Below are 288,358 nucleotides of genomic sequence, written 5' to 3'. Positions count from 1 at the left end.
ATCCTCTCCTTAATACAGTGCAGTCGCCCTGTCCCATGTGCAGAAAAACACCCCCAAAGCATGATGCTACCACCCCCATGCTTCACAGTAGGGATGGTGTTCTTGGGATGGTACTCATCATTCTTCTTCCTCCAAACACGTTTAGTGGAATTATGACCAAAAAGTTCTATTTTGGTCTCATCTGACCACATGACTTTCTCCCATGACTCCTCTGGATCATCCAAATGGTCATTGGCAAACTTAAGATGGGCCTTGACATGTGCCGGTTTAAGCAGGGGAACCTTCCGTGCCATGCATGATTTCAAACCATGACGTCTTAGTGTATTACCAACAGTAACCTTGGAAACGGTGGTCCCAGCTCTTTTCAGGTCATTGACCAGCTCCTCCCGTGTAGTTCTGGGCTGATTTCTCACCTTTCTTAGGATCATTGAGACCCCACGAGGTGAGATCTTGCATGGAGCCCCAGTCCGAGGGAGATTGACAGTCATGTTTAGCTTTTTCCATTTTCTAATGATTGCTCCAACAGTGGACCTTTTTTCACCAAGCTGCTTGGCAATTTCCCCGTAGCCCTTTCCAGCCTTGTGGAGGTGTACAATTTTGTCTCTAGTGTCTTTGGACAGCTCTTTGGTCTTGGCCATGTTAGTAGTTGGATTCTTACTGATTGTATGGGGTGGACAGGTGTCTTTATGCAGCTAACGACCTCAAACAGGTGCATCTAATTTAGGATAATAAATGGAGTGGAGGTGGACATTTTAAAGGCAGACTAACAGGTCTTTGAGGGTCAGAATTCTAGCTGATAGACAGGTGTTCAAATACTTATTTGCAGCTGTATCATACAAATAAATAGTTAAAAAACCATATATTGTGATTTCGGTTTTTTTTTTTTTTGATTATGTCTCTCACAGTGGACATGCACCTACGATGACAATTTCAGACCCCTCCATGATTTCCAAGTGGGAGAACTTGCAAAATAGCAGGGTGTTCAAATACTTATTTTCCTCACTGTATATATATATATGGTGGTATATATCGGCTACAGTGAAGTTAGGATTAGGGTTAGATAAACACAGAGCGACTGAAAGCTCCTATTGGTGAGTACCGGTACTACAGGAATGCTGGTATCGTCGTTAAAGCCACGGTGCGTTAAAGCCAAGATGCGTTAAAGCTGCGGTGCGTTAAAGCCGCGGTGCGTTAAAGCTGAGGTGCGTTAAAGCTGAGGTGCGTTAAAGCTGAGGTGTCTTAAAGCCGCGGTGCGTTAAAGCCGAGGTGCGTTAAAGCTGAGGTGTCTTAAAGCCGCGGTGCGTTAAAGCTGAGGTGCGTTAAAGCTGAGGTGTCTTAAAGCCGCGGTGCGTTAAAGCCGAGGTGCGTTAAAGCTGAGGTGTCTTAAAGCCGCGGTGCGTTAAAGCCGTGGTGCGTTAAAGCCGCGGTGTCTTAAAGCTGAGGTGCGTTAAAGCCGCGGTGTGTTAAAGCTGAGGTGTCTTAAAGCTGAGGTGCGTTAAAGCTGAGGTGCGTTAAAGCCGCGGTGCGTTAAAGCCGCGGTGCGTTAAAGCTGAGGTGTCTTAAAGCCGTGGTGCGTTAAAGCCGCGGTGCGTTAAAGCCGCGGTGTGTTAAAGCTGAGGTGCGTGAAAGCCGCGGTGCGTTAAAGCTGAGGTGCGTTAAAGCCGTGGTGCGTTAAAGCTGAGGCGTGTTAAAGCTGAGGTGCGTTAAAGCTGAGGCGTGTTAAAGCTGAGGTGCGTTAAAGCCGCGGTGCGTTAAAGCCGCGGTGTGTTGCCGCGGTGTGTTAAAGCTGAGGTGCGTTAAAGCTGAGGTGCGTTAAAGCCGCGGTGCGTTAAAGCCGCGGTGCGTTAAAGCCGCGGTGTGTTAAAGCTGAGGTGCGTTAAAGCTGAGGTGCGTTAAAGCCGCGGTGCGTTAAAGCCGCGGTGTGTTAAAGCCGCGGTGCGTTAAAGCTGAGGTGCGTTAAAGCTGAGGTGTCTTAAAGCCGCGGTGCGTTAAAGCCGCGGTGCGTTAAAGCTGAGGTGCGTTAAAGCTGAGGTGCGTTAAAGCCGCGGTGCGTTAAAGCCGCGGTGTGTTAAAGCCGAGGTGCGTTAAAGCTGAGGTGCGTTAAAGCCGCGGTGCGTTAAAGCCGCGGTGTGTTAAAGCTGAGGTGCGTTAAAGCCGCGGTGCGTTAAAGCTGAGGTGCGTTAAAGCTGAGGTGTGTTAAAGCCGCGGTGCGTTAAAGCTGAGGTGCGTTAAAGCCGCGTTGCGTTAAAGCCGTGGTGCGTTAAAGCCTCGGTTCGTTAAAGCCGTGGTGCGTTAAAGCTGAGGTGCGTTAAAGCTGAGGTGCGTTAAAGCCGCGGTGCGTTAAAGCCGCGGTGCGTTAAAGCCGCGGTGCGTTAAAGCTGCGGTGTGTTAAAGCTGCGGCGCGTTAAAGCTGCGGCGCGTTAAAGCTGAGGTGCGTTAAAGCCGCGGTGCGTTAAAGCCGCGGTGTGTTAAAGCCGCGGTCCGTTAAAGCTGCGGCGCGTTAAAGCTGAGGTGTGTTAAAGCTGAGGTGCGTTAAAGCTGCGGCGCGTTAAAGCTGCGGCGCGTTAAAGCTGAGGTGCGTTAAAGCCGCGGTGCGTTAAAGCCGCGGTGTGTTAAAGCCGCGGTCCGTTAAAGCTGCGGCGCGTTAAAGCTGAGGTGTGTTAAAGCTGAGGTGTGTTAAAGCTGCGGCGCGTTAAAGCTGCGGCGCGTTAAAGCTGAGGTGCGTTAAAGCCGCGGTGCGTTAAAGCCGCGGTCCGTTAAAGCTGCGGCGCGTTAAAGCTGAGGTGTGTTAAAGCTGAGGTGCGTTAAAGCTGAGGTGCGTTAAAGCCGCGGTGCGTTAAAGCTGAGGTGCGTTAAAGCCGCGGTGCGTTAAAGCTGAGGTGCGTTAAAGCCGCGGTGCGTTAAAGCTGAGGTGTGTTAAAGCTGAGGTGTGAACGATGAGAGACGCACCGGAGATCTTGTCCCGCACGATCTTGCAGGACTCGATGTCGCCGATGCTGCCGAACAGACTCTTCAGCTCGTCTGGCGACATGTTCTGCGGCAGGTAGTTCACGATCAGGTTGGTCTTGCTGTCGTCTACGGGCGACGTGCAGATCGACTCGGTGTCTTAAAGCTGAGGTGCGTTAAAGCCGCGGTGTGTTAAAGCTGAGGTGCATTAAAGCCGCGGTGCGTTAAAGCTGAGGTGCGTTAAAGCCGCGGTGCGTTAAAGCTGAGGTGCATTAAAGCCGCGGTGCGTTAAAGCTGAGGTGCGTTAAAGCCGCGGTGTGTTAAAGCTGCGGCGCGTTAAAGCTGCGGCGCGTTAAAGCTGAGGTGCGTTAAAGCCGCGGTGTGTTAAAGCCGCGGTCCGTTAAAGCTGCGGCGCGTTAAAGCTGAGGTGTGTTAAAGCTGAGGTGCGTTAAAGCTGAGGTGCGTTAAAGCCGCGGTGCGTTAAAGCTGAGGTGCGTTAAAGCCGCGGTGCGTTAAAGCTGAGGTGCGTTAAAGCCGCGGTGCGTTAAAGCTGAGGTGTGTTAAAGCTGAGGTGTGAACGATGAGAGACGCACCGGAGATCTTGTCCCGCACGATCTTGCAGGACTCGATGTCGCCGATGCTGCCGAACAGACTCTTCAGCTCGTCCGGCGACATGTTCTGCGGCAGGTAGTTCACGATCAGGTTGGTCTTGCTGTCGTCTACGGGCGACGTGCAGATCGACTCGGTGTCTTAAAGCTGAGGTGCGTTAAAGCCGCGGTGTGTTAAAGCTGAGGTGCGTTAAAGCCGTGGTGCGTTAAAGCTGAGGCGTGTTAAAGCTGAGGTGCGTTAAAGCCGCGGCGCGTTAAAGCTGAGGTGCGTTAAAGCAGCGGCGCGTTAAAGCTGAGGTGCGTTAAAGCCGCGGTGCGTTAAAGCTGAGGTGCGTTAAAGCCGCGGTGCGTTAAAGCCGAGGCGCGTTAAAGCTGAGGTGCGTTAAAGCCGTGGTGCGTTAAAGCTGAGGCGTGTTAAAGCTGAGGTGCGTTAAAGCCGTGGTGCGTTAAAGCTGAGGCGTGTTAAAGCTGAGGTGCGTTAAAGCTGCGGCGCGTTAAAGCTGAGGTGCGTTAAAGCCGCGGTGCGTTAAAGCTGAGGTGCGTTAAAGCCGCGGTGCGTTAAAGCTGAGGTGTGTTAAAGCTGAGGTGTGAACGATGAGAGACGCACCGGAGATCTTGTCCCGCACGATCTTGCAGGACTCGATGTCGCCGATGCTGCCGAACAGACTCTTCAGCTCGTCCGGCGACATGTTCTGCGGCAGGTAGTTCACGATCAGGTTGGTCTTGCTGTCGTCTACGGGCGACGTGCAGATCGACTCGTCACACACCTGCGTGTCCATGGCAACGGTCACCTGTGGCCAAAACAGGAAGTGACATCAGATTAACCCTTCAAACATGACCTCGTCACACGCCACATTTGAAGATCGGAGAAACAAGATTAGAGAACTCAATCAGAGATGATCTTCAGCAAAAAACAAGTTGTGAAATGCGAAACTATTCATTTTAAAACGACCAACAGGAGAGTGTGTGAGGAGGGTTATGTCACGGCTAGGGCTGGGACAACGCGTCAACGTCATCGCAAAAAATACGTAGACGCAAAGTATGCGCGTCGATTCGTCAGACCCAAAACAAAGTCCGCCGGAGAGTAGTAGCAACACGAGGGGCTCCTCAGACTTTCAGAAGTGCAAGGCGGCACGCACTCGTTCCTCTAAAGTATGGAAATTCTTTCATTTAAAAGGAAACAATTCCGTGATATCATACGTCGTCTTTGCAAAATGGAGATGGCCTTCCATTCTAGCACCACGGCAATGCACCAGCACTGAAGAGGCGCCACCCGGGAGCAGTACGTTTTTTTTCAACTCCCCACTTTGCACTCGATGTTGGAGTAACGTTAGGCTATAATACGTTGTTGAGGTATAAAAATAAATAAAACACGCGTGCAAATTAATTAATGTAATGAGGGACATTAATCGGAAGAGAGAGAGGCGCGGGCGCGATCGAAAAGTCGCAAAGTTAAATTATATTTGTGTGTGTGTGTGTGTGGGGCGCGATCGAACAGTGGAAACATAAAAACATACTCCGTCATTTTGTTTATATAGGACATCATTCAAACTGCAGTGTTTAAGTTACTGTTAATTCAAATTAATTCATGCCATGACTGCGCAAGTGACGTTCATGTTACACACATAGGATTTGATTAGCCTACTTGTTGATATTTAATCAATGGGCATAGCCTGTAGGCTGAGGTGGATACATAGAAAAATCGTATATTGTTCTTTGTTGTTGGTTTATTATTATAATATTTATTTTAATGTGTGTGTGTGTGTGTGTGTGTGTGTGTGTGTGTGTGTGTGTGTGTGTGTACTTTGTTTTCAGGGATAAGAAGAATAGTGTGGAAAATTACTTTCGCAAGAAAAATACAACCCCCTGCACCCCCCAGGAGGCTGCCATACTTACTGAGAGCGTCTTATCAATGATTGTTAAAGACATACCAAGAGCAATAAACATATTGCAATGTTAAGGAATTCATGTTTTTTTCATTCAGATATGTAAATCAACATGTATAAATTGCTATTAGTCAATTAATGGGGAGATAATCGATAATCGAATCGAAATCGAATCGGACTGAAAAAATGAATCGGTAGATTAATCGATGCATCGGAAAAATAATCGCTAGATTAATCGTTTAAAAAAATAATCGTTTATCCCAGCCCTAGTCACGGCACTTTATCTCAGTACCTTCGCTTCGCACTGTAAAACATGATTTCTTAAGCCGTCGATTTGCCAGAAAACACTAACCGTAAAAGATCAAAGATGAGATTTTAAGAAACATTCAAATGAAGATCACGACGATTAATCAGAAAGAGCATTATTTATACCCAGCTAAAGATAATTGTTTAATCAAGCACAATAACATAAATATGAATGTAAAACACACAAACTAGCCTAAATGCCACAAAACTCCAATTAAGATTTCAGCTATTAGCTTTTAATTGAAATATGTTTTTAGTTTCATTAAACGGCTCTATGAAGCACCAGCTGATCCACAACACTAACACCACACAGATATAACACATGCTGCTGTATACTCAGTGTGTTGTGACCGTAGAAGTGCTAACTGCTACTGCTAACTCCCATAGACAACGACTGTTGAGAACACTGTGTGCGCCGACCCAGCCGAGCGCACTCGATCACGCTGAGTGAATGATTCAATGACTCACTCATAAAGACTGGATGAATCAGAGTTTTTGAATGAATCATATTTCAACAGTCTCTTGTCTCCACCTACTGGTGTAACGATGTAATGATACAATCTTTATTTGAAGCATCAAGTTTCTTTCAAAAGGTGATTTGGGGTTTTTGATCGTTACTGTAGACATCAGTGTTTATATGTGAACTATACACTTTTATCCAGTACTTCTGCTATAATATGAATGACTGTAAGACAGAAATATTGATACTGTGAGTTTATCCTCCTGAGACCCTGCGTCCTCATATGAGGACATTACATTTTTGCCTCTTGACACAATGATAGTCAAATTTGTAAATCTTAGACCTGTTGGCCACATTTAGGGACACTGCCCACTAGGGCTGCACGATTAATCGTATTTTAATCGCGATAACAATATCTGTCTGAGGAGGTTGTAGTTGGTTAAATGAAGTCTGATGCTGATGGTTTGAAATTAACATCGCTGTCAAATCACTGGCCAATTTGGCATGTTATTATGTTTACTGACTTTGCAGGGGAAATTCGTGTAAACCAAATCTGCGCAGATTTTGTGCAAAACCGTTAACTGTCTCTTCTCTTTCTCTGTAGTTTCTCAAATGAGAATAATCGTGATTAATTATCGCGATTATAATTTTGAGCAAAATAATCGTGATTATCATTTTAACCATTATCGTGCAGCCCTACTGCCCACACCATCGTGTGGTGATATCACACATTACACCACTGTCAGTGAGAAGAAAATGGCTGGAATATCAGCACTTCTGCACCAGTTCCCGAAAGAAAAATGACCCAGGTAAAAAATCTATTCATATTATATGAATGAAACAAATGTATTTATGTACAATACTGTCTCTATCATCATATGGGGATTAAAATTTGACATATTTTAGTAATAGTAGCACTCTAGGACATCAGTAAATGTGAAGCACTCGTTTGAGGACATTGGGACTATATAACGTTATTTATTCTACCATGTGGTTAGCTAAACTTGGGAATATTTAGATGGATCGCAACAGCATTGAAAAAACAACAACATTTGTCTGTGTGTGTGTGTGTGAGCATGCATTATTGAGTTAACATGGAAAAACTAGTTTGCTTTAGTGCAGAAAACTGGTAAAAATCAAGAAGTTTAAAATGAAAGTGAGCCAATAAGTGGTCTTCTACTGCTCTCTGCTGGCCATTACCATAACTATTATAACACGATCAGATTTTGTCAGTTTATCACTTCATTTGTACTGACACTTCACATAATTGCTAGTACTATGGCAAATCATAGACCCACTGTCCTCACATGAGGACATCATTTTCTGCAAAAACTACTTCCTGTACAAAAACAAATTTTAGTTATTATACTTATTAGGTCCTACTTATCCCAAATATTAAGAACAATTATAAAATGCACACCAGGCAAACTCTCGGGTCTAGTACAGCGGCCTATCTGGATCAGAACACAGATCTGGACGTGCGCTGTGATCGTGAGCGATTAGCAGCCGATAGCGATCGCCACACTCTGTTTAATAGTAGAGATGCAGCAATATGAAAACTTTGCCTGATACGATAATTCTTTATATTCTAAAAGCCGATAACCTTAAATCCAAATTTTTATATAGTTTTTGAGAGCTTGATTACAAAAACAAAAGTCTCATTAAAAGCCACACACGATAATGATGTTCTCATGATAATTCTATGTAGCCGATATGACAGACTTGCACTTGTTATCTACTAACACTATAGATATACAACACTATCTACACATGTTGCACTTTACTGCATTTTCTTTTAAATGATTTCAATCATATTTCAATCAATTCATAACCATCATGATGAACAGAGCACATCTGAAGCGTCTCAGCTGAAGGAAATACATTATTTATCAGCTTTAATATATCGGACTAATTCTCACCTCAGACCGATAACGATAACATTAAAAATGAACATATATCGACGGTGTCGAATGTGACAATGTGCGACTTATGTTCAAAGTGAAATTATACTGAAGTTGTTACATTTGTACAAAATACCTCCTGATATTGATAGATCACACTTACGAGTTCTTATCTTGACCACAGAAAAAAAAAAAAAAAAAATGATGATATCTATATATCAACATGACCTCTTAATTAAGTTTTTCTGAATAATGGCACTTTCGCCCCTGCTCTCCTCCTACTCAGTTTGTGTGTGTGCGCGTACATGCATGCACACACACACACACACCTAAAAAGACCATTAATATTCACGCAAAACAACGGACTCAAACCTCTTAACTTTGAAACGCCTTTTTCTGAAACTTCAAAATAGTATGACGTGATGTTCCTTCGTTTGATGAAGACACGTGACGGAGTTTGACACGCATTTATGTTTAGAACCACTGATTCACAACGAAAGACTCATAAATGATTCGAAGCTTCATGAATCAGTGTTTGGAAAGCTTCACGAACTCCAGCATCGGCGGGGTTAAAAACACAGCTAAAGACGCCCATGACAGGCTAACGACTGTTAAGAGTTCACCACCAGAACTACAGACAAATACACCAGAGAAAAACATCGGGTAAACAGAGATACACAAGTTAACTCGGCTAAATAAGTCAGACAGATACACACACGGTTACACAGGTAAGGTAACCTCAGGTAACTCAGGTGTGTAAACAAACAGGTAAACGGGGAACTGAACTCGTGCTTTCTTCAGAATCAACACGCGCAGTCACTGTAGAAATACAGTGTATGTAACGTTACATTATAAAACTAACGAGTGAAACATTAAACACTGCCAGTTCTCACAAACAAATCTGATTAAACAGCTTTTTCATTTAGCGAGGAAACACTTAAATCCATCATATCAAAAAGAACCGCCCAATGTAAAAATAGATTAAATAAATCGCTTTATTACCTGATGTGGGCTTATATCACCGGTGTGCACTGATCAGCGCGCGCGCACGGTAAGGTGGGCGATGGCGGGAAACTGCGGCTCTAAGAAGACTGGGATGTGAACGAGCCAATCATGGAGTCTCGTTACGATTCCCTTACACACTATTGGACGATGTGACGCGCGAGGGCGGAACCTGCGTGAACCAGCAGGTGCGGCGGATCAGGTGTGATGAGGACTGGATTCAGGGTCATTTTTTTTTTTTAACACACCTTTATTAAACAATCTAAATCAGGCGTTACAAATTCATATTAACAATACATACAAAACAATTTAAACACATACATAACATACATATATGCCCAACCAAATATAAAATAAAATAAAAAGATTTTCGTAAACACACTAAATAAATATAACATAAATGGATTCAGGGTCATTTACTAAAAAGGAAAAGTTTTTTTTTCTTTGCGTTTTTCGCTTAGGCCTTCACATATCCGCGGAAACGAAGCGCGGTATTTTTCTGCCGGGCCAGTAGGTGGCGATGGCGATGCCACTGTAAAGAAACACTGGTACGCGACTATAGACTTTAAACATTTTTTTCAAAACATTAGCCGTTTCTCAATATGCGTACTTGTCTGTACTTGTGTTCTTGTGGACTTGTGAAACGTCATCAGTCGCTGCCCAAGTACTGTTCCAATTCAAAGTTCACATCTAGTCAAGTCCAGTTCAAATCCCCGGATGTGTTCTTGATCCGCCCCTTTTACCGAGGATGCATCAAGAGGTGACTTGTGCGGACTTGAGACAGGCAGGTATCCCAGAATGCATCTCACGAGAAACCCCGCGTAATTCAAAAATACTGCTGTAATTGTGTCACGAAATGTAGTTTTAAGAGTATTTCAGGCGAGAATGTAGTTGTTTAAAGCTCAAATCTTTGGTTTATTTATAAAGATAGCTCCTATTTAAAAATTTGATCTGACGTTTTCGGAGCTGTGAGAACCAGGCAATCGGACGCTCGCCGCTCATGTACCCCGCCGAGAACAGCCTTTCCTCGGCTAGTGTTGCTGACGTTTGCTGGCTGCTGGCTCGGATGTCTCTAGTCTAGTGGTTCAACATGAGATATAAATCGTCTTGTGTATATCTAACGGGCAATTTATTTATTTATTTTATTTGTCTCATTAATCTATAATTTGTTCCCTGGCAAAACGTTAAGCTGAGGGCAAAGTGAAGTTTCATAGCTTTATTTAGTCTATTTAACTTTAACGTTGTAGCCTAGAGAGCTGACTTATGTTTGACTGAATCGTTTGCTTTATTATTGTATAGCTTCTTATACCTTTTAGGCTACTTATACTTTTATAATGGCTATTATTGATCATTAAAACTGACATTTAACAAAAAAGGTTATGTCATTTTATTTTATATATTTAAAACATAAAACATTTTATTATACATGTTGCACATTCTCTTCACTGTATGTACATATATAATAAAATAAAATTACACAACCCTGTCTCTTTTTGCTAAATGTTAGTTTCAATGATCAATATTATGTTTTTTATTTATCATATTTTTAAAATGAAAACAAAAAGAGTCAGGGTTGTGTTTTATATTTCGTGTTGTTATAAATATATGCAGTGAAGATAATCAATTGCGTTGCCTGAACCACATTTGTGTGGCCATTATGTTTAAGATTTTTTTAAATGAAAATGAAAAGAGGCAGAGTGATGGTTTATAACATATTTTGTTTTATTTGTAGCCTAGATATACATAAAGAGATAACCGGAGTAGCCAGAGCGAGCTGAGTGACGCGATCAAGTACGCCGCTGTTCCATTTCAGAATTACCGGACTTGTGTCCTTCCGTCCTCGGGAGTTCGTTCTCCTGAGTCGAACTTGTCAAGTCCGAACTACCAAGGACTCAAGTCCGAACTTTGCGTACTTGGTATTGAGAAACGGCTAATGTAAATATATGAAAGGACTCACATATAGAAACAGATTTAATTGCTTTCTTATTATTTGAATGAGAAATAGTCCTCATATATATTTGAATTTCTTTTTCAAGAACCAAAAACTAAGGTCGGGTTTTACTGTACTTACATTATGTAAACGAAGTTTAGCAAAAATTTAAATTAAATTCATACTAGAGTATTCTTTCCTTTTTTCTTTTTCTTTTTTTCTTTTTCTTTTTCTTCTTTTCTTTTCTTTTCTTTTTTTTTTTTTTTTTTTGAGGGTATATTAGTAAAACCAAATATAAAACCAAAAGCAATGTATTGCAAAATGAACAGTTCAAATCAATACCCTTTTTAAATTCAACAAGAAAATTATCTTTGCAAGACTTTGAAGGTTATTTCTTTAACTTTATTTACCAATAAATATGTGTCTGGTAAAGTCAGATGTTTCTGCAACTGCGGGCACTTTTAAGTCCCAGTAGTGAAATTTTAGATTTATGTTAAAATTTGTCATTTGATGCTTTATAAATATAAATGTAGTGTCAATAAACACCTTGACATGAAACATAATGATTAAATAATATGATTTAATGTAAAATTAAGAAGCATTTATAGGTCCAAACACCATTTTTGCTCATGTCCCACATTCGTGGTTTCAATGTTGAGATACTTAAAATTAGCTCATTCTTTTACAATACTACATTATTTCAAATGAATTCGTTTTATATACAAATGACTTTACACCATCTTAAAGTTATTTTTTTGTTTACTGATTATTTATATGATTTTTTTCATCTAAATAAACCTGTCCCACACTTTTGAGTCCTTACCGCAACACTGAAAAAGACTCTTAATATGACAAATATAATAATTATTTGTTCAAAGCCAAACAAATCTAGTTTCTATGGAAACAGAAATGATCATGTGAGCACGTGACTGACAGACTGGTCCACCTCCATTAGGTCACTCACAAGATCCAGAAAAAATAAGATAAAGATCATATTTTCTTCTTAAGTATTTATTGTGCGTCCTTACCATTCAGCTTAGTAATTGTGTATTTTGAATTACATAAAAATATAAATATATATATTACTGTTGAATACATATATATTTGTTGCTAAAAGTCAAAACTGATGTATCAGACCTTGCTAGTTGCCAGTTATCTGCAAAATTAGCAAAAATGTCATTTCCGCAGCACGTCTTTACCGCAGCATCTTTAGGTGTAGCGGTAAAGACTTTGTGTTGCGGTAGAGACACATTCAAGGTTTATACTGTATATTACATTGATCAGCCACAACATTTAAACCACTGATAGGTGTGGTGAATATAATTCATTATAACAGTACAGTGGCACCTGTCAAGAGGATATATTAGGCAGCAACTGAACAGTCAGTTCTTGAGTTGGAAGCAGAGAAAAGAGTACCGTATAGTCAGGTGCGACTTATATATCAAAATTAATTCAGACTGAGATGAAAACATTACCGTCTACAGCCACGAGAGGGCGCTCTATGGCGGAGTTGTTCAGAAGCGACACCAAGGATGAAGAAAATTCAATGGATTCAGTGATGTGGAATGAGATCACGGGTGCTTGGTGAACTTGTTTACTGGTAACTTGCTTGTTGGACTCCCTGGCTTATGTTAATTTAGCCTATTCAGCCTCCCAGGTATATGTTCTTTATGCTATTGTGTAGCTGAATAACTGTTAGTGTGTTGTGTTAACACACCGGACACCTACTCAGCCTGTTGTTCTGTGTGCTACTGTGTAGTTGAATAACTTGCCTTTCCAGATTAAATGTCTGTTCTTGGTCTTGGATTTTGTGAAATAAATTTCTAAATAAATGCGACTTATAGTCCAGTGCGACTTATATATGTTTTTTTCCTCTTCATGACGCATTTTTTGACTGATGCGACTTATACTCCGGAGCGACTTATAGTCCGGAAAATAGTCCGGCAAGACAACTGCATCAGAGCATCTCCAAAACAGCAGGTCTTGTGTGGTGTTTATGGTAGTGTAGTGGTTCGTACCTACCAAAAGAGGTGCAAGGAAGGACAGCTGGTGAACAGGGTCATGGACGCCCCAGACTCACACATGCACATGAGGAGCAAAGGCTCGCCTGCCTGGTCCGATCACACAAAACAGCTGTAGCTCAAAACATGGCTGAAAAACCGAATGCTGGCCATGATAGAAAGGTGTCAGAACACACAGTGCATAGCAGTTTGCTGGTTTGCAGCAGACCGGACAAAGAGCCTATGATGACCCCTGTCCACCACCGAAAGAGCCTATGATGACCCCTGTCCACCACCGAAAGTGCCAATGATGACCCCCTGTCCACCACCGAAAGTGCCTATGATGACCCCTGTCCACCACCGAAAGAGCCTATGATGACCCCCTGTCCACCACCGAAAGAGCCTATGATGACCCCTGTCCACCACCGAAAGAGCCTATGATGACCCCCTGTCCACCACCGAAAGTGCCTATCATGACCCCTGTCCACCACCGAAAGAGCCTATGATGACCCCTGTCCACCACCGAAAGTGCCTATGATGACCCCTGTCCACCACCGAAAGAGCCTATGATGACCCCTGTCCACCACCGAAAGTGCCAATGATGACCCCCTGTCCACCACCGAAAGTGCCTATGATGACCCCTGTCCACCACCGAAAGTGCCAATGATGACCCCCTGTCCACCACCGAAAGTGCCTATGATGACCCCTGTCCACCACCGAAAGTGCCTATGATGACCCCTGTCCACCACCGAAAGAGCCTATGATGACCCCTGTCCACCACCGAAAGAGCCTATGATGACCCCCTGTCCACCACCGAAAGTGCCTATCATGACCCCTGTCCACCACCGAAAGAGCCTATGATGACCCCCTGTCCACCACCGAAAGAGCCTATGATGACCCCTGTCCACCACCGAAAGAGCCTATGATGACCCCCTGTCCACCACCGAAAGAGCCTATGATGACCCCTGTCCACCACCGAAAGAGCCTATGATGACCCCTGTCCACCACCGAAAGTGCCTATGATGACCCCTGTCCACCACCGAAAGAGCCTATGATGACCCCTGTCCACCACCGAAAGTGCCAATGATGACCCCCTGTCCACCACCGAAAGTGCCTATGATGACCCCTGTCCACCACCGAAAGTGCCTATGATGACCCCTGTCCACCACCGAAAGAGCCTATGATGACCCCTGTCCACCACCGAAAGTGCCTATGATGACCCCTGTCCACCACCGAAAGTGCCAATGATGACCCCCTGTCCACCACCGAAAGTGCCTATGATGACCCCCTGTCCACCACCGAAAGTGCCTATGATGACCCCTGTCCACCACCGAAAGAGCCTATGATGACCCCTGTCCACCACCGAAAGAGCCTATGATGACCCCTGTCCACCACCGAAAGTGCCAATGATGACCCCCTGTCCACCACCGAAAGTGCCAATGATGACCCCCTGTCCACCACCGAAAGTGCCTATGATGACCCCTGTCCACCACCGAAAGAGCCTATGATGACCCCCTGTCCACCACCGAAAGAGCCTATGATGACCCCCTGTCCACCACCGAAAGAGCCTATGATGACCCCCTGTCCGCCACCGAATGACAAAGAGTTCTAGGCGTTGCCTTGGCTTCAAAATTCCTCATATCTCAGTCCGATTGAGCATCTATGGGATGTGCTTGATGAACAAATCTGATCCATGGAGGCACCACCTCACAGCCTGATCCCACAGGACACATTCAGAGGTCTTGTGGAGTCCTTGCCTTGACATATCAGAGCCGTTCTGGCAGCATGAGGGGGAACTACATGATATTAGGAAGGTGGTTTTAATGCTGTGGCTGATCAGTGTATATTGCAAATATTAAATCTATTGTAAACTAAATATAAACATGTCATTTTTGCAACCCTTGATGATACCAGATTAACCTACAATAAGATAACAGAAGAGGGGTAATGAGAAAGACCCAAACAGATATGAAGAGTTATGGAAAAACAGTGGAGGATAAACAAAAGAAACCAGAGGACAAAACAACATACTGAAGGCCTCAAATTAAGTTTGTTGTTATAGAAATTCATACATGTATTAGTATTTGAAACAAGAAAATCATTTTGTCTCAGTCTTTTCTGCAATACCTCTACTATCTTTGACCAAATACCTTCTGTTTTTATCTGTAACTGTTCTTCTCTACAGTAGCTATTGTTAAGGTTACATTATTAACATGTGCCATTAACATTGTGTCCTTACCGATACAAACTGTCATTACCGCAGCAATGATTTATTTTAATTATTAATCAGATTTTTGTTTGCAAAAATTATTTTAACACTTCAGTAGAGATGATTTACACATTAAAATTATTATATTTGTCATAAAAAGCAAAATGTTTTATTTCTGGTGTGAATGAAAGCAATTGATATCTAAGGTTAACATCAACATTTTCCACAGCATAAAGAAAATCATAAAAACCCCTAATTTTAAATTACTTTTTAACATTAGTTTTTACAAAAATGAAAAAATCTTGAAAGTAACTATGTAAATGTATACATTTCTTATAGAAATTAAAAAAGAAAAGTGTTTAAATTTAACGTTATTGTAATGTTGCGGTAAGGGCATTTTGTAAAAAGAAGAGATGAAAACCATAAAAAATAAACATGTTCCAGATTGAAATTCATAGGGTTTTATTTTTTTTAAAGGCACACTGTGTAGAAATTGTGTTTTTGTCAAACAGCAACCCCTAGAGTCGCTGTGGAATACTTGCACTGTCGTAAATACCCCTCCACCCCCCCACCTCCCACCCTGTACACCGGTACCTGCGTCGGGCATGGAACAGGCACAGATAGACTCCGAAGACATGATTATTGCAATTTATCATAATAGTTTGCAAATTGTGCTCGTTTACACTATTTACAACCTCTACGTTAGGCTTATTTATGTCCTGATAATTATGTGAGATATTGAAAACTGTTCTCATGATAATCGCAAGAATCAACATCAACAGCGTCGTCTGATATCCCTCAGGACTACGTGATAAATACACCTCACAACACCTGAGTTCAGCTGGCAAACTAGTTCGTGAGGCAAGCTAGGCAATAAAACATAACGCAAAAAACACGTAAGAGAAACGAGTGTTTGTTAGCAAGTCTGTTAACAGCTCTGATAATCGAAAGCTAACTAGACATATGTGGAAATTATTGGACTGGTCTAATTATCAGCAATGGATGAATGAACAGCATGTAAAAAAATGACATACTACAAGCAAGCGCAACAACATACAACATATAATGCAAACAAGTTCACAAATAAGAGATTTATTTACTGGCCACTTCATGCGTTTTCTCAGATCGGATAGCTATCAGATTTATCAAAACGATTCCATTTACACCTGGTCACATAAATGTGTTTTTGCGAAACGGATTTAAATCCGATCTTCAATTCTCGCGCTATATGCAGATTTAATTGAGTGCACGTCACCGAAAGCAACAGATTTGAGCTGCATTTTATTGATCATCAGCTAAAATTTCAAAATCAAAGACCGCAATAAGAGAGAGCAGTAACAGACCTGGTAAGATCATTTCGTTTCTTTACTTTTAATGATGATGATTGTGTGATAAGCGTCTGCGACTTACTTTCACTTTGATTTGCGATAGTTTGCACGTTGTCTTGATGAATCGATGCTCATCTGCGGTAATGCGTGTTCCAGTAGCGTCATCATATCTGGCTATAACATATAGCCTATAACACGCTCTCACACGTTTTTTTATTTATTTATTTTTAAACATTTTTGGGAGGAGTACAATTTATGTGGTTTCAACAACCAGATGCATTTACACTTGTCCAGTTTCGTCTGGAATGCAGCGGCACAGACCTCCTCCTGAAGTGGTTTGAGCGATCGGATTCAAATCCGTCTTGAATGCGTTTCGGAGGGCATTTACACCTGGGGCCTCATTTATAACCGTTGCATACGCACAAAACAGGCCCTGAAAGAGGCGTACGCCACTTCCGACGCATAAGTTGTGATTTATAAAAACAAACTTGACGGGAAAATTTGCGCACCTGCACGCAAACTCTGACCATGCGTACGAACGTTTTGGAGATGGAGCAGTTTGGCGACACCGATGGTGAGCTGGAGTTAAATGTCTTTTTGTTCACTTTTAGACAGAAAATCTAAAGAAATACAAGATAATACAAACATAATTTCACTCACCAAGCCTGTCACTTGAAGCAATTATCCATCCATTCTTAAATGTCCGCGCCAGCGAGCGCGTTGGGCCGTTTAGTGAAACTGACGCAAATAACAGTTTAAATAAATAAAATAATGATTTAAACTATGTTTTACTTCTGATATAAACATTTAGATTAAATATGCCATTCAAATTAATGGAGAACACTTAAACATGAAATCATTACTGAGAAGTTACAACATTTTTTATATTCAAATTCAATCAATATAAATATTTGTTGTGGATGCGATGTTTTTGAACACTTTTCCTGTAGCGTGCTTTGTTTTAATGTTTTAACCACAGAGATAATTGCTTATCATGATAATACAAGATTGTCTGAGAAAATAGTTTCGTGCAAATAATGCCCAAGGTCTATCTGTTTCCATTAAAAATATAAATCAATTAAAAATACTATTCGGCCAGTGGAAAAGATGAAATGTATTTTACACTATTTGATTTATGTATTCAAAAACAAGACAAGGATAGGCAAGTACATGATTTTTATTAATGTAATGTGTCTTGTACCGTTAAACGTTATCACGTGGATGAATAATCATATGCAAATGATATGCAGATGAGGATATGCATAGTAAAACTAGGCGTTGTAAGCTCCATATATGGTTATTTCAGGGTGGAGATGCATGTGCGCACAATCTTCCGCTGACTGGGATTTATAAAGTGAATTCTGCGCAGGTTCTGGCGTACGGACGGTTTAGTCTGAATATTTTTTTTGCGTACGTCATTTTTGGCTTTCAGGCGCACGTACACTTTTAGTAAGGTTCCTACGCACAGTTTTATAAATGAGACCCCTGGTCTTTTCACGATCGGATAGCTATCCGATCTGAGAAAACGCATGAAGTGGCCAGGTGTAAACAGCCCCCATGACAAAAACATACGCACGAAAGCGGAAGACAAACGCTGGTTGGCCTCTCACGTCCAGATTTGAGGAAGTGGTGGGGGAAGTGACGTATGCCGTAAAGCAGTCGAATTTTGTAGTTCTTTTTGTGCTCGGGTTACTACCCGAACCCCGAAGTTACGTAGTGCCAGTAAAAGCAATACAGACCCCGTCAGGCTATGGCAGACGTGTCATTCAACCTATTGTAAGTCGATGTGCCATCACAAGGGTCTTGGAAATATATTATGAAGGTTGAAAAGCTACATAGTGTTCCTTTAAATTTGCGATAGTCAAAAGTGCCCGTAGTTGCAGAAACACCCAATAACGTATAAACAACACAGTTTGTGCCAGTCTAACCCTAACTCTCCTGAGATCTTCACCTGAGCATCGACGATCCTTCGCTGCCTTTGATATCCCACAATCCTGTGCGCTCCGGTGAGTTAAAAATAAAGATGGCGTCTGAATTTTGAGGTTGGTGGTCAGTTTGTGTGTAAAGTGTACATTTTGACCAACTTTCCTAATTTTTTATGGCATTTCTAGCGAGAAGTTAGTATTGTAGTAATTAAATATTCAGTTGGTTGTCCCCAAAGCTCTCTCTGTTGTTATCGATCAGTAAACCGTTACTGTGCCTCAGAAGTCTGAATCAGTTTCGTCGTGAATCTCCTTCATGCGAGTCAGTAAAGTCACTGTGAGGTTTTCGATGCAGCCGATGAAGAACCAACATTCATTATGTAAATGTAAGAACTACTAGTTTTTTTCTTTCCTTTTTATTGCATAACAGAACAATAACAACATACAGAAGATCACAATGTATTCAGCTATTATCTATTACATTCATAATAGCATCAAAGGAGACAGAATTAAACAATAAAAAACAAAAAAATATAGTGTATAGTGACAGTATAGTATAGTGTATAGTGACAGTATAGTATAGTGTATAGTGACAGTGTAGTATAGTGTATAGTGGCAGTATAGTATAGTGTATAGGGGCAGTATAGTATAGTGTATAGTATAGTATAGTGTATAGTGGCAGTATAGTATAGTGTATAGTGACAGTATAGTATAGTGTATAGTGACAGTATAGTATAGTGTATAGTGGCAGTATAGTATAGTGTATAGTGGCAGTATAGTATAGTGTATAGTGGCAGTATAGTATAGTGTATAGTGACAGTATAGTATAGTGTATAGTGATAGTATAGTATAGTATAGTGACAGTATAATATAGTGTATAGTGACAGTATAGTATAGTGTATAGTGGCAGTATAGTATAGTGTATAGTGACAGTATAATATAGTGACAGTATTGTATAGTATAGTGACAGTATAGTATAGTGTATAGTGGCAGTATTGTATAGTATAGTGACAGTATAGTATAGTGTATAGTGGCAGTATAGTATAGTGCAGTGGTCACCAACCTTTTCAAGCCTAAGATCACATCCAAAGTCCAAATGTAAACCAAGATCTACTACTTGCAAAAAATTATGAAAAAACAAGGCCACAATGTAGTTCTACTTTGACATTCTTTGTTGCCTGTTAGTCACTAGCAAAATATTTATTTAACTATACAAATAGTATATAACTATACAAACTGTCAACTATAATTCAACATTTTCAACAGTAATATAACATTAAGTATTTCCACAGGCTTATTACTCATATATAAACACAATAATCAGTCAATTACAGGCGTAAGCCAATAATGTATTGTTTCACTTTCCCTTTTAAAATATATTTCAAACACTTCAAAATGGAAATACTCAGGTTAGTGCAACTAGCATACAAAATATTATGACAACAGTCATCCTTCAATTCTTCAAAAATATTTTCACACAAATTACAGACCTACATTCATTACCTCAATAATCAATCAATTACAGGCCTAAAACAATCATGTACAGCACTGATTCTCTTTCCCTTTTTCAACAACATAAAACACATACACTTTTAACAATATAGCCAACAGATTTCAAACTAGCAATACTCCCTCGCTCAGAGGGCTCAGATGAGATTCTCTCCCCACACATATACAATGTGATGGCACACTATCAGCGCCGGCAAAAATGACGTCATTGTAACAGCGCGCGCGCCTCCGCATCCGAAGATGCACGACTTTGAACCGAATCTGCCCGAGCAGACGGATATTAGTACATCTCATCACACCGGCACCCAGTTTGCGCGTCTAAATCAGTTGTATGGTCTGGTTGTCAGTCTAAAACAGTTGCGTCAAGTATAAATGCCTCGTCTGTTTGGGGAGGTGTGCGCGCAGTCAGCGGAGGCTCGCGCTGCGGTGCCAGGCGAAAGTATAAACAAGGCTTAAGTCAGCGGTTGTTTTACAGACATTATATGTAAACTATAGGCTATTTGATTGGACAGATATACCCCTCTCCCTCCCCTAGACACCATTTACTACACAATAGGCTCGCACATGGTGCATTTTAAATTAATAAATAATAATGAATAAAAATATTGTTTGTTTTTTTTCTCTGATTTTGAAAACTCTTCGCGATCGACTTAAAATGCTTCCAAGATCGACTTGTCGACCGCGATCGACGGGTTGGTGACTCCTGGTATAGTGTATAGTGACAGTATAGTATAGTGTATAGTGATAGTATAGTATAGTATAGTGACAGTATAATATAGTGTATAGTGACAGTATAGTATAGTGTATAGTGACAGTATAGTATAGTGTATAGTGACAGTATAGTATAGTGTATAGTGATAGTATAGTATAGTATAGTGACAGTATAATATAGTGTATAGTGACAGTATAGTATAGTGTATAGTGGCAGTATAGTATAGTGTATAGTGACAGTATAGTATAGTGTATAGTGATAGTATAGTATAGTATAGTGACAGTATAATATAGTGTATAGTGACAGTATAGTATAGTGTATAGTGACAGTATAGTATAGTGTATAGTGACAGTATAATATAGTGTATAGTGACAGTATTGTATAGTATAGTGACAGTATAGTATAGTGTATAGTGGCAGTATTGTATAGTATAGTGACAGTATAGTATAGTGTATAGTGACAGTATTGTATAGTATAGTGACAGTATAGTATAGTGTATAGTGGCAGTATAGTATAGTGTATAGTGACAGTATAGTATAGTGTATAGCAGTGGTTCTCAAACTTTTTTGGTCGCGCCCCCCTTTAAACCTTTAAAAAAATCTGGGCCCCCCCTCCCAAAAAAATTAAATAATATACATATATATATATATATATATATATACATATATATACATATATATATATATATATATATATATATATATATATATATATATATATATATATATATATATATATATATATATATATGTAATGATGTCGCAGACGCTGAGGGATCCATTTGCAGCTCTTTATTAGAGTGGTCAACAGGCAGGGTAAATCAACAGCAAACAGATCAACGGAGAGAACACAGAGCAGAATGAGGTCACAGGCAGAAGTCAGGGCAGGCAGCAAAAGGCAAAGTCCAATAAGCAATCCGGGTCAAGGCAGGCAGAGAACGATCAGAGGTCGGGGTACACAGTCCTAGGTCAATAATCAGATCAGCAAACACAGAGATAAACGCTTGGAATTGAAAGCCGGGGCAATGCAATACTTCGCAGAGAAGTGGAGTGTGGAAGTGGCTTTTATGTGTGTGTGAATGAGGTGCAGGTGTGTGTGTAATCAGTCCCAGGTAAGAGGTATGATGGGATATTGAGTTCATGAAGGTGTTTAATATTCCGGAGACAGATCCCTCCGGTGGTGGAGAGGAAGCGGTACAGGAGCCTGCTCCGTTACAATATATACAGTGAGGAAAATAAGTATTTGAACACCCTGCTATTTTGCAAGTTCTTCCACTTAGAAATCATGGAGGGGTCTGAAATTGTCATCGTAGGTGCATGTCCACTGTGAGAGACATAATCTAAAAAAAAAATCCAGAAATCACAATGTATGATTTTTTTAACTATTTATTTGTATGATACAGCTGCAAATAAGTATTTGAACACCTGAGAAAATCAATGTTAATATTTGGTACAGTAGCCTTTGTTTGCAATTACAGAGGTCAAACGTTTCCTGTAGTTTTTCACCAGGTTTGCACACACTGCAGGAGGGATTTTGGCCCACTCCTCCACACAGATCTTCTCTAGATCAGTCAGGTTTCTGGGCTGTCGCTGAGAAACACGGAGTTTGAGCTCCCTCCAAAGATTCTCTATTGGGTTTAGGTCTGGAGACTGGCTAGGCCACGCCAGAACCTTGATATGCTTCTTACAGAGCCACTCCTTGGTTATCCTGGCTGTGTGCTTCGGGTCATTGTCATGTTGGAAGACCCAGCCTCGACCCATCTTCAATGCTCTAACTGAGGGAAGGAGGTTGTTCCCCAAAATCTCGCAATACATGGCCCCGGTCATCCTCTCCTTAATACAGTGCAGTCGCCCTGTCCCATGTGCAGAAAAACACCCACAAAGCATGATGCTACCACCCCCATGCTTCACAGTAGGGATGGTGTTCTTGGGATGGTACTCATCATTCTTCTTCCTCCAAACACGTTTAGTGGAATTATGACCAAAAAGTTCTATTTTGGTCTCATCTGACCACATGACTTTCTCCCATGACTCCTCTGGATCATCCAAATGGTCATTGGCAAACTTAAGACGGGCCTTGACATGTGCTGGTTTAAGCAGGGGAACCTTCCGTGCCATGCATGATTTCAAACCATGACGTCTTAGTGTATTACCAACAGTAACCTTGGAAACGGTGGTCCCAGCTCTTTTCAGGTCATTGACCAGCTCCTCCCGTGTAGTTCTGGGCTGATTTCTCACCTTTCTTAGGATCATTGAGACCCCACGAGGTGAGATCTTGCATGGAGCCCCAGTCCGAGGGAGATTGACAGTCATGTTTAGCTTCTTCCATTTTCTAATGATTGCTCCAACAGTGGACCTTTTTTCACCAAGCTGCTTGGCAATTTCCCCGTAGCCCTTTCCAGCCTTGTGGAGGTGTACAATTTTGTCTCTAGTGTCTTTGGACAGCTCTTTGGTCTTGGCCATGTTAGTAGTTGGATTCTTACTGATTGTATGGGGTGGACAGGTGTCTTTATGCAGCTAACGACCTCAAACAGGTGCATCTAATTTAGGATAATAAATGGAGTGGAGGTGGACATTTTAAAGGCAGACTAACAGGTCTTTGAGGGTCAGAATTCTAGCTGATAGACAGGTGTTCAAATACTTATTTGCAGCTGTATCATACAAATAAATAGTTAAAAAAATCATACATTGTGATTTCTGGATTTTTTTTTTAGATTATGTCTCTCACAGTGGACATGCACCTACGATGACAATTTCAGACCCCTCCATGATTTCTAAGTGGGAGAACTTGCAAAATAGCAGGGTGTTCAAATACTTATTTTCCTCACTGTATATATATATATATATAAGCGGAACGTTTTTTTACAATGAAATATGTGCAATGATAAACTTACAAGTGATTTAGGAAATTATTGAAGGCCTGCTTTCTGTATTTCTCCTTGAAAAATAAAAAATAAAAAATTACAAAATAAAATAAAAACGTGCAATGAAAAACAGGAATAGTTTTAATTTGTCATGTCATTGAATCAACAGTAAGAGAGAATAATAAACCAGAACTTTAACTTTTAATTTATAATTAAAAGTTAATGTATAGCAGCTTTGGAGAGTGCCTCACGAGCTCAGCTTCTGGTTGGTCTTCTCACCAGAGCGCGCACAGCAGCGGAGTGCCACGTTCACAATAGCAGCTCGTTATTCGGTCCGCTGAAGAGGTTTTTTTCTTTGGCGAGCAACTTCTAGGTTGGGCTTGTTCCAACGGTCTGAAGAAGAACCATTCAGTGTAATTGCCGTTCGTTGCCGATTTATAAAAGAAGAGCGCTATCACTACCGCTTTCACGCACTTGAACGCCGTAGTAACGTAACGGCTGTATTTTTTTTATTTATTTTTTGCAGATCTCCCGCGCCCCCCCTGCAGTAACCTTGCGCCCCCCCTGGGGGGCGCGCCCCACACTTTGAGAACCACTGGTGTATAGTGGCAGTATAGTATAGTGTATAGTGGCAGTATAGTATAGTGTATAGTGACAGTATAGTATAGTGTATAGTGTCAGTATAGTATAGTGTATAGTGTCAGTATAGTATAGTGTATAGTGTCAGTATAGTATAGTGTATAGTGTCAGTATAGTGTATAGTGGCAGTATAGTGTATAGTGGCAGTATAGTATAGTGTATAGTGACAGTATAGTATAGTGTATAGTGACAGTATAGTATAGTGTATAGTGACAGTATAGTGTCCCCATCATTAGGACCCACACAGACCCCAGGGTGAACAGCGCCCCCTGCTGGCCTCACTAACACCTCTTCCAGCAGCAACCTGGTGTTCCCAGGAGTCTCCCGTCCAGACTCAGCCCTGCTCAGCTTCAGTGGGAGACCGGTCTTGGGCTACAGGGTGAGATGGCTGCTGGCAAATATATGGTCTCAATACAATACTGCCAAACTTTGAAAGCTCATTAATAGTCAATTCTTGATTCCTGCTTCCAGTTAGTGTATCAACCCAACAGCGAGACAATATAGCCTTTTCAAGAATTCAGCACATCAGTCTGTTTAATGACACAGATAAAACTGTAGGGTTAACAAATCACACATTTAGATAAAATGTACATTTCATGGATCATAAAGTTTACGCAAGAAACAGTAACGGGAGTCCTGTACATTTAGGCTCTACAAGAACAATAAATGACAGGAATATGGGACTATGTTCATGTGTGTTTTATTGCAGGACTTTCTTCCTCCGTTTGCTTTAGATCGTGCCTTTGCTTTTCATTATTATCTATAATTTAGTCAATTTAAACTGTCTTTTTTTGCTTTATATCTGTGGACCATCAAGCTTATATTGACCTACTTGTATGTGATATAACATGTTAGTCTGTTTACTGCACCTTTTTGACACAATAAAGGTCATAGAAAAATAAATGTAATTTTTGTTTTTAATAAACTAGTAAGAAATCTGACTGGCTGGTAATATTTATAGAGCCAGTTCTGAAAAGTGCATCTAGTTCAACATTAAGCTTCAGTAATTGGGTAATTTGCATTATTAAGACAAAATAAAAAATGAATAGTTGGATCCTTAAAACCTCGTGTCACTGATGTCGTCAAAATCTCAGTCCAACCGAACAAAGCTGGAAACACTAATACTGTTGGTTTATGAATAAAATAATTCTATCATTGTTTAATCAGTTTCAATAGCAAAATTATATCAATTTAAGCACATCAATGTCTAAAGTTTGTTGTTTTAGGTCGAGAAGTTTCTCAGTTTTGGTTCAGATTTAAAGAGAGATGGAGTTTGTTTGGTTTTACATGTGAATCACAAAATATCCTCACTAATATAGTGAAACATGAGGAAAATTATGAGTCATATATTTTCTGTTGTTCTTGTGAAAAGAAATGGGGCTCTCATGACACAAAGTAAGATATATAGGTCAGAAACTAGTATTTATAGTATGACTAAAACACCAACGTCTGTGCAAATATATCAAGCATATACTGTAAATATGACTATTTTATAAATGAGTTAGAATGAGTAACATGTGCTTTATTATTTACATTCTATAATTTAGCAGATTATTGTATCCAAAGAGACTTATGAAGGAAATACAAAGCAAATACAAAATGCTAGAAATACATAGTTTCAAACATTGTCCAGAAAAGTACAAGCTGGAACAAGGAGAGAAATAAGAAATAGGGAGGAAATAAGTAGTTTTTAAGACACTTGCTTTAAATAAACTCATTCAGAGCTTTAACACAATCATCATTCACAAGCCGAAGACTGAGAAACAAATGACGATTTACATTTTTTTTTTTTCACGTGATATGATGTACAATCCGCTTATGAAAACAAGTTAAAACATTAATACTGTGTGATCAGACGTATATATGTATATGATGATGATGATGATTATAAGGCCAGAGATGAGAGTCACAGACAGACTCTGGATGATGTTCTTGTGCTTCAAGCGGCCCAAAACACCATCTGTGTCAAAGCCTCCCCTCGACCCTCACTGATGCTGATCTCATTAAAGTCTCTTTCAGACTGTTTGCTGAACACACAGAGGACGCCTTCACACTTTTACACTCTTTTACAGTAAAACTTTCCATTACATTTACTCGCGGCTTTTCCCCGTGGCTGATGCTCGCCTTGGATTTGATCTGATGGAGGCAAAAGAAACATTTCCTCTTCGCGTATTTTAGTCTCTAATGAAAGCCCAGAACCTCTGCTTGCTGTTCACGTTGTTTTGACTGCGACAAACTATTTAATCGCTCCAGTTTTGGCCCAAATGTAAGAGAAGAAAACACAAGAGTCAGCGGCTCGTGGACGCGCACAGACAGCGAGCGCGCGGGTTGAGTCTACGAGGTTCTCATGTGTTGTTTAAAGGCGCCGCGCCGCTCGTGCGCTGGTCATTCACTGCTGGAAGCAGACCGTGTTTGAAAGCTGCAGATTATCCGATCGGAGAGAGAGAGATTATGGCAGAAACCGCCCCCGCCCCGGCCGCTGCCGCCCCGGCCAAAGCGCCCAAGAAGAAGTCCGCTGCGAAAGCCAAGAAAGCAGGTCCCGGCGTCGGCGAGCTGATCGTCAAAGCGGTGTCCGCGTCCAAGGAGAGGAGCGGCGTGTCTCTCGCCGCGCTGAAGAAGGCGCTCGCTGCCAGCGGCTACGACGTGGAGAAGAACAACTCCCGCGTCAAGATCGCCATCAAGAGCCTGGTGACTAAAGGGACTCTGGTGCAGGTCAAGGGAACCGGCGCCTCGGGCTCCTTCAAGCTCAACAAGCAGCAAGCCGAGAGCAAGAAGAAGCCCGCGGCCAAGAAACCCGCGGCTCCTAAAGCGAAGAAGCCCGCGGCCAAGAAACCCGCCGCCGCCAAGAAGCCCAAGAGCGCCGCAGCAAAGAAGCCCGCAGCCGCGAAGAAATCACCCAAGAAGGCCAAGAAACCCGCCGCCAAGGCCGCTAAGAAGGCGACGAAGAGCCCCAAGAAGGCGAAGAAGCCCGCGGCCGCGAAGAAAGCAGCCAAGAGCCCGAAGAAGGCCAAGGCGGCGAAACCGAAGGCGGCAAAGCCTCAAGCCGCCAAGCCTAAAAGAGGAGCTCCCAAGAAGAGATAAACACCTCCTGTGCTTCATTACATCAAAGGCTCTTTTAAGAGCCACCCACTGACTCTGAGAAAAGAGCAAAACTCATGTATTTTAATCATTTGTTTATTTTGAAAGCAAATAAGCCCATATGTGACTTTAAACTACTGGGATTCATGCAATCTGAACCATGTAAAACACAAAGATAAGTCACCTAGTATTAGAAAACTCTTAAACCATTTTTATACATATAAAAAAAGGCCAAAAATCTAATGAGGGTTCAGACTGATCACAGTTAAAATAAGATGTATAACAGCACAAAATATAAATATATGCACACACACACACACACACACACACACACACAGGCATAACACTATACTGGAGAATTGTGACAATAGAAACAATAAGCAGTGGTAAAACTCCAGTATTACACAGGAACACAATACTGTAGTATCAGGTCAATCTGCACAGAATATACAGTGTGGTGACGAGGGTGAAGCACTTTTATAATATCCATTTTTGTACCTATTTGAATATTCTACCATACATATTTCAATGTTTCATCTATTTTGTCAAAAACTTACGTATAATATTCCCGCCAGAAAGGGAGGTGGGGCTTTGGAGGGAAGTTCAGTGATTGGTTGAAATGCTATCAGACTCTAAGCCAATGGGCGACTGGCGCTCTCGTATAAAGACAGGGTGTGGAGCCGCTGCTCTTCATTCAGTTCTTCCACTGTGGAGATTGTAGAAGCTGATTGTTAAAATGAGCGGTAGAGGCAAAACCGGCGGCAAAGCTCGAGCGAAGGCCAAGACTCGCTCGTCCAGGGCAGGGCTGCAGTTCCCCGTCGGCCGTGTCCACAGGCTCCTCCGCAAAGGCAACTACGCCGAGCGCGTCGGCGCCGGAGCTCCTGTGTATCTGGCGGCTGTGCTCGAGTATCTGACCGCGGAGATCCTGGAGTTGGCTGGAAACGCCGCTCGGGACAACAAGAAGACCCGCATCATCCCCCGGCACCTGCAGCTGGCGGTGCGCAATGACGAGGAGCTGAACAAGCTTCTGGGCGGAGTGACTATCGCTCAGGGCGGCGTGTTGCCCAACATCCAGGCCGTGCTGCTGCCCAAGAAGACCGAGAAGCCCGCCAAGGCCAAATAAGCGCTGCGGTCTCGCGGACCCCAAAGGCTCTTTTAAGAGCCACTCACTCTATCTGACAGAGGGCGCTTTTCTTTGTTAATAACATAAACATTCTATCAGAAACATACATTTCCACTTATAAAAAATCTTAGGGAAAAATATATTTTTCTTAAATCTGAACGTTGAGTCATATGGAGGACATGTTCTCAGCATGTTTTTATGATTGAATAAAATACATTTTTATATGCATTTCACTCCTAAAATGTCAGGCCCTGTCACAGACAAATTTGTATATGTTAGAATGTTTTCTTAATGAATTTCTTAGATACAAATAGCATTTTCTTATTGATCACATGTCCCTGATTTTATCTAACATGGTTTTATAATTCATTTAAGAAATATAAGTAACTTTTCGGTCAACTGTAGTACACAAAATCACAGAATACCCGCCAGGCACTCATATAGTTGTAAAATAACTATCTCTACATAGGAGATTTTTACAAAAACATAGTAGTGGATATATACCCCCACCTTCATCTACACAGTTAAAGAGATTAATTCTTCAACATTTCCCCAAATAGTACACTTTTATGTCATAATTTCCTGTGACAGGACTGACTTATGGAATTTGATGATGCAGAAAAAGTTATGTTTTGTGTTCTTTATTTAAGTTTTGATTGGCATTTCTTTTTTAAATTATTATTATAATTTTAATGTTAATGTAATATTAGACTATGGTAAAATTCAGCCAAGGACATACATAATATTGCCAAAAGTATTGGGACAGCCCTCCAAATAACTGAATTCAGGTGTTCCAATCACTTCCACGGCCACAGGTGTATAAAAACCAAGCACCTGGGCCTTCACTTTACTATTGCATGTGTTAAATACATAATATATGCAATAAATGTAATAAAAAAGAACGATAACATTAATTTGTAATGCCGTGTCACACAGGAATGTGACAGGGCCTGATGGTCGGCCATTTTAAACTGCCATTACTCAGCCTGCTAGCATGCTAGCAGAAAAACTGTTAACATGCAAGCAAGGAATTTCAGTCACCTTTTTAGACATGTTTTGAATTTAAAACATTTTCATTATTTTCTGGAATGTTTCAACGTGACAGGGCCTGACCCTTTAGCTCGTCTTCCTAAAGAAACCCATACAAAAACAAGCTTAAAATCATACAATTCAATGACAGAATTCAGCCTTGATCAATGTCAGCTTCACCTGGGTCAATGATGTCACTTCCTCTGAGTGATTTCACACATTTTATGTAGAGTTTTATGTAAACGTGACAGGACTGACCAAAACATGGGGACAGTTGTAAAATAGAATTTATTTGTAGAATTTACATATAATTTCATGCTTTTGATCAGTTGATGTGAATGATAACAGTTTAAACTTGTTATTGATGGAGTTTTTTCTTCTAAATAACAGTTTTTAGCATAAGAAAACTATGAAAGCTGTAGCTCCAATTTGGCTGAGGACAAGGACAGGATTTGAAATTTTCAAAAGTGTTTTTAATAAAGAAAAAAATATCTGAGAACCTCATGAATGACATATTCCTTTACAGAACAACTCACAGAAATCAACTATGAGCCAGTTTTAGAAATTTTTGGATGAAATACTTTTTTATTCACTGTAACAATTCAAGGACAGATAATATACGTTTCTGGTAGAATGTCCCATACATTTAAAGTATGTTGTAACATTATACCACCAAGGATAAATTAAAACGTTTGACATTTTCTCACAGAAAAAAAATAATTTTCTTTACAATTCTTTAACCAGACAGTTGAACTAACACACTTAACCAGTTTTTTTATGTATTCTATATTTAATAAAAAGTAACATTTCATATCCAGCTCTCAGGCAAAATTGTACCATAGAGGAACACAATTATTACCAAACCATCATATCAAGTTATCATCTCCATCTCCATCTTCATCTTCATCCTCATCTCCATCTTCATCCTCATCTCCATCTTCATCCTCATCTCCATCTTCTCTCTCCATGCAGGATTCACTGTCACTATATAGTCCTCTTCCTCATATGTGCAGTTAGTATGTGAATTACTATTCTTATAAGTGCATTACAAAATAATTCAAAAATGCAGATATATTTAGATAATGTTAACCCTATCAAAAACTAGATAGATAGATAGATAGATAGATAGATAGATTTATACTTTATTTATCCCGAGGGAAATTCAAGTATCCAGTAGCATACGAAAACATGCATAAATTAAACATACATTAAACCTATTAAAATAAAATAAAAATAAAATTAACTTAACTTATAACACAATAGCCACAATAAACAGTGCAAAACAGTAAACAGTGCAAATTGAGGTAAAGAGTGCAGAGGGAGGTAGAGATGATCCAGTCGTCTGTTGTCCTCCTGCCGTGACTGGAGCTGTTGTGTCTGATGGCCAGCGGGACGGAAGAGTTTTTAAATCTGTTGGTGGAGCTGAACACACTCCTCTAACAGAAACTGATCAATGTTACTGAGGGTCTTTTGTCATTTAATATCTGCTCAATCTGTGAATAATTTAATATCACTGAACAATCCTGTATTTTACATATCCTGTGTGTGTGTGTGTGTGTGTGTGTTAATATCTGGCTGCAGAGCTTTACTGACTGTAATGTGATTTTGTTCTGATCCGAGATCTCCACAACCACTGAGAATTAAGGCGAGTATTTCAGAACAAATAAATAACGCAATGTGAGAATAAAGCCTATGGATGTCTTTGTTACACTGAATGATGAGTAAAATAGTCCACGACTGAACAAAGCGTCTTGAGCGGGAAACCCTCCGCTTGCTTGAAAAGAGGAAACGCGCAGTCATTGGCTAGCAGTCATAAGCGCGTCACACACTAGCCAATCACAAGCCTCTGCATCATCGCGACACTGTGAGCGCGTGACGGTCCAATGCTATAAAAGCAGGAGGCGTGTAGCAGAAATCATTTATTCCAGCACAAGCAGGACCGAGAGAGTAGAAACTGCAGCGATGGCAAGAACCAAGCAGACCGCTCGTAAATCCACCGGTGGCAAAGCCCCGAGGAAGCAGCTCGCGACTAAAGCAGCGCGGAAGAGCGCGCCCGCCACCGGCGGCGTCAAGAAGCCCCATCGGTACCGGCCCGGGACCGTGGCTCTGCGGGAGATCCGCCGCTATCAGAAGTCCACCGAGCTGCTGATCCGCAAACTGCCTTTCCAGCGGCTGGTGAGAGAAATCGCCCAGGACTTCAAGACGGACCTGCGCTTCCAGAGCTCCGCTGTCATGGCCCTGCAGGAGGCCAGCGAGGCTTATCTGGTGGGTCTGTTCGAGGACACCAACCTGTGCGCTATCCACGCCAAGAGAGTCACCATCATGCCCAAGGACATCCAGCTGGCGCGCCGCATCCGCGGAGAGCGCGCTTAAACCCGCCGCTGCTGTGCACGCGCGTCACATCCCAACGGCTCTTTTAAGAGCCACATCACTTACTATAAACGAGTCAATTTCTATTTTAACGATGAATTTAAAGCAGTAGGTTTTTATGTAGTGTGGGATCTGGATTAAATAAGTGTGGGCAATTACGAGAGGAAAAATAGGCAAATGCGATAAACGTTTATTTCCAGGCAACAGTTTATACTAAAACACACAATCGGCCATTTGTTTCATCTGATCAAAGTTTATGGCATTTGCATCAGACATCCAGTGATTAACACAACTAAATGTTTCCAAGGCACATATTTTCATTAAGCAGAAAGAAGTTGACCGTTATAACGCGTTCTCGGTTTCTTTTCATCATGTAAGCGCATATTATCACATCAGTAAAACCAATATATGCATGAACATGTGAAAGTGAATATATACTGGACAAGGATTTCAGATATTGCCATCTTTGTGGGGACGTTTTGTCTCTATAATGTAGGATTTACCAAGCACTGTTAATTATCAACCAGTACTACTGGAAATCATATCTGATTTTTTTAATATATTTAATATATAACAAGGGAAAGACTCCTGATCGGGGTGGCGGTTAAATGTTTCGCGCTCTATATTTGGGGGAGGGGTGCGCGCATGTGACGTGACGCTGGTTTCTGTCAGGTCCTGTAAGCAAGTATAAAAAGCCTCCCTTCAACAGCCATTCTTCATTATCACTTGGTCAGCTCAACGATCTTGCGAAACATCATGTCTGGAAGAGGCAAAGGCGGGAAAGGGCTCGGAAAAGGAGGCGCGAAGCGTCACCGTAAAGTTCTGCGCGATAACATCCAGGGAATCACCAAACCCGCTATTCGGCGTCTGGCGCGCCGCGGCGGCGTCAAGCGCATCTCCGGGCTGATCTACGAGGAGACCCGCGGTGTGTTGAAGGTGTTCCTGGAGAATGTTATCCGCGATGCCGTCACCTACACCGAGCACGCCAAGAGGAAGACCGTCACCGCCATGGATGTTGTTTACGCGCTGAAGCGACAGGGACGCACCTTGTACGGCTTCGGGGGATAAACGCCTGAAACACGAGAAACCGACGAACCCAACGGCTCTTTTCAGAGCCACACACTCCCGCACTTAAAGAGCCCATGATTTAACAATATCAATCATGAAGTGAAAAGATCTAAAAGATCTCTGAATCAGCCTGACAGTGTTAAAAGGGTTGCTTTCTGCAACAAACATTTACAGAGTTTATAAACTATTTTAAGTTGTAGAGTGAGTTATTTTAAATTTGTTGCACTTTACAATAAGGTCTCATTTGTTAACCCGTTAATGCATTTATTAACCTAAATGAGCAATATTTTTTGCAGCATTTATTAACCTTTGTTAATGTTAGTTAATAGAAGTGTTCATATTTATGTTAGTGAATTAATGTTAACAGATGCAACTTTGGATCTTAAACGTGTGTTAGTAAATATTGAGATTAACATGAACTAAGATTAAGTATAGAATTGTTATTCAGACACCAATCAGACACAGATATTATTAATTATATTTAATGAATTATCCAGCAAACTCACTCTCCCAACAAAGGTCTATGAAATTTCCCCAAAACTAACATCCCAGACGAAGCTAACACACTAACCCTGTTACAGGACACATTAAGACTTTTTACGGCCCAAAAGGAATTTGCAGAGTTGTGACTCTCATTTTCTTGATGAGAAGGAGAAATAAACCCTTTTAATCCTATATATTCTATAACCACTTGAGAAATGTATAAACATGTATCTAATTTTCCCATCTCATGATTTTCCTTTTATGTGGTTTAGCCTATGTATTCATTCTCTCTTTTAAACTCTTTTGGATTAATGTTTCAGACTTGCATACTATCATATTGATTATTATCATCCTTACTATCATAAAATCATATTGTGGCGAGCAGGATGAGGCCGAGAGCCGCGAGAGAACGGCGTGTTTACTGATGAGTGACTCCTGCAGAACTTTGTGAGGCATTAGTGTATTGACGGTGTGTATTTGCTGCCTTTTACCGCTAAGAGGCGCTACAATCACAGACTTATAAAAGTGTCTGTTTATTCCCCCTATTGCGTGACGCGGCTCGTTGAGAACTGGTAGAAGATTAATTCAAGTGAAACGTAGTTAATCCCTGTACTGAAATTACAGTACACATTTAGAACTGAAACAAATGTAGGTTTCTATTATTGAATCAAATTTAAAGGGTAAATAAACCCTAAAACAACTTTTTTTTTTAGTTAATGATCTGTAAGACTGGGGCTTTATTAGTGCTGTTCATTGATTCGAGTAACTTTTTTGACATTTGGGTATAAAGTGTTTTAATTCTACAATATGGTGTAAAAACGTCTGAGTGCTGCCCTCTTCAGGTTGAACGGTGGCTACTGCAGTTGAATTTTCCTATTGGATGTTTGTGGTACTGCTGGTACGAGCTCAGGGGGTAATGTTTCATAAAACACTGAAGCTTCCCCAGCGCCGCCATTGATTAGCCGACCCCCACCTGCTGTTAGCCATCCATTGACTCCCATTCATTTTGGCGTCACTTTGACAGCGAATAACTTTACATCTGAGGCGTTTAAAGACTCCATTTGTCCATTATTTATTTCTAAAGAAACACGACAATGTATAAAAGGCTCCATTACCTTGTATCTTACGTGATGGCCCCGTAGAAGCAGTTTTTGTAAAAATAACGATTGCGTCATAACCACGCGACTCTCTGTCGCACAGTAGAGAGATTACCGTATGGACAGGAGGAGAAGCTCGCGGGCAATCGGGGGGATGTGGAGGCAAAATGACAAAGTAATTAATCAGAATACTTAGCAGAAGTTGCTCCTGCTCCAGCTCATGGACAGCTCCTACTCACACTCTCCGTCTCTGCGAGATTCAGAAGGGAATGATTCAGATTTCTCTCGGCACAGCTACTAGAAGACAGACGGGTTGCTCACGCCACATCTACGTCATCAAGCTCAGTGTGAGTCTGCGCAGTCGCTCAGCCATCAGGAAGAAGAGCTACTAATTGACTTCACTTTTCTCTGTTGAATCCAATGGGGTCGCTGTGTCCATTTCTTTTACTGTCTATGTACGAGCTACCATGCATAGTATTGCATCAGTTAGGATAGCTTCAAGTTAGCGTAGATTTATCTGTATTTAGTACAGTGTGTAGTGTGTTGTGTTGCTGGTTGACTGCATAGCTTTCCAGCAGACTTGGAAATTAGGCGCCAGTGGTTGCATGCACTTGGCCTGGAAGACCGTGAGTTCCCGCCTAGAGCTGGAGTGTGCAACCTGCATTTTACGCGGGATTGCTTCTCCAACGCAGTAGAGGTGGACATGGGCTTCTCCACACAGCTCGCGCTGAACAAGCGACGCAGTGGCAAACGCTGCTCCTCCTGCATGGACTCCACCACCGCAGCGGCGTCTTGATGTGAGTGATCATATATATTTTTATCACAATTTATGGTTAGGCTAAAGTTAATCCTCTGGGGTCGACAAACACACCGGCGCATTTTGCTGGATTTTTTCACATAGCGGCAAAATCTGAATATGCCTACAGAGAGTGTGCGCTATTGACATCAACTCGATAAAACTCATCAGATGCATGTACTTTACGTCGTCTTGCGTCACTCCGGTCACTCTCCATTTTAGAGTCCGACAGCAGGTCTCAGGTCAACAAATTTTAATTGTTTATTAATAAACTAGTGTTTTCTAAATCAGTGTAGGCTGCAAACATATACATCTCCGCTGTAAAGCAGATGCGCCTTTCATACGGACAGGATTACAGAATCAGATGGTACCGTACGTATTTGCTTTCGATCGGATTTTTTTCGTTGGTGGACATTTTTTAGAAGTTTTATATATCGATAGCTATATTTCTCATGTCTGTGAGGCTTGTTTATACACTGTTTATCAGTTCATTTTTGAGACGCGCTCCAATTCACGGAGATCATGAAAGCGCGTCCTGTTCGTTTTCTTTTCTATTACGAAAGCGCAACGTTTTCTTGTTATTGAGAGTTTACACAAATAAAGGTAGTCGAACAAGTTTTCTGTATGACCAGAAATGATGGAGTATTTTAAGTTGTTTCCACTGTTGATAGGAGAATGCGAGTGATGGCGCCGGCGCCTCCATGTCATGCAGTGCGCGCCCCACACTCCGCACAAACACTCGGATATGCGCTTAATAATAGCGAACATTTATAGGTTAACGTTAGAGCGAGCGGCCATGCCAGACGGATAATCCTCTTCATGTTTAACAAATCAAAGTCTGTTGCATTTCCTTGCGCCAGTTTAGCAGCGGCTGAAACACTTAGCCTATACAGATACACGCCCAACACTGGTGTTTTTCTTTAAATAAATTCGTTTAGGCTTTAAATATTGTTTGTGGGCTAATTAATGCCACAATAATGTGTTTATTTTATTGGCTACTTATATTTTTCATTTTTGTTTTGCATTGAATACCATTTAAAGGATTTGATGTGCACCGCAATGCCATCCTCCCATAGAAAGCCACGCTAAGAGTTTTCTTTATAATAAAGGTGTAGCGAAGGGCTACCTGAAGCTGTTAGGGCTAGTTTTGATCGCAGTGAACCAGGTGTGTCGGTCAGAACAACACAGAGTGAAGAATCAATTTGAACTGTTTATTATCAGGTATCAAGATATCAACATCAGAGGGAGGAGTCAGCCTTTACATGAACATTAACATGGTGTAGATGTTTGAGTTGGACTGTGGAGGGCTTCCTTTGCGGCCTCCAGAGGGAATGGATCTCCTTAGCTTTGTTTGACCCTGAAGACGATAGCCGATAAACATGCAAGGATTGATGGATCAATGCGAGAGCAGATTTAGTGGAGACCTGATGTACAGTCAGTCAGTCCTGCCTTAACTGATGTGGGTTTGGCTCAGGCTGAATGCATATCAGCTGCCGTAGACTTGGTTGGCATGACTGTAGTTGAGGATGTATGTTTGTGTGTATACGTGGTTTCTCTGCAACACACAAAGAGCAGTAGGCCTACTCAAATAACAGCAACATTACAAATGATCATCATTCACATACTGACTATAGGCTGCTCCCCTCATACAATGACAATGATGCATAAACTCTTGATATAACATTTACTTTCATTATTTATCTACATTATCTACTATAACATTATAAACATAACTCTGAACTTTAAAGATTGACGAATAAATTAGAATAGCTGGTACAGATTAATTAGCATCGCCATGTAACGTTATACAGACGATAACTAGGGATGGCTGACGCGAAACTGACGTTCCGAAGCTTTGCGAGATCCCGAAGCGCAGATGTTTCGAAACACTGATCCGAAGCGTGATTCAAAACACCCATGTCACGTGACTACGGCTAAATGAAGAGTGTTTCACAAGTGTTTCGACGGGTGGCATGGTCCGCCGAATCAGCGTTTGATTGACAGGGTCGGGAACAGACCACACAATCGCACATCTGTATAAAAGTGAAGTCAACGCATCTTGACCTCGTGGGTTTTTGAGAGAGGAGTTTGATTTTGAGATAGCGGATTTTTGGTGATATAGTGACATTTATAGTGCGATTTGTTTAGTTATATTTAGGCTTACATTTAAATTTAGGCTACACATTGACTGATAGGCTAGAGATATAGTGACACATTAACAGATGCAAAGATAGAAATATATATAGACAGATAGATTAATACAGTAGATAGATACATAGATAGATTAAGAGATAGATAGATAAAAATGGAGGCTCCACAGAAGAGATGCCATACATCTGTGGTGTGGGAGCATTTCCATTTGGAAACCCCAGATGAAGTGAGATGTATGTATTGTGATCGGCAGCTAGCCTACTGCAACAATACCTCATCCATGATGTGCCATTTGAGGAGCACTCACCCTGCCATTAGGGTGCAGAGGATGGTAGCGTTCCCCCTGTACTGGGCCTGCTACTGACACTGCTGGGCCATTATTTGTATGTCCTTGCTAAAAAATATCTTTGCATGCCAGCAACAAGTGTCCCTTGTGAGAGAATTTTTTCAAAGGCTGGAGAAATTATCTGTAAAAAAAGAAGTAGGCTAAGTCCTTCCATAGCAGAGAAATTAATATTTTTCAATAAAAATCTATAAAAAAGTGATACATTGTGGCTTGATTTATTTTATTAATATTCATTTTTCATGACCAAAATAACATTATGCACAGTGAGGAGCCTACAGGTTACAAGCTTCACATATTAGAAAAATACAATAATAAAAAAACAACACATTTTTAATGGCTCGTTGTCAAGGTTGTTTCAGATCAACACCTGAAAGTGACCACTAGGTGTCACCGTTGAGACGGGTGTCGGATTGTTTCGAAGCCTCGACACAATATGGCACATTTGCTTCAACTGTTTCATTGTTTCACGAAGCCTCGATCTGCCCACCACTACCGATAACTGCGTCATTACTGATAATGAGCATCAATCAGCGAACATTAAAGTACTCACTCTTTATAGGACGCACACAAACACAAGATACATCCAATCGGAGGGTACATCCACACTTATTTTTGTCAAATAAAGGAGGAGACAACACATCACACTGTTTTTACTAGCGTTCATGCTTACGGTTGCCAGATTTCAATAATTTAAACCCCAGTCAGAACTTTTCTGTTAAAAGAGCACGTTTTCTACCCGGTCTTTTCAATAGTATCGGGGCAACCATCCGCGAGCACGCGCTTTTACACTGCTGAAGAAGCGCGGATGATCTGAAAACACAGACAAGTAAGCTGTGCATAAAGCCAATGATAGGCCTACCTTTGTTGACACTGACATGCTGTGAACATTCATTATAGCCTAAATGAAAACACAAAAGGGTATATATGAAGAGCATTTATTTAAAGGCTTATTTGCATATTTTCTGTTCATTTAACATTGGTTGTCTTTACATTTACATTTTATTTTCATTCCACACATTATTTTCATTTCATATTGCTTTTCTTTTACAGTTTTTCTTTTCATTTCACATAACTTTTCTTTACTCTTTTAGTGAATTATTGTACAAATTTGTTGCAGACTTTGCATTCACGGTATTTACATGAGGGTTTTGTTTTTTTGGCAGGAGTGCCTTCAGTGTCTGTCGTAGTGTCCATCATCCGTCTCTGTTTTTTCCCCCGCATTGTCACTCATCATCTGACCTCACACACTAACCTCGCGACAACTGCCACCTACAGTACCTGCAGTAGGAGGATCTGCTCAAACATGTTTATCATGAGCACTTCCCAAAACAGATCAAATAAGTTTGTTTTTGAAATGTTGCGATATTGTTTCATTTAAGTTAATAATTATTCTATAAATGTTATTTAGTTTAACAGCAGCACGAAATACCCACTGTGGTTCGAGATTTATTTGAGTAAATAAAAATAACTGCCCTCTGCTTAATTCACTAATCACAGCCTGGTTTTGGATTTATGGGGAGTTTCAGCAATGAAACTGGTGACCCATCTTTGTCTCTAGGATACGTACCGAAAACCTTTAAGCTGGCTATGATTAAACCGCTTGTTAAAAAAACGCAACTTGATCGTACAGAATTAGTCAATTACAGGCCGATCTCGAATCTACCTTTTCTGTCAAAGATACTAGAAAAAGCAGTATCTTCACAACTGTGTTCCTTTATTGAAAGAAATGATATCTGGAGGATTTCCAGTCCGGTTTTAGACTGTACCATATTACTGAGACTGCTCTCATTAGAGTCACAAATGATTTGCTCTTATCATCCGATCGTGGTTGTATCTCTCTATTAGTGTTACTCGATCTTAGTGCTGCATTTGACACCATTGACCACAACGTTCTTTTAAATAGACTCGAACATTATGTTGGCATTAGTGGAATTGCACTAGCATGGTTTAAATCATACTTATCTGACCGTTATCAGTTTGTAGCAGTAAATTAAGAGATGTCTCATCGATCACAAGTTCAGTATGGCGTACCACAAGGCTCAGTACTAGGACCGCTGTTGTTCACTCTGTACATGCTACCCTCACACACACACACACACACACACACACACACACACACACTCCAGATCTGATGAAGGACCTGCGCCTGGACGCGATGACAGTGCAGTGCTGAGGTGTCACTAGTCTCTCCCCTGTGAAGCCCTCCTTCCCTCCCTTTACCTCTCTACAGATAAAGCGCTGTCGGGATAATTCTGGTTCACGTTGCTACGCGGAAGCGATAAATAAATTATGTATAATTTGTACCTTGGAACCTATTTCAAGGTTTGCGTTCTCAAGCCACAGGCACTGTTGTTGTGCGGATGAGCGGCTGGAGTGTGTTAAAGGGATAGTTCACTTTGAAATTAAATTTTGGTATGTTTTAGCTTACCTCAAGGGCATCCAAGATGTAGGTGTCTTTGTTTCCGCAGTAGTTTCAATTTTGATATTTTTAGGTCAAACCGTTCTTGTCTGTCAGTCATATAATGCAGGTCTATGGTCACCACCTCAAAGAGCAAGCACAGAGAAGTCCAAATTAAACAATTCCCCATCGTAAATACACATTGATGGCCTAAGACACGAAACGAGCGGCTTGTGTGAGAAAACGAACAGTATTTATATAGTTTTTACCTCTTGTACACAACCACTCTTGAACAGAGATCACGTCCGGCGCTTTCCGGCGCTTGCGCAGACTAAGCCAGAACGCACGCACACGTCACACACCAGGATGCGCGCGCGCCCTCAGATCACTTGGACGTGGTTGTGTACAAGAGGTAAAAACGATATAAATACTGTTCGTTTTCTCACACAAGCCGCTCGTTTCGTGTCTTAGGCCATCAATGTGTACTTACGATGGGGAATTGTTTGATTTGGACTTCTCTGTGCATGCTCTTTGAGATAGTGACCATAGACCTGCATTATATGACTGACAGACAAGAACGGTTTGACCTAAAAATATCAAAATTGAAACTACTGCGGAAACAAAGACACCTACATCTTGGATGCCCTTGAGGTAAGCTAAAACATATCAAAATTTAATTTCAAAGTGAACTATCCCTTTAAGGGTTTTCTGTGAGAGCGGTGTGTGTTAGCGGTCGCTAAGTTAATAACTAATGATCGTTGCGACGGAAGTGAATCAATCAAAACTAACTTTATCTGGACAATAACTTTATTCTAGATCTGCTGTAAAGCCTAAACAATCTCTGTTACTGTAATCTCCTATTATCACTGTAAAGCTGCTGTGAAACAATTCATATTGTTAAAAGCACTGTATAAATGAAGGAGACTCGACTAGACTATAATTAGGCCTAATATTATATTTACACTATTCAAATGTCCAACCATGACAACCAAAGGCAAACACAGAAAACAATGGAACACAGACTGAAGTTCCAAGAAACTGAAACTGAACGTGTGTGTATCTGAGAGTTTGAGGTTTTAACTTCTAATAATCAGGTGTGGTTATAACTTTCGTTTTACAGGAAAAAAACAACAACAACAACTGGTTATTAACAGATATTAATAATCTTTGAGTGCAAATACTTAAAAAATGCATAAATATAAACATAGACTAATACAGATCATCAACCTGCTTTTTTTGAGTTTTATTTAATGTTTAATTTCAATCTGCTCCTACATGCCTGTAAAACATGCCATAGATTGTTGAACTGAAAACAAATAGAAATATGAATCTGCAGAAAAGCATCTATAAATATCTATTAACTCCTTTACTGAGGACTCTGATGTCTGAATTATAATCCAATCATCAGAACTGCTTTAGATGAGCAGAATATTGTACATTAATCTCTCACAGGTGTTTTTGTGTCATAACTTTCATTTTCAGAGAAATTAAATTACTTTAATGAATATTGTTTCAGGGAAAAACCTTCCCTTTTCCCAGTAAATACATTTCTATGCTTTTCATTTAAATAAACCCTTCCTGAAGAGAGTAAAAACATGCGGGTCATTCCTTCAGTCCGGTGAATTTTATACAATACTGCACAATTTACATAAAATGTTAATTAACTTTCATGCACATCGTTTTCCATGTATAGACCCCGTTAACAAACAAACAAACAAACAACAAATAAAAAAATAACAATTAATACCATAAGAATAACAATAAAAAAAAGACCTTTTCAAATTCCTTTTCCTCAATCATGTTTTCTTCACTTTGAAATAAAGGTTACATAGTATATTATGGAGTTATTCTTGTGCCAATAATAATGAATGTAGCTTTTCAAGAAACTAATGAAAATATAAATTGAAACTAAATAAAATATCTTTGAAACTGAAAAAGAATAAATCGCAGGCAAATTTTTTGACTTCGTTTTTAATACACTGCATGTTTTGCTAACTATTTCTCATATTTCAATCACTGATCTGAACTTACAAATGCGCTTCCAGAGTTTTCATTTACGCTTCTGAAGTTTTCATTTACTTTTGAGATTTTGTTCGCTGTTCTGACACATTTCTCTTGTGGGGGCGGGGCTAGTAGCAGTGTGTTCTCATTGGCTACTGAGTTTTTGATTGACAGCTTCTTCACCTGGAAGTGAAGATGTCAGTGGTGTGTTTATGTGTCGATGTAAGCGTCTGTAATCGCAGGTTTCCAGTTCTTTTTAGTGATATTAAGTTATGTTTTTTATTTTTTATTTGATCTTTATTTACTTGCTGCTACTAGTCGACAGAAGCTTTTAGGAGCACAAGACATCTATTCAGTCTATTCAGGTGTAATTGTAGGCCTACATTAAAGTACTGTATATAATACTTAAAATATTGTAGTGTCCAATGTTTTCTGAGAATATTTGTTTATTCCTGATGATTCTTTTGCATGTTAGGCTCTGATTAGGTTCAGCTGTTACAATTTAAAGAGAATACTAGCAAACGTGTGTGATATATTCAGCCGTCAAGAAAGTCAAACTTCAACCAAGTAATCAAGGTTGGCACCATGGCCATCACACTACTCACTGTTAGCATGATATACATTTACACCATCAAAATTAATGATCACTTAAATAAGAGGAATTTAAACAATATGAAAATTACAGTCGTGGCCTGCTGTCAGATACAGACCTCAAAGGGCATTGCATTACATGAATGCTCTTGTTGCCATTTTTTTTTAAATTGATAATTGTATTTAGTTATTTCATTTAATTAACACTATCTTCTAACATTTAAAATTGTACAAATATTTTAACAATCATCAACCGTTTAAATTGTGAATTATACAACCAGTTAAATGAATGTAATTGAAAATATGAATTCAAATAAATGTACATTCTTTATTGTCACTAAAGCATATACACAAGTATCAGAGTGAAGGTCTCGGATGCAATTATGTTGTGACAGGAAAGACCAGAATCCACAAAACATTAACTGCATAATATACATGTGATGCACAGTATTCTCATGATATACATTACTATACAAAATGCACAATTACAAATACAGAATACATTTTAAAAATTCATATACATTTTAAATGTTGCAATGATTCTTTGAGCAGTTCCTGTTGCAGTACAATAGCAAAGCAGTGACTGGACACAAGCAGTGCAAGGATAGTCCACCCAAACATGAGCATTCTCTCATCATTTACTCTCCTTCATGCCATCCCAGATGTATATGACTTTCTTCTTGACATAAACATAGACAAAGATTTTTAAGGAAATAATCCATCTCTGTGAGTCCATAATACAAGTGGATTGTAACCCATGTACGTAAGACAGTTGGTCGGAAGTGATTTTTAATAGTTAAAACAGTTTACATTATTAGTATTTTTCTTATCTAGCCTATTGTTTGACTTCAGAAGGCATTGATCATCCACTGAGGTCGCATGGATTACCGTCACGCTCACTGTGTGTGGTTTAAAGCGTCTTTAGGACTCGCAGAGATGGATTACTTTCCTTACAATCTTAATTCGTGTTTATCTGTAGAAAGAAAGTAAAATGCATCTGGGACAGCATGAGGGTGAGCAAAATAAGAGAGAATTGTATTTTTGGGTGAACTATCCCCTCAACATTCATATGCTGTTGGTATGCTAATCCAAGATCAGCATAGATTATTAAGAATAAAGTGCAGCCTCTTGCGTGAACTGTGTTTGTTTTAATCTAGAGGAAACTAAAATATTTGCTAGTTTATATTAAAATAAATCAGGTGTCTGAAGATCAAGATCCCAGTCATTCAAAGGTGATGTGTCTGAACAGAGTAAGATTATTGTCTGACAGGGACAGTGGATCTCTGGTACTATCACTCCATCCTCTGTGTCAGCATCAGAATTTAGTTTATGGAAAAGTTGCTCCACTCCCTGGAAAATGAGAGAGGAAATGTATCATAATCTAACAATACAAACTGCTTTGAACTCCCACATACAGTAACAAGTTGCAGACTTAAAATATTTATTCCAAACAAATTATATAAATGTTTTAAAGGACAAGTTCGGTATTTTACACTTAAAGCCCTGTTTACAGATCGTTTCTGATGAAATAGAACGGTTAAGATTAAAATTTGGACAGATGCTGCTGTCCCGAGAATTTTAGGTTTATTTCGCTTTCCCCCCCACCTACAGAATGGCTGCATAGGTGCACTCGAACATATCCTTCCTAAAACGCATTAAACTTTCGTTTACAAAGAGATGAAACTCACCGAGTGGTCAAGGGTGTTCACTGATATGCTCACACAAAAATCGCTGCAAAAGATGCTTTCCATTCGTTGTAAAACTGTGGATCTATTTTTCCAAACGTCTCACACCCGTAGATTCTTCCGTTGAGAGCTTGAATAATAAACATTCCAGCCCAGTTGGTGGCGATAATGCACCTTTGCCAATTGCAAGCAAACCACTGGCATTTCATTGAATACACAGAAGAAGCAGAAGAAGAAGCGGCGGAGTAATACCGTACCTCACACAGCTCATTCAATACAAGTCAATGGTGTTGGACAAAAACTACGATAAAACCTGTTGGAAAGCATCTTTTGCAGCGATTTTTGTGTGAGCATATCAGTGAACACCCCTGACCACTCGGTGAGTTTCAGGTCTTTGTAAACGAAAATTTAAAGCGTTTTATGAAGGATTGTTTCAGTGCCCATAGGCTGCCATTGTGGAGGTGGGGGGGAAAGCGAAATAAACCTAAAATTCTCGGGACAGCAGCATCTGTCCAAATTTTAATCTTAACCGTTCTATTTCATCAGAAACAATCTGTAAACAGGGCTTTAAGTGTAAAATACCGAACTTGTCCTTTAAGGGATTTTACAGTACTAAATATTTACCTCGGAGTCATGCAGCATTTATCATCTGTAATGCTGTTGTGTAACCAGTAGATGGCTGTATTGCCCTATATATAAACATATATCCATGGCTGTGTATTCCCTAGTTGCTGGATGTTTTCAGTCATAATTACTTGCATGTATTAAGTTTTTAATTTGGACATATATTTATTATTAAAAACTATTAAAGATTCAACATTTTTCTCAGAAATGTTCATTTGAAGTGCACTTTTTTCATTATTATTAGTCAAATAAGGACACAGAAAAAGCATTTTGTTACTCATACTAGCTACATATAATAGCTTTATCAGTCATATTCATCACACAAAAGTAATCAGAATAAATATTGCAACCAGGGCGATACTTCAAAATAATTGAGTGTTTACATATTACGAACAGAGACGTGGTCTGTGGTCAAGTCGTGTCTCTCCTCTTTCACATACTCTGCATCACAAATTAATCAGCAATTGAGAAATTCAGGTTTAAATCGCTTTATTGGCATGGTAAAAAAAGGCTTTACATTGCCAAAGATGAATCAGGCAGTGATTGACAGCGCTCTGGCCCTATGGCAGCGGTCATTGACTGATACAGTACAGTACTCTAGCCCAATGTTGTTTGGGGTGGCTGGGGGGAAATATGATCTAATCAAAGACTGTAACCGAATGTAGATTGTAGCCTAATGATTGGACTAACAGTTAAATCAAGACAACACAGCTGTATAATGTTATGGGCTCTCACTGAGCTCTAAAATGCCTCTCCACCTGAAAAAAGCCAGTACTGTATTATAAATAGTATTAGTATAGTATTAATAAAAAAAAAAAAAACAGACTTACCAGGAGTAGGCTAACGTTATCCAGTATCCTGATAGCGACGATGACTAATGATAATGATATCATTCGTCTGTACTATTCCTTCTATAAGAAATCATCTCAACAATATAGTGTAGCAGCAAATAAATACAGATATAAACTTAATATCACTCAAATTAAATAGAAAGCTGCGATTACAGACGCTCACATCCACACATAAACACACCACTGATGTCTTCACTTCCAGGTGAAGAAGCTGTCAATCAAAAACTCAGTAGCCAATGAGAACACACTATCACTAGCCCCGCCCCTACGAGAGAAATGTGTCAGAACGGCGAACGAAAACTCAGGCAGCGTAAACGAAAACTTCAGAAGCGTAAGCGAAAACTCTGGAAGCGCATTTGTAAGTTCAGATCAGCGATTGAAATATGAGAAATGGTTAGCAAAACATGCAGTGTATTAAAAACGAAGTCAAAAAAATTGCCTGCGATTTATTCTTTTTCAGTTTCAGAGATATTTTATTCAGTTTCAATTTATATTTTCATTAGTTTCTTGAAAAGCTACGTTCATTATTATTGGCACAAGAATAACTCCATAGTATATAAGCTATACATTATACAACTTACTGTATATATTGCTAAATCTAATCAGCAGTTTTTAGTAGCAGTATTTACTTACTTGACATGTATCATACATGCATCATAATACAACAATATTAAAGTCAGTGTTATATGCTATACAAATCAAACATAAACATAACTTTTTCTTTGTTAGAGAGTCATTTATTTCTCAGAATATAAAACCCTTCAGGTGTAACAGGTTTATGACACAAAAGGGGTGTGATATTTCACTGTATAAAAGCTTGTGTTTCCTCGTCTCTGTCTAACACTGAAGAACAGCGCTGCAGATCGGTGAGACAATACACACATTTCACAGACATTTATTATTTAACTGTAGCAAATACACTGTTTTTCACGGACTGTGATGATGCGTTTCCACGATTATTAACATTGCAAATCTAAAAAAGGCTTTTTTTTAAAAATATATATTTGAATTTAAAAAATGAAAATAGCCTACATTTATAACACTGTACTTTGTTTTATAACCTTGGCATTACGAGAGGAGAGACTTTCTCTTTTCTCACCAACACTGAAAAAAAAAATGAAAAAAAAACAAACAAAAAACAATACCGTAAAACTTCAAATAATAGCCCGGTCTTTTATTTTCCCAAATCGCCGAACTGCACCGGCTTGTATTTGAGACAGGCGTCTATATGAGACAGGCCTTTAATTTAGTGTTGAGACTTCACCCTGTGCTGCAATATACATTTAGTTTTACATTCATTTACAGAAATCAGCTGCTTGAATGAAAACTGCTGATGTTATCGGATTTTCAGTTGATATTCTCAATTCATTCAGTTAAAGGTACAATATGTAAAAAAAATTTTGCTTTAAAAATAGCAAAAATCACTATATCTATGTTATATATTTTTTTTAGTTGTGTACTTACATTATCCCGACTGTTTCCAACAACTTTCAAACCAGGAGAAATTTGTAATTTAATTCGAAGACACGTCCCGTTTCTTTATTTCCGTTTTGTCGCCGTCAATGCCGTCATATCCGCGTTGTCCCTGGTTTCCGCTCGTGCTGCCATAGCAACCAGAGCTATGAACCAGAGCCCTCTGATAGTAACCAAGGCGACAGACGTGGCAAATGTGTAGTTCGCAATGTCTATTTGCACGCTGTTGTTGTTTCGTTCAAACATTATGGACCATGGCAAGCAGACTTTGGATAAAAAAGGAGAACTAAAACGAGAGTCAATATCAGCGCGGTGTTTTCGAGATGCCGAGAGCTCCCATGGACAGTATATAAACGAGAGCTCCACGTCCGAGACTTCGACCGCTCCTACATGTACTTTATTAAACAGGTGAGCACATTTACATAAAACTAATCAATGTTATATAGTTCAACAATGATAAAATGTCAGAATATGATCTGTATGTTATTCTAATGTTGATCTAGCTTACTGCTAGTCTCATACAGACAGACTGACACATACATTTCAACACATTCAGATGCAGTTTAGTGTGATAGTGTAATGCTAGACCAAGTGAAACAGCGCTGCGTTACCTCACAAGTTTAATTTGTCTAATAAACTGACCTGTGTGTAGTAATTCTGCGTGTAGTTCGGTAATGTTAGAATGAAATGTCCAAATTCCTTTTATATCCGCGGGACTCGCGTCGCGTGTGGAGCTGATAGCTGTCTCTTAGCAATCCCGAACTGCTTCATATCACAGTCATGATAAAAACATTGATGTATTCACTCATCCATAAACATTATTAGATCGGTCGGCTTGACATTGACGACAAGATCCATAATTCTTAGCAAATGTTGCGTCATCAAACTACGCCTTTGTTATTGTAAGAGGTTAGCGACCCCTAGCGGCGAAAAAATTACATATTGTACGTTTAACGGACGCTCTGAGGTAAAGTGAATTCAGACTGCAGACTAAGCAACGATTGTATTTAATTGTACAGTATAATCATAACATAGTACAGACATGATCTTAATTCCATAATGTCCTTAAACATAACAATATTGCTGGCCATAAACTGACAAAATGCACGTCCAGTGTGCGATACCTCAGGTTGTCATAGACGCGACGCGGGGCTAACTCTCTCTGCCTGCCTTGCTTGCGCTAACAGCTCCGTCCAGATGCGCAGGGCTCTCTTGCGTGTGCAATCTGCTCCATAGACCTTGCTTAAACAGACGATCTGACGGGTTTTAGAAGATTAAATACAACCCGAAACTAAAAAACAGACCGGGCCTCTATTTGAGACCGGCCTTTATTTATCCAAACCTGTAGCCACACCAGGCGTGTAAAAGAGACAGGCGTCTATTTGGGACTCGGCAATTATTTGAAGTTTACTTTGTAATGCTCCGTGTGACATTGAACTCAAACAATATAGCACTGAATTAATGCTGTTAAAGTTTATGGCTTACTTAGAAACATTTCAGTAAACAACAGTAGATTTTGTGTTACACTTTGTAAGACAGCATATATACACAATATAGATAATAATGAAGTACCAACCGATGACAGAGACTTCAATATTTGGTGCAAAATAACGGTAATAATCAGTGTATTTTTTTGAGAATGGGTCATTTTGAATCCAGAAGGCAGTCTCGAGAGGCTGGGAGAGTGAGTGGAAGCTTCTGTTCAAATGATTCTTGTCCTGCAGACCATAGAAAAAGGGTTATCAAATACATTTCGGGTCTCCAGGTTTATGGGGGTCCTATCCACCGCGGCCCGAGCAGGATCTGGTAATGAGACAGGGTTAGGGTTAACCTCCAACAGGGAAACCGGGTTTTACAGCCGGTATTTCATAGTTCCAAAGAAGAATATGGGGTTGCATCCCATTTTGGATCTTCGAGTGCTAAACGAGTCAGTTATGCAACTAAAGTTCAAAATGTTAACACAGAAAAATCGTGCCACAGATCAGATCCGAGGACTGGATTGTCACGATAGATCAAGGGTGCATACTTCCATATATCCATCCTTCCATGTCACAGGAAGTTCCTGAGGTTTGCTTTCGGGGTGAAGCTTACCAATATCGAGTTCTTCCATTCGGCCTAGCATTATCACCCCGCACTTTCACCAAATGCATAGATTCAGCTCTGGCCTCTCTGCGCCTGCAGGGTATTCGCATCATGAACTACATCGACAACTGATTGATTCTAGCTCAGTCGCATCAGTTGGCGGTTCGGCATCGAGATGTCGTTCTCGCCCACATGAAAGAGTTGGGGTTATGGCTAAATGCCAAAAAGAGTGTGCTTTCTCCACTTCAGACGACCACTTTTCTAGGCGTGGTTTGGGACTCAATGTCAATGCAGGCACGCCTGTCACCGGCATGTATAGAGTCCATCCTTTCGGCTGTGAAAAGTATAAAGCTAGGCCAGTCACTCACTGTCAAACAGTTCCAGAGACTGTTGGGTCTGATGGCAGCAGCTTCCAACGTGATACCTTTTGGACTGCTGTACATGAGACCCCTGCAGTGGTGGCTCTGGACCAGAGGGTTTTCCCCGAGGGGCAACCCCTTTCGCATGATCAGGGTTACGCGGCGATGCTTACGTGCCCTGGTTATGTGGAAGAAACCTTGGTTCCTGTCCCAGGGCCACATGTTAGGAGTTTCTTGTCGCAAGTTGCTAATGACGGATGCCGCCCTCACGGGCTGGGGAGTGATCCTGGAAGGACGCTCAACTCAAGGTCTGTGGAGGGACCACCATCTCTCATGGCACATCAACCATCTGTATTTCATGCTTTCAAGATTTTCCGCAGAGACCTCAGGGGCCATCACAAGCTTGTCCACACAATACATTGGTGGTCGCCTAAATAAATCACCAGGGGGGTTTGCGTTTGCGTCTGCTATGCAAACTGGCGCGCCAAATCCTCCTGTGGTCACAATATAGGAGCAGAGGTCCTGTCGAAACAGGGGCTGAGGCCCGGGGAGTGGAGGAGAGCAGATATGGAGGGTGTTCGGCCAAGCACAAGTGGATCTGTTTGCATCTCGAGAGACGTCTCACTGTCCACTTTGGTTCTCTCTCACGCATCCAGCTCCTCTGGGACTGAATGCTATGGTACAGACGTGGCCGAGGTGATGTTTGTATGCTTTTCCCCCAATCGCTCTGCTCCCGGGAGTTCTGGAGAGAGTTTGCAGGGACCAGGTCCGCCTACTTCTATCAGCCTCGCGGTGGCCGGGCCGAGTATGGTTCCCCGATATAGGGTTTGATTGTTCACCCTCGACACGAACTGTGGAACCTGTGGGCTTGGCCTCTGAGGGGACCCAGCTCATAGAAACGGGTCTCTCAACTGAGGTTGTGAAGACACTCCAGAGCTCCCTCCACGAGGAAACTTTATGCCCTGAAGTGGAGTTTTCACTTCATGGTGTAGTGACCGTCAGTTGGACCCAGTTAACTGCCCAGTTCTTGCAGGAGCGGTTCACTGCAGCTCTATCCCCGTCCACTTAAAATATCTATGTGTCGGCCAGAGGTGCTTACCACATTCCTTTGGGTGGAATGTCTTTGGGAAAGGACCCGTTGGTATCTCGTTTCCCCCGTGGCACTCTGAGGCTGAGGCCTGCAACTCGTACCAGGGTGCCGACATGGGATCTGGCCATTGTCCTTCAAGGCCTTTCCCTGGCTCCCTTCGAGCCAATAGAGGAGGTTCCAGACAAGTTTCTGACCTTAAAAGCTTAGTTTGTCCTCGCTATCACTTCTCTCAAAAGAATAGGAGATTTTGCAAGAATTGTTGGTTTCACCCTCATGTTTGGAATTTGCACCTGGTATGGTCAAAGCATTTCTTCACCCTAGACCAGGCTATGTTCCTAAGGTCCGCACTAATGTGAGCAGTTGTCCGAACAGTTGTTCATGTGTTTCGGGCCCCCTAATAAAGGGTCCCCTCCATCTAAGCCAGCGTTTCTCAAAGTGTGGAATCGGGAGGAAATTTTGTTATTTTTGTGCCCATCTCTATTAATTCCTTTATTTATTGACCATACACCCAAAACAAAACAACAACATATTTAAATGTAAGGCTTACTTAACCTTTTCATACATGTAATTCTGTCTGACCTGCTAGCGTGAGTTTTTCAGGGCGACCGCTACTTAGATCGTATCACTTTATGGTTTCCATGGTGACGCGTCATTGCTTGTCACGTGACACCGCAGCTACAATAGCGCTGAATGACTGATGATCTGCTTTTTTGATCTCTCACCATTGGACTAGTTGACACAAGTGAAAAGGAGTAAGAGGATGCTTAGGTAGCTAGCTTGAAGCCAATCTAGTCACTCAGGTGTTAAGGTCTTAATTTTTCTTCCAATCAGGTATTGTATGTGTGTGTATGTAGGGGTGTGTGTGTGTGTGTGTGTGTGTGTTTCTACAAGGAACAGAAATACAACGTTTTAGTTAAACAATAAACATTGAATTCACAGGAAATTAAGTAATTTAAACAATACATGAGGCCATCTACTCATACTATAATCTCAAATACACATCTAAATAACTAAAGAACATGCCTAAGCAGGAAATACAGCAAAACTTACATGGTCAATTACGCACACGCAGGAAAAAATTGAGTTAATTTAAAGTAAGATATATATGAATGAAGCTACAAATAATAACATGTGCTAAAAAACAAACACTAGCTTTTCTTGTTAGGTGTGGGATCGTGGTTATGTGGTTTTTGTTTAATGTCTGTGCCATGGATGTTTCTTTTGTTCTCACTCGGCACATCTTCCACTAATCTTTTATCATTGTTCTTTTGTGTTTATTTAGCCATTGCTCAGAACTAAACTTATCCCGTTCTTCTTGATTCCCATCTCGGCACTGGATTAAGGACACACAGGAACTTATCAACAATTTTGAGACACAATTTTGAGACAACTGTGAAAATAAAACAGGATTGATGATGTACCAATTACCTTCAAGCAATCCCGGCGAAACAGTTCAAATTACAACTGAACTTAGAGATTCACTATCATGCCTCGACATTGTATGGTCCAATATGTTTGAGACTGAAGAGATAAACCCAGACAGAGCCAGACAGCAAGAGCTTGACTTTCTCCAAGGAGCCCCGCCAACCTGGCTGAATTTTTACACATCGGCAAACTTACCATTGGTCGAGAGGGACGGCTTTAATGATTTAATACAGTTAATCGAGAGGAAAAAAGAAAAAAACTGTCTTATTACTGATGTTTCTTTACGACACCAGCCTGGCAGTGGAGGATCAACCCTCGGCATGCAGGTGCTTTGGCACTTCCGGAGAGATCTCAGATGTGCCAGAGCCATCGATTCTGACTTCGACACCGAAGAGCTGTCGAAACAAGTGCTGGACCTTTTTCTGCTGTCTAATGAAGAACGAGACCAGAAAACTGTGCTGCTGCTACTAGACACCAAGGGAAAGCTGGACAATGATCTGCCTATCAAGAATGAGCTCTGGAAAAACCTGATTAAAGAAATCCATAATAGGGGCATCAACACTCAAACTCCAGTTGTGATAATTTTGGACTGGAGCACTAAAGACTTCAGTCTAAACGACACACTGATTCATGGTTCCAAACCCTCTGAAGAGAAAATCAAACAACTGACGGAAAAACTTCTGCAACAGATCCGACTACAGAGGAAAAGCCAGTGGAAAGTCACAACCATAAATCTGTTGTACGATGAAGACAGCAGCGGATCAGCACTAGCCGGGGAGATACTGCAGGACTTGAGGGAAGAGTTCACATGTGAAACCTGGACAGACCCGTTCAGAACAAAGATTTCAGAAAATAAGGATGAGTTTACAAGAGAGATTGAAAATATGGCAAGTGAACTGCTCGGAAAATATGAAACACATAAAAAACCTGTGCTTCTCCTGTTGGATCACAAAGATGACAAGCCACTCCGTCACTTATTAAAGAATCTGCAGTCAAAGCTTCAGCATGATCAGACCGACGGTCCTGCATTGATCATCATTAATGCTGTCAGGAAGAGTGTTGTTCGAGAGAAAAGCCACGTGAAGCTGAAACTGGAGCTCTTACCAGAGGAGGAGGAGAGGTTTGCCAAGAAAAGCCTGGAGATTGAAAAAAAACACAAGAAAATGTCAAACACGTTTCATGCCTTTAACATAATGCAGGGAGGTTTCCAGAAAGAGGAAGCAGAGAAATTGATCACAGGAGAAATGGCCAATCTCATTGAAAATGACCAAACGTCCAGCAGCACTAAACTTCTCAGTTTTATGGCTTTGATAAATTCATATGTCCCGGGTTCACACTTGTCGAAGCCTTTGTGCAAGAAATTCATTGAGCAAAGTGAATGGCCCACTAATGAGGGAAATCCTTCGGTGGAAGAGATAATGAAGCCTTTCATGGATCTCATAGTAATTTTCTCTGACGGAAAGGAAAAAGCAAACTGCATACGTCTGAAACATCCGATGATTGCTGATGCATGTCTGAAAAGGTTCAAAGAGAACAATCTGAAAAGATCTGACATCACTCTTGACTTCTTGAACAAGATGGTAAAAGGAAATGATAGGGATTATGAGCAAATCTGCAAGAGATTGTTATTCATAAGACCTGAGGGTCTGGTAGAAAAGGAGATGTTTTCCAGACTGATTCTTGACATCATGAGGGAAGGTGCTACTAACAAATGCATTGAATTGTTGGAGAGGGCTTCAAATTTGTTCCCCACAAACCCTTTTTATCCTCAAGCACTTGCACGTTTGTATTACATCAAGGTTGATAAGAAAAGCAAATATGGTGAGGCAGAAAAATGGGCAAAAGAGGCAATTAAAAGAGACCCCAAAAAATCTCATATTAGGGACACACTGGGGCAAGTTCACAAAAACAACCTGTCAAGGATCTGGATTGTGAAGGAATGGACAAAAGTAAAAAAAACATGTACAGACATAAACATGCGTTTGGACATTGCACAGTCGGCCATTAAAGCATTTGAAGATGAAGAGAAAGCAGCTGAAGACGAGTTAGATGACGACACCACATTCAATAACAGGGGCCAGTTTGGTTTTCTACAGGTTTGCAAGGAGATTTATGATTTAATCAGTCCAAGAAATCGTCTTGAACAAACATACCATGATTTCATCAATGGCCTCAGAGGTAAAGTTGAGTCGAAGTGTGATTTCTTCGAAAGGTACCTGACATTCTCAAGCCCAAGCAACAAAACAGAGGAACCAGAATACTTCCGTAGAGATGTTGAGGATTGCTACAAGCTATACTTTACACAGGGACCGCAGACTGAAGAAGAGACCCTGAATGAGAAAAAACAGAAGACTTTTGCAGGAATGCTTCATTTCCTAAAGTCTGATATCAATGTGCTTAAACAGAATTTGAGTGCGATTGAAAAACCCCAAGCTGAAGATGAAACCCAAACCATCCTCTACATTCTTGCCAACATCATCTTGAGTCAGGCTGGTGAACCGGCGGTAAAAGCAGAAGAGCTTCAGGACATGTTACAGAAACTGTGGTCGACTAAAGCTGAAGGCAGAAGCCCAGAGTTTTACCTCTTGATCATTTTGCTCTTTTGGCCTGAAGAAGCAAAGCCAAACCCTCCAAACCTTGGAGACTGTGTGCAATATATGAGTCAGTCTTACGAGAGGACGTACCAGAAACATCTTCGCGGACGCTTCCTGGTTCCTCTGTTCTTCTACGGGAAAGGAGAAGGCTTGCAGAGACTCGTTCATGCCTTAAAACCACATCAGAACGGGTCACAGAGACTGGTTCACTCAAAACTACACCAAACGGATCTGGAGCTCCTCACTGAAGGATATGAAAGTGTAGAAGTTGAATGTCTTCAGCAAATCGATGGGATAGTCAAGAATCATCGAGTGTTTGCTGTTAGAAATGGGCAACAGATTGAAGTCAACGCCTACAAACAGGCCAACGTTTGCAAACAAGGACACGTGTCTTTCTACCTCGGCTTCACAATCGGAGGACCTGTCGCCTACAACATCACATATCAGAACTGTAAGTATATGCTTTATATTCCAGACTCATAAACAGAGGTGTAAAGTCCAGGGGTCAGAAAGTAAAAGTCCTGCCATACGTTAGTTCCACCAGAGCCCGTCTACGGAGAGCCTGGCCACTACCTATTAAGTCCTATTGTACCGAATTTTGGTTGTAGTTCCACCAGAGTTCCACTGGGGGCGATCGCCCATGAGTGCAGAATGAATGGGAGTCTATGGCGCTAGACGGCTAAATTCGTCTCTTTCACCCGATTGCCGTTGAGAAATCTCAGATTTGATTGTAGGTTTTGGAAGTTCAACATGGGTTATAGGTCGAAAGTTGAATGAACGAGTACTTATGTCCTTTCGATTTCTTACAGGTTGAGTTGTTGTTGCCCATAACACGCTAGCATTCTGCTAATGAACGCTGATTGGTCAGTGAAGGACTGATTACGACCAGAGATACCGCTTGATGGCATCGTGGCATCCGAAGCTCTTCTAGCATGTGTATTTCCCTGTGTCAGCTGTGTTGTGTGTTTGCCTGTGTCAGCTGTGTTGTGTGTTTACCTGTGTCAGCTGTGTTGTGTGTTTGCCTGTGTCAGCTGTGTTGTGTGTTTACCTGTGTCAGCTGTGTTGTGTGTTTGCCTGTGTCAGCTGTGTTGTGTGTTTGCCTGTGCCAGCTGTGTTGTGTGTTTACCTGTGTCAGCTGTGTTGTGTGTTTACCTGTGTCAGCTGTGTTGTGTGTTTGCCTGTGTCAGCTGTGTTGTGTGTTTACCTGTGTCAGCTGTGTTGTGTGTTTGCCTGTGTCAGCTGTGTTGTGTGTTTGCCTGTGTCAGCTGTGTTGTGTGTTTACCTGTGTCAGCTGTGTTGTGTGTTTGCCTGTGTCAGCTGTGTTGTGTGTTTACCTGTGTCAGCTGTGTTGTGTGTTTGCCTGTGTCAGCTGTGTTGTTGATGCCTCGAGAGAAAAGAAAGTGCAGAGCACGAAAGCACCAAAGTGACTGAAGGATTGCCGTAAAGCAGTATCTCTGGTCGTACGATGTGTGTGACGTCATTGACATTTTAAAAGACTTTTTAAAGCAAATAAGTGACTCTAAAAAATCTAACACCCAGCAATGTGTAATTTCTTTGCATCTCCTTTCGAATACAACATTCAAATTACTAGACAAAAAATTATATCCTGAGAAAAGTGGATTTTGAGGGGTATAGCGCCATAGACCTCCATTCATTCTGCACTCGTCCTGTGAGCGCCCTCATGTGGAGCCAGAGTGGAACTGCACTCGTCCTGTGAGCGCCCTCATGTGGAGCCAGAGTGGAACTGCACTCGTCCTGTGAGCGCCCTCATGTGGAGCCAGAGTGGAACTGCACTCGTCCTGTGAGCGCCCTCATGTGGAGCCAGAGTGGAACTGCACTCGTCCTGTGAGCGCCCTCATGTGGAGCCAGAGTGGAACTGCAGCCAGTGCAGAAGCCGGAAGTTTACTGAGAGTGGAAGTTCTCCCCTTATTAGACATTCTCTGATTCCACCCATGAACTCATCCAGCTGATTTCACTCATTAGTTCTCTCACCTGGCTGAAAAACTGAGCAAATTAGCAAATCAGGTGATTCGAACAACATACTGAGGAGGACTTTTACTTTCTGAGGCTACGTTTACACGTGGATGGCTATTTTCATAAATGGACATTTCACCCCTCTTCGTTTTCAAAAAAACCTGTGTATATGCTGTCAAGAGCATGCCAAACCTGTAGGTGGCAGTGTAACGAGAAGCTCAGGCCCACGTTAGCCAATCAGAATCCCGAAAATAGTCACATTCTATGACGTCGCTGCCTAAAACTCAGTTTTTCTCAGTTTACATGCAAACGAAGTTTTCCAAAATCTCCACTCTGGCCGGAGTTTTTAGAAAGAATCGTTTTCAGAGGCGAATTCTCTGTTTGCGTGTAAACGAAGGGCACAAACGAAGGGAAATGTGTCCGTTTTTCAAAATAGCCATGTACGTGTAAACGGGGCCTGAACCTGGACTTTACACCTCTGCTCATAATTCACATATTTGGCAAGCATTTGTCAGAAGTGAAGTTTAGTTGTGTTCAAAATGTAGATACAGTCAAACCAAAAATTATTCAGACACCAGATATAATTTGTTATATTCTTTTCCACTAGTGTGATCAGGACACTATAGTTAATTTATGTAAGTGAGGAGAGCAGAATAAAGTAACCATGACATATTATACACAAATATTCTTCATTCAGTGACTACCAGTAAAGTTTATACAAATTTGGGAGCAAAAATGATTCGGACACTTTGACATGATCATGTTTTGCTGAAGTGTGTTTTCTTTAATTGCTAATGCTCTTTTTACACACAGACTGAACAAAATGAAGCATTGCTTGGTGATTGGTTGAGCTAAACTGGTATTATCTAATTGTGTAGTTAAATTTAACAGCTGACAGATATTCAACATAATTCATGTGTGAGACAGTCTAACAGAAGGACGGACAAAACCAGTCAAATATCAGCAGAGTTCATAACTCTGAGTTCTTGTCTTTTTATTATATGAATAGATTTATTATATAAACATTTTATTGTCTGAATACATTTTGGTTTGACTGTATGTAATGTATCAGTTGTATTTTTCTTTCAGTGAAAGATTTTATTCTGTTTCTCTGCAGAGTTCATGGATGATCGAATGCTCTAAATGATGTTCTTCACTGACCCTGGAAATGCTCAACAGTGCCAGTAGACGATTAGATAATTAGATAATTCTGGTGGTGGGTCTGTAAATTACAATTATTCATGACATTTACATTTGACATGCATTTATTATCTGTTGTGTATCATTTATTCCGAATTACTTCACAATATCTCTTGCTTTATCTGAACACCAGGACAACAAGTTTCCGCTCTATCACAATTCCCATCAGTGAATTGAGTTGATCTCTTTAATGTTAATGTCATCCAGCTGGATGATCAGACTCTCTTGCTTTCCCTTCATGAACTTCAGTTCCCAACACCCATCCCTACACACTCATTATTGGTTGATGTCTTCCACCTGTGTGTTATTGTCTCGTTTAATCGGCCGTTTAAGCTCTGTGTTTCCACTCACACCGTGCAAAGTCTTGAATGTTCTTACTCTGAATTTCTGAGCGTTTAACTGGGTCTTGTTTTTTTGATTCTCTGCCCGTATTCTGTGTTTTCTGTCCTGTTGTTTATTTGAGTTGTTTGCCTGTATTTGAGCCTTTGCTCGTTATATGGATTACCATTATGATTGACCCAATAAAGCTGCATGTGAATCTTCAACCCAAGTGTGGAATCAGTTTGTTACAGTTACAATACAGAATATTTCACAGATGGTGATCAAATTTATCAGTACAATATTCTATGAGCAATGACTGTAATGCCAGTGACAAATAATATATTGTTTAATAAACGTACATGCTAAATAATATATTAGTATGTGTTATGCCAGCTGTTAATCTGAACTAAGACAGAAAATATTAAACTGGATCCAGGGCCAACAGTTCATTTATGATTTAATTATGATGAAACTAGTTTGAACTTCATTTGTGTAGTCGACTTAAAAATGTGTGTTCATACAACAAATGAAGTTCCTCAAACTCAGTGCAGTTTGTTGTTCGAATATACACACACACACATATATATATAGCTTGCACACCTCAGGTTTAGACTAAAAAAAATAAAAATAAAAATAAATTATATATATATTGTTTTATGGTGCTTAATTTAACCCCTTGTTTGGGTCTTAAATATAGACACCTTCTACCTTATTTTGTTTATTCTCAGATTAGGTAAAGTCAGTCGAATTCGTTCTAAACAATAAGTATATAAATTTCCATACTTACAATTCAGTCGAAAGACTGCTCCGTGGTTTAGTTCAGCTCAATATTTTGTAAAACAGAGACTTAAGGCAAGCGAGATTCTTAATTTCAATTATATGTATTTTTTATTAAATACAGGTTAACTAGTTTACATAAACGGTACTAATATATAAAATAAAAATAAAAGTAAATCAAAAACAAATAATTTACAAGCTTTCATCTTCATGAGGCGCAATGGCAAGGCATCTAACACCGGAGACGTCCTGGTGAATCAGCGTCTGACTGGACATGTCATTCCAGCTCTTTTAAAGTCCATCAACTTTTGGACATCTTCAGAAATCTCCTCCTGGAAACTCCCTAAAACTTGTTCATTGGTCATCCTCTCCTGGAAACCCCCGAGGACTTGGTTATAAAGCCTTTGTCTCTCCATCCTCCTTCTGGACCTTTTCTTCATCGCTGTATCTTCTGTGTCTCGTCCGCAACACATAGACGGTAAGTTTGCATTTTTCTTCTTTCTTTGGTAAAGCTCTTTCTAATACATTTTCAATTCCTCTCTACTTTGCCATATCAAATCAAATCAAATCAAGTATATTTGTATAGCGCTTTTCACAATACAGATTGTATCAAAGCAGCTTCACAGTATTAAAATAAAATAATACAACAAAGTTTGTTTCTAGTGGAATTTATTGATTGATAGAATAAAATTAAATATCCCCAAAATATCCCCAACTGAGCAAGCCAAAGGCAACAGTGGCAAGGAACCGAAAAAACTCCATCAAGCGGCCTAATGGTGTCCTAAAACTCCATCAGGTGACCTAATGGAGAAAAAAAAAACCTTGGGAGAACCCAGGCTCAGTCGGGGGCCAGTTCTCCTCTGGCATTTATGAACTAGAGGCCGGATTGTAGTTTGAAACTGTGAGATTAACAATATTATATGAATGCCTGGCTGAAAAGATGCGTCTTTAATCTAGTTTTAAACTGGGAGAGTGAGTCCGAGCAACGAACAGTATCAGGAAGACTATTCCAGAGTTTTGGAGCCAAATGTGAAAATGCTCTCCCTCCTTTGGTGGATCTGGATATCCTAGGTATGACCAAAAGCCTTGAATTTATTGATCTTAAAGAGCGCGATGGATTATAGGGTGATAGAAGATCCGTTAAATAGACTGGAGCTAAGCCGTTTAGGGCTTTATAAGTCAGTAGCAATACCTTGTAATTAATACGGAACTTTATAGGTAACCAATGTAGTGATGATAAAATCGGTGTTATATGATCATATTTTCTTGATCTAGTAAGAACTCTAGCGGCTGCATTTTGGACTAACTGTAGCTTGTTTATTGAGGATGCAGGACAACCGGCTAATAAAGCATTACAGTAATCTAGTCTCGAGGTCATGAATGCATGAACTAACTTTTCTGCATCAGAAACTGATAGCATATTACGTAGCTTAGCAATGTTTCTAAGGTGGAAAAAGGCTGTTTTTGTAACATACGAAATTTGATTTTCAAAAGACAGGTTACAATCGAGTATAACACCCAGGTCTTTTACTGTAGAGGATAAAGTAACAGGACATCCTACGATGTCAAAGTTGTATTGTGAGAGGTTCTGTGGGCGGTTTTTTGAACCGATAAGTATTACCTCTGTCTTGTCTGGATTTAATAATAGAAAATTACGCGTCATCCAATCTTTTATATCTTTAACACACTCTGTCAATTTGGATAATTTAGCGTTTTCATCCGGCCGTGATGAAATATATATTTGAGTGTCATCAGCATAACAATGGAAACTAATTCCATGTTTCCTTATAATATTTCCAAGTGGCAGCATATATATTGAGAATAATAGAGGGCCCAACACAGATCCCTGCGGCACTCCATAGTTTACTGGAATTATGATCGATTTTTCTCCATTTAAATAGACAAAATGGTAGCGGTCAGATAAGTATGATCTAAACCAGCTTAATGCTTGTCCTTGAACACCAGTATAATTTTGTAGTCGATCTAAGAGTATTGTATGATCTATAGTATCGAACGCAGCACTTAGATCAAGTAAAACTAGTATTGAGAAACAGCCTTGGTCAGAAGCTAAAAGTAAATCATTTGTGATTTTAACGAGCGCAGTTTCAGTGCTATGATGCGGTCTGAATCCAGACTGAAACTTTTCATAGATATCATTTTCTTGCAAGAAAGAGCCCAGTTGAGCGGACACAACTTTTTCTAGTATTTTAGACATAAAAGGTAGATTTGAAATGGGTCTATAATTTGCTAGATTATGCGGGTCTAATTGTGGTTTCTTAATGAGAGGTTTTATCACTGCCAGTTTAAATGTTCTTGGAACATGACCTAAAGATAAAGACGAGTTAATAATATTGAGGAGAGGCTCTTCTACTACAGGTAACACTTCTTTCAGTAGTTTAGTTGGTATAGGATCTAATAAACATGTTGTTGTTTTAGATGAAGTGATAAGTTTATTTAACTCTTTTTGTTCTATAGTTGTAAAGCACTGTAATTGTTCTTGCGGGGGGAAAATTGAGGCTGAATTATAAGGGGCGATTGAGGATTGAACGTTTACAATTGTGGTTCTGATGTTTTCTATTTTCTCAGTGAAGAAGTTCATGAAATCATTACTACTAAACTGTAACGGGATATTTTGTTCGGGTGACGTCTGTTTATTTGTTAGTCTAGCCACGGTGTTAAATAAAAACCTAGGATTGTTTTGGTTGTTTTCTATTAGTTTGCGGAGATGCTCAGCCCTGGCCGCTTTTAGGGCCTTTTTATAACGTGACATACTGTCTTTCCACGCGATTCTAAAGACCTCTAAATTAGTTTGTTTCCATTTACGCTCTAAATTACGGGTTTCTCTCTTTAGAACATGCGTAGTATTATTGTACCATGGTGCTTTAATTTTCTCTGTGACCTTTTTTAATCTAACGGGTGCAACAACATCCAATGTTCTAGAGAGAATGGTGCTCATAGTGCTAGTTAGTTCTTCTAGTTCATCTGTTTGTTTGGGTTCAGGCAGCAGCTGAGACAGATCAGACAAGCAACTCGAGAAATTATCTATGGTGGATGGAAGGATTGTTCTGCCTGGTCGAAAACGCGGCGCCGCATGACATATTACAGCAGTACGTAATATGCAAGTTACCAAGTAATGGTCAGTGACATCATCACTTTGTGGAATGATATCTATATCGGTTGGATCGGTTCCATATGATATAATTAAATCGAGTGTGTGATTAAGACGATGAGTTGGTCCGGTGACGTTTTGTTTGACCCCAAAGGAATTTAATAAATCTATAAACGCAGCCCCTAACGCATCATTTGGATTATCTACGTGTATGTTAAAATCTCCAACAATTAATGCTTTATCTACATTGACCAATAGATCTGAGAGAAAATCTGCAAACTCTTTTAGGAAATCAGCGTAAGGCCCAGGCGGTCTATATACGGTAGCCAAGGCTAGAGATAATATGGATTTTTTTCTAACATCTAAGAGCGTAACATTTAGTACAAGTATTTCAAACGAAATAAACTTATAACCCGTTTTCTGAGTAACATTGAGAATATCTCTATAGACCGCTGCAACACCGCCGCCACGACCAATCAGACGGGGTTCGTGCTTATAGGAGTATCCTGATGGAGTAGACTCATTTAGACCGAAATAATCATTAGGTTTAAGCCAAGTTTCAGTAAGGCAAAGGACATCGAAGCTATTATCCGTGACTATTTCATTTACAATAACTGCCTTAGGTGTGAGTGATCTAATGTTTAGAAGACCTAGCTTTAGAAATTGTTTTTGTTTACTAATAGCAACATTTTCTGGTTTAATAACAATTAGATTTTTTCCAGATCCTGCAGTAGATTTATTATTTGATCTCACTAAACGAGGAATAGACACAGTTTCTATGCAATGTTCTACACTATTTATATCAGTTAATTTGGTGCAGCAGAGACTATGATTTGAACTTTTGGTTACTAGTCAAAAGGTATTTAACATTTTGGAGATGTTATCTGACAGAAGATCCGATCCGAATCTGCTTGGGTGTAAGCCATCAGCACGGTAAAGCCTAGGACGCTCCCAAAACAGATTCCAATTATTTACAAAGAGCAGTTTCTGCTCATTGCACCATGACATTAACCATTCATTTAGCGCGAATAATCTACTAAACTTTTCATGACCTAGTCGGTACGTGGGAAGCGGTCCTGACACAATGATCGTTATATCAGGCGATGTGCTGCGTACCGTATCGATCAGATTCTTGAAGTCTTTCTTCAGAACCTCTGTCTGTCGCAGCCTGATGTCGGCCCCTCCCGCGTGCAGGACCACAGTTCCGACGCGCTCGTTCAGAATCTCGGGAACGTGAGCAGCGATTTCAGAAACACGAGCACCAGGAAAGCAGTGACTATGCACCTTACTTTTATTTAACGTAGCTTGTACGTGTCGAACGATGGAATCACCGATGATCACAGCATCGCGTTCTGTTTTGCGGAGAGGGGAGAAGCGGTTTTGTGTGGATATCTCGAAAACCGGGAGGGTCGGAGAGAGTTTTCTTGGTCTAGACCTGACTCGCGTCTTCCGCTGCGGAAATATCCAGGCTTCGTGGTGGCATGTTGGAGCCGGCGTAAACGAGACCATGGCTGATCGCGGCCTCGACGCTCGTGACCGATGCTGAGTAACGCACGGAGTAGACGAGGTCGGAGTCAGCGGGTTAGTAACGTTGATCACTGATTTGTGTGCATCGGCGCGTGATGTTTCAAGAGCTAACCGCCGGTCTATCAGCTCGGCTTTTCTCACTAAAAGGTCGTGGATCTGTTTCTCAACAGCTTCCAGCTCAGACTGCAACGCGTGAAGCTCAAATGTGTCCTCACCTGCACCAAAAGGTAGACTACTTACATCTGATATATTCGCCATTTTAACAGATGGACAGTAAGTTAAGTTAGCAACGACGCTACCAGTGATGCTATCAATATTAATACTAATTTATGACTGAAGTCTTGGATATAATCCGTCTTTTTAGTGGTACAGGTGTAGAGTAGACGCACGATAGGCGAAAAAAATGTTTGTTTGTAAGTGAGTGTGGAGAAGACGCATTCAGCCGTGATCCACAGGAGTAACCTATAAGAGTATCCGATGTTGGATCACTAATAGGCTTGAGACGCGTCTGCTCAACAGTCCGCGTTGTAACTATGAGGTGAGGAAAAATAGAAAATGTTCGTTGTAAGTGAGTTTAAAGAGAAATCAAGAATTATAAATCAATCGATGGAGCTCCAAAGACAACAACGCGTTCAGACGCGACGCATGCGCATTCGAAACAGGAAGTCGAAGGTGACAGAAACTTAAACATATGCTTAATAAATGCTTAATAAATGCTTACAACATTCAGTGTGGTCTGTTTTTCTTTATGAAATCATCTTCTCAATAAATGACTTTACATCACCAATTGCAGTGTCTCTTTTTTATAAACCATTTTCTCAATAAATGACTTTACAAACAACAGTTGTGGTGTCTTTTATATTAACCAATAAAACAATTTATCAAAACATGTCTCAGAGTCTTTTATATAAACCAATAAAACAAATTATAAAAACATGTCTCAGTGTTTCTATAAACCAGATTCAAGAGTTTCTTATAAAAACTCTTTATAGTGCTTTTCTTCATAATAAGGTTTCTTATAAAAACCTTTTACATTGTTTCCATATAATAAGGTTTCTTATAAAAACCTTATACCGTGTTTTCATATAAGGTTTCTTATAAAAACCTTATAAAGTGTTTTTTCTTAATAATAAGGTTTCTTATAAAAACCTTATAAAGTGTTTTTCTTATACAACACTTCTCTTACACAAAGTTACAATTACACTTAATACCCTATTAGAAGCCTATATATTATGAGGCATTACTCATAACAGAATAAATTGCATATTTCACACAACAATATATAAGGGTAATTCTGACAAAATTGAATAAAATGTTTAAATATTCTCTACAATTTATCACACTATAGTGCTTTAATGTTTAACCAGTAAATCACACTTGTGGTTCCGGGTCAAAAATGACCAGCTTACATAAAATTGCTTGTAATCTCTTGATATGCTATATTATTATCAAATATTTGTGAACTTGTTTTCTTTCAATTAGCACAGATATTGTGTTTCTTTTGAATCTGAATGATCGGCCTGTTTTTCACAGAGATTTACTGCTTCCAACATTAACACTTGGTAATCTTTATTCCACTGCGATTAACAAACACAACCAGAGGGAAGTGCAGTTTAAAAGCCTCATAACAGCTGATCTATAACCCATAGTTGTAATATTAGTGTCCTTCAGTCATCATCAGGTCAGTGGTCTGCACTAATATACAGGGCTAGAAATGAACACCCGCCAAATGCGGAAGAGAATCACCTGTGGCGGGAAACGCTGTCAGATCACGAGCCAATTTGGCGTGTTGCTTATATTTACTCACTTTGCTGGACAAGTTTAAGACAAATCTGCCCAGATTTAGCGCAAATACTCGTGAGTCATCATGATATATTAAATACAGTGTATTGCAGAATCTGCTCATATCTGGCTTACTTGAACACACACATCACTACAGCAAATTACGGCACGCTTGTTCACTTGCACTCAAGCAATAGCAGAGATTAAAAGCATTTGGTGATCAGTCCACCTAAAACACATTTTTGGTGTAAAGGATAATGATGAAAGAGGAATGGATGAGATGCTGGATGACAGAATTCTGTTTGAATAAGAAATGAATGTATGAATGTATCCAGTTTTTAAAATATATACATATAGTTTATCTGGCATAGTTAATCTGGTGTAAATGTTTTTAAGTTAGTAAATCATCCAACACTAAAAAACTAATTCCATAACGAAATATTTACCAATATCTTTTACAAATATAACACAATAACGAATTTACATTTATTTGACATCATTCAGTTATCTATCTAACCAACCAATAATTAAATCTAAAGCCTTCTTAAACTACAGTCATTATTGCAAAATAATTAACAGACCACTAGTTTGAGACATTTATCACACTAGAAACATAAAATGGTTTAAAAAAATACATCAATTACTACAAGTGAACTGGTCAACACTTAACATTTTAAACTCAGAAAATAAGATTTCCAATAGATTCTATAGCCATCATAAGCTCTTTTCTAGAGTAAAGTGTGTGGCTCTTAAAAGAGCCTTTGTGTGCTCGCCTCCTCGACTCTACTTGGAGCTGGTGTACTTGGTGACGGCCTTGGTGCCCTCAGACACGGCGTGTTTGGCCAGCTCTCCGGGCAGCAGCAGACGCACGGCGGTCTGGATCTCTCTCGACGTGATGGTGGAGCGCTTGTTGTAGTGAGCGAGACGAGACGCCTCACCAGCGATGCGCTCGAAGATGTCGTTGACGAAAGAATTCATGATGCCCATCGCCTTGGAGGAGATGCCGGTGTCAGGGTGAACCTGCTTCAGCACTTTGTAGACGTAGATGGCGTAGCTCTCCTTCCTGGACTTTCTGCGCTTCTTTCCTCCCTTCCCGGCGGTCTTAGTGACGGCCTTCTTGGAGCCCTTCTTAGGCGCGGACTTGGCTGGTTCAGGCATGATGAGGAATGATCTCAGAGCTGACGAGTCAGTGTGACCTCAGGAGCGACTCTGAGGCTTTTATCCGCTGCACTATGCTAATTTACAAGGAGACGCGGAGTCCTTCTGATAGCCTGTTTTCATTGGCCAAACCCGTAAACTCGTGTTTCACTGGACAACACAAAGCATCACGAGCGGATCGAGAGCCAATCACAGGCGGTTAAATGATAACCCCGCCTACCGTCCCATGTTTGAACCAGAGCCGTTAATTACAATGTTTTTCGGCTCTTTTTATTTATTGATTTTAGTAATATTTTGATAAAATAAGTGGTTCTAGACACATATTGTGCACCATCGTTTAATTGAAACGCCAAATAATCACATTTGAAGGAGTTTTGGAGAAAAGTGACTAATAACAGCCATACTCGCTTCAAAAACAGCTTTTCCTCAGAACATTCTTTGATTCATGAAACAGTGTAAACTACAGGAGTAGAAAATAAAAGCGTATTTTGGTAAAAAAAAAATAAAAAAATATACAACTTAATTTGGTACCATTTCCTTATCTGTTGTTCGGTAGAGAAAATTAATATGCGAATAGTATCAATATACATTACTGCTTAACTTTATATAATAACTCATTAACAGTAAATTCTTGACACAGAATACAGCCTTTAATAAATTACTTCCCGTTTGACTGCTAAATCATGGGCTCTTTAAGTGCGGGAGTGTGTGGCTCTGAAAAGAGCCGTTGGGTTCGTCGGTTTCTCGTGTTTCAGGCGTTTATCCCCCAAAGCCGTACAAGGTGCGTCCCTGTCGCTTCAGCGCGTAAACAACATCCATGGCGGTGACGGTCTTCCTCTTGGCGTGCTCGGTGTAGGTGACGGCATCGCGGATCACGTTCTCCAGGAACACCTTCAACACACCGCGGGTCTCCTCGTAGATCAGCCCGGAGATGCGCTTGACGCCACCGCGGCGCGCCAGACGCCGAATAGCGGGTTTGGTGATTCCCTGGATATTATCGCGCAGAACTTTACGGTGACGCTTCGCGCCTCCTTTTCCGAGCCCTTTCCCGCCTTTGCCTCTTCCAGACATGATGTTTCACAATATTCTTAAACTGATCAAGTGATAACGAGAAACGGATGACAAGTGTTGAAGAAGGGAGACCGTTTATACTTGCTTACAGGACCTGACAGAAACCAGCGACGCGTCACATGGCGCACCCCTCCCCCAAAATATAGAGCGCGAAACATTTAACCGCCACCCCGATCAGGAGTCTTTCCCTTGTTTTATATTAAATATTTATACATTTTCAGATAATATGATTTACAGTAGTACTGTGATAATTAACAGTGCTGTTCTACAAGTTTAGCAAAGTAGACAAAGGGGGCACAAGACATCAAATTACATCTGTGATATTTTTTTATTTATGCCTCTGTGTGTGTGTGTGTGTGTGTGTGTGTGTGTGTGTGTGTGTGTGTGTGTGTGTGTGTCTTGGTAAACCCTTCATTATAGAGACAAAATGTCCCCACAACGATGGCAATATCTGAAATCCTTGTCCAGTTAATATTCACTTTGCTATATTCACTATGCATATGGGTGATTCTCCAACTAGGAGCACTTTTGGCACTGTGAGCTTATGGAAAATTCACTCTCTTAAAACACACTTAAAACAATCTTCCTAGCTTCATTAATTTGTCAAAGTGCTCTCACACAAAGTCTAACCGTATCAAACTTCTACCTGCTAAATTGTAGCATTCTTCACACGAAAAATTATATTAAAAATTCACAGACAACATATGTTCACATTCATGGCAAAATTCAAACGGGACCAGAAAATAATTATTTTCTCACATTCACTTGCATTGACGATTTTTCAACCTAGAGGTCCAGTGGGGTTAGCGGAAGGGGCGGGACTTACCAGCCCTATAGCGAGGCGGTTGTTATAGCGAATAACATTCGCTATAACTATTCGCTATAACAACCACCTCGCTATACATTATCCCGCTTATTACATGGCTACCTACAAAATAAATAAATAATTTGACACAAATTTTTGATTTAAAAAGGAGTTTATTGATTTAAAAACGATTGTATTGCTTCCGCTAAAGAAAATAGTCCGTTCCGCGTCCATAGCAACGCTCTGTTTTTCATAGCAACGCTCTGTTTTTCATGGCAACGGTGTGTTATACTTCGCAGCGGCTGATATCAAGAAATAACAGACCGCATTCTACATTGGAATTCAGCCAAACCATGTAATAAATAAGATTATGTATCAGTCAACAACATCAGTGGCTACCTAATCATGAAACAAAATAAATCTTAATACTTCATGAACTTAATGCATTTTTATTTAAAGTTGCTAAATGCCACGAGTTGGGATTTTTGCCTACAGCATTTCATTTTTGCTCAGGTCTATGTTTATTATAAGTCACTCACACATATATTGTAAGTAATGAACTATTAATACTTGATTTAAAATACATTTAGATCCACATGTCATTGGTTATTCTTTCTTTTTTTTCTTAAAAACTGTGTAGTGGTAAGTGGTGGAAATGACGGTTTATGGTGGAAAAATTGTTTGTTTATTTTTACATAAATTGCCAGGAAAAAAAATATTTTCAACCATGTATTTTATTATTTAACATATATGAGTTGAACAGTATACCTAATAGTTTAAAAAATAATAATGATTACAAATGATTTGCAAATTATATGAACCTGCTCAAAACATTCATATAAATATAGATAAATAAAAATAAATATAGAGTGTACTGGAATGGTGATATATAAAGTTCTCAGTCCAAAAGCACAAATATGTCATGAGAACATGCCAATAGCGCACAAAAACGGCATATATCATGTCCAAAGCTACGCCTGTACTTCTCAGAGGTGGAAATTATATTTTAGCAGTTTCTCTGCAATATTAGCACACCCTCATGTCTGGCATAGCTACTTTTGGACTTTACCGTAATAAACATACATTATTTTCATATTTGTTGTACATAATTAAACCTAACTATAGCCAAGGTGGAAATGACACTGAATAAAAATACTCTGTATAAAAGCTTGAGTTACCTTGATTTATTTTCTAGTGCTGAAGAGCACATGTTCCTGAAGTTTCATCTTCAACTAATACGTCCTTTTCACTATTATTTTCATGATTACCAAGTAAAAAAAAAAAATTTAAGGTGGAGGAAATGGCGGAAAACCTGGGGACAGACTTATTTTATTCCAAAAATAATTTAGAATTGTGATATACATATGGAATTTCGATGGTATGATATTATTTTATTTGTCCTTAAGACAAACATGTTAATAGAATCCTTTAATATACTTTTTTAACATTCAAAGAGGGACAGTCTGGGTTGGACACCAGCATTAAACTGTAAAATCTGCTAATAAACAGCCATGCAATTTATTTATTTTTTAAAGAAAATGGGCAAGATTTGGTGGTTACTGGGATGTTGGAGCATGAACTTCATAATGACAATTTATTTGTGCATTTGTTTGTTGTTTATTTACAAAAAAAGGCCAAGGACACAAAAGTGTCTGTAGTTGAAGAATCACCCATAGGCCTATCTTGGTTTTGCTGATGTGATAATATGCGCTTACATGATGAAAAGAAACCGAAAACGCTTTATATCCGTCAACTTCTTTCTGCTTAATGAAAATATGTGCCTTGGAAACATGTAGTTGTGTTAATCACTGGATGTCTGATCCAAATGCCATAAACTCTGATCAGAAGAAACAGAAATGGCCCATAGTATGTTTTAGGAAACAGTAATACAGCGATAGTCTGGAAATAGATTTATCGCATTTGCCTATTCCCCCCTCTCATAATTACCCATTTATCTTTTATTTAATATAGACTCCACACTACATAAACTACTGCTTTAAAATCATCGTTAAAATAGAAATTGACTCGTTTATAGTCAGTGATGTGGCTCTTAAAAGAGCCGTTGGGGAGTGACGCGCGTGCACAGCGGCGGCGGGTTTAAGCGCGCTCTCCGCGGATGCGGCGCGCCAGCTGGATGTCCTTGGGCATGATGGTGACTCTCTTGGCGTGGATGGCGCACAGGTTGGTGTCCTCGAACAGACCCACCAGATAAGCCTCGCTGGCCTCCTGCAGGGCCATGACAGCGGAGCTCTGGAAGCGCAGGTCCGTCTTGAAGTCCTGGGCGATTTCTCTCACCAGCCGCTGGAAAGGCAGTTTGCGGATCAGCAGCTCGGTGGACTTCTGATAGCGGCGGATCTCCCGCAGAGCCACGGTCCCGGGCCGGTACCGATGGGGCTTCTTGACGCCGCCGGTGGCGGGCGCGCTCTTCCGCGCTGCTTTAGTCGCGAGCTGCTTCCTCGGGGCTTTGCCACCGGTGGATTTACGAGCGGTCTGCTTGGTTCTTGCCATCGCTGCAGTTTCTACTCTCTCGGTCCTGCTTGCGCTGGAATAAATGCTTTCTGTTACACGCCTCCTGCTTTTATAGCATTGGACCGTCACGCGCTCACAGTGTCGCGATGATGCAGAGGCTTGTGATTGGCTAGTGTGTGACGCGCTTATGACTGCTAGCCAATGACTGCGCGTTTCCTCTTTTCAAGCAAGCGGAGGGTTTCCCGCTCAAGACGCTTTGTTCAGTCGTGGACTATTTTACTCATCATTCAGTGTAACAAAGACATCCAATATTAGTGTAGAGGGGAAAAAAGAACACACACACAAAAACACACACACAAACACACTGCACACACACACACACACACACACACACACACACACACTGCACAGGTCAAATAGACCTATATTCAGTCTGTCCAATGGTTGATACAACACAGTATCCCACTGGTCACAATTGTGACCGATCATAAAACACACTTTTTCACACACTTTTCCATGAACATTTCTAAAAATGATGATTGATTGTTTCAAAGGGATACTAATGACACATGATTTGGATATTTTTGTGTCTGGGAAAAATTTGGGATTAAATGGGTTAAAGGGCAAAAGACCCTCAGTAACTTTGATCAGTTTCTGTTACACTGGAAATCTTATGAAGCGATGTATAGTTCATGATATTGGATAATCAATTAACCCGGCCTCCAGGCAACATAGTCTATTTTAGTTTATTTTTATTAAAATGAGACATTTATTGACCAAACCTTTCTCAGGGGAGAAATACTAATCAATGAAAGTGCATAAAGTGGTCACATGACCCACAGGGGTCCATTCTGTGTCTAGTTTCAGCACATGAGCACAGGTCACATGCCTCCATATTCTCCCATTGAAAAAATAGCATTTTTTTACTCATTTGCATCCAGTTAATTACCCACATAAAATATGAGTCACCTTCACTGGTAAGTAAAGAAGTATTTTAAAGAACTTTATATATCATCAAATGTTTTAGAGGACAGAACAGAAAACTGTGTTGCCTCAAGGCCATACCAGACATACTGTTGGATACAAATATTATATTTGTAAGGAAAAGGGTTAACATTATCTAAATATATTTGCATTTTTGCATGATTTTGTAATGCACTTAGAATAGTAATTCACATACTAAATCTGCACATATTATGATCTGCACATTTTCTGTAGCACCTAAAAAGATATAAAACAACTGCAGTCGATGTGATGAGGAAGAGGAGGATATAGTGACAGTGAATCCCGCAGGATGAAGATGGAGATGATGGAGATAACTTGATATGATGGTTTGGTAATAATTGTGTTCCTCTATGGTACAATTTTGCCTGAGAGCAACAGCTGGATATGAAATGTTACTTTTTTAGGCTTAGCTCCAGTCTATTTAACGGATCTTCTATCACCCTATAATCCATCGCGCTCTTTAAGATCAATAAATTCGAGGCTTTTGGTCATACCTAGGATATCCAGATCAACCAAAGGAGGGAGAGCATTTTCACATTTAGCTCCAAAACTCTGGAATAGTCTTCCTGATACTGTTCGTAGCTCATACTCGCTCTCCCAGTTTAAAACTAGATTAAAGACGCATCTCTTCAGCCAAGCATTCATATAATACTTTTAATCTTACAGTTAATTCCGACCTCTAGTTCATAAACGCCAGAGGAGAACTGGCCCCGACTGAGCCTGGGTTCTCCCAAGTTTTTTTTTTCTCCATTAGGTCACCTGATGGAGTTTTCCGGTTCCTTGCCACTGTTGCCTTTGGCTTGCTCAGTTGGGGATATTTGGGGATATTTAATTTAATTAATCAATCAACAATACTATTGATCAGCATTACCAAACGTGGACGTTTCCACTAGAAACAAACATTGATGTATTATTTTAACTTATTACTGTGAAGCTGCTTTGATACAATCTGTATTGTGAAAAGCGCTATATAAATAAACTTGACTTTATTAAATATTGAATACATTACAAGCTTATTAAATGTGTCAGTTTAAGTGTCTGGTTAAAAAAAAATTAAGGATATAGTTAAATATTTATTTTGTATAGGTTTAATCTCAACCTATTGAGGTTATAATGTTTATAGTTGTCTACAAATACAGGGATTAAAGTGAAAAAAATTCTTCTGACTGAATTTTTTTTTTAGGCCAAGTCATATTCCTTGAACTTTTTAAATAGTCGAGACCAATAGTGTTTTAAGGGGAGACGTTTTAAACCGCTTTAACATTGCCAGTAGGCGTAATTTAAAAGCTATTTTAATTTATGAAAACCAGGCAGGGAGCATGTGTACCGTAGAGCACGAATGGCAGCATTGTGATTTTTTTAGTCCACGAACTAAAAGGCTTGCCATTCTCCCCCCATTTCGCTAAGCCTTCCCCTTTACTTAAACTTTCGTTAAGTAAAGGGGAAAAGTACTTGTGTGTGTTAACAAATTTTGTGTAAACATGTGTTATAATTTGCCTATATATAATATATAATAAAAAAAAAATAAAAAAATAAAAATAATAGGCAAATTATAACACATGTACACATTTTTTTAACACACACAAGTACTTTTCCATAAATTAGTACTTTTCCAAACATAAATTGTAAGAATATGACTAATAGTAAAGACTAGTACTAATAAATAAACATTAGGCCTATGCTAAAGCTATTAAATAGCAGTCCCAAACTAGTTTTTGTTAATACAATGTTGGTATGAGCCACTACAGTTATTTAAAAATATAAAAAATAACACAAAGAAAAATAGTGGCATTTTGGGGTTAATATGGAAACGTACTCGGTTACTAACGTAACCTCGGTTCTCTCTAGAAGAGGGAACGAGTACTGCGTTGAAAACGCTAGGGGAAAAACTCTTTTTCACGAAATACTGAAGCAAAAAATTATAATTTTTTTAATTTTTGAAATAATGTAAAGTGCGTTGCAGCAGCACACAGCCATGGGCGAGACGGCTCGCTCGCTCATTGGCTGCTCTGCGGCAACTGCATAAGCCTATCGAGCGAGGCCTGTGGTGACGTCAGGCCAATGAGGGCGCTTCGCGCCCTCCTCGCCACTTCCCGCCGAAACGGGCGTGGCTTAGCCCTATAAAGGAAGCTCGAAAAGGCTGATTCACTGATTTTATTCATCGCCGAAGCGAACCAGAGTGAACCGTACGCACGGCCAGAAAACGCAGTACTCGTTCCCTCTTCTAGAGAGAACCGAGGTTACGTTAGTAACCGAGTACGTTCTCTTACGAGAGGTCTCTCGTACTGCGTTGAAAACGCTAGGGGAACCAGTGCAAAACGCCGTGCGTACTGTGATTAATCACCCATAAACCTGGATACCCAGGATTTATCAAGCATAAATCACTAGAGGGACTCACAGAGAGTCCTGGAACAGGAAGGGAACCCTTCTGCCCCTATATGGTGACGTCCACTGACGCAATAACATGACATCACATAGACAAGGCGGGGAGCCTGAACTAATGTGGGAATTTGTGGGTCTTACGCAATACTGCCCATATGATAGCCGGCAGCGCACTGCGCTCGCGACCTCAGAGTCCTAATCAGACCACTGATTCGGTTATACCGACAATAGCTTAGCCTGTAGAGCGGGAACCTCTAGGTTATAAAACCTAATAAATGTAGACGGCGAGGCCCAGCCTGCCGCCATACATATGTCCTGTAAGGAAATCCCACTAGACCAAGCCCACGATGAGGCAACGCCTCTCGTGGAATGCGCTCTGACACCCAACGGGCACTGAAGACCCTTGGCAGTGTAAGCTAGCGCTATAGCATCGACTATCCATCTGGATAGGCTTTGTTTCGAAACAGCCATTCCCTTGGAACGTCCACTGAACGAGACAAATAGCTGCTCAGTCTGTCTAAAGACAGAAGACCGAGACACATAAGCTCTCAGGGTCCTTACAGGGCAGAGAAAACTTGAGTCCCCTTCCTCGCCTGACACCGGCAGGGCAGACAGGGAGATAACCTGAGCCCGAAACGGTGTGTTGAGGGATTTTGGCACATAACCATGCCTAGGTTTGAGTATGACTCTTGAGTCACCTGGCCCAAACTCTAAGCACGCTGCGCTCACCGAGAGCACGTGCAGGTCACCTACGCGCTTCACTGAAGCGAGAGCCAACAAAAACACTGTTTTGAATGACAGATGTTTGAGGCTAACCGTTTGGATGGGCTCGAAAGGGGGACCTTTCACGGCCTCCAAAACTGTAGAGAGGTCCCACATAGGGACTGAAGGAGGTCTGGGAGGATTCAGCCTCCTAGCTCCCCTGAGGAAGCGGATGACTAGAACGTTCCTTCCTAATGACTGACCGAGCGTTGTTTCAGAGAACGCTGCGATAGCCGCCACATAGACTTTGAGCGTGGAAGGGGCTCTGCCCTTATCCAACAGCTCCTGTAGGAAGGAGAGAACCTCCGTCACCTCACAATCGAGGGGTGAATGACCCCGAGCCGTGCACCAGCTGGAGAATACTGACCACTTTGAGGCGTAAAGCCGTCTAGTTGACGGTGCTCTAGCCTGAGTGATAGTGTTTAGCACCCCCACTGAGAGATCAGCGGGTACCCGTTGAGCGCCCACACATGGAGGGACCACAATTCCGGGTGAGGATGCCAAATCGAACCCCTGGCCTGCGAGAGGCAGTGTCTGCTAGCTGCATCAGAACTGGGAACCACGACTGGTTCATCCAGAGCGGCGCTACGAGCAGCACTGAGCATTTTGTTTCCCTGATCCGTTCTAACACCTGAGGCAGGAGGGAGACGGGGGGAAAAGCGTAGAGCGGACAGCGCGGCCACGTTCGGGACAGTGCGCTCTCGCTCTTGGAAAAGAACGCGGGGCAGTGAGCGTTTTCGCGGGACGCGAACAGGTCCACCTCCGCTCTGCCGAATCTCTCCCTCAACAGCTGGACTGTTTGCGGGTGTAGAGACCATTCGCTCGTAGGAACGTTGTTCCTGGACAGTCTGTCTGGACCCAGATTCTGGATCCCTGGCACATGCACTGCTCTCAGCGAGCGCAAGTTGCGCTGAGCCCATATCAGGAGGCGTTCCGCCAGCCTGTACAGGTTTAGGGATGTGAGACCGCCCTGGCGATTTATATAGGACACCACAGACATGTTGTCCGAACGGACTAAGACGTGTTGGTCCTTGATTTGGGGACGAAAACGCGTCAGCGCGTTGTCCACTGCCAACATTTCCAGGCAGTTGATATGTTGGAGCTTTTCGCGTTCTGACCACAGGCCGAAGAACGCTCTGCCCTCGAGCAGCGCTCCCCATCCCGATGTGGAGGCGTCTGTCGACACAACTATCACTCTCGAGGAAGTCCCCAGGCTTACACCTAATTGGTACCAGTCGTTCATCATCCAAGGTTTTAGAGCTTCCACACAGCTCTGATTGACCCTGAGACGCAGCCAACCGGATGCCCACGCTCTGCGCGGTACTCGCGCTTTCAACCAGAACTGCAGAGGGCGCATGCGGAGCAAGCCCAGCTGGAGAACTGATGATGCTGAGGCCATAAGACCTAGCATCCTCTGAAATTTCCTGAGCGTGCCGGTCGCGCCACAGCGGAAAAGTTTCGCCGCGCGCTGAATGTCTAGCACGCGCTGTGGTGACAGCCGCGCTATCATAGACTGTGAGTCCAGAACTGTGCCCAGAAACGAAATCGTTTGACTGGGGTTCAGCGAACTCTTCGTCCAATTGACTCTGAGACCAAGATTCTCGAGGTGATCGAGTAAAATGGCCCTGTGCTCCACGAGCTCTGATCGCGATTGAGCTAGAATCAGCTAGTCGTCCAAATAGTTCAGCACTCGCATGCCTCTGAGTCTGAGAGATGCGAGCGCTGCGTCCATGCACCTCGTAAATGTACGAGGTGCCAGGGATAAGCCGAACGGCAGGTCTGTATACTGGTATGTCTGGCCCTCGAAGGCGAATCTCAAGTATCGCCTGTGACGTGACGCTATCTGTATTTGAAAATACGCGTCCTTCAGATCTATCGACATGAACCAGACTCCTCTGCGAATATGCGCGAGGATTTTTCTGGTCGTGAGCATTTCGAAACTGCGTTTCACTAATGCTTTGTTCAGCTGTCTTAGATCCAGTATGGGTCTAAAAACCCCAGTCTTTCTTGGGAACCAGAAAGTATCTGCTGTACAGCCCCCCTTCGCTTTGAGCTTGAGATACAGGCTCTATAGCCCCTTTGCTCATCAGTTTTGATATTTCGACACAAAGTAGATGTGCTACTTCTGAATTCACCGTAGTTTCGACGCGCGCTGTGAAGCGGCGAGGACGTTGACAAAACTGTAGCGAGTAGCCTCTCTTTATAATGCCTAGCACCCACTCCGACACCCCTGGAAGCGCTGCCCATGCATCTGCGTGGTTGGCTAAGGGTTGGATGCGAAGCGCGCTCTGGTCGCTGGGCGACAGGAGCGCTTCGGTGTGCTGTAACATAGGCGTTACGCCTGTGACATTCGAGGCGGGGAGCGCGCTGATCACAGCGGGCAGAGCGCTCGCCCTCGACCCTACTACGGTGCCTAACCGAGTGAGGGAGGGCTGAGCGAGTCCCGTAGGACTCATGGTGTCTGTGAGTAAATGTGGGCGCAGGGGAGCGGGCACATTACTGCTTTGGACGCGCTGTCTGCCTGAGCAGAGCGAGCGCGCGCAGGTTTCGTTTACAGAAACCGTGTGGCATGTATAACATAGTGTTTGTGGGCACTGGGTAGTGGGCACGTTTACTATGTTGGGTGCGCGATCGTGTGAAGGGCTGTGCTTGAGCGTAGGGATGGGCACTAGACAGTGGGCATCTGCTCTACACTTGAAGCATGCGAAGCGCGCTCTGCTCGTATGGCGGCAAAGGCGCTCTGGTGCGCTGTAATATAGGCGTTATGCCTGTGACATTTAAGGGGAAAGCTCGCTGAGTATTATCCACACTAGCGTTTGTTTGCAGGCATGCGGGTAGCACAACATGCAATACTGACATTTTCAGACGCCTGAAAATGCCAGAATGTGAGAAGAGTGGATATCGCCCGGTTTCAACGGGGCTAAAAACACTCCATTCTCCTTTGCCAGTGACGCACGGGAACCGTAGAAACGGTGTTCGGTTGCAGGCAAGCGGGTACTACGCGCCTGCTGGCTGCAAAATGCACCCCTGCAGTCGCCCTCAGGGGACTGACAAAGCGAAGCATTGGCGGCATAAATATATGCGGCTAGACCGGGAATCGAACCCCGGTCTCCCGTGTGAAAAACCTATAATCCCACCACTGAGCCACAGGGGGATATAGGCTTGTATTCTTCTGCGTTGCTGGCAAACGTGCGTGTTTACAACAGACTCGCTTGCTGCAAATGATATTTCCAGTCACCGAACAGGGAACTGAGAAATGGCCAGCACGGCCAACGGCGGGACTAAGAACACTCTTTTCTCCTTTCGCCGGTGAATGACGCGCGCAGAGGCAGGGTAGTTTTTCTTGTAACGTAAAGAAAAACTAACCCCGACCGTCCGCTTCCAGGAGGAGCAGCCTCGGAGAAAGATGCCAGGTGAGTCCTCAGAGTCACCATAGGCAATTGGCTCGGAGTGAGGGCGGTCGCCGTCAGCGAGCGCGAGATCCTCTAGGATAGGGGGGCGTCTTGAAAAAGACGCCCGGCTCTTTTAGTGTAAAACACAGTATATAGAGAAAGGATATAGGCGCCGGATAGCGCAGCAGGTACGGCGGTGAAGGCGGCGTTGGCCAGCAGCTTCTGGAGTGGCTCGTCCCGCTGAGGTGCTTCTCAGACGACGCGTTGCTTCTCTCGTGATCCAACGATGCGTGAGCTTCGCTGAAGAGATGAAAAATCAGTGAATCAGCCTTTTCGAGCTTCCTTTATAGGGCTAAGCCACGCCCGTTTCGGCGGGAAGTGGCGAGGAGGGCGAAGCGCCCTCATTGGCCTGACGTCACCGCAGGCCTCGCTCGATAGGCTTATGCAGTTGCCGCAGAGCAGCCAATGAGCGAGCGAGCCGTCTCGCCCATGGCTGTGTGCTGCTGCAACGCGCTTTACATTATTTCAAAAATTAAAGGATAATTTTTTGCTTCAGTATTTCGTGAAAAAGAGTTTTTCCCCTAGCGTTTTCAACGCAGTACGAGAGACCTCTCGTAAGAGAACGACAGTTACCATGGTGAATACACAATAATAACACTGTTAATGAAACATGGAAACTGCTCCTGGTGAATAGAATGAAAATCATACCTGCATTACTTTTATTTCGTGTAATTTACAACGTAACGGCGTTGCATGCTCGTAGTTTCTTTTGCACTTGATCAGTGTGCGCTACGAATAACTTTACAGGATAACTGCTGACAGGACAAGAAAGTCCTTTTTTCTGAGGTGAAAGACTTTATTTCAGCGTACACTTATGTCACTGCCTGGTAGTTCCTATTGTGCTGGGTTTTCTGAAGTAGTCATGATTCGCCTCTCATAACATAACATGCTCTAAACACGCACGCAGAGTGGAATAGGAGGAGCGGGGGCGCGGGGAGCAAGGATCACAGCGCAAATTTGAACTATATATCGATATATGCGATATGGTCTAATTCCATATCGCATTTCAAAAATATATCGATATATTTTTTATATCGATATATCGCCCAGCCCTACCTGCATTATAAGTGTGTCCATGGTAACTGAAATATAGTTCTCTACCTCAGCGCTCAATTGTAGCCTGACATGCACTTTCCGTGAGCGTAATTGAAAACTCGGAGTGGACCATAAGCGAAGTGATTACAGAGTGCTTAGAGTGGAGAGAGGAACGTGCTTTTGCTCCACTCCAGGCTTTGATCACATCCCCCTCCGCAGGGTGAATAAGCATCTTTCCTTAATTTAAGACCTATTCAAACTAAAATTAAGACATTTATTACACTATTTGAGAAATGAAAGCCTATTTACAGCCTTAAAATTATGAAAAGTGAATTTAAGACATTAAGGACAGACTGGAACCATATTGACGGAAATCTGTCATAGACTTGCTGCAATTAACGGAAATCCGCCGTAGCGACGGAGAACTTTAATCCCTGCAAATATAATCGCCCTCTGTCAGATTGAGTGAGTGGCTCTTAAAAGAGCCTTTGGGGTCCGCGAGACCGCAGCGCTTATTTGGCCTTGGCGGGCTTCTCGGTCTTCTTGGGCAGCAGCACGGCCTGGATGTTGGGCAACACGCCGCCCTGAGCGATGGTCACTCCGCCCAGAAGCTTGTTCAGCTCCTCGTCATTGCGCACCGCCAGCTGCAGGTGCCGGGGGATGATGCGGGTCTTCTTGTTGTCCCGAGCGGCGTTTCCAGCCAACTCCAGGATCTCCGCGGTCAGATACTCGAGCACAGCCGCCAGATACACAGGAGCTCCGGCGCCGACGCGCTCGGCGTAGTTGCCTTTGCGGAGGAGCCTGTGGACACGGCCGACAGGGAACTGCAGCCCTGCCCTGGACGAGCGAGTCTTGGCCTTCGCTCGAGCTTTGCCGCCGGTTTTGCCTCTGCCGCTCATTTTAACAATCAGCTTCTACAATCTCCACAGTGGAAGAACTGAATGAAGAGCAGCGGCTCCACACCCTGTCTTTATACGAGAGCGCCAGTCGCCCATTGGCTTAGAGTCTGATAGCATTTCAACCAATCACTGAACTTCCCTACAAAGCCCCACCCCCCTTTCTGGCGGGAATATTTATGCGTAAGTTTGACAAAATAGATGAAATCATTGAAATATGGTAGAATATTCAAATAGGTACAAAAATGGATATTATAAAAGTGCTTCACCCTCGTCACCACACTGTATATTCTGTGCAGATTGACCTGATACTGTACAGTATTGTGTTCCTGTGTAATACTGGAGTTTTACCACTGCTTATTGTTTCTGGGTCATTCTAAGGAAATGTCAGTTTTTCTGTCCCTAGCCTTTACAGAAATATTACACTTAAAAAAAAACACTTTAGGGTTGCAATTTCTTTACATTTTAAAATAAAACAATATGTTATTTGAACAATTACACCTTCTTGAGCCATCAATATGGCAATATTTGATTTTTATTAATTGTATAGAATTCCAAGCACCACAGAAGTGCTCGTCCCCACAGTCATGTACAGAGGGAAAATCCTTTATTTTGAGGTCAATAACAGGTTTTTACACTATTTAAAATACAATAATGTATACATAACTATCAAACAAAACAAAATGCTGAATAAATATTATAAAATTTATAATGAAAGTAGTGGTCCCCTGGAGTTGTGTCACTGGTGTTACCGTTAAACAAAAATCTCTTATTTTGAAATAAAAATCACACTGATGACATCACTCGACTTCCTTCTTCCAATTCCTGAATATCTATGAAGAAAAGCCCATGGTAGATCCACTGTCTCTTTTCAGTTAGCAGAAATCTTCTCATTTATCTCATGATTTCATATGAAGCTTTTAGTTGAACTCACTGGTATGACCTACTTTATTGTTAGGTAATTGTAAAAAAATGAGAATACAAATGGATTAAACTACTTAATTTAGTTAGTATACCATGATTGACAACATGTGGTTTGTTACCTTGCAGCAGCCATTTTGTAAAATTAAATTTTCATGAAAATTGTCACCAGTGACTCCCATTTATAGATAAACTTTATTCAAATCTATTCATTTAGATTATATGCCAAATGTAACAATTTAGTCTCATCTACTTAATTATGGTTGAAGAATAATGATCTTTGGTCTTATGTGTGTCATTGGTGATTCATTGTGTTACTGTCTTTTTTTTCTCACATTAAATACAATGCCACATGTGACATGATAATAATTTTACATCCATTTAATTCTGCTACACTCAAAAGTTCAGATTTAAAGGATTGCATCATTACTTGATTTTAACTGGTTTTCAAATATTTTCATGGTAGAGCAGATGAACTAACCTCATTCAAGCACACTTTTAACAAACCCGATTAAAATAAATAAAACATAATCTCCTTATTTGTTGCACTTTTATTATTTTTTGGTAACTCTGACTACATGTGCTGAAAAAAAATATAAATAATATTTCATAAAAACATTTAATATTGCCAAAGAAGTAAGGTAACACCAGTGACAAAAAAAAAGAAGGTACATGTGGTCTTTAAATAAATGCACAAAAAATATACAAAAATCATTAAGCTGTCATTTATGCCTATTCATAAAGTCAAATGGTAATCTAATAATGTGGTGTAAGTTTAAATGTTAGAAAAAGAAATCAATTTTAAGACATCTTGCCATACCAAAAGTGGACATTTCTGTAGAATGACCCAACTATTGTCACAATTCTCCAGTGTTATATTATGCCAGTGTGTGTATATATTTATATTTTGTGCTGTTATACATCTTATTTTAACTGTGATCAGTCTGAACCCTCATTAGCTTTTTGGCCTTTTTATGATTTGTATAAAAATGGTTTGAGTTTTCTAATACTAGGTGACTTATCTTTGTGTTTTACATGGTTCAGATTGCATGAATCCCAGTAGTTTAAAGTCACATATGGGCTTATTTGCTTTCAAAATGAACAAATGATTAAAATACACGAGTTTTGCTGTTTTCTCAGAGTCAGTGGGTGGCTCTTAAAAGAGCCTTTGATGTAATGAAGCACAGGAGGTGTTTATCTCTTCTTGGGAGCTCCTCTTTTAGGCTTGGCGGCTTGAGGCTTTGCCGCCTTCGGTTTCGCCGCCTTGGCCTTCTTCGGGCTCTTGGCTGCTTTCTTCGCGGCCGCGGGCTTCTTCGCCTTCTTGGGGCTCTTCGTCGCCTTCTTAGCGGCCTTGGCGGCGGGTTTCTTGGCCTTCTTGGGTGATTTCTTCGCGGCTGCGGGCTTCTTTGCTGCGGCGCTCTTGGGCTTCTTGGCGGCGGCGGGTTTCTTGGCCGCGGGCTTCTTCGCTTTAGGAGCCGCGGGTTTCTTGGCCGCGGGCTTCTTCTTGCTCTCGGCTTGCTGCTTGTTGAGCTTGAAGGAGCCCGAGGCGCCGGTTCCCTTGACCTGCACCAGAGTCCCTTTAGTCACCAGGCTCTTGATGGCGATCTTGACGCGGGAGTTGTTCTTCTCCACGTCGTAGCCGCTGGCAGCGAGCGCCTTCTTCAGCGCGGCGAGAGACACGCCGCTCCTCTCCTTGGACGCGGACACCGCTTTGACGATCAGCTCGCCGACGCCGGGACCTGCTTTCTTGGCTTTCGCAGCGGACTTCTTCTTGGGCGCTTTGGCCGGGGCGGCAGCGGCCGGGGCGGGGGCGGTTTCTGCCATAATCTCTCTCTCTCCGATCGGATAATCTGCAGCTTTCAAACACGGTCTGCTTTCAGCAGTGAATGACCAGCGCACGAGCGGCGCGGCGCCTTTAAACAACACATGAGAACCTCGTAGACTCAACCCGCGCGCTCGCTGTCTGTGCGCGTCCACGAGCCGCTGACTCTTGTGTTTTCTTCTCTTACATTTGGGCCAAAACTGGAGCGATTAAATAGTTTGTCGCAGTCAAAACAACGTGAACAGCAAGCAGAGGTTCTGGGCTTTCATTAGAGACTAAAATACGCGAAGAGGAAATGTTTCTTTTGCCTCCATCAGATCAAATCCAAGGCGAGCATCAGCCACGGGGAAAAGCCGCGAGTAAATGTAATGGAAAGTTTTACTGTAAAAGAGTGTAAAAGTGTGAAGGCGTCCTCTGTGTGTTCAGCAAACAGTCTGAAAGAGACTTTAATGAGATCAGCATCAGTGAGGGTCGAGGGGAGGCTTTGACACAGATGGTGTTTTGGGCCGCTTGAAGCACAATAACATCATCCAGAGTCTGTCTGTGACTCTCATCTCTGGCCTTATAATCATCATCATCATCATCATCGTCATATACATATATACGTCTGATCACACAGTATTAATGTTTTAACTTGTTTTCATAAGCGGATTGTACATCATATGACGTAAAAAAAAAAAAAAAGTAAATCGTCAACCGTTGAAACTCTGTATTGCATTTCTCATGTCATTGCCTCCTCAAGATTATTTCCTACATAAGTCTCTTTGGATAAAATCATCTGATAAAGGAATGAATGTAAATAATAAAGCATAGGTCACTCATTGTAATATTTTGATTTAACCACTATTAAAATGTAATTCATAAAACAGTGATAATATTTGCTGTATGATATATTTGGGGTTTTGGTCATATTTAGGCCATAGTTTTCTGACCCAGGAATATATTTTTCTTACTCTTGTTCTTGTGGAAAGAAACACTCTCATGACACACAGTAATTATATTAACCATAATTTTCCTCATGTTTCACTATATTAGTGAGGATATTTTGTGATTCACATGTAAAACCAAACAAACTCCATCTCTCTTTAACTCTGAACCAAAACTGAGAAACTTCTCAACCTAAAACAACAAACTTTAGACATTGATGCGCTTAAATTGATATAATTTTGCTATTGAAACTGATTAAACAATGATAGAGTTATTTTATTCATAAACCAACAGTATTAGTGTTTCCAGCTTTGTTCGGTTGGACTGAGATTTTGACGACATCAGTGACACAAGGTTTTAATAATGCAAATTACCCAATTACTGAAGCTTAATGTTGAACTAGATGCACTTTTCAGAACTGGCTCTATAAATATTACCAGCCAGTCAGATTTCTTACTAGTTTATTAAAAACAAAAAATGTTCTATGACCTTTATAGTGTGTCAAAAATGTCCAGTCAATATAAGCTTGCTGGTCCACAGATATAAAGCAGAAAGACCGTTTAAAATGACTAAATTATAGATAATAATGAAAAGCAAAGGCACAATCTAAAGCAAACAGAGGAAGAAAGTCCTGCAATAAAACACACATGAACACAGTCCCATATTCCTGCCATTTATTGTTCTTGTAGAGCCTAAATGTACAGGACTCCTGTTAATGTTTCTTGCGTAAACTTTATGATGCATGAAATGTATATTTTATCTAAATTTGTGACTTGGCGACCCTACAGTTACACAGATGGATGTGTTTAATGCTTGGAAAGGCTGGAAAACAACATCGTCTTAGGAAGATATTTTGATAAAGAACGAAAGCAGTGTTTTAACTTTTCAATAATTGATCTCAAAATTCTCTTTTTCGCTAGTCTCTTAAAAAATTGTATGTAAAAATATTATTATTACATGTGCTGAGGTATAGGCCGTTTATTTTTGACACATAAGATAAAAATGAATTCCACTGAAATATTTGAATTTGACCTGGAAATGTGAAGTCTACAAACTGGTGTAAGTCATGTTTGTCTACACTGAGCAGTTTAGAGCTGATAGTGTGACATCTTTATAAACAATCAAGCAGTTTCTGTGTATATCACTTTATGTGAGTGAACTGAACATCCATGCAGATTAAATATAGTATATACGCTTCGTTGAAGATTTAGGTTCATTTGTTATGCTGAAATATGGAGAATTATGAATCTGTAGTTTTGGAGAATTTATGGCAATTTGTTGTAGTGTCAAACATAATCATTAAGATGCTTCACTACCACTGAAACTAAATGTGGGAGAATTTAGCCCCAATATATCTTTCAAATGCATTTAGAGCCAAACTGCTAGAGTTTACTGATAATACTTATCGACACTATTAAAACAGACCATCAAGACAAAAAAAAAAAATTATATATATATATATATATATAGGTTAGTCTTGCCAGCATTATAAGCCCTTTTCTAGGATAAAGTGAGTGGCTCTTAAAAGAGCCTTTGTGTGCTCGCCTCCTCGGCTCTACTTGGAGCTGGTGTACTTGGTGACGGCCTTGGTGCCCTCAGACACGGCGTGTTTGGCCAGCTCTCCGGGCAGCAGCAGACGCACGGCGGTCTGGATCTCTCTCGACGTGATGGTGGAGCGCTTGTTGTAGTGAGCGAGACGAGACGCCTCACCGGCGATGCGCTCGAAGATGTCGTTGACGAAAGAGTTCATGATGCCCATCGCCTTGGAGGAGATGCCGGTGTCAGGGTGAACCTGCTTCAGCACTTTGTAGACGTAGATGGCGTAGCTCTCCTTCCTGGACTTTCTGCGCTTCTTTCCTCCCTTCCCGGCGGTCTTAGTGACGGCCTTCTTGGAGCCCTTCTTAGGCGCGGACTTGGCTGGTTCAGGCATGATGAGGAATGATCTCAGAGCTGACGAGTCAGTGTGAACTCAGGAGCGACTCTGAGGCTTTTATACGCTGCACTATGCTAATTTACAAGGAGACGCGGAGTCCTTCTGATTGCCTGTTTTCATTGGCCAAACCCGTAAACTCGTGTTTCACTGGACAACACAAAGCATCACGAGCGGATCGAGAGCCAATCATAGGCGGTTAAATGATAACCCCGCCCACCGTCCCATGTTTGAACGACACAGTTTCCTTTGTTTCATTTCCCGCTCTTTTTATTAATAGTAGTTTGAGAAAATTAGCTTTTCTAGACAAATATTGTGCACCATCGTGTGATTAAAACATCTTATAAACACGTTTAGGGAGCTTGGAGGAAAGAGACCAATAACAGTCTTTTTTTTTTCTTTCATTTTCTGAAATCCTAATTTTCTTTTTTTCTTTTTGTAAACCACTTTTTAGCATCAGTAAATAGATACAGATTGTGTAATACAAACATAATATTTTAGGTATCATCTGTTGGGTAAAGAGAATGAAAAACTGCTTAAAGTCTAATACATTACTGTGAAACTTTATGATCTCATTAATAAAGTTGATTCTTCATCCAGAAAACAAAGGACCTTTTCATGCATGAATTATGATAACCTCAGTCAGGATTTTTTCCTAACATGCATAACATAATCAGATTACTTTTTGATGTAAGGAGTAAAGTAATGCATTACAAGTGACGTACATTACTTGTGATTACTTGTAATGTACATTATGCATTTAATCGCATTGCTTTTTTGATGTTAAAGGGCTCCTATTATGCCTCTTTTCATAAGATGTAAAATAAGTCTCTGATGTCCACAGAGTGTGTATGTGAAGTTTTAGCATAAAATACACACATTTATGTTCAAACACCATGTAAAAGTGAATTTTGCAAAATAGGTGCCCTTTAATGCAAATTATATTCTAATAACATAAATACATTTACAGTCAGAAAAGTATTTAAATAATACAGTCACAGTAATAGTACGACCTGTAGCTGAAATATAGCTATTGATCCACGATGTCCAATTTAGTGCACAGATGATTAATCAAAATTTCCTCCCAATAACTGTGAAATGACTCATTAGATATTGCTTGATGGTACAACAATTATTATTATTATTATTTTATTTTTTTGATGAACAGTCTGAAAGAGACTTTAATGAGATCAGCATCAGTGAGGGTCGAGGGGAGGCTTTGACACAGATGGTGTTTTGGGCCGCTTGAAGCACAAGAACATCATCCAGAGTCTGTCTGTGACTCTCATCTCTGGCCTTATAATCATCATCATCATCATCATCATACACATATATACGTCGGATCACACAGTATTAATGTTTTAACTTGTAAAAAATGCATTTAATCGCTCATATTACAACATCAAAAACATGTTCATTGTAATAAAGGATTCGCCATTCATCTCATACCGTATGGAGCATGTGAATGGAAATGATGGACATTATTGTGTTAGATGTTGTTGCTTATCAAAATGAGTTGCTTATCTTTTAAAGCAAGAGACAGCACGGGTCATAATTTCATTTTAACCACTACAAATGCTAATTCACAACATAGTCCTGTATTTACAATAGTCCATTATGTGAGAGATATATATTTAGACAGATTGTTTTTCTCTTTTAAATGATGCTGTGAACTGAAAGATGAAGATAATGGAGTTTACAGGTACAATCTGAATGGAAATTGTGGCCCGACTAGATTTGGTCCGGTTTGTTCCAGTTTCAGCCAGATCACTCGATCTTCCATCAGATGTGCTCAGACTATAACAGAAACATTCAATTATGTTGAAACAATTCTAATGTTTTGTTTTGCTGGGTCTGTTGTGCGTAAGAACTTCTTCTGCCGAAACCTGAAAACATCAGGGCCAAAATATGAACATTATTCTAGATCAGTGCTTCTTTATCCTGAACTCTTGATTATTGCTGATGTAATTTGAAGAGCTTATTAAATTGTTGTTTTACCACTTCAGTTCAACAATGTTTTACACATATTGACTATCAGAGTCAAAAACCACAACGTTAAATGAATAGTTAGGAATCCATTTTCTCTTATCATCTGTTTTGTACACATTTGATATTTGGTTTAATGGCGGTTGGACTCTGGACTGGAATGTGAAGCATTAATGGGAAGGAAAAAAACCTAACTAGTTCACTTTGTTACGACCCTGCGCTTTCTTTCCTCGCCTGCTGGTGGTGTTATGATTCAGGAGAGTGTGGGAGATTGCACACACCTGACACCGGTTCACTACTTGATTGTGGAGAGGATAAAACCTTGGCCTCCACCACTTTACTTCACTTCGTCCAGGGGATTGACACCCTCTGGAGAAGTCACTTTTTGGCGTACCTTTATTTATTCACAACCCATACCAACCTTTTCTCTTCCCCATTTGGATTATGATTTTTCCCCTTTGATTTTGAACCCTAGACTTTGTTATATTAATTTAACTGTATTTTGAAGCCAAATAAAAACTTGCAAGTCATTCAGTGTACTTGTTTCCTTTATGTTGCGGTCGAAACGAGCTGGCCGTAACAACTTTAAAATGAAAACTAGCCCCTGATTTACTCTCCCTCTTCCATAGGTGTAAATGACATTCTTCTTTCTGACGAAAACATTCAGTGTCACATTAATAAACACCCTGACGCTTCAGAGCTTGATAATGGCAGTGAATTGCAACCATCAGTTTGAAGCTCAAGAAAGTGCATCCATGAATGAACTCCACAGGCTCCGGGGGTTAATAAAGGCCTTCTGAAGCAAAACGATGAGTTTGTTCAAGAAAAATATTCATATTTAACACGTTACTAAGTAAAATTCTAGCTTAACGACCATACGCAGTCTACTTGCGCCGACGTCAGAAATAGCGTAGTGCGTAAATATTAGCAGTGCGTCGCATAAGTTAAGTGTTACTTTAGACCCAAGTGGAATCTGTGTGTTTGTTTGGCCAGAAGCTAGTTATATTACTTTTGGCCAGAAGCACTGTTTTTAATATAAATATTTTTCTTACACAATGTTAAGCATATTTGATAGTATAAGTGGCAAAGCCATGTTAAATAGTCTACGCAGTGACGTCATTAAAACGTGCGTGCACTGTGTATGTTATGAGCATGTGCAAAAATAAAATCTGTGGTCGTGAGTTCCCAGACCAAAGAGACGATGGTGGTCTATCTGATTTTTCTCCCGTGAATAAGTTAATCATTTTGGTGACTGTGACACGCGAAAGACTGCTGCAGAAATGTCTAACGCTACACACAAACTCATGGCTTTGCTTCAGAAGGCCTTTTATTAACCCTGTGGAGTTCGTTTATCATGGATAGATGCACTTTTATGATGGATAGATGCACTTTTATGATGGACAGATGCACTTTTATGAAGGATAGATGCACTTTTATGATGGATAGATGCACTTTTATGATGGACAGATGCGCTTTTATGATGGACAGATGCACTTTTATGATGGACAGATGCACTTTTATGATGGACAGATGCACTTTTATGATGGATAGATGCACTTTTATGATGGACAGATGCACGTTTATCAGCTTTAAACTGATGGTTGCAAATCACTGCCATTATAAAGCTAGGAAGAGCCAGGATATTTACTAAAATAACTCATAACATTTTAAAGTGAACTACTCCTTTAATCGATTTAATAGAGTGAAGATGATTAAACCTATATCTTTCATTTTCTTGATCAGCTCCTCTCTTTCCTTGCAACTATATGCTCAATAGTCTCTAGCAGATTTGTAAGTATCTCAGATATTACATCTTGTATTGATGTTGACTTCATAAAGTATTTAAAGCTCAGGGTTCTCAAGTCTCACGCATTGGCCGTGACACACGCAATTCAACCAGTTCACACGCCACACGTGTTTCTCACGCTGAAAAGGCAATGCCAACCAAGTTGTCCTGCAAGCTTTATATATAACGTTATATACGAGGCGCGGGCACACAGAGTGACGTTTCCTGCCGCCAGCATATCTCGGCCAGATTGCGTTCGTTACTAGGCAACATAGATGCGCAAACACACGGAAGTTGACGGAACATTCTCGGCCACCGTACGTTCGTTACTAGGTAACCAACAACATCGCGCGAACACACGTCGTGATGGAGAAGGAGAAGGTAAGTTGGAAGAAAGCTCGTCTAACATTTTTAGGCTAGAACATTTATATAGCCCATCGTATATATTATTATTGATGCAGTCAAAAACTCTACAACTACTTTGCAACCACTTGAACCAGGCCAGAAGCTTTGGCTCAGTTTGTATTTCTTCATTTTATTTTAAATTATATATTATACTGTATAGTCTTTCTAGTTACATTAAGGCTACATGTATTAAAGCAGAGTGCTCTGGGTAATATTTTATATCCTGTCAAAACATACATTAAGTTAATCATTGCCATTGCATTTGTATTTTTAAAAGATGTCCCCCTACCCCTGTTATCAAGGCATCAAAATGTGCAACAAACACTTACAACCAAGGGCGTAAAACTTGGTTAGTTAAACTTGTGGCATATTTATTAATTTATTTATTTATTGAATAATTTGACCCCCGTAACCCCCGTGCAAATTACACGCATGCTTACAACACAACACAAAACACATTTCATAAGCTGGAGTGTGTACTCTTGTGTACACACACACACACACCCTAATACTCTAATATGTCATTTGTTCACAATGTCCCACCACACAATAAATCATTATACCATTTCGACTAGACACATTCAAAATGCAAAAAAGATTTGTTTTTCCAAACTGTTTGGAGCAATTTGTTATATTTGTGTAATTTTTGTATATTTGCAATTTTGAAATATAACATTAAAGAGTATATTTGATGTGATGTTGAATTGCTCTGTCATTTATCAGATTTACCAATTGTTATAATTTCAATTTGTGCTGGTTAATTATGAACAATGGGTAAAATGGGGGGGGGGGGGCGGGGCTCCATTACGGCTCCTCCCCTAACCGCATGTGATCTCACTCCAAACTTTTGATAAAACTTGAGAACCCTGAAGCTGACAGAGAGTCTGAGCAAATGTTATTGGCTTAACTTCCTGCACTCATTGAATAGCTAATAAAATCTCCATTCGCTAATAAAAACTGATCCTCTTCTGAATGCTGACTCTCTCTCTCTGAATATATGAAGCCGAATGATGATTCTCTGATGCATCTGTGGATATATGAAGCATTGAGGAGTTTATCTACACACTGTTGAACAACAACCTCCTTAGGTGCAGATTTAACATTCTTAACTTGTAGATAAAAATAGACTTGAGGTGTGGGAAGCAACCAATATAAATAGTCTTACAATAGAGGGACTAACTGGAATTTCTGTAATATCCAGATTCATAACATCTCTAGTTGCTGTCCTACCAAAAATGTGTGACATTATCATTCACAAACCAGCACTCGTTTAGTATTTCTTCTTCTTCTGTTGATGTTTTGGCGGAAACCAGCTTATGGTGCATATTCCCAATATTCCTACTGGGATGGAGTGTGAGGTGATGATATCATGGGAAAATAATAATAATAATAATACAAAAAGCAAAATCGACCCATATTCTATTATATAACTTTGTTATTTTCAGGAAACTTATTCGAGCTTTATAACCTTTATAAGAAGTGTTTAGTACATTCTGTAATGTCAGAGAATTAATGGCAGCAGATTTTAATTCCTCTTTCTCCTCTTTCTCTTCATATGCCCTACAGTTATTCAGCACGTGCTTTACACTGGAAGTCCACAATGATTACACTGACCGGATTCATGTTTTCATCATCTGGAGTGATTTATTAAGAGTAGAGGTTTCAATTCTCAATCGAGATATAACCATTTCCATTATCATAATCAGTTCTTACATGGCCAAATTGTTTATGTATATTATACAATTGTTGTCCTTTGTTTCCTTTATCCCATCTCTCTGACAGCTACTTTAACTTAACCTTTAATTTCTGATTTACTCAAAGGTAAGTGTGTGTCTATATGTGTGTGCTGAAGTAAATTCTGGCACACATACAAATTTGACTCCAATTCTCATTTGGCAGATTCTATACAAACTTTGTAGGACTTAATAAAACTTGCCTAGATTCAGATTTTCCATTCAATATAATTGTAAGTGCAAGTTGTATATAAGTAGTGTTTGATTTCTTCCACCCACTGTAAGGCTCTCTGAATAGCAGCCGTCTCAGTTGCATATACTGATATATCAGTTATTTTTGCAGATTCATATTTAAAGTGAGGAATATACATTGCAGCGTCTGTCTCTTTTGGAACATATTTCTGGTTTTGATTTATTGGCTTAAGCATTTGCAAATAAACTGTTGGCATTGAGAAGAGCCACTGTGGGCTAATATTGATATTACTGATGCCTATCTGTTGAGCCTGCTGTCCAGCCAAAGCTATTCAGATATGTCTGCTCATATTCCCAGCAGTTTTCCAATATGTGTTTGACTAGGTGAATTGTAAAAAGACATTTAATACCAGTCAGTGCTTTTAGTATTAAACTGCATGGTTTTAACCGTCACAAAAACTTGCGCATAAATATTCCCGCCAGAAAGGGGGGGTGGGGCTTTGGAGGGAAGTTCAGTGATTGGTTGAAATGCTATCAGACTCTAAGCCAATGGGCGACTGGCGCTCTCGTATAAAGACAGGGTGTGGAGCCGCTGCTCTTCATTCAGTTCTTTTCCATTGTGGAGATTGTAGAAACTGACTGTTGAAATGAGCGGCAGAGGCAAAACCGGCGGCAAAGCTCGAGCGAAGGCCAAGACTCGCTCGTCCAGGGCAGGGCTGCAGTTCCCCGTCGGCCGTGTCCACAGGCTCCTCCGCAAAGGCAACTACGCCGAGCGCGTCGGCGCCGGAGCTCCTGTGTATCTGGCGGCTGTGCTCGAGTATCTGACCGCGGAGATCCTGGAGTTGGCTGGAAACGCCGCTCGGGACAACAAGAAGACCCGCATCATCCCCCGGCACCTGCAGCTGGCGGTGCGCAATGACGAGGAGCTGAACAAGCTTCTGGGCGGAGTGACCATCGCTCAGGGCGGCGTGTTGCCCAACATCCAGGCCGTGCTGCTGCCCAAGAAGACCGAGAAGCCCGCCAAGGCCAAATAAGCGCTGCGGTCTCGCGGACCCCAAAGGCTCTTTTAAGAGCCACTCACTCTATCTGACAGAGGGCGCTTTTCTTTGTAAACGATTATAAATACTGCAATCTCAATAGGTTGAGGATAAGAATTTAAGAGTTGCAAATTTAGTCGCAAAACTAGATATCCAATCAACCCAATTGCTGTGCAAAATATCAATGACAAATTATTTGTGGTGTTTTTTTCTGATCACTATAACATCAATACATTAAAAGTATGTTGTAACATTATACCACCAAGGATAAATTAAAACGTTTGACATTTTATATATATATATATATATATATATATATATATATATATATATATATATATAATTTTTTTTATATTTTTTTTAACAATTCTTTAACCAGACAGTTGAACTAACACACTTAACCAGTTTTTTATATTACATATTTAATGAAAAGTAACATTTCATATCCAGCTGTTGCTCTCAGGCAAAATTGTACCATAGAGGAACACAATTATTACCAAACCATCATATCAAGTTATCATCTTCATCTCCATCATCTTCATCCTCATCTCCATCTTCACTCTCTCCCTGCAGGATTCACTGTCACTATATCCTCCTCATCCTCATATGTGCAGATTTAGTATGTGAATTACTATTCTTATAAGTGCATTACAAAATAATTCAAAAATGCAAATATATTTAGATAATGTTAACCCTTTTCCTTACAAATATAATATTTGTATCCAACAGTATGTCTGGTATGGCCTTGAGGCAACACAGTTTTCTGTTCTGTCCTCTAAAACATTTGATGATATATAAAGTTCTTTAAAATACTTCTTTACTTACCAGTGAAGGTGACTCATATTTTATGTGGGTAATTAACTGGACACAAATGAGTAAAAAATGCTAATTTTTCAATGGGAGAATATGGAGGCATGTGACCTGTGCTCATGTGCTGAAACTAGACACAGAATGGACCCCTGTGGGTCATGTGACCACTTTATGCACTTTCATTGATTAATATTTCTCCCCTGAGAAAGGTTTGGTCAATAAATGAGTGTCTCATTTTAATAAAAATAAACTAAAATAGACTATGTTGCCTGGAGGCCGGGTTAATTGATTATCCAATATCATAAACTATACATCGCTTCAGAAGATTTCCAGTGTAACAGAAACTGATCAAAGTTACTGAGGGTCTTTTGTCCTTTAATATCTGCTCTTACTGAACGATCCTGTGTTTTACATTATCTGTGTGTGTGTGTGTTAATATCTGGCTGCAGAGTTTTTATACCGACTGTAATGTGATTTTGTTTTGATCCGAGATCTCCACAACCACTGAGAATTAAGGCGAGTATTTCAGAACAAATAAATAACGCAATGTGAGAATAAAGCCTATGGATGTCTTTGTTACACTGAATGATGAGTAAAATAGTCCACGACTGAACAAAGCGTCTTGAGCGGGAAACCCTCCGCTTACTTGAAAAGAGGAAACGCGCAGTCATTGGCTAGCAGTCATAAGCGCGTCACACACTAGCCAATCACAAGCCTCTACATCATCGCGACACTGTGAGCGCGTGACGGTCCAATGCTATAAAAGCAGGAGGCGTGTAACAGAAATCATTTATTCCAACGCAAGCAGGACCGAGAGAGTAGAAACTACAGCGATGGCAAGAACCAAGCAGACCGCTCGTAAATCCACCGGTGGCAAAGCCCCGAGGAAGCAGCTCGCGACTAAAGCAGCGCGGAAGAGCGCGCCCGCCACCGGCGGCGTCAAGAAGCCCCATCGGTACCGGCCCGGGACCGTGGCTCTGCGGGAGATCCGCCGCTATCAGAAGTCCACCGAGCTGCTGATCCGCAAACTGCCTTTCCAGCGGCTGGTGAGAGAAATCGCCCAGGACTTCAAGACGGACCTGCGCTTCCAGAGCTCCGCTGTCATGGCCCTGCAGGAGGCCAGCGAGGCTTATCTGGTGGGTCTGTTCGAGGACACCAACCTGTGCGCCATCCACGCCAAGAGAGTCACCATCATGCCCAAGGACATCCAGCTGGCGCGCCGCATCCGCGGAGAGCGCGCTTAAACCCGCCGCCGCTGCTGTGCACGCGCGTCACATCCCAACGGCTCTTTTAAGAGCCACATCACTGACTATAAACGAGACAATTTCTATTTTAACGCTGATTTTAAAGCAGTAGATTTTTATGTAATGTGGGATCTGGATTAAATAAAATAAGTGTGGGCAATTACGAGGGGAAAATAAGCAAATGTTGATTTCCAGACAACGGCTTATCCTAAAACATACAATTGGCCATTTCTGTTTCATCTGATTAAAGTTTATGGCATTTGCATCAGACATCCAGTGATTAACACCACTAAATGTTTCCAAGGCACATATTTTCATTAAGCAGAAAGAAGTTGCCGGTTATAAAGCCTTTTCTTTTCATCATGTAAGCGCATATTATCACATCAGCAAAACCAATATATGCATGAACATGTGAAAGTGAATATTATCTGGACAAGGTTTTTAGATATTGCCATCTTTGTGGGGACATAATGTCTCTATAATGTTGGATTTACCAGGACGGACACACACACACACACACACACACACACACACACACACACACAAAGAGGCATAAATAGAAAATTTTCACAGATGCCACTATTCGCAATTTTACTATAAACAATATTGTAATTTGATGTCTTGTGTCCCCCTTTGTTTAATTAGCTAAACTTGTAGAACAGCACTGTTAATTATCAACCAGTACTACTGTAAATCATATTATCTGAATTTTTTAATATATATATTTAATAAATATTTAATATATAACAAGGGAAAGACTCCTGATCGGGATGGCGGTTTAATGTTTCGAGCTCTATAGTTTGGGGGAGGGGGGCGCGCATGTGACGCGTCGCTGGTTTCTGTCAGGTCCTGTAAGCAAGTATAAAAAGCCTCCCTTTAACATTTATTCTTCATTATCACTTGGTCAGCTCAACGATATTGTGTAATATCATGTCTGGAAGAGGCAAAGGCGGGAAAGGGCTCGGAAAAGGAGGCGCGAAGCGTCACCGTAAAGTTCTGCGCGATAACATTCAGGGAATCACCAAACCCGCTATTCGGCGTCTGGCGCGCCGCGGCGGCGTCAAGCGCATCTCCGGGCTGATCTACGAGGAGACTCGCGGAGTGTTGAAGGTGTTCCTGGAGAACGTGATCCGCGATGCCGTCACCTACACCGAGCACGCCAAGAGGAAGACCGTCACCGCCATGGATGTTGTTTACGCGCTGAAGCGACAGGGACGCACCTTGTACGGCTTCGGGGGATAAACGCCTGAAACACGAGAAACCGACGAACCCAACGGCTCTTTTAAGAGCCACACACTCCCGCACTTAAAGAGCCCATGATTTAACAATGTCAACTTTAAGAAATGTATTATTAGCTTTTGTATTGAGTATTGACTAAGTTTTTTGTCTAAAGTTTGGCAATGTATTATATTGAGACTATTAACATATAGTGAGACCTTAAATATAATGTGAATATCACTTTTATCCATTTGCAAATGCAAAGATGTATTTTACAAAATAAACAAAGACAATTAGGTCAGAAATGGTACCAAATTAAGTTATGTAATTTTATTTTTTCTCACCAAAATAGGCTTTTATTTCCTACTTCTGTAGTTTAAACAGCTTTATGGTTTCATGAATCAATGAAGTTCTGAGGAAAAGCTGTTTTTAAAGGGAGTATGGCTGTTATTAGACTCTTTTCTCCAAAACTCCTTCAAATGTGATTATTTGGGGTTTTAATTAAACGATAGTGCACAATATGTGTCTAGAACCACTTATTTTATCAAAATATTACTAAAATCAATCAATAAATAAAGAGCGGGAAATGAAACAGGCAACTGTGTCGTTCAAACCAGAGCCGTTGAAAAACATTGTAATTAACGGCTCTGGTTCAAACATGGGACGGTAGGCGGGGTTATCATTTAACCGCCTGTGATTGGCCCTCGATCCGCTCGTGATGCTTTGTGTTGTCCAATGAAACACGAGTTAATGGGTTTGGCCAATGAAAACAGGCTATCAGAAGGACCCCGCGTCTCCTTGTAAATTAGCATAGTGCAGCGGATAAAAGCCTCAGAGTCGCTCCTGAGTTCACACTGACTCGTCAGCTCTGAGATCATTCCTCATCATGCCTGAACCAGCCAAGTCCGCGCCTAAGAAGGGCTCCAAGAAGGCCGTCACTAAGACCGCCGGGAAGGGCGGAAAGAAGCGCAGAAAGTCCAGGAAGGAGAGCTACGCCATCTACGTCTACAAAGTGCTGAAGCAGGTTCACCCTGACACCGGCATCTCCTCCAAGGCGATGGGCATCATGAACTCTTTCGTCAACGACATCTTCGAGCGCATCGCCGGTGAGGCGTCTCGTCTCGCTCACTACAACAAGCGCTCCACCATCACGTCGAGAGAGATCCAGACCGCCGTGCGTCTGCTACTGCCCGGAGAGCTGGCCAAACACGCCGTGTCTGAGGGCACCAAGGCCGTCACCAAGTACACCAGCTCCAAGTAGAGCCGAGGAGGCGAGCACACAAAGGCTCTTTTAAGAGCCACACACTTTATCCTAGTAAAGAGCTTATGATGGTTATAGAATCTATTGGAAGTTTTATTTTCTGAGCTTAAAACGTTAAAAGTGTTGAACACTTCACTTATAGTAATTTATGTATTTTTTCAAAACCATTTTATATTTCTAGTGTGATAAATGTCTCAACCGAAACTAGTGACCTGTTAATTATTTTGCAATGACAACGGTGTAGTTTAAGAAGGCTTTTAGATTTAATTATTGGTTGGTTAGATAGATAACTGAATGACGTCAAATAAATGTAAATTCATTACCATGTTATATTTGTAAAAGATCTTGGTAAATATCTTGTTATGGAATTAGATTTTTAGTGTTGGATGATTTACTAACTTAAAAACACTTAAACCAGATTAACTATGCCAGATAAACTATATGTATATATTGTAAAAACTGGATACATTCATACATTCATTTCTTATTCAAACAGAATCCTGTCATCCAGCATCTCATCCATTCCTCTTTCATCATTATCCTTTACACCAAAAATGTGTTTTAGGTGGACTGATCACCAAATGCTTTTAATCTCTGCTATTGCTTGAGTGCAAGTGAACAAGCGTGCCATAATTTGCTGTAGTGATGTGTGTGTTCAAGTAAGCCAGATATGAGCAGATTCTGCAATACACTGTATTTAATATATCATGATGACTCACGAGTATTTGCGCTAAATCTGGGCAGATTTGTCTTAAACTTGTCCAGCAAAGTGAGTAAATATAAGCAACACGCCAAATTGGCTCGTGATCTGACAGCGTTTCCCGCCACAGGTGATTCTCTTCCGCATTTGGCGGGTGTTCATTTCTAGCCCTGTATATTAGTGCAGACCACTGACCTGATGATGACTGAAGGACACTAATATTACAACTATGGGTTATAGATCAGCTGTTATGAGGCTTTTAAACTGCACTTCCCTCTGGTTGTGTTTGTTAATCGCAGTGGAATAAAGATTACCAAGTGTTAATGTTGGAAGCAGTAAATCTCTGTGAAAAACAGGCCGATCATTCAGATTCAAAAGAAACATAATATCTGTGCTAATTGAAAGAAAACAAGTTGACAAATATTTGATAATAATATAGTATATCAAGAGATTTACAAGCAATTTTATGTAAGCTGGTCATTTTTGACCCGGAACCACAAGTGTGATTTACTGGTTAAACATTAAAGCACTATAGTGTGATAAATTGTAGAGAATATTTAAACATTTTATTCAATTTTGTCAGAATTACCCTTAAATAATGTTTTTTTTTTTTTTTTTTTTTTCAGTCTAAACCTGAGGTGTGCAAGCTATATATATATATCCAAACAACAAACTGCACTGAGTTTGAGGAACTTCATTTGTTGTATGAACACACATTTTTAAGTTGACTACACAAATGAAGTTCAAACTAGTTTCATCATAATTAAATCATAAATGAACTGTTGGCCCTGGATCCAGTTTAATATTTTCTGTCTTAGTTCAGATTAACAGCTGGCATAACACATACTAATATATTATTTAGCATGTACGTTTATTAAACAATATATTATTTGTCACTGGCATTACAGTCATTGCTCATAGAATATTGTACTGATAAATTTGATCACCATCTGTGAAATATTCTGTATTGTAACTGTAACAAACTGATTCCACACTTGGGTTGAAGATTCACATGCAGCTTTATTGGGTCAATCATAATGGTAATCCATATAACGAGCAAAGGCTCAAATACAGGCAAACAACTCAAATAAACAACAGGACAGAAAACACAGAATACGGGCAGAGAATCAAAAAAACAAGACCCAGTTAAACGCTCAGAAATTCAGAGTAAGAACATTCAAGACTTTGCACGGTGTGAGTGGAAACACAGAGCTTAAACGGCCGATTAAACGAGACAATAACACACAGGTGGAAGACATCAACCAATAATGAGTGTGTAGGGATGGGTGTTGGGAACTGAAGTTCATGAAGGGAAAGCAAGAGAGTCTGATCATCCAGCTGGATGACATTGACATTAAAGAGATCAACTCAATTCACTGATGGGAATTGTGATAGAGCGGAAACTTGTTGTCCTGGGGCCTCATTTATAACCGTTGCGTACGCACAAAACAGGCCCTGAAAGAGGCGTACGCCACTTCCGACGCATAAGTTGTGATTTATAAAAACTTATACTACAGGGCCGTTGAATGCTTGAATCTGATTGGTTGACAAACGTTCTAAGGTGTGCATTATTTTCAGGGAAACGCACGGCTAAAGTAGTTCCAGGCAGGTCTTGAGCGCATTACAGTTCCATATCACTTCGCGTAGTTAACTGTAATAACGGAAAATAGGATACAATTCATAACAAGAAAAAAACATTTAGCCCCATGCGCTTGATCTCCAATTTTCAATGTCTAGCTTCACAATCAATGGAAACATGCAATTTAATTTTAATAGATAAAGTATATAGTCCTATATAATCAATAGAAAATTAAACTGAATAGGCCTATAGGCTAAATAAATGGATAGTCCTGCAGCACGGATTTTTATTGCAGATAATTTAACAAATAAATAATTATTGATAGGCCTACTTGTTAAAAGGGCTTTGTGTTTCATTTATTTGGCTAGTCTACTGTCATCTGTCAATAATATAAACAAAATGAACGAATTAATTAAAACGAATTGAATTAATAAATAAATAATAATAATGACGCACATGCTTTTCTGTCTCATTATTGCATCATCTCTCTCTAATAACTGCATTAATAACTGAATTAAGCCGGGGACACACTTAAGGCCGGTTATGAATGTAATTTGATAGGCTACTTATGACTGATCATGTCCAAACGCGTGTTCAGCGCGTTCAGTCTGTGTTCAGAGTCGGTGTTTAAAATCTGCTGCAGTCGATGAAAACAGTCAGAGAATGTGTCAGCTAGTCGTGTGTCCCCAGCATTAGTCTGCTATCAGTGGCTCAAACCTCCGTTACTAACTCTAAAATGACGTTTTGGAATTAGCAACGGAGGCTTAGATGCGTAAGAAATTAGTCCTACATACAAGAGCGTTTTAATGACAAAAACTTTACAAACGTCTTGAAATACATAATCTGAAAAATGTTTCGAGGTGTGGTAACTGTAGTATAAGCGGAATAATTGACTTCAGGCCGTTGAATTATTAGAAAAATAATGCACACCCGAGGTATAACGGCCACTCCGCTTCGCGTCGTGACCGCATTACCACCTCGGGTGTGCATTATTTTTCTAATAATTCAACGGCCTGTCGTCAATTATTCCTTACAAACTTGACGGGAAAATTTGCGCACCTGCACGCAAACTCTGACCCATGCGTACGAACGTTTTGGAGACGGAGCAGTTTGGCGACACCGATGGGGAGCTGGAGATTAGTGTCTTTTTGGTCACTTTTAGACAGTAAATCTAAAGAAAATTAAACATCCACAGAAAGATAATACAAATATAATTTCTCTCACCAAGCCTGTCACTTGAAGCAAATATCCATCCCTTCTTAAATGTCCGCGCCAGCGAGCGCGCTGGGCCGTTTAGTGAAACTGACGCAGTTTAAATAAATAAAATAATGATTTAAACTATGTTTTACTTCTGGTATAAACATTTAGATTAAATATGCCATTCAAATTATGGAGTTAAACACGTAAACATGAAATCATACTGAGAAGTTACAACATTTTTTGATAACACTTTAGAATACTGTTCCTTCATTAATGAATAACTACACATGAACAAATGAGTAATGCACTATTAACATTGTAGTTGCTAATATTAACTAACAAGAAACTCTGATTAACGAATTATTAAGTCATAGCGTTCAGTCGAATGTGGTAGTTCACTATTAGCTAATCAGTAACTACTATTTTTCATACCTCACTGAAGACTATAAGAACTACTATATACAGGTTCATAATTAATATTAATAATGCATAATATATAATAAGGTAATGGTAACTCATTAGTAATTAATCAAGTGTTACTACATCCTTCTAAAGGAACTACTAATAATTTGGATCAGTATCTAAAGTGAAGATCATGGGAACACACTAGTAATGACTAAAGTGTCACCAAATCCATTGGAAGGAATTACTATTCAAAAGCTTACAAAAATCTCAAAAGCTTACAATGACTTCAGTCAATATTAGGTAGTTATCATGTTTTTCACTTTAGATACTGATCCAAATAATTAGTAGTTCCTTTTGAATGATGTAGTAATACTTGAGTCATTACTAGTGGGTTACCATTACCTTTTATTATAAATGATGCATTATTCATGTTAATTATGAACCTGTAGATAGTTCTCTGGGAGGTATGAAAAAAATAGTAGTTATAGTAGTCTATCTGTTTCCATTAAAAATAGAAATCAATTAAAAATACAATTCGGCCAGTGGAAAAGATTGAGAAAAACTTTCTCTGAAATGTATTTTACACTATTTGATTCATGTATTCTAAAACAAGACAAGGATAGGCAAGTACATGATTTTTATTAATGTAATGTGTCTTGTACCGTTAAACGTTATCACGTGGATGAATAATCATATGCAAATGATATGCAGATGAGGATATGCATAGTAAAACTAGGCGAAAAACGAGGATTAAAATCTCTTGATTAAATATTGAGTAATGTAGCTCTTAAAGTTTGCAAAATGAATAACAATTGAGAAAAAACAATACTGTGCTCTCGAAAGAAAAACGTGGTGCAGGCACGAAAAATACGTCCCATTGAAATACATTAGATTGAAAGTCGTGCTGACTGACACGAAAAAATGGGGAAAATCGTGTCCACGAGCACGAATCAATAGATTAAATTTCGTTACTATGTCACGAACTGCCGTGAGACTGGGTTGGTAGGCTACTCAACATTAATCTATTTATTCGTGTCCAAGGGCACGAATTTCCTTCTTTTTTCGTGTCACTCAGCACGACTTTCAATCTAATGTATTTCAATGGGGCGTATTTTCCGTGCCTGCACCACGTCTTTCGTTGCAACATGGTCTCAGGGTCATTCTAAGGAAATGTCCATTTTTCTGTCCCTAGCCTTTACAGAAATATTACACTTAAAAAACACTTTAGGGTTACAATTTCTTTACATTTTAAAATAAAACAATATGTTATTTTAACAATTACACCCTCTTGAGCCATCAATATGGCAATATTTGATTTTTATTAATTGTATAGAATTCCAAGCACCACAGAAGTGCTCGTCCCCACAGTCATGTACAGAGGGAAAATGCTTTATTTTGAGGTCAATAACAGATTTTTACACCATTTAAAATACAATAATGTATACATAACTATCAAATATATTATGTAAATGATATATATAAAAAAATGCAGAATAAATATTATAAAATTTATAATGAAAGTAGTGGTCCCCTGGAGTTGTGTCACTGGTGTTACCGTTAAACAAAAATCTCTTATTTTGAAATAAAAATCACACTGATGACATCACTCGACTTCCTTCTTCCAGTTCCTGAATATCTATGAAGAAAAGCCCATGGTAGATCCACTGTCTCTTTTCAGTTAGCAGAAATCTTCTCATTTATCTCATGATTTCATATGAAGCTTTTAGTTGAACTCACTGGTATGACCTACTTTACTGTTAGGTAATTGTAAAAAAACTAGAATACAAATGGATTAAACTACTTAATTTAGTTAGTATACCATGATTGACAACATGCGGTTTGTTACCTTGCAGCAGCCATTTTGTAAAATTAATTTTTCATGAAAATTGTCACTGATGTTACTGTCACTGGTGTCACCTTTCTTATGGGTAACACCAGTAACACCAGTGACTTCCATTTATAGATAAACTTTATTGTGTCACTGGTGTTACTGTCTTTTTTTCTGTCACATTAAATGCAATGTCACATGTGACATAGTAATAATGTTACATCCATTTTATTCTGCTACACTCAAAAGTTAAGATTTAAAGGATTGCATCATTACTTGGTTTTAACTGGTTTTCAAATATTTTCATTGTTATAGCAAATAGATGGTAGCGCAGATGAACTAACCTCATTCAAGCACACTTTTAACAAACCTGATTAAAATAAATAAAACATAATCTCCTTATTTGTTGCGTTATTATTATTTTTCGCTAACTCTGTCTACATGTGCTGAAAAAAAATTGAAATAATATTTCATAAAAACCTTTAATATTGCCAAAGAAGTAAGGTAACACCAGTGACAAAAAAATGGTACATGCGGTCTTTAAATAAATGTACAAAAAATATAAAAAAATCATTATGCTGTAATTTATGCGTATTCATAAAGTCAAAGGGTAGTCTAATAATGTGGTGTAAGTTTAAATGTTAGAAAAAGAAATCAATTTTAAGACATCTTGCCATACCAAAAGTGGACGTTTCTGTAGAATGACCCCTCACCCCTATTCGTCACATGCCGTTTGGTCATTTCCCCCTCACGTCCAAAGCCGACGTTGAGGGTACCCCCTATTCGTCACTTGACAACGGAGAGGGTCGTCCGATAGATTTGAGTGCGAATCCCTCATCTTGGAATTTTGAACTTTGATTATTTTCCTAACCCTAACTCTTTTTCCTCTCTTTTTATATAATTTTGGGCTACATTAAAATTACATAATTACAAGACGGTAGCCTATATTTTCTAACGTTATACTGCACATAACGCTGCCTTTAAATCTGGGATGGCGAACCCCTACACATGTTACGCGCCATTAAAAAAAATGTTATGCGACTTTTAACAGTAGCAAATAGGAACAACGTGAATCTGTATTTATTTATCCTAAGCATTTACAAGAAAATGGGAATCACTCACTATTTGGGTACACTTTTTAAATCTTATATCAACATAACACTACATAATTAACATTTTCTGTTGTTCTCCCTGCAGATCCTGTCAAACATATCACCTGTCGAACCTATCCGAACCTGATTTTCAAAACCCAAAGGCACTTTTAAGAGCCAACCTCTATCTCTTCATTATTTTCTATCTTACATCCTCTCTGTTACATCCTCTCTTTCATCCTCAATCTTTATCTATCTCACCTTATCTATTGCTCTTTCTTTCCTCCCTGTCTGTCTTTGTCTACTTGTCTGTCTTACCCATCGTTGTCAGTCTGTCTGTCTGTATCTGACTGTCTGTCTGTATCTGACTGTCAGTCTGTCTGTCTGTATCTGACTGTCTGTCTGTATCTGACTGTCTGTCTGTCTGTATTTCTGTCTGTCTGTATCTGACTGTCTGTCTGTATCTGACTGTCTGTCTGTCTGTCTGTATTTCTGTCTGTCTGTATCTGACTGTCTGTCTGTATCTGACTGTCTGTCTGTATCTGACTGTCTGTCTGTATTTCTGTCTGTCTGTATCTGACTGTGTCTGTCTGTCTGTCTGACTGTCTGTATCTGACTGTCTGTCTGTATCTGACTGTGTCTGTCTGTCTGTCTGTCTGACTGTCTGTATCTGACTGTCTGTCTGTATCTGACTGTGTCTGTCTGTATCTGACTGTCTGTCTGTATCTGACTGTCTGTATCTGACTGTCTGTCTGTATCTGACTGTGTCTGTCTGTCTGTCTGACTGTCTGTATCTGACTGTCTGTCTGTATCTGACTGTGTCTGTCTGTATCTGACTGTCTGTCTGTATCTGACTGTCTGTATCTGACTGTGTCTGTCTGTCTGTCTGACTGTCTGTATCTGACTGTCTGTCTGTATCTGACTGTCTGTGTCTGTCTGTATCTGACTGTCTGTATCTGACTGTCTGTATCTGACTGTCTGTCTGTATCTGACTGTGTCTGTCTGTCTGTATCTGACTGTGTCTGTCTGTATCTGACTGTGTCTGTCTGTCTGTCTGTCTGTATCTGACTGTCTGTCTGTATCTGACTGTCTGTCTGTATCTGTCTGTCTGTATCTGACTGTGTCTGTCTGTCTGTCTGACTGTCTGTATCTGACTGTCTGTATCTGACTGTCTGTATCTGACTGTCTGTCTGTATCTGACTGTCTGTATCTGACTGTCTGTATCTGACTGTCTGTCTGTATCTGACTGTGTCTGTCTGTATCTGACTGTCTGTCTGTATCTGACTGTGTCTGTCTGTCTGTATCTGACTGTGTCTGTCTGTATCTGACTGTGTCTGTCTGTCTGTCTGTCTGTATCTGACTGTCTGTCTGTATCTGACTGTGTCTGTCTGTATCTGACTGTCTGTCTGTATCTGACTGTGTCTGTCTGTCTGTATCTGACTGTCTGTCTGTATCTGACTGTCTGTATCTGACTGTCTGTATCTGACTGTCTGTCTGTATCTGACTGTGTCTGTCTGTATCTGACTGTCTGTCTGTATCTGACTGTGTCTGTCTGTCTGTCTGTATCTGACTGTGTCTGTCTGTCTGTATCTGACTGTATCTGACTGTCTGTCTGTATCTGACTGTGTCTGTCTGTATCTGACTGTCTGTCTGTATCTGACTGTGTCTGTCTGTCTGTATCTGACTGTCTGTCTGTATCTGACTGTCTGTATCTGACTGTCTGTCTGTATCTGACTGTGTCTGTCTGTATCTGACTGTGTCTGTCTGTCTGTCTGTATCTGACTGTGTCTGACTGTCTGTATCTGACTGTCTGTCTGTATCTGACTGTGTCTGTCTGACTGTCTGTATCTGACTGTGTCTGTCTGTCTGTCTGTATCTGACTGTGTCTGTCTGTCTGTCTGTCTGTATCTGACTGTGTCTGTCTGACTGTCTGTATCTGACTGTGTCTGTCTGTCTGTCTGTATCTGACTGTGTCTGTCTGTCTGTCTGTCTGTATCTGACTGTGTCTGTCTGTCTGTCTGTATCTGACTGTGTCTGTCTGTCTGTCTGTATCTGACTGTGTCTGTCTGTCTGTCTGTATCTGACTGTGTCTGTCTGTCTGTCTGACTGTCTGTATCTGACTGTCTGTCTGTATCTGACTGTCTGTGTCTGTCTGTATCTGACTGTCTGTATCTGACTGTCTGTATCTGACTGTCTGTCTGTATCTGACTGTCTGTATCTGACTGTCTGTATCTGACTGTCTGTCTGTATCTGACTGTGTCTGTCTGTCTGTATCTGACTGTGTCTGTCTGTATCTGACTGTGTCTGTCTGTCTGTCTGACTGTCTGTATCTGACTGTCTGTCTGTATCTGACTGTCTGTCTGTATCTGACTGTCTGTCTGTATCTGACTGTGTCTGTCTGTCTGTCTGACTGTCTGTATCTGACTGTCTGTCTGTATCTGACTGTCTGTATCTGACTGTCTGTATCTGACTGTCTGTCTGTATCTGACTGTCTGTATCTGACTGTGTCTGTCTGTCTGTATCTGACTGTGTCTGTCTGTATCTGACTGTGTCTGTCTGTCTGTCTGACTGTCTGTATCTGACTGTCTGTCTGTATCTGACTGTGTCTGTCTGTATCTGACTGTCTGTCTGTATCTGACTGTGTCTGTCTGTCTGTATCTGACTGTCTGTCTGTATCTGACTGTCTGTATCTGACTGTCTGTCTGTATCTGACTGTGTCTGTCTGTATCTGACTGTCTGTCTGTATCTGACTGTGTCTGTCTGTCTGTCTGTATCTGACTGTGTCTGTCTGTCTGTATCTGACTGTATCTGACTGTCTGTCTGTATCTGACTGTGTCTGTCTGTATCTGACTGTCTGTCTGTATCTGACTGTGTCTGTCTGTCTGTATCTGACTGTCTGTATCTGACTGTCTGTCTGTATCTGACTGTGTCTGTCTGTATCTGACTGTGTCTGTCTGTCTGTCTGTATCTGACTGTGTCTGACTGTCTGTATCTGACTGTCTGTCTGTATCTGACTGTGTCTGTCTGACTGTCTGTATCTGACTGTGTCTGTCTGTCTGTCTGTATCTGACTGTGTCTGTCTGTCTGTCTGTATCTGACTGTGTCTGTCTGACTGTCTGTATCTGACTGTGTCTGTCTGTCTGTCTGTATCTGACTGTGTCTGTCTGTCTGTCTGTATCTGACTGTGTCTGTCTGTCTATCTATCTGTATCTGACTGTGTCTGTCTGTCTGTCTGTATCTGACTGTGTCTGTCTGACTGTCTGTATCTGACTGTGTCTGTCTGACTGTCTGTATCTGACTGTGTCTGTCTGTCTGTCTGTATCTGACTGCATTGCAATGGCCACCAAGCATAAACTTGATTCACAGGATCCCCACTACCAAGAGGGGAGACGCATGGCTCTGGAGCTGAAACATGAACACATTCTAGCTGAAGCCAAGGTTAGAGTTTTTGTACACCTCAATCATTTTATAACAACAAACATAACAAATTAAAGTAAAACGTGATGAGGAATATGTAAGAATGATGAGTGCAGAAGATTTAATACAGGTATATTGCATGATGCACCCTGCCATGCTCTGTGACATGTGTTAATAAGGGAATATAATAATAATAATAATAATAATAATAATAATAATAATAGTATATGCAGTTCCATCCCTCTGAGTTACAGAGACTTGGAGAATCTATTCCAAGGCTCATTTAAGCTGTTCAACACCTTACTAACACACTATGTTATGTTTTCCTTTCACAAGTTACCTGCCTTTTGGTTACCGTACTTTTATCAACATCAGTCTTACAAGAAATATTCACTCCAATACACAGAGAGCAGCTGATGAGAGGAAACGTGTACGAGACCCTCCACACACCTCTAAAAGGGACTCTGTAGGACGTGGTAAGCCGAGGGGGAGGCGAGGAGGGCGACGCCATGCCTCCGCTACAGGTTATATCTGAATTATTTGACATTTGTAGGAGGAATTTACAATGATAATGTTGGACCAACTCAAATTAGAACACTGTAATTGTTTATTGAGAGTTTAAAATATTCAAATATCTAAAAAGACATTAAAAAGTAGATAAACCTTTCAGTGACACTATTGTAGAAGACACTACCATGTACTTAACAAAAAAATGTCTGATTTCATAAATTGTTTAGTATATAGTTTGAAAAGAAGAACAAGAATAGAGTGTGATAGCCTAACTTGTTCTTATTCTTCTATGTGCTGTTTTACAGTCACATACCCCACGGTTGAGTGCTCCCTGTCATCCAGTGTGGAGGTTCCACTTACTGCAACCTCAACAAAACTAAATCCTCAAGAGGAATTTGGTAATTCACAGTGATGAATTTATGCTTGTACAGTATAAAAAAAGTGTTCATTCTAATACTGATCAGTTGACTTTTAATTGTACCTTATCTAAATTATCCCTTATCCCTTTATTTTTGGATTTTCTTTACAGAAAAAAATATGGAGAGGCTCTCTGATATTTTGGCGTCATGTCCTTCTGCTGCTCAGCCTCAGAGTAGCTCTGCATCATCATGGTCTTTTCGGCAGCAGAAAGCCTCTGAGCGCTGGAAAGAAGCAAGACCATACCACCTAAAATGCCTTATTTCAATAGAGGCTGTTGGTCATCCCCTGTGTTGCCTTTGCAACGAGCCTGCTGTTATTAGGTTGGTTTTCATTAATACCAAACTTCAATTACCCAGGGTGGGTTTGCTGAGTGCCCTGCTTTATAGGCTAAGATACATGTCTTTTGGGATGGGAGAAGACTTAGATACCCAGATGAAAAACACATTAATGAGAAAAGTACATCTAGGACCTTCTTGCTGTGAGGTGACAGTGCTAAACACTGAGGCACTATGCAATCCTATACAATAAAATCGAACCTAGTAAAAGTGAAATAGCTTAAATAGAGTGTACAGTACTTTATATGAGTTATTCACCTGAAATAATGTATTATATTATAATATTGTTTTATTTTCTCCTTAGGTGCAGGGAGTGTCTTCCTGAGGAGTGGTTCTGTGGGGACTGTGATGTATTGCATCACAAAAAAACATCCACTCCACAACAGGGAATGCGTGATTCGTGGGTTTTTTGAAGCCATTCCTCCGACCACATGCATCATTAAAGGGGAGGATGGATATTGCACCCATGAGCAAGGTACGTTCTCACGAAAGCTTTAATTTTGCTGTTCAATGTGTGTCTGCAGACAGTTACAGATAATCTAAATTATTGGTTTTCCTTCTTTTTTCCAGCTTGCATTTTGCCAACTGTGAAGGTGCCAGACTGCTCCTGTGGAGGCACAAACTTCACTGTGTTACCAGGCAAACCAGTGATTTTAATTACCATCAATGGTAAAAAAAAAAAAAAAAAAAATATATATATATATATAGTAGATTTGATGTTTTTCACACTAGTGTGCTGTGGCATTGTGCTTACAATTGCAGAAGTGACAGAACATATGGAATAGCACATGGTAATGTTATTAACTGAAACAAAGACAGATGTTTTTTTTTTGTCCTCCGCAAAGAAAAAAATTATTAGCATCTTTCCAGCATGATGTCCAATCAACACAGCAGTGTGGAATTTAGTGAATTTGAAAATATAAATGTGGGATTATAGGAACTTGTGCAATGTCTCTCAACCATTCACAATGTGCATAATGAACTAAGTGTTGTAAAATGAAGTATGTGGTAAATGTGTATTATATTTTTAATTATTTTTTTTGTTCCAAGGGCGTTTTGACTTGCATCAGCCACTGTGTGAATGTCAAACATGCCAGCAGCAGTGGACCCCTGACTTTAAAGACCTCCTAAGAAGTGGATATTGGCCAGCCTCCATCACCAATTCCACACTTTATACACTGGACCTCTTGAGCTCCTTTCAGGAACTCAAGATCATCTCTCCGGGATTCTCCAGACAAGCCTTCGCAAAGCTGCTGGAACATCGCACTAAGTGTGGAGGAAGAGTAAGTGTAAATGTTATTACCATTTTATAAAAAAAAATTCCATAAGCAGACAATATCAAAATACTATTTCATTCTATATATTTTCCAGTCTGGACCTATCAACGGCGATGCACTGCAGCGCAGCTTCTTAGAGCTTTCGTATGCATCATTTGAGGAAGACCAGCTCTGCTGTAGTGCTCCTTTCACCTGCCCAGCCTGCACACCAGAAATGTTGGCTGTTTCAGCAGATGGAAACAGAAAGCTATATCGCTTTCGCCGAAACGGAAGGTGATCTTTCTTTCAGTCTTTTTATTGATTTATTTTCTTACTTCATATATTTCATGAATGGATTTTCTATTTTTCTTTCTTCCTCAGCTCTGATGATCCTGGCTTTTTTGAGGGGCTCTTTGTGGCTGAAGACAGCGCGGTGTCTAGATTTGTCGACACCATACAGAAAGCAGTGAAAAATGCAAGTTGACAAAATAGTTGTTACAATAATAAACGTGACCCCCACTTCAATTACTCCTGCCTACCAATTACAAAATCAAATTGAGAGAATAAATGCCATATATTGAATGACGCCATTGCTTTTATTTGATTTGTCGTGTTTGTTTTGTGTGTCATAGACACAGGGAAGAGGCACATGTGGGGACTCCCAGTGGACAGCAGCGAGGGAAACTTCAAGGAGGGCTTCAAAATTGGATGAAGAGGGGATGGAGGTTGCTGTGTGTCGCCATGGGTTCCTTTTGAAAGCCCTTAATATGTACAGGGGGGAGATATTTGCCTACCCTCTGTACCTTCAAAGGGAGCTCATGCCAGCCAAGGCACAATTCTTCGCAATGGACGTGGCATGCAAATACTGGCCATACCTGGAGAAAGTAGCTAGTGTCCTTCCTGCTCTTCAGGAGCTGACCACTATGAAACCCTTTCTCAGTGTAATGCATGCTCGAGCCCATGCTACTAAGTGTGAGGTGTGTATAATATTTTGGCATCATATGTACATTTGTAATATTTACAAGCACATTAATAATATGAAATATAAGTTAAGCTACACTATATTATCTTGTCCTTTTGCATAACCATTTCTTGCATGGAATGTAATGCCCTTTGATGCAAATTGTGGTTTGTGATATTGGGCTATATAAATAAAATTAAATTGAATTTCTTCCACCCTTTACTAACAGATTAACTGGAGTGGCAGGAACCAGGAAGGAGCAGGGACAACCGCTGGTGAGGAGGTGGAGCAAGTGAACAGCTACCTCTCACGTTGTGCCCTGACGACCAAATATATGTCCAAAGCAGGTGATCGGAGTTTGCAATATTCGTGTATACATTTTTTTAGATTGATCATCATAACCTCATTATTTGCTTTCAACAGCACGGGTGGACATGCTTACTTTGCATGCAATGGGGTGGAACGAGAAATAAAATCTCTCTTTACATCAGGCACTTTCCACAAGATATGTGAAGGTAAGTCTCCTATTAATTGTTTTGTGTGTCCTATTGTTGTGTTTACTTGGCCTGTTGTTAATCATACAAAGTTTTAATCCTTATTATTGTATAACTGTTCATCAGACTTGTCAGAGACTCAAGGATGAGACTGCAAGGCTAGCTGACCTAAAAACAGAGCTAGATTGCACAGATGAAGTGGTGTCACAGTGGCTATCTGATGTAAAAGAATGGGCAGCTGGTGGTAAGCATGACCAGATAAAAGAAACAACAAACATCCCTTTCTACAATCTAAATTTTATGTTTGATATTAAAGAGCAGCAAAAAATAGTAGGCGGATCTTCATCTAATGTGATGCCACATTTATGTCAGGTTTATTAGTATATTCCAGTTCCCTGCAGGAAGTGCACATACAAAGTTTAAATAAGTTGGATTAAAATGTTTTACATGAAATTCAAGCAGAGAAACGGTTCTGTGTTGTTTTAACAGTGAATTTGCTTTCACTATATCTTCTACAGAGACACCTGATACATCTCGTGCCAGTCAAGGCACCACACACAGAGGACTTCAGCAATCAATTGAGGGGCTTTACCTTAGTGTGAGGCACCGGAAGCGAACCCTCTACCGTCAGAATGGTATAACTATATAATATAATAGGTTGATAAATTCAGGCTATGTATGCATCCTATTCCACCAACATGGAATTAGCAAATAATGTAGTAGCACAGTTCAGCTCAATCATTGAATTCTGTTCTTTAAATGACCAGTCTGTAGGATTTAGTGGTATCTATCAGTGAGGTTTGACGATTGCAACCAGCTTACCTCACCTCTATCTTTCCAAGCTACGGTAGCCGACGAGAAAATGTGAGAGGTACTATCCAGTGGTCTCAAACCGGTTCCACGGAGGGCCTAGTGTATGCAGGTTTTCTCTTTTACCTTGAACCAAACTGATTGAGTAGGTCACTAATTGGTTAAGATCTCCCCTCACCTGGTAGTCTAGGTCTTAATTGGGCACTAATTGAAGGGAAAGACCAAAAACCTGCATACACTAGGCCCTCCGTGGAACCGGTTTGAGAACTCTGATCTAAACCCAGTGTTTGTTTGTCCGTTGTGGGCTACTGTAGGAACATGGAGGTGCAACATAGCGGCCTCCGTGGAAGGGGAACGTATTTAAAACTGCCCATTCTTAATTAATTAATGCACAATTATTATTTTCAGGCAATCATGAAAAGTGTGTGTGTGTGTTAGTTAGATTCCCCCCAAAATGTTACACACTGGACAATTTGTTTCCCATGTCAGTCTACATTATAATTTTCACATACTTCAGTAACTGCAGCTTTGCTTTTCAATTTTTTGGTGCTATAATTTTTTTCTTGTTGAAGAGTTCTGTCAAAAACCTCTGCCTCTGTACTTCATGTCTTTCTAGACAGCAGCAAGTTTCGCCATCGCCTTCGAAGGAAGCTGGCAGAAGACAAAAAACTCCTTCTTCAGGAGATACAGAAATACAATGATCTTGTACTAGAATCGGCAACAACCATTGACGTAGCTGTGGTGGAGCATTCCCTAACTGGAGAGAGCACTGTGTCTCAAATATGGCCGTGGGAGGTTCATGGCAGTGGTATGTCTGTTTTTAGATGCTTCACAGGAATTTATTTACAGTTCTGCTTTATAGAGCATACTGAACTAAGGCATGCATGTTACATATTGAGTGTTGTAATATTAATTTAGTTTAATGGTGTATTTTCAGTTTTCTTATGTATCAATTTGATTAAAAAAAGTCAATGTTTGTAGTGATTATGCAAGATTGTCTCATGTGTACATATAACTGTTATTGATTCTTAGCAAACATTTCAATCAAGAAACGAGTGCACGACCAAGTGATGTTAACAAGGCGACTGCATGAGGAAACAAGCGTTTTGGTGTTGGAGATGGCACAACACTGCACGTGGTTGCAGAGCCTGGCAATGGTTCTCAAGAACAAGTTGGCTGAGGAGGGTAAGTCTAATTAAAACCCTGTCCATCTAATGTGTTTAAAAAAAACATACAAAAAAACACATCAGTCACAGAACTTGGATGGAGTAGAACGGTTATGGCTCTCTTTGCCGTGGTCCTTTGGGATATACATAAAATGGGGATTAAAGTTGTTACTGTAGCTATGGTAACAAGTCAGTAAGGCTATAAAGATTCACATTTGCTTGAAAGATGTGCAGATTTGTTGTACTATGTCTGTTACTGGAAAGCGGAAATGAACAAAAGAATTTGAACATTGGAATTTGTGTCCTGGTGTGTTACATGGGGTTAGCATAACATCAAGATTAATCTTATTATTATCTCCTCCAGTCAACATAGAAAACCTTGCTGGTCAGCAAGTAACAAAATATGTTACTTCAGCACAACTGTAGTGAAGAAGAAAACTGTTAACTTAAAACAGCTATCAGACATATATATGCTGCTTTGGGCCTCCCTACATAAAAGTCACCTCAGTGAGCCATGTTGCCTTAAGTTGTTTTATACAGAAGCTTGCCTGGTCCCATGTCAGCGATACACATAAAAATGCCAATCATCCTGCTATGTAGATATGAATTGGTGATATCTTTTTACTCCATTTAAAGGCAGGGTAGGTAGGACTATAAAAAAAAAAAAAGATCCAAATTTGTTAAAACTTTCTATATATATCAATACATAATTAAAATGTAAGTACTCTGAAAAAAAGAGTATAAAAAGCAAGTGACTCTAGACCGTTTAATCTGTATTAAACACAGCTCATTATTTCGATTCGGGACGAATCAAAGGATTGGCTTAGGCGACTGTCACTCTCTCTCGCAACCATGGCAACAACCCTTTTGCCACGGGATCTGCCCACTTGCGCGCGGATGCGCGCACGTTTGATTTGAGGAATTCGAGAGGCACTGAACCTAGGAATAGCAAAACAATGGCAGAGAAAGAGCAATCAAAATTCACATTACCGGCATGCAGTTAGTGAAGGCAAACAAGGCAAAAAAAAAAGAAGACAGTACAAGAAAAGGTAATGAACAAAAATTATTTCTTTGTTTGGATAAACAAAGAAATAAAACGCGTGTCAATATCGGCGTAGCTTTCCAGCGACCACCCCGTCCTCAGCCTCTACTTCCTCGGACCCTAGTTGCACGCCACGGCCTCTTGCACGACCTCCTCTGCTTCGCCCTAAAATTATTTTTATTTTACAAAAGGACATTTTACAAACCTACATTTTGCGCATGTGCTCCTGCATGCACTTTTCCAGTCACAACACAGCAATCAAAGGAGGACGCGCTGAAAACTGTAATGCTGTTCTCTTCCTTCGAATGTTTGAGTTGCAGAGGAATTTGTGACTGTTTCAGCTGTTCAACCACATCAAAGTTTCGTAATTAGTAAGTCCGTGCTTTTTCTCTTTTTGTTCTTATGTGCTGAAGGGCTGCTGTGCCTTGGTGAAACGGTGTTTGTACGTGAAGAGCTCTTTTCCAAAACGCCATAAACCTAAAAAGCTGCCTCAAAGAACCAGCAAAAGTAATGATTATGAATGTGTAAAATATTGCAATAAGACATTTTAATTGTTTATTAATTTCTGTGTCGGCTGCAAAGATGAAGTTGACGATATTTGACTCGCGATCTTCGCAGTAGGCTAGTGAACGCATGCACCGGAGAAATGCACATTTAGGCTACATAGTTTTATTTTGTTTTGGATGGTTTTGTTTAGAACCAGATTTCTGTAAATATATTCCACATTTTTTAGGCCTGTGAGGCGAGGCTCACGATGATATAATCTCCAGTTCAAGCACCTTATGTTGTGATTGATAGCCTATATTTACTTTATGTATTTAATGCAGGAATGAAAATATTAATGAATTAATGAAAAAAAAATATATTAAAATTAAGATACAATTAATACAAAACGAAATTCGTTTTAAAGAAAGGCTTTGTGCTTTCTGTTTTGAGGTCTCTGTTAAAGTTTGAAAGTCTCAGTGCAGCTTTCAGAGCGCTCGCGTCCATAATGGAGAACTGTCAAGTAATATTGTTTTTTCCTCATAAATGCAAACACGAAAAATAAAAGACAAAAACTTTTTTAAAAAGACAAACCATAAATTTAGAAAAAAAAAAAAAAAAGATGGATTTATAGCGTTTTGGGGGAAAAATGAATGGATTTATACCGTTTTGAAAATGTTAATTTTTTTTTACTTTGAATTGATCATCAACAATATTGTTGTTTGATTTAATAATCACTGTTGCAAGAAGTGCCTAGTTAAGTTTTTTTTTTTTTTTTTTTTTTTTGTAAGTGGAAAAAGTAGGGGGTGCCACAGATTCTGTTTAGTTAGCTCCTTTATTGTTTTTTCTATAGCCTAGAATAATATAGGTCAAATGCAGCAAGTCAAAAGACCAACTGGACCTTCTTTGCCAGTTTGCTCACATTTCTTTGAAGGATGGCAAAAATATCCCCTGAATATCTATATCTAGATATTGGAAAAAAATATCGAGATATTCATTTTTGTCAATATCTCCCACCCCTACATGCAGAACACCATATATGTTATGAATCTTACACGAAATTCATCTTCATCACAATATAACTGATGGTAATGTAAAAAAGTGTATCAATGCAACCTGTTTTTAGCTTATATAACTAGCTCGTTAGCGAATCAAAAAATATATATTTTAAATTTACCAATATCAATATGCTAGCTTGATAGTGAGTACTAAAATACATCTTATTTGTTTATATTCATAAGCAATTAGCGTTAGATTTTTTTATTACATGTGATTCTGACATGATGTCACTACATGCACTGTGCTCCTTCCTCTCTGCTTGTCTCAGGTAAATAATGCGTCTTCAGCTCAGCGGTTGGAGTCGCGCGTTCATGTGTTTTGGGGGCGTGGCTTTGGAAGGAGCCCAGAAGGGAGGGGGTGGGAGTGAATGGAAATAATGAACTGTCTTTAAAACAGTCCTGAGAGGTCTACAGACACTCGATTTTTATACTTTCTTTTTCAGAGTACTTACATTTTAATTATGTATTGATATGTACATAAATTTTAAACAAATTTGAAAAAGAAGTTTTTTAGACCATTCCTACCTACCCTGCCTTTAAGTTATTTGGCCCAAACATAAATGATCACATTCATCTAATCTTTCCTAATGATCCGCTAGCTGGCCGCCCCATAAGCATGCAGTCAAAAAAAACGCGTCTCTGTAGGCAGCCTAGGCTCTGAGATCTGCACACAAAAACAGTTGCGCTCACCACCACTCAAAACCAAAACAAATAGTGTTCCAACCAATCACGGCGGGTGTTGTGAGGTTTTGCGCTCGTGCACGGCTGCCTATGACGGCTGCACGCGAAACTCACAACACCCACCCCTGTCGGTGATTGGTTGGAACACTATTTGTTTTCGCCTCGCAGGGTGTGAGCTGCAGAGTAATCAGCTGATCCTCATTGCCACTGGAATCCTGGGTCCATCCTGTGCAAGTTAAACAAGTGTTGTGTTTTGCTTATTTAAAACGTACTCGGTTACCTAATGTAACCTCGGTTCTCTCTAGAAGAGGGAACAAGTATTGCGTAAGTAGCTTACGCTTCGGGAAAGTTCTCTTTCTTCGAGATCTGAAGCCAAAAAATTATCCTTAATTTTGCATTTATTGTCAACGCAGTGCAGCGGCAGGCAGACCAAAGCAAGCTGTATAAGCGTGCTCATTGGCTGCCAGGCGGCAACTGCTTAAGCCTACCAGTGAGCCCGGCGTGACGTCACACCCAATGAGGGCGCTTCGTGCCCTCCACACCCTTCTAACCGTCAAGAAGGGTGTGGCCAGTGTGTATATATTGAGGGCTCACAGGCTGAACTCTGGTTTTCATAGTCTGAAGCGCAAAAGCTCGTGGCGCGTCACGGCAGGTTACGCAATACTCGTTCCCTCTTCTAGAGAGAACCGAGGTTACATTAGGTAACCGAGTACGTTCTCTTACGAGAGGTTCTCTCGTATTGCGTAAGTAGCTTACGCTTCGGGAACCCATTGTCAACGCCGTGCGCGCCGAGCATCCAACACATGAATCCCAGGGAGACCGGGGAAAAACATAACGTTGAAACAGGTGGCCGGTCGGGCCCACACCTGTACTAAGCACTTCACTTCACATAAATGATAGAGCGGCATAGCCGGTCTGTATACATCAGTGGAAATGGTGTGGCCGGCAGCGCGGGCCCACACAGTGCATAAACACGTATAGGGAAAGGGAATAGAGCAGAAACACTGGTCTATTTGTGGAAAAGAATCCTTCCCCTGGTGCCAACCAGAAAATTAACCAGTATGTGGACGTAGTCTGCACATAAGCGACTGGGCAGAGCATACATGCCACTTATACTGATAACAGTTTAGCCTGCAGGGCGGGAACTTCCAGGTTATAAAACCTCACGAATGTAGATGGGGAGGCCCAGCCCGCCGCCATACAAATATCGTGAATAGAAATTCCGCTGGACCAGGCCCACGAAGAGGCCATGCCTCTAGTGGAGTGGGCTCTGACACCCAAAGGACACTGCAGGTGTTTGGAGGCGTAAGCTGCTGCAATCGCGTCCACTATCCACCTGGGCAGGCTCTGTTTCGAGGCGGCGAGACCCTTGGTGCGTCCGCCAAAAGAAACAAAGAGCTGCTCGGACCGCCTGAAAGCGGCGGAACACGTGATGTAAACTCTCAGCGCCCTTACAGGGCATAGGAGGTTATCACTGTCCCCGTTATCGGATATTGGCAGAGCCGAGAGGGAGATGATTTGTGCCCTAAAGGGGGTACCAATCGCTTTGGGGATGTAACCGTGTCTCGGTCTGAGAATGACTTTAGAGTCATTCGGTCCGAACTCAAGACATGCAGGGCTAATAGATAGCGCGTGCAGATACCCCACGCGTTTTACTGAAGACAGAGCTATCAGAAAAACGGTTTTGAGCGAAAGGTACTTAGGATCCACAGATTCAAGTGGTTCAAAAGGAAAAGCCTTCAGGGCCTCCAGGACCAAGGACAGATCCCAAATAGGAACCGAGGGGGGCCGCGGGGGATTCATCCGCCTGGCTCCTCTGAGGAAATGGATAATAAGCTCATTCCTTCCGATTGCCCAGCTGCGCGTCGTCTCAGCGAACGCTGCAATAGCCGCCACATACACTTTGAGCGTGGAAGGGGACCTGCCCTTTTCCAACAGCTCCTGTAGGAAGGAGAGCACTTGCGGAACCCCACATGTGCGTGGATCAAAGCTCTTAGTAGCACACCATTTAGAGAACACAGACGACTTAGACGCATAGAGCCGTCTCGTGGAGGGAGCTCTAGACTGCGTGATCGTGTTCACGACCCCTTCTGGCAGGTCAACGGGTATCCGTTGATTACCCATGCATGCAGAGACCATCGCTTCGGATGGGGATGCCAGATTGACCCACCGGCTTGAGAGAGATCCTTTCTCACCGGGATCGGCCATGGGGGTGAGTGCGACAGCCTCACCAGCTCTGGGTACCAAATCTGGTTCTCCCAGCGCGGGGCTATAAGGAGCACTGGGTGCTGTGTTACCCTGATCCTTGTTAAAACCTGTGGTAACAGGGAGATCGGGGGAAAAGCGTACAGCGGGAGGCTGGGCCAGGTCTGGGACAGCACGTCCTCGCTTTTCGAGAAAAATTTCGGGCAATGAGCGTTGTCTCTCGACCTCCGCTCTGCCGAATAGGCGCCAGAGAAACTGGACTGTCTGGGGTTGCAGGGACCATTCTCCCGGGGGAATGATGTCTCTGGACAGTCTGTCTGGACCGACATTCAGGTGGCCCGGCACGTGCGCGGCTCTCAGCGAGCGCAACGAGCGGTGAGCCCACACGAGAAGGCGTTCTGTCAGCTTGCACAGGTTCCTGGATCTGACACCGCCCTGTCGGATCACATAGGATACCACAGACATGTTGTCCGAGCGGACTAGCACATGGTGATCCTGTATGAATGGGAGGAAGCGCTTGAGCGCATTCTCGACCGCTATCATCTCCAAACAGTTTATGTGGAGGCATTTCTCCTGGTCTGACCACAGGCCAAAGACCGGTTTGCCCTCGAAAGAGCGCCCCAACCTGAGGTGGAAGCGTCCGTCGAGATAACTTTGCGGTGTGAGATGGCTCCCATTGTCACTCCCCGCTGGTACCAGTCGGCCGCTAACCAGGGCTTCAGTGCTGAAAACGCAGCTCTGAGTCACTCTGGTTCGAATGCCGCCGGAAGCCCAGGCTCTGTGAGGCACTCGGGCATTCAGCCAGCGTTGTAGCGGGCGCATACGTAACAGACCCAGCTGAAGCACTGCTGCAGCTGAAACCATACAACCCAGCATCCTCTGAAATGTCTTGAGAGGTGCGGTGCTGCCCGGCTGGAAGGACGCGGCCAGGTGTCGAATGCAGCGCGCGCGCTGTGTCGACAGGCGGGCCGTCATTGCCACAGTGTCCAGATCCAAACCCAGAAAAGAGGTTGATTGACTGGGCACTAATGAGCTCTTGGTCCAGTTGACCGTGAGCCCCAGGCTGTCCAGGTGGCTTAGAAGCACTGTTCTGTGGGCGATGAGTTCGGCCTCTGACTGTGCTAGAATTAGCCAATCATCCAAGTAGTTCAGAATTCGCATTCCCCGACCCCTCAGGGGAGCGAGAGCCGTGTCCATGCACTTCGTAAATGTACGGGGTGCCAACGACAGGCCGAAAGGCAGGACGGTGTACTGATATACCTGACCGTCGAAGGCGAATCTCAAGAATGGCCTGTGACGGGGTATTATCTGGATCTGAAAGTACACGTCTTTTAGATCGAGAGATATAAACCAGTCCCTCGGGCGAATCTGCGCGAGAATTTGCCCGGTTGTGAGCATTTTGAACGGTCTTCTCATAAGAGCCTTGTTCAAACATCTTAGATCCAAAATTGGTCTGAGAGCTCCGTCCTTCTTGGGAACGAGGAAATAACGGCTGTAAAAGCCCGACTCGCTCATAGAAGGGGAAACCGGTTCTATAGCCCCTTTGCACAGAAGTGTAGCTATTTCTGCTCGAAGTAGATGTGCTACTTCCCCATTCACTCTCGTCTCGGTACGCGCCTGAAAGCGCAGGGGGCGGCGAGCGAACTGCAGAGTATAGCCCTTTTTTACTGTGCTTAGCACCCATTCTGATGCGCCTGGAATAGCTTCCCACGCTTTTGAGTGTGAAGCCAGGGGCAGAATGGCCTCCGGGCTCTGATCGCCGCGCGTCGCGGGCTCGAGAGCTCGAAACGGAGGGGTGGGCGCAGCGCGCGTGCTCTTGGTGCTTAGATACGGCGGATCGCACGCAGCGATAGCTGGCCGTTTTACACATGGTGTCCCGGCGGCTTGGACGGGGAACATATAGTGTGAGGCGCGACGCGCGAGGGCGGCGTCGGGGCGAAATGTTCGTTAGTATGTGTGAGCGCTCGAAGGCGGGCACAGGACTTACATTTAAAACATGACCGGTCGTGAGAGGCCGTGTGACAGAGCGGGCAGTGAGTAGGTGTGGGCACGGTGAGGTGGACACGTGACCTACTTTTAACACTCGAGCGGCTTCTGCCTGCTTTGTGAGAATGGACTCTGTGAGAAACACGGGATTTATAGTGCTTGTGTGCAGGGGTGAACACGGAAACGTGGGCACATTCACTGCATTTGAAACACATACGGCGTGAGCCGTGCAACCAGACATTATGCTCATTTGAGATTTCTCTGGGTCGCCGTGAGAACGGTGGTTGCGCGCAGGCGAGCGGGTAGATATACCGGCTCGATGACTGCAAAGTAAACATCTGCAGTAGCCATGGCAACGGGGACTAACAGAGCGTGAAGCTTTGACAGTGGTCCAGCCGCAGCGGGACTTAACCGTCTTTTCTTCCCTCGTGTTTAGACGCTCATAAATACTCGAGCACCATGAGTAGGAGTGGTACGAGAGGCGGGTTCATTTTCTGTATGTAAGAAAAACTGGCCGCGAGCTCGGAGAAGCGAACAGCATAAATTTTTACCTGCCGCGAGAGCCGGGATCGAACTCGGGTCTCCCGCGCGAAAGCCTATGATTCTGCCACTGAACCACAGGGGAGAATACATTACCTTTCAGTTAGTCCTCTCATGTTCGTTTGCAGGCGTGCGTGTATAAAAACAGGCTCGTTTACTGCAATAGTAATATTTCCAGCCGCCTGAACTTAAGAGGGGACTGAGAAATGTGTGAGAATTGGCGGTTTGTCCGGCCACAGCGGGACTAAAACACTCTCTCTCCTCTTTTCGCCGGTGAGTGAGGTGCGCGCGCTGAACGTTGCTCGTGACCGTCCGCTCTGTTATCCCTTGTGAACGGCGCAATCTGCGCGGCCCAACAAGGGGGAGAGCGGGTTTGCTTTCTGTATGTAAGAAAAGCTGGCCGCGAGCTCGGAGAAGCGAACAGCATAAATTATTAACTGCCGCGAGAGCCGGGATCGAACACGGGTCTCTGGCCGCGAAAGCCTAAGATTCCGCCACTGAGCCACAGGGGAGAATACGTGCGTGTATTTATAACAGGCTCGTACACTGCGATATGAACAATTCCAGTCGCCTGAACTTAAGAGGGGACTGAGAAATGGAGGTAGGTCCGGCCACAGCGGGACGAAAACACTCTGTTCTCCTTTTCGCCGGTGAGTGACGCGCGAGGACGGAGTAGCTTTCTTGTAACGTAAAGAGAGCTCCAAGACCGTCCGCTTCTGCCATCCCTTGTGAGCGGCGCAGTAGCGCGGCTCGAACAGAGGGAGAGTGTCTATCTCATTCGCCTCATCCCCTGACGCGGCGGCGGCGCGGGCGAGAGCCGGCGGTTGAGCGGCCGGGAGGGGGGGCGGAGAGGGCGAGAGAGAAGCTCGAGGGAGAGGTTCCGGCGAGCTCCTCAGTCACAACAGTCTCCGGTGGTCTCTGCGAGCGGCGCTTCTTCTTGCGCGGCCCGGCAGGGACAGGCGGAGCGACAGCTTGGTCGAAAACTTCAAGTCGAGCCCGCAGGTTCGACATTGAAACTTCCTCGCACTCGGGGCAGCCGCCCGTAGAGAGTGCGGTGGCGGCGTGCTCGCGGCCCAGGCAGAGAGCGCAGAAGAGGTGGCGGTCTCCGTTGCTGAGCGGGGCGCGGCACGAGCCGCAGGAAAAACGAGGCATTTTGACAAAAACGCCTCGTGCTCTTTTAGAACAGTGAGAGAGAGTGTGTGTCGCAGGGCGAACACACACAGCAGTAATAAAAGGATATGTCGCCGGATAGCGTAGCAGGCACGGATGGCTGAAGGCGGCGAAGGTGGCCGGCTTCCTCAGGCGCTGTCCTAAGCTTGCTGGTCGCTGGTTTCGACGGCGGCGGCTTCTCAAGATCCAGCGATGCGAAGAGCTTCGCTGAAGACAAGAAAATCAGAGTTCAGCCTGTGAGCCCTCCTTATTTACACACTGGCCACACCCTTCTTGACGGTTAGAAGGGTGTGGAGGGCGCGAAGCGCCCTCATTGGGTGTGACGTCACGCCGGGCTCACTGGTAGGCTTAAGCAGTTGCCGCCTGGCAGCCAATGAGCACGCTTATACAGCTTGCTTTGGTCTGCCTGCCGCTGCACTGCGTTGACAATAAATGCAAAATTAAGGATAATTTTTTGGCTTCAGATCTCGAAGAAAGAGAACTTTCCCGAAGCGTAAGCTACTTACGCAATACGAGAGAACCTCTCGTAAGAGAACATAGAGGTTAACCATAAGCTTGATCTGTACCTGTTTTAACTGTTAGGTAAATGTGTTTGAATAATATATACCAAATTTTCCCCAACCAGATTTGAAGGCACTTTTGATTGCAAGAGAACTATTGAGAGTCTACTGGATGTATTACGGTAGATATCTGTAATATATTTGATTGATTTTCTATGACGATAACCAATACAATATATCTTTAAGTCAGGAAAATAAAACCCAGAGTGCTCATAATATCTATTGAAAAAATGACAAGTATAATGTTTGTTTACAGACTGGGTCAAACTATTCAGTTAAGACTAGACTACGTGCGCTAAAAAACTTTGGGCTTTATGCCTCAAAGTTAGTAGCAGTGTAAGTTTGTGGTGTATCCACAGCAAAAATTTGATGGTTTTCTTTTTCTCTGTGTTATTTCCTTTAATGATCTACATCAGTGGTTCCCAACCCTGTCCTGAAGGACCCCCAACACTGCACGTTTTCTTTGTCTCCCTCATCAAACACACCTGATTCAACTCATCAGCTCATTATCACATGGGTTAATGAGCTGATGAGTTGAATCAGGTGTGTTTGAAGAGGGAGACAAAGAAAATGTGCAGTGTTGGGGGTCCTTCAGGACAGGGTTGGGAACCACTGATCTACATTTTAGCACTGTCCTCGATATTGTTTCAATGAGTATATATAGATTCATTATCATTTGATTCATTGACCCAGTGACCAAAACGGGTCTTTGCAAATGTAATGTGTTCAATTAGTATGTCACTACAAAAAATGCTGTGGTCAGTGTGCCTAAACATTAAAAATATGGTTGTATGTGGGCTGAAAGCAGAAATGAAATATGGCTCCTACAAAAACATACCAAACATAATTCTAAAGTTGACAGTATATGCTTGAATGCACTTAACTCTGGGTGCCAAATCCCATTGTAGACCAGTGTGCTGCATGCTATTAATACAAACAGGGCTCAATACACTTAGAATCTACATGTCTGAGTATCTGCAGTTGCAAGAAACTACTGTTTTGAAAGTTTACTTCAATTCCCATAATCATTTGCCAGGTGTGAATTTTTATGTTTTTCTACCCATTTGCGTCTACATTAAACGTGTTGGTAGAGACGTCACATAGAGTAGCCTATGATCATACAAGCATTCAGCAGCAGAAAAAAAGAATGATTGAATTTAAGTTTTAGGGGTGAGTCATCCCTTTAAGATTTAAACATTAATAAAATATTTTGAGTACTCAACACAAGTTGTGAACTGTGACTTTAAGACAGTGCATGCATCTCACCTTCACAGAGGTATTCATAAAATGAACCTATCTTCTGTAGGTAGTCCTGGGCAAAGGTGGAGAGTGTGCAGCGAGGCGTTAATATTTCGCACTTAATTTCTTTTTTTTTGTTCTCCTTTCCTAGTAGCAGAACTGGTTTGTAGCCAATGGCATGGAGTTTCTCAAGCTGCAATGACAAAATTGTGTGTTTGCTGTTTTAAGTAATAGAAAAACAACATAAAAAATAACTAAGAATATTAATTTAAATATATATAACATTATTAATGACAGCATCCAGGTTACTGCCATTCAGCCTTTTTAACCTAATGGTGAGTTTAGCTTTATGTGCAAACAGGAAAGGCTCATACAATAGAAGCAAAAAACAACTATATATAGAAAAACAGTAAAAAGATGAATCTGACACCATGAGGGAACCCTTCATATAACTTTATATAAATATTTATTTTTGTAACATTAGTAGTTCGGGTTTTGCACCTACATTGATAAGATTATGTAACCATTGTGCAACTGGACAATGACAATCTAAAGATTAATTATAAATAAAGGCAGAACCTTAGTGATTATGTGACCAAATGGGTGAATGCTGCACATATTTACAGTTGACGCATTCACATTTTAAAGTGCTTTGAGTAGTACAGTATGAATGCAGTTCATGTGTTATTTCTCATCCACTCAATAAGAAAGTTTGATTATTAAATTGCACCTGTAATTCTGTCATAATGCATGACTGTATATGTTATGAACTCAAGAATTCCTGAGTTTCAATTGTATTTGCTGTGTGTTCAAATTTTGCTCTGGTAGATCATTTAGGTATGTGATGTATTACGGTGAAGATGTGATAACTTTATGGTTGTATTACCACCACTAAAATAAAAACTACAAATCACAATTACGTGTGCCTTCAAAGTTGATAGTTAAATTATACTTTTAAATTGATTCTGATGACACAGGGAGGACAAAGTATCATGGGAAAAAAAATATTCAAATTTATCTATATTGGCAAAAAATAATGCCTTTCTGACCTTGCGCTGGCATGCTCAATAACAAATGGTACCACTGAATGTACTTCTTAGATGATCTGGGCAGTTTACTGTCATGTATGAAATTGTACGTACCATGATATTGGCTTCATCCTTGATGGATGCAGTGTTGTGGTTTTTCTTACGACCAACCACCCATTCCTCTCGCTTCTCATCAAACCTCTGAAGCTTCTTCTTGAGGCGCTGCTTCAGAGGCTGCTCCTTTTTACAATGTGAGCAGATCTTTTGAGCACAAAATATTATCCCCTGACAAAAGGGGCAGATCTTTTTTGTAGACCCCCCTGGCATTATAACAAACAGTCAGATACAGACAGACAGTCAGATACAGACAGACAGTCAGATACAGACAGACAGAAATACAGACAGACTGACAACGATGGGTAAGACAGACAAGTAGACAAAGACAGACAGGGAGGAAAGAAAGAGCAATAGATAAAGTGAGATAGATAAAGATTGAGGATGAAAGAGAGGATGTAACAGAGAGGATGTAAGATAGAAAATAATGAAGAGATAGAGGTTGGCTCTTAAAAGTGCCTTTGGGTTTTGAAAATCAGGTTCGGATAGGTTCGACAGGTGATATGTTTGACAGGATCTGCAGGGAGAACAACAGAAAATGTTAATTATGTAGTGTTATGTTGATATAAGATTTAAAAAGTGTACCCAAATAGTGAGTGATTCCCATTTTCTTGTAAATGCTTAGGATAAATAAATACAGATTCACGTTGTTCCTATTTCCTGTGCTACTGTTAAAAGTCGCGTAACATTTTTTTTAATGGCGCGTAACATGTGTAGGGGTTCGCCATCCCAGATTTAAAGGCAGCGTTATGTGCAGTATAACGTTAGACCAAGTGATAATATTGTTATTACTAACACATTACAGTGACGTTGTGTGTGAACCACGATGATCGAGAGAAAATCACATCATCTAAATGTCCCCAATTACTATTCCCCCAAAAAATTCTCAATAAGCAGTTACACGTCCAAAATAAAATTATGAGTTTTTCCACATAAAAAAACACATGTTGTGAGATATATATCACAACATGTGTTTTTTTATGTGGAAATACTCATAATTTTATTTTGTATATATACATCTAGAACCTATATCTAGGCTTAGAACATGTTTTTTTTTTTTATAAACTCGTAATTTTATTCATTTTGGACGTGTAAATAATGCTTATGAATTCATCTTGCTTATTAGACTGTTGTAAGCGACTTACCGTGGTGGAATCGCGCTGGGCAATGGTTTCTCCGATGGTCGCACACAGTGACGTGTTGCACAAAATTGCGCCAAAATATCAATCATAATTAAAAAGTACAGTCTTAATATTTTATATCCGTGCTCAAACCTTTAAAGGGGTCAGCATAAATGTCCAAGTGAAGGAAAAACGAGTATGTAGCCATTACATTTAAACACATATCACTTCCCAGAATGCATCCATCTCTTTGCCAAAGGATATGTCCATATAAAGTAATATAAACATTTCTGCAGTAGGCTATATAATTAATTTATTACAACTTCATAATCAGTATTGAGATGAAAGTTCTATAAAAGTAGGCTATTCTTTTTTTCTTTCTTTTTTTGGCGCAGAAAAAAAGAAAAGAAAAGTAGGCTCACTATAAGCCATTGCAAATTGAAATACCATCGACAATTATAAACGACCCTCTCCGTTGTCAAGTGACGAATAGGGGGTACCCTCAACGTCGGCTTTGGACGTGAGGGGGAAATGACCAAACGGCATGTGACGAATAGGGGTGAGGGGTCATTCTACAGAAACGTCCACTTTTGGTATGGCAAGATGTCTTAAAATTGATTTCTTTTTCTAACATTTAAACTTACACCACATTATTAGACTACCCTTTGACTTTATGAATACGCATAAATTACAGCATAATGATTTTTTTATATTTTTTGTACATTTATTTAAAGACCGCATGTACCATTTTTTTGTCACTGGTGTTACCTTACTTCTTTGGCAATATTAAAGGTTTTTATGAAATATTATTTCAATTTTTTTTCAGCACATGTAGACAGAGTTAGCGAAAAATAATAATAACGCAACAAATAAGGAGATTATGTTTTATTTATTTTAATCAGGTTTGTTAAAAGTGTGCTTGAATGAGGTTAGTTCATCTGCGCTACCATCTATTTGCTATAACAATGAAAATATTTGAAAACCAGTTAAAATCAAGTTAAAACCAAGTAATGATGCAATCCTTTAAATCTTAACTTTTGAGTGTAGCAGAATAAAATGGATGTAACATTATTACTATGTCACATGTGACATTGCATTTAATGTGACAGAAAAAAAGACAGTAACACCAGTGACACAATAAAGTTTATCTATAAATGGAAGTCACTGGTGTTACTGGTGTTACCCATAAGAAAGGTGACACCAGTGACAGTAACATCAGTGACAATTTTCATGAAAATTTAATTTTACAAAATGGCTGCTGCAAGGTAACAAACCGCATGTTGTCAATCATGGTATACTAACTAAATTAAGTAGTTTAATCCATTTGTATTCTAGTTTTTTTACAATTACCTAACAGTAAAGTAGGTCATACCAGTGAGTTCAACTAAAAGCTTCATATGAAATCACGAGATAAATGAGAAGATTTCTGCTAACTGAAAAGAGACAGTGGATCTACCATGGGCTTTTCTTCATAGATATTCAGGAACTGGAAGAAGGAAGTCGAGTGATGTCATCAGTGTGATTTTTATTTCAAAATAAGAGATTTTTGTTTAACGGTAACACCAGTGACACAACTCCAGGGGACCACTACTTTCATTATAAATTTTATAATATTTATTCTGCATTTTTTTATATATATCATTTACATAATATATTTGATAGTTATGTATACATTATTGTATTTTAAATAGTGTAAAAACCTGTTATTGACCTCAAAATAAAGCATTTTCCCTCTGTACATGACTGTGGGGACGAGCACTTCTGTGGTGCTTGGAATTCTATATAATTAATAAAAATCAAATATTGCCATATTGATGGCTCAAGAAGGTGTAATTGTTAAAATAACATATTGTTTTATTTTAAAATGTAAAGAAATTGTAACCCTAAAGTGTTTTTTAAGTGTAATATTTCTGTAAAGGCTAGGGACAGAAAAATGGACATTTCCTTAGAATGACCCTGAGACCATGTTGCAACGAAAGACGTGGTGCAGGCACGGAAAATACGCCCCATTGAAATACATTAGATTGAAAGTCGTGCTGAGTGACACGAAAAAATGGGGAAAATCGTGCCCTTGGACACGAATCAATAGATTAAATTTCGTTACTATGTCACGAACTGCCGTGAGACTGGGTTGCAACCTCTCAGATAACTGTCATATGGAGGAACTAGCCTACCTGCAAGTGCATAAATAACTTTACTTAATTTATACTTGTATGCTTTATGGCTGCAATATAAGCTGCAGGGATCCACATCTACAGAAAGGCCTACAGAAGAGTCTGCACAGACAGAGGAGACACAGGCCTACAGGTGGCCAGTGTATAGACAAATTTTCCTTTTTATTTGTTGCATGAGGCATGTGTCTAATATCTCTTGTTGCAGGCACTTGACCACTGGCTTTTCTTTACAAAGGACAATTGAAATAAAACTCAAGGAACTAAGCATATTTGTCTTTTATTAAACATTTAATGAAAACTGTTTTTTTTTTTGGCAATGTTGTGTAATATGGCACATGCAACAATGCCACAGGCCCTGTCAGGTGTGCAACCCTCAGACTTCTCAGACACTGAAATCTTCCCTTTAGCCAAAGTTCATTTCATTGTGTGCCCTTGTCCTGGCTAGAGCTGCACTGTAACTGGTTTGGGTCAGGGAATGGGGTCATAAAACACCTGTCTGCAGGAACATGTCATAATCACCTATGAAAACATGCAGTTCTGTTAGGATCAGCATAAGTGTATGTAATACAGTGAGCTTGATATTTAATTGTGGAACTTTTCTTACCACTTTCAAATAATGTGCATAAATGTGAATCTCTGAACATTCTTAAGTCATGCACAGATCCTGGCCATTTTGCTTTCACATTTGTGATATGGAAGATTTTAGTCAACTGCCTTTTTTTTTATTGATATAATATTATTAATCTGGAATATTAAGAATCCCAATAGTAACTGGGCTGCACATTTACCTTGTGAACCCCCTTTCTGTTCACATAATCCCCTTAATTGAGGCCTTGATGGCAGTCTATGGTCTAGCCTATAGTCTATGGTACCAATCACGGTAGTGAAGCCTGAGTGACATATACTGTAATCGGCATGGTCATGATTGCATGATCTTCATAAAAAATTATGATAGCCTAAAAAATAAATTAAAAAAACTTGAAAAAACTGCTTTACAACATTGGGTCTTAAGTGGCTTGGAAATGCCACAAAAAACCTAAAACTGTTTTTTAAATCTAAAAGCGCCAGGTAAACTCCGACACGACAGACAGCACTTTCCATCAGGTTCTCCGCATCTACAATAGTGTAAAGGAAAGAGCCACTCGCAAATAATCTTAGGGCAATGCAAACAGTTTGTGCTGCAGTTAAACCCCGACTCCGACAAGTCGAAAATAAATGTGCGTTTCCAACAATTTAATAATGTAAACGACAATCTCACGAGTCACAAGAAAAAATATAGCCTACATCTCAGAAAGTGCACTATCGCGCTGCGCTGGACTTCCCGTATCAGCTCCGCTTATGAAGCCGGGATCTAATCCTGTTGAAATATGAAATAAGCTGCTCCCGAGCAGGTTTAAGCTTGCGCACCTGTTGCTATGACAGCAAGTCCAGGATGAGCTTCGAAGAACCAAACAATCCAAGATCATGCCAAATCGTCAACAATCAAATCCAGCTAACTGAGTTAGCGACGTACGAAGAACGGCCCCTGGACAGAAAACACAGAATACGGGCAGAGAATAAAAAAAAACAAGACCCAGGAAAACGCTCAGAAAATTCAAAGTAATAACATTCAAGACTTTGCAAGGTGTGAGTGGAAACACAGAGCTTAAATGGCCGATTAAACGAGACAATAACACACAGGTGGAAGAGATCAACCATTAATGAGTCTATAGGGATGGGTGTTGGGAACTGAAGTTCATGAAGGGAAAGCAAGCGAGTCTGATCATCCAGCTGGATGACATTAACATTAAACGAGATAAACATTAGTACTTTCCTTAACCTTTAAAACAAAGTGTTTAAAGACTCTTAGATCATATAATTGATAAGTTGAGGCTATTTCAGCAATCAAAGCCCAAACCCAGGATAAGATTATGAGGCGACGCAGGTAAACTGAAGAAAGGGGCGTAGGGGAAAATCTTCCACAGTCTTTGTTATCCAGAGATGCGGATACGAGAAGAACCGGACGGGTTACAGACTATAAGATGTGGAAACGTGGTCTGAGTTTTCAAACCAGCGTTTGAGTCCAGCTAAACATGAAGATCAACTGGGGAGATATGATTATGAACACTACAGATCTAATCACCATGATACCGGATACGTGCTGTAATGTTTACTGCAGCCGCATTCAGGGACAGCAAGATATAATGTTATATTACTTTTATTGGAGCAAATGTAGCCACACCACCACTGAAAATATACATCTCAAAGTTACATATTGTGCATAAGGAATAATCAACTCAGTTCACTGATGGGAATTCGCTCCGTGCACAATATGGCGACCGTTGACGTTCGAACTTGAGTGTGTGGGCCAGTACTTCCGGTGAAAACTTCCGGTGATCTGACAGCGAGAGCGGGAGACCGCGAGAGCGAGAGACAACAGCGACCGAGTTCCATTACCACAGAGATATTTTTTCACAATGAGTGTTTTTAGGATTCAAGAGAGGCGACTTGCCTTTCAGAGGGTGACAGCCTCAGCACTTCATCGCTGTGTGCCGTTATGTACCAGTTCGTCACGTTACAACAGAGCAGTCAGCTTTCTTGCATTCCCCGTTGACGCTGCGGTACGGACTGAGTGGATGCAGAAGATGACTTCAACCCGACCAAATTTTTAAATGCATATAATTTTCAGTGTATTTCACCTGTGCGTTTCTATGCTTTCTATTACTGCATTTATTTTGTGCAAGTGAGATGAGTAAAGATCATAAATCATTATCTGTCTGGTGTTTAAGCAGCACACAGTATTGTACTACGTGTAAAATATACACAAACTTACCTATATTAAATTGTTTGTGGTACCTACAGTTAAAAACGTAAATGTAAAATATGTGATGATAATATTGATCGAGCAATTGATGCAAGTAAGTGAAAATATATGCGCAGAATTGAGAAAATAGTATTTATGGAGATAAATTGTAGCCTATCACAGGGCAAACATGTGAATGCTTACGGTGCATTTTATGCAAACAACTCTAATCGTAGCTGTTTGTCTATATTTACAGTAGGCATAATTGTCATTGCGTATGCGTATGCAGCATTAGTCAAATACAATCTTCTGTTCGTGAACAGTTGTATTTCATTCATTAATCTGACTATGCATCCGTGCATTTAATTGCCATTGGCTCGTGTAATAGTAATATGGATCTTAGTAGTATTTTAAGTGATAATTGATCCTATAAACAATTATAAAAGATAATTTTCGGCTTTCTCCGGCTCCCTGCACCGGGCGTAATGCGAAACCGGAAGTGTCTACCCACACACTCGCTGATCCGAAATCCAAAATGGCGGCCACGTGCAACTAGCATAGAGCTTGTCCTGGTGTTCAGATAAAGCAAGAGATATTGTGAAATAATTCAGAACAAATGATACACAACAGATAATAAACACATCTCAGATGTAAATGACACAAATAATTGTAATTTACAGACCCACCACCAGAATTATCTAATTATCTAATCGTCTACTGGCACTGTTGAGCATTTCCAGGGTCAGTGAAGAACATCATTTAGAGCATTCGATCATCCATGAACTCTGCAGAGAAACAGAATAAAATCTTTCACTGAAAGAAAAATACAACTGATACATCACATACAGTCAAACCAAAATGTATTCAGACAATAAAATGTTTATATAATAAATGTATTTATATAATAAAAAGACAAGAACTCAGAGTTATGAACTCTGCTGATATTTGACTGGTTTTGTCCGTCCTTCTGTTAGACTGTCTCACACATGAATTATGTTGAATATCTGTCAGCTGTTAAATTTAACTACACCATTAGATAATACCAGTTTAGCTCAACCAATCACCAAGCAATGCTTTATTTTGTTCAGTCTGTGTGTAAAAAGAGCAAAACATGATCAGGTCAAAGTGTCCAAATAATTTTTGGTCCAAAATTTGTATACATTTTACTGGTAGTCACTGTATGAAGAGTTTTTTTGTGTATAATATGTCATGGTTACTTTATTTTGCTCTCCACAATTACATAAATTAACTATATCCTGCACACACTAATACAATAAAAAAAATATAACAAATTATATCTGGTGTCTGAATAATTTTTGGTTTGACTGTATCTACATTTTGAACACAACTAAACTTCACTTCTGACAAATGCTTGCCAAATATGTGATTTATGAGCAGAGGTGTAAAGTCCAGGTTCAGAAAGTAAAAGTCCGCCTCAGTATTTTGTTCCAATCACCTGATTTGCTAATTAGCTCAGATTTTCAGCCAGGAGAGAGAACTAATGAGTGAAATCAGCTGGAGTTCATGGGTGGAACTAACGTATGGCAGGACTTTTACTTTCTGACCCCTGGACTTTACACCTCTGTTTATGAGTCTGGAATATAAAGCATATACTTACAGTTCTGATATGTGATGTTGTAGGCGACAGGTCCTCCGATTGTGAAGCCGAGGTAGAAAGACACGTGTCCTTGTTTGCAAACGTTGGCCTGTTTGTAGGCGTTGACTTCAATCTGTTGCCCAACAGCAAACACTCGATGATTCTTGACTATCCCATCGATTCGCTGAAGACATTCAACTTCTACACTTTCATATCCTTCAGTGAGGAGCTCCAGATCCGTTTGGTGTAGTTTTGAGTGAACCAGTCTCTGTGACCCGTTCTGATGTGGTTTTAAGGCATGAACGAGTCTCTGCAAGCCTTCTCCTTTCCCGTAGAAGAACAGAGGAACCAGGAAGCGACCGCGAAGATGTTTCTGGTACGTCCTCTCGTAAGACTGACTCATATATTGCACACAGTCTCCAAGGTTAGGAGGGTTTGGCTTTGCTTCTTCAGGCCAAAAGAGCAAAAGGATCAAGAGGTAAAACTCTGGGCTTCTGCCTTCAGCTTTAGTCGACCACAGTTTCTGTAACATGTCCTGAAGCTCTTCTGCTTTTACCGCCGGTTCACCAGCCTGACTCAAGATGATGTTGGCAAGAATGTAGAGGATGGTTTGGGTTTCATCTTCAGCTTGGGGTTTTTCAATCGCACTCAAATTCTGTTTAAGCACATTGATATCAGACTTTAGGAAATGAAGCATTCCTGCAAAAGTCTTCTGTTTTCTCTCATTCAGGGTCTCTTCTTCAGTCTGCGGTCCCTGTGTAAAGTATAGCTTGTAGCAATCCTCAACATCTCTACGGAAGTATTCTGGTTCCTCTGTTTTGTTGCTTGGGCTTGAGAATGTCAGGTACCTTTCGAAGAAATCACACTTCGACTCAACTTTACCTCTGAGGCCATTGATGAAATCATGGTATGTTTGTTCAAGACGATTTCTTGGACTGATTAAATCATAAATCTCCTTGCAAACCTGTAGAAAACCAAACTGGCCCCTGTTATTGAATGTGGTGTCGTCATCTAACTCGTCTTCAGCTGCTTTCTCTTCATCTTCAAATGCTTTAATGGCCGACTGTGCAATGTCCAAACGCATGTTTATGTCTGTACATGTTTTTTTTACTTTTGTCCATTCCTTCACAATCCAGATCCTTGACAGGTTGTTTTTGTGAACTTGCCCCAGTGTGTCCCTAATATGAGATTTTTTGGGGTCTCTTTTAATTGCCTCTTTTGCCCATTTTTCTGCCTCACCATATTTGCTTTTCTTATCAACCTTGATGTAATACAAACGTGCAAGTGCTTGAGGATAAAAAGGGTTTGTGGGGAACAAATTTGAAGCCCTCTCCAACAATTTAATGCATTTGTTAGTAGCACCTTCCCTCATGATGTCAAGAATCAGTCTGGAAAACTTCTCCTTTTCTACCAGACCCTCAGGTCTTATGAATAACAATCTCTTGCATATTTGCCTATAATCACTCTCATTTCCTTCTACCATCTTGTTCAAGAAGTCAAGAGTGATAACAGATAATCTTGTCAGATTGTTCTCTTTGAACCTTTTCAGACATGCATCAGCAATCATCGGATGTTTCAGACGTATGCAGTTTGCTTTTTCCTTTCCGTCAGAGAAAATTACTATGAGATCCATGAAAGGCTTCATTATCTCTTCCACCGAAGGTTTTCCCTCATTAGTGGGCCATTCACTTTGCTCAATGAATTTCTTGCACAAAGGCTTCGACAAGTGTGAACCCGGGACATATGAATTTATCAAAGCCATAAAACTGAGAAGTTTAGTGCTGCTGGACGTTTGGTCATTTTCAATGAGATTGGCCATTTCTCCTGTGATCAATTTCTCTGCTTCCTCTTTCTGGAAACCTCCCTGCATTATGTTAAAGGCATGAAACGTGTTTGACATTTTCTTGTGTTTTTTTTCAATCTCCAGGCTTTTCTGGGCAAACCTCTCCTTCTCCTCTGGTAAGAGCTCCAGTTTCAGCTTCACATGGTCGTTCTCTCGAACAACACTCTTCCTGACAGCATTAATGATGATCAATGCAGGACCGTCGGTCTGATCATGCTGAAGCTTTGACTGCAGATTCTTTAATAAGTGATGGAGTGGCTTGCCATCTTTGTGATCCAACAGGAGAAGCACAGGTTTTTTATGTATTTTATATTTTCCGAGCAGTTTATTTGCCATATTTTCAATCTCTCTTGTAAACTCATCTTTATTTTCTGAAATCTTTGTTCTGAACGGGTCTGTCCAGGTTTCACATGTGAACTCTTCCCTCAAGTCCTGCAGTATCTCCCCGGCTAGTGCTGATCCGCTGCTGTCTTCATCGTACAACAGATTTATGGTTGTGACTTTCCACTGGCTTTTCCTCTGTAGTCGGATCTGTTGCAGAAGTTTTTCCGTCAGTTGTTTGATTTTCTCTTCAGAGGGTTTGGAACCAAGAATCAGTGTGTCGTTTAGACTGAAGTCTTTAGTGCTCCAGTCCAAAATGATCACAACTGGAGTTTGAGTGTTGATGCCCCTATTATGGATTTCTTTAATCAGGTTTTTCCAGAGCTCATTCTTGATAGGCAGACCATTGTCCAGCTTTTCCTTGGTGTCTAGTAGCAGCAGCACAGTTTTCTGGTCTCGTTCTTCATTAGACAGCAGAAAAAGGTCCAGCACTTGTTTCGACAGCTTTTTGGTGTCGAAGTCAGAATCGATGGCTCTGGCACATCTGAGATCTCTCCGGAAGTGCCAAAGCACCTGCATGCCGAGGGTTGATCCTCCACTGCCAGGCTGGTATCGTAAAGAAACATCACTGAGAAGACAGCTTTTTTCTTTTTTCACCTCGATTAACTGTATTAAATCATTAAAGCCGTCCCTCTCGACCAATGGTAAGTTTGCTGATGTGTAAAAATTCAGCCAAGTTGGCGGGGCTCCTTGGAGAAAGTCAAGCTCTTGCTGTCTGGCTCTGTCTGGGTTTATCTCTTCAGTCTCAAACATATCGGACCATACAATGTCGAGGCATGATAGTGAATCTCTAAGTTCAGTTGTAATTGGAATTGTTTCACCGGGATTGCATGAAGGTAATTGGTACATCATCAATCCTGTTTTATTTTCACAGTTGTCTCAAAATTGTTGACAAGTTCCTGTGTGTCCTTATTCCAGTGCCGAGATGGGAATCAAGAAGAATTGGATAGTATAGTTCTCAAAGACTAAATAAACACAAAAGAACAATGATAAAAGATTAGTGGAAGATGTGCCGAGTGAGAACAAAATAAACATCCATGGCACAGACATTAGACAAAAATCACATAACCACGATCCCACACCTAACAAGGAAAACCCAGGATTTGTTTTTTAGCACATGTTATTTTTCGTAGCTTCATTCAAATATATCTTACTTTAAATTAACTCAATTAAATCATGGTCACATGTGGAATCACTATCGACCCTGTTCACGTTTGAGTGAGTATTAAAGTTATAAAACGCCTCAGTTACGACCGTAACCTCGGTTCCCTGAAGAGAAAACGAGACGATGCGTTGATTGACGCTGAGGGAACGTCTATACCAACGCCACCATAGCGCCACCTGTCGGTCCAGTGTGAAATTGTGAGGAGCAGCACCAGGACGAGAGGACGGGGACCCTGGTGTAGAGTCCAGGTCCAAAGAGTAGAACCTTACAAAAGTGTGCGGTGAGGACCACCCTGCCGCATCACAGACATCTGGGAGAGCAACTCATGACACAAGGGCCTCAGAGGCCGCCACACTCCTAGTAGAATGGGAACGGACTGCCATAGGGGAAGGTTGTCCGACCGACTCATGAGCATGTGAGAGAGCCTCAACCCTCTGCTTAGATTAGTGTTTCTCAAACTTTTTCTGCCATTCCCTACTTTGGAAGTAGGGAGGGGATCCGAGCCCCACCTGTCCCCAATCGCCCCAACAAAATGGTAATAAACTAGGCTTTAAGTTTAACTGTTAAAATGTATTTTGTTAACATTAAATTTTAAAAACATAACATCAATAAACAGCATTAAAAACTTTCAAATAGAAAAAATGAAAGTGCAATTATATGATCTCTTTGCATGAAAATAGACTTTGTTCAAAAGTAAATAATAATAATGCAACTGTGTTTACTGGTTCCTGGAGCGTATGATCACACCGGTGTGATTAGATCGGCCGATGTGATTAGATCATCATGTGATCAACGGCTAAATTCAAATGTGCTTTCAAGCTTTAGCTGGCGCTGAGCCAGAGACGGACGTGCTCAGCGCTGTCATATATCACAACTATTCAGTGTTTTCAACCTCATAATCTTTATTTTAGGTTTCAGACATTTGAGTTTGTAAAACACACACTTATAGCTATGCAAGAGGCAATAACAATCCTTTCCATTATAATTAGACGACACACATCAGATACACATTGTGTAAGTATCTTTCAAGTTTACTCTATTCTTCTCCCAGTTCACCGGCCACTTACTTTCATGTATTTCGGGAAAAGTGGATTAATTGACATGTTGTAAATCCAACAGATCCGATTCTCTGAACTGCGGCACAAACTAACATATAGCTCAACTAACGCGATCGTTATAAAGGTGTTTAAACAACAAAACACTTCCACTTGCACATATTTGACAATACAAATATCAGATATTTCCTGCTATAGCTAACAAAGTTGTGAATATTTTGAATAAAAAAAGGAAAAATTAAATAAAAGCAGATCATCAGTCATTCAGTGCTATTGTGGCTGCGGTGTGTCACGTGACAAGGAATGATGCATCACCATGGAAACCATAAAGTGATACGATCTAAGTAACGGCGCCTTGAAAAACTCACACTAGCGGGTCAAACAGAATATTTTAAAATTTACGTGGATGAAAAGGTTAAGTAAGGCTTACATTTAAATGTGTCGTTGTTTTGTTTTGAGTGTATGGTCAATAAATAAAGTAATTAATAGAGATGGGCACAAAAATGATTCCACACTTTGAGAAACGCTGGCTTAGATGGAGGGGACCCTTTATTAGGGGCCCGAAACACATGAACAACTGTTCGGACAACTGCTCACATTAGTGCGGACCTTAGGAACATAGCCTGGTCTAGGGTGAAGGAACACTTTAACCATGCCAGGTGCAAATTCCAAGCACAAGGGAGCAACCGACAGTGCTTGCAAATCTCCTATTCTTTTAAGAGAAGAAATGGAGAGGAGGAACAAAGCTTTCAAGGTCAAGAATTTGTCAGGAACCTCCTCTGTTGGCTCGAAGGGGGCCAGGGAAAGGCCTTGAAGGACAATGGCCAAATCCCAAGTCGGCACCCTGGTACGAGCTGCAGGCCTCAGCCTCAGAGTGCCACGGAGGAAACGAGATACCAAAAGGTCCTTTCCCAAAGACATTCTACCCAAAGAAATGTGGTAAGCACCTCTGGCCACCACATAAACCTTTAAAGTGGACGGGGTTAGACCTGCAGGAACTCCAGCACTGTACCAACTGGGCAGTTAACTGGGTCCAACTGACGATCACTACACCATGAAGTGAAGACTCTCCACTTCAAGGCATAAAGTTTCCTTGTGGAGGGAGTTCTGGAATGTAGAATGGTCTCTACAACCTCAGTTGAGAGACCTGTCCCTATGAGCTGAGTCCCTCTGACCCCCTCAGAGGCCAAGCCCACAGGTTCCACAGTTCTGGTCGGGGGTGAAATATCGAGCCCCCTGCTTGGGACAGAAGGTCCCTCATGATGGGTAGCTCCAGTGGAGGCCCGTCGAAGAGAAACACAAGATCAGTGAACCATACTCTGCCCGGCCAGCGCAGGGCTATAAGAAGTAGGCAAACCTGGTCCTGGCGAACTCTCTCCAGAACTCCCGGGAGCAGAGTGATCGGGGGAAAGGCATACAAACGTCGTCTCGGCCACATCTGAACCATAACATTCAGTCCCAGAAGAGCTGGATGTGTGAGGGAGAACCAAAGTGAACAGTGAGACGTCTCTCGAGGCGCAAACAGATCCACTTGTGCTTGGCCGAACACCCTCCATATCTGCTCTCCTCCATTCCCCGGCCCCGGCCCCTGTCTCGACAGGATGTCTGCTCCTATATTCTGGACCACAGGAGGATTTGGCGTGCCAGTTTGCATAGTGAGCGTGAGCGCAAACCCCCTTGATGATTTATATAGGCGACTAAAGACGTGTTGTCTGTGTGGACAAGAACATGGTGTCTCCTAAGATCTGTGAGGAAATTCTTTAGAGCAAGAAATACAGCCAACATCTCCAGACGGTTGATGTGCCATGAAAGATGATGGTCCTTCCACAGACCTTGAGTTGAGCGTCCTTCCAGGATCACTCCCCAGCCCGTGAGGGAGGCATCCGTCGTTAGCAACTTGCGACGACAAGAAGCTCCCAACACGGGACCTTGGGACAGGAACCACGGTTTCTTCCACATAACCAGGGCACGTAAGCATCGCCGCGTGACCTTGATTATGCGAAAGGGGTTGCCCCTCGGGGAAAACCCTCTGGTCCAGAGCCACCACTGCAGGGTCTCATGTACAGCAGTCCAAAAGGTATCACGTTGGAAGCTGCTGCCATCAGACCCAACAGTCTCTGGAACTGTTTGACAGTGAGTGACTGGCCTAGCTTTATACTTTTCACAGCCGAAAGGATGGACTCTATACATGCCGGTGACAGGCGTGCCTGCATTGACATTGAGTCCCAAACCACGCCTAGAAAAGTGGTCCTGTGAAGTGGTGAAAGCACACTCTTTTTGGCGTTTAGCCATAACCCCAACTCTTTCATGTGGGCGAAAATGACATCTCGATGCCGAACCGCCAACTGATGCGACTGAATCAACCAATCGTCGATGTAGTTAATAATGCGAATACCCTGAAGCTGCATGGGCGCCGGAGCTGCATCCACGCAAGTGCGGGGTGATAATGCTAGGCCGAATGGAAGAACTCGATATTGGTAAGCTTCACCCCGAAAGCAAACCTCAGGAACTTCCTGTGACATGGAAGGATGGATATATGGAAGTATGCACCCTTGATCTATCGTGACAATCCAGTCCTCGGATCTGATCTGTGGCACGATTTTTCTGTGTTAACATTTTGAACTTTTTGAACATAACTGACTCGTTTAGCACTCGAAGATCCAAAATGGGACGCAACCCCTGTCCTTCTTTGGAACTATGAAATACCGGCTGTAAAACCCGGTTTCCCTGTTGGAGGTTAACCCTAACCCTGTCCCATTACCAGATCCTGCTCGGGCCGCGGTGGATAGGACCCCCATAAACCTGGAGACCCGAACTGTATTTGATAACCCTTTTTCTGTGGTCTGCAGGACAAGAATCATTTGAACAGAAGCTTCCACTCACTCTCCCAGCCTCTCGAGACTGCCTTCTACTCAAAATGACCCATTCTCAAAAAATATCCACTGATTATTACCGTTATTGTGCACCAAATATTGAAGTCTCTGTCATTGTTTGGTACTTCATTATTATCTATATTGTGTATATATGCTGTCTTACAAAGTGTTACACAAAATCTACTGTTGTTTACTGAAATGTTTCTAAGTAAGCCATAAACTTTAACATAATTAATTCAGTGTATTGTTTGAGTTCAATGTCACACAGAACATTACAAAGGAAACTTCAAATAAATAATTATTGTTTTGTTTTTTTCAGTGTTGGTGAGAAAAGAGAAAGTCTCTCCTCTCGCTCGGCCGTTCGTAATGCCAAGGTTATAAAACAAAGTACAGTGTTATAAATGTATGGTCATTTTTTAAATTAAAATATATTTAACAAAAAAAAAAAAAAAAATTAGATTTGCAATGTTAATAATCATGGAAACGCATCATCACAGTCGGTGAAAAAGTGTATTTGCTACAGTTAAATAATAAATATGTGTGAAATGTGTGTATTGTCTCACCGATCTGCAGCGCTGTTCTTCAGTGTTCAACAGAGACGAGGAAACACAAGCTTTTATAGAGTGAAATTTCACACCCCTTTAGTGTCATAAACCTGTTACACCTGAAGGGTTTTATATTTTGAGAAATGAATTACTCACTTACAAAATAAAAGTTATTTAAATGAAACATGATGAAAAGCTTAGAAATGTATTTACTGGGAAAAGGGAAAGTTTTTCCCTGAAACAATATTCATTTATTTAAAGGACAAGTTCGGTATTTTACACTTAAAGCCCTGTTTACAGATCGTTTCTGATGAAATAGAACGGTTAAGATTAAAATTTGGACAGATGCTGCTGTCCCGAGAATTTTAGGTTTATTTCGCTTTCCCCCCCACCTCCACAATGGCAGCCTATGGGCACTGGAACAATCCTTCCTAAAACGCATTAAACTTTCGTTTACAAAGACGTGAAACTCACCGAGTGGTCAGGGGTGTTCACTGATATGCTCACACAAAAATCGCTGCAAAAGATGCTTTACAACAGGTTTTATCGTAGTTTTTGTCCAAGTTTTTTTTTTTTTTTTTTTTTTTTGTGTGTTTGACAAAAACTACGATAAAACCTGTTGGAGGTTTTATAAATATAAACATTAGTCTATGTTTATATTTATGCATTTATTAAAGTATTTGCACTCAAAGATTATTAAAATCTGTTAATAACCTTTTTCTCTCTCTCTCTCTCTCTCTGTAAAACGAAAGTTATAACCACTCCTGATTATTAGAAGTTAAAATCTCAGAGAATCTCAGGAATCTGACACTCTCATTCTGGTTTATATGAACAACCAGTTTATATGACTGAATGGAATGAGGTTTGATTTACTTTCGTTTCTCTGGAAATGAAAGTTCTCTCAGCAAACGTGAGAAAGCGTTTGTTACACTAGATGCATCGATTCACACGTTCAGTTTCAGATTCAGTTTCTTGGAACTTCAATGTGTTTCATCGTTTCTGTGTTTCCCTTTGGTTGCCATAGTTGGACATTAGTGTAAACATAATAATAGGCCTAATTATAATAAACACAGAATAATAATCAACATTAATATTCTGTGAAGACAATTAGGCTATTTTATCTGATGGGGGTCGTGAGGGACCAGATAATGGTAGAACTATTTTAATAGTTCTATTTTAATATAGAAATATAATATAGATCTAATAAAATTATATTAGGAAATAAAAATCAGTGGCTTCAGTAAATGAGTTGACAGATATCTTGGTAACATATAGTTATTTGTTAACATTATACATTAATTTAACAATGAAAAACAACTATATAGCATATATTTAATCTTAGAAAATGTTAATGTCAATATTTTACTCGCCATGTTTAAGATCCAAAGCGGTATCTGTTAACATTAATGCACTGAGAACTATGAATATGAACACTTTTATTAACTAACATTAACAATGGTTAATAAATACTGCAAAAAATATTGCACATTGTTCGTTTATGTTAGTAAATGCATTACAGGTTAACAAATGAGACCTTGTAAGGTGTAACAAATATAAAATAACTCAAATACAACTTAAAATAGTTTATAAACTGTAGTTTGTAGCAGAAAGCAACTTTTACCAGTTAATTTCAGGCTAATTCAAAGATCTATGTTTTCAGGCAGATGGATATTTTGTTTGGGTAAACAGACATCAACATCTAAATGTGGAAGAAAAATAAAACTCCATACTTACAAACTCGCTACAGCAAAATAAAAATATACAAACAAAAACAATAAAAATCTGATCTCAGTTCTTTGAAGTGACAGTTTTTCCTACACACGTTTACATGTTTCTGTCTTTTGTAATTCATTCATATCTTTTTTGCCTTTTTAAAACATGAGTTTTAGTTCTTTAATCAACAGATGCCAACATTGATAAACATTTATTTATTGTGCATTTGATTCTGTGGAACATCATTTTATTAAATATTACTGTTGTCCTTAAACATGCTATAGTTCTCATTAAGATTTTAGGCAGTAGTAAATTTAAACAAGGTCTGCAGTTTAGGTTTCTTGGCAATATATATATATATCATTTGTTTACATCTTGTAGCGGAATAAAACATTTTGCAGAATGAACCAATTCACACAGTGGTCGTTAAAAAAAAAAAAAAAAAAAAAAAAGATCAGTGAATAAAATAAAATAAAAAGTTTTGGATTAGACTGATCAAACTGCAGTCATAAAATTGTTTAGAAAAATCGATACATTACAAAATCAAATTTAGTTTTTTTAAGGTGATATTTGCAACGTAATCTATAACCATCATAAGCCCTTTTCTAGGATAAAGTGAGTGGCTCTTAAAAGAGCCTTTGTGTGCTCGCCTCCTCGGCTCTACTTGGAGCTGGTGTACTTGGTGACGGCCTTGGTGCCCTCAGACACGGCGTGTTTGGCCAGCTCTCCGGGCAGCAGCAGACGCACGGCGGTCTGGATCTCTCTCGACGTGATGGTGGAGCGCTTGTTGTAGTGAGCGAGACGAGACGCCTCACCGGCAATGCGCTCGAAGATGTCGTTGACGAAAGAGTTCATGATGCCCATCGCCTTGGAGGAGATGCCGGTGTCAGGGTGAACCTGCTTCAGCACTTTGTAGACGTAGATAGCGTAGCTCTCCTTCCTGGACTTTCTGCGCTTCTTTCCTCCCTTCCCGGCGGTCTTAGTGACGGCCTTCTTGGAGCCCTTCTTAGGCGCGGACTTGGCTGGTTCAGGCATGATGAGGAATGATCTCAGAGCTGACGAGTCAGTGTGAACTCAGGAGCGACTCTGAGGCTTTTATCCGCTGCACTATGCTAATTTACAAGGAGACGCGGGGTCCTTCTGATAGCCTGTTTTCATTGGCCAAACCCATTAACTCGTGTTTCATTGGACAACACAAAGCATCACGAGCGGATCGAGGGCCAATCACAGGCGGTTAAATGATAACCCCGCCTACCGTCCCATGTTTGAACCAGAGCCGTTAATTACAATGTTTTTCAACGGCTCTGGTTTGAACGACACAGTTGCCTGTTTCATTTCCCGCTCTTTATTTATTGATTTTAGTAATATTTTGATAAAATAAGTGGTTCTAGACACATATTGTGCACCATCGTTTAATTAAGTTTTGGAGAAAAGAGACTAATAACGGTCATACTCCTTTTAAAAACAGCTTTTCCTCAGAACTTCAGTGATTCAAGAAACCGTTAAACTGTTTAAACTACAGGAGTAGCAACTCAAAGTATTTTTTAGTGGGAAAATACATGGGAAAAAAAACATTGCATAGCTTACTTTGGTACCATTTCTGGTCTAGTTGTCTTTTGTTTAGGCTACTTGGTGAAACACATTTTAGCATCTGTAATAGATATACGGTATAATTCACTATGCTAATAATCTCAATATACATTACTGTCAAACTTTATACAAGAACGCATTAATAGTCAATTACCAGTACAGAAAGTATTTTTTTTTTTTTTTTTTTTTAAATCACTTCATGATTGATATTGTTAAATCATGGGCTCTTTAAGTGCGGGAGTGTGTGGCTCTGAAAAGAGCCGTTGGGTTCGTCGGTTTCTCGTGTTTCAGGCGTTTATCCCCCGAAGCCGTACAAGGTGCGTCCCTGTCGCTTCAGCGCGTACACAACATCCATGGCGGTGACGGTCTTCCTCTTGGCGTGCTCGGTGTAGGTGACGGCATCGCGGATCACGTTCTCCAGGAACACCTTCAACACACCGCGGGTCTCCTCGTAGATCAGCCCGGAGATGCGCTTGACGCCACCGCGGCGCGCCAGACGCCGAATAGCGGGTTTGGTGATTCCCTGGATATTATCGCGCAGAACTTTACGGTGACGCTTCGCGCCTCCTTTTCCGAGCCCTTTCCCGCCTTTGCCTCTTCCAGACATGATGTTTCGCAAGATCGTTAAATTGACCAAATGATAATGAAGAATTAATGTTGAAGGGAGGCTTTTTATACTTGCTTACAGGACCTGACAGAAACCAGCGTTGCGTCACATGTGCGCGCCCTCCCCCAAAACACAGAGCGCGAAATATTTAACCGCCACCCCGATCAGGAGTCTTTCCCTTGTTATATATTAAATATTAAATATATATATTAAAAAATTCAGATATTATTTACAGTAGTACTGGTTGATAATTAACAGTGCTGTTCTACAAGTTTAGCAAATTAAACAAAGGGGGACACAAGACATCAAATTACAATATTGTTTATAGTAAAATTGCGAATAGTGGCATCTGTGAAAATTTTCTATTTATGCCTCTTTGTGTGTGTGTGTATGTTGGTAAATCCTACATTAGAGAGACATTATGTCCCCACAAAGATGGCAATATCTGAAAACCTTGTCCAGCTAATATTCACTTTCACATGTTCATGCATATATTGGTTTTGCTGATGTGATAATATGCGCTTTACATGATGAAAAGAAACCGAAAACGCGTTATAACCGGCAACTTCTTTCTGCTTAATGAAAATATGTGCCTTGGAAACATTTAGTGGTGTTAATCACTGGATGTCTGATGCAAATGCCATAAACTTTGATCAGATGAAACAGAAATGGCCGATAGTATGTTTTAGGATAAGCCGTTGTCTGGAAATAAACGTTTATCGCATATGCCTATTTTTCCCCTCATAATTGCCCACACTTATTTAATCCAGATCCCACATTACATAAAAACCTATTGCTTTATATTCAGCGTTAAAGTGGAAATTGACTCGTTTATAGTCAGTGATGTGGCTCTTAAAAGAGCCGTTGGGATGTGACGCGCGTGCACAGCAGCGGCGGCGGGTTTAAGCGCGCTCTCCGCGGATGCGGCGCGCCAGCTGGATGTCCTTGGGCATGATGGTGACTCTCTTGGCGTGGATGGCGCACAGGTTGGTGTCCTCGAACAGACCCACCAGATAAGCCTCGCTGGCCTCCTGCAGGGCCATGACAGCGGAGCTCTGGAAGCGCAGGTCCGTCTTGAAGTCCTGGGCGATTTCTCTCACCAGCCGCTGGAAAGGCAGTTTGCGGATCAGCAGCTCGGTGGACTTCTGATAGCGGCGGATCTCCCGCAGAGCCACGGTCCCGGGCCGGTACCGATGGGGCTTCTTGACGCCGCCGGTGGCGGGCGCGCTCTTCCGCGCTGCTTTAGTCGCGAGCTGCTTCCTCGGGGCTTTGCCACCGGTGGATTTACGAGCGGTCTGCTTGGTTCTTGCCATCGCTGCAGTTTCTACTCTCTCGGTCCCGCTTGTGCTGGAATAAATGATTTCTGTTACACGCCTCCTGCTTTTATAGCATTGGACCGTCACGCGCTCACAGTGTCGCGATGATGCAGAGGCTTGTGATTGGCTAGTGTGTGACGTGACTTATGACTGCTAGCCAATGACTGCGCGTTTCCTCTTTTCAAGCAAGTGGAGGGTTTCCCGCTCAAGACGCTTTGTTCAGTCGTGGACAATTTTACTCATCATTCAGGCTACGTTTACACGTGGATGGCTATTTTCATAAACGGACATTTCTCCCCTCTTCGTTTTCAAAAATAACATCGTGCACACGAACCTGTGTATGCTGTCAAGAGCATGCCAAACCTGTAGGTGGCAGTGTAACGAGAAGCTCAAGCCCACCTTAGCCAATCAGAATCCCGAAAATGGTCACATTCCGTGACGTCGCTGCCTAAAACTCCGTTTTTCTCTGTTTACATGCAAACGTGCAAACGAAGATTTTCAAAATCTCCACTCTGGCCGGAGTTTTTAGAAAGAATCGGTTTCATTGGCGAATCCTCCGTTTGCGTGTAAACGAAGGGTGCAAACGAAGGGAAATGTCTCCGTTTTTCAAAATAACCATGTACGTGTAAACGGGGCCTCAGTGTAACAAAGACATCCAATATTAGTGTAGAGGGGAAAAAAGGAAGGGAAAGTACGTTAGAGAAGTATAAAGAGCTAATTCAGAATGAGGAATACATTAATGACCAATTAAATTAAATCGAGCTCTCAGAATTGCCAAGAAATTAGCCCCAGGCGGATCAGATTTGCTATATCATGGTTAAACATCTTAGTGAATCATCTAAGGATATTTTATTAAAATTTTACAATAAGATTTGGGAGGAAGGAAAATTACCAGAAAGTTGGAAGGAGGTGGTGATAGTTCCAATACGCAAACCAGGGAAAGATTGCACAAATCCAGTAAATTATAGACCTATTGCTTTGACATCTAATATCTGTAAAATAATGGAAAAAATGGTAAATGAAAGGTTACAGTATTATGTGGAAAATAATAAGTATTTATCTAAATATCAGAGTGTTTTTAGGAAAGGGAGAAATTCCATGGATCCAGCTGTGTGTCTATAACACACGAAATAAGAAAAGCACAAATAAATAGAGAGTCTAGTGGCTGTCTTTGCATTCAACATGATGTGGAGAGAAGGGTTGTTAGTTATTAAAGGTCAGATGGTTTAAGAAATGTTTATTAGGGAGAGCAATAAAAGTTAGAATAGGAAACAGTTATTCAGAAAAGTGTGTGATCGAAAATGGAGCTCCTCAAGGAAGTACAGTGAGTCCTTTATTATTTTCTATTATGATCAATGATATGGGGATCTGGAGAATGGGCTGGGGTTTCACTTTTGCTGATGATGGGGCAAACTGGAAAAGGGGAAGGAACATTGATTTCATTGTTATAAATTACAGGAGGCTATTACGATAGTTGAAGAATGGTCATATAGGTGGGGATTTAAATTATCAGTTGACAAGACAAAGATCATGTTTTTTTACAAGGAAAAAAAATGGAAGTGAGGTAAAGTTAAAACTATATAATCAAGAACTGGAAAGAGTGAAACATTTTAAGTTTTTAAGGTTGTGGTTTGACGAAAGAAGTACATGGGCGATGCATATCCAGAAAATATTGGACAAATGTAAAAAAGTGATAAATATAATGAGGGGTTTAGTAGGAAGTGATTGGGGGGCAGATAGGATGGCATTAAAGGCCATATATAGTGGTTTGATTAGATCAGTATTAGATTATGGTTGTGTGGTGTATGGATCAGCAGCAGATACGTCTCTTAGAAAGTTAGACAGTACACAGCATAAGGTACTGCACTGTAAACCCAGATTTTGACTCAACTCAAAGAGATTTTTCTTGTCCTTTCTTATTGTAATTGAAAGTCCAATCAGTAGTTTCTACTCAAACAAACTGAGTTTGTATTACTTAAACATGTCTTTTTTTTTTACATTAATTATGAATTCTGAGTAAACTGTACTTTTTAATGGCCTATCTTATTGTAATTATGTGTTTGAGCCCAACCAACTTAAAATCACCAAGTTTTACCTGTCCAACTGTAAGTTCAGAGGGTCAAAAACAAAATACGAAATCGCGAATTATTTTCCAGATGGAGTCATGGGTAAGTTCGTGATTTCTGGACGTTATTGTTGTGTCCACTGTAGCCTAACCCTTTACTGTAAATTTACAGCGAATTTCCTACAGAATTGTACTGTATTTCCATAATACAGAATTAGGCTGTATCTTTTAGCCTACAGAACAGCTGTAAATATACAGCACATTTCTGTTTTCAACCCGATAAATTCGTAATACAGTATCATACTGTAAAGGTATTGCATTGTGGGATTGATTTCTTTCGCGCTCAATTCAGTTCAAATGTGACGCGAGCAGACACCCACATAGCAAAATTGGTTTGGCCCAGTGATGGGCCACACAATCCACTTTCACTTGGCCCAAATACAACAATGAATTACGGTACATGACTGGACCAGGTGTGGTTGCCAGAACTCGGGCCACATATGGCCCATGGCATAGCCATATCTCAGCCAAATGTATGACTATAGCTGGCCCTATTCTGGTCCTTTTAAGGACCAAACAATTGATTCTACATGTCAGCCTCAACTAAACCTTGATCTAGCCACTTTATACACACCCTTGGCCCAAATGAAAAATGCCAGAAAAACAACAGTATTCTTAACAAATATTTATTGTTTCACGTTTAAACGAAACAATTAGCAAAAAAACTTGTACACAGAGGCCCTGTGCACACAACTCTTCAACATCTGATTCAGTTCATGAACAAGAGGCACTGTGTACACTTCAACATCTGATTCAGTTCATGAACAAGAGGCACTGTGTACATAACTCTTCAACATCTGATTCAGTTCATGAACAAGAGGCACTGTGTACACTTCAACATCTTATTCAGTTCATGAACAAGAGGCACTGTGTACATAACTCTTCAACATCTGATTCAGTTCATGAACAAGAGGCACTGTGTACACTTCAACATCTTATTCAGTTCATGAACAAGAGGCACTGTGTACACTTCAACATCTGATTCAGTTCATGAACAAGAGGCACTGTGTACACTTCAACATCTGATTCAGTTCATGAACAAGAGGCACTGTGCACACAACTCTTCAACATCTGATTCAGTTCATGAACAAGAGGCACTGTGCACACAACTCTTCAACATCTGATTCAGTTCATGAACAAGAGGCACTGTGCACACTTCAACATCTGATTCAGTTCATGAACAAGAGGCACTGTGTACATAACTCTTTAACATCTGATTCAGTTCAGGAACAAGAGGCACTGTGCACACTTCAACATCTGATTCAGTTCATGAACAAGAGGCACTGTGCACACTTCAACATCTGATTCAGTTCATGAACAAGAGGCACTGTGTACATAACTCTTTAACATCTGATTCAGTTCATGAACTAGAGGCACTGTGCACACAACTCTTCAACATCTGATTCAGTTCATGAACAAGAGGCACTGTGCACACTTCAACATCTGATTCAGTTCAGGAACAAGAGGCACTGTGCACACTTCAACATCTGATTCAGTTCAGGAACAAGAGGCACTGTGAACACAACTCTTTAACATCTGATTCAGTTCAGGAACAAGAGGCACTGTGTACACTTCAACATCTGATTCAGTTCAGGAACAAGAGGCACTGTGAACACAACTCTTCAACATCTGATTCAGTTCAGGAACAAGAGGCACTGTGAACACAACTCTTCAACATCTGATTCAGTTCAGGAACAAGAGGCACTGTGAACACAACTCTTCAACATCTGATTCAGTTCAGGAACAAGAGGCACTGTGAACACAACTCTTCAACATCTGATTCAGTTCATGAACAAGAGGCACTGTGTACATAACTCTTCAACATCTGATTCAGTTCATGAACAAGAGGCACTGTGTACACTTCAACATCTTATTCAGTTCATGAACAAGAGGCACTGTGTACACTTCAACATCTGATTCAGTTCATGAACAAGAGGCACTGTGTACACTTCAACATCTGATTCAGTTCATGAACAAGAGGCACTGTGCACACAACTCTTCAACATCTGATTCAGTTCATGAACAAGAGGCACTGTGCACACTTCAACATCTGATTCAGTTCATGAACAAGAGGCACTGTGTACATAACTCTTTAACATCTGATTCAGTTCATGAACTAGAGGCACTGTGCACACAACTCTTCAACATCTGATTCAGTTCATGAACAAGAGGCACTGTGCACACTTCAACATCTGATTCAGTTCAGGAACAAGAGGCACTGTGCACACTTCAACATCTGATTCAGTTCAGGAACAAGAGGCACTGTGCACACTTCAACATCTGATTCAGTTCAGGAACAAGAGGCACTGTGAACACAACTCTTTAACATCTGATTCAGTTCAGGAACAAGAGGCACTGTGTACACTTCAACATCTGATTCAGTTCAGGAACAAGAGGCACTGTGAACACAACTCTTCAACATCTGATTCAGTTCAGGAACAAGAGGCACTGTGAACACAACTCTTCAACATCTGATTCAGTTCAGGAACAAGAGGCACTGTGAACACAACTCTTCAACATCTGATTCAGTTCAGGAACAAGAGGCACTGTGAACACAACTCTTCAACATCTGATTCAGTTCAGGAACAAGAGGCACTGTGAACACAACTCTTCAACATCTGATTCAGTTCATGAACAAGAGGCACTGTGTACATAACTCTTTAACATCTGATTCAGTTCAGGAACTAGAGGCACTGTGTACATAATTCTTCAACATCTGATTCAGTTCATGAACTAGAGGCACTGTGCACACAACTCTTCAACATCTGATTCAGTTCATGAACTAGAGGCACTGTGCACACAACTCTTTAACATCTGATTCAGTTCATGAACAAGAGGCACTGTGCACACTTCAACATCTGATTCAGTTCATGAACAAGAGGCACTGTGTACACTTCAACATCTGATTCAGTTCATGAACAAGAGGCACTGTGTACACTTCAACATCTGATTCAGTTCATGAACAAGAGGCACTGTGCACACAACTCTTTAACATCTGATTCAGTTCAGGAACAAGAAGCACTGTGCACACAACTCTTTAACATCTGATTCAGTTCATGAACAAGAGGCACTGTGCACACTTCAACATCTGATTCAGTTCATGAACAAGAGGCACTGTGTACATAACTCTTTAACATCTGATTCGGTTCATGAACAAGAAGCACTGTGCACACTTCAACATCTGATTCAGTTCATGAACAAGAGGCACTGTGTACACTTCAACATCTGATTCAGTTCATGAACAAGAGGCACTGTGTACACTTCAACATCTGATTCAGTTCATGAACAAGAGGCACTGTGTACATAACTCTTTAACATCTGATTCAGTTCATGAACAAGAGGCACTGTGTACATAACTCTTTAACATCTGATTCGGTTCATGAACAAGAAGCACTGTGCACACTTCAACATCTGATTCAGTTCATGAACAAGAGGCACTGTGTACACTTCAACATCTGATTCAGTTCATGAACAAGAGGCACTGTGTACACTTCAACATCTGATTCAGTTCATGAACAAGAGGCACTGTGCACACAACTCTTTAACATCTGATTCAGTTCAGGAACAAGAAGCACTGTGCACACAACTCTTTAACATCTGATTCAGTTCATGAACAAGAGGCACTGTGCACACTTCAACATCTGATTCAGTTCATGAACAAGAGGCACTGTGTACATAACTCTTTAACATCTGATTCGGTTCATGAACAAGAAGCACTGTGCACACTTCAACATCTGATTCAGTTCATGAACAAGAGGCACTGTGTACACTTCAACATCTGATTCAGTTCATGAACAAGAGGCACTGTGTACACTTCAACATCTGATTCAGTTCATGAACAAGAGGCACTGTGTACATAACTCTTTAACATCTGATTCAGTTCAGGAACAAGAGGCACTGTGCACACTTCAACATCTGATTCAGTTCATGAACAAGAGGCACTGTGTACATAACTCTTTAACATCTGATTCAGTTCAGGAACAAGAGGCACTGTGCACACTTCAACATCTGATTCAGTTCATGAACAAGAGGCACTGTGTACATAATTCTTCAACATCTGATTCAGTTCATGAACTAGAGGCACTGTGCACACAACTCTTTAACATCTGATTCAGTTCATGAACAAGAGGCACTGTGTACACTTCAACATCTGATTCAGTTCATGAACAAGAGGCACTGTGCACACTTTAACATCTGATTCGGTTCATGAACAAGAAGCACTGTGTACATAATTCTTCAACATCTGATTCAGTTCATGAACAAGAAGCACTGTGCACACTTCAACATCTGATTCAGTTCATGAACAAGAGGCACTGTGCACACAACTCTTCAACATCTGATTCAGTTCATGAACAAGAGGCACTGTGTACATAACTCTTTAACATCTGATTCAGTTCAGGAACAAGAGGCACTGTGCACACTTCAACATCTGATTCAGTTCATGAACAAGAGGCACTGTGTACATAACTCTTTAACATCTGATTCAGTTCAGGAACAAGAGGCACTGTGTACATAATTCTTCAACATCTGATTCAGTTCATGAACTAGAGGCACTGTGCACACTTCAACATCTGATTCAGTTCATGAACAAGAGGCACTGTGTACATAACTCTTTAACATCTGATTCAGTTCAGGAACAAGAGGCACTGTGCACACTTCAACATCTGATTCAGTTCAGGAACAAGAGGCACTGTGTACATAATTCTTCAACATCTGATTCAGTTCATGAACAAGAAGCACTGTGCACACTTCAACATCTGATTCAGTTCATGAACAAGAGGCACTGTGCACACTTCAACATCTGATTCAGTTCAGGAACAAGAGGCACTGTGTACATAACTCTTTAACATCTGATTCAGTTCATGAACAAGAGGCACTGTGCACACTTCAACATCTGATTCAGTTCAGGAACAAGAGGCACTGTGTACATAACTCTTTAACATCTGATTCAGTTCAGGAACAAGAGGCACTGTGTACATAACTCTTCAACATCTGATTCAGTTCAGGAACAAGAGGCACTGTGTACATAACTCTTCAACATCTGATTCAGTTCAGGAACAAGAGGCACTGTGAACCAAGTCGCAAGTCGGTTAACCTGTTGTACTCTCCTGACGCTCTTTTCTTTTCATTCTTTCTCTTCTGCCACCATCTCTATCCGGGGCCAGATATAGCCATCTCTTAATGGTGGAATCTATTTCCTTTTCTGTGGCCGCAGACGTCAGGTGGTTACGCCTCACAGCCGCTGAAACATACATGGTCTGAAATTAGTTTCTGTATCAAAAGAAAATATGGCTATTGGATTTTAAACGGATAGTTCACTTTAAAATTAAAATTCTGTCATCATATATTCACCCTTCAGTAAAAAAAAATCAAATAAAAATAAATCATATGCTCACCCTCAAGTTGTTTCAACCCTGTAAGCTGGCATTCTTCAAAATATCTTCCATTGTGTTCAGCAGAAGAAATTCATACAGGGTTGAAATAACTTGAGGGTGACTATATGATGACAGAATTTTCATTTTAAAGTGAACTATCCCTTTAAAGGACAATTACATTAAAACTGAACACAGAACCTATTGACAGACATTATGTAACATCTACACAGAGACTGTAAATTGATGCAGATCAGTAGTGAGTCTGGCACCATCCTCCTACCAGGTTCCAATATGACTCCAGGAGAAATCCAGTCTAAGCAGTTGCTTTTTACGGAGTCATGTGCAATTCAATAAGGACAGGTATATGACTACACTTTTTTTTTTTTTTTTTTTATCTCTGCCTTAGTGCAATGCTATGATTGGTTCAACACAATTTGCTCAGCAGAAAATAATAAGGACATTATGAATCATGGGAACCAGTCATATCATGTACGTCTACACTTTCAATTTAAACTGGTCTATGTATGTATAGATCAGTTTTAGTGGAATTGTCGGTTACACTATGTTTTACGATGTCCTTTTTACACAGTTGTAATTGTTATTTAAGAACAGAGTAAAATTATGTATCATGTACTTTCTATAGTGTTAGTATTAAGGTTTGGTTTAAAGTTACTGCATATAACTATTCATAATTCACTTTTATTATTACATTAAGTACATGTAACATGTAGCAAGGACACTGTAAAATAAAGAATAACAGAATTGTTTTTCTTCTCTCCTCATCTACCTCCTCTACATATACCTTCTTCATGTCCCCTCCTCTCATCTTTTTCTTTCCTCATCTCCCAATTTCTCCACCCTCTCCTCTTCCTCTGACTGATTTTTCAAACCCCCTTTCCATCCCTCACATTTCCATCATCTTGTTCTCCTCTGCTTTTTTTGTAACCTGAATTTAAATACATTTTAATTATTCTAAAAACTTAAACCACTCTTATGGCATTAAGTAAAACTTACCAATCACAACATCCCGTAAACGCAAGCGCTGGAAACCAATTTTTCCATTTATTCCTCTCATATTGATTTTTTTGGCCAAATCGTTAGTAACCAGTCCATGCATAACCCTCCAAATGCACTCATGAACATCCACCCCACCTTTGAGAGCCAGTGCGTGTACCTGAAATCATAATGATTTTTTTTTTTTAAAGCAATGGTTAAATACATCATGAAATGCTACGAATACTATAGGTGACACTGGTAACATAGAGTTATCTCTATCTCACACACACACACACACACACACACAAAAATACATTACAAATTACATCAGTCTGTTAGAAAAGATGTACACCATTTTGATGTAATTTTGTCTGTATTTGTTCATACAAGCACAAAAAGAAGCAGAAGAGAACTCAATTCAATATTTTCGTGCATCTGAGATGTGGCTGTCTGTGTGTGAGTGCTTTGAATGTGTGCACACATTCACGTCTTTACTGTTCCCACATTTAACAGGGGAAGTGCCACCACAAATAGATTGCAAGACTGTGGAAAACACTGAAGTTAGTCAATTTAGTTTTGATTTGTCAACATACCAACTGTTTCTGGAGGTCAGGATTACTTCGCAGTTGTTCCTCCATGTCCTGAAGAGAACTGACGTCTTTAAGTGGCAACACATTTTGAGCCAGGTCTGTCTGTGACTCATCAGTCGATTTCATACTTTGCAGGGTCTTGAAGATGATTCGCAGTTGGTCCATCATCATTTCCTGTTTTGTTAATATATTACGCAGGAGAGCTAAGAAAAAAAACAAGTTCAGTCACTTAAATTAGGTAAAATAGACTATTTGCTGGTATTATTATTATTTCTTACTAAAACTATTCCAATGAAAATCAAATTTAAAAGTTAACATGCTAAACCATCAGGACTTCTGGAACATCACAAATTATAATTATTATTATTTTTATTAAAAACAAACAACTATAATAAACATTAATATACTCACATGATTGCAAACTAGATGTCTGCTCCCTGGACTGGTGTGGCTCAGTATGTTTCAATGGGTCTGGAGAAGGCGCAGTGTGGCATGGTCTACGGATATCAGAGCTGGCATGGCATGATCTAAGAATTTCCCTGCTGGCATGATTTGGTCTACTTATCTCACTGCTGGTGTTGCTTGATGAGTGAATCTCACTGCTGGCATGCCTTAATGGACGAATCTCAGGGCTGACGTGCCTCGATGTACAGCGCTCAGTGATGGTGTGCCTGCTTGAAGATAACTTGGTGCTATAGTGATGACTTGAATGGAGCTTATGACTGTTGAGGCCTCTTGGGTTGGGCTCAGGACTGCTGTGGCCTCTTGGGTAGAGCTCAGGAGTGCTGTCGTCACTTGGGAAAAGCTCAGGACTGCTGTGGCCTCTTAGGTAGAGCTCAGGAGTGCTGTCGTCACTTGGGTAAAGCTCAGGACTGCTGTGGCCTCTTCGATGGAGGTCAGGAGTGCTGTGGTCTTTTGGGTGGAGGTCAGCAGTGCTGTGGCCTTGTGGGTGGAGGATAGCAGTGCTGTGGCCTTTTGGGTGGACCTTTACTGGTTCTAATGCAGGACCTTTGTGCTGCCTCACAATCTTTGGAGCATTGGGCAACTTTCTGCTCAGACGTACAAAAGATCTTAGCACTTTATCTGGTATGATAAAATAAACTATAATTTAAAATTGCAGAAGATTCTTACCCTTTCTTTGACTTTTTTTCTTTCAGAGTGCTTTCCATCTCATCATCATCCTCTCCAGGGAAAATATTGTTTTTAGGTCTAAGAACATATTCCATAAATTCAAGATATGCAATTATTAGTAAATGTTGTGCACCATCAAATCATTTAAAAATAAAATAAAACTTCCCCCTACATTCTTTTTCTTTTAAATTGAATTGGCGAGTTCCCTCCATCACTTCCAATGTCAGTGTGATCAACAGCTTGAGGAAGTTTTCTTCTAGCTTCATTGTAGTCATCTGGGTAAGTAATTTTAAGAAATACATGAGGGTTTTAGTAATACATAACATAAGTTCAGTTTATAGGAAGAAGTGAAAGAATGTTACTTACGGGATGTGAATATAATTCTGGCCTTATGGGGCTTCCATTCATCTCCAGGACATTCTTGCAATTTTACAGCTTTTGCTACATCAATTTTATTTGGAGGCCACATGCACTCTCCATTTTTTATCCAGATGGAAGGCACAACTTCTACCTCATTGGTGTTGTCAAAAACAACTATGTGAAACATCTAAAGATAAAACAAATCAAAACATACTCTTTAGCCAACTGAAATACTAAACTAAAAGGGCTATTTGTCTCAATGCAATAGTGGAACAACAACAAATCGGTTTTGGAATGGTAATCTCACAAACTTCTGGGGCTTATTTCGAATCATGAAACTTTTGATGTTGGTAGAGAGGTTGGAAACAACACAAATTCCCAGCTCTCTTGAGTCGATAGGATATGTAAAGAAGTGGTCCACCTGTTTATATTCTTTGGCCACAATGTACACTACTCCTTTATCCTCAACAATGTTCTGGACCAACACCAACTTGTTTTCAATTTTGATGCAACAATCTCTCTCTTTGACCTTCACAACTACATCATCTGAAACAAGCACTTTATATTGACGAACTTGTCGTGAGAAACATTCTGGCACTGGCCCATCCATGTGCTCATTTTCCAGTTTTTGAGTTGCCTCTTTAACATTAGGACTGTAGCTGCCATTTTCCATCTCTGATAATCTGCGCATCACCTGAGTCAAAGGATTAAGTGGCCCTCGAACCAATTTTTTAAGTTTTCCTAAGAAATTTTCAAAGGGAAATGCTGATATACGGTCTAAATTGCCATGGACTTTGACATCTTCACTGAGATGCACCAGACCATGAATATTGTAAACCAAAAACTCTTCACCGTAAAGCTGGCCAAAGTGTTCAACGAATGACACCAACAGAGTTTTAGCAAAGTCATTCAACTCCAAACAATATTTTGGACTTGCCAAAATGTACACACCTACTGACAACAGCATGAAGTTGTCATAGATCTGAGGCTGTAGAATACCACTCAGCACAACTGGACCAGTGTACAACAAGAATTGGCGTAGTTCGGTGGCTTTCCACCTACATCGTTCAACCAGAGCCCGTGGCCTTCGAGCAAACTCGCTTGGTATGTAATTTCTCAGTGCAAGAAGTCTATCTGTAACCATGGAAGCTTGACTAGATGAAATGCGACAGTGCAAGGGACCAGTGGTGCTGATCCACAAGTCTAAAAGACGCCTCATTACACCCAGACAAACAAGATGCATATAATCGTATGGAAAACAAGTGATCATGTCAATGCCAACCTCTGTAAAAGGTGAGTGTTGGACATGGTGTTCTTCATCTGTTTCTTGCCTAAAACTATCATCAGTTCTGCCCCTTGCATTGACCTCAGGAAATGTCATTCTATTTGATTTTCGGACACCTGATTGGTGACACTTGTCACATCCATAATATGCAGTGTGGGACTTTACACCTCTGATGAAGGCTCGGGCTGGGGTGTCACACACAACAGAAACAACATTCAAAAAGAAGGTTTTCTGCTTGAATAGAAACCCATCTTTCAACACTTTCAGCTCTTGAACCAGATCATGAAGATATTCAGTCAATGAATTTGGCTTAGAAGTACCACAAAACAATCCAATTAAAATTGGTTTCTTGGTGTATCCTTGCAACAAACCAAGAATTGGCCAAAACTGTGTAGAAGTACTCTTGAAGAGGGGCAGACCATCAAAATTCAACTGTAATTTAAAAACATGTCTGTCTGGCACATTTGACCAAATTGCATCTAGAATTTTCCAAATAGAATTCAGAATTCCACAATAATGGAACATTCCACCAGCTACACTGCTAATTTTGAAGCTTGCATTTGTTTTCAGCAACGTTCGTCCATCCTTTGGCAGAGAGGGATGATAGATTTTGAGGATACTGAGAAGCGCTGACAGAGCTATAAGAGATATTCCAAATTCAATTGCCCAGTCTGCCAGAGAACTCTGCAAATCACCATCCATCTCACTACATTGTTCTCCAAGATCAGGAAGATCCTCAACAGAAGCTGCAGTCTTTTCATGTACTTCCTTATCATCAATGCCATCAACTAGATCCTCATCACTTTCATCACTAATTTGCATGTCAGATTCCTCTGCATCATCAACATAAACACTTGTCTCATCATTCACGTTTCCTTCACTATGGTGCTCATTTTCCATTAGTTTACCGACTAGCCTTAATGCCCTTCTTCGTGAATTACCCCTATCATTGTACATCCAAGTCTTTTCCATACCGTGGCTTTACTCAGGTCTTTTGATCTTCAACCTGAAACAAACAGAAGAGAAAAAAATATGTATATAAATTATTAATAATATAGAAAGCAAACACACACCAAACAAAAACAATAAAGAAAATTATCAATTAATTTGACTACAAGGCCCGTGAACACTTTGATAAGTTTGTTTGTTTTTCAATTTAAAATGAAATAAGCAGAAACAAGAAAATGGTGCCTTAAATATTTTTTTTCATTTGTTCCAAAAATAACCAAAAATGTAAGATTTTGTCAGTTATTCATGGTTTTATTCATGTTTTTACAAACGTAAAAACATGAATAAAGGGTTTTTTTTATTTAAAATTGAAAGACAAACTATCAAAACACATAAACCCATTTGATCACTTGCTATATAATTTGTCACAAAAAAAAATCTACAATGCAGAACAAACTGCAGAAATTAATGAGTGACACCACAACAAAATCCACAATGGATAAGAATGCAAACACACACACACAAACATACACTTGATGTCAAATGTTAGGAGGTCCAAAACTAAAACCTTTTCACTTTTACTCATCATGGCTACATTTACTTGCTAAAACTTGTCAAACTGTAGCCTATTCCAAACGGTTATTCCAGACTGCTAGTGTGTAATATATATGATAATACCATGTAAAACATGCAATGATAGCATAATTGCAAACAAAACCTGATGCTTCATTTATGTTATGTTTTTTGTTTGTTACAATACTTATTTTATCTCTCTGTATCTCTGTGTATGTTAATTTTTAATAGGGCTTTGTGGGGTTTATATATATAACACAAATTAGCATGAAAATGATCATCTCTATAGATATAAATATCGTAAGGGAATACACATTAAAGAAAATATAGAATATATTCATATAGAATATAAACAAAATTAATCAACATCCTTATGGTAGGCTATTTATATTTGTGTGTGATGTTTCAGGTGCCAACCCAGCAGACACATTAACGTTGTGGCAACGTCTGTGGCACGTTGCATTGTCTAGTTATGGCGACCTTCTGGCCATGTTGTTTAAACGTTGTTAGAAGGTTAGGTACGTTGTGCCAACGTTCTGTGTTTGCTGAGAATTGCTGCTACACATTTTTGTATGTTAATCCATCAGTGTATGTCACTTAAATTGAAATAAATAAATGGCTGAGCCTGTGATATAAAATAAAGATGTCTGATGTCATCTAACGATAAATGTTATCGACGCACATTTAGTGAATTACAACATTTTAAATAACATCTACGATTATACATTGTGGCACATCTTTAACATTTAACTTTCCGAATATGTTAACTCATAGCCTACTAACTGTAAAATTCAAAATGATTATTACTTACCAAACTTCGCTCGCTTTGTTCTAGAAGAAGTCGCAACCGTTAGTGAAGTGCAGCCTCAAGTGCATCAGTGCCACTGCCTGCCCGCCCACTTTTTAAACTGCGGCGGCGCTGGATCCGGAAGTATCAAATTATATATTTTTTTAATTTGGGTTGAAGCGTTTTAAACCATTATCTAAATCGGCTAAATCGCAAGATTACACAGTTTCACTTAAAGAAAAAATATTTTAAAAAAAGAAAAAAAGGAAAAAGTACAAGATTGAGTGTAAAGACTACAATGATGTACAACTACAAACCCATGAAGCATTGCGTTTTAGGCGCGCTATCTGGGCGCGCTTTTCTAGATGCGACCTGATTGGTGTCATTTTTTTGTGTGTGTGCCATATGAGCAAATTGGCCTTATCTTGTGCATGAAATGAGACAATCAAACAATTAAAGTTCTATTCTATCTTGCTTTGACCTTTCACACTAACACACAATATATTGCTTATTACTTATGTTGCCCTCTATTGTAAACCTCTTTGGATAAAAGTGTTTGCTAAATGATTAAATGTAGCCTAATGTATATTTAAAGTTTATGTTGTTTCATAAAATTCATTAAACCTTGTTGATAGAGACTAGAGAGAATAAACCCACGCTGCAAACAGGAATAGGGGAAACAGCTGTGTTGTATGAAAATATTATTAATTATGAAATATCTGAAATTACATTTTAACTATGGGATAAGTCTGGCCACACATATTTGGGCCACATTTCTATATTTTATATGTGGGCCAAATAATACACTTAACCACTGGCCCATATCCTGTTTGCCACCTTAAAGACGGTCCAATCTCCCCATAACCGGGCCATGTTCGGTTCACATGCCGCATGCCAGTGCCGACTGAATGCCAGATGTGCCGGCTTCATGCCAAATCTGGGCCAGAATTCTTTGCTACCTGGGTCGGCCCGCATGTGAACTATGACGTGAAAATTGGCCCGAAGCCCGGCCCTAGGGGCGTAAAAAAGTCGGGGCCCGTCGGGCTCGGGCTGAAATGCAGGGCTCTAATGCTGGCACCCAGCGACCCAAATCCCCGACCTGGAAGGTCACGACGTGCCTGACTTCAGGGTCCGAGTGTCAGCGGCATAATCTATGGAGATATGCTTCAGTCTCTCTGCATATGTGTGGAAAATTACTATGTTTATCTATTTCTTAGCCAATCAGAATCATTCGACCGTGGAAATGGTATAACTGCTGTGATCTTTGTAAGCGGCCTACGCACTCCTGTGTGAGTCTTGAAGCTGAACTTCTGCTGATGAAACTGCAAACTATCTTCAGTAAAACTTTTCTTCAATTTTTTATAATTCCGGGTCTTCTTTCAAACATCTGGTCCTTGGGTCCTAAACTGTTAACCCCTAACAACAGTAATAGAGAAAGCAATAGAACTTAAAATTAATCAGTTAAAAGTTAGTCCAACAGTACCGTTACCAGTAATAAAGCCTTGGTTACTTTCAGATGCAATAGTAGATTTTAAATGATTAGAAAAGAAAAATAAGGAAAAGGAATGTAATTCATGTAATGCGCAGACATATATTAATGAGAACCACAGCTATGTCCTGATTTACACAGATGCATCAAAGAGATAATCAGATAGGAGTTGCTTTTATTGTTTCAGGTTTCAATAAGGAAAAGAATCAGTGATGAGTTATTATCTGTTTATACAGGGGAAATGATTGCTATTATTAGCAATACAGTGGACAGAGGAGATGAGACCTTTGAAATCAGTTGTTTGTTCAGACTCAAGTTCATCATTGGATAGCATACAATAAAGTCATTCGGAGACCAGACATTTGAATAGAAATACAGCAAACATTATACAGAATTCAAATGATGGGACTTACAGTGATATTTGTATGGGCATCTGCACATGTTGGTATCAAAGGAAATGAAATGGCAGAGAAGGCAGCAAAAGAAGCCATTAAAAACAATGATATTAATATAAGTGTTAGTATTAGTAAGAATGAAATCAAGAGTATTATTAAGGAAAGGTTGAAGGTAAGGTGGGATATGGAGAAGAACGGTATCTGGTTTTACAAAATTCAAAAGAAAGTGGGAGAGATGAGAAGTGCAGGAAAAAATAGAAGAGATGAGATAATAATATCAAGGATGAGATTTGGACATACAAGACTAAACCGCACACTTTATAAAATGGGTGAATCTTGTGCAAGAAGAAACTGTGGAACATGTTATGTTATACTGTCAGAAATATGAGTCTGAAAGAAGGATTCTACGGCAAAATCGAGAAAAAAATAAAAACACTATTTATATTAGGAGATATTTTACAAAACAATTCTGGAAATGAATGTTATAGTTTTACATTTCAATATCTTAGAATAACAAATTTGTGGAAAAGGATATAAAAAAATAATAATTAAAAAAAAGTCATTTTGATTCACATTCCATACCATTTGGTGGCAGTAATACACCATTTCGTTGTTTGTCAACCGCCAATAAAACCTTAAAGAAGAAGAAGAAGAAGAAGAAGAAGAAGAAGAAGAAGAAGAAGAAACATCCATAGGCTTTATTCTCACATTGCGTTATTTATTTGTTCTGAAATACTCGCCTTAATTCTCAGTAGTTTTGCAGATCTCGGATCAGAACAAAATCACATTACAGTCAGTAAAGCTCTGCAGCCAGATATTAACACACACACACGAGATGTAAAACACAGGATCGTTCAGCAGATATTAAAGGGAAAAAGACCCTCAGTAACTTTGATCAGTTTCTGTTACACTGGAAATCTTCTGAAGCGATGTATAGTTTTTGATATTGGATAATCAATTAACCCGGCCTCCAGGCAACATAGTCTATTTTAGTTTATTTTCATTAAAATGAGACACTCATTTATTGACCAAACCTTTCTCAGGGGAGAAATATTAATCATTGAAAGTGCATAAAGTGGTCACATGACCCACAGGGGTCCATTCTGTGTCTAGTTTCAGCACATGAGCACAGGTCACATGCCTCCATATTCTCCCATTGAAAAAATAGCATTTTTTACTCATTTGCATCCAGTTAATTACCCACATAAAATATGAGTCACCTTCACTGGTAAGTAAAGAAGTATTTTAAAGAACTTTATATATCATCAAATGTTTTAGAGGACAGAACAGAAAACTGTGTTGCCTCAAGGCCATACCAGACATACTGTTGGATATAAATATTATATTTGTAAGGAAAAGGGTTAACATTATCTAAATATATTTGCATTTTTGCATGATTTTGTAATGCACTTAGAATAGTAATTCACATACTAAATCTGCACATTTTCTGTAGCACCTAAAAAGGTATAAAACAACTGCAGTTGATGTGATGAGAATGAGGAGGATATAGTGAGTGAATCCTGCAGGGAGAGAGTGAAGATGGAGATAACTTGATATGGTTTGATAATAATGGTGTTCCTCTATGGTACAATTTTGCCTGAGAGCTGTATATGAAATGTTACTTTTTATTAAATATAGAATACATTAAGAGCTTATTAAATGTGTCAGTTTAAGTGTCTGGTTGAAAAAAATTAAGGATATAAATAAATATTTATTTTGTATAGGTGTAATCTCAACCTATTGAGATTAAGATACTTATAATTAACAAAGAAAAGCGCCCTCTGTCAGATAGAGTGAGTGGCTCTTAAAAGAGCCTTTGGGGTCCGCGAGACCGCAGCGCTTATTTGGCCTTGGCGGGCTTCTCGGTCTTCTTGGGCAGCAGCACGGCCTGGATGTTGGGCAACACGCCGCCCTGAGCGATGGTCACTCCGCCCAGAAGCTTGTTCAGCTCCTCGTCATTGCGCACCGCCAGCTGCAGGTGCCGGGGGATGATGCGGGTCTTCTTGTTGTCCCGAGCGGCGTTTCCAGCCAACTCCAGGATCTCCGCGGTCAGATACTCGAGCACAGCCGCCAGATACACAGGAGCTCCGGCGCCGACGCGCTCGGCGTAGTTGCCTTTGCGGACAACACAGTCTCACTCCCTACACGTCAAATGTCTGACGCATGGTCCAGGAACCCTGGCGTCATTTTTTAACGCACTGGGTATACCCTTGGCGTCATTTTTCAACGAGCAGGGTAGTCCTATAGATTGAACCGGGGACGTTCAACGTTGAAATTTGACGTCTTGGGTAAGCACACCACAACATGTTGTCGGCCATTACAACAAGACTATACTACAAAAATAAAAATGAATAGGCTACAAAAAAACGATCTATGCCAGGGCGAGTCAAATGGCAGCCCCCAGATAATTTTTATCTGGCTCTCCAACTGGTTTTTGATGTTTTAAAACCCTCGCAATCTGATAGCAAAGGTTTAGCGCGTTCATCAGTGGTGAGTTTAACAACGCACATGGTGTGCAACCGCATTCAGCGGTGAGTTTAACAACACTCAATTTAACGATCGATCTAAATTATGCCAGGACGAGTCAAATGGCGGACCCCCGATCATTTTTATCTGGCTCTCCAACTGGTTTTTGATGTTTAAAAACCCTCGCAATCTGATGTCAAAGGTTTAGCGCGTTCATCAGCGGTGAGTTTAACAACGCACATGGTGTGCAAGTGCAACCGCATTCAGCGGTGAGTTTACTCCTTTAACTAAAGCATGCTGGATAACAGATTTTTATCGGATTTTTTATTTTATTTTAATAAATATAATATGCTACGATTGTGTTCAATTAATCAGTTTATTTATACATTTTTTTGTTTATTATTAAGTCCTTTAAAACAATTACGCTGACGTCACCGGGTTATCCCAAAGTTCATTGCGATTTTCCTCTTGGTAAGTACGGTACATTAATATACATGGATCTATTATTCTTACATTTACACATCTAAAACTGTTGAATCAGGACAATAAGTTGTGTTTAGAAACTTTAGTTTTGTAAGGTGGCCATTTCTTAGGACGATTATGATAGAATAAGACATTATAAACATACAGTTTTCTGCACCAAATGTGCAGGCTAGCAAAGTTAACGTTAGCTAATTAAATTCAAGTTAATTTTTGTCGCATACAATCATGTAACTTAAGGTACGATCATAGGGGAATATAAGATTTTCAGTATTAAATTAGCCCGCAAAAATTATCCAACATTGTAAATGTTCAGAATGAAGAACGGTTGGCAGATTGGTCTGTTTTACAGTCTCACCCCAAAACGTCATATACTGACGCGTCTTGACCATGCAGGTACCCCCATAACGTCCATGTGTGACGATTCGGGTTATGGGTAGGTTTAGGTATGCGTTAGGGTACCGCTAGGAGGCGCTGCTGGTGCGCTTCTGTCTGCGTCTCATATTGACGTTAAAGGGGTACCCTTTTCGTCGTATGTTGACGCATGGTCAAGACGCGTCAGTATATGACGTTTTGGGGTGAGACCGGGCTGGACATTAATGATAAATTACGCAAAATTATATAATAAAACACCGAAATAAATCATCCATTTTTAACAATACTACAAATTCATAACTACTACATTGTGGCTCATCACAACTTTTCAACATGAAATAAAACAATATGCAAGTAATGTAATAATGCTGTCATAAATTATTGACTGATTCACACACACACATATGCTATATATATATATAGCTTCCAAAATTAAAATGAGTGAATTAGAAAATTTGTGTTTGTTGACGCTGTCTAAAGTGCACTGTAGAAAATGCATGGGATAGAGACTGATATGACTATGACTGAAGTGCATGGTTGTTGTTGCAGTGACGCTAAATTAGCTAAAAGTTAACCTGCTTTAATTGTTTTCATTGTTTTGGTAGAAAGCAGTTATGCCAATAAGTTGTGTACTGTTTGTTGACAATGTCTAAAAAAGTATGTTATTATAGAAGAAAAAAATGTGTGTGTGTGTGTGCGTGTGTGTGTGTGTGTGTGTGTGTGTGTGTGTGTGTGTGTGTGTGTGTTTGTGTGTGTGTGTGTGTGTGTGTGTGTGTGTGTGTGTGTGTGTTTGTGTGTGTGTTTGTGTGTGTGTGTGTGTAGATTTCAAAATGCCTCGAAAGAAGTTCAAGCCTTGCCCCTCCTGCCAAGTACCTAATCAGGTGAGGGACAGTGGAATAGAGCATTATGTGCAATATTCAAATATGTGTTTTTAATGTCCTACATTTAGTAGGTCAATTGGATACTAAAGTATGCTCCTACTAAATGACCCTGTATGATATCTGTACTGTGTTACAAAACAGTAATAATGTAAGGTGTCTGGGTTAATAACAATATGTATTACTTATTTTGCACCAAACGCCATAGGCAACATTTATTAGAGTAGTCTGGGTGTCTCCTACATCTGCCACTTTTACTGTATTATTATAATAATAATAATAATCCTGTGTAAATTTAGAGACCTATTCTGAATTGCATTGTGTGTTCCTATCTTTCCTGTATACAGCCAAATTAAACTGTATCTTGATTGTACTTCTTCTCTGTGACTGTGGATCTGATGTCTCACTTTGGTATACTTTTACCAACACAGGTGAGCCGCAAAACCTGCAGCTCTTGTTTCACAGCCATCTCCCAAAAAGCCAAAGTGACGGCCAAAAAATTGTCCCTGGACAAGAATTGGGGGGAAAGGGTCAGAAAAAATAAAAATGCGTCAAGAGTGGTGGACTCGGCCAATATTGCAGTAAGTATAAATGCTCATATGTAATTAAGCAATATGATTTGTTTCACTTTTTATTAATATTGTGTGATAGGGCAAGGGCGTCATTTTACAAAAATAAGTTTAATCTGTCAGTGAATGAATTTGAGGTAGTCATAGATGGCATTGGTGTAATATTATTTTAATTTATTTGTCATTTGCTTGACATGCATGGAATAGACTTTCTTTTTGACCAGGTGCTCATGTACATTTGTTTACATATACAACCGGCTACATTGTAAACATAACCTTGCTTTAGTACCACACAGACAATGCATGTTACTGAAGTTTCTGTCTCTGCTAAAGGCAGATCACAGAATTCAGACCCAGAGTCACTATTAAAGACAGTCTTACATGATTATGTAGACTAAGTACTGTAGATAACATGCTCCCTTACACTACCACTACAAGCATGTGAATATTGCATTTCACGCTTATAGTGCTTTGCGCTGCTGTAATTTTAGAGAAAGTGCATGATGACGTGACAAAATAACTGAGGACATGCATGAAACCCATTCTGTGTGCAAAATATGTGTTGGTAAAAGCAAGGCCATATTCCAGATGTCCTTTTTCAAAGCCACAACTTAAAAAGCATTTGAATTACTACAGGGGAGATAGTAGGCTAATGTCACATTAAAAGATAAAAGGATTCAGCCATACCTACTGGAGTAGGACCAAGTCCAGATTCTGTAGAGCAGCTGGCTATTTTATGATTTTTAACTTTATGTTCATTGGTGGCCTTCCCAAATGAATGTTTCTGTTTGTCCCATAACCTACATTTTCCGTGGGGAGAGACAGGTAGACTATCTAAGGGGGGAGGAGAGTGTTTGGATCAGGTTGATATTTGGCCATAAAGAGGGAGTCCAGTCAAAATGTATTTTTCATATATGTATTATCATATTTTGTTTTGTGTGTCAAAAGCAGGGGTTCTCAAACGGTTTGAGCCAAGGGGACCATTTGTGTGGGAGAACAATTTCCAAGGACCCCCTCATAATTAAAACAATTAAGCATTTCTATTTTCTTGAAATTGTGTCCAGGTTCACTATTCTGTGTTTTCTAGCTGGTGTGTAACTGGGTCTTTAGTCAACTTTGGAATTTGAATCCCTTAATGATGTGGACTGACTCAAACATTCATCCATGTTCATCAGCTATCTTAATAGCAAATAAGCCAAGCTAAGCAGCAGGAAGAATGGTTCATCATGACCTGAGTGAAGTGATTTACAACAGATTAACTTGATTAGTCATAATCACAAAAAAAGTTAAATGTTAATGTTTTAATTTATTAGTGCATTTACAATCAAGATTGTATGTAGATTCTAGATCATTACATTGTCATTGATAGGCATTTCTTAATGATGAAGCACAACTTTCTCATTCAAAGCAAATCCACTTTGAGAACCACTGGGATAGATCACATATGTAATGTTTTTGTTTCTAAGGGGAAAAGCTGTTAAGTTTGATTATGGTAATTGTGTATATTAGAAACAGTAGCACTAATGTATTTAATGCCTTTTTTTCAATAGGGTGGAAAATAATGCAGTGGACTGGGAATAACTAATGTTTGCTGTCTGCATTTTTACAGGTGAAAAAACTAAGTGCATTGGGCTATGTCCCAATTCTATTTTTTGCCAAAAAGGATAAGGCCTCTGGAAAGTGGGCGTGCGATGTGGTGACCGATCTGCCACCCACTGAAGAAAACCTAAAAATTGTGGCCTCCATGAGAAAGGCCTACAATTTTATATTGATCAAAGAAGGTAGGATTTGTGTCATTTAAGTCATGACAGTTTTAAACTGGGTTTTTTCATGATGGGGAAATATTGAAAATTAACATACACATACAATATTGTAGGGAACTCCACAACAACATTGCCAGAGCCTCAGGCCCAGCATCAGGCCCAGCCCGAGCCCCAGCATCAGGACCAGCCCCAGCATCAGGCCCAGCCAGAGCCCCAGCATCAGGCCCAGCCAGAGCCCCAGCATCAGGACCAGCCAGAACCCCAGCACCAGGCCCAGCCAGAACCCCAGCATCAGGACCAGCTCGAGCCCCAGCATCAGGACCAGCCAGAACCCCAGCACCAGGCCCAGCCAGAACCCCAGCATCAGGCCCAGCCAGAGCCCCAGCATCAGGACCAGCCAGAACCCCAGCACCAGGCCCAGCCAGAACCCCAGCATCAGGCCCAGCCAGAGCCCCAGCACCAGGCCCAGCCAGAACCCCAGCACCAGGCCCAGCCAGAACCCCAGCATCAGGCCCAGCCAGAGCCCCAGCATCAGGACCAGCCAGAACCCCAGCACCAGGCCCAGCCAGAACCCCAGCATCAGGCCCAGCCAGAGCCCCAGCATCAGGACCAGCCAGAACCCCAGCATCAGGACCAGCCAGAGCCCCAGCATCAGGACCAGCCAGAACCCCAGCACCAGGCCCAGCCAGAACCCCAGCATCAGGACCAGCTCGAGCCCCAGCATCAGGACCAGCCCCAGCATCAGGCCCATCCAGAGCCCCAGCATCAGGCCCAGCCAGAGCCCCAGCATCAGGACCAGCCAGAACCCCAGCACCAGGCCCAGCCAGAACCCCAGCATCAGGACCAGCTCGAGCCCCAGCATCAGGACCAGCCAGAACCCCAGCACCAGGCCCAGCCAGAACCCCAGCATCAGGACCAGCTCGAGCCCCAGCATCAGGACCAGCCAGAACCCCAGCACCAGGCCCAGCCAGAACCCCAGCATCAGGCCCAGCCAGAGCCCCAGCATCAGGACCAGCCAGAACCCCAGCACCAGGCCCAGCCAGAACCCCAGCATCAGGCCCAGCCAGAGCCCCAGCATCAGGACCAGCCAGAACCCCAGCATCAGGACCAGCCAGAGCCCCAGCATCAGGACCAGCCAGAACCCCAGCACCAGGCCCAGCCAGAACCCCAGCATCAGGACCAGCTCGAGCCCCAGCATCAGGCCCAGCCAGAGCCCCAGCATCAGGCCCAGCCCAAAACCCAGCATCAGGCCCAGGAAAAGGAGACATTTTATCTTTTAGATTTATACCCTGTCTCTCTCCCTGTGACGGAACAACGCCCCCCACCAAAAAAAAGAAGAAAGTGTAAGTGAACTTTGGTCTTAGCACACTATGTATGAATTTCCCCTTTTTGTAATCATGATTCATGAAATACAGAAATCTTCAGGTGAATTTAAGTCCAATCGATTAGTTAATAGTGAGTAATTTTTAGTGGCCAGCCTGATACACAAAGGAATTTGTCCTTGCATACATACCTTTCAGTACTGAACACACACTCTAGGAGTAGAGTAATGAGCAATACACACATAAGTAGAGATGAATACAAATACACACACACATATCACACACATCAGTGGGCAGCCCAGATAGCTTATTCCCCACGTACCACTGTTCACAAGTCTGCTTCAATAACCTTTCGACTAGGCAGTAGGATAATTAGGTTACATTTCGGCTATGAAGTCACTGAATTTGATGGCTAAAGGGCCGTTCATTCCAGGAACAATAACTATATACGTATAACCATAACGATAAAAGCCTCCAGACTGACCAAGGATATGCAAAGTCTCACCTTGTGTTAATAAATATGGTTAAAATTTGATGGGTTCTTATTGGCTGTTAGCTTTTTATCGTTCTCAAAATCGCTTTAAAAGTGATTCCCAACAATATTGTTCTCCATGTCATTTTCGTTATAGTTTATCATATTAACGAGAACTATATATTTCTTAAAGTTATCGTTCTTGGTGTGAATGGCCTTTAATATATGTATTCTTTAGTTATTTAGCTGTTTTTTCTGACGTTTTCAAAGTTCAAGGACAATGGTTACTGTTGTTCCCCAGGTTTTGTGAAACTTAGTTAAGAATTTGTTTGTTTCATTTTAATTTTTTTTTGTCATTTATGGTTAATTATTATTATTATTTTTTGTCATTTAAGGTTGCCGGAAATGTAGTAGACAACAAGTTTTCCGATATGAATCCATAACAGGAAGGAGGATACATAAGGTAAGTTTAGAAATATATTTTTCACTAGGCTGTCTGATCATCTCTCCATTGTATGTGGCTTATCTGGCATTTCACATATCACAAAATACTGACCATTGAAGCAAGTGGTAATTTTGAGCCCATTTAAGGGTATTTTAGAGTAACTGCTGTGCTTTTTACATTATCTTCATATTTTAAACAGACTTAGACAAGTCTTGAGTTGGAAAAACATATTTTTAATGAGTCCGTTTTTATAGTAGACATCGTCATTGCAATTGACCTTTCACAAAGTTCCGCCTCCCTTAGTTATTGTTGCTATGCCCGACAAGCTATGTTCCTACTCAGTGAAAAATACATTGTGGAGCAGAGAGGAGACTGACAACAGACCAGCTTACTTTTCAGTTACTTTTGATATTAAACAAAGTCTCGCCTTTCAAATTTGGTCAAATGTACCAGTAAACAGTACAATGTAAACAGTAAATAACGTTTTGTGGTTCTTTAATGTGTCTGTCAGATTGCTGTAGAGCATCAGTTAAAGCTTCTTGTGAACCGATCATCTCTTCCTTCTAGTTCAGTTATAGCATCAATTAAACATGAATGAACATAAGAAGGAATGTTGTTTTAACCGCAGAAAAGCATCAGTACACTCCGTTTCTCAAGTTCAAATCCTGGCATGTTAATCTACTATCTCTCCTGACGGTGCTGTCAGGCAAAATGGCGGATGGCGAAATATGATTGGTCAGATCGCCTGTCAATCAAGCGCTGTTTGGGTCAATTGGACATTAACAACAAGGCAAAGCTAATGTAACAAAACAGAGCCACACCGGACAATATTTTTATGACATAATTATTAGCCGTCTAAAGCTCCAATATTATTAATACTGAATTAAATCTTTTTTTTTTTTTATAATTAGCATATGAATTCAGAATACTTTCAAACATACAGTATATACATTCAACACAATGTGATGATCCTGAGAAATGATAGGCTATTGCGAATCCCATGAGGTATATAAATTCATATTCCTTATCCTTCTATTTTATGCAGGGTTGGAATTTAATGACAGCCCTACTGAAGGCAAAGTGGCCTTGTCACAAAAGTTATGACATTATAAACCTGATTATTATATGTATGTGTCTTTCTGTAGGGAAAAGAAGAAGTTAAGGTCAAATGGTTACCTTGCTCTGCATGGTAAGTACTGCTTTATATTGGTTAAAATTGCCTTTATACATCTCCTTTCTGTTTCCACTTTTAACCTTCTCATAGGTGGTGGATAACGGTTGGAATGTATATTGTAGCACACAAAAGTTTGAATGTACAGGTGGTCTCAAAGTTTTGCAACCAACAAGCAGCGTTGAGAGAATTGTCATGTCCACTAGGTTTTAAAGGGTTAGTTCACCCAAAAATCAAAATGATCTCAGTTTTTACTCACCCGCGTGTTGTTCTTACCCCGTAAGACTTCCATTTATCATCGCATCACAAAATATTATATTTATGATGGAATCTGAGCGCTGGATAAGTTCCCCATTGACTTCCAAGGGGCTTAACTTTGCTCGATCAGAAAACGTATTAAGACATCGTTTAAAATAGTCCAAATGACTCCAGTCGCTCAACCATCCATTTATCAAGCGACGAGAATACTTTTCCTCGCCAAAAACAAACAAAAATTGCGAATTTATTCCAATATCCATTTACTTGTGTTCTGCTTCAAAGCTGTTTACGTAGTCTAACTGCGCAGAGCTTTGAGGTTCTACGTCACCACGCAGGCTCACTATTGGCCAACGCAGGTCACGCGTATGCCGTAGAACCCAGAAGCTTGCGCAGATAGACTACGTAAACAGCTTAGTTGAATCGAGCAAGTTTAAGCCCCTTGGAAGTCAATGGAAGACTTATCCAGCGCTCAGATTCCATCATAAATATAATATTTTGTGATGCGATGATAAATGGAGGTCTTACAGGGTTAGAACAACGCGCGGGTAAGTAAATACTGAGATCATTTTGATTTTTGGGTGAACTAACCCTTTAAGTACAGAGTCAATGCAGCCTTATACCAGGAGATTTTAGAGGATGGTTGCATCTGCTGACAAGCTTTATGTACATGTTGATTACCTTTTCCACCAGGACTCTGCCCTTGCTACAGTGCCAAAACTGCTTGTTACTGGTTTGCTTAGCATGGTATTGCTGTGCTTAACTCATCTCACCTTAACACCATAGAGAGAACAATGATAGATACCAAACCCAACATTACAGACAATCTCAAAGTCACTATCAAAGCAACCTGGCCTTCCATAACACCTCAGCAATGCCATACACTGATGGCCTCCATGCCACACCACACTGATGCAGTAATTTGTGCAAAAGCAGCCAGACCAAGTATAGAGTCAGATTCGTTCGTTTATTTTCAAAAGGTCAACATATCTGTATTCCTCTTTATTCTTATATTTTGAGATGATGATTTTTGGTTTTCATGAGCTGTAAGCTTTAATCATATAAAAAATGGCTTGAAATATTGCACAATACTGTAATTTTGGAGACCCACCTGTATTTTAATTAGACTATTGGTTACACTGTTGGTATAGGATGGATTAAATGCAGTGTCAAATATTGTCTACAGGATTTAGCCACTTGCTCTTTTCAGTACCATACCTGATGCCATGAATAATTGCCCCTGTGTGATTCTATGTAGGAAGTAGACATTCACCAATTTATTGGCAGAACATCAGTATCGACCAAGATCATCCATGTTGACTGTTATCGGCTATTGGCTTGTTTACTTTCAATGACTTTATCGATGAGAGTGGCTGATGTTTATGTTACATTGCATCAAGCACTATATATATGTATATGTTTGTATAAAAACAATGAAATACAAGAGCGTACAATATTTATGCTGTGAAACTATTATGTTAAAATGGCTCCTCTGTTTTTCACTGATTTTGTGTTACTGATACTTACAGTGGAAAAATCTGGGAGGAGACATGGGAGCCGGCCTTCAAGTTTTCACCATGTCCCAAGACTGCCGATGTGTGACTTCACTCAGACAGTAATTGTCGAGTTCGCCTTTACGGGCCATCCTGGTTTTGGATGTTACGATTTATGTATACAAAGTTAATAAATTAAGTGTTTTCTTTATCAAATGATTTTTGTTCAAATAAAAAGCAAAGTATACCTATATTTATGTTTATGTCTTTCCATTCATTTTGTGGGTTAGCCAATCACCTGAAATCTCTTCAACGTGTCAAATGATATATTGCAGTATGATGCACTTAAGGAAGGTGGGACATGTTTTCACTCATATTAATTGACACCCATTAAGAGACAGTTGATTCCACCAGCTAAACCATACATTTTTGAATAAAGGGTAGCTGAGGTAGGCAGGGGTGGAAAAACGAACAGGCTTACGAGGACAGAGGTCAAGAGGGTCCAGAAGCTTCTAAAAATGTGAAAGCATGGATTCTAATTCAGGAGGGTTTCTGAAGGCTTTTTTAAAAGGCAAGTCACATGAAACATGCTGCTGCACTGTTGTCTACCATTGACTTTAATGCACTGAATGTGTGTGTGTAAGTCTTCACTGTTTCCCGGATGAGAAAAAGCAGAAGACAATTATATGTGTTTTGTGTGTGTGTAAATATATATATATATATATATATATATATATATATATATATATATATATACTTTTACTTTTAATGTTATTATTTCAGGCTATAGGGACCAGGGAAGTTGGGTTTCTTTGTTGTTTATTTATGTTTATAACTATAACGCTATCTTTTCAACATTTATTTAAATGTTATCATGGTATTAATTTATTTATTTTAATATTGTTTCGGTTTTATTATCGGTGAAATATTACAGTATGCTGTAATACCATAGACTGTGTGTAATACAGAACATTACGAGACGCATTCAAAGGCCATATCCCACAATGCAATGCGGGAATTCATTCACAAAATCGGACAGCGATCAGCTGATATAATCATTGTTTTTGTCACCAACAACAACGTTGCTCAGCTTTGCTGCTCCAGTAAGTTATGCACCTTTTTTTCTTTTTTTTTATCAGCTGAAGACTCCGGAAGTGACGTTGTATGTACCGTTCGGCGGATAAGAAGATAAAAAATACACAATGTTCGTAATATTATGTTTTTGTCTAACGTTGTATTTGTGGATTCAAACAATAAAGATAATAATAAAATACAGTTTTATGTATTTGTATGTATTGTACACACGTGCTCGGTTGGCCGGCGGCGGCAGACAGCAGAAACGCAGAAACACAGGAGTCGAACATGTCCACCCACCCAGCCCGGAAAACTACAAGTGCACACACTTTGTAACAGCTTCTGTGACGAGTCTCTATTGGGAGTTGTAGTTTTTAAGTATATTGGTATATTTCTCATACTTATAAGTTATAAGTGTAAAATTTTGGATACACCCTGCCTGAGGTTTATTGGGATGGGAAACACACTGGTTTCCTCAGATTTTAAAAATTGAATCGTTAAATAGGTGAAAATAGCTGCTTCTTTTTTTTTTTTTACCATATTTGACAGTTCTTACAGTGGGTAAACTTTGGTGACCATACCTACATGACAGCATAGGTCCAGAGCTTTTTATAACTGCTGGTCTTATGTTTTTATCACCTTCTGTTGCTAAATGACAAGCCTTTAAAGATGGACTGGGTTCAAGGTTTAGTATTTAAAGCAGGAGTAATGTATCCTCTTTAGACATGTTACTCTCCTGGTTGAGACCTTTCCAACAATGTGTTAGTCCTCTGACAACTTTTTAATTATTACATATCATGGTTTGCAGGGCAGCGTGCCTGTTCCCACAGCCCTGTGTTGCCAGAGCCCTATATTCCAACAGCCCTTTATTCCCACAGCCCTATATTACCACAGCCTTATGTTCCCACAGTTATGTTCCTACTGTATGTTCTATCATTTCCAAGGTTTTTTTTCTTTAACCTTAATCCAATAACCTAACCTTAACAGCCCTATGTTCCATCATTTCCAAGGTTTTTTTTCTTTAACCCTAACCCTAATTCTAACCATAACCCTAACCTGACCCTAACAGCCATATGTTCCATCATTTCCAAGGTTTTTTTCTTTAACCCTAACCCTAATCCTAACCATAACCCTAACAGCCATATGTTCCATCATTTCCAAGGTTTTTTTCTTTAACCCTAACCCTAATCCTAACCATAACCCTAACAGCACTATGTTCCATCATTTCCAAGTTTTTTTTCTTTAACCCTAACCCTAATTCTAACCATAACCCTAACCTGACCCTAACAGCCATATGTTCCATCATTTCCAGGGTTTTTTCTTTAACCCTAACCCTAATTCTAACCATATACTAACCTGACCCTAACAGCACTATGTTCCATCATTTCCAGGGTTTTTTCTTTAACCCTAACCCTAATTCTAACCATATACTAACCTGACCCTAACAGCACTATGTTCCATCATTTCCAGGGTTTTTTCTTTAACCCTAACCATAACCCTAACCTGACCCTAACAGCCTTATGTTCCATCATTTCCAAGGTTTTTTTCTTTAACCCTAACCCTAATTCTAACCATAACCCTAACAGCACTTTGTTCCATCATTGCCAAGGTTTTTTGATTTACTGTGAGTGTTTGTTCTAAATGATAACACCTAATTTCAACACAGGCCTTCCAGTCAAAGGTATTGTCCATATACACACCAAAGTGCCAATAGGAGCAGCGCTGATGGATTGGTTCATCGTTTATGACCTCTGATATCTGACCCATGTCATGACTCCTTCATCAGCTTGTTTTTGGTTGAATGAGATATGAGTTGTGTCTGTGTGCAGTAGGCTGAGGAAGAAGTGTGCTAAAAATGCCAAAACACATGTTGTATATGTACACTAACCCCTAAATTGTTACTATTTCAAAAAAGTAATTAATTTAAAACAACTAATAATGCAGTGTGATTTTAAATCAAACTAAGTCCCACATGTGTGGAAACATAAATGTGTGAAAAAAAGTTTTCTTTTTTTCTTTAGTTTCTGCTATAAACATTCATCAACTACAAAATTTGAAAATGGGCTTTTTGGAATGCATGAAAAAAAAAATATATATATATGTAAGAGGGGCTGTGGAACATAAGAGGAAGCTCTCTTGTAAATGGGTTCAACGTAGTAATGCATGCATAAATGGACATATGGGACTTGACTTCTTTTATTATCTGAGGTCATCTCGTGTAACACATGAGTCATGCTCTCTTCATCTGCACACACTTTTTCTGCGCACATCCCTTTTTTTTTACACACTAACTGCGCATGTCAGCGCGCCAATTCTCCATAGAGTCTATACGTAATCATAACGTAAACAGCAACACACATGAACAGCAAATCACATTACCCAATTTACATACAAAATAAATCTCAAAATAGTTGTTTTGTTTGTTTTTCACAACAGTACAAGTAAAAACAAATGCAAATTAGTCAAACAAGCCATTAGGCTGTATTTCTAAACACTCAATTGTAGGTTTTGTATAGTATTTATAACCCAAATCAAAGTGCTTTGGTCAGGAAATGTAGTTATTAAAGTAAATCTTAATTCAACAACATTTTCCTATTAAACATCCAAAATCAGAAAAAAATGATTTATGTGTCTATAATAACCACTATAGGGTCCATAATTAAGTCACATTTTCAAATTTTGTTTCAGTTTTTGCATTTGTTGAACCTCTATGTAGTTTCACTGCACATGAGAAGTAGCTGAACAAGTCCTGTCAAGGATGCTTTAAGAGACCATCTGTAGCAGGAGCTGATGCAATAGTCCAAATTCAGAAAAAAAATGGGTTTGTGTGTCCATGTAAAACTGTCTGAAAACTCAGATTAGCCACAGCAGATGACATCAGTGGAATTATGTTTATTATTATTATTACAATACACATATTTACACGTGAACATATGGAAATTTAACATGAATAAGGACATGTTCCACCTTCCTGCAAAATTTTTGTTCTACCATAAACAGAAGAGGACTATTGGAAAAACAGTTAGTTAAATTAATTTCAGTTTCTATAACTACATTCAATATTATTGTTGTAATGTCACATGTAGATATAATGACCATTATTCATAATGGTATGCTTGACCATTATTCAAGCATATCTAACTTACAAACAGTATTTCCTCCATGTTTATTTGACCGTGGTGGCTCCCCACGGCAACATTTCTGCTCCTCAGAAATAGGGCTGCATTGTTAGAGTGCATATCGGAGAATAGCGCTGACACATGCTTCACACCGCGAGCGGGCACAGGAGGAAATAAAGAGACGCTGTCCGGATGATAAGCCAGTTGAGATTGTGTGTGTACGTCCTTGAGAACCTATAACTTGCGTTGTCAAAAAACTAAAAAGGAAACACTGACAAATATAATGGCGCTTTTCCACTGCTAGTACGGTACGTTTTGGTTCGATTCGGCCCGGTACAGTTCGGCTCGCTTTGCTTTTCCACTGCGTAGTACGACTGTGATCGACACGGCGCGTTTCGAGTTCAGTTTAGCTCAGTTGCTTTTCCACTGCACTAGTAGCTCTTTAAGGACCGCGCCGCCTCTACCGATGATGTCACCGTAAACGCGACACATTACAAACGCACAACCATAGACAGTAAAAGAAATGGACACAGCGACCCCATTGGATTCAACAGAGACACGGGCTGTTTCTCAATTCCAAGAACGCAGAGAACGGACTTGTGTTCTCGTGGAGACCGGTCTTGCCAAGCTTCCTTGGAAGAACGAACTCGGAACCGGCCGCAATGACTTCTGGGACACCAGGCGAGTACTAGCTCAAGTCTGCATTCGATGCATCCTCGGTATCAAGAACACATCCGGGTTCTTTCATGCGTCCTCTGTACTTGCGTTCTTGAGAATTGGGTCTGAACTTCGACGGTTAATGATGACGTAAAACGAGAACACAAGGACGCAAGATCGCTGAAGAACGCATACTGAGAAACACCCAAAGGGTACCTTCAAAATAATACAAATCCCTGCCCCCCTGCGCACAACACAGGATCATTGAAGCCTATCGAGGGGATTATATTCTTGATTTCGGCATGTGGATGTTTATAACTGCAAGACGGAACAACGTGTTTCAAATGAGACGGATGGCAGCAAAACAAAATACTGCTAAATAAAGTAAGTAGTTTAAAATAGCGGTGGCTGTTACTGGCTATTTTAATGGTGTCTCGTGTTGCAAATACAGTGACTCTGGTAGTGACGATTCTTTCTGACCAACCAGTGATCTGCAGTGTGTTCACGTCATGTTTAGTACCAGTTTGGCACGCTTGGAACCTCAACAGACCAGGTACCATTTAAAGCGAGCCGTACTGTCCCGTTCCATGCAGTGAAAATGTGCCACAAGCGTCCTGTACTGAACCGATCCGTACCGTTATCTGCAGTGGAAATGCGTCAAAGCGCACCGTAGAAAACTGAACCGTACCGTACTATGCAGTGGAAAAGCGCCATAAGAAATCAAGACAAAGGAGCTCCTCTAAATCCGTCGTCTGACAGTTCAGAATCACTGTCGTATCCATCCCAATCATTCTGGAAGTCCACACTTGTTCCAGTCAAAACTTGAGCATAACAGTCTCTTGCATGCTTCATCATTCTGGTGACTTCTTGCTTTTTTCTCAAAGTTAAGCTGAGGAAACCCTTAACCCCTTCTTCATTTAGAGCCCACAGCTCACCTTATGGGAGTAAAACAAAAAATTATCAAAAAATAAAAAATACAATGTACAGTATAGTATTACACCTTTACAACACATTACTTAAATACGTACTTTTCAGTGCCTCACTGAAAAGCTGGCATGACATCTCCTTGAGTGTGTCTGCACGAGTGGAAAGAGATTTCCAATGCTTTGCCATCTCAGAAAGGACAATCTTCTTCTCCTCCTCAAGCCTCCTTATTGCCATCACAACATCAAATGCCTTCCTCTTGGTTTTCAAATCTACAGTGTCTGGGATACAGTTGTGGAACATAAGTCAATTGTGTTTCTGAGACAATTTGGGAAAAGGAATACATTTTTTTTGCTACTATGCATATCGTACAAAATTGTCAACAGATTTCTGTACATACCACCATGTGAAAGTTGCCATGGCCAAACTGTCTCGTCAGAGAGAATGATGTCAAAGACGATTCTTTCTGTATCTGGAACCATACTGTTGTATTTTTCAACAACAGAGCTAAGAATGGCCTTCTCCTCTCTAATTTTGCGCCGAATCCGGGCCCGACCTTTGCTGCCATCGGTGTCTTTGTAAAGGCGCTGGGACCTTCTTTTAATGCTGGCCACTAGCACCTCCATTCGACTGGTCACCGCATCAAGATCGGCATTCTGTTGGGATGTTGTTGCTGAGAAGAAAAGAAGTGTAAACATTTCACTTACATTATTATGGCAGTAACTTAAATGAGCTAAGTCTCAATGTAACACTGAATGTCATAACGATTATCCTTATTTGTAAAAAAAAATCTCCTTGAGGAAGGACAGGTGAGTCTCAAAAATAATTTCATATGTCTTTGCGTGTATAAGAAGTATGGGTAACAGGTGTTCTTTGCAGGTGTTCAGGGACAGTCAATGACATAGTAATGTTTTCTTACCTCGCATTTAAAATCATGGGCTTTGGCATGAAACACTGAGAGGAACGGTTTCATGCCAAGAAGGTGCTGGAGCTCCGGGCAGCTTTTTGCCACTTTGTTGAGGTAGGGCCAATATTTGCAGGTCACATCCATGGCAAAAAAGCTTATTGGCTTATTTGCCAGCTTGTTCTGCAGGTAGAGGGGATAAGCAAAGATTTCCCCCCTAAACATGTTGAGAGCACCGAGAAAAACTCCATGACGACAGACCGCAAGCTCAAGTCCCTCCTCATCAATTTTACTTGAGGATCTTGAGGATGTTTCCCTGGCAGCTGACCACTCCCCTCCACAGACACCTCTTCCAGAGACCTACAACATGGAAAAAGGTTGATATAGTCAGGACTCACCCAAGCAATGTCCATTGTAAAATGTTATTGGTAGTGTTTTTAGAAATATTATACAACAAGTTTACATGGTTGGTGGTCGAATGGATGTAATCCACAAATCTCTCTACTTCTTCATCTTTTGCAATGAAGATGTCTTTAAACAAGGCTTGTTCTTCAGATCTAAATGAAAGAAAGGTACACATTGAACTTCAATATGACACAGCAAACACAACACTGCAAATTACACACATTTCGTAAGTACCTTGCTGCATTCTTAAAGCGGTAGTGCTTGCGATTTCCATCCACAGAAACAGCAAGCATGTCTGGGGTGCATGCAGGACAGACAAAATAATCCTCTCTGCAGATCTTTTCCACCTCAAATCTAACAGCCTCCCACTCCAAAAAGCTTTTTCTGAAGCTGTCTGCTGTGATCTTCCCAGTCTGTTTCAGAAGAGTAAAACATGTCAACATAATTCACAGTATTTTATCAAAACATGATGCTCAACATTGATACATTTAAATTTTTTTTTTACTATTTTCATTGCTTCTCCTGGTGGATATTAAAAAAGTGAACTTGCATTGAAGAAAAAAGTGAGGGAAATAAAATTATGTCCAGTGCACGCTGTTGTACAAATGCATAAACTATATAGACTAAAAGCATTGGGACACCTGGGGCCTTATTACAGAAACGTCCTAACTCTGTTAAATCATAACAACCATCCATCTATCAACTAAAGTTAATAAGGTCAAAGGTGATGTCAAATCCTCCAGCATCGAGCCTCCACAGGCAGCCGCTCAGCCCAGTGCATCATGGGAAATCTTTTGGCTCTTTGTATGTCATGGACAGAAAACATCATGACCAAAGTTTGGTTTTCGATTTTTAACTGAATGGTACTTTCTACAAAGACTTTGGATCTTAGATAATGTTCTATCAATGTATCGAGTATAGCTAAATTACTGATTTGATATTATCAACATGCTCCAATTACAATAATCAATGTGTTCATAATTGTCATTCTGCGATTCACGTCAATACTAGTACTAGTTGTTAGTGATTCCCACCACTAATACTCACACGGCCAAAGCGGACAGTTCGTTGATCAAGCATTCTTAAAAACGCTTGGCAGGACAGTCCTGGTGCTGCCATCTTCAACTCTTCATATGAACAAAACACATCTGTAGCGTACACTGTGGAAAAGTGAAGGGTAGCCGGCCAGTAGTCATTGCGGACCAAGTCATCCACTCCAGCACTCCAAGTGGCTTTGCATGCCTCACATTTCATCTCAGGCATACTGAGATCATATCTTCCTGGAAAAATAAAGAACACATTGTATTATGCATAAATCTGACAAATGCACTGGGAACTAAAGGGTCCCCCCCGCATGTCCCGACACAAAAGACTGCAGTGCGTGACAGGTTTTGAAAGCTCTATGCAGGACTGGCCGGGATGAGACAGGTGTATTTGCTGGTGCGGGAGGAACAGATAATTCACTGCAGGGGTTTAAGCAGCCTACTGACAGTGTTGTTTATTTGTTATTTGTACTGTTCTATTGTTGAAGCTTGAAATTGAAAGCATGACAGAAGAAGAGGTCACCACTGGGCTACTTCAGATGTTTGTGAATATCTAAATAAACTTTGCCCAGAATGTGATATGGACGCTACAGCCACTTGATCTGAATGTTCCCTCAAGTTCATTTTATTCTTACCATTCATTGTAACCACAGCAACAACTTTTCCTGTGTTGACACTCAACGATCCCGTAGCACAACTACATATTTTCTCGGGCATCTCCAATGGCAAAATACACACTGAAAGACACATCATATGCAGGGATTAAAGACATGTATCATCCTATGTACTAACTGGGAAGTATTCTATTATCATAAAACAAAAAATCAATGATTTGAAAAGCAAAAAGATAGAAGGTCATTACTTGTGTTTCAGAGAAAGTACTCAAAAGATTCCTATGAAGCCTATTATACTGTGAAGTTATTTAAATAAACTGAGAATGAGACTAGGGCTGAGCATTATAACTGTGCTTTTTTTGACAGATAAAGCGATTACCATTTCCAATATGATTTTTGAATGTGAATGATTCAGTTCAATATTCCAAATGTCTCTTTAATCTCCGACTTAAGTTCACCAATCAGAATTGTTATACCCTTCACGCACTACACACACCCACCAACCAGAAGTGGCACAGTCAAGGAGGATGAAGTGAATATAAAAGTCAAATGTCACAAATGTACCTATGCATGATTATTTGCAGATTAATATCATTAGGCAGTTGCGTTGGATCATATTGCAATTACAATTGCAAAAATTGTGCAGCGCTAAATGGTACACACAAAAAAAAGAAATACAGCTTACCACACTGGGAAAGAGCCCTCTCCACGACACAGGTTGTTGGAGGCAATGGCTGAAAGAATCCAGCTATTGTTGCATCCCTGTTGTGGAACACGTGGTTTCGGTGTATACTGACATCACAATCAGCACAGAAGAAGGGTTGTGGTCGGCAGTCACGACAACGGACAGAAGCTGGACTGCCACATTGTTGGCAGATCTGAGTTGTTGCATTTTGTTGTGCAACCATGGTATTCACCAGACAGGGTCTCTCCTTCTCCCACATGTCTGAGAGGAGACTTTTTCGAGTAGACCAGTCTGAGGAAGCTCGTGGTGGTGCTGGTGCCGTTTCCTGATCATCCAAGTCATCACCCTGTGAGTGGTTTAGCTCTTCAAGGAAAGTCTCTGTTAAAATAGTACATCATATTTAAAATCCATTTTCTACACCATCAAAGCGTGCAACATGTATGCTGTCAATTATTCTGTTGCAAAAATATGTTATTTACATTTTAATTATTAGAATCTATAAACAATAAACTAATAGAGACAAAATAAAGGACATACCAACAGTGTTATGTGGACAGTAGTTAGTTATCTCAATGCTGCTGTCCAACATTCTAGTATGAGCACCTGTCTTACGACTGTAGCGGTGACTAGCTGTAGCAGAAAATAAAACCCAAATCAACCTTACACCATTACAATTCCATAGATTCTGACAAGCTCATTTTATTTCACAGAATGATACAAATTTTTATTGGCCCAATGTCGTTGTCTATACCACTTTGGATGAGTATGTAATAAAATATCATACAAGACACATGACACATTCATGTATTCAATCCCAGTGGTAAAACAATCTATATCTCCGTTTTAGATATATGTGGAAAACCACAGGAATTCTCATTTAAGTAATATGACTGAAAAAAGAAAACTGACCCGTTTTATTTCGAGATGATCTTGGTTTGTCATAGACAACATTTCCATCACTGTCTCTCTTCAGCCACCTGACAGATTGATGGCTAGTAGATGGTGGAGCCTTCTGGACAGGTTGATGGCTGGTGGATGGTGTTGCCTCCTGCTCTCCCTGCATCTTATTGATGAAACCTTCCAAGTTCTGGAGTTCATAATTTAATTTAGAATGACCAACAAGCTCATCAAGCTCCTTAAGGACCTGATCGACATCAGAATCATTTGATTCACTCATGGTGAACAAGGACAAACAAGACAACACACTGACAACACAACAATAAAAGGAAGGGGAGGGGTGTCTAGGGGAAGAGCAAAAGAGCAAGAACAACAGAGAAACAGAGAGACGGACAACAATTAACTAGACAAATGTGGCTCTTAAAAGTGCCTTTGTTTTTGCTTTGTAATGAAGCTGGAGTTAAAGTAAATGATGAAGGGACTAGGGGACCTGTTGAGAAGGGGAAGAATATAAATTCAAATTTGAAGATCAGGCTACATACTACTACATAAATACTGAATAACTAAAAGGTTTAATAATTTGAGAAAATGTTGATCTCTAGTTTGCCCATGCCTTGTGATGTGATGGGGTGTGGGTGCTTATAGTAAATATTAGGCCAGAATAGACTAATCTTGACACTGAAGGCTGGCTGATATTGATACCAACCATTCAAAATGCCATTTTGGCTGATAACCAATACCATTTTATGATCTGTTTATGTTATTAATTATACTTTTGTACAAGGAAACACATTTTTTTAACTGGATCACTTCCTTTTCCCTGTGATTATTTTAATCAAAAACTTCCCTCAGCAGCCATAGTAGTTTAGAAAACTAGCTTTAATTAACACAAATTTATTTTTTTAATGTGCTTTTTTTATTTTGATGTCCATGCTTTCATTAGCACAGTTATAAGTTACACTACTATGTGTATAAATGGGCACAGAACAGGGGGCAAAGAGCAACACAACCGCAAGAATCCCAACGCAGACATACATTACAGCTAACACTTCAGTTAAGTTACAGTATGTCTCATTATGCCTACCTAATTAATCACATTTAACACAATTAATTATTAAATAACTAGCAAATGGCTATTAGCTGGTTTTCTGTAGCAATCTTTATATTCCCCTTTGATCGTAGTCGTACCTTAAGTTAACGTTAAATGATTGTATGCGACAAAAATTAACTTGAATTTAATTAGCTAACGTTAACTTTGCTAGCCTGCACATTTGGTGCAGAAAGCTAATGTCTTATTCTATCATAATCGTCCTAAGAAATGGCCACCTTACAAAACTAAAGTTTCTAAACAAAACTTATTGTTCTGATTCAACAGTTTTTGATGTGTAAATGTAAAAATGATAGACCCATGTATATTAATGTACCGTACTTACCGAGAGGAAAATCGCAATGAACTTTGGGATAACCCGGTGACGTCAGCGTAATTGTTTTAAAGGACTTAATAATAAACAAAAAACTATATAAATAAACTGATTAATTGAACACAATCGTAGCATATTATATTTATTAAAATAAAAAAAATCGGATAAAAATCTGTTATCCAGCATGCTTTAGTTATTGTTTGTGCATATTGTTTTATTTCATGTTGAAAAGTTGTGATGAGCCACAATGTAGTAGTTATGAATTTGTAGTACTGTTAAAAATGGATGATTTATTTCGGTGTTTTATTATATAATTTTGCGTTTTGGGGTGAGACTGTAAAACAGACCAATCTGCCAACCGTTCTTCATTCTGAACATTTACAATGTTGGATAATTTTTGCGGGCTAATTTAATACTGAAAATCTTATATTCCCCTATGATCGTACCTTAAGTTACATGATTGTTTGCGACAAAAAATAACTTGAATTTAATTAGCTAACGTTAACTTTGCTAGCCTGCACATTTGGTGCAGAAAACTGTATGTTTATAATGTCTTATTCTATCATAATCGTCCTAAGAAATGGCCACCTTACAAAACTAAAGTTTCTAAACACAACTTATTGTCCTGATTCAACAGTTTTAGATGTGTAAATGTAAGAATAATAGATCCATGTATATTAATGTACCGTACTTACCGAGAGGAAAATCGCAATGAACTTTGGGATAACCCGGTGACGTCAGCGTAATTGTTTTAAAGGACTTAATAATAAACAAAAAAATGTATAAATAAACTGATTAATTGAACACAATCGTAGCATATTATATTTATTAAAATAAAATAAAAAATCCGATAAAAATCTGTTATCCAGCATGCTTTAGTTAAAGGAGTAAACTCACCGCTGAATGCGGTTGCACTTGCACACCATGTGCGTTGTTAAACTCACCGCTGATGAACGCGCTAAACCTTTGACATCAGATTGCGAGGGTTTTTAAACATCAAAAACCAGTTGGAGAGCCAGATAAAAATGATCGGGGGTCCGCCATTTGACTCGTCCTGGCATAATTTAGATCGATCGTTAAATTGAGTGTTGTTAAACTCACCGCTGAATGCGGTTGCACACCATGTGCGTTGTTAAACTCACCACTGATGAACGCGCTAAACCTTTGCTATCAGATTGCGAGGGTTTTAAAACATCAAAAACCAGTTGGAGAGCCAGATAAAAATTATCTGGGGGCTGCCATTTGACTCGCCCTGGCATAGATCGTTTTTTTGTAGCCTATTCATTTTTATTTTTGTAGTATAGTCTTGTTGTAATGGCCGACAACATGTTGTGGTGTGCTTACCCAAGACGTCAAATTTCAACGTTGAACGTCCCCGGTTCAATCTATAGGACTACCCTGCTCGTTGAAAAATGACGCCAAGGGTATACCCAGTGCGTTAAAAAATGACGCCAGGGTTCCTGGACCATGCGTCAGACATTTGACGTGTAGGGAGTGAGACTGTGGCATAGCTGTTAAAAGCACTGTAAAATATCTTGGCATAGAAATAACTAAAGATAAAAATAGATGTGCAACAAACTTTAATCCGATTATTGCTAAAACAAAGAGAAAACTGAATTGCTGCTTCAAAGGGATCTATCTATTAAAGGAAGAGTTTTGCTCACTAAGGCCGAGGGACTTTCACGTCTCTCGTATGCGGCTCAATCTCTCTATGTTGATAAGTCCACATGTAAATTGATTGATAGAGATCTGACAGATTTTGTCTGGAAAAATAAAAACCACTATATGAAGAAATCGGTTATTCTAAACAATAATAACAAAGGTGGCTTAAATTTGATTGATTTTAGCTCTTTAAATTATACTTTTAAAATAAATTGGCTTCATCGTTATTTGAAAAATCAAGACTCCATCTGGAATATCTTCCCACAACAAGCTTTTTCACATATTGGGGGTATAAGATTTTTATTAATGTGCAATTACAACATATCTAAAATTCCCATCAAACTTTCAAATTTCCACCAACAGGTACTTTTGGCACGGGCTTTAATATATAAACACAATTTCACCCCCCCCATAAATTCTTTATTTGAAATAATCAAAATATTTTATACAAAAATAGATCTTTTTTGATAAATGGTTTAATAACGGCTTACTTTTAGTACGTCAGCTATTTAACAACCAAGGCTTTTTAATGACTTACACTGAATTTCTTTCTGAATACAATATGCCAGTGACCCCAAAGAGTTTGCCATAGTTATGGGAGCAATACCAACAATCTGTACTCTCTTAAAAAACTGTTTTCACTCTATAATTACTACTTTTCCTGAGCCAACTGAAACTCCAATATAAAATATGTTTTTCAGGAAAAAAAGATAGAAATAATAAAGTTAGATCCCTTTTTCTCCTGCAATCTCTTATTGGAGTAATTAATTAACAAATTTCAATTGGAAAAAGATTTGGTCCTTACAACAGAAATATTTTCTAACTAATAAAGTAAAAGAAGTGTCCTTTAAAATAATAAATAAATTCTACCCTGTTAAATATTTTATGATTAAATATAAAAATAATATTGACACAAGATGCTCATTTTTCCAAGTTCACACAGAAACTGTTTATCATTTATTTTGGTCATGTTTCTGAACAACTATGGAAAACTATGGAAATATTTATTAAAGATAATATCCAGCAAGATATATCAGTAACCTTTAAAGACATTATTTTTGGATACTGAGTCTGACCCCAATAAAAAAAAGCTTGTTTTGTTATTAATTTATTTAATTTTATTGGCAAATTTTACATTCATAAATGTAAATTCACCAATAACAAACCAATTTTTATTGTTTTTTTTAAAATAATTTAAAATGTACCTTAACATTATTTCATCCTCAGTAAATAAGAAAAACAGTAAATATTTTAAATTGTAATGACTTTAATTTGTGTACACTAAATGATATATAAGATGTCTTACCCTCATGATTCCTTTTTTCTTCTTCTTCATTTTTCTTTATTTTTATTGGTCTTGGTTATGCACTGCTATTATGTATGTTCAGATGACATTGTACATATTATTATATTTTGTATTGACATTTTTGTAATTCTGATACAAATTTGTGGCATGTTTGTCATCTCTGTATTGTTTGCAAGCATAAAAAAAAGAAAAAAGAAGCGCTCGGAGGTGGCGTCTACTGGGTCCTAATGTCCTAACTCCTACAGTAGGATAAATGTAACTTTTCCATATTAGCTGAATGTTACCTGTTGCTCGTGTAGTTTGAAGACTCGCGGCGAACTGCTGTAGATCCGCTGCAAAGGAAACTCCGCCTATGACGTCACCTCCGCCAAATGCTTACTTCCGCCAATTTTTTTTAAATAATATATTTTTTTGTATTATTATTTTTTAGTGGCAATGGTGTATAAGTGTATTGATATTTATTATAATATTTATAATAATAATAATAATTTACATTTATCAGAGAGGGGCACAATACATTTACACAATAAGGGGCAAAAGGGGCTTAGTGAAAGTGAAAGTGAAAGTACATTCCAGTGTGTTTTATTTACAAGCGCCATTTTACACCCGGGTAACGGTTTAAGAATCTTTAAATGAGAACAACGGATCATAGTATCAAGTGATGTTTGTATATGTAAGTTTGCTTTAACGTGCTGTTGATGGAGAACTCGAGCCTCGAGGTGTTTAATAACTTTATATTCAGAGCAAGTGTTCCGGTGTGGCGCATGAAAATTAACTTACTTCCTCACTAACGTAAGTAACCATGAAATATTAAAGTACATTACACATGAAATTCTTAATATGCAGTTTTTTTTTTTAACTTATCAATTATTGGACATAGACATATAGCCTAGACCCTGTATGTTAGAATACACTTTTACACGTTTTATGTAGGTCTAATTTTCGTTTTCATTAGGCTACTAAAAAACAAACTTTTCTCTTTAACCTCTGTAGAGTTTGTTTCAAACTTTTTTGTGCTGTGTTTCTTAAACTTTGATATCGTTTTCTGTGTAAATGAATGTCAATTACAAAGAGTGCTGTTGTTACAATCTCCCTTTATGTAACGTCATTTTTATTGAAAATTTAATACCAATAAATACATTTATTGGTTTACATAAAAATCAATAGGAAACATTTTAAAATACTTGGACCTGTGTATACTGTATTAGTCAGTTTCACAGATGTATTAAATGTGGGTTTACAGTAAACTGTCCCATCTGCACGGCTGGACTGGCCATTGGGCATACCGGGCATTTTCCCGGTGGGCCGACGTGCTTTGTGGGCCGATCCATCTCATAAATACATATTTTTTATTATTATTATTATTTTATTTTTTTTAACGGCCCATAAAATGTGTACATCGACGGCCCGTTCGTTTTGTTTTGTTTTGCTTAATTGGCGGCGCTGGGTTTGTGCCGGTGTAATGCATTGGTCAAAAAAAGTCAGTGTTAGTTTTTTTTTCCTGACAGACCAGCCCATGAAACACGCAGATCAGCGGCCCATTGGCTCTTTCCTTGATTGACACTGGGCTGGCCCAATCACAACTTTAAACGAGTGAGCGAGCGTGCAGCATTGTCAGTGTGTATCTGTCAAAATACACTCACCTAAAGGATTATTAGGAACACCTGTTCAATTTCTCATTAATGCAATTATCTAATCAACCAATCACATGGCAGTTGCTTCAATGCATTTAGGGGTGTGGTCCTGGTCAAGACAATCTCCTGAACTCCAAACTGAATGTCAGAATGGGAAAGAAAGGTGATTTAAGCAATTTTGAGCGTGGCATGGTTGTTGGTGCCAGACGGGCCGGTCTGAGTATTTCACAATCTGCTCAGTTACTGGGATTTTCACGCACAACCATTTCTAGGGTTTACAAAGAATGGTGTGAAAAGGGAAAAACATCCAGTATGCGGCAGTCCTGTGGGCGAAAATGCCTTGTTGATGCTAGAGGTCAGAGGAGAATGGGCCGACTGATTCAAGCTGATAGAAGAGCAACTTTGACTGAAATAACCACTCGTTACAACCGAGGTATGCAGCAAAGCATTTGTGAAGCCACAACACGCACAACCTTGAGGCGGATGGGCTACAACAGCAGAAGACCCCACCGGGTACCACTCATCTCCACTACAAATAGGAAAAAGAGGCTACAATTTGCACGAGTTCACCAAAATTGGACAGCTGAAGACTGGAAAAACGTTGCCTGGTCTGATGAGTCTCGATTTCTGTTGAGACATTCAGATGGTAGAGTCAGAATTTGGCGTAAACAGAATGAGAACATGGATCCATCATGCCTTGTTACCACTGTGCAGGCTGGTGGTGGTGGTGTAATGGTGTGGGGGATGTTTTCTTGGCACACTTTAGGCCCCTTAGTGCCAATTGGGCATCGTTTAAATGCCACGGTCTACCTGAGCATTGTTTCTGACCATGTCCATCCCTTTATGACCACCATGTACCCATCCTCTGATGGCTACTTCCAGCAGGATAATGCACCATGTCACAAAGCTCGAATCATTTCAAATTGGTTTCTTGAACATGACAATGAGTTCACTGTACTAAAATGGCCCCCACAGTCACCAGATCTCAACCCAATAGAGCATCTTTGGGATGTGGTGGAACGGGAGCTTCGTGCCCTGGATGTGCATCCCACAAATCTCCATCAACTGCAAGATGCTATCCTATCAATATGGGCCAACATTTCTAAAGAATGCTTTCAGCACCTTGTTGAATCAATGCCACGTAGAATTAAGGCAGTTCTGAAGGCGAAAGGGGGTCAAACACAGTATTAGTATGGTGTTCCTAATAATCCTTTAGGTGAGTGTAGATGGAGAAGAAACGCAAGGAATGTGCAGATAAATAGCGTGAAAAAAATAGAACCAGGCCCTTAAAGCAGACGATTTATGTGTCAAAATATATGTTTTCTGACCTTCATCAGCTCCAGCGGCAGATGATGATAGTGAGGAGGATCAGGAGAGAGATGAGAGAGTGTAGAGTCCGCGGTAAGCAGAACTACTTTCAAAACACTTAGGCTCTGTCATGAGTGTAGGAACCCATAACCCAGTTACAGATAATTTCCACATCTGCATAGTTGACGATTACCGCAATTCACTAGAAATTTAATGAGAGGCGTTTGTAAAACATGTTTTCCGCCAAAATAAAAGCTTGATGCAGTTTGCGTCAAAATAAAAGATCATGTGCTTATCTCTTTCAAGTATAGAAATTGGTACAAAACTAATTATGAAAGTTTCCTTTATTTTTTAGTGCATTTGTTTTACAAAATATGGCTAGGACAGTAATAATACTGTCATTGGATTAATATTATAACTATGTAGTAGGTGTAATGTAAATAGACACTGTAACTAAAAGAGGTTTGATTTTTTCTTTGTTTAATTTGCACACTGAATATGGGTTGGAGCTTTTAATTTTGAACTCTCAAAGTGCACCAGATTGATGAATTTAAAGGTGCTGTATGTAGCTTTTCTACCAAAACGAATCCTTGTTTTATTGCCTGTGTGTGAAAGGGTTGTAATCTCACATTAAAATGATCCACGTTGCGGGTTTTGCTATTACCTCTGAAAGCAAGTATTCTTATTTTTATGTGAAGGTCCTGGGTCGGATTTACCGCCAGTGACGTCACCTGCATGCGCGCTCCCGAGCCTCTCGACTCGTCTAGCCTACTGACTTTGCACTCAACAGCGACGACACTGCAACTTATGACATGGACTTATGACTTATGCAACTTATGACATGGACTTATGACTTATGCAACCTAAGAAACGACCTGCGCCCAGCAAAACACAGACTCCAACACAAACTCCACATATTGATAAAAATCAAACAAAAAAGTTTTTTCTGCTGAAGCTCGTATTAAAGGCCAGACGTGAATCGGATGAACTTCGGGTAAAAAACACGGATCAACATCGGCAGGGCATTTGAATCATGGAGAAACCTTATCTACAAACCTAGAATGTACATTTCCTGAAGAAAATGTGAAGTGGTGCTTGCAGTGGCAAAATTCGGCACGGTTGATAGGGTTCCATACTTATCATGGTACGAGCATGGAGCATTAGTTCAACGTCAAGCTGATAAAAGTAGCCTATTATTGTAACGTTACAGTGGGAGTTTACCTGAGTTTACAGCATGTTGTGTGATGCTTTCTCTGGTGTGTTGCGTCTCAGTCAGGGCCGGGTTTCCCGATAACGATGTATCTTAGTTCTTAAGAGCGCTTTCTACATGCAAGATTACGAACGCTCGCAGCAATTCCACGAGCGTTTCCCAAAAATGAACTTAACATGAACGCACGAGAACGCGCTCTACGTGCTACTTAAGAGTCGCTGTCCATTCGTGAAGTTCTGAAACATAACCTTATATTGAATCGTATTCTGAACGTTTAACCTAATAATTGTCATCTGTTATGGATTAGCAATCAAGACAAGTCTATATAAAGCACCTACAGGCGGAGGCACTGACAAAATGGCTGAAAAAAAAACCGTAAAAAAAAAAAGATGTAATTTTTAACAGATTTAAAGGATTTGTTTTATTTATTTTTTGTTCATTCATTTCATTTTGATTAAAATTATTAAATTAAATTATTTCAATTTTTTTGTTTTGTTTTCTGACCTTTTTAATTATTTAATTTATACATTAATTTAACCAACAACAAAAAAGAGTAATAAAGTGTACAATAAAGTACAATCAAAACCTTATATTATAATCACATACATTTGAATAAAGTTAAAGGTGTAATCTGCCGGTTGTCCTGCAGGTGTCCTCATAAATCTGTCTTCTTATGATGAACTTGAGGATGTACGATTACTCCAGAGCACTCGTAGATCTACGAAGATTTTCAAGTGCTACTTAAGCTACGATGCTTTTGGGAAACAGACCGTAATATTAAGATCAGTCGTACGATCGTTTTACTACATACAGCACCTTTAACATTAAAATGCACAAAATTTCCTCACGGGGGGCATGCCCCCGAACCCCCCTAGAAGACCCGAGGTCCACCCACCACAGAAACACTTGTATTGCTATGCCAGAGCCGCTTATAGCTTGTTTTAGGATTCATCACTGTGGTGTTACACCTGGCTCAAAGATGTAACATAAAGGGAGACGACACGGCGGAATCACATTTTAACATAATATTTATTACAACAAAACACAATGATACATAATTGGAGCATGGCTCTGGCAAACTGCTCGAGCAACAAAAGAGCAGCCGTGCCAACAAACTCTCGCACCAGGTTTAAATAACAGCCAAGACAAGCATCAGGTGTACTCCAATCACGCCTCAATCACAGAACCTGCCAATGAAAAGAAAGAAACCAAAACACCCAAACCAACACAATCCTAACAGTGGAGTATAGTTCAACTGTATTAATAAATGTCAAATTTTTACTTATTTCATCTGATAACTCTCACTCGTTCCTATACTCACTCATTACATGGCATTAGTGGTTTTAATGAATAGGAGTTGGTATGCATATAATTAAGGGTGTGCAAAGATGGTGGTGTTTATGATCATATAGTGGGCCGGTCTGGGCCAAAATGCCAGGGACGATTTTTTGTCCCAGTCCAGCCCTGCCCATTTGTACAATATTTGAGGCTTCAGTGGAAGAGCATTAAACTCTAGTGTTACAAACTTCCCAGTCTGTTCAGCCGAGATATTTCTGTTTTAAACACACACAGATGAAATACTGGAGCAAACGCTACATATCTGACTGAAGAAGAGAATCTGCTGATTCAGATGATGCCAGTTCTGAACATTTATTTACATGATTGAAAATCACATTAAATGTTGATAATTATTGATTAGAAATCTGATTTGTTTGGTCTTCATAAACACACTGAAGAAAATGTCAAATGAAATGTATTGTATTTGAGTGTGTGTGAATGAGTGTTTCTGATCTCTTACTCGAGCAGCTCCATGAAGACTGAATGAATCATGGACGACACACACACATTCAGACATGGAGATTCTTCTCCAGGATTCAGGTACTTCAATCTTCATATGATCTTAATGTTATAGAAGACTCATTTTCTGCACATAACAGGGTGTTGTGTGTGTTTGCCAGGGTTGGTATAGTGATCTGTTGTCTCTATCATATTCTGGTGCCGGGATATACAGTAGTTGGAGACACTCAGGGTCTTTAAACACTGTCCAAAGACACACAGATACAGTAGACAGCTAGATGATATATGACATTATCCTTGGACAGTCTCATCTCTCTCAACATACATTTATTTGTATGCATGTTTATGTCGTTAAATGTAACTTTGCATAATTTTCCTGTACAGCACTTTGGTCAACTTTGGTTGTTGTAAAGTGCTTAACAAATAAAGTTGGTATGGTATGGTATACGATCTTAGACAATCTTCTCATGTGGGATTTATTTTCATGTTAAATCAGCCAAGTTGATTCTTGTCTCTATTCTGTTAAAGTCAGTTTAAGGGTGAAAGATCAATCTCACCGGAGTCCAGCTGTGTGTCCATGAAGAGTGAGGCGTCTATGGAGCAGCCAATAGCATTTAAGGGAAAACACTCATCAACTGATCTGAGGTACAACATTTGATAGATAGATAGATAGATAGATAGATAGATAGATAGATAGATAGATAGATAGATAGATAGATAGATAGATAGATAGCTAGTCTATATAAAGTTTATCTACATGTAAAATTAGCAATATGAATTCTTGTCTATTATGTCATATCTGTTATTTTTAAATTGTCTGTTCTATTGAAGCCAAAGTTGCAGACAGAAATCAAACCCACCGGAGTCCAGCTGTGTGTCCATGAGGAGTGACGTGTCTATGGAGCATCCAATAACATTTAAAGAAAAACACACACCAACAGATCTGAGGTACAACATTTTTGTCTAGAGAGACTAGATCAATTCTTCCCAGATCTTCTCTGGATCCCCGAACACAACCACGACACATTTTCTTATGTCTCCCTCATATAAAACACCTGTTTCAGCTCATCAGCTCATTAGTAGAGACTGCAAGACCTGAATAGACAGATGGATGAATAAATGTAGATAAACCTCATATAGAGACCAATCTATCCATGTAAAATGAACTATATATATATTCTTGTCTGTATTCTGTTGAAGTGGATTCCCCCAGCAGAGATCACAGGCTCCAGAGTCCAGCTGTGTGTCCATGAAGAGTGACCGGTCTATGGACAACATGACATTTAAGAGAAGACAAAAATCAACTCAAATGAGGTACAACATTTCTGTCTAGACAGACTCATCCTGATAGTAACTCACTGTACTCAGACTATCCATTATTAATAACAGATAAAGTAAATGGTAACTAGCAACACTTTTAACGCCAGTTAACTTCTTGTTTATTGAAGTATTGTTACAAGTGCTATAACACTCATGCAGTCTTGCTGTTGGTCTGAATATCAGCATGATTTTTAGGGGTGGTTATAAATATAGATTTTCTTATGCATTACATTCTTCATTTGAACAATCTGAAGATCATTTACCAAGATTGATCTTTTAATCTATTATTTTTCAGTTGATTAATCAAACTTGATTAGAGAATAAAACTTTACTAAAAGTTCAGTAATTGCAGTATGTTACTTTTGTTACTTTTTATAAAACAGAGCGTACGCTTTCAACTTCATTCAATTTAATCACAAATTACAAATACTGTCACGCTGGTTGATGAAGCAGACAGACGAAGCTCGATTCCTAACGCTAACAAAGATAATGTACACAAGCAACAGTGTGTTTTAACATAGACATGAACAATAACCGACCAAGGACAGAACTGAACGGGAGAATATATATACAGGGTAAATGAGGGAACTGCTGTAACTCGACACAGGTGGATGAAGGTGAACTAATCAGGGAAAAACAAGAACAGATGCAGAGAAGACGAACATAATTGTGACAAACACGTTTTGCCGCTCTTTAATGTGGCATGACAGATTCTTTATTGTTAGTTATAGCATGAATGAACCATGAACACAATAATATATGTTGAAATATAAAGTACAACCATGGAGAGATTAAACAGCTTGTGAACCAAGTAACATTACATTTAACTCAGAAAAGTTATACAATGGTCATACAGTAATTCATTAGTAAGCTAGAAAGAACACTAGAGAGTTATGTTCTTAACCTATTAGGGATGTTGTTTGTTTTTGAGCTTCTTAGTTTCAATTAAATATAGGTTTATTATTTACAGGTTAACTAGTTTACAAAAAGGCATACTTGTAACAGGACAACTGCAAATTTTCCCCAACAATAGTTATAAGCATGATTGGATGATATAAAGATGTGACAACTGCTTTAACCCTCTGAGGTCGGCAAACGCGCCGGCGCGTTTTGTTGGATTTTCTCCACATTGTAGCAATATAAACTTAAATTACTCCGCCATTTATGGTCATACAGAAAAAAGAAATATAAAAAAAGAATCTGTGATATTTCTACTTTTGAATGTGTCCACTTACAATCAAATCAAAACATTGTGCTTTTGTAAAATAAAGAAAATAAACAGGGTGTGCGTTCTGCCTCTCCGCGACGGTGAACTTTTTTTCTTGAGCACATCTATAAACTGAAACAAAACTCAGCGAATACTTGTTACACATTTATGAGCCATATACCTTTATACACATTTAAGTGTGTACTTTTAAATGATCGGATTCAAACTGAAAACAAATATTCTCTGTTTAAGTAATTTGTATAAAACCAACAAGATGTCCAGCTTCTCAAACGCTTCCTAATTATTTTTAATTTGACCATGCCCACTCGCGCAAAAGATATTCACATGCAAATCTCCACATGGAACGCGATCGCGCTCATTAAGTTACCTCAAAAACAAAACACCAAAACACTTCACAAGTCTCTGCTTTTCGTCGAGTTTGACGGCACCGTGAGCTTACATTGGATTTACCTCAGAAGAAGAAGAACGCGATTTGAAGACAAGAAAGATGTAAGGTAAGAAATTCTTACATATTAGTTTGTTGTTTGATATTTATCATTTCGACTGCTCGATCCTTAAGCATTAGACGATCTGCAAATCCGTCGATCTGGGCTTTGTTTATAAAACAATCATCGTCGAAATGCAGGGAACAAACAGTCTTACACAACTCTGTTTATGCTCAGGAAAACAAACTCCATCCACGGGTCCCTTAATGCTGGGTTCTTTGGGAATCTGTGCAGGGTTGTCTTGCCCTGGCAACCAAAAACACACTTCTTTGGTGACATTGACTTCCCAAAAGCCGGGCAGGGCGCTTTGATGGCGTACTGCTTTCACTCTCTTGCTCTGGTCTACGAGTGCTCGCGCGCCCGCGATCTTACCGGAGAAGTGCCCTTAGGACCCGTATAAGGAAATTCCGCTACATCTGACGTCACACATGCCCATACTCGAAAAAAACTTTCCGAAACTTGTGACAAACCGGAAGGACAATTTTTGGGACAGAAATACTCCTTCAAAAGTACAATTTAATTTTTGAAACTTTGTCCATGTTTAGCATGGGAATCCAACTCTTTAACAGTGTAAAAAACTCAGTATGCATGAAATAGCATTTCACCCCCCCTTTAATATTTAGACCCGTGTTTACTGTTACTGTGTTTGTGGATATCTGCTCAAACGTATATAGCCTATGTATATGGTAACCATAATGTTTTATATTTGAGCGTGATCGCGTTTGAATGTATCATATTTTGGATCGTGATCGCGTTTTAATGTATCATATTTTGGATCGCGATCGCGTTTGAAAAGCAAAACGCACAAAAAAATATATTGACCAAACGGCTTCATGTTTTTACTATTATTTCATTTCATATCATCATAACGAATGGAAACATTTGAAGTAACATGATAATCAATATATTTTTCTCTAGCTTAGTTGTTACTGAAATCTTTTGGAAGATTTAGGCTGCTATATAGGTTATTGTTATTATTATTTTATCCAGCACTGCGCATAGCCTATGCCTACAAGGCACAACAAACCTGGTGTTCATTATATTATATATTGTTGGAAACATTTCTCTCTGTGTGTGTGTGTGTATTCTGTGAATTTTAAAAAGCAATTTTAACCAGAAAAAAAAAAAAAAAAAAAATTCCCAAAATCGTGCAGGCCTTTCTCTTGATATCAGTATGTTCACTTTTTTTTTTTTTCAGGGCCCAGATGCCACTGAGTCCTGCTGACTTCAACATTCACATGAGTCTCTGTACATGAACATGGTAAAGTGAAAATCAAACACCTTGGAAATGAAAGGTATGTACAATGTTTTTAGGAATGGCACAAAGGTCTCTGTCTTTGGATCATTGTTTTCAATAAGTGCTTTTTTGTAATTTGTTGTGTATCTTTGGATTATGCTGTGTTGTAAATAAATCCAAACAATTTAAAAGCCATTCTTTTTTAAATCTACTCATTATTTGTGCAAGGTTGCTCAGAATGACAGGGCCTGATAGCTCCTAATAGAGCCGTTAGGGGAGGGTCTTTGTCTTTCTCAGGTGTGAAAACAATACATATTAATGACCTCCCGCATAAAGCTTTCTCACACAAAACACGTTGTAAAAATTTTAAATCAATATATTGTCTTATCTGAATGAGCAGTCAGGGTGATTTTCACATAGTTTTGGAGCAAATATTCTAGGCTACGTGATACAATTTTCAAAAGTCTTGTGAAGAAATAATCAGTATGGGTTTCATGGCCTTATTTCAGTAAGAATTTTTTTTTGTATTTTCACAAACCACGCATAAATGTCATTATCTCAAAACTACAAACTTTTACATACATGCTGCTGATATATTATTGTAGCAGAGTTTGTGCTGAATACAGTGTAATCAGACTTTAGCCATGAAAATGTCACAAGTAACAGAAATAACCACAAATGTCAGAGCATGTCAGAACACCTCCAGGGCCCAGAAAACAGCTCAGACCCCAGAGGGTTAAACTATTAGGGATGTATTCATTATTTAATGCACGTCATTATCTGTTTGTTATATTGTTAAATAAAAGGTTCAATAATTGCAAATAATTAGTTTGTGTCAAAGTGTCACAGTAGCCGCGTTTCCACTGTCGGGCCAGGGCCGGGCCAGGGCTTTAAACGGGCCGTGCCGGGCTAATAGCCTCGGGCCAATAGCACCGGGCCTGCGTTTCCACTGTCGGGCCAGAAGCTCCACAGCACTTCACTAAAACACTCCTCTCTGGAACAACGTCACACTAACCCATCATTTCACCAACAAATGGAAGTTTTATCAGAAAACTAATCAGAAATCACTGGAAATAGCGTTGAAAACAAACATGATAAAAGCGTCCGTTTGCTGGCATTTTTGTTGTTTACTTGAATATTTAAAACCTAAGCATCGATGCCACCAAAAATACGATCTGAGGAGCTGTAGCACTTTCTCGACTCCCATACAGATATTTTCAGTCAGAGAAACAGAGGAAGCTCCCGAAAAAAAAGTTGCTTTATTTTATCATAGTTCTCCAAGGTCAGTATAAAGAGATGAGACGTAGGCAGGCTACTGACAGATAAAATAAAAACATGACTGTGATAGCCTTTATGATTGGTCTGGTTTCTTCAAGCGTTCACTATGTTTTTTTTACTATGCGTATATTCAAGCATTTACTATGTTTACTATGGTAATGGTTAGCGTGCATAGTCTTTTGCATCACAAACAGAAGGAATTCAAACATGAACACGAGTTAAATTATTTTAAAAGTCTTTAATGCTGACAGAATCATCTGGCGCTGCCGTCTCCCGAACTCAGGTGAACTCCGCCTCTGGTGAACTCCGCCTCTGTTCGTAACCACTCCTCTAGCCCGAGCTGGCCCGCTTTGGCCCAAGGTATTCGACAGGCCAGAAATCCTGGCCGTTGGCCCCGAGTAAGCCCCGATCAAGCCCCGGAAGTGACAGTGGAAACGCGTCTGGCCCTGGCACGCACTAGCACGGCCCGGCCCTGGCCCGACAGTGGAAACGCGGCTAATGATGAAGCGGGTCACATTTCTTTTTCTATTAAAAAGAGTTCATTATTGTTACCATCAATGTTTGAAAGACTTTCAGAGCCTCTCAACTCTTTCAGGAAGTTCAGGAGCTGCAGGTTATGTGAATTAATTAAACCGGCCTTGTGTCATCTACAAAATTCAGATTTAATTTAATGTTTATTCTGTCTGAATTCAATTGAATTCAATAATTTGGACATTGTTATTCATTTTTACCTTTTAATATTATAGTAATGATCCAAGTGAAGCAGGTCCACTGTATAGTTGTAACAAATTCACTGGAGGCAAGTTGAGATGAGGACCCAAACGCAAACTTAATTATCAAACAAAACAAACACAAAACAAAAGCATGAACAGGCATGGAAAACTCAAAACTAAAACAGGAACACAAAACCAAGACTAGAAAACAATAAACCGGCTCTGGGACATAGAACAAACAATACTCGACAAGGACATAGGGCAAACATGAGGGCTTAAATACATAGACTAATTACAAGACAAGGAACACCTGTGAATAATGATCAGACGATTACCAATGACAAGACACATGGCAGGATCACATGACAAACAGGGAATCACATGACAAGACACAGAAACATGACAATGACCCAAACCGTGACGTAAAAAATATTTTACTGCATTAAGGCGGGCGTACACGGTGCGATTTTTGCTGTTTTTATGAGCTCGCAGATGATTTTTTTCACTCGGGAGAAATCGAGTGGAATCGGTGATACTCGCATGGTCGCGGCTCGCAGCGTGTGAGAGGAATTACGAGCCGAGCCGAGCACGTTATGAGCACCTCCCCGACCTCCCGATAATTTTTAAACATGTTTAAAAAATTCGGGGAGTCGGCCCGATTTTCACCTGCTGTCCCCTATTGCCAAATCATACACAACCACGTCGATGGAGCTATACCTCAGTGGCAGCAACCATACAGCGTGCGCATACACTGTCTCTCTCTCACACTCACTCACACACACACACACACACACACACACACACACACACACCTCCCTCTCCCTCTCTCTCTCCCAAGTTTTTATGTTGAAAGGCTACTGTTCTCTGCTTTACAACAAATCATTTGCACACACATTTCTGTCATTTTTTCTATCTGAAGCTTTGCATGCATGCAACATTGACGGTCTCTGTGTTTAGCGCGAAAGCTCACGTGATTGCTGGCGGCTCGGGATGAAATTCGTGCAGGACAGTCGTGCCGCGTACCAGCTGCTTTGACGCGATTATCAGTTAAACTGACTCGCAACGTGTGCAATATCTCACGACCTCCCGAGTGTCCGAACCTGGTCCGATCTCGCACCGTGTACGCCCGCCTTTAGTTGAGTTTTTTTCCCCTACAAAATGTACATGTATCTCAAATATTTCCAGATTTATTTGAATTGAGAACAATCAAATAATGAAACTTATATCGATATCCAATTCCTAGAGGATTGTGCAAACGGCCAAGTTTTACTGATATATAGACCAACAGCACTGTTGCTTGTGTGATATTGTCTAATTATTTAATTAGAGAGTGTTGTTATTTTACTAAAACTTATCTCTTTATGTTGTAATCTGTCAATCTTTCACTGGTCCAAAGCAGATTCAAATCAAATCTGCTGAAGAAGTTTCAGTGTCTGTATGAAGGAACAGCAAAGCAGGGAAACCCAACACTCCTGAATGAGATCTACACAGAGCTCTACATCACAGAGAGTGAAAGTGGAGAGATCAATAATGAGCATGAGGTGAGACAGATTGAGACTCAATCGAGGAGAGCATCAACAGAGGACACACCGATCAAATGTAATGACATCTTTAGACCTTTACCCGGACAAGACAAACCCATCAGAACTGTGCTGACAAAGGGAGTCGCTGGCATTGGAAAAACAGTCTCTGTGCAGAAGTTCATTGTGGACTGGGCTGAAGGGAAAGAGAATCAGGACGTCCAGCTCATATTTCCACTTCCTTTCAGAGAGATCAACTTGATGAAGGACAAAACACTCAGTCTTTCAGATCTTCTTCATGTCTTTTTTCCTAAAACAAAAAAAATGGAAATATCCAGTGATGAATATAAAGTGTTGTTCATCTTTGATGGTCTGGATGAGTGTCGTCTGTCTCTGAACTTTAAGAGCAAAGTGAAACTGTGTGATATATCTGAATCAGCCTCAGTGGACGAGCTGCTGATGAACCTCATTGAGGGGAATCTGCTTCCCTCTGCTCTCATCTGGATCACCTCCAGACCAGCAGCAGCGGATCTCGTCCCTTCTGAGTGTGTCCATCGAGTGACAGAGGTACGAGGCTTCAATGAGCCACAGAAGGAGGAATACTTCAGGAAGAGAATCAATGATCAGAGTCTGGCCAATACAATCATCACACACCTAAAGTCCTCGAGGAGCCTCCACATCATGTGCCACATCCCAGTGTTCTGCTGGATCTCAGCCACTGTTCTAGAGAAGATGTTGAGTGAAGCAGAGAGAGGACAGATTCCCAAGACTCTCACTCAGATGTACACACACTTCCTGATCATTCAGACCAACATCAAACATGAGAAGGACTATAAGAAGAGAGTGAAAGATGAAGAAGACATGATTCTCAAACTGGGGAAACTGGCTTTCCAGCAGCTTGTGAAAGGCAACCTGATCTTCTATGAGGAAGACCTGAGAGAGTGTGGCATTGATGTGACAGAAGCATCAGTGTACTCAGGATTGTGCACTCAGATCTTCAGAGAGGAGTTGGGCTTGTATCAGGGGAAAGTCTTCTGCTTTGTTCATCTGAGCATCCAGGAACATCTAGCAGCTCTATATGCACACATTCACTTTACAAATGAGAACAGAAATGTGTTTGACAAAACCAAACAAAGTTTCTTTTCTAAAATCTTAAACCATTCATTATCTGAGCTGCATCAGAGAGCTGTGGATGAGGCTTTACAGAGTAAGAATGGACATCTGGACCTTTTCCTGCGTTTCCTTCTGGGTCTCTCATTGAAGTCCAATCACACTCTCTTACAAGAACTACTGACACAGACTGGAAGATGCTCCTACAACAAAGAGGAAACAGTTCATAACATCAAACATAAGATTGGGGAGAATCGCTCTCCAAAGAGATCCATAAATCTGCTCCACTGTCTGAATGAACTGGGTGATGATTCTCTGATGCAGGAGATCCAACATTATCTGAAATCTGGAGAAATAAGAGAAACCAAACTCTCCTCTTCACAGTGGTCAGCTCTGGTTTATGTGTTGCTGACATCAGAGCAGAAGATGGATGTTTTTGATATAAATCAGTTTATTGGAGCACAAAATACAGCAGATGAAGTTCTTCAGAAGCTCCAGCCTGTGGTTATAGAATCCAGATCAGTTCAGTAAGTCACTCTGACAACAATCATTACACTGATAGAACTTATTATTTTTGGAATGTGCTTTCGTACCAAAATAATCATGTAATAATACCTGAATTAATAGTTATTTAAACATGAACTCATGATTAGCGAACATATTAACTCACTGATTCTTGAGATAAGGGACAAAAGTACTTTTGAAAAGTGACAAACAAAAAATTGATACTACATTCATTTGAATTGGATATCTTCATAAACACGGGTCTCATCTATCATACCATGAAAAGGAACAGGTTTTTTATTTAACCACTTTTTATAAAAATGGACATTTACTCACTTAGTAACTTGACATTTGTCAACTCCGTCTGACACATGAAAATATGTTTTTTTGTGTGTTTGATCAATTCAACAACACTGTAGCATTTTTGGCATAGAAATACTCCTTTAAACGTACAATTTAATTTTTGAAACTTTGTCCATGTTTAGCATGGGAATCCAACTCTTTAACAGTGTAAAAAACTCAGTATGCATGAAATAGCATTTCACCCCCCCTTTAACTACGTCAGGAGTCATAAGGATTCATACATAAATAACAGCAACCTTAACTACATGTTAGTACATGTTTCATAATTAGGCTAATGCATTAAAATGCACTATTCAAACTTAAATGGTTGTAATTCAAGAATGCATTTGGGTATATACCTAAGTTTGGGCTTGTTTTAAAGAAAACACTCAGCAAATTATTGCTGAAGTGAAAGCACTTAAAAAAAATTAAAGTATGAAAAAGTTATGGAAGTTTAAATTTACAGTAAATCAAATATACTGTACTTAATATTATTTTATATAAAATATTTTACTCTAAAATTAATATTAAATCAAAGCCATATATTTAACCAAGTTGTGTTCCAAATTTGAGGTTGATATCACAAAACTTGAAGTTCCCATGAGATTTTGTTTAGGCGTAATACCAAAAATAGCCACCAGGTGATATACATTCCATTGAATTTAATTGTATGCATGCTGCCGTATCAAATTAATACATTTCTGTCCAAATATCACTTCTGTCACAAAATATCGAACCTTGAGACTCAGACCTTTCTGACAATATTTTGTCAAGATTTGAAAAGGTTTTGATCATAATTATGAAACATGATTACGCCCAAAAGGGGTGGAGCCAGATAAAAGAATTTAGAGTACCGTTTCTATGGTAATGCAATGTCCAATTTCAAAACGGTTTTCACAATATGAATTCTGTGTTTGTAAGCTTTCAAATGATACCTAATTTATGATAACTACTAAAATATGTGATGTAATAAAAAAGGCAATAAAAAAGATAATATATTTTAGAGGATAATATAGATATTATACTTTTTAGACGATAATATTATTTTATAATTTTTTATTGTCAAATACTGGATTACATGTTTTATTATTAACTTTCAGCATGAAAACCAAAGTTTCAATTATTAAAAGTGTGTGCATCGACTTTTTGTGACAATTGCCAGAACTCCTGTTATGATGTAGATTTTTTTGAGGTGCAGTCTTGTCATAAATTCATCTATTACTGTTCCTACATAATATGTAACAAAAAACTAACAGTGCTAAAATATCTATTTAGGAGTCTTAGACCTTTCCAACGATATATAGTTTGTCATGATTAGATTAGGATTTAATTGTAATATAGTGAATTAAAAACTCAAAATACAAAGATGGTTAAAATTAGGGTTTTGATTTTTTGATTCTTTTTTATACCCTAAACAGGCCTCAGGAGTCACATATATTTCAAAACATGCTAAATAACAACATGAACAACATATTAATTAATTTTATTCTTCAGCACCTTAAGACAATGTTCACAATTAATGTTAGCAGTATTATTATTAAGTTTAATATATATTTACTTTCCTCAAAATCTGAATGTCCTGCACCACCGGTAGACATGTTGGATTTAGGTCAGGCTGACTAATTTATCACAGAAAACTTGAAGCAAATCATGTGATCAGCATACTCAGGCTGTGATAAATGATAAAAGGATTTGATGAAAAAATAGTTATTTTGCCCCAAAAAAGACAATAAAAACTATGTGACTCCCAGGTCACATTGCCTGTTTTAGGGTTAAGTAAGTTCAGCATTGATTCATTTCCATTGTACAAAATCATTTATTATGTGGAGCAAACCGTGATGCCATCATCAAACTCAGTTCAGTTCTCATACAATGTTGTCAAAGCAGGCAGATAAAAAAAATTAAGAATAATAAGTGTTCTTAATATAGTTTCCAGGAACTATATTAAACAGGAAACATGACAATAAGTTTAACCCTCTGGGGTCTGGGGTGTTTTTGGGGCCCTTGGGATGTTTTGACATGCCCTGACATTTGTGCTTTTTTCAGTTATTTATAAACATGATAATGGCAAAGGTGTAAATTCACTCTATATAGCACAAACTGTGCTACCATAATATGTAAGCATTGTGTATGTAGATGTTTGTATTTTTAAGAGAATAATGTTTATGCGTGGTTATTGAAAAAAATAAAAATGAAAGTTGCTGAAATAAGACCACAAAACTCATACTAAATATGTGTCAATAAGACTTTTGACTAATGGATGTTGTCGCTTCGAGTTCTGGCTTCAAAATTATGTGAAAATAGTCTTGCTTTATCGTTCACATAAAACAATACATTGATTTAAATTGGGTAAGACAGGTTTTGCTTGGAAAGCCAATATGCGAGGGGGGCGTGAACGAGGAGTGGTTTACACCTGAGAATACAATGTCCCACCCACTCTGCATAATGAGCCATTCATTCAGGTGTGACACTGACTGAGCCACAATGCAAGGACAAAAGATATATTTAGAAGAAGACTTATATTGACCATTTAAGATTTTGCTTACATCTATCTTGTAAATATCTTTTGCTATTTTATTAAAAAGGTTACAATTACAACAATAACTAGATGCAAAAGTTAGTCGAGACAAACTTTAAGTTGGCTTGAGAAAGTTTGGACCAGAACGTTTTTTGCTAGGCGGTTGCTAGGGTGTTTTGGGTGGTTGCTATGGTGTTGCTAGGCGGTTGCTAAGGTATTCTGGGTGGTTGCTAGGCGGTTGCTAGGGTGTTCTGGGTGGTTGCTATGCTGTTGCTAGGTGGTTGCTAGGGTATTCTGGTTGGTTGCTAGGGTGTTCTGGGTGGTTGCTATGGTGTTGCTTGGCGGTTGCTAGGGTATTCTGGGTGGTTGCTATGCTGTTGCTAGGTGGTTGCTACGGTATTCTGGTTGATTACTAGGGTGTTCTGGGTGGTTGCTAGGCGGTTGCTAGGGAGTTCTGGGTGGTTGCTATGGTGTTGCTAGGCAGTTGCTAAGGTATTTTGGGTGGTTGCTAGGTGGTTGCTAGGTCTTCTGGGTGGTTACTATGGTGTTGCTAGGCGGTTGCTATGGTATTCTGGGTGGTTGCTATGCTGTTGCTAGGGTGTTCTGGGTGGTTGCTATGGTGTTGCTAGGCGGTTGCTAAGGTATTCTGGGTGGTTGCTAGGCGGTTGCTAGGGTGTTGTTAGGCAGTTGCTAGGGTGTTCTGGGTGGTTGCTATGCTGTTGCTAGGTGGTTGCTAGGGTATTCTGGTTGGTTGCTAGGGTGTTCTGGGTGGTTGCTATGGTGTTGCTAGGCGGTTGCTAGGGTATTCTGGGTGGTTGCTATGCTGTTGCTAGGTGGTTTCTACGGTATTCTGGTTGGTTACTAGGGCGTTCTGGGTGGTTGCTAAGGTATTCTGGGTGGTTGCTAGGCGGTTGCTAGGGTGTTCTGGGTGGTTGCTAGGCGGTTGCTAGGGTGTTCTGGGTGGTTGCTATGCTGTTGATAGGGTGTTCTGGGTGGTTACTATGGTGTTGCTAGGCGGTTGCTAAGGTATTCTGGGTGGTTGCTAGGCGGTTGCTAGGGTGTTCTGGGTGGTTGCTAGGCGGTTGCTAGGGTGTTCTGGGTGGTTGGTATGGTGTTGCTAGGTGGTTGGTAGTTGTCACAGATGGTTACTATGGAGTTTTGATAGAGTTCTTTGCATGATCTTGGCATGATTTAGCACTTAACTTATCGCTATTAGCATGTAGCTATTCACTGTTAGCATGAGTAGCATGTTGGAAGTGCTGTTTGCTAGCATGAGTCAAAAGAGCCAAACCTCATCTCTATACGATGTTCTGATACAGAGATATAGGTCTTGCAAAATGGTTGCTAGGGTACTCAAGTTTGGTTGCTATGGAGTTGCTTGGGAGCTGGGAGCTTTAAACTTAAGAAGTTTGAAGTTTAAAGTAGTTTAAAGTAGTTTGACGTTTATGATAGATAAATAAGTTAGATAGATAGACACACACACACACACACACACTAACTCACACACACTCACACACATACACTGACACAATCACACACTCACTCACACACACACTTTCTTTCACACACAAACACATGCACAGACACACTCACTAACTCTCACACACACACATGCACAGACACGCTCGCTAACTCAGACACACACACACTTACACACAGACACGCTCACTAACTCACACACACACGCACATACACCCACCCACCCACGCACGCACAGACACGCTCACTAAATCTCACACACACACTTACAGACACACTCACTAACTCACACACACACACACACACACACACTCACACACATACACTGACACAATCATACACTCACTCACACACACACTTTCTTTCACACACAAACACACGCACAGATACGCTCACTAACTCACACACACCCACACACATACACTGACACAATCACACACTCACTCACACACACACTTTCTTTCACACACAAACACATGCACAGACACACTCACTAACTCCCACACACACACATGCACAGACACGCTCGCTAACTCAGACACACACACACTTACACACAGACACGCTCACTAACTCACACACACACGCACATACACCCACCCACCCACGCACGCACACACTCACTCACACACACACACGCACAGACACACACACACACATTCACGCACATACACGACACACTCACACACACACGCACAGACACACACACACACACTCACTAACTCTCTCACACACACACATACACACATGCACAGACACGCTCACTAACTCAGACACACACACACTTACAAACAGACACGCTCACTAACTCACACACGCACATACACCCACCCACGCACGCACACACTCAATCACACACACACACACACACAGACACACACACACACTAACTCGCTCACACACTCACTCAGACACACACACACACACTCAGAGTTTATGAGTTTAGAGTTTATAAGTGTATAGATTGATGAGTTTATAAGTGTACGAGTTTTTGAGTTTAGAGTTTATAAGTTTAAATGAGTTTAAGAGTTCAGAGTTTATTAATTTATGAGTTTAAGAGTTCATAAGTCTATGAATTCATGAGTTTATAAGTTAATTAGTTTATAAGTGTATGAGTTTAGAGTTTATTAGTTTAAATGAGTCTCAATGGCTCATATAGTATTCACCTTATTCCGCCCCGCCCACTTTTAATACTTTGCGCTTCCGCATTTTGTCATCCGACTTCCGCTAAACTGACACGGCACATCCGGTAGCTATTTCAGTAGTTAGAAGATTGTTTATAGTTAGCCAAAACTTTATCAAAATGACAAATAACGTTAATACCGTAAATGTTTTAAATTGGGAGCACGGAGAAAACTTCGTACGACTATCAGTTCGTCTCACATTGTCTCATTCATCGTCATTGTTAACGTGGCCAGAGGTAATGGGAATATTTAACTATGTCCTATCAGGAGTTGATGGAGCAGCAATAAAAAATTATTTGTAAATAATAAGGAATGAGAATATTTAGGGTTAAGGATAGGAGATTAGGTAATTGGTTAAATATGAACGATTAAATAAGTTGTATAAAATCAGTTGTAAGAAGTGTTTGATGTTTTCAGGAAGCTAGAGACACCTTCTACTGACCTTCATGTAGATACATTTCACCATTTAAATTTCATAAGTAATAAACCAAGATGGTATTCATTTGCAAACTTGACGTGACTTATTCCTTCTAACTAGAAGACTTAATTCCTTTAAGTTTTAAGGGGAATCTACAGAGCTCACATTATATTGTTTTATAATAAATGACTGACAGGTCAAATCTGCTCACACTGTAAAGGTTTATAAAAATAACTTCATAACAGGTCAAATCTGCTCACACTGTAAAGGTTTATACAAATAACTATTCATAACAGGTAACATCTGGGCACATTGTAAAGGTTTATTTAAAAAAACTTCATAACAGGTAACATCTGGTCATTGTAAAGGTTTATAAAAACAACTATTCATAACAGGTAACATCTGGGCACATTGTAAAGGTTTATACAAATAACTATTCATAACAGGTAACATCTGCTCACACTGTAAAGGTTTATAAAAATAACTATTCATAACAGGTAACATCTGTTTTACAAGATTCACAAGGAGGACAAATTTGACCTTCCTTTCATAGAGGAGATCAGTAATGGTGAAGCCTGTCTGCCATTACTTCATCACCTGGACAAGGTTATTAAGTGCACAATATTGAAAAAAAATGCGATAACTCATTAAACAATGCGATATTCGATACAATAATGCTTAAAGTATATAAAATTAACTTAAATTAGATTTAAAATTATATAACCTACATATGTGTTTCACATTCTTTTTGTAACAAGAAAACATCCCTTCAACTTGTGAAAGTGAACATCAGTGTTTTACTGTATATAAGTGTTATTTTAACATCAGTGTAAACCACGGGGTTCAGGTTATCCTACATTAGGTCTATTTAACAACAGAAACTGAATAATCAAATGTAAAAGTAAAACACTGCTTAGTTTTTCCACTGTATGAATTATATAAACTGATTAAAGCTTATTAAAGCAAAAAAAAAAAAAAAATGCATATTGCGATATATACATTTGCGATATTTTGATATATTGTGCTCTACATGTTGTGTTTGGAAACTGCTCTCTGAAACACTTCTCCATGATGTCAAGCCAACGCGAAATCACCTTGCTTACAATGAACTGAGAAACACCAAACCTTTCAGCAAGATCACCCTGCAATAAATTAAAGGGTTAGTTCACCCAAAAATGAAAATTCTGTCAGTAATTACTCACCCTCATGTTGTTCCAACCCCGCAAGACCTTCGTTCATCTTCGGAACACAAATTAAGAAACAAAAAATAAAATAAAAAAAATGGAGGAGTGAGACAGCTCTCAGTTTAATCAAAAATATCTTAATTTGTGTTACGAAGATGAACGAAGGTCTTACGGGGTTGGAACAACATGAGGGAGAGTAATTACTGACAGAGTTTTCATTTTTGGGTGAACTAACCCTTTAAGACGCAGCTTCATCAGAGTCATCAGGAGCTGATACCAAGTGTGTAGCTGAAAGCTGTTGGTGTATGAATTGGTAAGGTGCTCAGCAACTGAGTGGAATGCATCAATGTCGACCCTGTGTAGAGCTGACAAAGGTGGTCGTTTCTCAGCAGAGTTGAGATTTTGGAGCGTAGTTGTGGTCAGAGACAGATGGATCCTCCCATTGTGTTTCTGCATCACAGGTCTGGGGCATGTGGCTGTGATCATCCTCACAATTGTCCACTGCAACACTGACTCTCATCGATGTTCTATGGAAATAATAGAACCATAAACATTTTTACATTAGTACTTAAAATAGATTTAAATAGTACTTTTTAAATTAGATTTAAATTAGTACTTAAAATGTAATTTAAATTAGTACTTAAAATGAGAATTAATTAATTTATGATGGCACTCATACTTAGAACAGTGTGAAAAAGAAAGATGCATTAAAAACGAGACAGTATACACACAATCTCCTAACTCTATGTAGGTCAATATCAATATCTGAATAAGAGATGTAGCTAGCTGGCCTCCTTACAGGAATAATGTGAGCTATTGTAAGACTGTAATGTACCATAATATATTGTACTATCGGGAATGTTCATTCATTCTTTATTTCAGACCCTTAGGTCGACATATCACAAAGTAAACGAAATATAAGAAATTTGACATATAGGTGGCCAATGGTAATCATGCAAGATTCGTTGTATTTTGTGAACGGCTCGTTACTAATCTTAAATGTATTCATAGAACGGACTTCATCTAACGTAAGGCTAAAAAGCACATAGATAGGTAAGTTAGGAAACAACAGTTAGGTAAGTTAGCTTACCTGAATCTGACAACCTGTTCAGCACCCGCCGGGACTTCTTTACCAGAACATCGTAGCCGAGCCTTTACTCGGGGTAAGGGTGTTCGTTCGTCAGTCTGCTCCCCGTCCATAAAATGGTACTAACACACATGGTACGAACACACAGCGCTTGGGTGAGCACTTCAAGTTTAGCGCCTTCCGCCATCCTCTTGTAAATCGTAAAGTACACCACAACATTCCGATCGCTTTAGCCTACATTGTGTTCGTAACACCGTTGGTTAAATTGTTCTATCCTCTTAATCCAATTGTTATGTCAGCCCCTAACTGAGCATATAATACTTAACATATTTTACCAATACAACTATAGAATTACGCTAGAAACTAATGGCGTCGCACTTGTTGTCATGGAAAATAAGGTGAATATAGAACGGTAGTTTGGTTTAGTCTTCAAGGTGTTTAGATTTAAATTTTCGTCGGTTGGTGAGTTTGAATCTGGATTAGAATTTTTTAGAACTCCCCAATGCAAATCAATGGGAGTTTTTCCAAGTTTTGATCGTCATTTTTAGGAGAACCGTAAGTCCGATCAGTCTGAAAAGATATAGCACACCTGGTCAGATCAGTTTGAGTGTCTGAGCCGAGTTTGGAGTATGTAGAGTTAAAGCTCTAGGAGGAGTTTGATATAGAAATTTTAGTCTCAGAATAATAATAATAAGTTTAAATAGGATTTCAGTAAGTTGGCTCTCTCAAGCCAACTTAATTACAATTTCAACAATATTTCAAGTGTACTCTTTCTTTGTAAAAAAATGATTAAAAGCCTACATTTTATTATGTATTCATTAGTTTGAGTATAGCCAACATTGGAACAGCTAACATCTTAGTTGATGACTTTATTTTTGACAAAAATAGTATTTCATATATATATATATATATATACATACATACATACATACATATGTACATGTACATGTGTGTGTATATATATATACAGTATATATATAACATATGAGCAGAAATTGCTAAACAAAAGCTTATTTGATGTGGCAGTATATTCTACAGTAAAAACTGTACCCAAATCTAGTCAACAAAATGTTGTCTTTCATATTTCGCCTGACTGTAACGTTGTTTTTTTTAAATATTAGGGCATATAAATGTTAATTTGCAGTTTAATACGTTGCTTATACAAATAGCCTACATTTTATTTCAACATATTTCAGTCGATTTTTACTCATCTCAGTATAGCAATACAGTTTGCTAAAACATCATCATTCATTCACACAGAAACGCGAGTGTGCGTACACTTGAGCCGTGGTAAACAGCGCATCTCTGCCATTCATTCATTCACACAGAAACGCGAATCACTTGAGAAGGGAAAAAAAACTTACTACAGTATTCCTTAGCTCAGTCGGATCCTTGTTCCTCGAAATACCCGCACTTCTGAGGTACATTTTCCATTATTATTATTCCTCACAGCGCTGCGAGACGGTGTAAACAAGTAGGCTACAATGATCTGATTAAACTTCTGTTTTCTCGAGCTGATGTGGGCGTTCACAGTTTGCGTGGATTGCCTCAGTCATTTGCGTTTGAATAGCGTGCGCTCTCCGTGGATTAGATTAGATGAGATGAGAACGACTGACATCGCTCTTTTCTTACAGATTACATGAACTGAGAATATTTGTTTTTTTTTATATAAATTACTTCATTTAAAAGAAGAGAATTCAAGCTTTATGCCTGTGTGTCTGTATGCCTGATTGACTGAGTATTCGCTGAGTTATTGTTCATTTTCGGACGCGTTTCAGAATGGACTACACTGACAGAGAGAAGGCAGAACTCGCTTCGTGTTTATTTTTCTTTATTTGGCAAAAAGCACAACACTTTGTTTTTATTGTGAGTATACACAAAAATAATACACATTTAACAGAATCGATTGATGTATGAAACTTGTTTGTAAAATCAAAGTCAAAAGAGTATTTCGGGTCTCAATTCAACTGATAAGGAAAAAAGCGAGCAGATCACGCCGGCGTGATTGCCGACCTCAGAGGGTTAAGGGGAACCTTTGCTGAGATCACTTTTTTTACATTTTCGATAACGGAGCGTGCATTTGCACAGTGTTTGGGTGTTTTCATGCGTTTGATCCGAGTTCAAATCCGCCTTTTTCTGAGCTCGCTCTTCTCCCTTTTTCCAACACATATGAGATGTAAAATGTATAGCCTAACATATAAATCTCTAGCGTTATATTTTGCCAACAAACTAAATGTGGCGAGCAGGACGAGGCCGAGGGCTGTGAGAAAGCGACATGAGGCCGGTGGCGTAATTACTGATGAGTGACACCTGCCCGACGCACCGGTCTCGTATCTCGTATCGGCAGCCGCCCCTCCAGCACCCAGGCAGCCAGCAGCGAGCTCGACCACCCCCCCGCAACTCACAGCGCACCACCTCGAGCATCCATGGCGATGGAAACTGCCCGCCATGCTCGATGGCACCGCGGATTCCCCACAGCGGCGAGGGCTCTTTGATAGCGCGTTCCTCCTTCTTCCCAGGTTTCGGCACCAGTGTGACGCCGTTCAGATGTTAGGGGAAAAAGGAGGCGGGAACCGGCGAACATTCAAATATTTTAATGATAAAAATAAAATAAATACAAAATGAAAGTAAAAGCAAATACACAATAAAATAAAATAAAACAAAACATAACACAAGTTCAGGCCTGTCCTCTCTCACTCTTCACTGTCGTTGCTCCTCCTTTATGCTTCCACTCCTCCGTGAGAGATACGAGACCGGTGCGACGTGCAGGTGTCGCTCATCAGTAATTACTCCACCGGCCACGAGCTCGAAATCATGATATGGCTTTGTGCCTTTATAAAACAGCACAAGACTTTAATTAAGTGTCCTATAGGCATTGTGTTTGTGCTGTGTGATTTAAAGAAAAGTGCACACTTTGCTCTCGTGATCAGCATGGTGATCTGGTGTTTTCTCCAAAATAAAAGATAAAGGAGTTATTTCTTGCAAGTGAAGAAATTAGGACAAATTATTGTAATTTCCCTATACTATAATTTAAAATATACATTTGAAATATTCATTTTCATTTATACAGTACATTTATAGGCTATATGGATTTTACTTCATAAGAATAATTATATAAATCATTATTATATTATTATTAATAATTGTTTAACATTCTAAAACATCAGTGATAATGTAATGTAGACTGGGAATCTATATCATAACTAAAAAGATGTTTGAGCCCTCTTTAATGTCCAGCAAGTCAATGCCTTTTCTTTGTTCAATGTTCACAGTTCATGGGTTGAAGCTCTTAATTTTGAGCTCTCAAAGAGCGCCAGATTGATGCATTTGCGGGGGAGCATACCCCCGGACCCCCCATGAAGGACAGAGGTCCACCCAACATAATTTTACAAAATCCTATGTGAAAGATCGTTTATAAACTTTACTCCAGCATAGTACAACAAAGTTCCAAAGTCAGTAAAACTGTTAATGCCAAATTAAAATTTCCTTGGATAAACTACACTGTGCAATCCTTATTCATTTACACCCCTGGTACAAAAAAGAAAGAAAAAAAAACCCTATATGTAAAATAAGGCACATCCATAAGCTAATGCTAATCAAAGCATATACATTTAAATAACACAAAATACAGTTAATTACTGTACATAACCTCATGAAAAATCCCAACAACATACATGCAAACATGTCTTTTAATCATTAATTTGGTTTCTCAAAGCTGTCAACATTTATTAGATTAAAATGCCAGCATTACTGTAGGAACACAACTAACGTGCCCGGAGAGCATCTAGAGTGTCCCACCAGAAACAAACCCTACATACTGTAGTTCCGGGAAGAAAAGCAGATATCACTACACTGAAATGAACAATAAAAATCAGAAAATGGTTTAGATCAAATTAAATTTATAAGTGGTAGTTATTAGTCTATTATATATTATGTGCCATTTCAATTATTTGTCACAAAGCAGCAGATAATGATATTACATTTTAAATTATGACAGTATTAAATCACATGTTTAATTCAAATTCAGAGTACTTATTTATTCTTACGGAGCCTGATTGGTTTAGTTTAACCCTATATGTTAATTAATGCATTAATTATCAAATATGTACTAACATGTTGTTAAGGCTTCTGTTATTCATGTATGAATCCTTATGGCTCCTGTCGTAGTTAAGGATTGCTCTTCATTGGTTTATTATTAGTTCATATCTTCCTTGAGTTTATGTTGAAGTAACTATTATTTTAGGTATTAGTACATGATTATTCATGTACTGTTATTGTAAAGTGTTACCTATATCTTATTTATATCAGTGTTTCCTGAACTGAGCGACTAAAGAGTGTCATTGTTCTCTACAGGTTGAGTAATTGTGGTGTTACAGATGAAGGCTGTGCTGCTCTGACTTCAGCTCTGAGATCAAACCCCTCACACCTGAGAGAACTGGATCTGTCATTTAATAAAGTAGGAGATTCTGGAGTCAAGCAGCTTTCTGATCTACTGAAGTATCCTCACTGTAAACTGGAGAAACTGGGGTAAGATTTTATAAAAGTCTCAACGTCGTCTGTTTCTCTCCTCTGATGAATAATAAATGATATACAAAAAAAAATATACAAAAAAAGGTTTACCATCAAGTAACTGAAAATGATGTTTAATCTTCATTAGATTCTTTCCAAAGCTTCTGAGGTCATTTTACTTTTGATAGTTTTTTGATAGTGTTTTATGGTGCATATTTCTAGACAACTTTAACCTTATTTTGATTATTTTCAGGTTAGGTAAAGTACGTTAAATCTGTCCTAAATTATAAGCATCTGAATTTTCATACTCACAATCTATAGGTCAGAAGACTTCTTCGTGGTCTGTTCAGTTCAGTTTTTTAGAAATCAAAGACTTTTGGCAGGCAAGCTTCTTAGTTTCAATTAAATATAGTTTTATTATTTACAGGTTAACTAGTTTACAAAAAGGCATAATTGTAACAGGACAATTGCATATTTTCTAGGGGTGTAACGATATTCAAACCGAACCGAAAACCACGATACACCACCCACGATACGAATCGCGATACTCTCATGGCGTACCAAGGACGCCCGCCTCGCATGCAAAAATTAATCGCAATAAGCTCAGTGTTTTGTTACTTTCGATAATAAGCACGGTGTAATCTTTCAAATTCTATCTATTTGATCACGAAATCCAAACATTAAATGTAGTTTTGGCACTCTTTGATGTTGATGTGGCAGATCACCGTACTAGGCAGTAAGCGGCAGCGCGGAGCACAAGTAAACGCGATTCTCTTCCTCAGTTACAGAATAAACATGAATGGACACCTGAAGGTATGTTGAAAGATACAGTATACTTACTGAAAGGCATCATAACTCGTGTAATCGCTCAGTCAGTGTTTCAACAGCGGAAATACGTCAATAAAATGCTTAGTTTTTCATATAGCTTTATTTAACTCTGGCAAGTCATTCAGTGTCCACAGCTTGTTGGTTTGCTAAGAAAATGAACTCTTTCACTAAATAAATGCACTATATTAGCATATATATTATATTTTACTTAACCTGTTAATGAAATCTTGATTATTTAATGTATGTTTAAAATATCTGTCATGAAAATGACAGCAACTGTATAAATTATTATATTTCAATAATAAATTAGAGTAAAAACATATGTTAATGTAAAAACTGCCTTATGTGCAGTATACATGTTTTCATACAATTTGTTACTTAAGTGTTGATTATTATTATTATATCTAAAAATAAATAGCAACTGAATTCAGGCTAAAAGTCTAGGCTCTGTTGTTAAGCTTTAATGTTATAGTAATGTGCAAGTAAGAGCTCCTATATAGTTTACAGCAGGGATGGGCAACTTCGGTCCTGGAGGGCCACTGTCCTACAGAGTTTAGCTTCAACCCTAATCAAACACACCTGAACAAGCTAATCAAGGTCCTCAGGATTACTAGAAAATAACAAGCAGGTGATTTTTTTCAGGGTTGGAGCTAAACTCTGTAGGACAGTGGCCCTCCAGGACCGAAGTTGCCCATCCCTGGTTTACAGCATTAGCAGATAATTTTTTTATCCTTGCGAAACGTTTACTTGTAATTGAATTAATTTAAAGACAAGGACACAATTTGTTAATTAAAGCACTGTTTAAAAAAAGAAGCAATTTTAGCTTTCTAAACCCCCCACCCCACCGAAATGAACCGAACCGAGACGTCAAAACCGTGGGACGTACCGAACCGTCAGTTTTGTGTATCGTTACACCCCTAATATTTTCCACAACAATAGTTATAAGCATGATTGGATGATGTGAAGAGGTGACAACTGCTTTTATATACAAATCTGTTGAGGAGAAATTCATATCTTATCATTTATATCAGTGTTTCCTGAACTGAGAGACTAAAGAGTGCCATTGTTCTCTACAGGTTATTGAATTGTGGTGTTACAGACGAAGGTTGTGCTGCTCTGACTTCAGCTCTGAGATCAAATCCCTCACACCTGAGAGAACTGGATCTGTCATGTAATAAAGTAGGAGATTCAGGAGTCAAGCAGCTTTCTGATCTACTGCAGGATCCTTACTGTAAACTGGAGAAACTCAAGTAAGATTGTATAAAATTTTCCAACATACTCCTATATTTTAATGGTAAACAATGATTGACATACAAAAAAATCTACTGTGAAATTATTAATGGGAATGTTGCTTTTATTTTCATTACATTCTTTCCAATGTGTCTGACATCATTTTACAATATTAATGATAGATTAAACATGACTGGATGATGTAAAGACGTGACAACCGTGTTCATATACAGATATGTTGATGATTTTTGGGTACTTGAATAAAAAAAATGAATATTCGGTTACACTTTATTTTAACCCTTTAAGTTACTACTCAACCGTTTGGTAGACCACACTTTAAGTCACTATATTTAATTGAAAAATGCATCAAGCTTAACTCAACCTGAATGAGCCATCTCTATTGTTTGGTGTAGTTGTGCAATGCTAAAAAAAATCCACTAGATGGCACTGTGTCTGTGAGCAGCATGCCTTTTCATTGTTCCTTCAAACAGCACGTGACACAGCGAAAATTTACTCATCCTTTGATGACGCATATCGGCGGGACTTTTAAAGGTAAAACTATTTTGTTGACATATTATCGTTTCAGAGGAGTTGTTAAACAGAATTATGTAACTTAATTAAACAAAAATAAGTCTTATAAGGGTCAAATAATTTTTTCAAAACATGCTCTACCAAACGGTTGAGTTGTTATTTTATGGTAGAGAAGCTAGCTAATGTTGGTAAAATTAGCTAATGTTGGTAAAATGAGCTATTTACAATGAACAAAAGGGTTAGTGTTGTTAAAATGATACATTTAATATTATTCAATTACATATTTGATGAGTATATTTGATCAATATAGTATCTCAAGATAGTAACTCGTGGCCTCAAGATAGTAACTCGTGGCCTCAAGATAGTATCTCGTGGCCTCAAGATAGCAACTCGTGGCCTCAAGATAGTAACTCGTGGTCTCAAGATAGTAACAAGATCTTGAAATCAGTATGGGTTTCATGGCCTTATTTCAGTGACAATTTTTTTTTTTTTGTATTTTCACAAACCACGCATAAATGTCATTATCTCAAAACTACAAACTTTTACATACAGTGTAATCAGACTTTAGCCATGAAAATGTCACAAGTAACAGAAATAAGCACAAATGTCAGAGCATGTCAGAACACCTCCAGGGCCAGAAAACACCTCAGACCCCCAAGGGTTACGTGCTACTTAAGAGTAGCTGTCCATTTGTCAAGTGCTGAAATGTCACCTTGTGGCTCGTAATTGTAGCACACGCTTGTATTTTGAAATCTATAAAAAACACAAACTTTTGGGTGGAGACACCAGCAAAATGGCTGAACCAAAAAAAAAAAAAAACATTTTTCTAAAAGAGGAGATTAATGTCATTTTAGATGAGGTGGAGCTATACAAACGTATTATTTTCAGCAGGTTTAAAGACACTCAAACAAATAAACAAAAACAAAAAATCTAGGAGAATATTGCTAGAAAACTGACTGCAACTAGGGGCATTAAAAGATCAGGGAAGGAGGTCAGGAAGAAGTGGCAAGCCTTTCTAAAAGGAAAAGGGCACTGCAGAGGACAACATTTAATAAAACAGGTGGTGGGCCCAATGAGTGGGCCTCCCTTCTCACAGCAGAGGAAGAAAAGGCCTTGTCAATACTTGGCACAAGTGCTTCAGATGGCCTTTGTGGTGGTATTGACATCCATGGAGGAGTAGAGGTAACTCAACCTGAGCCTGAGTCAGGTCCTTCATGTTCAGAGGAACTATCAGTTTAATCTGCCATCTCCCAGCACATCTCCTAGTTCTACAAACAACTTGGGTACTTCAATTCTGAGCGATCAGCTGCATCCGCTGCATTATGAGTTCCAGTGTCTGCCGTCCAATCGACGGTTCAGAGTACTGCGGTGTACAACCAAACGATACAAAAACAGCTTTGTTCCAGTAGCGATTAATTTTATGAATAGTACTAAGATGGAGTAAATTGTTTTAGTGTGATTTCAATGTCTTGTTTTTGTTTGTATGTTGTTTTATCGTTTATATGTTTGAGAAACTGCCTAAACTTGTTCTCTGGAACTTAATTTACCTACGGGTACAAATAAAGGAACTCTGAACTCTGAACTGAACAACCCTCCCAGGCCTCAGCTTCCATCTTCTTACTTAACAGAGAGAATGAAGAGGTGGTGCATATTTTGAAGCATATTTAATCTTTTATAAAAAAGTTTGTTCATTCATATTGTTTTTTGTTTTTTGCCCTTTTTAATTATTTCATTTAGAAATTAATTTAAACAAAAAAAACGAGTAATAAAGTGTACAATAACTTTAAAGTACAATCAAAACTTTATAATCACATTGCACTTGAATAAAGGTGTAATCTGCCGGTTGACCTGCAGGTGACCTCATAACTCTGTCTTTACGATTTACGATTACTCCAGAGCACTCGTAGATCTACGATGATTTTCAAGTGCTACTAAAATTACAATGCTTTTGGGAAACAGACCATAATATTAAGATTAGTTGTACGATGGTTTTTACGATCTTCTTTGGCTAACGATGCTTTTGGGAAACGAAGCCCTGAGCTGTAGATCCTGAACTGAGAGACTGAAGAGTGTCATTGTTTTCTACAGGTTGAGTGATTGTGGTGTTACAGATGAAGGTTGTGCTGCTCTGACTTCAGCTCTGAGATCAAACCCCTCACACCTGAGAGAACTAAGTCTGTCTGAGAATAAAGTAGGAGATTCAGGAGTCAAGCAGCTTTCTGATCTACTTCAGGATCCTCACTGTAAACTGGAGATACTGTGGTAAGATTTTATAAAAGTCTCAATGTTGTCTGTTTCTCTTCTGTGGTGAATAATGAATGATATACAAAAATAATATATACAAAAAATGTTTACCAACAAGTAACTGAAAAGGATGTTCAATCTTCAGAAGATTCTTTCCAAAAATTCTGAGGTCATTTTACTTTTGATAAGTTTTTCATAGTTATAAGCATGATTGGATGATGTGAAGAGGTGCTTTCATATACAAATCTGTTGAGCAGAAAGGAGAAATTCATATGTCATATTATTTATATCAATGTTTCCTGAACTGAGAGACTGAAGAGTGTCATTGTTCTCTACAGGTTGAGGGATTGTGGTGTTACAGATGAAGGTTGTGCTGCTCTGACTTCAGCTCTGAGATCAAACCCCTCATACCTGAGACATCTGAATCTGTATGGAAATAAACTAAGAGACTCAAATGTGAAGCTGCTCTCTGATCTGAAGGAGGATCCATATTATAAACTGGAGACGCTTCTGTGAGTAGTGATTATTAAAACTGTTCATATTTTAATTGAAAGTTAATTTAGTTTCTTTGTTTACTTTAATTGTGATGGTGAATTACTCACTATAAACATGTTTAATAAGAGTTTAATTCATTTTTTTAAAATAATGGCTTATAGCAACAATTAAATATCTTCAAGTTTCTTTTTATTTCAAACAATTCAATATTTTGCTTTTATCATTGTCAATGGGAATAAAAGATAATGGTAAATATTGATCACTAGTTTCTTTATCATAAATAAAACTGACACAGTGACACAGAAAAAGGATTGTCATACAGGATTATAGATAAGGGTCAAGGGTCATCATTCATGGTGACTTAGAAGCAAAATCAAAATCTGAATGTTTAAAAACAGCCTTAACAATCGTGTATCTCAGTGTTATATTATAATCTCTAACTTAATCATCTAAGTAGTTTCTTTTAGTTGTTCTAAAGTGGATAATGCAATAATGTTGCACAAATTTGACTGTCTGTGTTTTACACACAGGTTTAGATGTTAGTCTGACCTTCTCTGGATCAGCTGATGGAGCATAAAGAGCCTCTACAGAGCCTCTACCTCTACAGACACAATCACATTCAACAGATTCAACAGACACAAACCCACAGTGATCATCACACACACATGTGTTTGTGTAACTTACAGAATGATCCAATCCTTAACCCAAAGTCAAACAAGGAAACCTTTAACCAGATGGAACTGGATAAATATTCTGAATGTTCAGATCCAATCTGACCTATGACCTGTAATATCTGAATCATAATCATACACTGTTCGTTGGCCAGAGGAGAACTAATTGACTGAGTCTGGTTTCTGCCAAGGTTTTCTTCTCCTTTCTGTCACTGATGGAGTTTGAGTTCCTGCCACTGTCACCTCTGGCTTGCTTAGTTGGAGACACTTAACCCTCTGGGGTCTAAGGTGTTTTTGGGGTCCTTGAGATGTTCTTACATGCTCTTACATTTGTGCTTTTTTTAGTTGCTTATAAACATATTAATGGCAAAGGTGTAATTACACTCTATTTAGCACAAACAGGGCTACCATAATATGTGAGCAACATGTATGTATATGTTTGTATTTTTGAGAAAATAATGTTTATGCATGGTTATTGAAAAAACAAAAAATTAAATTGTCTGAAATAAGGCCACAAAACACATACTAAATATGTGTCAATAAGACTTCTGAATAATGCATTTTGTCGCCTAGAGTTTTTTCTTCAAAATTATGTGAAAATCATCCTTCCTAATCATTCACATAAAACAATACATTGATTTAAATTTTGTACGACACTTTTTGTTTGGAAAGGCAATATGCGGATGGGCATGATTCACACCTGAGGAGAAAATGGGCCCCCGCATAATGAGGCTGCATATGTAATGAGCCTTTCATTCAGGTGTGTGACTGAGCCACAGGAAAGAATGCAAGGACAATATATAATTGGTTCACAGTTGTTGTTGTTTTTTCCACAAATTGTGCTTGCAAATTGTATAATATCCAAGGTAAACATTTCTAGTAATTGTGCAGTTAATTCTCATACTGTATTTTCAGATTTGGAATATATTCTCTACCCAAATGTGTCACTAATAAAGCATAATAAAATTATTTAAAGAGAAGGCTTATATTGACCTTTTAAGATTTTGTTTACATCTATCCTTGTATGTATATATATATATATATATATATATATATATATATATATATATATATATACATGCTATTTTATTAAAAAGGTTATACAATTACAACAACAATTAAAATTGTAACAATATTTCCAGTGTAATCTTTGTTTGTAAAAACTAAAGTATACATTTTATCATACGTAATTCAATTCATATGAGCAGAAATTGGCAACATTATAAGCTTATTTGATGTGGCAGTATTTTACAGTAAAAACTTTATAATCTATCCGTCAGATTTATTTTTACTCATCTCAGTATAGCAATAGAGTTTGGTAAAAGCTGTTCATCCATTTACACATAGAAACGCGATTCATTTTTAAACAGTATTTTTGCCAGCTGTACTGTAGCTACATAACAGCGCGCATCTGTGCGTTCATTCATTCATACATAGAAACGCGATTCATATTTAAACAGTCTTTTTGCCAACTGTAGCTACATAACAGCACGCATCTGTGCGTTCATTCATTCATACATAGAAACGCAATTCATATTTAAACAGTCTTTTTGCCAGCTGTAGCTACATAACAGCACGCATCTGTGTGTTCATTCATTCAGCGTGTACATACACTTGCGATTAGAATAAAGCAGATATAGAACTGACCTATACCTCAGCCGGATCCCTTTGCTCCTCGAAATGAACCTTCCAGCACTTCTGAGGTAAATTTTCCAGGATTATTATCAAGATAGTATTATTCTAGCCTGGTAATACCAAATTCTGCTACTTCGCTTTGCATAGTTGGTTACCCGTAAGCCAATCACATAACATTTGGTTATGGCGTGTGTTATGCGCATGCTCAGCCGCATCTAACTTCCACTGTAAACACATGTATGATGCGAACCATCGAGCGAAATACCGGAGTAAACATGGCTGTAAACGACTTTTGCAGATTATGTGAAGTAAATCTACGCATCCACGGTACAATCAGCATCTATGTCATGGCTCTCAGCCCGCCCTCTGTTCATTGATTGGCTGGCTGTTTTCAAACCGGAGAAAAACGGAAAGCTATGACGCTGTCTCAGACTGAGTACAGAAGCGAAATGAAATTGAGCGGAAGTAGGAAGTCTGACGTAGTCAGGCTAGTATTATTCCTCACAGCGTCATAAAGTACATGAGTCTGAAAGTGAACTCGCTGTGTGTGTTATCCAGCTGATGTGGGTGTTCACGTGTTTGCCTGGAACACCTCAGATTATTTGCGTTTTAATAGCGCGCGCTCTCCGTGGGTGGAGTCACATTAAAACTTAATGAGCTGAGATGAGAATGACTGACATCTCTCTCTTTTCATACATATTACATAAACTGAGAATATTTTTTATATAAAAATTACTTCATTTAAAAGAAGAGAATTCAAGCTTCATGCCTGTGTGTCTGTTGGCAAAAAGCACAACACTTTGTTTTTATTGTGAGTATACACAAAAATAATACACACTTAACAGGATCAAGGGATGTAAAACACAAGTATGTAAGATCAAAATCAACAGAGTATTTTTCATCTCTGTTGCACTGATAAGGAAAAAAACAAGCCTATTGCGCCGGCGCGACAGCCGACTTCAGGGGGTTAATATTCAACAATACTATTGATCTGCATTGACACCATTACTGTTACGAACTTGCTCCAAGACACAAGGTTTAAGATCCAAACGCAGCTTTATTGTGGGTAATCCAGAGGCATAATCCAGTGTACAGGCAAAAGGTCAAAACACAGGTAGGCAGTCCAAACAAACCAACAAAGAAACAAACAAAACAGGCAGGGACCAGAGGCAAAAGAGTAATCCAGGGAACGGGGCAAGAAATCCAAATAAACTAAAATACAAGAAACCTGGGAAAACGCTCGGAATTGCAGTGTAACACTTAAACAAGTCTTTGCGGTGAGTGAATGAATGAACATGGTATAAATAGACTGAGACTAACAGGATGATGAGACACAGGTGAATGCAATCAGTGAATGAGGTACAGGTGAATGTGATCAGTGATAAGTGATGATAAGGCCGGGCAGTGAGTTATGGGAAATGTAGTTTGTGAGTGATAATAGTCTCATGTGGAGTGCCCTCTGGTGGCTCTCAAGGGCACTCCAGCTGGTGACCGTTACATAGCCCCCCCTTTAAGGAGCGGATTCCAGGCTGTGCAGGCGACCAGGGCGGATCAGGCTGTGCAGGCGACCAGGGTGGATCAGGCTGTGCAGGCGACCAGGGCGGAGCAGGCTGTGCAGGTGACCAGGGCGGATCAGGCTGTGCAGGCGACCAGGGAGGAGACGACCCCTCAGGCGGCCAGGGCGGAGACGACCCTTCAGGCGGCCAGGGAGGAGACGACCCTTCAGGCGGCCAGGGAGGAGACGACCCTTCAGGCGGCCAGGGAGGCGACCATGGCACAGGAACAGACACCGGCTCAGGAACAGACACCGGCTCAGCGACAGGAACAGACAGCGTGACTGCTGAGGGCTCAGTCGACGTGGCAGGGGCCATTTTGTCCAGAGACACTGGCTCGGTGGCGGCCATCTTGTCTGGAGACACTGGCTTGGCGGCGGCCATCTTGTCCGGAGACACTGGCTCGGCACACGTGACTTGAACAGACTCTAGATCGGCGGCGGCCATCTTGTCCGGAGACACTGGCTCGACGGCGGTCATCTTGTCCAGAGACTCTAGATCGGCGGCGGCCATCTTGTCCGGAGACACTGGCTCGGCGGCGGTCATCTTGTCTGGAGACACTGGCACGGCGACGGTGACGGCCATCTTGTCCGGAGACACTGGCACGACAGCGGCCATCTTGTCCGGAGACACTGGCACGGCAGACGTGACTTGAACAGACACTGGATCGGTGTAGGCCATCTTGTCCGGAGACACAGGCGCAGAAAGAGGAAGAGGAACAGATTCAGTCTCGGCGGGACAAGACTCTTGACGGGCGGACGTGACGTGAAGCTATGTCTCTGGATCGGCTGACGTGACGTGAAGCTCAGTCTCTGGATCAGGATCAGCGCGCTCTGAGCTTGACGGGACCAGCGGCGGCGAGGGCTTTGAGCTGGGTAGGACCAGCGGCGAAGAGGACTCTGAGCTGGTTAGGACCAGCGATGAAGAGGGCTTTGAGCTGGACAGGACCAGCGATGAAGAGGGCTCTGAACTGGACGGAACCAGTGGCGAAGAGGGCTCTGAGCTGGGCAGGACCAGCGGCGAAGAGGGCTCTGAGCTGGATGGAACAAGCGATGAAGAGGGCTCTGTGCTGGACGGGACCAGCAGTGAAGGCTCTGTGCTGGACGGGACCAGCGGTGAAGGCTCTAGCTTGGCGGGCATGTTGCTTGCTGTCTCAGTTGCGGCGAGCATGACGCTCTCAGTCTCAGGGGCGGCGGGCATGACGCATACTGCCTTGGCTTCGGCAGATTTGGCGTGAAGTGCGGGCTCGGCTGGAAGTGCAGATGGTGACATGGCGTGCCACGGAAGGAAGCTTTCTAGACATCTGGAGAGTGCCTCTCTCCAATCCAGACAGGAGAGATCGGGGAGCTCCCTTGGGTCGACCTCCTTAGCCCCCAGCCGGTAACACAACTTAATTGCCTCATCACCCAGAGAGCAAGAGGCAGCGAGAGGAACAAACCCCCAGGTGTACTGGAACAGATGAGGCTATCCAGGGCTAAGGCCGCGATCTGTCCAGCAAACTCCCGGCTCATGCTGGGAAGATCAGGCGAGATCCGTACTGCTGGATTCCTGGAGGTCATAGCTGCTGGATCTGGGTGTGGCGAAGTCTTCTGTTACGAACTTGCTCCAAGACACGAGGGTTAAGATCCAAACGCAGCTTTATTGTGGGTAATCCAGAGGCATAATCCAGTGTACAGGCAAAAGGTCAAAACACAGGTAGGCAGTCCAAACAAACCAACAAAGAAACAAACAAAACAGGCAGGGACCAGAGGCAAAAGGGTAATCCAGGGAACGGGGCAAGAAATCCAAATAAACCAAAAGACAAGAAACCAGGGAAAATGCTCGGAATTGCAGTGTAACACTTAAACAAGACTTTGCAGTGAGTGAATGAATGCACATGGTATAAATAGACTGAGACTAACAGGATGATGAGACACAGGTGAATGCAATCAGTGAATGAGGTACAGGTGAATGTGATCAGTGATAAGTGATGATAAGTCCGGGCAGTGAGTTATGGGAAATGTAGTTTGTGAGTGATAATAGTCTTATGTGGAGTGCCCTCTGGTGGCTCTCAAGGGCACTCCAGCTGGTGACCGTTACAATTACAGTATATGAGAACTGAACTGAGCTGGACAATGACATCACTGTTTTCTCCAGAGTGGCTGTAGAGATAAATGAACTAAAGTAATAACTTTCTATTATAACAGAAATGAATCAACACTGAACTTAAGCTGGACTATGACACTATTTTCTTCTAGATCTGTTGTACAGCCGAAACAAACTTTTTGCATTATTGTCCTGTTATCACTGTGAAGCTGTGTTGAAAACATCTGTATTGTAAAAAGCGTTATATAAATAAAGGTGACTTGACTTTTGTTTCTACAGAAGTCAAGTGTTTCTTTTAACACTTCGTCACCCTGGTACACACCTGCACTCCGAAAAATGAAACAAACTGGTCGCCAACTCGAACGTTTGACAAAAAAATCAGCTCTTACAGTACACCATGAAGCCTATAAACTCCACCTCACTTCCTACAAAGACGCCCTCATTCTTGCCAAATCTGCCTACCTCTTCAGCATCCTCACCAACCCCTGTCAAAACCTTAGAACCCTCTTCTCCATTTTGAATAACCTCATCAAGCCTCGGACCATCACCCTCCCTACCTCTACTCCTGATCTGTGCAACTCATTTCTTCACTTTTTCACTGAAAAAATCAACATAATTTATCAGTCTCTATCCTCTGCAAACGACCTCCCAGTAACTACTCCAGCATCGGACATGGCCGCCCTTCCCCACCTCCCTCCTGACTTTACTCACCCTGCTCCACACTGCCTCCTCTCCCAGTTTAACTTGGTCACCACTCCTGAAATCTACAAACTCATCAGCTCCTCCAAACCTACTACATGCTCACTTGACTACCTCCCTACTCCACTCCTAAAGTCCTGCCTCCCTGTCCTTTGCCCTTACCTCACTAACCTCTTCAACTCCTCACTGTCCCTTGGATCTGTCCCCTCTGCTTTCAAAACTGCCGCTGTCACCCCAATCCTCAAGAAACCTGGTCTGGATCCCTCTTCACTCAACAACTACCGACCAATATCCAACCTCCCCTTTCTGTCTAAAACCCTGGAACGTATAGTCGCCTCACAACTACAAACCCATCTTCATGCCAATAATCAATATGAACCCCTCCAATCTGGTTTCCGCCCCCTCCACAGTACAGAAACCGCTCTCCTCAAAGTCCTCAATGACCTCCTCACCTCTGCTGACACTGGTTCCCTCAACATTCTTATCCTTCTCGACCTGAGTGCAGCCTTCGATACCGTTTGCCATAACACTCTGCTCACCAGACTTAAAAACCTTGGTATCGAAGGCACTGCACTCAGCTGGCTACGTTCCTACCTCTGCAACAGATCCCACTTCATCTCTCTCCATAACCATACCTCTGCCACAGTCACCCAAGGCGTTCCCCAAGGCTCCGTACTTGGCCCCCTCCTCTTCATCATCTACATCCTTCCCCTTGGTCAGATATTTCGCCATTTCAACCTGAATTACCACTGCTATGCCGATGACACCCAGATCTACCTCAGCACAAAGTCCCCCCACAATCCTCCACTCTCCCACATCAACTCTTGTCTGTCAGCTACTAAAATCTGGATGCAACAGAACTTCCTCAAACTCAACAGCAATAAAACAGAATTCCTCATCATTGGCTCCAAATCCACACTCGGCAAAACCAATAACCCCACTCTCACCATCGATGGCACCATTGTCTCCCCATCTCCCAAGGCACGCAACCTTGGCGTGATTTTTGATTCAACCCTCTCCCTTGAGCCCCACATCCGTCAGGTCATTAAAACATCCTTCTTTCACCTCCGCAATGTTGCTAAAATCAGACCCTCACTCACACCCCCTGCTGCTGAAAGACTCATTCACGCCTTCATCTCCTCCCGACTGGACTACTGCAACTCACTACTCCTTGGTATAAGCTCAACTTACATAAAAAGACTACAACTGGTCCAAAACGCAGCCGCCTGACTCATCACCCGCTCCAAATCCTGGCACCACATCACTCCAGTTTTAAAACAACTGCACTGGCTTCCCATTTCCCACCGGATCAAATACAAAATTCTGGTTCTTACCTACAAAGCCATCCACCACCTGGCCCCATCATACCTCACTGACCTCCTCTCCCCCTACCAACCCTCACGGTCCCTCAGATCCACCTCAGCCGGTCTCCTATCCATCCCCAAGTCCAAACTCTGCAGTTTTGGGGACAGAGCTTTCTCGAGGGCAGCTCCAAGGCTCTGGAACTCCCTTCCCCTTGAGATCCACACCTCTGAGTCCCTTACCATCTTTCAGTCCCGCCTCAAGACCCATCTCTTCACCTCTGCCTATCCATAGCCCCCCGCCCCAATATATATATATTTTTTTTTTTCTCCTTTCTTGTTGTTGTTTTATCTATCTGCCCTGTAAAGCGACTTTGAGTTAGAGAAAAGTGCTATAAAAATTCAATTTATTATTATTATTATTAGAAGTGACATTTATACTGCAAACGCTCTACTATGAACATCTCCTTATATAATATTTATTTAATGACTTAATTTGAGTAATTCAGCCCACAGAACATATTCAAATGCCTTTGATTATAGTAACATTAACAATTAAACCATCTATTGCCTTTTAAGTAATGATACATTGCCACTTTTAAATGTTACATGAAAATCTATGTTTTAATCTATGGACACCATTCAGTAATAAAATGGTTAATCATATTTTCATTTTGTTGCAGAATAGTTGCAGAATATACATTCTCATATGCTGTCTTTAATCTATTGCCAACTCCACATTAAATCTTGTATATGAATGATTAACCCCCTGGGGTCGGCTATCGTGCCGGCGCGATAGGCTCGTTTTTTTCCTTATCAGTGCAAAAAATAAAAAATAAAATAATAATAATCTTTTTCTTATATATGCTTGTGTTATACATCAATCGATCCTGTTTAGTGTGTATTTTTTTTGTTTATACTCATAATAAAAACAAAGTGTTGTGCTTTTCGCCAAATAAAGAAAAATAAACATGATGCGAGTTCTGCCTACTCTCCGTCAGTGAAGTCAATTCTGAAACGCGTCCGAAAATGAACTGTAACTCAGCGAATACTCAGTCAAACAGGCATACAGACACACAGGCATGAAGCTTGAATTCTCAACTTTTAAATGAAGTAATTTTTATAAAAAACAAATATTCACAGTTTATGTAATATGTATGTACAGAGAGAGATGTCAGTCGTTCTCATCTCAGCTAATTAAGTTTTAATGTGACTCCGCCCATGGAGACCGCACGCTATTCAAATGCAAATGTGAGGCGATCCATACAAACCTGTGAAACGCCCACATCATCTGGATAAGGCCGGTGACACACTGGATGCGTGGCGTTACCCCTCATTTACACTGCAAACGCCTGTGGCGCATTACGGCTGCGAAGGTTTTATTCCGTCCTCCACGCGGTGCCAACTCACACCTGGAGCATGTCAGAAGCGGATTGCGACTGGATGCGTGAGACCACGTAATTTGCCTGTCCGACGTGTTTTTCTGATTTTGGGGTTTCTAGTACCAGTTAGTTGGCTAAATGTTTATGTTTATGTTTATGTTTATGTTTATTTTTATACATTTGGGAGTCTGGACAGGGTGTTTATTTTGAAATTGACAGGGTTTTTTTACTTTTATTTTGTATTTCCGGTGCGATTTGGACGCGCATCCGTCAAAAATAGACTAGGCGCCTATATTTAGCGAAGCGGCACGGAGAGCGGCTGGTGTAAACACAAGCATTGACTAGAATGGCCGCGATCAGCTCCGGTAGCCGTGTCGCAGCCGTAATGCGCCGCAGACGTGTGCAGTGGTAAGCGTCTCAGCTGCATGGCGTGTCCGTTTTTATTTCGGCTCCCATGTTAACAGTTTAGAGCTTGCACACTGCCTGCGTGAGACTGCGGAAAACGCGTGCATGCTAGAAATAGAACCGATGCCTATTTTTCACATGACACGCAAGCGTCTTGGAAGCGTTTCCATGGAAAATTGAATAGGAAAATCTGTTTATATGTCATTTTGACACAAATACATATTAATAAATGTCATTTTGATGTTTAAAAGTGTCTAGGTTTTGACATAAATGCAAATATAAATGTAATTTTACAAAATATTATCGATTTTCAAATACTGCTGTATTGAATGAACAGCTTTTAGCAAACTCTATTGCTATACTCAGATGAGGAATATATACTGTATGTGTTTTGTCAAAAATAAAGTCATCAACTAACTAATGAATCCTTTACTTTGAAATACGTATGATAAAATGTATACTTTAGTTTTGAAAGACGTTGACTAGTTTTGAATAGATTATAAAGTTTTTACTGTACAATAGACTGCCACATCAAGTAAGCTTTTGTTTGCCAATTTTGCTCATATGTTAAATATAGTATGTTTTGTCAAAAATAAAGTCATCAAATAATATGTTTTGTATACTTTAGTTTTTACAAAGAAAGATTACACTTGAATTGTTGTTGTAATTGTAACCTTTTTAATAAAAAATATATATTTACAAGGTAGATGTAAAAAAACTATTAAAAGGTAAATATATTTTTTTTTCTCTAAATAATTTGTATTGTGTTTTATTAGTGACAAATTTGGGGAGAGGATAAATATTCCAAAACTGAAAATACAGTATGAATACAGTATGACAATTAACTGCACAATTACTAGACATGTTTACCTTGGATATTATACAATTTGCAAGCACAATTTGTGAGAAAAAAAAAATAATTGCGATGCTTCCAACTGTGAACCAATTTGGTAGTGTGTGTATATATATAAAAATATAAAATATATCTGAAATTTTTTTTCTAGAATGATCATTTTTATGAAGCTTGTATGTTTAAGTTAGCTATAGGTGACACACCTGAATGAATGGCTCATTAAGTATGCAGGGGCATTGTCTCATCAGGTGTGAACTACTAAATATGCATGATGCTGTTGGAGCGTTTACGCCCCATCCGCATATTGGCTTTCCAAACTAAAAGTGTTTTAAAAAACTTAAATCAATGTATCGTTTTATGTGAATGATTAGGCAGGATGATTTTCACATCATTTTGAAGAAAGGCGACGACATCCATTAGTCAAAAGTCTTATTGACACATATTTAGTATGTGTTTTGTGGCCTTATTTCAGAAACTTTCATTTTTAGTTTTTTCAATAACCATGCATAAACATTATTCTCTCAAAAATGAAAACATGTACATACATGTGGCTCACATATTATGGTAGTCCTGTTTGTGCTATATAGAGTGAATTTACACCTTTGCCATTAATATGTTTATAAGCAACTGAAAAAATCAGAAATGTCAGGGCATGTCAGAACATCTCAAGGACCCCAAAAACACCCCAGACCCCAGAGGGTTAACTGTATTCTATTATAAGTTGTTGTGTGAAACATGCAATTTGTTCTTTTATGCCTCATAATATATAGGCTTCTAATAGGGTATTAAGTATAATTGTAACTTTGTGTAAGAAAAGTGTTGTATAAGAAAAACACTTTATAAGGTTTTTATAAGAAACCTTATATGGAAACAATGTAAAAGGTTTTTTATAAGAAACCTTATTATATGAAAACACTGTATAAGGTTTTTATAAGAAACCTTATTATATGGAAACAATGTAAAAGGTTTTTATAAGAAACCTTATTATATGGAAACACTGTATAAGGTTTTTATAAGAAATCTTATTATATGAAAACACTGTATAAGGTTTTTATAAGAAACCTTATTATATGGAAACAATGTAAAGAGTTTTTATAAGAAACCCTTGAATCTGGTTCATTAGAAAAGACACTGAGACTTGGTTTTATAAACATGTTTTATTAAGAAATTGTCATTAAGAAAAGACACCACAACTGTTGTTTGTAAAGTCATTTATTGAGAAGATGGTTTATAGAGAGACACTGCAATTGGTGATGTAAAGTCATTTATTGAGAAGATGGTTTATAGAGAGACACCACAACTGTTGTTTGTAAAGTCATTTATTGAGAAGATGGTTTATAGAGAGACACTGCAATTGGTGATGTAAAGTCATTTATTGAGAAGATGGTTTATAAAGAAAAACAGACCACACTGAATGTTGTAAGCATTTATTAAGCATATGGCAGAGTAGAGAGAAATTGAAAATGTATTAAAAAGAGCTTTACCAAAGAAAGAAGAAAAATGCAATCATTACCGTCTAGGTGTTGCGGACGAGACACAGAAGATACAGCGATGAAGAAAAGGTCCAGAAAAAGGAGGACGGAGAGACAAAGGCTTTATAACCAAGTCCTAGGGGGTTTCCAGGAGAGGATGACCAATGAACAAGTTTTAGGGAGTTTCCAGGAGGAGATTTCTGAAGATGTCCAAAAGTTGATGGACTTTAAAAGAGCTGGAATGACATGTCCAGTCAGACGCTGATTCACCAAGGACGGCCTCTCCGGTGTTAGATGCCTTGCCATTGTGCCTCATGAAGATGAAAGCTTGTAAATTATTTGGTTTTGATTTACTTTTATTTTTATTGTATATATTAGTACCGTTTATGTAAACTAGTTAACCTATATTTAATAAAAAATACATATAATTGAAATTAAGAAGCTCGCCTGTTTTACAAATTATTGAGCTGAACTAAACCACGGAGCAGTCTTTCGACTGAATTGTAAGTATGGAAATTTATATACTTATTGTTTAGAACGAATTCGACTGACTTTACCTAACCTGAGAATAAACAAAATAAGGTAGAAGGTGTCTATATTTAAGACCCAAACAAGGGGTTAAATTAAGCACCATAAAACAAAGTCAATTCAGCAGTCAGAGATGAAACTCAGAGTCCAGCTGTGTGTCCATGAAGAGTGACCGTTCTGGACAAACCAGTGAAATCAACTGATCTGAGGAACAGCATTAATGTCTGGATGGAGAGATAGAAAGAACTAACTAGATCCTTCTATGTGAGGTTTATCTGCCAAATTAACTATATTAATGCTTGTCTCAATTCTATTATATCTGTACTATTCTATTACTTATACCATTACTTTTACCTCTTTAATTTGTGGTAATCTATTATTGTAATTTTACAATCAAAAATACACTGTATTACAACTCTATTATCTCTTTTCCCACCATTGATGGAAATTTCCAGCTTTCCGTTGTAACACTTCAAATTAAAGACAAAATGAAACACAAAAAATAAGTGGGAACCACATCCAATTATATTTGCCAAACAACAGACCATATGATATTATATTAAATATAACTGGGCTCTTTCTTGCAAGAAAATGATATCTATGAAAAGTTTCAGTCAGGATTCAGGCCGCATCATAGCACTGAAACTGCGCTCGTTAAAATCACAAATGATTTACTTTTAGCTTCTGACCAAGGCTGTTTCTCAATACTAGTTTTACTTGATCTTAGTGCTGCGTTCGATACTATAGATCACACAATACTCTTAGATCGACTACAAAATTATACTGGTGTTCAAGGACAAGTATTAAGCTGGTTTAGATCATACTTATCTGACCGCTACCATTTTGTCTATTTAAATCAGGGGTGGGAAACGTCCGGCCCGCAAAAGAGTTTGATGCGGCCCGCAAGTCAATTCCCCCAAAAAATAATAAATAAATAAATAAAAAATTCAGAAACAAAAATCTCAGCAATTACTTTTCCTGTGATAGAAAACACAAAATAGGCAAAGTGGCAAGCAGCACGAGTCCACAAGCCGTGAAAGCAGGGCGTGGCCAGTAGCGCGAGTGTTAATGAGTCACCTGAGTTCAAGTTCAATCGATCATAATTCCAGTAAACTATTGAGTGCCGCAGGGATCTGTGTTGGGCCCTCTATTATTCTCAATATATATGATGCCACTTGGAAATATTATAAGGAAACATGGAATTAGTTTCCATTGTTATGCTGATGACACACAAATCTATATTTCATCACGGCCGGATGAAAACGCTAAATTATCCAAATTGACAGAGTGTGTTAAAGATATAAAAGATTGGATGACGCGTAATTTTCTTTTATTAAATCCAGACAAGACAGAGGTACTACTTATCGGTTCAAAAAACCGCCCACAGAACCTCTCACAATACAACTTTGACATCGTAGGATGTCCTGTTACTTTATCCTCTACAGTAAAAGACCTGGGTGTTATACTCGGTTGTAACCTGTCTTTTGAAAATCATATTTCGTATATTACAAAAACAGCCTTTTTCCACCTTAGAAACATTGCTAAGCTACGTAATATGCTATCAGTTTCTGATGCAGAAAAGTTAGTTCATGCATTCATGACCTCGAGACTAGATTACTGTAATGCTTTATTAGCCGGTTGTCCTGCATCCTCAATAAACAAGCTACAGTTAGTCCAAAATGCCACTGCTAGAGTTCTTACTAGATCAAGAAATTATGATCATATAACACCGATTTTATCATCACTACATTGGCTACCTATAAAGTTCCGTATTAAAGGAGCTGTATGTAAGAAATCTATTTCAATTAATCATAAAATGGCCCTGATGTGTCACTAGACATTAAGAAATCATGTTCATTTCAAATACTTATATCACTGACAACAGTAGTATGGCTAGTCTCACTCCCTACACGTCAAATGTCTGACGCATGGTCCAGGAACCCTGGCGTCATTTTTTAACGCACTGGGTATACCCTTGGCGTCATTTTTCAACGAGCAGGGTAGTCCTATAGATTGAACCGGGGACGTTCAACGTTGAAATTTGACGTCTTGGGTAAGCACACCACAACATGTTGTCGGCCATTACAACAAGACTATACTACAAAAATAAAAATGAATAGGCTACAAAAAAACGATCTATGCCAGGGCGAGTCAAATGGCAGCCCCCAGATAATTTTTATCTGGCTCTCCAACTGGTTTTTGATGTTTTAAAACCCTCGCAATCTGATAGCAAAGGTTTAGCGCGTTCATCAGTGGTGAGTTTAACAACGCACATGGTGTGCAACCGCATTCAGCGGTGAGTTTAACAACACTCAATTTAACGATCGATCTAAATTATGCCAGGACGAGTCAAATGGCGGACCCCCGATCATTTTTATCTGGCTCTCCAACTGGTTTTTGATGTTTAAAAACCCTCGCAATCTGATGTCAAAGGTTTAGCGCGTTCATCAGCGGTGAGTTTAACAACGCACATGGTGTGCAACGGCATTCAGCGGTGAGTTTAACAACGCACATGGTGTGCAAGTGCAACCGCATTCAGCGGTGAGTTTACTCCTTTAACTAAAGCATGCTGGATAACAGATTTTTATCGGATTTTTTATTTTATTTTAATAAACATAATATGCTACGATTGTGTTCAATTAATCAGTTTATTTATACATTTTTTTGTTTATTATTAAGTCCTTTAAAACAATTACGCTGACGTCACCGGGTTATCCCAAAGTTCATTGCGATTTTCCTCTCGGTAAGTACGGTACATTAATATACATGGGTCTATCATTTTTACATTTACACATCAAAAACTGTTGAATCAGGACAATAAGTTGTGTTTAGAAACTTTAGTTTTGTAAGGTGGCCATTTCTTAGGACGATTATGATAGAATAAGACATTAGCTTTCTGCACCAAATGTGCAGGCTAACAAAGTTAACGTTAGCTAATTAAATTCAAGTTAATTTTTGTCGCATACAATCATTTAACGTTAACTTAAGGTACGACTACGATCAAAGGGGAATATAAAGATTGCTACAGAAAACCAGCTAATAGCCATTTGCTAGTTATTTAATAATTAATTGTGTTAAATGTGATTAATTAGGTAGGCATAATGAGACATACTGTAACTTAACTGAAGTGTTAGCTGTAATGTATGTCTGCGTTGGGATTCTTGCGGTTGTGTTGCTCTTTGCCCCCTGTTCTGTGCCCATTTATACACATAGTAGTGTAACTTATAACTGTGCTAATGAAAGCATGGACATCAAAATAAAAAAAGCACATTAAAAAAATAAATTTGTGTTAATTAAAGCTAGTTTTCTAAACTACTATGGCTGCTGAGGGAAGTTTTTGATTAAAATAATCACAGGGAAAAGGAAGTGATCCAGTTAAAAAAATGTGTTTCCTTGTACAAAAGTATAGTTAATAACATAAACAGATCATAAAATGGTATTGGTTATCAGCCAAAATGGCATTTTGAATGGTTGGTATCAATATCAGCCAGCCTTCAGTGTCAAGATTAGTCTATTCTGGCCTAATATTTACTATAAGCACCCACACCCCATCACATCACAAGGCATGGGCAAACTAGAGATCAACATTTTCTCAAATTATTAAACCTTTTAGTTATTCAGTATTTATGTAGTAGTATGTAGCCTGATCTTCAAATTTGAATTTATATTCTTCCCCTTCTCAACAGGTCCCCTAGTCCCTTCATCATTTACTTTAACTCCAGCTTCATTACAAAGCAAAAACAAAGGCACTTTTAAGAGCCACATTTGTCTAGTTAATTGTTGTCCGTCTCTCTGTTTCTCTGTTGTTCTTGCTCTTTTGCTCTTCCCCTAGACACCCCTCCCCTTCCTTTTATTGTTGTGTTGTCAGTGTGTTGTCTTGTTTGTCCTTGTTCACCATGAGTGAATCAAATGATTCTGATGTCGATCAGGTCCTTAAGGAGCTTGATGAGCTTGTTGGTCATTCTAAATTAAATTATGAACTCCAGAACTTGGAAGGTTTCATCAATAAGATGCAGGGAGAGCAGGAGGCAACACCATCCACCAGCCATCAACCTGTCCAGAAGGCTCCACCATCTACTAGCCATCAATCTGTCAGGTGGCTGAAGAGAGACAGTGATGGAAATGTTGTCTATGACAAACCAAGATCATCTCGAAATAAAACGGGTCAGTTTTCTTTTTTCAGTCATATTACTTAAATGAGAATTCCTGTGGTTTTCCACATATATCTAAAACGGAGATATAGATTGTTTTACCACTGGGATTGAATACATGAATGTGTCATGTGTCTTGTATGATATTTTATTACATACTCATCCAAAGTGGTATAGACAACGACATTGGGCCAATAAAAATTTGTATCATTCTGTGAAATAAAATGAGCTTGTCAGAATCTATGGAATTGTAATGGTGTAAGGTTGATTTGGGTTTTATTTTCTGCTACAGCTAGTCACCGCTACAGTCGTAAGACAGGTGCTCATACTAGAATGTTGGACAGCAGCATTGAGATAACTAACTACTGTCCACATAACACTGTTGGTATGTCCTTTATTTTGTCTCTATTAGTTTATTGTTTATAGATTCTAATAATTAAAATGTAAATAACATATTTTTGCAACAGAATAATTGACAGCATACATGTTGCACGCTTTGATGGTGTAGAAAATGGATTTTAAATATGATGTACTATTTTAACAGAGACTTTCCTTGAAGAGCTAAACCACTCACAGGGTGATGACTTGGATGATCAGGAAACGGCACCAGCACCACCACGAGCTTCCTCAGACTGGTCTACTCGAAAAAGTCTCCTCTCAGACATGTGGGAGAAGGAGAGACCCTGTCTGGTGAATACCATGGTTGCACAACAAAATGCAACAACTCAGATCTGCCAACAATGTGGCAGTCCAGCTTCTGTCCGTTGTCGTGACTGCCGACCACAACCCTTCTTCTGTGCTGATTGTGATGTCAGTATACACCGAAACCACGTGTTCCACAACAGGGATGCAACAATAGCTGGATTCTTTCAGCCATTGCCTCCAACAACCTGTGTCGTGGAGAGGGCTCTTTCCCAGTGTGGTAAGCTGTATTTCTTTTTTTTGTGTGTACCATTTAGCGCTGCACAATTTTTGCAATTGTAATTGCAATATGATCCAACGCAACTGCCTAATGATATTAATCTGCAAATAATCATGCATAGGTACATTTGTGACATTTGACTTTTATATTCACTTCATCCTCCTTGACTGTGCCACTTCTGGTTGGTGGGTGTGTGTAGTGCGTGAAGGGTATAACAATTCTGATTGGTGAACTTAAGTCGGAGATTAAAGAGACATTTGGAATATTGAACTGAATCATTCACATTCAAAAATCATATTGGAAATGGTAATCGCTTTATCTGTCAAAAAAAGCACAGTTATAATGCTCAGCCCTAGTCTCATTCTCAGTTTATTTAAATAACTTCACAGTATAATAGGCTTCATAGGAATCTTTTGAGTACTTTCTCTGAAACACAAGTAATGACCTTCTATCTTTTTGCTTTTCAAATCATTGATTTTTTGTTTTATGATAATAGAATACTTCCCAGTTAGTACATAGGATGATACATGTCTTTAATCCCTGCATATGATGTGTCTTTCAGTGTGTATTTTGCCATTGGAGATGCCCGAGAAAATATGTAGTTGTGCTACGGGATCGTTGAGTGTCAACACAGGAAAAGTTGTTGCTGTGGTTACAATGAATGGTAAGAATAAAATGAACTTGAGGGAACATTCAGATCAAGTGGCTGTAGCGTCCATATCACATTCTGGGCAAAGTTTATTTAGATATTCACAAACATCTGAAGTAGCCCAGTGGTGACCTCTTCTTCTGTCATGCTTTCAATTTCAAGCTTCAACAATAGAACAGTACAAATAACAAATAAACAACACTGTCAGTAGGCTGCTTAAACCCCTGCAGTGAATTATCTGTTCCTCCCGCACCAGCAAATACACCTGTCTCATCCCGGCCAGTCCTGCATAGAGCTTTCAAAACCTGTCACGCACTGCAGTCTTTTGTGTCGGGACATGCGGGGGGGACCCTTTAGTTCCCAGTGCATTTGTCAGATTTATGCATAATACAATGTGTTCTTTATTTTTCCAGGAAGATATGATCTCAGTATGCCTGAGATGAAATGTGAGGCATGCAAAGCCACTTGGAGTGCTGGAGTGGATGACTTGGTCCGCAATGACTACTGGCCGGCTACCCTTCACTTTTCCACAGTGTACGCTACAGATGTGTTTTGTTCATATGAAGAGTTGAAGATGGCAGCACCAGGACTGTCCTGCCAAGCGTTTTTAAGAATGCTTGATCAACGAACTGTCCGCTTTGGCCGTGTGAGTATTAGTGGTGGGAATCACTAACAACTAGTACTAGTATTGACGTGAATCGCAGAATGACAATTATGAACACATTGATTATTGTAATTGGAGCATGTTGATAATATCAAATCAGTAATTTAGCTATACTCGATACATTGATAGAACATTATCTAAGATCCAAAGTCTTTGTAGAAAGTACCATTCAGTTAAAAATCGAAAACCAAACTTTGGTCATGATGTTTTCTGTCCATGACATACAAAGAGCCAAAAGATTTCCCATGATGCACTGGGCTGAGCGGCTGCCTGTGGAGGCTCGATGCTGGAGGATTTGACATCACCTTTGACCTTATTAACTTTAGTTGATAGATGGATGGTTGTTATGATTTAACAGAGTTAGGACGTTTCTGTAATAAGGCCCCAGGTGTCCCAATGCTTTTAGTCTATATAGTTTATGCATTTGTACAACAGCGTGCACTGGACATAATTTTATTTCCCTCACTTTTTTCTTCAATGCAAGTTCACTTTTTTAATATCCACCAGGAGAAGCAATGAAAATAGTAAAAAAAAAATTTAAATGTATCAATGTTGAGCATCATGTTTTGATAAAATACTGTGAATTATGTTGACATGTTTTACTCTTCTGAAACAGACTGGGAAGATCACAGCAGACAGCTTCAGAAAAAGCTTTTTGGAGTGGGAGGCTGTTAGATTTGAGGTGGAAAAGATCTGCAGAGAGGATTATTTTGTCTGTCCTGCATGCACCCCAGACATGCTTGCTGTTTCTGTGGATGGAAATCGCAAGCACTACCGCTTTAAGAATGCAGCAAGGTACTTACGAAATGTGTGTAATTTGCAGTGTTGTGTTTGCTGTGTCATATTGAAGTTCAATGTGTACCTTTCTTTCATTTAGATCTGAAGAACAAGCCTTGTTTAAAGACATCTTCATTGCAAAAGATGAAGAAGTAGAGAGATTTGTGGATTACATCCATTCGACCACCAACCATGTAAACTTGTTGTATAATATTTCTAAAAACACTACCAATAACATTTTACAATGGACATTGCTTGGGTGAGTCCTGACTATATCAACCTTTTTCCATGTTGTAGGTCTCTGGAAGAGGTGTCTGTGGAGGGGAGTGGTCAGCTGCCAGGGAAACATCCTCAAGATCCTCAAGTAAAATTGATGAGGAGGGACTTGAGCTTGCGGTCTGTCGTCATGGAGTTTTTCTCGGTGCTCTCAACATGTTTAGGGGGGAAATCTTTGCTTATCCCCTCTACCTGCAGAACAAGCTGGCAAATAAGCCAATAAGCTTTTTTGCCATGGATGTGACCTGCAAATATTGGCCCTACCTCAACAAAGTGGCAAAAAGCTGCCCGGAGCTCCAGCACCTTCTTGGCATGAAACCGTTCCTCTCAGTGTTTCATGCCAAAGCCCATGATTTTAAATGCGAGGTAAGAAAACATTACTATGTCATTGACTGTCCCTGAACACCTGCAAAGAACACCTGTTACCCATACTTCTTATACACGCAAAGACATATGAAATTATTTTTGAGACTCACCTGTCCTTCCTCAAGGAGATTTTTTTTTACAAATAAGGATAATCGTTATGACATTCAGTGTTACATTGAGACTTAGCTCATTTAAGTTACTGCCATAATAATGTAAGTGAAATGTTTACACTTCTTTTCTTCTCAGCAACAACATCCCAACAGAATGCCGATCTTGATGCGGTGACCAGTCGAATGGAGGTGCTAGTGGCCAGCATTAAAAGAAGGTCCCAGCGCCTTTACAAAGACACCGATGGCAGCAAAGGTCGGGCCCGGATTCGGCGCAAAATTAGAGAGGAGAAGGCCATTCTTAGCTCTGTTGTTGAAAAATACAACAGTATGGTTCCAGATACAGAAAGAATCGTCTTTGACATCATTCTCTCTGACGAGACAGTTTGGCCATGGCAACTTTCACATGGTGGTATGTACAGAAATCTGTTGACAATTTTGTACGATATGCATAGTAGCAAAAAAAATGTATTCCTTTTCCCAAATTGTCTCAGAAACACAATTGACTTATGTTCCACAACTGTATCCCAGACACTGTAGATTTGAAAACCAAGAGGAAGGCATTTGATGTTGTGATGGCAATAAGGAGGCTTGAGGAGGAGAAGAAGATTGTCCTTTCTGAGATGGCAAAGCATTGGAAATCTCTTTCCACTCGTGCAGACACACTCAAGGAGATGTCATGCCAGCTTTTCAGTGAGGCACTGAAAAGTACGTATTTAAGTAATGTGTTGTAAAGGTGTAATACTATACTGTACATTGTATTTTTTATTTTTTGATAATTTTTTGTTTTACTCCCATAAGGTGAGCTGTGGGCTCTAAATGAAGAAGGGGTTAAGGGTTTCCTCAGCTTAACTTTGAGAAAAAAGCAAGAAGTCACCAGAATGATGAAGCATGCAAGAGACTGTTATGCTCAAGTTTTGACTGGAACAAGTGTGGACTTCCAGAATGATTGGGATGGATACGACAGTGATTCTGAACTGTCAGACGACGGATTTAGAGGAGCTCCTTTGTCTTGATTTCTTATGGCGCTTTTCCACTGCATAGTACGGTACGGTTCAGTTTTCTACGGTGCGCTTTGACGCATTTCCACTGCAGATAACGGTACGGATCGGTTCAGTACAGGACGCTTGTGGCACATTTTCACTGCATGGAACGGGACAGTACGGCTCGCTTTAAATGGTACCTGGTCTGTTGAGGTTCCAAGCGTGCCAAACTGGTACTAAACATGACGTGAACACACTGCAGATCACTGGTTGGTCAGAAAGAATCGTCACTACCAGAGTCACTGTATTTGCAACACGAGACACCATTAAAATAGCCAGTAACAGCCACCGCTATTTTAAACTACTTACTTTATTTAGCAGTATTTTGTTTTGCTGCCATCCGTCTCATTTGAAACACGTTGTTCCGTCTTGCAGTTATAAACATCCACATGCCGAAATCAAGAATATAATCCCCTCGATAGGCTTCAATGATCCTGTGTTGTGCGCAGGGGGGCAGGGATTTGTATTATTTTGAAGGTACCCTTTGGGTGTTTCTCAGTATGCGTTCTTCAGCGATCTTGCGTCCTTGTGTTCTCGTTTTACGTCATCATTAACCGTCGAAGTTCAGACCCAATTCTCAAGAACGCAAGTACAGAGGACGCATGAAAGAACCCGGATGTGTTCTTGATACCGAGGATGCATCGAATGCAGACTTGAGCTAGTACTCGCCTGGTGTCCCAGAAGTCATTGCGGCCGGTTCCGAGTTCGTTCTTCCAAGGAAGCTTGGCAAGACCGGTCTCCACGAGAACACAAGTCCGTTCTCTGCGTTCTTGGAATTGAGAAACAGCCCGTGTCTCTGTTGAATCCAATGGGGTCGCTGTGTCCATTTCTTTTACTGTCTATGGTTGTGCGTTTGTAATGTGTCGCGTTTACGGTGACATCATCGGTAGAGGCGGCGCGGTCCTTAAAGAGCTACTAGTGCAGTGGAAAAGCAACTGAGCTAAACTGAACTCGAAACGCGCCGTGTCGATCACAGTCGTACTACGCAGTGGAAAAGCAAAGCGAGCCGAACTGTACCGGGCCGAATCGAACCAAAACGTACCGTACTAGCAGTGGAAAAGCGCCATTATATTTGTCAGTGTTTCCTTTTTAGTTTTTTGACAACGCAAGTTATAGGTTCTCAAGGACGTACACACACAATCTCAACTGGCTTATCATCCGGACAGCGTCTCTTTATTTCCTCCTGTGCCCGCTCGCGGTGTGAAGCATGTGTCAGCGCTATTCTCCGATATGCACTCTAACAATGCAGCCCTATTTCTGAGGAGCAGAAATGTTGCCGTGGGGAGCCACCACGGTCAAATAAACATGGAGGAAATACTGTTTGTAAGTTAGATATGCTTGAATAATGGTCAAGCATACCATTATGAATAATGGTCATTATATCTACATGTGACATTACAACAATAATATTGAATGTAGTTATAGAAACTGAAATTAATTTAACTAACTGTTTTTCCAATAGTCCTCTTCTGTTTATGGTAGAACAAAAATTTTGCAGGAAGGTGGAACATGTCCTTATTCATGTTAAATTTCCATATGTTCACGTGTAAATATGTGTATTGTAATAATAATAATAAACATAATTCCACTGATGTCATCTGCTGTGGCTAATCTGAGTTTTCAGACAGTTTTACATGGACACACAAACCCATTTTTTTTCTGAATTTGGACTATTGCATCAGCTCCTGCTACAGATGGTCTCTTAAAGCATCCTTGACAGGACTTGTTCAGCTACTTCTCATGTGCAGTGAAACTACATAGAGGTTCAACAAATGCAAAAACTGAAACAAAATTTGAAAATGTGACTTAATTATGGACCCTATAGTGGTTATTATAGACACATAAATCATTTTTTTCTGATTTTGGATGTTTAATAGGAAAATGTTGTTGAATTAAGATTTACTTTAATAACTACATTTCCTGACCAAAGCACTTTGATTTGGGTTATAAATACTATACAAAACCTACAATTGAGTGTTTAGAAATACAGCCTAATGGCTTGTTTGACTAATTTGCATTTGTTTTTACTTGTACTGTTGTGAAAAACAAACAAAACAACTATTTTGAGATTTATTTTGTATGTAAATTGGGTAATGTGATTTGCTGTTCATGTGTGTTGCTGTTTACGTTATGATTACGTATAGACTCTATGGAGAATTGGCGCGCTGACATGCGCAGTTAGTGTGTAAAAAAAAAGGGATGTGCGCAGAAAAAGTGTGTGCAGATGAAGAGAGCATGACTCATGTGTTACACGAGATGACCTCAGATAATAAAAGAAGTCAAGTCCCATATGTCCATTTATGCATGCATTACTACGTTGAACCCATTTACAAGAGAGCTTCCTCTTATGTTCCACAGCCCCTCTTACATATATATATATATTTTTTTTCATGCATTCCAAAAAGCCCATTTTCAAATTTTGTAGTTGATGAATGTTTATAGCAGAAACTAAAGAAAAAAAGAAAACTTTTTTTCACACATTTATGTTTCCACACATGTGGGACTTAGTTTGATTTAAAATCACACTGCATTATTAGTTGTTTTAAATTAATTACTTTTTTGAAATAGTAACAATTTAGGGGTTAGTGTACATATACAACATGTGTTTTGGCATTTTTAGCACACTTCTTCCTCAGCCTACTGCACACAGACACAACTCATATCTCATTCAACCAAAAACAAGCTGATGAAGGAGTCATGACATGGGTCAGATATCAGAGGTCATAAACGATGAACCAATCCATCAGCGCTGCTCCTATTGGCACTTTGGTGTGTATATGGACAATACCTTTGACTGGAAGGCCTGTGTTGAAATTAGGTGTTATCATTTAGAACAAACACTCACAGTAAATCAAAAAACCTTGGCAATGATGGAACAAAGTGCTGTTAGGGTTATGGTTAGAATTAGGGTTAGGGTTAAAGAAAAAAACCTTGGAAATGATGGAACATAAGGCTGTTAGGGTCAGGTTAGGGTTATGGTTAGGGTTAAAGAAAAAACCCTGGAAATGATGGAACATAGTGCTGTTAGGGTCAGGTTAGTATATGGTTAGAATTAGGGTTAGGGTTAAAGAAAAAACCCTGGAAATGATGGAACATATGGCTGTTAGGGTCAGGTTAGTATATGGTTAGAATTAGGGTTAGGGTTAAAGAAAAAACCCTGGAAATGATGGAACATATGGCTGTTAGGGTCAGGTTAGTATATGGTTAGAATTAGGGTTAGGGTTAAAGAAAAAAAACTTGGAAATGATGGAACATAGTGCTGTTAGGGTCAGGTTAGGGTTATGGTTAGGGTTAAAGAAAAAACCCTGGAAATGATGGAACATAGTGCTGTTAGGGTCAGGTTAGTATATGGTTAGAATTAGGGTTAGGGTTAAAGAAAAAAAACTTGGAAATGATGGAACATAGTGCTGTTAGGGTTATGGTTAGGATTAGGGTTAGGGTTAAAGAAAAAAACCTTGGAAATGATGGAACATATGGCTGTTAAGGTTAGGTTATTGGATTAAGGTTAAAGAAAAAAAACCTTGGAAATGATAGAACATACAGTAGGAACATAACTGTGGGAACATAAGGCTGTTAGGGTCAGGTTAGGGTTATGGTTAGAATTAGGGTTAGGGTTAAAGAAAAAAAACCTTGGAAATGATGGAACATAGGGCTGTTAAGGTTAGGTTATTGGATTAAGGTTAAAGAAAAAAAACCTTGGAAATGATAGAACATACAGTAGGAACATAACTGTGGGAACATAAGGCTGTTAGGGTCAGGTTAGGGTTATGGTTAGAATTAGGGTTAGGGTTAAAGAAAAAAAACCTTGGAAATGATGGAACATAGGGCTGTTAAGGTTAGGTTATTGGATTAAGGTTAAAGAAAAAAAACCTTGGAAATGATAGAACATACAGTAGGAACATAACTGTGGGAACATAAGGCTGTGGTAATATAGGGCTGTGGGAATAAAGGGCTGTTGGAATATAGGGCTCTGGCAACACAGGGCTGTGGGAACAGGCACGCTGCCCTGCAAACCATGATATGTAATAATTAAAAAGTTGTCAGAGGACTAACACATTGTTGGAAAGGTCTCAACCAGGAGAGTAACATGTCTAAAGAGGATACATTACTCCTGCTTTAAATACTAAACCTTGAACCCAGTCCATCTTTAAAGGCTTGTCATTTAGCAACAGAAGGTGATAAAAACATAAGACCAGCAGTTATAAAAAGCTCTGGACCTATGCTGTCATGTAGGTATGGTCACCAAAGTTTACCCACTGTAAGAACTGTCAAATATGGTAAAAAAAAAAAAAGAAGCAGCTATTTTCACCTATTTAACGATTCAATTTTTAAAATCTGAGGAAACCAGTGTGTTTCCCATCCCAATAAACCTCAGGCAGGGTGTATCCAAAATTTTACACTTATAACTTATAAGTATGAGAAATATACCAATATACTTAAAAACTACAACTCCCAATAGAGACTCGTCACAGAAGCTGTTACAAAGTGTGTGCACTTGTAGTTTTCCGGGCTGGGTGGGTGGACATGTTCGACTCCTGTGTTTCTGCGTTTCTGCTGTCTGCCGCCGCCGGCCAACCGAGCACGTGTGTACAATACATACAAATACATAAAACTGTATTTTATTATTATCTTTATTGTTTGAATCCACAAATACAACGTTAGACAAAAACATAATATTACGAACATTGTGTATTTTTTATCTTCTTATCCGCCGAACGGTACATACAACGTCACTTCCGGAGTCTTCAGCTGATAAAAAAAAAGAAAAAAAGGTGCATAACTTACTGGAGCAGCAAAGCTGAGCAACGTTGTTGTTGGTGACAAAAACAATGATTATATCAGCTGATCGCTGTCCGATTTTGTGAATGAATTCCCGCATTGCATTGTGGGATATGGCCTTTGAATGCGTCTCGTAATGTTCTGTATTACACACAGTCTATGGTATTACAGCATACTGTAATATTTCACCGATAATAAAACCGAAACAATATTAAAATAAATAAATTAATACCATGATAACATTTAAATAAATGTTGAAAAGATAGCGTTATAGTTATAAACATAAATAAACAACAAAGAAACCCAACTTCCCTGGTCCCTATAGCCTGAAATAATAACATTAAAAGTAAAAGTATATATATATATATATATATATATATATATATATATATATATTTACACACACACAAAACACATATAATTGTCTTCTGCTTTTTCTCATCCGGGAAACAGTGAAGACTTACACACACACATTCAGTGCATTAAAGTCAATGGTAGACAACAGTGCAGCAGCATGTTTCATGTGACTTGCCTTTTAAAAAAGCCTTCAGAAACCCTCCTGAATTAGAATCCATGCTTTCACATTTTTAGAAGCTTCTGGACCCTCTTGACCTCTGTCCTCGTAAGCCTGTTCGTTTTTCCACCCCTGCCTACCTCAGCTACCCTTTATTCAAAAATGTATGGTTTAGCTGGTGGAATCAACTGTCTCTTAATGGGTGTCAATTAATATGAGTGAAAACATGTCCCACCTTCCTTAAGTGCATCATACTGCAATATATCATTTGACACGTTGAAGAGATTTCAGGTGATTGGCTAACCCACAAAATGAATGGAAAGACATAAACATAAATATAGGTATACTTTGCTTTTTATTTGAACAAAAATCATTTGATAAAGAAAACACTTAATTTATTAACTTTGTATACATAAATCGTAACATCCAAAACCAGGATGGCCCGTAAAGGCGAACTCGACAATTACTGTCTGAGTGAAGTCACACATCGGCAGTCTTGGGACATGGTGAAAACTTGAAGGCCGGCTCCCATGTCTCCTCCCAGATTTTTCCACTGTAAGTATCAGTAACACAAAATCAGTGAAAAACAGAGGAGCCATTTTAACATAATAGTTTCACAGCATAAATATTGTACGCTCTTGTATTTCATTGTTTTTATACAAACATATACATATATATAGTGCTTGATGCAATGTAACATAAACATCAGCCACTCTCATCGATAAAGTCATTGAAAGTAAACAAGCCAATAGCCGATAACAGTCAACATGGATGATCTTGGTCGATACTGATGTTCTGCCAATAAATTGGTGAATGTCTACTTCCTACATAGAATCACACAGGGGCAATTATTCATGGCATCAGGTATGGTACTGAAAAGAGCAAGTGGCTAAATCCTGTAGACAATATTTGACACTGCATTTAATCCATCCTATACCAACAGTGTAACCAATAGTCTAATTAAAATACAGGTGGGTCTCCAAAATTACAGTATTGTGCAATATTTCAAGCCATTTTTTATATGATTAAAGCTTACAGCTCATGAAAACCAAAAATCATCATCTCAAAATATAAGAATAAAGAGGAATACAGATATGTTGACCTTTTGAAAATAAACGAACGAATCTGACTCTATACTTGGTCTGGCTGCTTTTGCACAAATTACTGCATCAGTGTGGTGTGGCATGGAGGCCATCAGTGTATGGCATTGCTGAGGTGTTATGGAAGGCCAGGTTGCTTTGATAGTGACTTTGAGATTGTCTGTAATGTTGGGTTTGGTATCTATCATTGTTCTCTCTATGGTGTTAAGGTGAGATGAGTTAAGCACAGCAATACCATGCTAAGCAAACCAGTAACAAGCAGTTTTGGCACTGTAGCAAGGGCAGAGTCCTGGTGGAAAAGGTAATCAACATGTACATAAAGCTTGTCAGCAGATGCAACCATCCTCTAAAATCTCCTGGTATAAGGCTGCATTGACTCTGTACTTAAAGGGTTAGTTCACCCAAAAATCAAAATGATCTCAGTATTTACTTACCCGCGCGTTGTTCTAACCCTGTAAGACCTCCATTTATCATCGCATCACAAAATATTATATTTATGATGGAATCTGAGCGCTGGATAAGTCTTCCATTGACTTCCAAGGGGCTTAAACTTGCTCGATTCAACTAAGCTGTTTACGTAGTCTATCTGCGCAAGCTTCTGGGTTCTACGGCATACGCGTGACCTGCGTTGGCCAATAGTGAGCCTGCGTGGTGACGTAGAACCTCAAAGCTCTGCGCAGTTAGACTACGTAAACAGCTTTGAAGCAGAACACAAGTAAATGGATATTGGAATAAATTCGCAATTTTTGTTTGTTTTTGGCGAGGAAAAGTATTCTCGTCGCTTGATAAATGGATGGTTGAGCGACTGGAGTCATTTGGACTATTTTAAACGATGTCTTAATACGTTTTCTGATCGAGCAAAGTTAAGCCCCTTGGAAGTCAATGGGGAACTTATCCAGCGCTCAGATTCCATCATAAATATAATATTTTGTGATGCGATGATAAATGGAAGTCTTACGGGGTAAGAACAACACGCGGGTGAGTAAAAACTGAGATCATTTTGATTTTTGGGTGAACTAACCCTTTAAAACCTAGTGGACATGACAATTCTCTCAACGCTGCTTGTTGGTTGCAAAACTTTGAGACCACCTGTACATTCAAACTTTTGTGTGCTACAATATACATTCCAACCGTTATCCACCACCTATGAGAAGGTTAAAAGTGGAAACAGAAAGGAGATGTATAAAGGCAATTTTAACCAATATAAAGCAGTACTTACCATGCAGAGCAAGGTAACCATTTGACCTTAACTTCTTCTTTTCCCTACAGAAAGACACATACATATAATAATCAGGTTTATAATGTCATAACTTTTGTGACAAGGCCACTTTGCCTTCAGTAGGGCTGTCATTAAATTCCAACCCTGCATAAAATAGAAGGATAAGGAATATGAATTTATATACCTCATGGGATTCGCAATAGCCTATCATTTCTCAGGATCATCACATTGTGTTGAATGTATATACTGTATGTTTGAAAGTATTCTGAATTCATATGCTAATTATAAAAAAAAAAAAAGATTTAATTCAGTATTAATAATATTGGAGCTTTAGACGGCTAATAATTATGTCATAAAAATATTGTCCGGTGTGGCTCTGTTTTGTTACATTAGCTTTGCCTTGTTGTTAATGTCCAATTGACCCAAACAGCGCTTGATTGACAGGCGATCTGACCAATCATATTTCGCCATCCGCCATTTTGCCTGACAGCACCGTCAGGAGAGATAGTAGATTAACATGCCAGGATTTGAACTTGAGAAACGGAGTGTACTGATGCTTTTCTGCGGTTAAAACAACATTCCTTCTTATGTTCATTCATGTTTAATTGATGCTATAACTGAACTAGAAGGAAGAGATGATCGGTTCACAAGAAGCTTTAACTGATGCTCTACAGCAATCTGACAGACACATTAAAGAACCACAAAACGTTATTTACTGTTTACATTGTACTGTTTACTGGTACATTTGACCAAATTTGAAAGGCGAGACTTTGTTTAATATCAAAAGTAACTGAAAAGTAAGCTGGTCTGTTGTCAGTCTCCTCTCTGCTCCACAATGTATTTTTCACTGAGTAGGAACATAGCTTGTCGGGCATAGCAACAATAACTAAGGGAGGCGGAACTTTGTGAAAGGTCAATTGCAATGACGATGTCTACTATAAAAACGGACTCATTAAAAATATGTTTTTCCAACTCAAGACTTGTCTAAGTCTGTTTAAAATATGAAGATAATGTAAAAAGCACAGCAGTTACTCTAAAATACCCTTAAATGGGCTCAAAATTACCACTTGCTTCAATGGTCAGTATTTTGTGATATGTGAAATGCCAGATAAGCCACATACAATGGAGAGATGATCAGACAGCCTAGTGAAAAATATATTTCTAAACTTACCTTATGTATCCTCCTTCCTGTTATGGATTCATATCGGAAAACTTGTTGTCTACTACATTTCCGGCAACCTTAAATGACAAAAAATAATAATAATAATTAACCATAAATGACAAAAAAAAATTAAAATGAAACAAACAAATTCTTAACTAAGTTTCACAAAACCTGGGGAACAACAGTAACCATTGTCCTTGAACTTTGAAAACGTCAGAAAAAACAGCTAAATAACTAAAGAATACATATATTAAAGGCCATTCACACCAAGAACGATAACTTTAAGAAATATATAGTTCTCGTTAATATGATAAACTATAACGAAAATGACATGGAGAACAATATTGTTGGGAATCACTTTTAAAGCGATTTTGAGAACGATAAAAAGCTAACAGCCAATAAGAACCCATCAAATTTTAACCATATTTATTAACACAAGGTGAGACTTTGCATATCCTTGGTCAGTCTGGAGGCTTTTATCGTTATGGTTATACGTATATAGTTATTGTTCCTGGAATGAACGGCCCTTTAGCCATCAAATTCAGTGACTTCATAGCCGAAATGTAACCTAATTATCCTACTGCCTAGTCGAAAGGTTATTGAAGCAGACTTGTGAACAGTGGTACGTGGGGAATAAGCTATCTGGGCTGCCCACTGATGTGTGTGATATGTGTGTGTGTATTTGTATTCATCTCTACTTATGTGTGTATTGCTCATTACTCTACTCCTAGAGTGTGTGTTCAGTACTGAAAGGTATGTATGCAAGGACAAATTCCTTTGTGTATCAGGCTGGCCACTAAAAATTACTCACTATTAACTAATCGATTGGACTTAAATTCACCTGAAGATTTCTGTATTTCATGAATCATGATTACAAAAAGGGGAAATTCATACATAGTGTGCTAAGACCAAAGTTCACTTACACTTTCTTCTTTTTTTTGGTGGGGGGCGTTGTTCCGTCACAGGGAGAGAGACAGGGTATAAATCTAAAAGATAAAATGTCTCCTTTTCCTGGGCCTGATGCTGGGTTTTGGGCTGGGCCTGATGCTGGGGCTCTGGCTGGGCCTGATGCTGGGGCTCGAGCTGGTCCTGATGCTGGGGTTCTGGCTGGGCCTGGTGCTGGGGTTCTGGCTGGTCCTGATGCTGGGGCTCTGGCTGGTCCTGATGCTGGGGTTCTGGCTGGTCCTGATGCTGGGGCTCTGGCTGGGCCTGATGCTGGGGTTCTGGCTGGGCCTGGTGCTGGGGTTCTGGCTGGTCCTGATGCTGGGGCTCTGGCTGGGCCTGATGCTGGGGTTCTGGCTGGGCCTGGTGCTGGGGTTCTGGCTGGTCCTGATGCTGGGGCTCGAGCTGGTCCTGATGCTGGGGTTCTGGCTGGGCCTGGTGCTGGGGTTCTGGCTGGTCCTGATGCTGGGGCTCGAGCTGGTCCTGATGCTGGGGTTCTGGCTGGGCCTGGTGCTGGGGTTCTGGCTGGTCCTGATGCTGGGGCTCTGGCTGGGCCTGATGCTGGGGCTCTGGATGGGCCTGATGCTGGGGCTGGTCCTGATGCTGGGGCTCGAGCTGGTCCTGATGCTGGGGTTCTGGCTGGGCCTGGTGCTGGGGTTCTGGCTGGTCCTGATGCTGGGGCTCTGGCTGGTCCTGATGCTGGGGTTCTGGCTGGTCCTGATGCTGGGGCTCTGGCTGGGCCTGATGCTGGGGTTCTGGCTGGGCCTGGTGCTGGGGTTCTGGCTGGTCCTGATGCTGGGGCTCTGGCTGGGCCTGATGCTGGGGTTCTGGCTGGGCCTGGTGCTGGGGTTCTGGCTGGGCCTGGTGCTGGGGCTCTGGCTGGGCCTGATGCTGGGGTTCTGGCTGGGCCTGGTGCTGGGGTTCTGGCTGGTCCTGATGCTGGGGCTCTGGCTGGGCCTGATGCTGGGGTTCTGGCTGGGCCTGGTGCTGGGGTTCTGGCTGGTCCTGATGCTGGGGCTCGAGCTGGTCCTGATGCTGGGGTTCTGGCTGGGCCTGGTGCTGGGGTTCTGGCTGGTCCTGATGCTGGGGCTCTGGCTGGGCCTGATGCTGGGGCTCTGGCTGGGCCTGATGCTGGGGCTGGTCCTGATGCTGGGGCTCGGGCTGGGCCTGATGCTGGGCCTGAGGCTCTGGCAATGTTGTTGTGGAGTTCCCTACAATATTGTATGTGTATGTTAATTTTCAATATTTCCCCATCATGAAAAAACCCAGTTTAAAACTGTCATGACTTAAATGACACAAATCCTACCTTCTTTGATCAATATAAAATTGTAGGCCTTTCTCATGGAGGCCACAATTTTTAGGTTTTCTTCAGTGGGTGGCAGATCGGTCACCACATCGCACGCCCACTTTCCAGAGGCCTTATCCTTTTTGGCAAAAAATAGAATTGGGACATAGCCCAATGCACTTAGTTTTTTCACCTGTAAAAATGCAGACAGCAAACATTAGTTATTCCCAGTCCACTGCATTATTTTCCACCCTATTGAAAAAAAGGCATTAAATACATTAGTGCTACTGTTTCTAATATACACAATTACCATAATCAAACTTAACAGCTTTTCCCCTTAGAAACAAAAACATTACATATGTGATCTATCCCAGTGGTTCTCAAAGTGGATTTGCTTTGAATGAGAAAGTTGTGCTTCATCATTAAGAAATGCCTATCAATGACAATGTAATGATCTAGAATCTACATACAATCTTGATTGTAAATGCACTAATAAATTAAAACATTAACATTTAACTTTTTTTGTGATTATGACTAATCAAGTTAATCTGTTGTAAATCACTTCACTCAGGTCATGATGAACCATTCTTCCTGCTGCTTAGCTTGGCTTATTTGCTATTAAGATAGCTGATGAACATGGATGAATGTTTGAGTCAGTCCACATCATTAAGGGATTCAAATTCCAAAGTTGACTAAAGACCCAGTTACACACCAGCTAGAAAACACAGAATAGTGAACCTGGACACAATTTCAAGAAAATAGAAATGCTTAATTGTTTTAATTATGAGGGGGTCCTTGGAAATTGTTCTCCCACACAAATGGTCCCCTTGGCTCAAACCGTTTGAGAACCCCTGCTTTTGACACACAAAACAAAATATGATAATACATATATGAAAAATACATTTTGACTGGACTCCCTCTTTATGGCCAAATATCAACCTGATCCAAACACTCTCCTCCCCCCTTAGATAGTCTACCTGTCTCTCCCCACGGAAAATGTAGGTTATGGGACAAACAGAAACATTCATTTGGGAAGGCCACCAATGAACATAAAGTTAAAAATCATAAAATAGCCAGCTGCTCTACAGAATCTGGACTTGGTCCTACTCCAGTAGGTATGGCTGAATCCTTTTATCTTTTAATGTGACATTAGCCTACTATCTCCCCTGTAGTAATTCAAATGCTTTTTAAGTTGTGGCTTTGAAAAAGGACATCTGGAATATGGCCTTGCTTTTACCAACACATATTTTGCACACAGAATGGGTTTCATGCATGTCCTCAGTTATTTTGTCACGTCATCATGCACTTTCTCTAAAATTACAGCAGCGCAAAGCACTATAAGCGTGAAATGCAATATTCACATGCTTGTAGTGGTAGTGTAAGGGAGCATGTTATCTACAGTACTTAGTCTACATAATCATGTAAGACTGTCTTTAATAGTGACTCTGGGTCTGAATTCTGTGATCTGCCTTTAGCAGAGACAGAAACTTCAGTAACATGCATTGTCTGTGTGGTACTAAAGCAAGGTTATGTTTACAATGTAGCCGGTTGTATATGTAAACAAATGTACATGAGCACCTGGTCAAAAAGAAAGTCTATTCCATGCATGTCAAGCAAATGACAAATAAATTAAAATAATATTACACCAATGCCATCTATGACTACCTCAAATTCATTCACTGACAGATTAAACTTATTTTTGTAAAATGACGCCCTTGCCCTATCACACAATATTAATAAAAAGTGAAACAAATCATATTGCTTAATTACATATGAGCATTTATACTTACTGCAATATTGGCCGAGTCCACCACTCTTGACGCATTTTTATTTTTTCTGACCCTTTCCCCCCAATTCTTGTCCAGGGACAATTTTTTGGCCGTCACTTTGGCTTTTTGGGAGATGGCTGTGAAACAAGAGCTGCAGGTTTTGCGGCTCACCTGTGTTGGTAAAAGTATACCAAAGTGAGACATCAGATCCACAGTCACAGAGAAGAAGTACAATCAAGATACAGTTTAATTTGGCTGTATACAGGAAAGATAGGAACACACAATGCAATTCAGAATAGGTCTCTAAATTTACACAGGATTATTATTATTATTATAATAATACAGTAAAAGTGGCAGATGTAGGAGACACCCAGACTACTCTAATAAATGTTGCCTATGGCGTTTGGTGCAAAATAAGTAATACATATTGTTATTAACCCAGACACCTTACATTATTACTGTTTTGTAACACAGTACAGATATCATACAGGGTCATTTAGTAGGAGCATACTTTAGTATCCAATTGACCTACTAAATGTAGGACATTAAAAACACATATTTGAATATTGCACATAATGCTCTATTCCACTGTCCCTCACCTGATTAGGTACTTGGCAGGAGGGGCAAGGCTTGAACTTCTTTCGAGGCATTTTGAAATCTACACACACACACACACAAACACACACACAAACACACACACACACACACACACACACACACACACACACACACAAACACACACACACACACACACACACACACACACACACACACACACACACACGCACACACACACACACACACACATTTTTTTCTTCTATAATAACATACTTTTTTAGACATTGTCAACAAACAGTACACAACTTATTGGCATAACTGCTTTCTACCAAAACAATGAAAACAATTAAAGCAGGTTAACTTTTAGCTAATTTAGCGTCACTGCAACAACAACCATGCACTTCAGTCATAGTCATATCAGTCTCTATCCCATGCATTTTCTACAGTGCACTTTAGACAGCGTCAACAAACACAAATTTTCTAATTCACTCATTTTAATTTTGGAAGCTATATATATATATAGCATATGTGTGTGTGTGAATCAGTCAATAATTTATGACAGCATTATTACATTACTTGCATATTGTTTTATTTCATGTTGAAAAGTTGTGATGAGCCACAATGTAGTAGTTATGAATTTGTAGTATTGTTAAAAATGGATGATTTATTTCGGTGTTTTATTATATAATTTTGCGTAATTTATCATTAATGTCCAGCCCGGTCTCACCCCAAAACGTCATATACTGACGCGTCTTGACCATGCGTCAACATACGACGAAAAGGGTACCCCTTTAACGTCAATATGAGACGCAGACAGAAGCGCACCAGCAGCGCCTCCTAGCGGTACCCTAACGCATACCTAAACCTACCCATAACCCGAATCGTCACACATGGACGTTATGGGGGTACCTGCATGGTCAAGACGCGTCAGTATATGACGTTTTGGGGTGAGACTGTAAAACAGACCAATCTGCCAACCGTTCTTCATTCTGAACATTTACAATGTTGGATAATTTTTGCGGGCTAATTTAATACTGAAAATCTTATATTCCCCTATGATCGTACCTTAAGTTACATGATTGTATGCGACAAAAATTAACTTGAATTTAATTAGCTAACGTTAACTTTGCTAGCCTGCACATTTGGTGCAGAAAACTGTATGTTTATAATGTCTTATTCTATCATAATCGTCCTAAGAAATGGCCACCTTACAAAACTAAAGTTTCTAAACACAACTTATTGTCCTGATTCAACAGTTTTAGATGTGTAAATGTAAGAATAATAGATCCATGTATATTAATGTACCGTACTTACCGAGAGGAAAATCGCAATGAACTTTGGGATAACCCGGTGACGTCAGCGTAATTGTTTTAAAGGACTTAATAATAAACAAAAAAATGTATAAATAAACTGATTAATTGAACACAATCGTAGCATATTATATTTATTAAAATAAAATAAAAAATCCGATAAAAATCTGTTATCCAGCATGCTTTAGTTAAAGGAGTAAACTCACCGCTGAATGCGGTTGCACTTGCACACCATGTGCGTTGTTAAACTCACCGCTGATGAACGCGCTAAACCTTTGACATCAGATTGCGAGGGTTTTTAAACATCAAAAACCAGTTGGAGAGCCAGATAAAAATGATCGGGGGTCCGCCATTTGACTCGTCCTGGCATAATTTAGATCGATCATTAAATTGAGTGTTGTTAAACTCACCGCTGAATGCGGTTGCACACCATGTGCGCTGTTAAACTCACCACTGATGAACGCGCTAAACCTTTGCTATCAGATTGCGAGGGTTTTAAAACATCAAAAACCAGTTGGAGAGCCAGATAAAAATTATCTGGGGGCTGCCATTTGACTCGCCCTGGCATAGATCGTTTTTTTGTAGCCTATTCATTTTTATTTTTGTAGTATAGTCTTGTTGTAATGGCCGACAACATGTTGTGGTGTGCTTACCCAAGACGTCAAATTTCAACGTTGAACGTCCCCGGTTCAATCTATAGGACTACCCTGCTCGTTGAAAAATGACGCCAAGGGTATACCCAGTGCGTTAAAAAATGACGCCAGGGTTCCTGGACCATGCGTCAGACATTTGACGTGTAGGGAGTGAGACTGTGTTGTTGCGGAGGAGCCTGTGGACACGGCCGACGGGGAACTGCAGCCCTGCCCTGGACGAGCGAGTCTTGGCCTTCGCTCGAGCTTTGCCGCCGGTTTTGCCTCTACCGCTCATTTCAACAATCAGCTTCTACAATCTCCACAGTGGAAGAACTGAATGAAGAGCAGCGGCTCCACACCCTGTCTTTATACGAGAGCGCCAGTCGCCCATTGGCTTAGAGTCTGATAGCATTTCAACCAATCACTGAACTTCCCTACAAAGCCCCACCCCCCTTTCTGGCGGGAATATTATACGTAAGTTTTTGACAAAATAGATGAAACATTGAAATATGTATGGTAGAATATTCAAATAGGTACAAAAATGGATATTATAAAAGTGCTTCACCCTCGTCACCACACTGTATATTCTGTGCAGATTGACCTGATACTGTACAGTATTGTGTTCCTGTGTAATACTGGAGTTTTACCACTGCTTATTGTTTCTATTGTCACAATTCTCCAGTATAGTGTTATGCCTGTGTGTGTGTGTGTGTGTATATTTATATTTTGTGCTGTTATACATCTTATTTTAACTGTGATCAGTCTGAACCCTCATTAGCTTTTTGGCCTTTTTATGATTTGTATAAAAATGGTTTAAGAGTTTTCTAATACTAGGTGACTTATCTTAGTGTTTTACATTGTTCAGATTGCATGAATCCCAGTAGTTTAAAGTCACATATGGGCTTATTTGCTTTCAAAATAAACAAATGATTAAAATACACGAGTTTTGCTCTTTTCTCAGAGTCAGTGGGTGGCTCTTAAAAGAGCCTTTGATGTAATGAAGCACAGGAGGTGTTTATCTCTTCTTGGGAGCTCCTCTTTTAGGCTTTGCCGCCTTCGGTTTCGCCGCCTTGGCCTTCTTCGGGCTCTTGGCTGCTTTCTTCGCGGCCGCGGGCTTCTTCGCCTTCTTGGGGCTCTTCGTCGCCTTCTTAGCGGGCTTGGCGGCGGGTTTCTTGGCCTTCTTGGGTGATTTCTTCGCGGCTGCGGGCTTCTTTGCTGCGGCGCTCTTGGGCTTCTTGGCGGCGGCGGGTTTCTTGGCCGCGGGCTTCTTCGCTTTAGGAGCCGCGGGTTTCTTGGCCGCGGGCTTCTTCTTGCTCTCGGCTTGCTGCTTGTTGAGCTTGAAGGAGCCCGAGGCGCCGGTTCCCTTGACCTGCACCAGAGTCCCTTTAGTCACCAGGCTCTTGATGGCGATCTTGACGCGGGAGTTGTTCTTCTCCACGTCGTAGCCGCTGGCAGCGAGCGCCTTCTTCAGCGCGGCGAGAGACACGCCGCTCCTCTCCTTGGACGCGGACACCGCTTTGACGATCAGCTCGCCGACGCCGGGACCTGCTTTCTTGGCTTTTGCAGCGGACTTCTTCTTGGGCGCTTTGGCCGGGGCGGCAGCGGCCGGGGCGGGGGCGGTTTCTGCCATAATCTCTCTCTCACCGATCGGATAATCTGCAGCTTTCAAACACGGTCTGCTTTCAGCAGTGAATGACCAGCGCACGAGCGGCGCGGCGCCTTTAAACAACACATGAGAACCTCGTAGACTCAACCCGCGCGCTCGCTGTCTGTGCGCGTCCACGAGCCGCTGACTCTTGTGTTTTCTTCTCTTACATTTGGACCAAAACTGGAGCGATTAAATAGTTTGTCGCAGTCAAAACAACGTGAACAGCAAGCAGAGGTTCTGGGCTTTCATTAGAGACTAAAATACGCGAAGAGGAAATGTTTCTTTTGCCTCCATCAGATCAAATCCAAGGCGAGCATCAGCCACGGGGAAAAGCCGCGAGTAAATGTAATGGAAAGTTTTACTGTAAAAGAGTGTAAAAGTGTGAAGGCGTCCTCTGTGTGTTCAGCAAACAGTCTGAAAGAGACTTTAATGAGATCAGCATCAGTGAGGGTCGAGGGGAGGCTTTGACACAGATGGTGTTTTGGGCCGCTTGAAGCACAAGAACATCATCCAGTGTCTGTCTGTGACTCTCATCTCTGGCCTTATAATCATCATCATCATCATCATCGTCATATACATATATACGTCTGATCACACAGTATCAATGTTTTAACTTGTTTTCATAAGCGGATTGTACATCATATCACGTGAAAAAAAAAAAAAAAGTAAAAAAAGTAAATCGTCATTTGTTTCTCAGTCTTCGGCTTCTGAATGATGATTGTGTTAAAGCTCTGAATGAGTGACTTAAAAACAACTTATTTTTCTCCCTATTTCTCATTTCTCTCCGTGTTCCAGCTTGTTCTTTTCTAGACAGTGTTTGAAACTCTGTATTGCATTTCTCATGTCATTGCCTCCTCAAGATTATTTCCTACATAAGTCTCTTTGGATAAAATCATCTGATAAAGGAATGAATGTAAATAATAAAGCATAGGTCACTCATTGTAATATTTTGATTTAACCACTATTAAAATGTAATTCATAAAACAGTGATAATATTTGCTGTATATGTTTGATATATTTGGGGTTTTGGTCATATTTAGGCCACTAGTTTTCTGACCCAGGAATATATTTTTCTTACTCTTGTTCTTGTGGAAAGAAACACTCTCATGACACACAGTAATTATATTAACCATAATTTTCCTCATGTTTCACTATATTAGTGAGGATATTTTGTGATTCACATGTAAAACCAAACAAACTTCATCTCTCTTTAACTCTGAACCAAAACTGAGAAACTTCTCGACCTAAAACAACAAACTTTAGACATTGATGCGCTTAAATTGATATAATTTTGCTATTGAAACTGATTAAACAATGATAGAGTTATTTTATTCATAAACCAACAGTATTAGTGTTTCCAGCTTTGTTCGGTTGGACTGAGATTTTGACGACATCAGTGACACGAGGTTTTAATAATGCAAATTACCCAATTACTGAAGCTTAATGTTGAACTAGATGCACTTTTCAGAACTGGCTCTATAAATATTACCAGCCAGTCAGATTTCTTACTAGTTTATTAAAAACAAAAATGTTTTAGAAAAAAAACATTTATTTTTCTATGACCTATATTTTGTGTTAAAAAGGTGCAGTAAACAAGTCAAGTCACCTTTATTTATATAGCGCTTTTTACAATACAGATTGTATCAAAGCAGCTTCACATTGATAACATGAAAATAATACAACAAAGTTTGTTTCTAGAAGAAAATGGCATCATCGTCCACCTACATGCAAGAAGCATGAAGAGGGAAGTTAGCTAGAGGAGAGATGTCCTAGAGAACGACTAACGACTAACATTAGAATTATATTCTCTTGAATTTTGACACGACCAAAGACACAACGTTCCAATGAACAAATAGCAAAGAAGAGGGAAAATGCAGCAGGAACGCGCAACGTCCCGAATTTACATTGGAAAAGCAGGGAGGGGGAGGGGACGGGATGAGTTTATGTATGATCCACCAATAGCAAACCACAACTAATCAATCAAGCCCCGCCCTACATTTATTCTTATTCTTATTTCACTCAGATATACGTCACAATTGTGCAGAAACGACGATCACAACTTCCGTTTCATGACGACTATAATGTACAGAAAAAAAAATCTGATTTAGAAATGATATTTATTTATTTTAAACAGTTGTAAGCAAGTCATTTTGTTATTTCCACAAGTTTTTTTTTTTTTTAAGTTCGTAGATTTGAAAATAAAAGACAAAACACTAATTTGGTTAAGCAGATACTTTTTCAGTAACAAAATTAAGGTTATTAATATTAGTAAATTCATTAGCTAACACGAACTAACAATGCATGAGCAATATATTTTTAAAACATTTATTAATATTTGTTAACCTTAATTAGTAAATCTAATTGCTCATGTTAGTTCACAGTGCATTAACTAATGTTAACAAATACAACTTTGGATTTTAAAAATGTATTAGTAAATGTAAAAATCACCACTGACTAAGAATAATAAATGCTGTGGAAGTATTGTTCATTGTTAGTTCACGTTAACTACCACAGTTAACTAATGTTGACAACGAAAAGTGTTTTCAGAAAGAAAGAAAAGCCAAACATGTTCCTCATTAGTCTAGCTTACGTTTCTACATTGGACTTCTCATAAGCTGCTATAAATCAAAGGAAGAAAGGCCGAATCCTGCTCTGAGTTTGAGTTTGTGTGCATGCAGTGCTTCATCCTCAATCATCCTCAATGCAAAACACATGCCATGAATGACAGCCTTCCTGCAACACTTTATAGAAATGCATGATGTGTAAACAGAAGAAGAGGCTCTTTTATTGTTTGATCATTGAAGTCTGAATGCGATGTGTGCAGCTGACCTGTGTGTTTCTGAGTTCAGTTTAATGGCCACCACTGCACCACCTGTACCTGCCACGGCTGATCAAGAGGCCGGAGCGTCTGATCCAAGACAATCAGAATATTCTAAACATTTACACAGTGGCTGTCATAACTTGTTTTCATGACAGGTTAAGTAAAAATATAATTAATATTTAATGCATATATTTAGAAAAATGTTCTTTTTTTCTTTCTTGCTGTTGAGTTTATGGTCATTGAACGGCTTCTTTCTAAAGGTAAATGTAATGTTACGTGGCATATTGTTTACAAGCCGTTTTATTGATGTATTTCTGTGGTTGAAACACGGTTGTACCGTTTCTTTTAACATACTTTCTGATGTCCATTCATGCTTATTTGAAGCTGTAACTATTAGATGATCGGTTTACGTGCCGATTGAACAGGCGATCAGGCCAAAGTGGTGAAACTCATAATAAAATTGACAGAATTTGAAAGATAAGGCTTTGTTTCACATCAAAAGTAACAGCACAAAGCTTATTGTAATTCATTGGTTGGTCGGCGCGATACAAATAATGTTTAGTTAAGCTGTCAACTGACACATCGACTGAAAACGGCACAGAATAAAATAAAAGATCATTTATCGGGATTAAAGAAGCGACATCAGTACATAGAAAGGAGATTCGATTAAAAGTGAGAAATTTCTATTTTCAACCCAGCCCTATGAGAGTGTAATATGCGTGTTGGATCTGTACTCGTGCTTGTAATGCTCCCCCTGCTGGCGATAGGTAAGGAGGAGAAAGTGTCTGTGCGCGGCGAGGACTACACACACAAACTGGTGGAACAGGGAAACATCCACTTCATCGCTACTGGGAAGATTAAAGAGACGGGACAGATCATAACAGCGATGAAAGTCATCACAATGCACAACCCCAAACTCATAGTGAAGTCAGACATTGTATACATTACTATTACTGTACCTCTCATTTACATTAAAACCAGGGGTTCTCAAACTGCCATTGGGGAACTGAAAAAGCTAAAATAAAGTATAGATAATAACAATAATTTTAAGATTATTAACCTTTTAATCAAACGCATTATTATACTTGTATATTATTATATACAAATACAACAATAAAAACGTTATAAATGTAAAGTTTAATAATATAAGTTTTATCATACTGTATGATTCTCTCTTATTAAAGGCAGGGTAGGCAGGATTTTTCTAAAAAACTTTTTCACAATTTTGTTTAAACTGTCTTTATATACCAATACATAATTAAAATGTAAGTATCTGAAAAAGAGAGTATAAAAGTCGAGTGTCTGTAGACCTCTCAGGGCTGCAATAAACACAGCTACTTATTCCATTCACCCCTTATTCAGAAAAAAACTGCCGACCCTGCCTTTAATTTAAATTTAAGTTAAATTAAATTATTATTTTTTTCTTTTTTTCCTTTTTCTTTTTTTGGTCATACAAACCCCTTTGACCTAAAATAGTTACCTGAGGTAGCCCTGAGATTTTAAGTTAGTAATAATAAATAATAATAAAATAATAATAAAATAAAATAAAATAAAATAAAATAAAATAAAATAATAATTATTATAATTATATATATATATATATATATATATATATATATATATATATATATTAGGGCTGTCACGATATGATATTGCGATTATCGCGTCCAAAATAAAAGTTTGTATTTACATAATAAATGTGTGTGTGTACTGTATATAATTATATATATATATATATATATATATAATATTTGCATGTATATACTGTTTATAGATTTATATATAATTTATATTTATATAAATATAAATATTGTATATCTAAATAACATTTTAAAAAAAAAATATATACATGCATGTATGTGTATTTAAATATACAAAATAATTATACACAGTACACACACATTTATTATGAAAATACAAACTTTTAGTTTGGATGCGATAATCGCGATATCATATCGTGACAGCCCTAATATATCTATATCTATATCTATATCTATATCTATATATATATATATATATATATATATTCACGAGGCAAACAACCAAATGCTATCAAACATGCTTTTACTGGTGTTCAGGTCACACGCAGATTACATCACATCAACACGTGCAAATCACATCTTAAATACCATCTCCCAGGCATAGGAACCAATGAATGCACATCATGCATATACACATTATCCCAATACACCACATTACCTCCCCCATTAAAGCCAATACACCACATTATCAGTTCAAAAGCACCACATCAGTTAAAATTCTCAATTTCTAAAACGCTGTGGTAATTTAATAGTCTGTTTAGAGCGACGCAGACCCACTGGACTTGGAACCAGAGGCTCCGTTGGTTCGAAAGGTACCTCAGAGTCAAATGTACCTACTGAAGTTCCAGCAAATCCAGAATCTTGATCATTGGGTTCAGCATATTGAGCAGTCTCCTTTTCATTATGTGGCATTGGAATCTCTGAGGACGAAGTGTGTGGTCTCAGTTGATCACCATGCCGTCTATACACAATATCCGATATCGGATCACGTACTTTGTACGAAACAGGTCCTGTCTGTTGTGTAATCACTCCAGATAGCCACTTCGGATCTCCTCCCACTGTACTTCGCAGGAAAACAGAATCATCCACAGCAAAGGATCTCTCTCTTGCCCGATAGTCATGTTGATTTTTCTGCAAATACTGTTTTCTGCGAACAGTTTCATGAATGTTTGGTTTCAGGAAGTCCAACCTGGTGCGAATGTCTCTTTAAAAATAAATCATGGTGACTGACCTGTGGTACAATTAGGAGTTGTGCGATATCGCAATAAAAATAAAGATAGTCTATCATCAATGCACATTTGTTCATTAGTCAATTTCTTCATACCCATCTTAAACATCTGGACATATCTTTCTGCCAATCCACTGGTTGCTGGGTGTTTTGGTGCACTCCTGGTATGCATAATACCATTCTGCTTCACAAATCTTTGGAATTCATCAGAAGTAAAAGTAGTTGCATTGTCAGTCACTATTAGTTCAGGTAATCCATATGCAGAAAACAATCTCTTCAATCTGGTAATTGTAGCTTGAGAAGTAATCTGTGGCATACGAAAAACTTCTAACCACTTAGAATGAGCATCAACAATGATCATAAACATGTTGTTCAGGAAAGGACCAGCAAAATCAACATGCAACCTTTTCCAACACTCACCCGGGAATTCCCATGGATGAAGAGGGACGTGACTTGGCATTCTTTGTTCTTGTTGACAGATTTGACACTCCTTGCAAACTCCTGACACTCCTGGCCACCACACATATTTACGAGTCAGAGCTTTCATTTTAACAATGCCAGGGTGTAACACTGATTTTCGAAATTTGAACGGTACTATCACTCGTGTGCCCCATAACAGACATCCCTGTTCCACTGACAGTTCATTTCTTTTTGCATAGAATACTTTCAAATCATCTGAAACTTCGATTGGCCAACCTTCCATGACATAACGAAACACTTTAGAAAGTTCTTGATCTGTTCTTGTCGTTCTGGCAATCTGTGCTGCATTTAGAGGAGCTTCTTGAAGATGGTTTGTCAAAATGGTGTTGATATTTGCTGAAATGGCTTCTGTTCCTACATCCGTAATTTCAGGTAATGGAATTCGTGACAAGCCATCTGCATTTCCATGACTTTCTGCCTTGCGATACATGATGTGATAATCATATGCCGACAAAATTATAGCCCACCGCTGAATGCGAGCGGCAGCCATCATTGGGAAGTGCTTATGTTCACCAAACAGAGTCACTAATGGTCTATGATCAGTTATCAAATTAAAGGATCTTCCCCAAAGATATTGATGGAATTTTTTATCTCCATAAATCACACTCAAAGCTTCCTTCTCAATCTGTGAATATTTCTTTTCAGCAGGGGACAAAGTACGTGAAGCATATGCAATGGGCATGATACCCTTACGAAAAAGAAGTTTATTCAAGTGTTCTATTAGTATACTTCTTTTAAACTAAAAATAAGAAAGTATACTTTCAGTCTACTTTTTATATACTTCTCAGAAATATACTTTATGTACTTCTCAGAAATATACTTCAAATTGCACTTAAGTATACTTGACTTATACTGACAGAAAAGTCTAAGTATATTTAGCCTATACTTGTTGATCGAGATATACCGGTACTTAAAAGTATAATTAAGTATTCTAAGTATTCTTGGCTTGTACTTGTGTTTACTATTTTGATTGAGTAGCTTATTAAATACTTTTTTAAAAACATAATATTACACACCGTCTTATAAACTAACATGTTCAGCTTTATATAGTAACAAACTTTCGGGTGGAATAGCTTAATATAGAGTAAATAAAATAAGCATGGAAAATAAGTTTATTCAAGTGTTCTATTATACTTCTTTTCAACTAAAAAGAAGAAAGCATACTTTCAGTCTACATTTTATATACTTCTCAAAAATATACTTAATTACACTTAAGTGTACTTGACTTACACTGAGAGAAAAGTCCAAGTATATTTGGCCTATACTTGTACTCAATCTTTTGATCGAGATATACTTAAAATTTTAATTATTCAAAGTATACTTGGCTTGTAGTTGTGTTAACTCTTTTGATTGAGTAGCCTATTAAATATACTTTTTTTACATCGTTTTTCATATACAGTTTTATGAAACTTTGTTTGAAAATATTGATTAAAATATTGATATAAAACAGATATGCTTCTAATTCTGCGTATCTGAATTTTTGTGTAGGCTAGTCCACTGGTAGTGTACATATTTACTTTAATTAAACTTTTCCTCACCATTGACTGAATTTTCCAGCTATCCATGTTTTCACTGGTATACGGTAGGGGGCGCTATGACACATCTTCTAGTACAGATTCTCCGGATCAAAACACAGGAGAAGAAGCTGAAACAAGTGATAGAAGATTGCTCACTCAAATGTAAAATAATGTGATATCAAACATTAAACAGCTTGTAAATCAAAACTGCTTAATGTTCCAAATGAAATGAAGCGTAATCCATGAAGAGAAAACGACTGTGAAGCTTTGGGGGTGTTGGACTCGATCTACTCCACCTGTGTTTTGATCATCGTTCTGGATCTGATCAAGGCGTAATCTTTGACAAAAATGTGATTTTCTCAACTATTTTGTTTAAAATGTTGCCTTTCTTTATGAAACTTACTGCCATTCAAGTGTTGATAAAAAGGATGCATGAAGCTAATAAAATGTTTTTTAAATTAAAGTAGAGTTAAAGGTATTTTTAGTATTTTAAGTATAAAAAATAACATTTGAACATAGTAGTATAGGCCTACTGCAACTGCAAAAATTGTATATAAATAGTAAACTATAAGTATAATGTTAAGTTCACTTAAAGAAAACTTGTAGAATAAAACTACTAAACTAGTAGTTTACTGAGAGTACACTAAAAGAAAACTTGTAGTATAAAACTACTAAACTAGTAGTTTACTGGGAGTATACTTCAAAGTTGCTACAAGTATTAAAATAGTAAACTACTAGTATACTCATAAGTTCACTTGCAGTACAAATGAGAATCATAATTATGAACTAGTTGTGCACTTAAAGTTTACTACTGTTACACTTATAGTACACTTAAACATATACTTTTATATACTTCAAGTGGGCCAATTTAGTCCCAAGCGGTATTAAAATAGTACACTTACAAGTTTACTACTAGTACATATTGACATTAGTATACTTACTACATAAAGTATACTTAAAAATATACTTGAACATTACTCAAGTATACTTCATAAAATGAACTTGAAGTATACTTTTTTTCCGTAAGGGTAGGCATGATGTGCTGAAGCACTGCACCAGTTCCGTAAGCTGAGGCGTCACATGCTAAAGTCAAAGGCAGTTGTGGATCATAATGTACTAACACTTTAGCCGCTTTCCGACCGGAGGAACCTTTTCACAGTTCCTAGAACTATTGGCTAAAGTACCCGGATGTCGGCGTGTTCGCACCGCAGGAACTAGAAACGATTTTAGTTCTAGGAACTCCATTTGGAGGAACTAATTTAGGTCCTACTTCAGAGTCGGGTCTAAACCAGCACTATAGGAACTACCCGTGACGTTAGTGTTCGCTGATTGACCGAACGCGCGCGGAACACCAGCACCCGCCACTTTTAAAACAGCTAGAATGTAAACACAGATTATAGCCTATATATTTACTCCAGAAACTAACTATACAAACATGGAAAACAGTGATAGATGGGTCTCTAAACCTTTATGCTGAAGAGAAAATCCAACGCAACTTTGAGGGAACCAAGCCAAACATGATTATGTATTTCTGCCCCGCTAGCAACACTGGACATCAACCACACGGCATAAGCTAATAACCTTTTTTTCATATACTGTCTACTTTCTATAACAGTTCTATCTAATAAGATATTAAACAGTACTGTTAGACAGATCGCTAACTAATAAACACAGAGAATGCGACCATAGTTTGCTCTGGCGTTCTCAGCGCCGCCAAAATAAAGGTCCGTCGCGCCGTCAAAATAAAAGTCACCGTGCTTGCGTCACTCCCTTACCCCTCCTACCAGTTCCTATGGCCACTTGGCCAGTGCGAACGCAAACAGCAAAACCGAGTTTGGGGGAGAGTAGTTCATAGGACTGTTTAGAAGTGGACAGTTCCTATAACTAAGTTCCTGTAACTACTTGGTCGGAAAGCGGCTTTTGTCACTGGTGAGCCGTTCTTTACACCTGTTGAAAGCACCTTGTTCCTTTTTCCCCCAGCACCAAGCAACTTGTTCTTTCAACAGTCTATACAGTGGTGCCAACACTGTGCTCTGATGTACAAAACGTCCATAATAATTTACCAGGCCTAAAAAGGCTTGCAGTTCCTTCACATTTGAGGGTGCTGGTGCATCTTGAATAGCTCTTACCTTGTCTTTTGTTGGATACACCCCTTTTTCATCGATCACATGGCCCAGGTATTCAATTCGTGTTTGTCCCCACTCACACTTACATTTCTGTACTCTTAAGCCTGAGTCTTGAAGACGCTGTGAGACTTTGCAAAGGTTTGTTAGATGTTCTTGCTCATCTTGACCTGTGATCAACAAATCGTCCAAATACAACCACTTTCAGATCTTTCATCAAATTTTCCATTATACGTTGAAAAATGGAAGGGGCTGAACTGATGCCAAAAGCAAGACGATTATACACATATAATCCCTTGTGGGTGTTGATTGTCGTATACTTCTTAGAATCATTATCCAGTAAGACCTGTTTATATACCTGTGCCAAGTCTATCTTGGAAAACAACTTCCCTCCACTCAAAGTGGCTAAAACTTCCTCAATCCGTGGCAAGGGATACACTTCAGTATTGGCAGCTTGATTAACAGTGGCTTTGCAGTCTCCGCATAAGCGAATTGTGGAATCTTTTTTTATAACAGGAACAGCTGGAGCAGCTCACTCACTGTATTTCACTGGAGATATAACATTGGCTTTTTCTAGTCTATCAATTTCCTTCTCCACACGTTCTTTCATAGCAAAAGGAAGAGGACGACTTTTAAAAAACTTGGGTGGAACATCTGGTTTCACTGAAATAGTCGCTTTAATGTCCTTTAGAGTGCCCAGCTTAAAGTCCTTAAGTCCTTAAAGACTTCACTATACTTGTCCAGCACTTCTTGGATAGCTTGACTCACATATCGAATTAAAGGTGCTCTAAGTGACAAACAAAGTTAAGTTTTACTGATACTTCATTCAATGTGTAATGTCGCCAAGTTAGATAAAGGGTTTTATATATTGCAGAACAGAATGCAGAAAAAGAGAAACATTATCTTAAAATCGTTTCGCAATCTGAGGTTATAACTATAGCTCCCATACAAGGACACAATAATAGCAAGATAACGTTAGCTTCGCGTTTCCCAGTGAGCATAAACAACGGCGGCATCGTAAACAAATTTAGTCAAAGTTGTCAATAGCCTATAAATGAACATTCAAATTCATAACAAACAGTGGATGAAAACAATCATTCACACAAATTGTCACCCTACTGTGAATTTGCTTGATCATTTACAATAGAGATTGATCGCTAGCTGTTAGAAACATAACGTTATATGTTGTATTCACCAAAGTTAACGCTGACTGCATAGTTCTAGCTAATTACATCCTTGTGTTGGTTTGGCGAACATGAACGTCAGTTTAGAAAGAAAGATGGATTTACCCACCGGTTCTGCAAAAACAGAGCAACCTGAAGGTCGGACTGGAAGCCCTTCTGCCGGCGGAGTTCTCGCCACCTTTAAAAGGTTTTTCCGATGTAAATTCGGGACTTCGCGTGTCCCTTATCCTTGTCCCTCTTCTTTGCAATTTGTTCATCGGAACGTCGTCTCTTTGGTCGTGTGTCGGCCATAGGCTAATTCAAACTTCCCTCTTCATGTACAGACGCTCCACACCCACTTCATGTGCACGCGCACTAACCCCCCAAACGCCACCCTCAAATACATCTTGCCAGTGATTGGCTGGAGCACTGTTTGCTGTGTTTAATGGTGCGGGTGAGCCCAGTTTGTTTTTGTTGCCGTTTGTGGAGCCTGTGGTGTCTACAGAGACCGCATTTTTTTACAGTGTGTTCAGGGGACAGGCAGCTAGCGGACAGTGAGGAGATGTTTGCTGTATGTGACAAAAAAATGTTTTGGCCTAAAAAACGCGTGACATCACTTAGAGCACCTTTAATTTCCAATTCAGTTTTACTTTCTGGAGCCAGTTGCTACCACACAGGTTTAGACCATTCCCTTTTACTACAATTAGTGGTAACTCATTCACTTGATCCTCATATTGTACAGTAGTTGTGAATTGACCCAATACTGGAATGGATTCACCGGTGTAGGGCTTTAACTTTACTCTGGCTCCCTCCAGTGGCAAATGGGCAAACGACTGTTTATACACTAGTTGTGAAATGATGCTTACAGCCGCTCCTGTATCAATTTCCATCAATAAATCCTGCTGATTCACAGTAAAATTCACTCGGAAAGGCTGTTTCTCAGTATCACTTAACATGGAAAACATTTCCAGCTCTGGCTCTTCAGCATACATATAAGCTGTTACTTTATGCTTGTTCTGTTGTTCAGCAGATTTACTGTTGAGATGTGACTTCACTTTAACTTTACAAGCTCTCTTTATATGCCCAATCTTTCCACAATAGTGACATTTAGAATTTTTAAAATAACATTCCTGAGCATTACGGTTTTTGCCTTTACAACGATAGCATAACTGTCTTTTCATCTACCTTATGCACTGTTGCCGCTGAATCCTCTGTTTTCCTCAGTTGTTGCGTATCTCGATCTGCGGTTTCCATGCTGAGAGCAATTTCAAGTGCCCGTGCAAAAGTGAGTGTGTCTTCCGAAAGCAATCTTCGTTGACATGCTTCACTTTGGATTCCGCTAACAAAACGATCACGTAGAGACTCATCCAAACTTGCACCAAAGTCACATTTAGATGCACATTGTTTCAGTTCAGCAACATACTGGAACACAGTTTCATGGGGCTTTTGAACACAGCGCTGAAATCTTCTTCTTCTTCTTCTTCTTTCATTTTTTGGCGCATTGCATTCTCAGTGCATACCGCCACCTACCTTTGCTGTTATGCAGTCATGATTTCTTATGATCAGTTTTTCCTTTTTTCCTTTTCTTTTTTTTCTTTCCTTTTTTCATTCTCACTTGCCTCTTCCTCACATATCAATCCTAATTTATAATTATTTGATGCTCCATCTCATTCCATCTCCCATATCCGATCTGGCGCTGCGTGTTCAGCTCCTCCAGACCGGCCTATGAGATCTGGAATAGACCAAAGCATCCTTATTCTATATTAAATCCTTTCACTTAATCCTGTCGTATATATGTATTCTATTAACATTCTGTATACTACTCTATCTCTATTAAAATCATAACCTAACAAATATGCCAAATCCTTATTAATCTTCCCTCTTTCGTTTAAATATGATATCAACTCCTTCCTTTCCTCATCATACCTTTTACAATCGTATATCACATGTTCTACTGTTTCTTTCTCCCCACAATTCTCACATAGGTAGGCTAGTCCTTGAAGAGTGACTAGGTAACCCTTGAGCATTTTATGACCACGTTGAGAGTAAAAAAAGACAATTGCTAACGTCTCAGACACGTTAATGTTGTGATTAGTAATTAATTTAATTAGTAATTCTTTATAATTTGTTATAATTACCTATTAGTTCTTAATTATGCGAATCTCATTAAGTAATTATTGATTACCTAATAATGAACTATCTCCTAAATTTGATATTACTTACTGATTAGTTAAGCTTGTTTCTATATTAGTTAATAGTAGTAGCTGAAGTGTTAATGTAGTAATACTCATTAGTCCTGCATTACTTCCTGCATAATTACTTATTGATGACGGACCATTATTATAAAGTGTTACCGATTTTTCTTTTAGAGCTGCGACAATTAATTGATATTTGAGATTATTAATCAATTATACAATTAATCACCAACAATTTTGATAATTGTTTAATAAAAAATGCTCTGCTTTCAGAGTCTTACATTTGAACATATATATATATATATATATATATATATATATATTCATACATCATCTTTTAGATTATGAAAATAACCGTTGTTTGCAGACTTAGTTTCTTTTACTAGTCAGTGAGCCACATAGCTGTCTGCCATACATAGCAAAAGAGTCAACAGCAAGATGCATTGCTCAATTCAACTTCAAAAAACTATAAACACATATCTCCACTTCACATGGGGTAATGAGATCCTACAATTTGCACCAGAGTACAAAATCAGCCTCGCCTCAGTTCTATAGAGAGCATAGAGTCCATAGGGCAGCATTTATAGACAGAAGAATACAAAATACAAATGTACTGGATGTTTCCTTATGGAGCACAGTCACTGCTAGAAAAAAGGGGACATTTGTTCTTATTACAGGAGGTGAATAATTTCCTCTTTTTGTACCATTTGTACAGGTTGTACTAACCAGCAGTCCACCATCCAGCCCACCACCAGTCCTCCTCCCATCCAGCCCACCACCAGCCCTCCTCCCATCCAGTCCCTCATCCAGCCCACCACCAGTTCTCCTCCCATCCAGCCCACCACCAGTCCTCCTCCCATCCAGTCCCTCATCCAGCCCACCACCAGTCCTCCTCCCATCCAGTCCACCACCAGTCCTCCTCCCATCCAGCCCACCACCAGTCCTCCTCCCATCCAGTCCACCACCAGTCCTCCTCCCATCCAGCCCACCACCAGTCCTCCTCCCATCCAGTCCCTCATCCAGCCCACCACCAGTCCTCCTCCCATCCAGTCCACCACCAGTCCTCCTCCCATCCAGCCCACCACCAGTCCTCCTCCCATCCAGTCCCTCATCCAGCCCACCACCAGTTCTCCTCCCATCCAGCCCACCACCAGTCCTCCTCCCATCCAGCCCACCACCAGTCCTCCTCCCATCCAGTCCCTCATCCAGCCCACCACCAGTCCTCCTCCCATCCAGTCCCTCATCCAGCCCACCACCAGTCCTCCTCCCATCCAGTCCCTCATCCAGCCCACCACCAGTCCTCCTCCCATCCAGTCCACCACCAGTCCTCCTCCCATCCAGCCCACCACCAGTCCTCCTCCCATCCAGTCCACCACCAGTCCTCCTCCCATCCAGCCCACCACCAGTCCTCCTCCCATCCAGTCCCTCATCCAGCCCACCACCAGTCCTCCTCCCATCCAGTCCACCACCAGTCCTCCTCCCATCCAGCCCACCACCAGTCCTCCTCCCATCCAGTCCCTCATCCAGCCCACCACCAGTTCTCCTCCCATCCAGCCCACCACCAGTCCTCCTCCCATCCAGCCCACCACCAGTCCTCCTCCCATCCAGTCCCTCATCCAGCCCACCACCAGTCCTCCTCCCATCCAGTCCCTCATCCAGCCCACCACCAGTCCTCCTCCCATCCAGTCCACCATCCAGCCCACCACCAGTCCTCCTCCCATCCAGTCCAACATCCAGCCCACCACCAGTCCTCCTCCCATCCAGTCCACCACCAGTCCTCCTCCCATCCGGTCCCTCATCCAGTCCACCATCCAGCCCACCACCAGTCCTCCTCCCATCCAGTCCACCATCCAGCCCACCACCAGTCCTCCTCCCATCCAGCCCACCAGCAGTCCTCCTCCCATCCAGTCCCTCATCCAGCCCACCACCAGTCCTCCTCCCATCCAGTCCCTCATCCAGCCCACCACCAGTCCTCCTCCCATCCAGTCCACCATCCAGCCCACCACCAGTCCTCCTCCCATCCAGTCCACCATCCAGCCCACCACCAGTCCTCCTCCCATCCAGTCCCTCATCCAGCCCACCACCAGTCCTCCTCCCATCCAGTCCCTCATCCAGCCCACCACCAGTCCTCCTCCCATCCAGCCCACCATCCAGCCCACCACCAGTCCTCCTCCCATCCAGTCCACCACCAGTCCTCCTCCCATCCAGCCCACCACCAGTCCTCCTCCCATCCAGCCCACCACCAGTCCTCCTCCCATCCGGTCCCTCATCCAGTCCACCATCCAGCCCACCACCAGTCCTCCTCCCATCCAGTCCAACATCCAGCCCACCACCAGTCCTCCCATCCAGCTCACCACCAGTCCTCCTCCCATCCAGTCCACCATCCAGCCCACCATCAGTCCTCCTTCCATCCAGTCCACCATCCAGCCCACCACCAGTCCTCCTCCCATCCAGCCCACCACCAGTCCTCCTCCCATCCAGTCCCTCATCCAGCCCACCACCAGTTTTCCTCCCATCCAGCCCACCACCAGTCCTCCTCCCATCCAGCCCACCACCAGTCCTCCTCCCATCCGGTCCCTCATCCAGCCCACCACCAGTCCTCCTCCCATCCGGTCCCTCATCCAGTCCACCATCCAGCCCACCACCAGTCCTCCTCCCATCCAGTCCACCATCCAGCCCACCACCAGTCCTCCTCCCATCCAGCCCACCACCAGTCCTCCTCCCATCCAGTCCCTCATCCAGCCCACCACCAGTCCTCCTCCCATCCAGCCCACCATCCAGCCCACCACCAGTCCTCCTCCCATCCAGTCCACCACCAGTCCTCCTCCCATCCAGCCCACCACCAGTCCTCCTCCCATCCAGCCCACCATCCAGCCCACCACCAGTCCTCCTCCCATCCAGTCCACCACCAGTCCTCCTCCCATCCAGTCCACCACCAGTCCTCCTCCCATCCAGCCCACCACCAGTCCTCCTCCCATCCAGTCCCTCATCCAGTCCACCACCAGTCCTCCTCCCATCCAGTCCCTCATCCAGCCCACCACCAGTCCTCCTCCCATCCAGTCCCTCATCCAGCCCACCACCAGTCCTCCTCCCATCCAGTCCTCCTCCCATCCAGCCCACCACCAGTCCTCCCATCCTACCCATCACAGAACCACCTCAGCAGAAACGCAGTAAGTTCTGCTGATATTTTCAAATAACATATAAATCATGATTCAATTGCTAGTCGTGTTTCTTTTTCATATGTTGTTTAATCAGGATATACATGATAACCATGTTAAACATTTAATCTCTCTCCTTCTTAAACTGAAATAATACTCTAAATGAAGAAATGTATTTAAATAAAAAAAAAATAAAAAAAATACAAGTGACTGATTAGTGTGAGGTGACTTCTGAGGTGTTATACCAGTAACTACTGTAATATGTAGGTCTGGATAACTTGCCTTTTAAATATTACTAAAGGGAAATATAACGTTTCAAAATTCTGACAGGATGATTGACAGATGTTGAAGCAAAAACTTTTGGCAAGTGAATTACTGAGGTGGTATCAGCCACAATGTGCAACCAGAACAGCTTAAACCTACTAGGAACTGATGATGATGGAGAGCACTGTTGCACATCCAAAGTCTGCTGCAGGTGTTTGGTGCCTCATTCTTAGCTGTATAGAATTCACTTCAGTCTAAATTTGGCCCCTGAGGATCATACAAACCCCTATTCCAGTGAAGTTCCTATATTCAATGAATATACAACAAAGACAAGATGTTTAATGTTCAAACTGAAAAGCTTTATTGTTTGTTTGCAAAGATACACTCATTTTGAATGTCATGGAGCATGGGTATAGCCTGGCTCCGCCCTCCTACGTACTTCCGCTCAATTTCATTTTCCTTCAGTAACTCCATCTGGGATTGTGGTGTATTCTTTGGTTTTCTCCGATCAATTTTTAACCGGTCCAATCAGCGAACAGAGGGAGTGGCTGAGAACGATGACGTTGAGATCGTGCGCTAGTTTGAGTTGACAAACGTCACGACCAAACGTTAGCAATTGGCTATGGCAGATCCAGAGTGACTCTGGTCAGATCCAATAGTTTTAAACTTCAACAGAGTACCCGCCTACAAGGAAGTTAACGCTTGTCAATGGAGAGAGGCCAGACTCTCTGTACAAATGAAGTGTACGAGAGTCTGGTAGAACCAGGCTAGCATGGGTATGCCATGGACACTAACACACCCCCATGGCTTTTGAACTTAGCGCTGATAACAATCTGGGAGGTCCTTTTCCTCTTTATCCCGAGGAACACGACGTCCATGATTTCCAAAAACTATTTTAAATGTGGACAGCACTCATAGCACTTGTAGTAGCGACAAACTGTGTTAACTGACAATTGTTTTCCAAGGTGTTCCTGAGCCCACGTTAATATCCTTTACAGTAGTGATTCCCACCGTCACACAGCATCCCCAGAAGGCTCAGTCATTCACAACCAAGGATGACTTGGATGACATCCGGGGATGCCCCTTTTATGCCCAATCATGACACTCACGTGTTTTCAATGAACCTGTTCACCTGTGGAATGTTCCAAACATTCCCAGTCTTGATCCTGTCCCAGGTTTTTAGGAGTATGTTGCAGGCCTCAAATTCAAAATGAGTTAATATTAGCTAGAAAACAATAAAGTTTTTCAGTTTGAAGATAAAATGTCTTGTCTTTACCTTGTCTTGTCTTTGTAGAGCATTCAATTTAATATAGGTTGAAAATGATTTGCAAATCGTTGTATTATGTTTTTATTTTCGTTTTACAGTTGCCCCAGCTTAATTGGAATTGGGGTTTGTAAAACCCATTGAATCAGATTGACAGAATCTTCATACTTAGTAAATCATTCTGTGAGACCCTGTGCCCTGTGAATTGAAGCATTATCAGTCTGGAAGACACATCTCCCATCAATATTAAAACTAGATGGTACAAAATATGACCGCCGCTCAGGCCTGCACTGGCTTTCCACAAAAATAAATGACGTGGAGCAATTTGGCTGTATTGCGTGTTTATGTATATACCTAAAAAAAGTAGTAGTATGTGCATGTCTGTCTGTGTGTGTGTGTATGTGTGTGTGTTTGTGTATGTGTGTGTCTGTGTGTGTGTGTGTCTGTGCGTGTATGTATGCGTGCGTACATGTGTGTGCGCGTGTGTGTCTGTGTGTGTGTGTGTCTGTGCGTGTATGTATGCGTGCGTACATGTGTGTGCGCGCGTGTGTTTGTGTGTGTGTGTCTGTGCATGTGGATTTGTATGTGTGTGTATGTGTGTGTATGGGTGTGTGTCTGTGCGTGTGGATGTCAGTGTGTGTGCATGCTTGCGTTTGTTTGTATTCCTGCATGTGTGTGTGTGACAGTATCATCCTAAACCAGCAACCCTTCGCTCAACACCACCATCTACAGGCCGATGAGTGTACAGTCACTAAATGTGCACATAAATGAATTTATTTTATACCCCCCCATGGATGAAATTCTACGAAACTTAGCATACCCCCAGAGGATGTCAAGTTAATCATACACATGAAATATGGTGCAGTTCTGAACATCTCCACTGAAGATAGGGGCGATTAAAGCAGAATAATATTGCATTTAAATTTTTTATGGGAGGGGCGCAAATCACAAATGAGTGATTATGGGCTAGGTTGATGTGGGCCCTTAAGAGCAACATACCATAAAAATTTCTTCATCCTCGGTGCCACGGTTCAGGTAGTTATTTAGGAAAAACATTTTTTTGGGTTTGGGGGGGCCCAGCGCAGGGGGGGAGTGGCCCCCGGGGACCAAACGAAATTTTTCCGTAAAAGTCTAGTGGGGCTACATGCCCACCAAATTTCATGTTCCCCGGTGTTTCGGTGTCCCTGGTATCGTTGACGAAAAATTCAGTAGATGACAAAAAAAAACAAAAAAAAAAACTTTGACATCCCTATATGACCGCTTTCGCTAGCTACGCTAGTGCCGGTCATAATTATAGGACAAAGGTGATATGTGCAGGAGGAACTATTAGGATGTTTAGGAACTATTAGGAACTACTAGGATGTTTTTCCCCTCATCTTCCAGGCTTTTCCTTTTCCAGGCTTTTCCTTCAATTGATCACCTGTTTGTACATCTTGTAGTCTATAACCCTTGGTAGAGTGAATAAGTGACCATACAGCATATGGTTAAACAATTTCCATGTATTTCAATGAGTGCCCTGCAAAAGATTACAATCTATATCTTTCCAATTGTAATGTGACATTATATATTTGTTATTGGAATAAAGGTATTTAGACCAGTATTCATTGTAATAACAGCTCTACATTTCCTTAATCTCAACAGATATGTCTGCAAACAACAAAAAGAAGCAGAAGAATTCTGCAGCCTCAGACATGTCTACAAGGAAGAAACTGAGGGGGATACAATCACCCAAAGGTTATTAAGCTTTCCTAGATTTACATTTCACCATTTCAAATACTTCAAATACAGTGATTCTTTTGCCTTAGCCAGATATACTTAAGTCATAAATACATCATGTGTTGCCTGTCAAAATCATTTTTTAATACATTGATGAAGATGTATGAGGTCAAACTCATGTACTTTTTTTGCTCTTTCAGAATGTCACCATGGGATCCTAGAAGGGGAACCTTACTACCCAGTGAAGAGGGTGATCCGCTGCAAAATGCAGAAGGTTAGCTTTACAATAATTAAAAGTCTTAGATGTACTCTGCTCTCGGTGGAATTGCAGCACCCCAACTGGAAACCACTTAACCCCCCAACTTTGATGTTGTCACGGTTGTTGAATGCATTGTTTCCTTTTCGTCTCGTGTCTGTGTTTGTTTATGTGTGAGTGGGCGTTGTCCCGCTCACGTGTCTGTCAGCGCTCCAGCTGATAATCATTATCATCACCATCACTGTTCACAGCTGCAATTCATTCCCGTTCCCTTCATATACTCACACCATTCTCTGTTCCAGTGTCGGATTGTTTGTTTGAGGTCCCGTGGAGTTTGCCGTGTCAGTGTTCGCCTCGCCGTGTCTTCCTGCTGTTCGTGTTTTTCGTCATTCGGTTTCACCGCACTCCAGCACCGGGATTTGGATTCTTCACCTTACTGCACCAGCGCACCACAGACCATCTAGTCCCTGCACGAGCCTGAGTCGCCGCCCACCAGTGGATCTGAGACTGTGTTTGTGTTGTTCTGAGTTTATTAAATATTAAGAAACCTGCGTTTGCTTCCAGTCTTGTTTCTATCATGACAGAACAATCCGAGGCCTACCATGGAAGCAGCAGGTGGCGCCGCAGCAACGATGGAGGACTTTGTTCGCGCAAGTATTCAAAGGATGGATGCGGTATGCATTTCGCACTCCAGCCCCGGACCTTCGAAAGGGAGGAGACTAAAGTGGCGTTTGTATTAACCTTACTGACTGGGAGAGCGGCACTATGGGGGACGGCGGTGTGGGAGAACCAAGAGCCATGCTGTTCCTCGTTCCAGGAGCTCTCAACAGAGATGAGACGAGTTTTCGACCGCGCGGTCGCGGGGAGAGAGGCTGCCAGGGTCTTGTCAGAACTACTCCAGGGGGAACGATCTGTTTCGGACTATGCCATCGAGTTCAAGACCCTGGCGGCCGAGTGTCGCTGGAACGAGGAAGCGCAGTGGGATAGGTTCCTGCATGGGCTGGCCGACCGCGTCCAGAGGGAGATCTACGCCCTGGACCTACCCCCCTCACTGAACGGACTTATCGACCTGGCTCTGAGGGTGGACGCTCGACTAGCCCGGGTCGGACCACGCGCTCCACCCAGCCTGCCTCGTGGGGGGGTGGAACACCAGCGGTCCAGCGGCATGGACGCGGCCGATCCCTCCGATCCCGAGCCCATGCAGGTGGGTCGAGCTCGGCTTTCCCGGGAGGAGAGAGAGAGGCGGAGGTCCCAAGGCCTTTGCCTGTACTGCGGGGGAGCGGGACATTTTGCATACAACTGCCCGGTAAAAGGCCAAGCCCGATAGTAAGCATGAGGCTACTATCAGGTGGGATCTCCGCCGAAAAGTCCTCATCTACATCCACCATCCTCCCGGTAAGACTTAGATGGTCTGTCCACGATCACCACTGCACCGCACTTGTGGACTCCGGGGCTGAAGGTAATTTCATGGATCGCACCTTTGCACAACAGCTTCAAGTTCCACTCAGAGCACTTCCCCAGAGAATCACCGTACATGCACTCAATGGACGGTCACTACCAGCTATCTCCCAGACCACCGAGAACATCACGCTCATCACCTCAGGGAATCATGCAGAGTCTATATCGTTCTACATCATGGACTCCCATCACACACCCATTGTCTTGGGTCACCCCTGGCTCAATCAACACAACCCCCGCATTGACAGGAAACAATGCATTCAACAACCGTGACAGATGTTTTTACAGGGGATCCAAATGAAGTTAGTGGAATGGGAGCCCTGTTCACTCTGGTATGTACAATTTATCATAGTTTTGATTGGAATAGCCTAATTCTTAGTACTTCAAAACTTAAAGTAATAGCCTTGGCTTGTATTTGTGGGCGGCTGTGGCTCAGTGTGTTGAAGTGTCCTTGGGCAAGACACTGAACCCACACTTTCCCCCCAGTGTGTCATTGGGTGTGTGAATACGTGGGAATCCAATCTCCAAAGCCTGTCTGCAAACAGTGCTGTATGAATGTGTGTGTAAAAGGGTGGTAGTGATGAACATTGTAAAAGTACTTTGAGTTGTCCCAGAAAGTATAAAAGCGCTATATAAGTGCAAGTCCATTTAACATCCATAATTGCTTCAGCCACTTAACTGTACGGGTTGTATTTGGGATAGCCATCTATAATATGTGGCTTGCCTTTAATTTATTTTGTGCAAAGCTCTTGCTCAAATCTAAATGAATTATAATTTGGTGCATGTGGGTACCATGAGATTAACTGGATGGATTAATTGTTTAGAATCAAACTAAATAATGATATGTTGCATGCTGCCTAAAGTTTAAACATACACGCTAAACAGCACAAGGGAACGGAGATCTACAATGAAAAAATAAAATAACTGAGACTGAGTTTCACTTATCAAAATGTGCTATCACATCAGGCCCATAAGAGGGCGGACACTTTTTGGCACTGAGCTTTTAGTTCAAGTTTTACAGTGTTTGTGTATTGGTTCAGTTATGTGGTGCTTAAGGCAGATAAACCTGACTGCCATAATGGAGAGACATATGTTGGACATAATCACCAATTTATTCTGAGCAAGGATTTCCTTTTTCTTTACATTGAATTTTGATTAGATGTTGACATTGGGATACTAAAGTAACACATTGGTTAAAGGCATTTACAAAAATCCAAAAGAGGTCTTTCATGACTACATTTTCAAGACTATTATTGTGCAGCAAATTGCAGAGGTCTTTTACAATGGATACCTTCACAGCAGAGGTCTCACGCATTGGCCGTGAGACACACGCAATTCAACCAGTTCACACGCCACACGTGTTTCTCACGCTGAAAAGGCAATGCCAACCAAGTTGTCCTGCAAGCTTTATATATAACGTTATATACGAGGCGCACGCACACAGAGTGACGTTTCCTGCCGCCAGCATATCTCGGCCAGATTGCGTTCGTTACTAGGCAACATAGATGCGCAAACACACGGAAGTTGACGGAACATTCTCGGCCACCGTACGTTCGTTACTAGGTAACCAACAACATCGCGCGAACACACGTCGTGATGGAGAAGGAGAAGGTAAGTTGGAAGAAAGCTCGTCTAACATTTTTAGGCTAGAACATTTAATATATATAGCCCATCGTATATATTATTATTGATGCAGTCAAAAACTCTACAACTACTTTGCAACCACTTGAACCAGGCCAGAAGCTTTGGCTCAGTTTGTATTTCTTCATTTTATTTTAAATTATATATTATACTATATAGTCTTTCTAGTTACATTAAGGCTACATGTATTAAAGCAGAGTGCTCTGGGTAATATTTTATATCCTGTCAAAACATACATTAAGTTAATCATTGCCATTGCATTTGTATTTTTCAAAGATGTCCCCCTACCCCTGTTATCAAGGCATCAAAATGTGCAACAAACACTTACAAAACACATTTCATAAGCTGGAGTGTGTACTCTTGTGTACACACACACACACACACACACACACACACACACACCCTAATACTCTAATATGTCATTTGTTCACAATGTCCCACCACACAATAAATCATTATACCATTTCGACTAGACACATTCAAAATGCAAAAAAAGATTTGTTTTTCCAAACTGTTTGGAGCAATTTGTTATATTTGTGTAATTTTTGTATATTTGCAATTTTGAAATATAACATTAAAGAGTATATTTGATGTGATGTTGAATTGCTCTGTCATTTATCAGATTTACCAATTGTTATAATTTCAATTTGTGCTGGTTAATTATGAACAATGGGTAAAATGGGGTGGGGGGGGGGGTGGGGGGCTCCATTAGGGCTCCTCCCCTAACCGCACGTGATCTCACTCCAACCTTTTGATAAAACTTGAGAACCCTGGGTATATGATTTCAAATAAATGGCTACACCGTAGGTAATGCATATTCAAACCTTAACCAAAATATTACCATAGGCAGGCAATTGACTGTTATCAGGTTACTGTAAGTTTATAAACCTACTGAATGAAGGGCTGGCTTGCTGTTCCTCATTGCCCTTAACCTTGTCATGTTTGTTTTGAATTTAATTCATGGCTGATGTAAAGACCTAAAAACTTGCCCGCCACAGTGGGTGACGGAGGAGAACACCAAGAATTAAGGAAATGTTCAATCCCATTGTTTTGTTCCATAAGCTATGTTTATGTTGTTATACAGTATATTAAAAAAAAGTTCAAAGGCCTGAAAGACTCCCACTTTGTAGCAAACCAGAGAACACATGCTGTGTTTGTAAAAGCTTGACAGATCATCTCTCTCCTTCACACATACAGTAGATAGATAGATAGATAGATAGATAGATAGATAGATAGATAGATAGATAGATAGATAGATAGATAGATCGATCAACCCACTCCCCATCCTTCTTGAAGTCACGTGACTCAACCAAAACGTTTCAGTTTCACATTATTCTGGCGAGATCTAAAAAATCTTCGCAACAACGAGCAAGCGAGTGATTATGTACATTCACTGAGTGAATATTATGAAAATAAAATATATATTTCTCGCTAGAAATGTAATCAAAACTTATTTTTATGCAGAAACTAACTCAAAATATAGATTTTTTCACTAAAAATGAAAGAAATGTCCGCCATGTTTTTTGTTCTCACAGCCGGAATCTTGAAAGTCACGTGACTCGGACGGAAAACAATAGGACAAGAATAGGCAAAATTTTTTTAACAGTCCATTATTGTAACCCCTCTACGTTTTGCACTTTGGACCAACGTAGTCAGGGTACGTTTTGCCAGCTATGGCCAGTGTGTGGCCCTTGTCTTTGGGCCACTACAGAGCCGTCATTCTTTGCGTGGAGATGTGGGCCGAGGAAAAAGAGGTTCTGTGGAACGGAGCTGGGCCTGATAAATGTTCATATTTGAGAGATTTTTTAAATTCCGCACATTACTCACCCTTGTGTCACAGTAAAAACAGCCGAATGACCCATTCGTACACATAGAAACCACAAAATAGTGAAAGAGCAAAAAAAATTGACGAGAGCAGTCAAATATGAGCCTTAGTGCATAAGATGTTCATATTTGTGCGATTTTTTTTTTTTTTTTTTTTTTTTTTTCGTACATTTCTCACCCTTATGTCACAGCACAAGCAGGGAAATTACCCATTGGTAATCAGTGACCGTCTCAATGCGATCGTGATGAGCCTAATTTTTTTGTATGGAATAAGTTTTCAGAGTGCGGCTTTGGAAATGTACCGTTCGGTACCATAATTCATAACTCATATTAGGCCTAAAAGAGAGAGAATGCGTCGGACACAAGCTCTCGTGGGACAGACCGTTCAGGTGCGCAACTCTCACAACCTAGCATATGGTCACACATATTTGGAAAATGCTCAGTGAGACTTCGAGGGGCTCTCTGGAAAACTCAAAAGTTGTGACCCAGCGTCTGATCCAAGAGAATCAGGTATCAACACATCCGGCCCGCTGTCCCAGGAAGATTGGTGCCTTCCATTTCGACATACACCTTGCGGGTCCGTTCTCATGACAATTGTGATTTTGGCTTGACTCTGGTCAGAGAGAGACCGATCGGTACAAGAGTGAAACCCAGAAACGAGGCGAATACAGCAATGTTCTTGGACTTGTTGCAAGCAGCAAAAAAAAGAAAGGCTTTACAATGACATAAAACATATGTATATATATTGGATTTTATTTGGCCGAATGACCAAGAAATTTACAGTAATTTAATCTGCCTGATTATATTGTCTGCTATATTTGCTTATTTATTAAGTCCAGGTGTGTGATAAGATAACATAATCTGATACAGAATATGATGTATATTGTAGGCCTATATGCAGGAGCGGACTGGGACAACAATTCAGCCCTGGCACTGTAGCCACACAAACACAGAATACTGCCAAATATGATTGTATACTGCCAGAAAGCATTTCAAGGTCAAAGGGGCAATGACCACTGGGCCCCCTCCCCTCCAACCAACACACACACTTTTTCATGAGATATTTCCTCAGTAGCAGAACTTTAACTATAACAGCCTCAGACTTCTTACCATATCAGGAACAGAGACTCCAGGTAAGATGTGATTTTAAAACAATATCAACAGGCAGTGTCAGTGTGTGTTGGAGTAAAGGTTGAGAGAAGGTTAATACAATGCTCAGCAAATCAGTCTACATGTTCACTGAAAGGAAAAGTTAATGCAAGTTTTCAGAAGATAGACATTAGAAATTGTGAAACCATGAAGTTGAAACTGGAGAGACTAGAAAGTGCAAAGTTGTATTTAACTATTATATTATCTTTTACCTTTACATAATTTATATTTATATATAATTACTGTTATATATATGTATGTGTGTGTGTGTGTGTGTGTGTGTGTGTGTGTGTGTGTGTGTGTGTGTGTGTGTCCTGTGCTAGCAGAATGAGTCAGAATGTTAATTCTTAATAACATTAATTCATCTTTGTCATTAGGATACGTACTAAAAACCTTTTAGCTGGCTATGATTAAACCCCCCCAGCAAACATTGGTCCGACGGCAACGTCGTGTCCCTGGCCAAAAATAGTCGCGGTAGGACGGCATAAATCGGTAAAAATATGTAACACAGAACATTTCCTAAAAATGCATTCAGATACATTTGTACATGTCTACAGTTCTCTGGGGTTGCATGTATAATTGTTATTTAGACTTTTAGCTACGTGTAGTTCAATATATAGTGTATCGGGTGAGAGGACGTCACCTGGTGACGTCTTTTACACGTGCATTCATGACCCTCTATGAAATCCTTGTGAAATATGCAAAAGCTGTGCTTAATCCTTGCATGGTTAATACTGCAATAATTAATTTAATTGCCCAAGTAGTTTTTAAGAGGTTGTGAAGACGTCCACTGACGTCCTTTACACGTCTTGTCAAGCAAGACAGAAAAAAACAGGAATTATCTTTATGAAATACACGATTTGTATACAAAGTAAATATATTTACTTTATCTTGTTTAAAATAAATTATAATCACAAAGTGCCCAGTGTGGTTAATTGATTGCAAAGCCACTGCATTTAAAGTCGTTTTAAGTGGACGTCCAGTAGGTGACGTCCTTTACACGTGCATTTATAGTCCATCATGACCCTCTATGAAATCCTTATGAAATATGCAAAAGTATTATGCTTACACCTTGGTTGACACTGCAATAATTAATTTAAGTGCCCCAAGTAGTTTTAAGAGGTTTTGAAAAGACGTACACTGCTTTACACGTCAAAACTGTGCCACCGGGATGTTGTAGCAAATCTCGCGATATTGCAAAATCCCACGATATGATATATTATCTCGCGATAAAGCGATAAAGTAGCCATTTTCCCGTTTTTCTACAACCACGAGGCGAGCAGG

General features: G+C 40.1%; 25 protein-coding genes and 1 long non-coding RNA gene across 36 annotated transcripts in view; 11 read left to right on the top strand and 15 right to left on the bottom strand.

Annotated features, from left to right (window-relative positions):
* LOC311080426 (ELAV-like protein 2) overlaps positions 1–3,068 on the bottom strand; it is a 21,024-nt gene extending 17,956 nt beyond the window's left edge. Inside the window, exon 1 of the mRNA XM_084110402.1 lies at positions 2,950–3,068. Within this exon, the coding sequence (XP_083966528.1) occupies positions 2,950–3,031 (82 nt within the window). The 5' untranslated portion in view covers positions 3,032–3,068. The remainder of the gene's footprint in view (positions 1–2,949) is intronic.
* Positions 3,069–26,627: 23,559 nt separating this feature from the next.
* Positions 26,628–27,347, top strand: LOC311080266 (histone H1-like). Its single transcript, XM_084110127.1, has one exon. It carries the CDS (start codon positions 26,673–26,675, stop codon positions 27,300–27,302), a length of 630 nt encoding a protein of 209 aa, XP_083966253.1. The 5' UTR covers positions 26,628–26,672; the 3' UTR covers positions 27,303–27,347.
* Positions 27,348–28,029: 682 nt separating this feature from the next.
* On the top strand, positions 28,030–28,423 carry LOC311080268 (histone H2A). Its single transcript, XM_084110129.1, has one exon. It carries the CDS (start codon positions 28,036–28,038, stop codon positions 28,420–28,422), a length of 387 nt encoding a protein of 128 aa, XP_083966255.1. The 5' UTR covers positions 28,030–28,035; the 3' UTR covers position 28,423.
* A 2,967-nt stretch (positions 28,424–31,390) lies between these two features.
* Positions 31,391–31,851, top strand: LOC311080267 (histone H3.2). The gene has a single exon (XM_084110128.1). It carries the CDS (start codon positions 31,414–31,416, stop codon positions 31,822–31,824), a length of 411 nt encoding a protein of 136 aa, XP_083966254.1. The 5' UTR covers positions 31,391–31,413; the 3' UTR covers positions 31,825–31,851.
* A 644-nt stretch (positions 31,852–32,495) lies between these two features.
* LOC311080270 (histone H4) lies at positions 32,496–32,962 on the top strand. Its single transcript, XM_084110131.1, has one exon. The coding sequence runs from the start codon at positions 32,578–32,580 to the stop codon at positions 32,887–32,889; it is 312 nt and encodes a 103-aa protein (XP_083966257.1). The 5' UTR covers positions 32,496–32,577; the 3' UTR covers positions 32,890–32,962.
* A 31,680-nt stretch (positions 32,963–64,642) lies between these two features.
* On the bottom strand, positions 64,643–66,883 carry LOC311080269 (histone H2B-like). The gene has a single exon (XM_084110130.1). It carries the CDS (start codon positions 66,781–66,783, stop codon positions 66,409–66,411), a length of 375 nt encoding a protein of 124 aa, XP_083966256.1. The 5' UTR covers positions 66,784–66,883; the 3' UTR covers positions 64,643–66,408.
* A 192-nt stretch (positions 66,884–67,075) lies between these two features.
* On the bottom strand, positions 67,076–67,883 carry LOC311079353 (histone H4). The gene has a single exon (XM_084108657.1). The coding sequence runs from the start codon at positions 67,852–67,854 to the stop codon at positions 67,543–67,545; it is 312 nt and encodes a 103-aa protein (XP_083964783.1). The 5' UTR covers positions 67,855–67,883; the 3' UTR covers positions 67,076–67,542.
* A 2,397-nt stretch (positions 67,884–70,280) lies between these two features.
* LOC311080335 (histone H3.2) lies at positions 70,281–71,191 on the bottom strand. The gene has a single exon (XM_084110251.1). The coding sequence runs from the start codon at positions 71,165–71,167 to the stop codon at positions 70,757–70,759; it is 411 nt and encodes a 136-aa protein (XP_083966377.1). The 5' UTR covers positions 71,168–71,191; the 3' UTR covers positions 70,281–70,756.
* A 9,042-nt stretch (positions 71,192–80,233) lies between these two features.
* LOC311079836 (histone H2A) lies at positions 80,234–80,676 on the bottom strand. Its single transcript, XM_084109566.1, has one exon. The coding sequence runs from the start codon at positions 80,661–80,663 to the stop codon at positions 80,277–80,279; it is 387 nt and encodes a 128-aa protein (XP_083965692.1). The 5' UTR covers positions 80,664–80,676; the 3' UTR covers positions 80,234–80,276.
* A 1,543-nt stretch (positions 80,677–82,219) lies between these two features.
* LOC311079397 (histone H1-like) lies at positions 82,220–83,450 on the bottom strand. Its single transcript, XM_084108793.1, has one exon. The coding sequence runs from the start codon at positions 83,403–83,405 to the stop codon at positions 82,776–82,778; it is 630 nt and encodes a 209-aa protein (XP_083964919.1). The 5' UTR covers positions 83,406–83,450; the 3' UTR covers positions 82,220–82,775.
* Positions 83,451–85,005: 1,555 nt separating this feature from the next.
* Positions 85,006–86,287, bottom strand: LOC311079409 (histone H2B-like). The gene has a single exon (XM_084108805.1). The coding sequence runs from the start codon at positions 86,258–86,260 to the stop codon at positions 85,886–85,888; it is 375 nt and encodes a 124-aa protein (XP_083964931.1). The 5' UTR covers positions 86,261–86,287; the 3' UTR covers positions 85,006–85,885.
* Positions 86,288–92,996: 6,709 nt separating this feature from the next.
* Positions 92,997–93,439, top strand: LOC311079407 (histone H2A). Its single transcript, XM_084108803.1, has one exon. The coding sequence runs from the start codon at positions 93,010–93,012 to the stop codon at positions 93,394–93,396; it is 387 nt and encodes a 128-aa protein (XP_083964929.1). The 5' UTR covers positions 92,997–93,009; the 3' UTR covers positions 93,397–93,439.
* A 1,370-nt stretch (positions 93,440–94,809) lies between these two features.
* Positions 94,810–95,744, top strand: LOC311079404 (histone H3.2). Its single transcript, XM_084108800.1, has one exon. It carries the CDS (start codon positions 95,043–95,045, stop codon positions 95,451–95,453), a length of 411 nt encoding a protein of 136 aa, XP_083964926.1. The 5' UTR covers positions 94,810–95,042; the 3' UTR covers positions 95,454–95,744.
* Positions 95,745–96,367: 623 nt separating this feature from the next.
* Positions 96,368–97,083, top strand: LOC311079417 (histone H4). The gene has a single exon (XM_084108813.1). It carries the CDS (start codon positions 96,384–96,386, stop codon positions 96,693–96,695), a length of 312 nt encoding a protein of 103 aa, XP_083964939.1. The 5' UTR covers positions 96,368–96,383; the 3' UTR covers positions 96,696–97,083.
* A 198-nt stretch (positions 97,084–97,281) lies between these two features.
* On the top strand, positions 97,282–99,213 carry LOC311079412 (histone H2B-like). Its single transcript, XM_084108808.1, has one exon. It carries the CDS (start codon positions 97,558–97,560, stop codon positions 97,930–97,932), a length of 375 nt encoding a protein of 124 aa, XP_083964934.1. The 5' UTR covers positions 97,282–97,557; the 3' UTR covers positions 97,933–99,213.
* An 8,849-nt stretch (positions 99,214–108,062) lies between these two features.
* On the top strand, positions 108,063–174,967 carry LOC311079951 (uncharacterized protein). Its single transcript, XM_084109677.1, has 23 exons — positions 108,063–108,173; positions 108,559–108,676; positions 108,968–109,060; positions 109,192–109,371; positions 109,722–109,892; positions 109,988–110,086; positions 110,468–110,700; positions 110,789–110,967; positions 111,055–111,148; positions 111,306–111,650; positions 111,864–111,926; positions 112,126–112,149; positions 112,255–112,372; positions 112,647–112,763; positions 113,555–113,746; positions 113,971–114,123; positions 167,170–167,228; positions 167,657–167,806; positions 169,404–169,575; positions 169,671–170,900; positions 171,747–171,814; positions 172,942–172,985; positions 174,752–174,967. Exons 1-23 carry the CDS (start codon positions 108,072–108,074, stop codon positions 174,822–174,824), a joined length of 4,077 nt encoding a protein of 1,358 aa, XP_083965803.1. The 5' UTR covers positions 108,063–108,071; the 3' UTR covers positions 174,825–174,967.
* On the bottom strand, positions 143,903–144,768 carry LOC311079413 (histone H2B-like). Its single transcript, XM_084108809.1, has one exon. The coding sequence runs from the start codon at positions 144,492–144,494 to the stop codon at positions 144,120–144,122; it is 375 nt and encodes a 124-aa protein (XP_083964935.1). The 5' UTR covers positions 144,495–144,768; the 3' UTR covers positions 143,903–144,119.
* On the bottom strand, positions 145,013–145,672 carry LOC311079416 (histone H4). Its single transcript, XM_084108812.1, has one exon. The coding sequence runs from the start codon at positions 145,654–145,656 to the stop codon at positions 145,345–145,347; it is 312 nt and encodes a 103-aa protein (XP_083964938.1). The 5' UTR covers positions 145,657–145,672; the 3' UTR covers positions 145,013–145,344.
* LOC311079402 (histone H3.2) lies at positions 146,479–146,995 on the bottom strand. The gene has a single exon (XM_084108798.1). It carries the CDS (start codon positions 146,967–146,969, stop codon positions 146,559–146,561), a length of 411 nt encoding a protein of 136 aa, XP_083964924.1. The 5' UTR covers positions 146,970–146,995; the 3' UTR covers positions 146,479–146,558.
* LOC311079385 (uncharacterized protein) lies at positions 154,159–162,101 on the bottom strand. Of its 3 annotated transcripts, none has more exons than XM_084108773.1 (9): positions 161,167–162,101; positions 159,776–159,840; positions 157,556–157,736; positions 157,362–157,464; positions 157,190–157,267; positions 156,470–157,107; positions 156,062–156,261; positions 155,487–155,646; positions 154,159–154,339 (listed from the first exon to the last, which is right to left on the bottom strand). In XM_084108773.1, the coding sequence occupies exons 2-9, from the start codon at positions 159,782–159,784 to the stop codon at positions 154,188–154,190; spliced, it is 1,521 nt and encodes a 506-aa protein (XP_083964899.1). In that variant the 5' UTR covers positions 159,785–159,840; positions 161,167–162,101; the 3' UTR covers positions 154,159–154,187. The 3 variants fall into 3 exon arrangements, with proteins under 3 accessions (XP_083964899.1, XP_083964900.1, XP_083964898.1); XM_084108774.1 differs by having other exon boundaries at positions 159,809–159,840; XM_084108772.1 differs by lacking the exons at positions 154,159–154,339; positions 155,487–155,646; positions 156,062–156,261; ... (1 more) ...; positions 157,190–157,267; positions 157,362–157,464 and having other exon boundaries at positions 157,683–159,840; positions 161,167–161,193.
* Positions 174,968–178,429: 3,462 nt separating the features above from the next.
* On the bottom strand, positions 178,430–180,972 carry LOC311079401 (uncharacterized protein). The gene is made up of 3 exons (XM_084108797.1): positions 180,890–180,972; positions 180,594–180,770; positions 178,430–180,500 (listed from the first exon to the last, which is right to left on the bottom strand). The coding sequence occupies exons 1-3, from the start codon at positions 180,969–180,971 to the stop codon at positions 180,286–180,288; spliced, it is 474 nt and encodes a 157-aa protein (XP_083964923.1). The 5' UTR covers position 180,972; the 3' UTR covers positions 178,430–180,285.
* A 151-nt stretch (positions 180,973–181,123) lies between these two features.
* Positions 181,124–186,524, bottom strand: LOC311079950 (uncharacterized protein; the record flags this gene model as incomplete). Its single annotated transcript, XM_084109676.1, has 10 exons — positions 186,471–186,524; positions 185,050–185,527; positions 184,678–184,770; positions 184,141–184,518; positions 183,477–183,578; positions 182,846–183,078; positions 182,033–182,211; positions 181,857–181,950; positions 181,409–181,753; positions 181,124–181,162 (listed from the first exon to the last, which is right to left on the bottom strand). The coding sequence occupies exons 2-10, from the start codon at positions 185,315–185,317 to the stop codon at positions 181,124–181,126; spliced, it is 1,731 nt and encodes a 576-aa protein (XP_083965802.1). The 5' UTR covers positions 185,318–185,527; positions 186,471–186,524.
* Positions 186,525–189,975: 3,451 nt separating this feature from the next.
* LOC311079383 (protein NLRC3-like) lies at positions 189,976–224,470 on the top strand. Of its 9 annotated transcripts, none has more exons than XM_084108757.1 (12): positions 190,018–190,218; positions 192,398–192,461; positions 195,385–195,456; positions 195,908–196,020; positions 196,207–196,323; positions 196,576–196,689; positions 203,033–204,793; positions 217,336–217,509; positions 219,396–219,569; positions 222,169–222,342; positions 222,663–222,836; positions 223,350–224,470. In XM_084108757.1, exons 3-12 carry the CDS (start codon positions 195,400–195,402, stop codon positions 223,360–223,362), a joined length of 2,871 nt encoding a protein of 956 aa, XP_083964883.1. In that variant the 5' UTR covers positions 190,018–190,218; positions 192,398–192,461; positions 195,385–195,399; the 3' UTR covers positions 223,363–224,470. The 9 variants fall into 9 exon arrangements, with proteins under 9 accessions (XP_083964887.1, XP_083964884.1, XP_083964888.1 ...); XM_084108760.1 differs by having other exon boundaries at positions 195,904–196,020; XM_084108761.1 differs by lacking the exon at positions 192,398–192,461 and having other exon boundaries at positions 189,976–190,218; positions 195,904–196,020; positions 203,036–204,793.
* A 13,622-nt stretch (positions 224,471–238,092) lies between these two features.
* On the top strand, positions 238,093–246,187 carry LOC311079949 (uncharacterized protein). Its single transcript, XM_084109675.1, has 12 exons — positions 238,093–238,146; positions 239,090–239,567; positions 239,847–239,939; positions 240,099–240,476; positions 241,039–241,140; positions 241,539–241,771; positions 242,406–242,584; positions 242,667–242,760; positions 242,864–243,152; positions 243,455–243,727; positions 243,847–244,023; positions 244,117–246,187. Exons 2-12 carry the CDS (start codon positions 239,300–239,302, stop codon positions 244,329–244,331), a joined length of 2,301 nt encoding a protein of 766 aa, XP_083965801.1. The 5' UTR covers positions 238,093–238,146; positions 239,090–239,299; the 3' UTR covers positions 244,332–246,187.
* Positions 246,188–249,997: 3,810 nt separating this feature from the next.
* Positions 249,998–254,206, bottom strand: LOC311079420. Its single transcript, XR_014605405.1, has 4 exons — positions 254,056–254,206; positions 253,142–253,209; positions 251,971–252,014; positions 249,998–250,204 (listed from the first exon to the last, which is right to left on the bottom strand). It is a non-coding gene; the product is annotated as an uncharacterized lncRNA (long non-coding RNA).
* A 6,437-nt stretch (positions 254,207–260,643) lies between these two features.
* Positions 260,644–261,258, bottom strand: LOC311079399 (histone H1-like; the record flags this gene model as incomplete). Its single annotated transcript, XM_084108795.1, has 1 exon — positions 260,644–261,258. One exon carries the CDS (start codon positions 261,256–261,258, stop codon positions 260,644–260,646), a length of 615 nt encoding a protein of 204 aa, XP_083964921.1.
* Positions 261,259–288,358: the final 27,100 nt, after the last annotated feature.

This window comes from Abramis brama, assembly GCF_963993115.1.
Source record: "Abramis brama genome assembly, chromosome: 3".
Classification (NCBI taxonomy): domain Eukaryota; kingdom Metazoa; phylum Chordata; class Actinopteri; order Cypriniformes; family Leuciscidae; genus Abramis; species Abramis brama.
This window is presented reverse-complemented; position numbering and strand designations above follow the sequence as displayed.

Excerpts from the sequence above, each read along its gene's own strand:
- LOC311080269 (XM_084110130.1), bottom strand. The coding sequence starts at position 66,783 with ATGCCTGAACCAGCCAAGTCCGCGCCTAAGAAGGGCTCCAAGAAGGCC.
- LOC311079409 (XM_084108805.1), bottom strand. The coding sequence starts at position 86,260 with ATGCCTGAACCAGCCAAGTCCGCGCCTAAGAAGGGCTCCAAGAAGGCC.
- LOC311079385 (XM_084108772.1), bottom strand. The coding sequence starts at position 159,806 with ATGGAAAAGACTTGGATGTACAATGATAGGGGTAATTCACGAAGAAGG.
- LOC311079353 (XM_084108657.1), bottom strand. The coding sequence starts at position 67,854 with ATGTCTGGAAGAGGCAAAGGCGGGAAAGGGCTCGGAAAAGGAGGCGCG.
- LOC311080267 (XM_084110128.1), top strand. The coding sequence starts at position 31,414 with ATGGCAAGAACCAAGCAGACCGCTCGTAAATCCACCGGTGGCAAAGCC.
- LOC311079413 (XM_084108809.1), bottom strand. The coding sequence starts at position 144,494 with ATGCCTGAACCAGCCAAGTCCGCGCCTAAGAAGGGCTCCAAGAAGGCC.
- LOC311079401 (XM_084108797.1), bottom strand. The coding sequence starts at position 180,971 with ATGGTTCCAGATACAGAAAGAATCGTCTTTGACATCATTCTCTCTGAC. Across the intron at positions 180,771-180,889 it reads ATGGCAACTTTCACATGGTG|ACACTGTAGATTTGAAAACC; the intron begins GTATGTACAGAA and ends ACTGTATCCCAG. Across the intron at positions 180,501-180,593 it reads TTTCAGTGAGGCACTGAAAA|GTGAGCTGTGGGCTCTAAAT; the intron begins GTACGTATTTAA and ends TACTCCCATAAG.
- LOC311079412 (XM_084108808.1), top strand. The coding sequence starts at position 97,558 with ATGCCTGAACCAGCCAAGTCCGCGCCTAAGAAGGGCTCCAAGAAGGCC.
- LOC311080335 (XM_084110251.1), bottom strand. The coding sequence starts at position 71,167 with ATGGCAAGAACCAAGCAGACCGCTCGTAAATCCACCGGTGGCAAAGCC.
- LOC311079949 (XM_084109675.1), top strand. The coding sequence starts at position 239,300 with ATGAGTGAATCAAATGATTCTGATGTCGATCAGGTCCTTAAGGAGCTT. Across the intron at positions 239,568-239,846 it reads ATCATCTCGAAATAAAACGG|CTAGTCACCGCTACAGTCGT; the intron begins GTCAGTTTTCTT and ends TTTCTGCTACAG. Across the intron at positions 241,141-241,538 it reads TGCTGTGGTTACAATGAATG|GAAGATATGATCTCAGTATG; the intron begins GTAAGAATAAAA and ends TTATTTTTCCAG.
- LOC311080270 (XM_084110131.1), top strand. The coding sequence starts at position 32,578 with ATGTCTGGAAGAGGCAAAGGCGGGAAAGGGCTCGGAAAAGGAGGCGCG.
- LOC311079836 (XM_084109566.1), bottom strand. The coding sequence starts at position 80,663 with ATGAGCGGCAGAGGCAAAACCGGCGGCAAAGCTCGAGCGAAGGCCAAG.
- LOC311079383 (XM_084108756.1), top strand. The coding sequence starts at position 195,400 with ATGAATCATGGACGACACACACACATTCAGACATGGAGATTCTTCTCC. Across the intron at positions 195,457-195,907 it reads GATTCTTCTCCAGGATTCAG|TTTAAGGGTGAAAGATCAAT; the intron begins GTACTTCAATCT and ends TGTTAAAGTCAG. Across the intron at positions 196,324-196,575 it reads CACACACCAACAGATCTGAG|TGGATTCCCCCAGCAGAGAT; the intron begins GTACAACATTTT and ends ATTCTGTTGAAG.
- LOC311079417 (XM_084108813.1), top strand. The coding sequence starts at position 96,384 with ATGTCTGGAAGAGGCAAAGGCGGGAAAGGGCTCGGAAAAGGAGGCGCG.
- LOC311080266 (XM_084110127.1), top strand. The coding sequence starts at position 26,673 with ATGGCAGAAACCGCCCCCGCCCCGGCCGCTGCCGCCCCGGCCAAAGCG.
- LOC311080268 (XM_084110129.1), top strand. The coding sequence starts at position 28,036 with ATGAGCGGTAGAGGCAAAACCGGCGGCAAAGCTCGAGCGAAGGCCAAG.
- LOC311079397 (XM_084108793.1), bottom strand. The coding sequence starts at position 83,405 with ATGGCAGAAACCGCCCCCGCCCCGGCCGCTGCCGCCCCGGCCAAAGCG.
- LOC311079404 (XM_084108800.1), top strand. The coding sequence starts at position 95,043 with ATGGCAAGAACCAAGCAGACCGCTCGTAAATCCACCGGTGGCAAAGCC.
- LOC311079402 (XM_084108798.1), bottom strand. The coding sequence starts at position 146,969 with ATGGCAAGAACCAAGCAGACCGCTCGTAAATCCACCGGTGGCAAAGCC.
- LOC311079951 (XM_084109677.1), top strand. The coding sequence starts at position 108,072 with ATGGCCACCAAGCATAAACTTGATTCACAGGATCCCCACTACCAAGAG. Across the intron at positions 109,372-109,721 it reads GGCTGTTGGTCATCCCCTGT|GTGCAGGGAGTGTCTTCCTG; the intron begins GTTGCCTTTGCA and ends TTTTCTCCTTAG. Across the intron at positions 169,576-169,670 it reads TTTTATATTGATCAAAGAAG|GGAACTCCACAACAACATTG; the intron begins GTAGGATTTGTG and ends ACAATATTGTAG.
- LOC311079407 (XM_084108803.1), top strand. The coding sequence starts at position 93,010 with ATGAGCGGCAGAGGCAAAACCGGCGGCAAAGCTCGAGCGAAGGCCAAG.
- LOC311079416 (XM_084108812.1), bottom strand. The coding sequence starts at position 145,656 with ATGTCTGGAAGAGGCAAAGGCGGGAAAGGGCTCGGAAAAGGAGGCGCG.